General features: G+C 36.1%; 4 protein-coding genes and 1 long non-coding RNA gene across 16 annotated transcripts; 3 read left to right on the forward strand and 2 right to left on the reverse strand.

Annotated features, from left to right (window-relative positions):
• Positions 1 to 57,503: 57,503 nt before the first annotated feature.
• Positions 57,504 to 58,476, reverse strand: LOC139993576 (uncharacterized). Its single transcript, XR_011801411.1, has 2 exons — positions 58,113 to 58,476; positions 57,504 to 58,025 (listed from the first exon to the last, which is right to left on the reverse strand). It is a non-coding gene; the product is annotated as an uncharacterized lncRNA (long non-coding RNA).
• Positions 58,477 to 82,322: 23,846 nt separating this feature from the next.
• On the forward strand, positions 82,323 to 201,257 carry Sli (slit guidance ligand). Its single transcript, XM_072015919.1, has 32 exons — positions 82,323 to 82,524; positions 83,047 to 83,378; positions 83,547 to 83,569; positions 162,084 to 162,155; positions 163,644 to 163,787; positions 173,253 to 173,324; positions 173,599 to 173,670; positions 173,754 to 173,967; positions 174,874 to 175,037; positions 175,640 to 175,711; positions 175,831 to 175,902; positions 175,987 to 176,058; positions 176,780 to 176,923; positions 177,890 to 178,047; positions 183,379 to 183,529; positions 184,067 to 184,213; positions 185,700 to 185,771; positions 185,852 to 185,923; positions 187,125 to 187,288; positions 187,897 to 188,098; positions 188,190 to 188,261; positions 188,970 to 189,041; positions 190,634 to 190,705; positions 190,789 to 190,952; positions 192,120 to 192,339; positions 194,126 to 194,435; positions 194,799 to 195,012; positions 195,851 to 196,312; positions 196,561 to 196,761; positions 197,198 to 197,347; positions 197,750 to 197,889; positions 198,939 to 201,257. The coding sequence occupies exons 1-32, from the start codon at positions 82,323 to 82,325 to the stop codon at positions 199,023 to 199,025; spliced, it is 4,785 nt and encodes a 1,594-aa protein (XP_071872020.1). The 3' UTR covers positions 199,026 to 201,257.
• Positions 201,258 to 209,782: 8,525 nt separating this feature from the next.
• Positions 209,783 to 236,679, forward strand: Axo (axotactin). 11 transcript variants are annotated; one of them, XR_011801433.1, is made up of 29 exons: positions 213,547 to 213,864; positions 217,583 to 217,914; positions 218,429 to 218,586; positions 218,788 to 218,891; positions 219,168 to 219,520; positions 219,993 to 220,161; positions 220,239 to 220,354; positions 220,774 to 220,880; positions 220,953 to 221,298; positions 221,800 to 222,077; positions 222,663 to 222,903; positions 222,977 to 223,207; positions 223,731 to 224,138; positions 224,614 to 224,817; positions 224,992 to 225,391; positions 225,981 to 226,228; positions 226,323 to 226,601; positions 226,982 to 227,181; positions 227,242 to 227,539; positions 228,846 to 228,996; positions 229,139 to 229,301; positions 229,720 to 229,882; positions 230,067 to 230,245; positions 231,346 to 231,772; positions 232,342 to 232,421; positions 232,991 to 233,161; positions 234,251 to 234,348; positions 235,669 to 235,723; positions 236,169 to 236,248. XR_011801433.1 is itself a non-coding variant. In XM_072015636.1 (28 exons), exons 2-28 carry the CDS (start codon positions 217,596 to 217,598, stop codon positions 236,315 to 236,317), a joined length of 5,997 nt encoding a protein of 1,998 aa, XP_071871737.1. In that variant the 5' UTR covers positions 209,783 to 210,029; positions 217,583 to 217,595; the 3' UTR covers positions 236,318 to 236,679. The 11 variants fall into 11 exon arrangements, 10 of the variants coding, with proteins under 10 accessions (XP_071871737.1, XP_071871743.1, XP_071871744.1 ...); XM_072015636.1 differs by lacking the exons at positions 213,547 to 213,864; positions 234,251 to 234,348 and adding an exon at positions 209,783 to 210,029 and having other exon boundaries at positions 236,169 to 236,679; XM_072015640.1 differs by lacking the exon at positions 234,251 to 234,348 and having other exon boundaries at positions 213,543 to 213,864; positions 232,345 to 232,376; positions 236,169 to 236,679.
• A 324-nt stretch (positions 236,680 to 237,003) lies between these two features.
• LOC139993695 (nudC domain-containing protein 1) lies at positions 237,004 to 239,184 on the forward strand. 2 transcript variants are annotated; one of them, XM_072015657.1, is made up of 4 exons: positions 237,004 to 237,360; positions 237,464 to 238,442; positions 238,517 to 238,881; positions 238,952 to 239,184. In XM_072015657.1, the coding sequence occupies exons 1-4, from the start codon at positions 237,246 to 237,248 to the stop codon at positions 239,161 to 239,163; spliced, it is 1,671 nt and encodes a 556-aa protein (XP_071871758.1). In that variant the 5' UTR covers positions 237,004 to 237,245; the 3' UTR covers positions 239,164 to 239,184. The 2 variants fall into 2 exon arrangements, with proteins under 2 accessions (XP_071871758.1, XP_071871759.1); XM_072015658.1 differs by having other exon boundaries at positions 237,578 to 238,442.
• On the reverse strand, positions 238,863 to 242,920 carry Cmtr1 (Cap methyltransferase 1). The gene is made up of 4 exons (XM_072015645.1): positions 242,659 to 242,920; positions 242,530 to 242,618; positions 240,096 to 242,310; positions 238,863 to 239,967 (listed from the first exon to the last, which is right to left on the reverse strand). The coding sequence occupies exons 2-4, from the start codon at positions 242,537 to 242,539 to the stop codon at positions 239,475 to 239,477; spliced, it is 2,718 nt and encodes a 905-aa protein (XP_071871746.1). The 5' UTR covers positions 242,540 to 242,618; positions 242,659 to 242,920; the 3' UTR covers positions 238,863 to 239,474.
• Between the last annotated feature and the right edge of the window lie 4,324 nt (positions 242,921 to 247,244).

Here is a 247,244-nt window from a genome sequence, read left to right on the forward strand (position 1 = left end):
AAAATTCGATGGTTCGAGGCAAACGAATGGAATTGAGGGTAAAACAAGTTGATTTCCTTATTTGGTGAAATTTTTACATAAATAAAGAAACATAAAAACTTAGAATGCAGTTGTCGTGTTTCTAATTCCGTCATATAGGTAATTTTACTTTTCAAACCTTCCTCTATTAACACTGGACTTTCTTTAATACGAAGACCAGGAGAAAAAATAGAATAACTTAATTTTTGTCCATTTTCTAACCATTACGTTACTTAATAGCTAAAAATGAGAATAATTGAACAATACACGCCTCTAGAATATTCAACTCTGCGCTACTAAAAAGTTCAATTGAAAAAATATAGAAACGACTTACGATTCGTCACTGTCAATCCATTTGCATTGCTACTTGCATAGTAAATTATCGTACAGAAGCTCGTAAAAAATTCGAACCTAAACTAATCCAAAAAAATCTAGCAATAACGATATTCGTTATTCCATAATCAACGACCGCCCCAAGAAATTTTTTCTCATCGAATCGATCCATCATACATGGAAGTAGTCATTCGTGGTTACAGGCTGATATAGAGCATTCAGAGCTATCTCTTCATAAGAAAAATCGGAAACAGTCTCGTAGGCAGAAGCAGCGCGGAATGTAGAACGGTTCCCATTGGTTGCACCCTCTTTCTCCCTTGTATCACGTCGCGACGCTGGTACCCCGCTCACAGAATGCTGCCACGCTGAATTACTTATGGCGTTCCACATTCTGAAACCCGTAAGTACATAGCCGTATTTCGAATGGAAATGTAACTACACGCATGCCCGACGTGCCATCCCCCTTTTCTTCTTCCTGTTTCTTTTTCTCCCTTACGCCTCGACTTCTCTACCCTTCGGCTACTTCGGAGGTTTCTGCTGAATTCTTTTTTCTCGCATCTTCGAGAACGCTTCCCTTTCATCTCGAGACCGGCTACGTCCTAGAACTCTCTCGCGAAGAACTCAAATTATATTTTGTCGTAAAACGCGTCGACGGAAGTAGGCTCGTCGAGCTGGATACAGGGCGACAGTGAAGCTGCAAGGTAGTCTCGAGGGTGAATCTTGACTCGGCAAAGAAATTCTAGATGCGTTGTTGGCCCGCCAAAATTGGTAAATTGTATGGTGTAGCAGGTTAAGTTGAAGAGGGGTGATTTTAATGAGAAACGAGTGGATATGAATTTGCATCAAAGGTGTGTGAATATTAGGCGTATGAATATCATCGCGTGAGGTAAGAGAGAATTTGAGTGACAATTTTCTAAGATATTGAGTTACGAAATTAGGAGGTTGAATTTTGGTAGTACTTACCTATCAAATGTGATAGGAAAATGTGATATAATTGGATTTTGGTGGTAGGATAGGATAGCGTTATTTGAGTCGGCTAAACTTCGATGTCTTGAAATTCAATCTTCAATTTTACACATAATAATTGAACTTGTTGTATATCATGAGATGTTATATATCAGTTTTAAATATAATAACAAGAGAATGAGAAAATATCGTGTACTCTAGGTTCACCAAGAAAAATGAGAAAATGATCTTACGGTGGGGTTGTTTGAATCAACCAGGAAGTACATATTTAGTATGCTGGAAATCGTAGGTGTAAGAAAGTTTTAAAAATATTAATTATTCGTGTTTTACACGCAACCTGTAAAAGAGTTATTCTCCTAACTCGATAGCTAATCAAATTATTCTTGTTTTTACTGGTACTAAACATCGAGATTATCGAACCTTGGCATCATCGATTTTCTGAAATACTGTGATACTAAATTTTTATGTTACAGAACTTTTAATGATATCCAATTGTGACGCTATTAAATTTCGGCGCTATTGATTTTGGACGGTATCGAATTTTGAAGTACCAAATTTCGATGCTATTGAATTTTGATAGTATAGAATACTGACACTATTCAGTTTCGATAATATCGAATTTCGACGATATCGATCTCTGACGCTACCATATTTACGTCTTTGATTTTGAGTACTATCAAATTTTGGCGCCATCGAATTTTGATAGTACCGAATATTGACACTTTCAGTTTTGATATTATCGAATTTTGGATATTATCGATTTCGGACGTCATCGAATTTCAATACTATTAACTTCTTACATTACGATTTTTGATCTGCATAGCATCCTAATTATCAACTTAGTTTACCTACTCTTATATTCGTTCTTCTGTCACTTTTCCTTTCCAACTCATCACTCAACCTAAATATAGAATTCAATTTCCCTTCCAAAATTACCACTAAATATTCCTTCAACCCAAACACACTCTCAAAAACAAACAAAAATGAGCTGAACTCTTCGAACCTCATTAAACCCGTAAAACAGTTGCTTAAAGTGACACGACAGAAAGAGTTTCGCCCTCGTGAACACTTTGTTTCCTGTTTACCGTCTGCATTTTTACACGTTTTCAATTACTGCCGGGTTGAAATTTTTTCGTCGTAGCCAGTGGGCGATACATCAAGGTGCCACATGCACGAAATTCGAGCACGTTGCTCTCCGCTATACTTGACATAAAAATTCACTGCGTTCCATGTGCGTATTTTTTCCATTGTGCTACCATCACCATCGTGACGGTGTCCCCTCCATAACACGGTTGGGCTATCTGGCTATCAATCCGGCCGCGTAACGTGTCACCCCGTGCACAAGAGGGTTGGATAACCGTGAAGCACGATGAGCCGTGCAGCCGTAATCTAATTAAACTACCGATGCCCATGGACGGAGACTCCAACTCCAGCCTCTATGCAGCTGTATATATATCGGGGCGCAATTGTCTGATTTGCATGTAAAACAACGCGAGGCCACGTCGAATAGTCGGAGACTCTATGATTATTAACGGGGCTACGACACGCGTCTACAACGGGAGGAATTCATATGCGTCAGGCGCCACGGTATTTTGGCGCCTCCGGGTTCGGTCGTCGGTGAAATTTTGATGGGTAAATTTAGGTGACGAGGAAATACTTGGCTGCCGTAAAGTGGCGCGGGGAGCTCTTCCCGCGATGAACATCGGCAAACCTGTGGTATTCAAAGAGAAACAGTTTGAGGAGAAAGAGAGAAAGAGGGAGAGAGAGGGAGAGAGAGAGAGAGAGAGAGAGAGAGAGTGAAACTAAGGTAGTGTATTTCAGGGATGTTGAATCTTTCGTAAGCTGATATCTATATTATGGAGCTCATACACGATCGATATCGTCGATACTTCGAGTATTAATATTCAATTGATATCGTATGGCTGTAGGTGAGATTAGAAGTGTTTATTAATGGCATTAGGGGAGATATATAAATTGAAATTAAATTTAAATGAAATTGTCTTTTTGATTTTGATTTTGATTTTGAAATAAGGAATACATTATTGTTTGTGTGTCGTGTTCACCATCGTTCATGTCTTACAGTCTGTGTGCGTTTTGTAGGAGGAAAATTATTGCAAGTGAGCACACTATTTTTCTAATTTCTATACCGTTCGAAGTACTACGTATAAGATAGACAATATTTGAAATGTATTTTATATAGATGTTTTTCAGATTCTAATTGATCGTTTTCTTTTGTTTCAGGTAAGTTGAAATCTGTACCTACTTATTGGATATTGAGTTCTTGATGCTATGACGTTTCTACATGCGGTAAGATTGAGATTAGGATAAATTGAGTCTTGGCAATTTAGAAAAAACCTACAAGTAGACTGCGAATATTTATGCAAATCCATATCTTTATGAACACAATTATAAAATGAAATCTATATGTTATAACGAGTATCGTAATTTGAATATTTTATATATTTTTGTCTATTGTATACTTTTTGCGCAATTTTTACGCCTTTAAATTTTTCATAATACATGCTATTCGGATAATCAAATAACTAATATTATTTGTTTTGAGCTATTTTATAAATTTGTGTATTCTTAAACACTTTTTCATTATATATTCTGTAATAATGTGATAAATAATGAATTATTCTAATTTTTATGGAATTAATAGAATCATATAAAAATTTGGTCATTTCAACATATCGATATTATACACTGTTTTAATTCATCACTTTTCATTAATTTGTCTTCTTCATATTGTCCTTTTATATAAAATATCAACGCAGTAAAAGTATAGACTGTCAATCGATAAATTGTAACTCAATATTGTTAAATATCGACAAACATTAACAAAGTGACCTTTAAAGTTTCCTATTTCATTTATGCATTTATTTCAAAGTTACATTTAACTCAATTATGTTACATTTATTTCAAAGTTATGTAGTTAGTAATTTTCAACCTATTGCTCTATGCTTCTGACTTTATTTGTTTTTTAAATAATTGTACCTTTATATAGGCAATAATTTTTTGTGGCTTGTAGAATCAACAATTTTCCATTTTTAAATGTCGATGTTTTGTCAGAACTCTTTAATGTCGCTATAATATAACCAAAATTTAATGATATCGGATCTTAATTAAGCGAAATATCCATTCTGTATATGTCAACGCTTCTGTACCTCTATATCTTGATATTTCGATGCTATCAAATGTCAACGCTACCATATTGTCACGTTGATAAATTTGGACACTAATGAATTTCCATCTTTGCCAGATTTCAATGTTATCAAATTTCACTACAGCGAATCATGGCGTTTCTAAATTCGGACTTTAGCAAATTTTTCCCAAATATAATCCAGATTCATTAAACTCGAATCAAACCCAATTTAAAACAAAGTGAATTTTAACGTTTCGAGTTTTCAAATGTACTTTGCAATCTCAAAACTAATCAAGGTTTAACTTAAATGTAATTAAATTAAGCTTCTACGTTTATAAATCTCAACTACAGCTTTCAATGTACGTAAACTTGAACCTAACTTAAATCTGATCTAAATCGAATCTTTAATGTTTCCGAACTTCAAGATTTACAGTGTTCAATACCGTCAAATTCAAAGCTAACCTAAACTCGGTCCAAACTGAGTTTAAACGCTTTCAATTTTCAATAGTCGTGAAAAACGCGAAGCTCGAAAATTTTGATATTCGATTTTAGGCTCAAGTTTACGTTAGTTTTGTGTTCAAGACTATCGTGTTTCAATATCCGCGAATTCCAGCACTCGCTTTTCATATCTCGATACTACCAAAAATCTAGACAATATAGCAATCTTATTTCCATTAACCTCAAATCAAATTAAAACGTCCATATGTTCGATATTACGAAAAAGTTGCAACACTTGCAAATCTATGCAACTTCAATTTGTCTCTTTTCATCGTCGCATAGATCATTCGCCTATTCGAAGACCTTTCGACCCCCCCCCCCCCGCCTCGCTATCCTGCCACGCAGTATACGTACAAAAAGCAGACAAAAAAATAACGAAAAGAGGACAAAAAAGGCACCGATGACGCGTTGACCATCGGGAATCAAATTCAGCTAGAGTTGGGGGCAGGAGGAGCGAAATAGTATGCAGAGCTGGCGCGTGGTTCGTTGAACCCAGTATTGAAAAAACGAGTCCAATCGCGGCCAGGAATAACCTAGGCCAGCTCGACGTTGGCATTTCTGCCTACGCTTTCTACTCAATCCATCTTGCTTTCTCGATTTTAGCCTAGAATTTCAAGGCGAAATGATTCTGGTATTCGCGAGACCAAACTACCCTTTCATCCTTTATCTACATCGTGTATCTATATTAGTAGCACAACTGAAATCAAGGAATATTCTATGACTCGGAATAAGACAGAAGTCAAGAATAGAAAAATTACGTTAGAAGCTAGGATTTGGAGGAAATTGAACTTCAAATTTGCGATAAGATAGAAATTTAGATACATTTTAGAAATTATTCAAACGTTTAAGAGTTTCGCTTGAAACTTTGGATAATGGTGAACTGAGATTTTGGAATCTTAGATGTAGAAGAAAATTATGTATGTAATTTTGTAGCAAAGATCTCACGTTCTAGTATTTGCGAACAGAGGTATATGCCTGGCTAATTCTTGATTGGACAAAAGCGAACAATTGACAGAAGACTATTCTATATGTGGAAATCTAAATAATAAATATATGTGCGTACAATATAATATAATAGTAAATGTAATATATTAATATATTAAAATAGATATTTTAAGAGATATCTCTAGATGAGCATTCTTTATGTAACCTAGGTATTATAAATTATAGTTTAGTAATTCCACAAAGAAATGGTAAATTTCTACTGTTTTTTAATTATCAACTCATTATTAACTTGTACATATTGATAAAATTTACATAATGTTACTACAAATCGATTAAGACATCTTCATATACTTCCATACAATAGTATGTATCGGTTTCTTTTTCCTGTTCGTCAACAACGTTACATTCGGTGCTTTTGACAAACTAATTTGTCGCGAAACAATGATGACGCGGTATGCTTGACATCGACTAGGAACAACGGCGACGACGCGACGACGACGATAGCAACGACGACGTGGAGGCGAATGGAATGTGTCCAATCATCAGCCAGACAGAGAACGTTACATCGCGTCAACGTCTCGCCCTCGTGAATAGCCTGCAGCGTTCTCCCTTGTTCGCTTTCTCCTCCTTCAATGTCTCGCTCTCTGTCTCTCTTTTTGTATATGTATATATATTTCTATCTTTGTCTAACTCTGTTCGTCACCTTTGCTTATCTAACCATTCGCTTATCCGATCGCTTGTCTACTCGGTCGATCTTCCCGATGATATCAGTGTAGTCGGGGGTGAGCACCGGGGTTCGCTGCCTCTGCGAAATCAAGATCGACGTGGTCGTTGAATAGCGATACTGATCGTTCGATAAGTAGCGTGCACTGCACTGTGGCTGGGACGCGCTCTTGCATGCGTTCGAGGGTCAGTTAATTAGCTGATTAGGACGAGACTGTTGATGTGTGGCCATTAGGAGATGTAAGAATGTTGGCACAGTAGAATTTTGGTGCTTAAGTTAAGTTAAAAAAAGTAGAATGTGAACTTGAAAGAGAAACTTTTTACAAATAACGGAGATTATTGTTAGGAATGGACTGTATAAATTGAGAAGCAGATGAAAGTGATGATGTTTTACAGACTCAATTCTTTAGATTCGTCTTGGAATTTGTTTATGTCATGCTCTGTAATAAACGACCTCGTGGAAGCGCATAATTTGTTCTTTGAAGATCGAACATTAATCGTGTACTGGTGTAACAAAAATGAGAAATTGACCAAAAATTGAAGTTGGTCAGTTCAGCTTCTGGCTCAAATAACAGTGTCAAAATGAAAAGCTACAAGTTTGGCAACGAATTTCCAAACAATAATCAACCCAGTCACCTATAATTATCAGAGAAACTGCTGTCTCTTATTAACTGCGGCAGTCGATCGCTTTAATCTGACCCCACGAGCGGGATGGCGAGGACTATGGAGTTTTGATCGCAAGAGAAATATTCACTTGCGTGGAGAAAGAGCGTAGCGGCAAAGGTGGAGGAATGATAACAGGGCAGAGCGGCGTGGCAAAGAAACTGAAAGAGAACGAGATTGTTGGGGAGCGTCAAAGGACTTTGAAATTTTATTTCCGCCCGAGATAGCACCCCCGCGGCTATGGTATTTGCGTGGCGGCGTAGCAGAGTGCCGTAATTACCTACAATCAGTCACAGGATTACGTGGTCCCTACGACTCCACCTGGTTTCGTTTTTCGTTTTCCTCTTTTCTTTCTTCTGTATCACGCACGCACTCTTCTTCGTCCGTGTGAATTTCCGTCCAAGACAGGTGAGAGAGAAACGTCTACGCAAGAGATTTTTTCTAATCTTCCCTCAGCAGTGTCCCTGCGATTTGTTTCAGTCGAGATCCGTAGAAAATAAGATTAGGCGCAATGGTTGCGCATTTTTTCGCGTCCAGCTGAACATCGTGTGAAAAGGGTCTGTGATTTAATCTCGTTAGCGAAGAGAGTTTTTTTTTTGGGTCGCTGCGGTTGCTTTGGGATTCGTTCGAGTGGTTCAAGGTGGAATTGCGAGCGGTGGTTCAGTTAAATTTGATTCAGAGGAATTTTGTCGGTATGTATTAATTTTGCTGAAGTGAGTTAGTGTCTGGAGCAGCTGAACTTAGGTTTTCTAATAATAGATATCAAATAATGGAAGATATCTAAATTGACAGGAAAGAAATTTTCCTTTAAACCTTCGAGAATATTTAACGATACCGAAATTGTTGTATTAACATGCCCCATAATTAGAATGAAATTTCCTCAATTGCATTTTCAACGTCTTTCATTTACCGCAGTCCTTTACGATTATTCAGAATTATAGATCGTAATCTAATATTCTCCTCAACAATTCATAATCCACAATCATCGACCAAAACCTCGCTCTTCCCTCCTGTAGCCATTCAATTACAAACCCTTAGGAATTCTCTAAAACGTAAACCCCCAGCCGCAGGGACAAAACCTCTCTCGTTTGGATTCGAACAACATCGGGAGCGTAGCGCACGTAGGAAATTCGTAACGTTTAATGAAGCCCAGCCCTCTCGATTGTCTTTTTCAATCGACCACTCGAACCCCGGCGAGTGTGTCGTGGATACTCCGCAATAGGGTGAAACAGCCACGGCGATGATGAACGATCGCTGGCGAAGCCACCCCCGTTGCCGTGGCACGGGGGTGCGTATGCAGTTATGCAGAGTTCACCGATGCGTCACTCCGGCTGCATTATACAACGTGCCCCAGGATCCCGTATTCCCCGGAGAGATCCTTCGCTAGGGTTTCTCTTGAAATATATTCCCGTTGTCACGTGGAGCGACGCCTGACTCCGGTACTCGTGCACGCCGCGAATCCAACAACGAAGAATTCTTTTCTCAAACCAGAGAGAAAGAAAGACAGAGAGAGAGAAAGAAAGAGATCGATACTTTGTCGTTTGTTGATTACGTTTCAACCGGGAATATCCAATTCGGGGTTGATTGGGTTCTTTTTACGTTACGGTCAAGTATCGAATTTCTTTTATTTCGCTCGTTTGTTTTCGTTGCTGCTTTTCTATGGGCTAGGTTACCTTTTTTTTTCTTTTTAGCGAAGTAAAATCGTTTTTCAGAGAATTGAAAGTTATTTGATAGCGTGGGCTGGTTCTGCAGGGCGGTTTGTTGATTATCCTGCAGATCGAAGGTTTTTGAAAATTCTATTATGGAGGAAAGAAATCTAGAAATTAAATTCTATTCGAATCTCTCTTATTATTGATTTAAAGCAAAGTTTCGATTAGAAGACACGATTAACTGTAATATTTGGAATTGTTTAATCGTTTGAATTCGTTTAGCATTTATAACATCATGGATTTGAAGATTCAATATGGCATCGTATTATAAGGGACCATACAAAATTTTTTTGCTTCAGATATTTTATTCTATGTTTTAATATTTTCATTCTTTTGAAACTCAAGAGGTAGAATGAGATTTTAGTTTCCTAAATAGTTTTACATATTGTGAATTTCAAGGAGTACGAACACGTAAGGGAATAGAATGGTACGAATATATAGAGGCTTCTGTGAAATATAAAGAACGATTTGTACATCCATCAGTCGACCTTTAAAGGTTAAAGTGTTTTATTTGCACCCTTCTCTTTTATGCACGGTGGAAACTTTCCCCTTTTCCATCGCTTTCCTTTTCTTCGGAGAACAATCATATTGTCGCATGGGAAATTGATTTTTCTTCACGTGTCTCTTTTTAATGGCTACGAGTTTCGAGTCTTCTTATTTCCTGTACTTTCTACTACTTGAAAACAATTCTTAAAGAGAATAGAAAAGTCGATTTCTAAAACTCACTAAGATTCACACTTATCAAATCCATATAAATTTAACTCATTGAGAACTTATTAAAATAACCAAATGGTTAAAAAAACATCCAATTAATATATTATTTGAAATATTTGTTGCGAATAATATGAAAATATATGTATTTTAATTTCTTCTTACCTAAATATTTTAGTAATTGTTTTTTGCAAGTCTATTTCATTATTTCAGCAATCACATCTTCTTTCTTCTGTAAAGTTTCCATTTCGGTACATCTGCGGTACAGTGAAAGATACACTGCCTTCATACATCTCTTTTTACTTTACTTGACCATAAATTTCCTATAGTACGTGACTCTCTTAAAAAGTAGAAGAGCAGAGTGCAACACATTAATAATAAAATGCGTCGTTTATTCGTCATGTTACAATATATCATTTTAATATTTGAACCTCCTATAACGTAAACCATTTGTTTCAAGTATCACAGGCAGCTCGTACGACACGACGTACGTATAATGTCATGTAAAATTACGTTCTTATGTGTTTAGTCTTTTCTTGTTCTATGTTATTCTTCTACCAACGTATTATTACATTTTATTAATTCATCATCCTATCATCATTTTATCAAATCATTTGCTTTTAATCTTTTACTTTCACCACATGACAATTTATTACTTCCCAGATTATAATGCTCTTCGATGTTGAAACAACGTTGAAACCAATTTAAAAAAGTGAATTTTTTACTATACAGAATTAAATACTCGTATGATTAATGACACCACTATGCAAAAAATAAAGCTACAATTCGCTTCTATACAATGCGTCCACTACGGCTCGCTCTACGAACCGCGAAACTTATTCCATCGACACCCTCTGAATATCAATAACCTAACCCGAATCTAGTTTTCAAAAATCCATCACGTAAAAAATCTCATCCCGAAAAGGACAAACAACAATAAAAAAAAAAAGAAAGAAAAAAGAAATGGTAAACAACGAAAAAAGATCGATCGGAAAGCGTTGGTTACGCAACAGCGGCATGGCTAACGATGGAAATGCCGCGACAACATTAACATTATCAAACATTGAAATTACATTGGACGCTAAACGTGGCGTGCGGGGGCGTCCGGGGTGCACTGATTAATCCGATCAAACGTAATCTCATTTGGCTGTACCCGAGATCGTATCGCGTGTCCTCGTCCCGATACATTGTTAGAAGATTTGCTAATGAGAGAACGTCACGCAGAAGTGCGCGATCATCGGATTTAATTACCAATATCGAGCGTACTACGCCCGATAGGCGGGTTGGCTGGTATTTGCGAACGAGAGCAGTATTTAATCCGTCGCTCGATCGGTTTTCACGACCGGAGTCGAATATTGCAGGCCCGGTTAATAAGGCCGTTTTCATGATAGATTACCCCGCGAAAGCCCATTATTTCTGCTCTAACCCGTTCTAACCCTCTCTGCCCCGTCATTGCTTCCTTTGGCAAGGCGACAGATTCCATCAGTTTTTCCATCGGCGGAGGGAAACGAATTTTGCGCGACCTGTTTACACGCTGTCCCGACACGAATGAATTCTTCGTAAAAGAAGCAGGATTTTAATGAGCGGTCGAGATTCACCCTTGGACGAAGTTCAATCGAGAAGATGCTGAACGAGGGTTTAATGACCGAGATGGATTAATAATTCAGAGGAGGTGGGGTTCGAGATTTTTCCGGTGAATGGAACTATGACCCGATAGATGGGTTTACTCGAGTCTGCCATTGGCGACGGTTGAATAATGCGGATTTTGAAGATTAAATTTCAGGAATTATTATTTTGAAAACGTACATTTTGAAACAATTATTGGTACGAACGTTTTGATAGTTATTGGGCAGAGATGTCTTAAGCGGATAACGTGGGTTTTGCACTGATCCAATTTTAGTAAATGGAGAAAATTAATTTTTTAATGGTTATTGACATTAGAAATGATTTGATATTTATACAGTGAAAATCTTGGATGGTTTATTAAATGGATTAGACTTCGGGATAATTTTTAAAGGTGTTTTGCTCTTAAAAATGAATTTTAGACGTTTGTTATTATTTAGTTGTGTTGGTATTCGTTAGGAAGTATTGAATTCGAGATTTTCGTAAAAATATTTCATTCAAATACCTAATTAAGAAATATTGATTATTTTAAATAATTAATATTTTACAGTTTTTTGCTTGTCTCGATGGTGTATGTTCGGGGATGCTGTCGAATAATTTTTTAACAATGTCGTCTCATCGTTTCTTTTTCAGTATCTTAAGAAGCTTCCTTTTCGTCTCTTTTTCTTGTAAGGTTTTTATGTGATTTATGTTGCCTTTATAAAATTTAGGTCAAACTGAAGGATGATATTTATGGTAGCATTTTTAATAATGTATGAAACAGAGAAAGCCATAAATTGTGTTGTCCTTTCTTATTAATGAAATGCTTCTTTTATGATAGTATAAAAAATTAATATTCATTTTTCAATGAATTTTTGTTAAAAATTGATTCTAGAGATTGATTGAAGATTATCTTACTTGCCTACCTCTAAACGTGATAATACTACGAAAATACACATCAGTCAAGAAAACAATTCCAAACTTATTGCTCGACCGCGAATATTTATTCAAATCGATATTTTTATGGCCATAATTAGTGAAATAAAATCTAAGTGGGAGCAAATGCTACAACTACTCTATTTTAAATATCATATATATATATATAGCTTTGCATACTATATGCATTCTAAACATCTTCGTATTGTCAACTTTTCCACAAACAAAATACATAAATGGAGATATATTTCTCTCACGAAATATCATAACGAATACTTCAAACTTCTCAAATATTTCTGCACATTCTTATTCTTTCAAATTTCTCATCCTCAGTTTGACTACCACACTCGCGTAACTTCACACCACACATCATACTTCTACAGTTAATTCTAATTACACCAATCAATCACCCGGAACATAAACTTTCCCTCTTCAACCCCTTTCATGCAACATCTAAGACGCTACACACCCCAGCAAAACTGCACGATAATTTCGATACACAAACTTCTTAAACACTGTACCTCAGGCATACACACCTATACAGAGGATGTGTGTTATCTTCGTAAATACAGGCGTGGTGTGTACACAATTTTGCGGGCCACGTTCGGGAAAATCGGTCCTATCGATCATAGACTGTAATTAAGAGGTGCCGTAGGAGGGCTGGGTTAACGAACCGCTGTTTCGATGGTATAATAATCGAGCAATGCGGACGCGTCGCGAAGGGGTTGAATGCCAGCTTCCACAGCGTGATAATGCCGCGAAAGGGATGCACTCGCGAAGATTGATTGCGACCGATCGAGTCACGACAGCTCGAAGAACACTCGATGCTCGTCGAGCTTATGCTTTTCGGAAACTGATAGTTCCTCATTTGCTGGATCGAATCGGAAGTAACGGGTTAACGGGGCAAAACGTTCAAGAAATTGAAGACATCGGCTTGTTGAGAAAATTTGTCAAATATTAAACTTCCAACGTGGAGCAGCTTTAGTATTGGCTTTCTTCGCATTGAAAGTAGAGGATTAGCGGAGGATAAAATGCTTAAGAATTTGAAGACATGTACATCTTTGGGAAAGTAAAATATTCAAGTTTCAAACAGTTCCAGCATGTTTTTTAGGTTGTAAAGTAAAAAGTGGTATATTGAAGAACTTGAGGACATTGAATGCTTGGAAATATTTGCAAAATATTGAAGCTTTAACGTGGGGTAGTTTTAGTATTTTTTGGAAAATTTGCGAGAAGTATAGAAAGCAGAAAGAAATTTATAAAATATTGAAGTTCTAGTATTTTTTAGGAAATTGTGAATCGAAGTTTGAATTCGTTAAGGCTATGAAAAATGAAATTTGTGGATTTTAGAATCTTTACATATTTATTTTTAAGAGGAAATTATTAAAGACTTCAGACTTTCTGGATTGAATATTGCAAGATTATTATAAAATGGAAACATTAAAGAAGTTAAAAATTTCGTACTACTTTAATGATAAATTGTAACAAATTAATAATTAAATTATTTAAAATATATATTATTTTGATAATAGAATTCAACGCTCTGAGAGACTTAAATATTCAACATTTTTTAAGAAACGGAGTTCTTCGAGTATCATTTATGCTGAGGATGATCTTTAGCGAAGATCGTGGGTTAGGTTTATCGAAGATTAATATATTCTAGCTGTGCATACAGTTATTATAGCACACGGGGGAATTGTGCAGGAGCGTGTAACGCGTGTAATTATATAGATTTTAACGACACGCCGACTTCGGACAAGGCAACAATGGGACATTGTAGTTGCGGCGCGCATGGTTCGAACGGTGAATTGAAACGACGCGACGTGATTCTACCTAGAACATGAATGCAGTTATAGTTATAATAATTACCGTCGTAATGTTGTAACAAGCTCCGTGCTACGCAAACACCGATCAATTTCTTAAACGTTATCGTGCTAGATGCTCCTTTAGAACTTTGTATGTCGCAACTGCGATCAACCGCGAATAAAGTCACGAACAATCGTATAATTTGCATGATTCGTGTAATATTAGGAGAAACTTTCCGAAGAATCAAAGAAAGAAGGTACTTGGCTAATTTTTTTTTTGGTAGGTAGAAGCATCGAATCATAGTTTCATAAAAATTTGAAAATTAAGTCAATCCTGGTGTACATAATTTTAATTTGTAAGAGTTCCACGTTTTATGTAACGAATAATTTCGATGACATTTATTATTTGAAATACAGAATACATGAATACTAAATGAATAGTCTTCCTTTTGGTATACCACGTCTAACTTATATTATCGATTTCATATAATCGATATCAACAGTGAAATTTATCGTATGAAGTATAGAATATAAATTGTAATTAAAGATCCCTAAATTTGCAATACCTCTCTTCTGGAAGACTGTCTATAAACTAAGTCTTATTTTTATAAATAGCCTCATAGTTAAAAATAATTTATGAGTAGAAAGAACTGAAATAAAAATTTGAAGGAATACAGCATAGAGAGTCATAATTCATAAAAGATTAAAAAACAAACATTAATTTCTCCACTATTTGTAGGAAGACCTCCGCTCAATCAAACATCTATCCGGTCAAACCGATATATTATCCAGTCCACACGTCCCGAGAACAATTCTTCCTTTCCCACACCCGTTCGCCCACCATCTCATCCAAAAATCCTTCGTAGAATATTCCACCCCGAGCGCATAACCATATTTTTGCCAGCGTGTCTCCTTTTCAAAGTATCCCCCTCCTCAGCGTCCACCCACAGCAACAGAATCGCTACATTTGGTCCGGATCAATTGAATCGATCAACCCCCTCGTAATTAAGGGCTGTCCCGACTGGACGCCACATTTTGATGGTATAATAATCGAGGCAGAGAGAGAGTCAAAGCTGGGGCGGTGGCGCGCAGATAATCCAGCCGGATCAGGAGGAGACGAACGACGCCGCCTCGTAAATTCCACGGCGTGTCGCGTGACTCACGACCAAGGGGGTTGCACTACCAACGTCCTTCCTCCTGTAGCTGATTCTCCTCGTCACGGACTTCGCAAAAACTCGTTTCGACGGGGCGAAATGAGACGCCAGCCCGTCCAAGCGAAAACTTCCTCAGGGAACCGCGGCCCAAACGGGGAAAGTCGCGACTACTCGCGCAGATGGACGATGCTGTGCGCTTCGATACGCGCGGAATCCACCCGTGACCAGCGGCACGAAATTTCGAAAAGTTGGGATTCTGCGTGGATGGACAACGAATCCGCCTAGGAAAAACGGGAACTGGGTTTAGAGTATGATTTTCGGGCAACACCATTATAGTCAATTTTTGCACAATATTACATCGTATTTGAATCTTTTCTCTGACAATGTTATCCAAGTCATTGACATTGCTGACTTTTTAGTCCATGAAATACATCTTGTTTCAATCACTAGACTGCACATTTTTATGCATTTAAGAAATTTGAAAGTGCAATAGGGCTTTCTACAATAGTTGCTACATGAAACGATTTTCTGTCTAATCTCTAGTTTTTTAATTATATTCTCAAAAATGTGCTTGAAAATCTGTGGTCTGTTAATCATTTTAGAAAATTGAAAGAAACGTAGATCACCTATGATTACCGTGTTAATCAACATACCTAATAATCCTAATAGATGCTTAAATCCCACAAATGGAAATTCTTCAGAACTTGGGTATGGAACCATGCAACACACAAACCCCATAACACAATTTCATCCAAATACATGCCAAATCCATCAAAATTCCGTCTCGCAACCGGCTGCGCAACCTCCATCCTCGTCGGCAGGAAGGAACCTCGGAGAAATAAGAGAATCCCCTCTCTTTCTCTCTGTCTCTCTCTGTCTCTCTCTCCGCAAAGTGGAGACGGGAGGTGTGCAGACTATCCCGAAATCACTAAGAGCCATTCACGTCTTGGCTACCCCTTGGCAGCCCGGAGGCAAACATTTAAATCCGCCAGCCCACTCGAGGTTCCCACAAAAGGAGAACGCATCGTGCGAGCACGTTCTCTCCGCCATTGTCGCCCTTCTTTTCTACCTATGCCCGCAGGTTGTACGTGAACGGTGGAACGGGTAGAAAAAGAGGGTAGCACCATCGAGGAAATAACGCGGCACAATGGCCTGGTAGAGTGGCTTCTTAGCATTCGCGATTGCATTAGTCAAATTCTGTCGCTGCCGCTCGGATTAAGGAGCTTGGCGTCTTCTTAAAGAGGTGGAAGGTAGACGCGACAAGAAAAGAAAAGTGAAAAGAAGAATAGGAATAGAGAAACAAATTTCTCCGGGGAGAACGAAAGGGAAAGGTGGTCATTTAAAATCTTGGGAAAGCTTACAATCTGCTTTCACATTTTACTTTCAAACACTTGATCCTTCTACGTATTTCGGACGCTCACAATTCAATCGCCTGCAATAAAAATTCGCCAAATCGTTATTTTTATACCATAGATTCAAAATCATATGAAACTCGATTTATTCATAAATTCTCGATCTTTTCACAAGCGAAAAACATAGGGGAGAATACGAGGAATCGGTTCTTTTGTCCTTTACGAGTAAGCAATTAAAACATTTTAAACACATTGTCAATCAATTGTTTTGTCACTCGATCAATTTTCAAACAAAGTCTTCTTACTATTTGATCTAGGGATTAAACATAAGTTTCTCCCACTGTCTTGGATATTTCAAAAGCATCAATTACCATAATATTAAGTTTTTGACCTTGTATGAAACTTATGGATTTATATCCTACCTTTAAAAGACCTATAATTATAAATCTAGAAGACTATTTTCTCCTCCGACAATAAAATAATACACAATATCAAATTATACAAATACATAAACAAATATATAATGTATGGAAATTAGAAAATCAATAATCATCCTATAAATTATCATAAATAATAATAGTCACAAATTATTTCACCAGAATCATAAATTATTATTTTGTTCTCATGCGATTCGCGAACGTGTATCACTAAATTCGAAATTACAAAATTCCCATAGCACCGCAAAAAACTCACGATTGCGTTGATCAAATTCGGCTGTTTGATTAAGAATCTCTACATGTTCTAAAGGAACGAAAGGTAGGAAAGACACGAAGAGAAGATGAAGAAGGGAGCAGAACGAAGTTGGTCGAAGGAACGAATTTCCCGGCAAAGAGGAAAGGGTAAGGGTGGTATGGGAAGAACAGTCGCACCCCGTGGGGACATAGAGGCCACCGTACGTCGTATTGTAATGCGAAACTAAAACAGAATTATCCGATGGCCCGTGTCCTGAGGGCGAGTCGGAGGCGAGGGTGGCTGTCGCCTGGCGCGACACTTCCCTGCTAGAGGGTGCATTTTAACGCGGCTAAAAAACGACCTGCTTAAAGGTCCGCCCCGCCCCATAGGATGCTTCTGCCTGTCGCGTGTGTACGGTATATCTACGCGCGTACATACGTATACCGTGTTCCAGCGATCTCCTGCTTTAGATTTGCTAATGCAGCCGAGGGATGACGGTCCATTGATTTATATCGTTTGGGACGAAGTGCGAGCGTAGATAAGGGGGAAACTCTGCTTCGTTCATCGTTTTTCCGTATTCTTTTTGTTGCTATGCTTTTAGATGAGGTAGTTGAATTTTTGATGAATCGTTTGTTTTTTGGAAAATATGAAAATTTTGGATTAGTTTAATGGAGGTTTGTTACAAGTAAAGATTGCAGTCTGGTGCTTTTATAGTTACCATTGACTGATTTGATTTATTTGCTTATATGTATTTATTTGGTACCTATGTATTATAGCTACTGATTCATGGGTATAATGATCGTAGTTACCAGATATAATACAGTCTTTTAAACAGTTTGTTGTGTTTGAATGACTATTTAAATTATATTACTTGGAGAAATATTAGTTTCAATTAATTAATTTAAATTACTCTGATTTTATAGCACAATGTAGAGTATAATTTTGCAAGTTTAAATAGTATTATTTAAAAACATATTAATGATCTAAATGTTATGTATTCTAGTCAAATGTATTATTTAATTCCTTCTTTAAAATGGTTCAACCGCTTGAACGTTTTTATTCAATCGTCTAGACAACATAATATACAGTAAGAAAATAGAAGTAAAAAGTCCCAGATTACACGATTGATAGATTGATTGGGACCACGCGATAAATTAAACAGAGAATGCAAGAAGAAAAGGGACAGACAAAGTTTAATCTATCATAGCATGGAATGCACGATTCCAGGTAGAAATATAAAAATTCTAAAAGGATAGATCTCCACACATTTTCTACCCGATATCGTATATCTCCTCGATACATTTTTATTTTTCTCCTCATCATCATCATATTTCCTTCGTCGACTTCACCGTCGTTTCTCTTAACTGCCCCCTCCCTTCTTCCACTTTTAAACCAACTCTTTCTCCGTAGTCGGTCTCCTCTAATCCTCTCCAATTCTCCACTGGCATCGACTCGAATTCCCTTCAATCCCCGTAGACAAGGAACCTCGCCATACCGAAAGAAATCGATTCTGCGGTAAGTGATCCGTGCTCGTCCAGCGTTTCGAATGCAAGTTCACGAACAACCAGTTTGTCAGACGACGAGGCGAACGGAAGTGGATTGGCCCCGTGATGGAACGCCGTTTTCCACCCACGAATGCAGCTGGTAAAAACGAGGAAAAGCGATCTTATTGGCCCATTCTCGCGCTACTCCACGGCCAACCGTGTCGCAAAATAAGCTCGCGAATTACATTCCTATTCATAAGTCACTGCACACTTATCTACTTTGATCAAAATGATGGTCAGGATATAGAACACATTGTATTTCTTAGAAAATACAAAATATAGATGTAGTATAACATAATGTAATATAATATAATATAATTTTATATCTCTTATAAAAAAATATATAATGTTTTTAAAACATCATATTTTTTATAGGATATCATTTTGCCCAAAATAAGCAAGTGTCCAGTCATGAACGGGAGTATACAGTCGGAGATAAAAATAAGTGAAAAATATGTATCAATGAAGCTTAATCGAACCAATGCCAGTGTTATACACTAGAATTTTATTTACTATATATTTTTATAGTACATGGGTTACGTACCAAATTAATTTCTTCTTTTTTTATATATAAGCCATATTTAATGAAACTTCATTGATATTTATTTCTATTACCTGTCTGCTTATTTTTGTCCTCGACTGTATGTTTGACGTTTCCATTGCCAAATTTCCTCATTGCTGCTCCCTTTGACTACCCCCAGTCAGATTTTACGAACAAAAGAAAGTGACGTGTCGCGACGCCTTTGCGAGACGACCTGAAAACTTGCCAATTTCTTTGTCCAAGAGTACAGTCCATGATCGACACGGCAGAACGATTCCATTTGGCAGCAATCGTTTTCTCAACCGGAATACCGGTTGATGATTTTCTCTGCTTTAGTGATTTCACGGTTCTTGTTGTTTAAATGGGAAAGGAAACATGGGTGTTGGATGCTTTAGACTTGTTTAGAGGATTCGGGTCTCCATTGAAGAAGATAGGATGTAACGGTAGGATAAGAGAATTGTATTTTAGAAAGAGAAACGAGTGAATGGTTGTTTTTATTTGGAAAATACTGAGACGTTAAGCGATGAAATAGGATTTACTGTTAGCGGTTGTTCTAGGAAATTGTTGTTTGAAGGGGAATGTTTATAACAAGTTTCTTAGAATAGATTTTGAGATTGTGGATTGTTATATCGTGTTCGATGTAAATTAAGTACTTGACAAAGTATTAATGATCGATAAATATTGTCATCTGTACAAGTTTCAGTCAGTAATTTTCATAAAATATTTGCCAATATCGTTTTCTGTTCTGAAAAAGATTGAATTTTAACATTGACAGACAATACTAACATATTTAAACACAATTTTAATTCAGTCACGAATTTGCATAAAATATTTAACAATTTTCATTCCCATGGAATCTAATTTCGTAAAATATTGAACGTTCAATATTGTGACATTTTCACGTGTTCAAATTTCAATTACCAATATCCATAAAATATTTACTAGTATGTCTATTCGCATAAAAGTCTAATTTTACAAAATATCGAATATCAGCAAATATTATCATTTGTTCGAATTTCCATCACTATGGAATACTTCACAAAAATAGCCAAATAAAGAGTTTACTGTCATTCCCATTCTCGTAATATTCTGATTACACGAAATATTAAACGTCGTCATTCTCGAACACGAATCATTACATTTCCCATTAAAAATATACCACGAAATAAACTATCTGGTCTCGTAGAAAAACTTGTTTAATAACAAAATAACAAAATCTCTGTGACAGTCCGCATCGAATTACAAGTAGACCATCCGACACCGTGCTCAGCTTATCCCTTTTCCTCCCTTTTTTCCCCTCTCTTTTGATATCAACGAGCGTTGATAAAGCGAAATACATCCCTGCAGCAAGGGTATCGGTGTTGGTCGGCTTTCTAAAGATCGTCACGTCTCTAAACACGTCCACGTACAAGAGTATTCGGTTTCAATGATATCGATGCCATCGTACCGATACTCTTCGACCAACCCCTGTTGAGAAAGGGTGACCGTGGGCTGGATAGGACGTTACCTGCTTCGCTATGATGCCGTGACATGGATCGTTCGTTGTTTTTCTCCTTTTTTCGGTATCGTGGAAACGGGCCGTTGTCTCCGGTTACGTGACGAAACGACGGTGTACGAAGAGATTTATAGCTCGATGTTAGAACTGGCTTCTCTCAGTGCATTCTCTTCATCAACTGCTGGAATTTTACTGAGTAACGAAGGAATTCTATCGTAACGCCAATGAGGTAACGGAATGACACAGTTCTGGAAGGAATCGCTTTGATTGGAAACTCTTGCGAGATTCTTTCTAAAGAATGTTGGTTAAGAGTTCAAAGTATGCAAATTGGTTTTAGATTGTTGTAAATTGTTTATTTATTGATAGCATCATGCTACAGGGAAAGGTGAAGATGGCTATTACGAGATGGAGCAGTGTGGAGATTGGTGAATGGATGATTTCATTTCTTTGGAATGGAAGGACTTTGCTAAAAGAATTGTAACGTAGAGAATAAATATTAAAACACTCGCTGGTATTTAATACAAAGTGAATGCTTTCCACTATTTTCAGTTTCTAGTTATTTTATTGTAAATCTGTTACAGGAGTGCAAGGGAATACTTAATTAGGTTACCATGATACACTTTTACTTCATTTTTTCCGAAACAATTTAATTCTCTACTGAATATTATGATTTAATTTAATGTGATATTTATGTCTGCCTGTCGACACCAATTTTCTACATATCTGGTTCTATGTTATTCAATTTTAAACGTACATTTAATTCCAATTCAAAATTTGCACGCGTATCACCGATGGAGCTACAGCTCGAATCTCAAACTTCAAACTCTGAATTCTACATTAAAGGGTGAAAACTCTCCAATTCTAAATGTCAGATTCCAAGTTACAAAAGTCAAATTTCAAATGCCAAATTTCGAAATCTTTCCTCTGGCAAACCGTCAAATTCCAAATCACGTTCTTCGTTTCTTAAAAACTCTCTAACGCCCATTTCCAGACACTCCCTACTCCCAAGAAACTCTGCTCAGTCATCAGTCATCGCGACACGAATCCCGCAAACAATTCATCGTCAAGCTCGATCCTACGTGATCGAAATATCACGACGCTCATCTTGCTCGCTAAAATCTTACATGAATCAACGGAGAAGAACGACAAGCTGAAACATCAGGCACTGACTACTCCAAAGCCAGACGAGAGCAGCGCGTGCCGTTTCTCTCAGATGGCAGCCATCGTGGATACGTGGAGCTGTTCGGTAATCGAATCGCACGCGGCACGCGCGTTTCGACGTATCGTCGCGTGTTTCCAGGCTCCAATCAAGCCGGCATTCATCGCGTTTGTTGCCAGCCTGGCGGTGTTCCCCATGCAGCCGCAGATAAGTGCATTATCGAGCCGCGTGTCCGCGTGACGAGACGCGCGATGACGCGCGAATCAACGCCTCGAAAATCGGGAAACCCGTGGTCTTGCTTGTCTGCTCTGATGAGCGTCGATTCCAGGCCACGCAAAATTCTATCAGCCGTCGCGCGTGTCACGGCTGACAGGGAATAAAATTTCGCTCTGTGATCGAGAATTATAATGTTATTTTCGATGTGCAGGCCTTTGACCTCAGCACCGAAGCTTGTTGATAGCCGGATTAACGATCGGAATGAATCGTTTCTTCGGCTACGGCGACGCTTGAAGAGGACTCTGATGAACAAGGAGAAGTATTATTATGAGACCTCCACTCGACCAGTCGTAAAATAAACTAGTCGAACGCACGATTGCTCGATGAATTTAGCCGAATGGAGATCTGCCCAGGCTTTGTGTGGTTGGTGGTAGCGTGTGAAAATTTTGGAGTACGTGGGCAGAAACGTGTTGATATACGTGGCTAGAAATTATATCATCGGTGTACAGAGAATACTATAGTATAAGCGATACAGTGGCGGATAAAAGGAAGCTTAAAATTGACGCACTATGAATTTTAATAACTTGTGTAGTAAAAATGTTTTACCACGTTGGTAACTGTTATTTATTATAGTTATTCGTTGCTCTTGTTAAATATAAATCCATCTTGTAAAATTATACCATCTTTTTGTACTTTTTATTTTATAAACTTTCTGTTCTCCGCTACTGTATATGTGAATGTTATTAATGAAAGTAAAGTAAAGGTACTAATATCATATGTAAATATGATATAAGTATACTATTACGACTTTGATTTAACGTTCGTATTTAGAGTGTCGAATTTAAAACTTAAGAGATGCAAAACTTGCACCTAGATATTTACAATTCCTCGTTCCAAAATTATATATTACTTGTCACCAATTTCTAATCAAAGTCCCCCACAGCAATCACAAAATATCACGATGTCTTCAAAATCACACAAAAGTAAACGTCCAATAAACCAACCCCTAAACCATCGAAGCATGCACTGTCGTGACACTTTCTTAATATACGTCTCCAGTCCCCCAACATTGAACTCGACATTGACAAGACCGAGATCGACCAACTGTCAAACATCCTACACCCTTATTACCTTCTTAATCCCCCAAATAATTCCGTTTATTCCTCTTTCCTACCATTGAAACCACCCTTACTTCGGTTTCCATTTCATCTTCGTGTACCATAATAGTCTCTATGCATCATATACCTAAATTCATGGCAAAATCAAGGAGACTTTATTACTCAAAATAATGACAATTACAAATATCATATTTGAAAATTTCCCGTGAATTATTTATGCCATCTCCATGTGATAAATAAATTTACGAAAATAAGATTTCTTTTTTCAAACGTTGAATACACATTACGTACCTAGATAATGTGAAATTGGTTACTTTACAAAGATTGAAGTTAATCGATTTGGCTTCTGAGAGGCTCAATTAAACATATCAAACTGAATCGTGTCAAAAGTGGCACTTCAAGCGAACAAATTTTACGCTATGCTTTCGCATGTAGAGTAATCTTCTGCCAATTGTCCACTATTTAACATTAGACAAATAAAAGTATACTTGATAAGTTTCCGAGCTCGATTATCTGGAAATAAAGCTACTAAAGCAATTTCATTATCCTTGATCCTCGTCTTGTTTCGAGCCACAGAAGCTCTCTGGCTTCACTCGTACCACGAAATGAAGCCCGCAGGTGCGTGCTATAGCTAGCAACGCACTATACCGAACAAACGCGAGGTACAAACCTATCTATGAAACATCACACAGTTTCAGGATCGGAATCAGAAATTCTGACAGATAAGCAATAACGCATCGTAAGATGCAATTCCATAGTGCACCGCGAGGCAACGTTCTCCCAGTGGATTCCAGTGGTACGGTGGGATCTCTGCTTGGATTACGGAATGCCTTTGACGTACGTAACAGAACAGTGGCTGTAATAGATTCATGCGAAATCCCAGGTAAACATAATTACAATAATTCTGTGGCCGCTCGATCAAAGGGCAATCGTGGCCCGGTCATCAATTACGTGTAACATTATTACGTAGTTGCAACACGTCGAGACATTCTGAATGTTCGTCGTTTTTTGTTTGGTAATTCGCATAATTCATGGATGATCTTCGAGTATGCGAGGGGACAGAGCGAAACCTGTAATAAGCACGCGTAAATTCCTTCACGGCACAAGCGATATTCTCTGTTCATTGGCGAAAGATGGATGGTTCTCTTTTGGCTGGTTTCTCAAGTCGTTCTTCAGAGGTTGCTTGGCTGGTTACTTAGAGAACGATGATGTTTGATAAGATTGAGGGAAATTTTGATAATTATTGAAAAATGATTATGGCATGGTTCTAGCGGTTTTAGGGAAGAAGATAGTAGTTATCGATCGTTTATACGAAGAGCGAATAAATACGACAGCAATGTTCTGCGTATAATTTCTATGGATACTGATTGGTTGTAAAATTTAAGATAGCATAAACTATACCCGCCATTGAGAACAGGAGTTCCTTGTTTTACGAACCAGATATCGAAGCATGTTCTTACGTGTACCGTTATTCTGAAAGATGTAATTTGCATATTTAAATTTTCTACAATTAGCAAGGATACCCTGAGATACCTCGAGTTTAATAAAAAATATCATAGCGCTGACAATTTCCCTAAATCATACGTTAGCATTTTATAAACAATGTACATAACGCAGTCATGAAATTTTTAAATATTTTCTACTCAGAAGATAGTCAAAAGTGTGTCGTTGATAATGCATTTTGATTTAAATCGATATCTCAATCGGTTCTCGAGATATAGCGTTATAAAGTACATACAATAGACGTATCTAAATCTATAAAACTATGAATGGCAGCCCGCAGTGTCTGACCTACATTTTTTCCAAGAAATGCGTACGCTTAGTAGTAGCAATAGTAAAAAAACGCAGACGCTGTCTGTCACTGACCAGTGCACTATTAAGCAGGCTGTGATTGGTCAGTGACGCGGTGCGAGCGAGAGGTCCGTGCGTGCGAGAGAGACGGCGATAGAGAATTACCGAAAAATTCGGTTCTCTTCAAACGATGATATCTCAGCAACAGATACTCGAATCGAAATGAAATAAAAAGCATCTTGCAGGGGAAGGTTCACTCTTTCTGACGATTCCAACAGGATTTAGAAATCTTCATTAGGTTTACAACAGTGATTGTTTAAACTTTTTATGGTTTTAATAGATGTTACTTGTGTGTTTAGGATTTATTGGAATAAACGTGTATACTTTTTGAACAAAATCGTTTATAGTGGTATTGTTAATGGCTTCTATTCCAATGATAATGCAAAAAGAATGTTATAAACACAAAAATATGATCGTGTCATAATCGAAAATATATGGTATACGCGGTATGCTATGCGAATATGAATACTTATAGAACACACACATAGACACATAGGAAAACCAAAATATGATAAAAAGTAACCTTCTACACACATTTCATAAATTACAAGAAACCACATTCTACACCGTGATTCATAAATCTACCTTTCCTCTTCAAATCTTTTTTTTCAACAGGCATAACTTCATACAAAATTGTGATCCAAAATGTATGTACATATATACGACGCCTTAAATTATCCACTCTCTCTCTCTCTCTCCCTCTCTCTCTCTCTCTCTTCCTATCTATCTATATATATATTCAACTCTACATTACAACCTCATCAGTCTGTCTCTCCAATCCTACAACACCAAAATAAAAAACACACGATCTCTACCCAGCCAATCTAACCTGCAGCACCTCAAACCTTTCTCACCTATCATCACCATTTCTCACAAACTCCACTTTCTCATTTAACCAACAACCACCACTATCCCCTAAATACAAATACACAGAGGAAAAGACCTCTGAGAAATATTCAACTTTCTGAATCATCACTCTATCCGTCGCAACGATTCCTATTCTTTTCGAAAGAGCGTGGCATATTGTCAGAGACTGGTGTAACTCGCAGAGATTGGAATGAAGACTCGAGCAGGAATGATCCAATCTCCGCGGGGCTTTCTTCGTTGAAAGGTAGCTGAATAACCTTATGCAAATGAGGGAATCTAGTAGAAGAATCGGCTGAGACCGACGCGAGCTCGTCGCCCCGTTCATCGCCGGTTTTCACGGAAACGGCAAAAATCGGCGGATTATGCAGATCAAGGCGGGGATCGGTCGGTCGGTCTTCCTGCGGCGCGCCAGTACCGGCGTCAATGGAGGAATCGCAATCGTTAATCTGGCTGGAAGGCCTTGCTTATCGCGCTGGATGAATTAAGATCGGTCGCCGTGGGGGCTGCGGGAGCGCTTTTAAATAAGGAACGCGATCGCGTAATAACAGGCCGATCGGCTTCTGTACGGTCGAGTGGTGCACGTCACACACGTCCCCTCGGGCCGATCGTTGCATCGTGCCTCTTCTGGCTCCTGTTGCACGCTTCGAGACCGGCCAGTCACGCCTCGAGAACGTCTCGAGTGCTACTTGAGTCGTCTGAACACGATGGACTTACGATCGAGTTGCGATCGGAATTTTTGGATTGACTTTGTGGATTCAGGTGTTTGCAACAATTATCGTACTTAACGCTGGCGTTGTACTGATAACTGGATAGTTTCAATGGTAGTTTCCGCATCAGGGGTTAACAAAATTATGGAAATTCAATAATTCGGGGTACGTACTTGAAAGACGAAAAGGAAGCGGTAATAAGTGGATTACGAACGTTTAAGTAAATTTGTGTTTTTGTGGTAATAACTAAAGAACTTAAACAGAGAGTTGTTTTATCTCCGATATTCTCCAGAAAATCGACATTTTATTCGTAACTTTTAAGTGCAACTAACATTAGTTTGAATTTTATAATGCTTTATGTACTTCAATTATTTTTGAAAATCTATAAAACTTATTTCGCGTTATCACGTCTGCCTTTAAATTCACATTCATATTCCAAGAACAGAATGGCGTTTGAACATTTCTAAGCGTAGAGTAACTAGTTAATTTACTTCATGGAATCTCTGTTTCTCTATTTCTAATTGTACATATTAACTATATTTGCTATTTCTAACTATGAATATTCTAGCGAATTATACTGAATGATATACTAATGCTTTTATCTAATTAACAATAGGTATTTTGAATGGAATTTAACCTCGACTTAATCGCTCTGAAAAGAGGAGGTAATCGAGTAATTTATTTACACGACAGACTTTAATTAAAAATATAACTTCTAATTAAAGCTTGTTGGCCGTGTCTCTTAATTAAAAATTTCTTCGAAAAGTCGAGACTCAGTTTGAAAGGCATGTGCTCCGAATATCTCGAAGCTAATAAGTTAGGATTTCGACAAGGAATAACCAGATGAAAATTAATTATCACAAGCAGATAAAGAGTAATGGAAAGTTAAAAGCAACTAAACACATTTCTTTTCCCGTATTAACGTTACGATGCATCTGATGCACTTTCGATAATTTGTGCATTATACTTTCTTGGTTCGGTAATTTATAATAGTAATTAGTAATTAAATATTCAATATTCACCTATCGCTTTTACATAAATATTCGAGTTAGTAGGTTGATGCATTTCATTGCTTTAAAACACCATACGATGCTCCATAACATTGTGTTATATTATATTTTACCAAGTTAATATTTGACAATTTTAGATGAGATAGAAGAATTGAGACTCTAACTATAAAATACATGGGAAATTACATCAACTATGGTGATATATCTATAGAAGTCAGTGCAGACAATAGTATGCCATTTTGAATATCTATTTGCAACAATAGCCTATAATTCTGTATTATATTACGTACGTACGAATATTTCTCAAAATTAATCTCTGAAAATTTCATAAAATAAACTACGCTTCTACAATGAAATATAAAATATGGCTTATTTTGCAATAAAATGCATCTACAGAAAATTACAATATGACGATATATAATGTCTATCTAGATAGTAGTCAGGCATTTTGAGTATCTCGAAAATGGATCGCTCAATCTTGATAACAGCTCAGTAATAATTTAAAAGAAACCTTGCTGTGCATATGTGAAAAGACTATTCCAATCAGCGGTAGAACATTGTTCAGCTAGGTTATGTATCGCGTGACCATTGCATTCATAGTGATAGAACGTGTAGATCAACGAATTTGCATCAAATTCTGCCTTTAAAATTTTGATAAAACTTAATTCTCCTAAGTCCATTGTATATTGCAATTTCTAATCCTGTCGAGAGGTAAAATCGCTATTAGAAGAAATGGAAATTTCAAAACATGAATGAAATTATGGAATGGAAATGAAAGAACAGAACTTTGCAACATGTTTTAATAAATCAAGGAATCGCTAAAATAAGCGCGCAAAATTCCAAAAGGAGCGTATTTTGAAAAGGATCAGAATCATTGTTCCATATTTCTATTTCTCTATTTCTTCCTTTCTATATTCAATTGCTGGACACATTCGAGAAATTGCTTTAAAACATTGAAGGAATGAATGGAATAGATATAAAAAAATTCCAAAAATAATATCATTGATGAAATGAAAAAGCTCGTTGCCCTCTAATCATTTTTCCATTCCCCTTTTCCTCCTTTAATATTAAATTGCAGAATACATAGCAAACAGACTTCAAAGTCTTATTCGGTCGACGTACGTGCGATATATACGAAAAAACACGCCTGGATGTTCGATCGCGGGTGTATTCCAGTTTAGAAAGTCGGAAGAGAGGCACGGTGTGTGGCAATGACCCAGTTGGGAACGAAAAATCGGCGAACAGGAGCCGTTAACTCAGGAAGTTGCGGTTCGCTGGTAATCCGAAAAATTGTGTAAAGCTCGCAACATGAATTTCGAATGCCGTCATACGTGAGGCAGTTGGCAAAACGTTCTTGTAACAAGCATCGTCCAAACTGTTGTAAAGAAATACACGGTCGACCGATCGAAATAGGTTTTATAAAACCCAAGCAACGTTGCTCCTATTTCTTGTTGGAATTTCTGATAAAATAAATGGCCACGTATAACGATATCGAGATCGAAGTAATAATTAATAATAATATCGCTGACAGAGAGAGAGGGAGGGAGAGAGAAAGATTTCCTAGTTTAGATAATTCATAACGAATGGACTTAAATTATATTTAATCTAGATTTATCTAGAGGTAAACTTTGATTTAGATTCGATTCGTTATTAACCTTTCAACTGGTCTTAGCATTAATCATAGCTCAGGCGTGCACACTTCGTGTCATGAGTGAATTTAGATTTAGCTTCGATCTGATTAAAACTTGTGGTCACGTATCGATAAAATTTAATAGGAGTCAGAAGAAATGTGATCCGGCCATTAGTTAGGGAAATATGTAAAATTGGACCTAGTTAAGACCTAACTCAGGCCTCCTTTCAGAATCGTGTCTAATGTAACCACAATTTAGAGTGGACACGAGACTAATAAAGATAACCAGTTCTTGGATTTATACCAGTTTTATTCAAATCTAGTCTAATTACGATAGAAACATAATCGAAAGCTGATCTACGCAAAAGTTAGCTGCGATCTAGACATAAGCTAAACTCGAACTAGTCGCAATCGCGATGCCAATTTAATTCGAAGTGGTTATCGTTTGCTAGATAACGATCATCGTCGTAACCGATGCCTCGATCGCGATCTAAATTTAATCTGAAATCCAATCAAAGATGCAAAGAGGCAATTGCCTCGAGTTTGAGAAACTCGCATGTATATTCTAATTCTAAGGAGTTCCCTTGATAATTTTCTGTACAGAACTTCGAACAAATTGAGTATCTTGTCACTGAAGGTTGATTATCATTGAAAGTCGAGAAAAAATTAGAAGTCATTAAAAGTTATTAAGATCAACAAAAGCATTTCCTTTTATTGGTAATTTTTTAAGTGCACAGTAAATGTAACATCGTTTTAACACGGAGGATAATTGATTCTTTATTTAATTTGTCTCAAACAAAAACAGAGATTGTTTGTATTTTATGTAGTTTGGAAATTATTGTTAGAAACCTTTTGCAATCTTTCCTTTTTTAAACTTTACAATTTTTAGAGAATTTTCTTGTAGAAACTTGGACTATTTGGAAAATTTTCTTTAGGAAATTAAGTAATTTTAGCAAATTTCTATTTGAAGTTTAGAAAATTCTCACACACATTGAAGCAATTGCTTATCATGTAATTCCATTTCTAAAAAATTTCCTAATGGACCATCTTCTCGATTTATTGATTTGCCATTACTGAAACACTCTGCCACTTTCCACTATTCCCAGAGTGCTTCAAATTTAATCGAAACACCATCAAAGATATCACTAGAAAATAGGTCACGAAGCTTCAAACTTTCTGCTCAAATTAGACTTCACTTATGGCTTCTCTTTCACGACTTTTAAATCGATGGTCAGCAGAGATCGTTTCTGAATAAAAATTCCAATTCCAGTGCTTTCCTGTGTTTCATTAATTTCACCGATACGTCAATTTCAATCGTTGTTTCTATAGTAGCATGAGAAGAGAATATTTTATTTACCGAATATACCTGTCAATCAATTGGCTTAATTCATTTGAGAAAACGAATCGATAAAGAGCGACGCCCTGAAATTCAATACATACATACATACTACACGCAGATACGATATAGATGTGTTATGATACAGTATGAACAAACTAAATGTTGCATGTGTGTATATCGATTTTCCAGAATAGCTATAGACATCGATGTGGCATGGCGATTAATACTAGAACAATTGTTGGTCAACGCGCCGCTGTTTCCATTTAGTGTTCGGTTAGCGGCGATAATGGAACTGTAAATCGTTCGACGTTTGTAATTAATCAGGGTCGACTAGTCGATTCGACGGCGCGCCACGTGCAAACGATTTCTCCAATGCCGCCACTCGAACGAAGATTGTCGTTGAAGAAACGAACCTGATCGGCATCGTTTTCCGCTCGATTTCTCTTACTGACGACCGAGAGACAAATTATTCTAGTTTTCTACCGTTCGACGCAGCTTCCGATTAAACTCATTTATTCATTCTGGATTAAATTAGCGAATAAACGTGCTCTGCTCGAAGTGAATTATCCGCAGTAGCTTGGATTAGCTCTTTTCGATATAATGGTAATTTTTGTTCTGTTATACAATTGTTGTTTGGTGAATAATTATATCGTTAGCATACTCGTAAATGTAAATATTATAAATATAAGACCTTTTCAAAGAAAACAAATCTATTTCTTTTAGTCCTTAAGAGGACAAAATACAGGACATAACAATTATTTTCTTAACGATAGCGTTAAAATGTTAGTTAAATTAAAAAATGAATTTTGTGAGAATTTTATGTTGCATATACAATATACATACGATATTTTATACACATATATGAAAGTAAACTTTCCATATTGCTTTGTTTCGAAAATATAACTTTGTAACGGTATATGCCATACACTAAAATTTGAAACACGAGTTGTTCAATATTTTGTACTTGATCAGCATATTGTAAAAAAATTGTCCGATAGGAAATGATCATAAATTTAAGTATGTTATGTGTCTGTTAAATATTCATATATACTATACACGTGGTAATGTCCATATATAGTATATTGTGTATTTTTTAAATGTTGAAAATTGAAAGAACTAGTTTTGTTTGATTTCTTGTAACACCGGGCCACCTCTTTTAAAGATCTAAAGTTTTCTCATCAAAGGTGTCTCGACAAATTTCAACAGCTTGGTTTTCCTTGGTTTTAGAGCATTCGATAGATTTCATCGTATCGATATAGATTTGAAGTGTCGATTCCTTGTGAAGCTTCGCCGGTAGAATATTAGGTCAGGAAGTTATTGTTCCGGGTAAAAATTACGTTCGAATGGAGGATAGGAGTTTCAGGAGATATCGAATTTTGAAGCTCTTGGAGAAATTGTAACGTTTCGCGTGACAACTACGTTCACGGCAAAGGCGATTTCTTTCCGGGGGCGATTTATTGGCTTCTGTTTCGTATCGACTATCGAAATCGGATCTCGAAAATTAGGAATTTCCGTCGCATCTTTGGAATCTCCGAACGGTGAAAAAGTTAAACTGTTTTTGTAAAAATTAGAAATATTGTAAAAAATAGAAATTCAGCGAAAAAGAAATGAACTATTTTTACATACAGTGTATAATAATATTAATTTTTCGATAAAAATGATTCTGTAAGTTTTAATCTAAGTAACATAATAATTAATAAGTTAATGTTAATTTTCTATAAACAAATTTGTTCATTTATATTTAAGACTAGGTTTATTGGCTAAAACTAAAACAAATAATATCAATGACGTAATAACGTGAATTGTTAAATAAAATAATGAAGATTATATTTAATAATGAACCAACAATCTTTCAATAAAGGATAAAAGTTCTTTTCTGAAAAGTAAAATAATATTTCACACGATTCAAGATAAAAGATTTATCCATGAAAGTTTACGATCTCGCAAATTTAATAATAAATCCAGTATCATTTTTTACCAAATCAAATATTTGGAAGCTGTAAATTAAACAAATTTTTAAGAAGGTAGGAGAGTGAAATTCCCTGAAACTTATTTAAAACTTTTTAGCAATAAATCAAACTTCACTTAATCTTTCACCGAATTAAGAAACGAAATTGAAAGCTCGTGCTTTCGAAGAACAAAAAATCTACGAAAAAATACGAAAAAGTAGAAAGCACACGATAAAGCTTTCGAAGGCACTTGACGTGTACCGTGTACCTGTACCGTGGTCCCAAAATATCGAGCTTTCATCTCAGTAGTCACGCTGGCTCATAAATAACTCTCGATACCGAACAGGTACGCGGTGCTTAAAAAAGCTCATGGGTTTTCAGACTCACATCGACCGATCGAAATGATATATGAACAGTCGACTCGTAGAAGCTTGTCCCGCATAATGAAGTTACACGCAACGCTGGCTTTGTACGATTTTATTTATCTTTTCCGCGGCTTATGATTCATGGTCCCGGCACCGATCGAAGCTCCGTTAACGTTTCCGCTCCGGTCGAGCATTAACGATACTATACGACACTGTGATTAGCATACTAGACGGGTGCAAAAAGCGTAAAATGTCGAGATCCAGCTCGATTTTCAGGCTGGCGAGCCTGAAAGCAAACCGGTACGGTTTAAAGCTCTCGTCCATCGGATGTCTGTAATAATTTGAACAGGAACGAAGACAATTGATCGTAAATATGACGAGCAACTGGAAGCTTGTTATGTGAGAGCTGATTACTTTCTGAGCTATGGTATATTACTGTGTTCTTGTAATTGTAGACGATTGGAGAAATCGATATTTGAAAAATTTTTCCGCTTTGGAAAAATTTACAGGATAAATATTTCAGGCCATTACACGTTATTACATGCTGCGTTATGGTGTTTGGAATGATTGGAAAAATTTTAGTGTTCAACCTACCAAAGAACGAATAACTTACTATTTCCATAATTCTATATGTTGGGAGTAGATGAAATAAATAAACCTAAATTGTCAGATAAATTTTAAAAAGTAATATTTACGATGTAATTCCTTTCTCTAGCTTTCAATGTATGAAACCGATCAGAGTGAATATCGTTTTAACGCTTCAAAGGTATGAAGTTGCATTTTGAAATAAATATCACAGTTTACGTTGTATTAATGCTTTGTACATGTTTTGTTACTATTATATCTTGCACATATTGATATTAATATTGTTCGTATTATATTGTATGTTGCGTATTATTATTATTATAAATATTAGTATTAATATATATTATCATATATTTCATTGGTATTATAATGTTTTAAAAAAGAGAAATTTTTTAGACAAATAGTTTAAATTCGTATTATTCATTTCGAAACGAACGGTCATCGAAACAATGCGATACGAAACGATGCGTAGATAGGGTCTGGCACGCGAAAAATTTGTCACTGGCAATTGTAATACGATCAGATAAATCAGTCGCATTCCATGGTCGGATGATTCTGCCAGAGCGCTTTGATGTGCCTATTAATTAGATAAGCATTGATTTCGGATTAAACGGATAATTAGCCTCTTTGTTGGAACCGTCGCGTCTGGTTCAGTGATCGTGACGAATATGAAAATATCTCCAACGTTTATAATGTCAATCTTCAATCGTGTTGTTGTATCGTTAGATATTTTCATTTGCTAATAACCAGTTACAAAATTCTATCTAATATTTTCATAGATACACGTAGGTATTATTATTTACATTTTAATGAAACTTTCTGTCGAGTTTTTCGTAAACAAATTTCTGCTTCTTTTTCTGTAACTTTCGTGGAAACTGTGGGCTGAGTAATATTGACGAAAAACGAATGTGAAAAATTGCAACATTTCAATATTTATAACGTTGAATTCCCATTTACCTGCCGTATTATTGAAGTATGTTCGCCTTTTAATTACTGAACAGAAAATAATCATAAATTTCCAAGAATTATATATTTTGATAAAGATGCAATTATCCCACATGTTTCAAGAAATTCACCTTTCAACTTTTAGTATTGGAAACCTTATAATATCTTAATATAATTGACAAATTTTAAGTATATGAATATTTTCTGGAGGTGTTTCTTGCAATTTAACAAGATATATTCCGAAGCTCAATAAGCATGCACGATCGCGTGAGAAATAAGCTCGATATATTTTATTTCCTATTAGCATTGTACATATACATACTGCATACTAAGAGTACATGTACCAACAATTATTCTACTTAATTCGTTGCTTATTCTACGTATTATCACTGGCCTAGTTTCAAATCACATTCATGTATATCCATCTAGAATATTCTTAATCTAATTTATGTACGTAACACTGTTTGAATTACCCTTTTCATTCTGTTTTAACGTAGCTACTGTTAATGTATAGTATTTTATTATATTAAATTAGTGAGATATTAGTGAGATTAGTTTTAACGTGATAAAGTAAATTACAGAGAAAGCAGCAATTTTTAAAATTAGCATTTAAAAATTAGTAGCAAGTTATTATGCAAAATTTATATAATTCATGAACAATTAACGTTTTACTAAGGTGAGAAATATATTATTTTCGCACATAAATGTGTTAATATCGAGCATTCTTAGTGTCGTAATTTAATTAAATTTAATTGAGTGACAGGATTTACTTAAGCATAAGTTAACGAAACCATAAGTTCAAAAGAAAATAAAGAGATCGAAAGGAATATGCCGTGTGCAAAAACAAACCTAAATACAATATCTATTATTCGAAGTATCAATTTCTCGCTGTAAATATCAATTGCTTAGGCCAATACCAGATAAACAAAAATAATGATTCTATGTTTCCTGTTCAAATACTATTTATACCACCTAGAGCAATTTTTTGTAATATCTTAACATATTATTTTCACGTTCGAATTAACCAAATTATATCAAAGTTTAATCCTGTGACATCCAGATTATCAAAGTTTAATCGTATAATACCACGTTTTAACTCTAATATATTCGTCACAATTCCGTCGTATAAAAACTACGTGCAAAGAAAATCGAAAGGAACCGCGTGAGTTAAAATAATGCTTTGAATAATTTCATCAGCGAGCGCCAGCGGAGGTACAGACGCGGTAGGAAATGTGGAAAGTCGTATAATCGGCGGAAAAGTCGGCCGTACCGCGACATTTTTCTCGAAGAGCATGGTACCTCGACGCGTTATTGCGTTAGCGCGTTTCCGCATACAAATTTCCGCGGGAACGACGTGATAATATAATCTTTTTTCTTCTCTTCTTTCTACCTCTTTCTTCTTCTCTCTCTTATGGCAACGCTGACCGGCGAACGCGCCCCTTGAACATGTGTTGCAGCGCTGGCTAATTTTGCATATAAATTGCCTGCCGGCCGGGGAGAAATGGGAAACCGGTATTCAAGCTACTCTTTTCACTGTGTAGCATGCGACAGAGACAGAGAGAATAGCGTGAATACGATTAAAACGCTCTCTCGTGCACGGCCTTGGTCACTGAACAAATTTCCTGCTTCCGACCGGCAGAAGGAAGTATATCACGTCGCGTCGGCCTACTTAATTCCCTATGAATCGCGATGGAACGCCTGCTAGTCTAGAACGGAATGTGTAATGGGGGGTGCCGTGGAGAACGCGCGCCCGACCAGCGAAACGCCGTAATCGAGGAAAATCCTTCGGAAGGTAACCGGAGCCCTCGAGTGTTGGGCAAATATGTAGGTTAGAGGAGACGAGGATGGATCGAGAACAAAATTCTTGTCAGATGACGTAACGTGTCCATGAACGCGGGGTTGAAACGAAGAGTAGAGGAAGTGGGACGGTTTAGCGTAGTTAATGTGTTTTATGCTTTGGGATGAAATTTGTTTTAGGTTAAATGGTGAAGATATTTTTACCATCTTTACTGTCTCGTTGTTGTAAGATGTTTGATGAACTTTGACAATAAAAATTGTACGTGTCCTGTTTTACGGTTTATTTTAGCACAATTTGTGTTGAGGCAAACGTGTAGGTAACGTAAGTAGCACGGAATTGTATCTAATGAGATTATCAGTCTATTGTGTCTTTCTCCATCCAGTCATCCTACTTCCCCTTGCTTTCCTTCTATTTCCGTTCGTTCGAACTCTCATATTTAGAGGATGATTTCGTTTAAGTTTTCTACTAGATACGTATGAAGTGGTTTGAATAATCAGCATTTGGGTGATTAAGAGGCGTATGACGTAACTAATTGGAAGGTCAGAAATAGCGTTTTGTACTGTTAGGATATTCGTGAGAATGAGTACCTGTTTGAATTTCGTACTGTATTTCGTACGTCCCGATTTAAATTTGTCTTTAGAGGCTCTCAGGAAAAGTTTGAGGCTCTGAATTGAGGCTATTTTTGCGCTAGTTTACGAAGCAGAGCAAATGCTAAAGCTACATATACAGTGGCTACAAAATGTACTTGCATACGTCTTTAGTTCTCAATGGTGCGATTTTTTATTAGATTTTGCATTTCATTTGCATATTATCAAATGCTTATAACTATTACAGTCAGATCGAATTAATTAATATATAAATGGAATTACAAATGTAGTGGTATATAGATACTTCTTGTAGCCATTGTACGATCCAATAAAATCTAATGGCACGATATTCCGAAAACAACCTCTCAAAACCTCCATATTTCTCATTTTACGTCCTCTCTAACGAACTGAACACAACGAATCAGCCTTCGAGTTTTGCTCGAACCGGTGTTCGAGCAGCAGGACGCGTAAAATCGCGACAGAGTACGAGTTCGACATGCGTCCACGTGATCCCGTTATTTATCGTCACGGCAATCAACCGGCCGACGGGGAATTAATGAGGCAAAATTGAACGTCGTATCGAGACTTGAATCAAAGTCGTTGGCCGTTGGGGCGAGAGTTGAGCGCTACTCAATCGAGTAGGAAAACTATGAATGGAGCAACGATCCAGAACACGCCAGCTGCTACCGGCGTTTCCATCCTCGTCAGTTTCGCACGTACAGCGACGAGATTTCCCTTGTGTTCTGCACAATTACTTCTGAGGGAAGTGCGCCTCTCGGTCACGGTCTCTCTGTCCCTTTCTTTTTTTTTCATCCCACTCTTATTCCCTGACTCGTTCCTTCGAGAAGAGAACGAATAAATTCCGCGCCGCGGGCAAATCTCGAACGCCGCAGGAGCAATCGTTCCACGAGACCAGAGTTGCTTGTTTTGTCTCCTTTTGCGACCATGTATAGAGCCATTATACGAGCCTCTCGGAAGTCAAACCGATCAACTCAGCTTTCTATCAATTTCTCAATTTCATTACATAGATACATCTCTTCCAAAACACATTTTTCAAATCGTAAAAAATCTTCTGATCCAGAGATAGGATATATACGGAAAAGTAGAATACATAGAACGTAGTTTCTAAACAGAGAGGAGAAAATAACAAGATTTTACCTACAAAAGAGGCTGCAAAAGAGATTATTAACCGATAATAATTATTGACTAAATAAATGTTTGTCTCTTTTGGCAACCCTGAAATGGAGAACAAGTCAGCTAACGGGTTAAGTCAAACAGTTGCGCGTAGTCATCCGCAGAATGTCAGCTTCGTCGAAAAGCGTTTCCGGTGCGTTATGCGGCATCTTCACGTCCGACGCACAATCCGCAATATTAACGAGCCTGACGACGATAAGCACACTCTGGCATCGGTTTTTGGATAATTATCCCGGTAGCCGGTTCGCAGCTTCCCTCCTGGATCAAGCGCAGCCATTTGTCGAGGAGGTCCACGAGTGCCGCGTGTCTGGAGGCTTAGAATTCGAAGAGGCCACTCCAGAGAAGGTGAGTCTCGAGATAAAATCGAAGATTCGCTTCGTTCGCGGCGCATGTCGCCGTTTCAGGTATGTCAGCGTGACTTGCAAACACTTGAACATCGAAAAAACCATAGATAGAACATGATCTTTGAACACGAGTCGTTTGTAATCTTGCAACGTTTAGCATTTGAATTCTGCCTTTTGAGCGAGTTTGGATTTTTTGAGAAACCAGCAATTTGTTTTATTTTCCAGTATTTTTAAATTTGGTACAAGACAAATTTCTTCAAATATTTCGACTTTTTACTCTGTTTTTAAATAGAGCGTTCTAATTCATTTCCATGAATGGATTTCAGTACACAGTTCCTATAATAAAAGTTGCTATTGCGAAAGACAGAGCAGTAAGAAAAAATCCTCTAAAAAATCTTTTCTAATATTGAACGCTCTTAACAAGATTTCTAACAACCAACTATCGTTGTTCAATAAAATAAAACTCATCCATAGCAATAAAAAAGAAAGCTTTTCGATCCCAATTCTGGTCAGCCCGATTCATTTACATTTATTTACAATATTATTTAGAGAGAAACAAACGATAAGAAGCACTGTAAACTCTCCACCAATTTTCTCACACAGTTTCTGATGACTAGATTGTGAATTTTTCTGCAAACGTATGCTGTTATGAACATTTTTCCAACTTATCTAGAGGTTCGATTTACCTATTACAAATTATAACAAGTACTCTATTTTACATATTTTAAAAATCCACAGTTTACTAAAAATTATTCATCCTTTCCTTAAAAAAGAAAAAATGAAAATCAACCAAAAAAAAAAAAAAAAAAGAAAGACAAACGAAAGAAAGAAGCTCTTGATCTTCAAAAACCACAAAATATTCATCACTCGTATAACCAAAGCCTCTTACCAGTCACACAAATCTCTAAAGTAGCTCTCGATGAGCGTACAACAAGAAACCGCGCGACCATTTACCCAAAGCGTCGAAGACAAACCAAGAAGCAAAAAGAAAAAAAAAGGGTAACAAGGAGTCTGTGCATAGAAAGTAGAGGGATCATAGGTGTCTGTAGAAAGGGGTACCGTAGGGATCAGACACGAAAGCTGCCCCGTGGCCAGGTTGTTCGTGTCGGGCTTGCCGCAGGTCCGGCATGTATATGCATAAAAGATGCTAATCTGAAACGGTAGCTCGCATTGCCGCGAGTGGAGCAGGCTCTCTGTCGAGCGGTTCGCCAACTGTTCACTTGGCCGCTGTGGACTGACGGCACCAGGAGATCCTGGAGCAAGATTGCGAGCCCATTCATGAGAGAGCTGCCGTGTATATTACTGTGTATACGTGTGCGCCGCGTCCGACGCTCTCCGCACTCGTTAGCGCCGCTAAATGGACACCCTGATATATCGGGGCCGGAGCTCATTAGACGCCCTCGTAATCGGCCGTTCGATTTGCCCGGGAAAAACGTCTAATTGCCGGTGTTGACTTTATAATTGGCTCGAGTGGGTCGTAGATATCGCTAGTCTTTTCCGCGATCAGCGAAACCACGATCGACTTGTAACAGTTAATTCACCATCAGTCGCTTTTAAGATTGCGAAGGCTTGCTCGTTTGGTTGATCCGAGTAGGTGGGTCTGATATGTGCTTTTCTTGGAACCTTGGATAGATTTGGTTTGAGATAGGTTTGTTGTTAGATCTTGAGGATGCTGACTTGGCTAGTGCGGGTAAGCTTGGTTTGATGGATTCTTATGATTACTTACAGGTATGAACTAGAAGAATTTTATATCTGATGAATTTTTCGAGTCTCTTTGTAGGATATCTATTTTCTACGTGATACCAATGTTGATAAGGTGTAGTAATCTAAAGAAATTACTAGGGATATGTACCTCAAAAATTGTGCAAGTTCTATTCGATAACACGCTACTGTATTTAGTAATATAACGAAGATGTAAAAATCATAAATGGCTTAAGTCAATTTACTATTAATTTTGAAAATACAACGTTCTGCATTTATTATTACAAAAAGATTCATTAAATTTCTCAAATCATAAAAACGTATCGAGAATAAAATGATTAAAAATTGAAAGACATGACTATTCTTCGTATTCTCAATATCTTGACATACGATTTTCACAGTTCACCGTATATTAATGTTTAATAGCTGCACATGAGAACGACTGAAAGAAGTAAGACCACTTATCCACTCTAACGCTTATTAAACTCAACGTTCGATGTCTATCTACCAATTATACAGAGCATTCGACAACTCCAACTAGCCACTCTGATTAAGACATCACTAGGGAACGCATTTACAACATTCTAATCTTTCTCTCAATCTTCAGTGACGAACCCTCGGAAAAAAAGGCCTGAGAACAAAAAATAAAAATGCCGCACCCAGCAAGAACCAGTGGAACACCCGCAGAGCGGAATCTAAATCACCCAGCGGGGCTGAACGAACTTAGCCTCGTCCAATTTACATCCAATGCATGAACATTGCACTCGGAGTAATTACCGTGGCTGGTCTAACGCGGGACAAAGTAATTGGTTCTCGCTGGTCGACCGATATCGGCCTCTACGGTGGCGTTCGCGCGTGCAACGTTTCTCCTTTCACTCGCGTGCTCGCGCATCAATATTTAACACCTGCTAGATTATGCGATTCTTAGCTCGATTCCGAGTCAGCCTCGTTCGTTCTGACGAAAATTCTCGCGAAACTGTAACGTAACTTGTATATGAATAACATCATGAAATTACAAATTTCTCATTTTTTAGCTTTCAATCGTGTTATTAGTACGTTGCGCGTTGTTTCCAATCGGAGTGCGAACGATTGAAGCTTAATCTTCGAAGGTTAAAGTGTAAAATATATGAAACGTTCGTTCGATCTCCTCGGAGTCCTTAGTTGCATTGTATTAAGAAATGTTGGTGGAAGTTCTTTAACAAAGATGGAGTAACCCAAACGGTCGACAAATTGAATATTTATTGGCTAAAATAGATTGGACCATAAAATATTCAGCATAATAATTTCGTTATGTTACCTGGATCTGCTTTGAAAAAGAAAAAAAAATGAATTTGCCTCTTATACGATTAATACGAGTTAGCTCACACTCAGAAAAATATAACAGCCCAATTTCTAATCAACGCTCCGATTCAACTGCTATTACAATAATTGTTTAAGCTTTGTTATTCGCATAACATTTATAATATTTCGTATAATAGATCAGTTATTCTCTATCAATGAAACATACAGAACAAGCTTAATTGGAAAATCTAGAACGCCCTGTGTAATCCGGTTTGTACTAGGTATAATACGTTTGATCAATAACAAAACATCATGTACCATTCTATTCGTGCAACAATATTTTTTATCAATTAAACATACTGAAAATGTTTAATCGGAAAATCTAGAATACTCTGTGTAATCCGATTTATAGTAGATATAACACTTTTGATCGATAACAAAACATTATGTGCTCTATATATTTCTGATTCTATGAAAACGAATAAGTTTGATGCGCTATAATCAATAAAACCTGCATTCCTTCCGTGTGCCAATTTCCTTGCTGTGCACAATCCGTGGGACGTGGGATCGCGTCGATGAAAAAGCCAGCCGTGCAGATTCAAACGGCGAGAATTATAATCCATTCACGGAATAACGCGTGCATGCGTGCGTGTGGAGTGCACAACGTTAGCAGAATGGAATTGCACTCGTTACCATTGTAAATGGATGCGCTTCTCTCGTTGGAAGGGATCGTGTATACGCCTCCCCACAGCTAAACGCTTCGGTAATCGCTCGGCTGATTTATTAGGGAAAAATTAAGTAAACGTTGGATGTTAGCTTTGCAATTTCGCGGGGCACTTGAAAATCGTGCCGCTTCCCCCGCGCACGAGCTTCAATGGATCCAGTTCGTACTCCTTTTTAATCCGCCAGAACGCTCGTTCGTCTCGCGGGTATCACGAAGGGAAGGGCGATAATCGTGGTCGAATTGTACGTGATCGAGGGAAAATTGCCACTGTTTACCGAAGTGGGGAGCTTTATGGAGTCTACAGAGGAGGGGATAGTTCGTTCACCTCGTACGATATCGAATGGATTGAGATTTTGGTGTTTCAGTTTACGTGGCTGAGATTTGGTATTTAAGTATGTAGTAGTTGGATAAATTTTGTTTCTGATGTTATTTGATTTAGAAGACAGATTAAAGAAAATATCAGCTTTCTTTAGGCTTTTTATTTCTAAGGTATATTTTACATATAATACGAAGATCGATCTAATTATTTAATTTTTATGTGTGTGCTATAGATCACAGGTTTGCGGTCATCATATTTCGCAGAACGTAAACATTTTTAAAGCGAAATCATAATTCTTCGTTTTAGGATACTTTTTTAGCCAAGAATTTATCAAAATACTAAATGACAACTACTGGCAGATTCTTTGCTGAAACATATTTTATCGATGCCAGAATCGAAATCCACCAGTCGTGACATCAGCTTTAAGCCTTCACCCCAAGTAACTACCCTTAAAGTCACCCTCATTCGTTACCTCGAAAAATTATCATTAATCGAATTAGTCGTAATCACTTCCACGAAAGATAACGCGATCTCAGCCTGAAACCAGCAAGATATCCACTAGCTACAATCACGAGGCTTTGATAAGCATTGGGTCAAACGTATTTATTAAAATAATGACAGGATGGCGGGGAGGCGCGCGTAGAATCAATATAGAGCAGCAGCGTCCCGACGAAGAAAAGAGAGAAAACCGTCGGGAACAAACGAGCCTCTCTCGGCTCTGTCACGCGACAGAGGAGGGTGGCGTTCTTTTTCAGTGCCGTCGAGCTTTTCAAGCGAGTTCCACGGGCGTTGAACGAGACGATCTCTTGCATCACATCCGCTTACGTTCGTCATGCTGCCCCGAAAAGGTTCGCGAGCTATGCCGACTGCGCACTCGCTGCCTACACTAACAGATCTAGGGCCGAGATTGCGACCCATTCACGAGATAATACTCGTGCATCATCTTCGTGTTTCGCTTGTTAGTCGCGGTTGTGTCCCGTGGATTACACTGACAGCCGTTTGCAGGCCTACGGGCTATGAATCCCGAAACCACTTTCGGGATGCGACGACCTGTGAATCATTTAGGAATCGCTCGCTGTGAAATACAGTGGCAATCATAGCTTTGTATCACTTTTTCAATTGCATCGTGCACTTTTACTTATCGTATTATTTTCCTAATCCGATCATTCGCTATTTTTATAATTCGTTCGAAAGTAATCCCTCTAACGTCAATAACAATATTCTCGATTTCAATGAGGTTTGTTATCAAAGAGTTCTTTCAACATAGCTAAAGAGTTTCACATGGATTCTTTTCTTTAATGTTATTGAAACGCGTGGCAGTTCTAAAGTTTGGGAAGGAAGTGTAATTTCGATGTTTTGCTTTGGAGAATTATAATCATCGGCTCTTTTTCAACTTTCATAGCCAGTCACGATCATTTAAACTAAAAACTTGAACTTAAACTTCCAGCAAGATTTAATAACCTTTTGTACAGTGCAAAATCACAATCCGGATAATAGTTCTAAAAATATAAAATCGCATCATTGTAAAGGTATTACAAATAGAAAAATTTAAAGTATTTCAAGGAAAATACAGAATTTAATCGTGATAACTCTTATTGTTGTTCCAACTGCATCCACTCTTCAAAAAATCTTCCAAAAAGGATGCTTACCGACTTACTGACGCAGATGTCGAGTACTCTTCATGAAGAATGTAAGAATTCTTGAATAAGCTAAGGGTTAGTAAATTCTGCAGACTCCTTTAAAACACTCGAGCTTCAGTTGAAGAAAATACACCTCGATATAATGGTGAGCAATTCTATAATGTAAAAATTACTTTTTCAAAAGATTTCCAGAAGAAATTTCACAATGCATTCTATATCTATCAATTTCTTCCATGGGCGACACTTCTAACAATTATTCTTAGTCTGACTAGTCGCTCGTACTTCGGTATATAATGCTTTCTGTCGCTATCGATTCGTTTACGACTGATTCCCTTGTGGTCTATTCATCGTTTCCGTCACGGTCGATTCGCTTACGATCCGACTGGACAACCATCTTTATTTACGACTGCTTCTCTAGCGACGTGCAATCTACAATACACGTTCTCTTTTTGCGATAGTTTCATGTATGTGTGCGAAGCGATAAGCGTTTACATACGAATGGACAAGATGACAGAGCCTAAAGGACAGTATCGCGCGAGATCGCGTAACTGGTGTTCGTGTAGTTTCGCTGATCTAAGCTTGAATCACTGTATTCGGAAGTTACACGGATCTTCTTGGAAAACGTGATGTCTGATGCATAAACTAAAACGTGGACTTGAACTATTAAACGCAATAACCCTGTGTGTTTTACATATTCTGTGATGCATTTTAGTTGATTTATTTTTATTTGATAAATAAAATTTAATGAACGTTTGATCATCGATAACTAAAATCATCACATATTCATTTTACTGAGAGTTATAAGCTTTCGTATAATTCTTGTATTTATTATAACGTGGTTGATAATATCATTTTATAAAACATTTTTTACATTCAGTTTTGGAGCGAAAGTGTAACTTATTCGTACAACTTGTATCCTCCTATTGCATTGAAAATCAAAATTCATTCAACCAACTCACCTACACATCCCAATCTAAAAATTCACTCTCTTCCAATCTCTCTCCGACCCGGAGAGCTCACATCAACTTCTACATCGCGCTATGAAACACCAAATTATTAAAAATTCACCGTATCATCGTCCAATCTTCATCCTACACGATCCATTTCCTGCAACACACACCATAGTCGAGTTCCTTCCTGATTCCAGGAGAACCTTCGCAAACTTCCGCCGTCCTTATCAGGCTCATTCTCAATCAACCTCGAGATATCAAGTCGACTGAAAGAAGTATAACAATTCCTGGAGTCACTTGCTTGCAAGGAAAGCGGGTAACATAATCAATTCTCTCTCGGTGGTTTTGTATGTCGACTCCGAGAGATAAATTTTTTACTCCGCGTTTCACTCGACTCGGTCGAGCCCTGGGAGCTCATGAAACGCAAATGGTCGGTGCTCCCGAAGCAGCTCCGCGATAAGTTTGCCCCGGTATAGGCCTTGAAAAGGATCGCTGTTGCCCGCCAACTGTTCACTCGTTGCTGCTGCTACTGTAGCTCGAGATCTAGGGGTGAGATTGCCGCTTCATTCAGCGTATAATGCGTACAGGTTGCTCGGTGTATCGTCGTCGTCGAGCCGCACTCGTTAACTACCGGCCAAACAGACCGACAGAGTCGTGCGAATCGACTCTCCGTTGGTCCCTCTCTCGAACTGGAGATAGTCATCTTCCAATTCAATGATTAATGTTTCAGCCGATGTAATAGTGACGATTCAGATGGATTTTGGATCGTTATTTTCGACCTTTTTATGGTTTAATTAGGTTTGTTTGATTCTAAACTCGAGTTTGACGACAGTGTTTCGGTAGAATTTGTGCGTATACGAAACTAAATTAATTATTATGAATTTGTTATTACTGATCTTATAAGTTGTACGGGGTCTCTGAGAACTGAATTCGAAATAATACTAAACTTGCTATCGTGAAAGTTTCATAAAATTGTTCTAATGTATGTACGTATGTATAAAAATTTGTAAAAGAAGTTAAAAAATCGTCATAGAAATTCAAATACACTAGCGGATAAAAGAAAGTTTAAAGTTGATGTACTGTGAACTTTTATACTAAAAGCTGTTCACCATATTGGTAACAGCCTGTGATATTTATTCATTGCTCTTATTAAATATTAATCTACTTTCTAAAATTATGATATCTTTCCAAGTTTCTTATTTCACGAACTTTCAAGTTTTCCAAGAAGCAGAATGTCGAGTGGAATCTCATTAGATAGAACAACACTGGGCTAAGTAATAAGCTCAATTACATAAACAGATCGATCTGATAGATCCCGATCGTCCGTTAGTCCCGATTACACTTTAACAACACCAGCGGGGAATTCCCTGCGGCCTGTGGAACATGAACAAACCGATGTTTGCACGCGATACACGAAAACCTGTTGAATTGCGTTTCGAATAAGTTTGTTTCGAAACTCATACAGGCTAGACGGGGCCAATCAATATGTAACGGACAAGTTTGTTTCGACCTGTTCCGACGATGGCCACACCACCGCCAACGGTTGAGTTACTTTCCACTTGGCGAATGTAATTAGTTCGGTCAGATGTAATAAACACTTCTCTGCTTCACCACCGCGTTTGTTCGCCGAACAATAGACAGCTGATAATCCAGCTCCGAATTTTCTCTCTGCCTGGTGTCAAGAGAGCAAAAATTGGTTCGTAGTTTGTGGCTTGCGGGTTATTGTCACAGAGAATTAATCGTTTTATCGTGTCGAGTTTATTTGTTACGTGTTCAGAGGATATTTATTTGTTATTCGACTATAGGGATATTGTGAAATATTTGCAGAGAATATTTGAATAATCCTAGAAAATGAGGATTCGATGATTGAGGTGACTTTGAGGTATATAGACATTAATATTTAGATTTTAATATTTTCATATTTCTATATATTTTACATTATACAGTAATCAAGTGTCGTCTTTGTTGATAATAGTTCTTTAATATCAATTTTATTCATATTCATGGGAAATGTTAGAGGAAATGTTATAGGAAACAAGCTTCTGTTATATTAAAAAGATTTTAAGATATCTACGTATTATTTCACCTACAATAAAATTATTCTTTCTGTTTCAGGTAAGTCTCCGTCAGTACAAATGAACGATTGCTCCGAAAAGAACCCAATATTCCATCGTTTGGTGAAGTAAAAGCATAAAAATTTATAATATACAGCTTACTTAATTTTGATGTCAAATAGAAACGTAGATATTTCTCACGTGCATAAAATGGAAACAATTTTCGAACCAATTGTTCGAATATTCTCTGGTAAAATATTCAGAAGCAGTGAGAAAAGGGGAGAACAGGCATAGATAAAAGTTTTAGCAGTGCTGTAAAACTTTATCGCCATCATAACCGTGGTTCGGTTAGTTTATTTCAATTACCGTCTATTCCATTTCACCCATATTCGCTGTTAATCCGCCATATTAGCCACGTCAATTATTTCGCTCGTCAGATTCCACTCACCCTGTATCTCCCGCTCACCCCTTTTCAAATTCTTCGTATAAATATGCGTACGGGACGATAAGCACCGATAACGCGTGTTACCCGTGATCCAAGCAAGTATGGAGCGTGTGTGCGGGCTAAATCGGAGAATTAGATCGAACCAACGTTTAATTCGATTCGTAGAGCAACGTGAACGTTTAATTGGCGATGCCCGTGTTGGTCGACGATCAAATTTTGCTTTCAGGTTGCGTCTTTCTTTTCTTTAGACAAATTTCGAATAAAACTGGAAATTCTTTAATTCCCATACACATAGCTCAGATTGCGGTGCAATGTGGAAAATTTTGTTCATTTCTATCTCTATTGATATAAGACAAACCAGCTTTTAAGAGCTTGTTTCGAACTGTATGCAAGATATATCTTTCCCTTATTTTCGTTAGAAATTGTCAATTTTGTTTATTAAATTTCGTTATTCTAACGAAAAGCTTCAAAGTGCAATTTTGTAATAAACAATTGAAGAGTGAACAAAGTGATGTGTTGAAATATATAGTAAATTGGAATGCATCTGTATAACGTCGATTATGTGTAAATTATCAATTTGTTTATGCTGTAGAATAGATGAAAAACAGAATTTGCAATTTCTATAAGAAACGGAAAATTGGATTTTTTTAGAAAAAAATGATACTTAGGGTGAAGGATATAAGATGGAGGATATAAAAGAGGATATGATACTTGTTTATGATCATTGAAATTTTTATTCAGAATTTTATCGCGGATCATCGAGCTATAACGGCCAGCACGATTTTACTCTGCGATATAGAGCGGGTAAAGCCTCTATGCTTTTCAGTCGAGCATCGATCGAAAAGCGTTCTTCCGGTTGCCTGATCTCGAATTTTCGTCGGGCGTTTAACGACTAATCGCGTGCTTGTCGTTTGAGCACTTTGAAATAGGAATCGCAGTGTTAGGCGCTTTCTCAAAATCGCATCGGTCGCCCGAAGGGAAACGAGCTAGCGAACACAGCTAATGGATTCGCAGAGCGATCGTGCTAGCATACAGGCCGATTCAAGTGATTTGTTCTTTTCTTAAATATTTACACAATTGAATCTTTTACGTATTCGGAAAACTTTAAATACATATACAGATAGAATTTTCTTCCTTTATTATTTATTTACTTTTTATTTGTTTCGTTCTATCATTGTTATCTCTGGTTTCTTTCGTAAAGACACTCAATACCATTGTTCTTGATATTTCAATTGCATCGTGGTAATTGCAAATTCATAGATGATCCAATTAAATATATAATTCAATCTTAAAGCAATACTAACATTCCTGGAATTCTCTTCTTTCAATTGTATATAATTTCTATTTAATTTAAATATAGTATAATTTGTATTTGACTTTATTATAAAATGGAAGCATTGAAAATTAAAATAATTTGTAATTAGAAAATAGGTTTAGATCTACATTACACGTCGTTATTCTTTCAAATTGTCCAATATTTCGGTTCCAAATAAATTGATCGATCTTATCCACGCGATGTATAATAAGAAGCAAAAATATTCAACGAGTAACGTGAATCAGCCTGTAGACACGCATACAGATGAACAGGAAGGTAATGTTTGTTGCGTGGGCGCGGCGTGACACGTAGTAATGGCAAAGGGAAAGGGAGCCGGCCCATGGCCCGGAGGGCAGCCGAAAATCCGCAGGAATTAACACAACTGAATTTCAAGTGGCCATGTCGAATTTCGCCTCGGAGCACTTCCATTCGGCCTGTTTCGTTCGGAATCTTGATTATGACGCGGCGCAGTAGTTTTAACGACCGTACATTGCCGTTTATGATTATTCGAACAGCTTCAGAAGTTTATCGAGGTTGCTTCAATAATTCCACAATGACCAGTGGAAGTTGTTAGTCAAAATTTAGTTTTATTACGTCGCGTCGTTGAGACAAACTAATGGAAATGAGTAAAGAAGATAGAGAAACAATAATATTTTACAGTTTTATTTATATTTCACTTTAATTTTTCAAGTTTTCGGTCTATTACATTATCGATATATTACATTTTGTATCTACGTAATAAACTACAAAATATCATTTTACTTTTAATCTTCTTGCTAGAAGAATGTATAATTTACGTTAAAATTTACGTCTAAAGAGATACATTAAGATTAAAATTTGACCAGACATTTTTCGTAACTATTGTACATACATCGAAAACAGTGCATTATTATTAATATTAATTATATTACTAAAAGTGACTTATATACGATAACAATAGCATATATTGGGTTTGGTAACTAAGTGCTTGTGGATTTTGTCATTAGGTGGTACTGACAAAATCCGCAATCACTTAGTTGCCAACCTAATATAACATTCATCCGCCACTCATAATTAAATCAAAGTAAAATATAAAATTTTTTCCGTTTGAATAATTATAAGTGCCACTTGCCTCGTTCCTATCCAGGCAAAAGAACATGATCCTTTGAATCAAAACGCAAATATGCAGCCGTGATGCAACGTTGAATTATCTTATGACGTCATTGGATAACCACGTCGAGTCCTCTTTCTCTCTTTGAGTTTTGAGTAACCAAAGTTGCGAACAGGGATTTCAGACGAGATGCTGCTCGTGAAACCACTAATTTCGGCCAACAACCATGGAGATCGTGATGGTACCCGGAGGATCACCGTGGCCGATTTTATTGTGGTCGTGTTGGTATAGTGATGCGGGTTCGATATTTTTGTGATTGCAAAAGTTTTCCTCTTTTAAAACGTTTATCTTAGCTGGAAAAAAAGAAGCCTTTCACTTGACTTTTAAGTAGTAGAATTTTGAGTTCTGCAAGCATTTTTTAAGTAGACCCTTATGATTTTGTTGGATTTACATGTATGTAACTCCTAAGTATTATTCGTAAATAGGAATTTTCAAAATTTTATTTATTCTTTTTTAATTTTGTTCTTTTTATTACCTTAATAATTTGATGCGGAAACAGATGTCTATAATTTTCTAAGATAATAAGATATATTTCCTATAAATGTAAATCCTCAGTATATGATATTTTCTTGGAAATCTTCCTAGTAAGAGATATCTCTGATTTCTTAATTACAAAATAACTTCATTATATTTGTACAGATATCGATAATTTTCTTGCAATAGTAAGCGTGTCTGGCTGTCGTGATTATATCATTAAGGCAGGTTTCCTTATCCGCGGATTTCTAGTGACAGAAAGTTTGATAAATCTTCATACAGTTGCATACAAGTTGTAGTAAACGTTCTTTTCCTGAAAACATTTTCTTAAGTTCAAATTAATTAATTAGTTCACCCAGATTCGATTTCTAAAGACTTTTCTGTGAATACAGGTTTTAAACTAGTCAGTCTCAACAATTTTCCACGATGGCCTGTCTAGAAACATTTTTCAGTCTTTTTACATTTGGAGAGTATACTAATTGATTTTTCCATAGGAATGAGACTCATTAGTTTACCGCTGCAACAAATCATGCTACTCGACCGTTCCGTGATAATGGCTACTAATATTTCTCCGTCAGTAAATCGTGCTAATAGATTCCTTTCTGAGAAACCTACCACACGTGACATTAATTCATGTTTCCATAGAAGTCGTTCTCATTCATTTCTCTGAGACATTGGAACGTGTCGCTTTCCTTATATCGATTGATTATTTTCTCACAGTGTTTCACTGTGTTCCTTGCAAGGAATACATAAATCTTCTTCGCTCTGTCATTGCTTCTATTGGTATTTGAACACTTCATTTCAATGTTTAAGTCTCTATCGAGTTAAATTAATCTTCAACGTTCTATTCTTTTATCACCTATTCATAGATTTGATCAACGATGAGTTTTATTAATCGTTTTGTTTATGAAAATTAAAATAGGTGGTGAGTATATGAGTATAAATATATATTTATGGATAGATACGTACAAGAAATAAGTTCTTTGAAAATGGATAATAATTATTTTAATTAATTTAATACTGTTTCAAGTATGTATTAGGTCGTCAGAAAAGTTCCTTTCGTTTTATAAGGAAATAATGGATGTACAACATTTTTCGTTCTATATCATTTAATCGAATTACGTATGATCCATTTTGTTCTATCAAAATAAAGATCACAACGTTCGACAGATTAGGTTTCATGTTTGTATAAAGATGCATCGTTGTAAAGGACGCGTCTGTAAAAGAAAGACACTTTTCGGACAACCTAATAATATGTGATATATTTTCTTCCATAATATAAATGGATATAAGTACCATACAATACAATCCCATAAGCCCACAATCCCAAATACAAAAATTACATATAGATAAGTAAAATTAAAAAATCTACACAACAAAGAGAACAATGTAAACAAGACAGCTGAAGTAAACCACGCAGCTGTTAAATAAATAAAGAAAAAATATCAATTTGCTAGATATTTTGCCAGTACTTCCAGAACAAGACACTCTGCATAATTTGATTTGGTATCCAATTTCCTTCCATTGATTACTCCAATTTCCCTGGAACATCCGGTCAATCCTTCCCCCGCGTCTTCGCCTCACCCTTCGATCTGGATCTTCCCACAGAAAGACCTTACGTGATTTCCTCTAATCCGCGTAATGGACATTGAGGCGAACCAGAAACGCTAATGGGAATTAACCAATTTCTTCTACGAACAACCACCATCTAACGCGCCACAACACGGTTACACAATACCCAGGCGATTCGTCTCTTTGCAGTTCCTTTTTCCCCGTTACGTAAATCCCTTGCCGTCTCCCTCCTTATGGTGCATTTACACCAAGCGAACGAATGCTCGTTCGCTCCCCACTCTAGTGAAATTAAAAAATGAAAGTAGAAACGTGTATCTGTTCATGGCTTCACGACGCGACGTACGCGTGCGAACGTCTGTAGAGATTACACGCGTACGTTGTGAAACCATGAACAGATACACGTTTCCATGTTCATTTTTTAAGTTTATTGAAGTAAACTTGCCTTTATACAATCTTGACTCGTTCTAACTTCTCATTCGATTCTCGTGTAAAAGCTGCACACGCTGATCTAGTTGCATTGGTTCTGGCGATTATGCGAGGTATTGTCCGCGAACCGGTACACTCGCGATCACAGTGCGAGCGCTATTTGCTCGTGTATTGTCGGCGAATTGCCGTGGCGACCTTTTCGAAGTGTCTCGAAAGGAAACGGGCCGCAATATGTCAGGCACAGGCGAACGAACAGCGCTGGTGAATGAAGTCGTTGATTGGGCGCTCGCCGTAAGTGAATTTTTTCCCGTGTTCAACGTGAATTACGACGCGGCCAGTCGGTGTCTTGCATTAATTAAGCTTGTGTAAAGGATCTTGTGTAAATAAATGTTACTTCGTACGTTTTATTTATGCTCGATATCTAAGATCTACCAGAGACTTGGGATTTATCGTTTCTCTTGATGAAGAATTTTTCTTCGAATTTTTGTTTCTGTGTTTTAGAGTCGTTGATTATTTCCTGGACTATTATTGGATTTTTTGTGAACTTGCTGGGTAATCGATAGATGATATGAAAGAGTGATTCTGGATGTTTATGGAACTGGTATGCAGTGTTTTATTCTTCTTATTATTATTCTCTTATTACTTATTCTCTTATTCTGACTTATTCTCAAGTCGTATTCTTGTTTCTTTCGTTTAAGTCGGTATTTGGGTCATTTTTAATTGGAAACTCCTGTAATCACAGAAATTTTATTTTAACCTAATATCTGCAAAATATATTGAGTTTGATAATATTTTAGTGTTTATCGAGAAATAATTAAAAAATAGCGAAGATTGTTCGGAAGTTATTCTGTAGATATTATGCTTGACAAGTTCGCACTTACCAGTAATTTACTTGTCTAGTTTCTTTACCTGTAATGAAACGTGAATTTAAATGAATGTATGCGATTCAGTAGTAACAATATAGTATAAACGATGTACTTTAAATGTGACTACTTAATCATTGCATATTCTGAATGAAACAGATATTCCCTAAGAAACCAGTGCTAAAATGTATACTTCACATACCATAAATTCCGCATCTACCGTTGCAAACATTGGGGAAACTGCATAGAAATATGAAATTATAATATTTCCATAGAGAATATACTCGTTTATTATAAACGCTATAAATCTGTTAACTCGAGAATACAAAATTTGTACAAATTTTTAAAGAGAATCAAAATCTGCAGCAAGTTCTTATCTCAAATAAGTTTGATTTATTTTAAATACAATTTTTTATTTTTCTTAGACACTAGAGAAAATTATTTCAATAAAATTCCCAACTATGTTCCTTCAGAATTTGTAAATATAATTTTTGCAAAGCTTTAGACGCAGTTTTCATATAGTCCTAGACAGAATTGCTCTTACGAAGTTCTAGAAAGAAATCTGTTAATATTTCAAATTAAACGTTAAATAGAATTTTTACGAAATTCCAAACAAAATTCTTTCGATGTTCTCGATAAAATTTTTGTATTACCTTGAACTAAATCGTAAATAAAATTTCCACAAGTTACTATACAAAATTCTCCGAGGATTCCAAATAAAGTTCTTATAAATCCCTAAATTAAACATTTTAGATAAACTTCTTACAACTGTTCCAAAGAGAATTTTTTCAAAATTCTAGAACAATCGTCGCATAATGTTCGAAACATAATTCTTTCAAAAATCTCATCATAGTTTCTTTCCATATTAAATGATCTCTATAGGAGTTTGCCAGCACGAATCAAATTTCAGCATGCTTATTTCGATATCCGATTTTCTACATGGGAAGTTCCATATGGTTTCAGCGGATCCTTCGGCCGCGCTTCCATTAACGGTCTCCCAGAAACTCTGGCCCGTTCGAGGACACGACGATACCATAACTATGCCAAATGTTAAAGCGTACGCTCCGCTCGCTCAATTATGCAACGTGCCGCGAGCGCGTCAAAGGATAGTGTCGGTTCGCTATTTTGCATGGGATTCGCCAGGGCTGCGTCTGCCCCAGGCGATGCGAAACTTCGCCGCGGAACCAGCCAATTCTATGAAACATTCTACCGCAAGGATCTCCACGGGAACTATGCTAGTTTCTATGTAGCAAAGTTGGACGCCTTTTTCGTCAACGTAACAGACTTAAAGCAGATCGTCGGAGATTTTAATCGTTTATATATGTGTATTTCATAATTTATAACTAGATTACGGATTTTTATCCTATTTCATATTTTTATTAGCATACTATAAGTGATGCCTATCAAATGATATGAAAAGTAATTCATTTTGAATAAGTTTTATATTTTGTAATTTACTGCAGATACAGTACAGAACAATTCGTTCAATGAATTATATCAGAAAATTCCATTCATTTCTCCTTCATACTACTGAATTTATAAAACTTTAAATGCAAAACCTTTCGCCTAAATCACATCGAGAAACGATAAAATAATGAAGAAGAGGAAAACATTTTTCCAGAGAAGAATTGATCTTATGAATTAAATGAGAAAACTTCCTTCACCTTTTCTTTATCCTACTCGTAAGTATCGAACTTATAAAACTTCAAATGCAAGATCCCCGTTCGCCTAAATTACTTCGAAGAATCTATAAGACAATAAAAAAAATGCAAACACGGAGAAGAAACCTTCTGAAGCTCTTTATTCACCAATACTCGGTGAAAATTGCGTCACATCCGAGTTGTTATCGTCCCCAAGTCTGAGTGCATTCGAGTTAGGACCAGAGAGTTATCGTTTCGAAGGGCAGCCACTCGAAACGTAGCCTGAGAATTATCGTTACAGGTCCTCCGTGTTATATCCAATTCCCTTACTGGTTTCAGAAAATGTAAGAAACCCTCTGTGAGATATTTTTCCTCTTTTTTTCTCTCTCCAAAGGTCCAACCTGACATACAGCTTCGTGGTTGGAAAATCGAAAGGACAGACTATCGCGTAAGTAGTCTCGACTTGAGAAGGGGACGGAAGTCCGATGTGGAAGACGGAAATTTGATCGAAACGCTTGATAACCTATGCCCTTTTCCATCGCGACACTCAGGTTTGACAGGCATTCGTGTTCACACACAAGTGTTCATCGACCATTTTTCATACTGCACACTCTTTCCTGTCAAGAACTCTCGAATGGATAGTGATACGCACTCTTTCAGCTTATTATAGGGAACAGTAACTCGTTCGAGAATCGATTGATACGCGAGAATGATAAGTTTGTGAACTGAAGGAGAATTTCTAGAAGAAGAATTTAAGGAGTGAGAAGGAGGATATGATAAGTATTAGGAAGTACTGATTGATGAGATAGCTTTGGTTTTGTAGATTTTAATTTTACCAGATAAGAAATGAAACAGAAGATCTTTGCCAAAGAAGGACAGGTATCGATCATACCAGACTTTGTCATATATCTTTGTAATAGCGTTGCACGTCAAAATATTGAAGGGTTCAAACTTAGATATACTGTGAAAAAGGATTGTATCTAACTACAAAACCTTGGATTCATTATGAAAAAGTAAAATATGTAACACAGGAGCGGCTAACGTGTTAACTTTTTGACCGATCGAAGCACGGTATCCGTCGCGATCGTTATTCCTTGGCCGGAAGCCACGGCCAGGCATGCGTTTACCCTAAGCACGTACACGCACGTGCGTGTGTCATTCCAGTGTGACGCGTGAGATCCAATAACGCTCGACGAAACACTCGTCTATATGATAATGAAGCGGCGTCGCCGAAATTAATGCCGCTGTGTTACGAGGCCTCCCGTTGAATCGATCGAGACACATTCGACTGGATGCCTCGCACGCATAGGATATGACTTCCGCGATCCGCCACAGCCGAATGAAAATTCAAATCCGCCCTCGACAGGCTGACTGGTTACAACGGTGTCTATTACCCCCCTTAATCGACGAGGGTTCGTGGCAATTTTCCCGATGCTAGATTACGGTTCGATCGACGGTTAGAGAATCTGGGTCAGTTTCGATCGGTTAAGAGTCGTTTCGCGATCGTTGTCTGGCAACGCTGATTTATCGCGATCGAATGCCTATGCGTAACAAGGGAATTGGCAAACTCACACCTCGTACGACGATGTTTATGGACTACTGATATATGTATACAGAGTTTGTTTTCAATAGTAATTTTTAAATGAAGTTGGTAATTGCATTTGTGGTTTAATCTGGTAACTAGGTCGCCTCTTAATCAGAAAATTTTCGAATTGTTGAATTAAAATCAGACATTTCCACGGTTATGAATTTGAGAGCAAAAAGTTTTACAATTACGAAGTTAGAAGTTGGTAGGAGTAAATTATTTTCAGCAAATATTGTGTAATTTATTGTAACATAATCAAACTGACACGTATGTACATATACATATATATGAAAATAGAGAATATCCAAAAGATTGCTAATCTAATTATAAATGAAATTATTTCTTAATTAAAACATCAAGCTTGTGACATTGTGTAATTATATATAACGCTGCTAATACTAGAAAACTCCTTCGTCTCTGCATGCCAGAAAATTATCATGTAATATAAATAATAAAGAATATCCAAACGGACACGGACTTCATATATCTACGAAAAAGAACGAATAATACTCCACGAACTTTTTGTTATACATATTGTAGGATTTTACTTATTTATTTTTATTTAAAATGGATTAAATAGGAAACGATGGTTATTTAACGTGAACTAAATATAATAATGTGCTATAACTAAGACAACTAAATGTAATAGTTAATTTACAACTCCCGTCACCACGGAGCACACTTCTCGACAACGCTGACAACAATTTGACTTCTCAATTCACACTGACTGTTAATTTGTCTTTCTCCTTTAAACATCCCTTTGTCTTTTCTTATACTACCCACTACGTACGCGTTCCGCAACCGTTCGTGGCCATGATCACATAGGCGTTTTTTCCGCGTAACTATTCGACTGTCGGCACCTAGGCTTTCTCGCAACATTGTTTATGGTCCACCCAATATTTCTTAGGCCATTTGTCCACGATACTACAATATACTCGCAGAAATTTTTGTACACCATAAAAGTTACACCTGCATATTCAGGCAATTTCAACAAATCAAATTAAATCAATTTATCTTTACAATTTACCAGTTTTTCATCATTTTTAGTTGAAAAGAGAGAACACTGATACAATACTTATAATTCAGTCTTTCTCTCCAATCTTTAGACAAAATTATACACACCTATACTCAGGTTAATAAGAACAACCCTAGTTGCGGCAATATGATACGTTTGACGCATCTTTCGCAGCACACAATTTCCTCGATAAACGAGCTGGATAATTCAGGCCCGTGCTGATTCACGGTTCGCCAGCGGCCACGGTTCGTTCAGACGCGGAGGGCTGTCGCTATCCCACGGGATTGAATTAGGAGGGCCGATCGCGCGTCCTCAACCCCGTAAACTGCTTCGATCGTCCTTGGCGCTCTTGCGGAGGGCGCGTCGTGAGAAGGGGCAGCTGCCGCTTTTGTCTTTTGCTCTCTGGAAACGATATTAAGCGTTGTTCGATGTTATCGGGCCCGAGACGTGTTCGTCCCAACGAATCGGTCGACGAATTCGATCACTTGCCTCTTTTTCCCGCTACATTTCGTGTTGATGACTGATTTTTCCATGAGAAAGACGACGAACATGGTACTTGATACGGTACTTCTTTTTTTAATACATTTCTAGGCATACGCCTAACCCTATTGCATTCTTTGGAACATGTTACAACTACCATAACCCAATCGTGTGTTTTTTATCGTTAACAAATTTCTCAAGTTCGAGGAAGTGTGAAAAGTAGTTCTTAGCACGTGTTATTTCTTATGTTAAACGTATAACAAAGCTTTTCTTAAAACATTTGTGGAGGATGGTTGGTCGTGTGGTAGTTTAAATGACGAGATTACTCGATGTTGAAACCGACAAATATATTTTAGATCTTTACAAATACAAAGTCAGCCGTAGATTGCTCAATACTGGTCGTTAAAAGAATGTTCGATTAGACGCTCGGTACTAACTATTTTGCTAAAGACTGCGTATTGATCGTTAATCAAATCGTTCAAAACTGAGATTAAAAAACTGATCATGTTACGATCGTGTTCGTTTATTTATACTGGTCGGGGGAGTACCGGAAAGTTTAAATTCGACTTTGTTTGACGGTTGCATGTAGCGGCGACATTGTTTTGCCCGGAGTTTGTTTATTATTACATTATGTATATCCTAACGATGTTGATACTCCGAGGCAAAACAACAACATGGTTTGAATTGTACTGTAGCTCATGAGCCGCTACACATTGCTTATTAAAGCAAGAAACTCATCTGCCGTTATTTAAAATAAAACTCTTATTTTCTCCTTCAAAGTAAAAATATTTGCTAATAATTATATCTGTTAGCAAAATGGTTATTTTCACTTGCCGTAGTGTGTGAAAATATCCTTTATTTTTAGAAGAAAATTTCACTAAAGATCGCTTCGATACTACCGACCATAAAAATCTACTTCTTAGATTCACCTAAACTCACGACAGCCTCTCATCATCAGCTCAAAATCCGGTCTCACCCGTTGTACCTTGTTGAGTCGAACCATCCTTCTGCTTTCTCCATCGACCTATATCCTCATCAAACCATTGTGAATCACCAGCTGGTATCAGTCCTCCATTGTCATCGCAGTCGTCTCGAAAGAAACGAATAAAACGCGATTCGTTTCGCATGCAAACAGCCAGTCTCGTAACTCGATGGAAGCAGAGGAGTAGATCTGTCCAAACGAGCTTTCAACCGAGCCATGAAATTATTTAACCTCTAGTTACGCGAATCGCACGCGTCGTCCTCGAGAGCGGCGCATTATGCATCTGGCCGGGCGCAGCCGGCCGTTTGGCCCGTTAAATATTCGTATTCATGTATTCATTGAATAATTGCGGGATATGCGTGTCTCGTGGTGTCCCGCCGGAGGGAACCTACGCACTGTGCTTCCCGCAGGAACAAGCAGGACACGCCCCGACGATCAGACACGCGGCCAGACTCGCGACGAACCTCGACTTTCACGGCTCGTCGGTCTGACGAAGGGTCGCCTCCTCTTTCGTTTAGAAGGCTCGCTGGTAGCACCTGTTACCCTCTCGGTGGACAAGTGTTTTTAGGAACATCGAGCGCCCTTTTGTCTCCTCTCTAAGGGGAAACAGCTTTTAGATGGCATGAGAGAGCACGAAAAGGGTGGACGCGTACTGTGAATGCAGCCGTTTAATTGATCGCGCGATGCTACCTTTGCGTTCTCTGAGTCAACGTCGATGATGGGATATTCAGCTATGAATTGCTAATTCTGTCATCGGTTTGATGGGTTGGCTGGTTGTAATGGGTTCAGAGGGATCATCGTTTATTTGGTGTTTGATATTTGCGGTTTTTAAAATCTTGCGCCTAGGGCAAGTAGGAGTGAAAATATGTGGAAATAGATACTTTGATGATTTTGGTTAGTTTCGTTTATTTTATTCGTCTGATTTTTATATTTAGCTGCGTAATGGTTGTAAGAATTTTTGCGATACTACTCACATTATTCTATCGGTTGGTCACGAATGTCTTTATGTGCACCAATTTATGCAATTATTACAATATAAAGTTGCGTAAGTTGTTAAGTATAGCATTACTTGTTGAATCGATAAATATTGTATTTTGTTGTTATTATCGTACAATAATTGACCTAGGTCATTATCAAAGCAATGATTAATCAGCAATTGTAAAATAACGATACAGAATATATAGTAATAATTTTCAAAAGCCATTTCCAAAGAGATAATGAATTAAGTACTGTATATATGTATATATAACCTCATTGACAATGTGTTGAATGAATTATTTTCGTTTTCATATAATATTACATTTTTCGTAAAGCAAGCTTCCCAAGAAAATTGGCAAGCTCGTTAGCTGTCACTCTTTGATTTAAGACACTCCAATATCAGCTATTATGAATATAAATGAAGAGGCTCAAACGTAACCCTGGGGAAAAGGACGAAGGAGTCCCTGCGTTCGAGGGCGAACGTGATGTATTAAATCAGGAGCCAAGAGATTCGTGCTTAACTAGTTATCGAGTAACAAGGATTAGACCTGTGTTATATTATTTAACCACTTGTCACTTGTTGTCGTAAAGTAGTACTCGAGCAATCTTATGATAAAGTTGACGCGTCGTTATTGAAATATTGAAGCTAAAATCACTGAAGACAGTACGAAACGCAATACTACGAAATATTCAATAGGTAGAGGATTAATTCATAAGGGAAGCTTGAACGTTTTCATGTAATGAAATTTCGATAATTTACACATAGTTCAACGACCATCTATTATCCTCGTTATGTTGCGCTTAGGTTCTCAATACGTTTAGTAATGCTCCATTAATGTTAAATATTGCATTAGCTGTCACAAGTTTATCGACAAGTACACACGTGGATCGCTCTTTTGGACAGAACTTAGTAATTAATTGCTTTCGAGATTTACGTTTTATCTTTCTTGGTATCTCTAAATAGTTTCTTAAAAAAAAAAAATCCTTCGCTGTCTGATTTTGTAAAGTCCACTAATGTTTAAAACGTCTACTAGAGTTTAGAATGTTCTTTTATTTTTCGATTTTTTGTTAATACAAAGAATGTATTAAGCCTTCGGTTTTATCCTATTTACTCTTATCATAAATTACAAATACAAAAAGGGTAATAAAGAAGTAAATACAAAAAATATAATAAATTTCCATCTAATAACTCCACGGCTTCATAGCTTAAAAATGAAAACTTCAACCACTTAAAAAACAATTTCACCTCTATCTCCACCCAATTTGAAAGACACCGTAAAAAAATATTTATCCAAACAGCGTTCATGACGATTTACGATACTCGCAAATATAGAAGGTATAATAAACTTCCATCTAACAATTAAAACTTCTCCTAACTTAAAAATACAAATTCTTTTAAAAAACAATTTCACCCTTTATCTACACCTAATTTGCAAAATACCATAAAAAAACAACTTATCCAGCGGAAAGCTAAACAAACACCGCTCACAACATTATCCATCGTAACAAAAGCGAAAAGCACACATATACACGCGTCACAGTGCACCCGTCAAATCTACGAAGCGTAGAATTAGAAATTGGATCCGGTGCCGTGTATATTCCCCCTTCGTCCATTAACCACGTCTCGGTTAATCCCATCGGCTGAGCAGAGAAAAAGACGAAAGGGGGCCCCCTGGATGCGGCAAGTGGAGCCCCATATTACTCGACCTGCATAGTCATGGATCCTATAGGGCACGCGTGCTCGACGAGGTGGCGGAAAATAGTTACAAAACAGGCGCGATTGGGGGTAGCTGTGCGAGAAAAGGGGGTTCGCAATGACAGGACAGGGAGTGTGAAAATATTCGAAGGGCGCCCCCTGTTCTCGTAATGTCTCATGCGGACCAGAATCCGTGGGGAGGCAGGAAAAAGATTAAGTATCCCTTGCTTTGTGTGCACGTGGATCGTTTCTCGTTAAATGCGTCACGCCGTTTCTCTGTTTCTCTCTTTCCATCTTCTCATCTGTTGTTAAGCTTGTCGATATTAATGTATGGATATAGGTGCGTGAGGAAGGATAATATAATATATCGAACAAAGGATCTCGTTAGCGACCATGACCGATTTATGTACCTTTGCTGGGAAGGGAGGGAGGTGTCTTTGTCTCGGATTTAATTGCGTTCAGTTGGGAAAGGTGTTATTACGAGGACGAAATGGTTCTGGTTATGGAGGATCGTATGATTTATCGCGATGCACGCCGCGGTTAATATTCTTTCGTTTGGGAAAGGAGAGCTGCGGTTATGCAAGTCGTGCTGCTTTGGTTTAGGGAACTTCTTTCGGTAACGACTTCTTTGTTCCTGGTCTGCTTCGTGTGTTTCTGTAATTTATATCTTTTATGAAGCGAAAATGTTGGACACGTGTAGCTTCGTATACCTATAGAAGCTTTTAGAGATGTTGATATTGCAAAGAAATGCTTCTTGTAATAATTCAAAATATTTTTCAGATAGTCGTAATGAAAGGAAAATCATGGACGTCCGTAGTTTTGTGTATGTATAGAAGTTGTTAATGATATTAATAATGGAAAGAAATGGTTCTTGTAATATATTCATGAAATTTTTTAGACAATCAGAACGAGAGAAAATTAATCGTGAGTATGATTTATAACCTTGAAAGACGAGCATGTTATTTATATTATACTGATATAAAATAAAAGCATTTAATAATACAGCAAAGAAAATAATAAAACATAATTACTGTAATTAAAAATATTAGAAGACGTTCTAAGACAATTATAAATATAAAAATTCTTAAAAAATTTTCACACTGACTTCATAAAGCACGAAAACCATCCATTATCGTTTTTGAAGATCAAACGCCAATCTTCGTGATGAATCTTGAAATTCTATCTAAGGGGATCAAACTGCAGAAGGCAGCCGTCTGAAATAATCGAAACGAATATCATTGAATATTCTGTAAAAAAAGAAAATCTTAAAAGGAAAAAACGTAAAAAAGATCGTAAATCAGACTCGGACGAATGAAATTAGAGAAGAGAGATCGATCGCAACAGGGCATTCCTCGAAAGGGAGATTTGCACCCCCGGCGAGTTGCACAATGCAAAAATCCCCAAGCAAGCTGGATGCGACCCCAAGGGAGAAGTTTTCATGCTGCTGGACTCGCACGCGGAGAATTAGATTAAAAACATTAAAGCCACCCCCTTCGACCGCTCTGTTCACCCCCTCAACTTTGAAACTAGGAGAAAGAGAAACAGAGAACCGTGTATCTTCGCGCCACTAGTCATTTCGTGATTACCCTCGCGTCGAATGCTCGCTGGACCGCGAAACGAAATTAGAGTTCTAATAATACGCGGGATTTAAAAGTTCTCGTGGATGAACAACAGATGCGCCGTCTCGATGCTCCACCAACTCGCTATGGGAATCTCGATTAACCGTTTTGTCGAATGGCTACGCCGTTATGGCTGCGGATAAACGTGGCTTCTGTGTTATATTGGGTATTGGTTACTTTTCTTTTTGTTAGAGATAAGAGGTATTCTTTAGGGGTCACAGATTCGAAGGGTGCTGTTTTTTTTCTTGTGGTTAGAATATCAGAATTATTTGTGTTATTAACTTTGTTGGAAAATCATTGTAGATAATACATTTACCGGTCGGTAGCTTCTTAAGTTGTTAATAAGGTTGTAAGTTTTATATTAATTATTTTTATTGTGAATTTAATATACAATTTGATAAAACGTGAAAAAATTGCTGGTGGAAGTTAATTCATATTTTTTTTGCTTGTTCCAACCTCGTAAGACAACCTCTATATCCGCCACCAATTCTGCGTATATAATATTGAGAGATATTATTCACGATGAACGACAAAACGATCCATCAAAATCCACGTCGATTTCCCAGCGACAGAATTTCTAATCTCGGACATAATCGGCGCACCTTTGGCTACCCCCACGTTCCGTTCCTCTGCTCGTAACCCTCGAATGCCGTGCTGAACGCATTACCATACTAATTGCAAGCAAAGTTCCAAGCGGCGATTTATCGGGCCGCCCGGTGTATCGGCGATAAAACGTCCACCAGGCCCAACCGATTATATCCATGCGAACCTTCCTCTCTCCCTCCCTCCCTCTCTCTCTCTCTCTCTCTCTCTCTCTCTCTCTCTCTCTCTCACACACTCACTCACTCAACACCCTCACTCGAGCGAACAGCCCCTCGTTTCGGGGCCGATATCGCCGCGGAGAATTCAATGTTCGACGCCCTCCGACATCGAGGAAACCGTTCGGCCTAATGGGCGGAAGTCCAGGGCCGAGTTATGCGTCGCGTGTTCATTAGGCAAGGTATCGTCTATCGGTGAGAATTGAACGGTCAGCTGGTGGATTGATTGGTAATTGATTTTGTGGGAGTCGAGGTTTCTTAACTGAATGAAGATCGATTAGTTTCTGCTGCGAGGTTTGACACGAGCTTGTGATTTATTCGCGTATTCTACGTTATTTATTCGTTAATTTTATCGAATATTGGTTGCGTTGAGGAATTTTTTCAGGACCGATCTCCTTTTAGTCTGTGAGAAAAGTCGTTTCTTCGTTAATTATTGATCTTTGGAGTGTTCGTGAAAATAATTGAACCTGGTCGAAAAGGAGGTAATCAGAAATTGTTTACAACTTAAATTTAATTTAACTTGTCTCACCTGTATTTTGATATCTTTTATAATTTTTTGTTAGTTTAAAATGTTTTTTTACAATTTTTGGTAATCGATTCTTATTAGAACTTCTCGTTTCAAAGTAAGGATTATGTCTTGAGTTTCTTAGGACCTTATGGAAGGTTTCAGGTTTCAACTGGACGACTACTTGCCTCAAAAAAATTAGCATACGTTTCAATGAATTATAGGACTGCAGAGTTCTCATATTCAAACAGGTTCTTTGTTTTTTAAGCTACTCGTCTCGTTTACGGAAGTTGGAACGCGACCCTTAGATTAATCGCATCACACCGCTAATTAGCAATAATTCAATAGGCACAGCTGTGCGTCCCGTTGCATAATTGATTGTTTAGAACGGTGCATATGTAATCGTGCATTTCGCTGCTGATCGTATTAACCGTGGTGCACGATAATCTAACGTATTAGGCGGAAATGGACGGATGGACGTACAGCTAATGGAACGATGGGAGCGAACAGTGACACGTGTTAAATGACCAATAGAACAAAATGCAAAGATACCGAAGCAAAGTTGTGTATTTACGAAAAAAAGAAATAATTATAAATTTTTCAAAAAATCTACTCAAAAATCTACAAAAGGATATTAAACATTAAAAAAAGAAGAGTTGAAAATTTAAAATCCTAAAATATAGATAACAGTGTTACAAAAATAGTTACAAAGAAAAAATCAAATAAGTATATGAAATGTTTTAACACTAATATTGTAGTATGTAGGTAGAAAGAAAATGAAGAATTTACAATGAGAATCATACAACTAATTAAAAACGTCGCGGATAATCAGGATATAAAACACGACAAATTTTAGTCAGATTAATTTTATTTTAAATCGTTTCTTCGTTTCAAGAGAAGACTTTGTAACAGCTAAAATTTTGTTTCATAGAAGCTAATATTTGCATGCCTAATCCGAGAGAATATAGATGCAAGATTTTTTCACTATTACAAAAGAGTCGCATAATTTTGATGTTTTTATTTCACTCTCTGTCAATGAACATCCATCGAGTTCTCTGCTCTCTGCAAATCGTACATACAGAAAGATTCACGAAGACTCCTCGTTCGTGCACCGTAGCTCCATGTTTTTCATGACCACCATTAAGTCCCATCGCACGCGGTGGCACGTGCTGTTTTACGACGGGTGCGTGGCGTAACGAGCGCGACCATTCGGGCATCGAAAACGCGAAACTGGCCGACCATCGTAAATCACCGGCCACCCGGCTCGAATAACGCAGGCCTAATCAGTTTAAGTGATTTCGAAAGGCGCTCGGCTTTCCACCAAGCCACGCCACGGCTACCACCTCCGGCGATCCTTTTGCGCCTTCTCTGCACCGTGGTGGTCCAGGTTCGTGCGTGGGTGGACAAACGCGTGCACCGAGTTACGCGGTGGACCAGCGTCAACCCACTCTTCGCCGTGGACACGTCCAACGGAATGGAAAACACCGAGACCCGACTCTCCTTCGGGCTCGTGATCGATCGGCTTCGAATTATATCTTTATGGGGGATCTCGATCGTTCTATTGTTCTTTCCTCGTGTTCTTATACGAGGCAACGATTCTCAAGGCGTTCGCCGTTTAGCCTTGCTTCGGTCTATGGTGATTTGTGACTCTTTGTTTCGGCTTCTTCCCCCTGTATATTCTTTGTTTCTTGCTTTCCTTTTCGGCTGGCTTGGGTATGCGCACGTTTTTTGTTGGATTTTACGGTTAGGCTTGATTTGTATGTAAGTGGTGGGTCTGCCAGACTTTTTAAAGCTGGTGGAAAGAATTATTTGTACCTTTTAGGGGTATTGTTTGGCGTAGTTTTTTCTTGATGTTTCGAGCGCCATCGTCAGTCTCATGAAAAAGCCCTAAGAAGAGGAATATAATCTCAAGAGGATCAGAAAGATCCTCCGACGCACTTTAACGCCTCGACACTTCGAGGTACGTCATACTAGCACGTTAATCCGATAGTAAAATTTGCTCTTTGCGTCCAACTGGAAAAAAACAAAATGGACAGCGAACCGACGCGATTGCGAAACTGGTTTCCAGTCAGCGATACGCTGATTTATTAGTCGAAAGACCGGGGGAGAAGAGAGGTTGGCTGATGAACGAGCAACGAAGAGCGTGCTGTCAGGCCTGGAACTCTTCAATCTATCTCCTGATGCTCGCGAGGTGTCGCCATTAACTTTAATACCGGCCTCATTACACCGTCTGGCCGATATTAAAACGCGAAAGATAGGGGCCTCAAGCCGAATGATTAATCCGCGTAATTGCGTTTACTCGATTCCGCGATCAATCCGATCGTTGTGGAAACGTGGCCTTAATATTCATTCGAGCCCGCGTAATTGTCGGGGATAGGATCGAACCGGCGAAACGGTTCACTCGACGACGAAAGGAAAGGAACGTGGCAAGTCAGCAGTCGATTGGAAACACCTCGTCATCCATATGAATCGAAACGATCGCGAGTATTCCACGCGGCAGACTGCTACGTGCGATAGTACATCGGAATTGCTTTATTTTTAAATTCAATCTGATATCAAGGAGATTTGTATGAAATGTTGATGAGGATGTCAGTGAAACGTGAATCGAGCACCGAAGGGACTCCAACAGTGATTGTTGAAGAAATTAAGGAAGTGGGTGGCGATGAATATGTAAGAGACAGAACAGGAGAGAGAGAAGGAGAAAAAAAGTGGTTTAGTGGCGTAACGAATGATTTGTATTTCGTCGTGCATTTATGATGATCGTTCTGGGAACGACTCCAGGTTTTACGTTGCATGCAAACTTTTAGCATTTAAAGACGTCTTTCCCTCAGACGTTATAAGCTATTGTTATATTTCTTTCAAGAATACGAAGTCCTAGGTAATAGTTAAAAGATACAAATGAAATTCTATATATATATATATGTTTAACATAAATGTCCAAAATGCTTATCATAAAATGGTACATCTACTGATACGTTCAATCCCTACAAAACTCAAATTCTCTTTACGATATATATTCAAAATTTTTGACGTAAATTGGCACGCTTGTTCAAATGTTTGATTTCAATAAAATACTTCCAAAATAGGCCAATACGAAATTTGAAAGATTACAAAGAAAGTAGTGCAAGTTTGGGAGGACATCCAAGATTTACAGAGGCCTGGTACTTCCCAACGTTCTAAAAACACGTGAGCGTATATATCACGTAAATTATCATCTCCAGGCGCGTTTAAACACGCATCTACCTTCCTTCTTGTCTTTTTTCGTCCACGGGGTCCAGGAGGGCCGTACATTCACCCCTGTTAGCCGAGATATTGTAACCACGACGAGAAATTTCATCCTGCTTTAATTACCAGCGAAGTAAAGCGGTTCTAGTGCGGTGGACTCACGGTATAATAAAACGAACGCGCTTCTCCTTTTATTTTTTCTCCCATTTCTCTCTTTTCAAGAGGTCGCATTATTCGTCCCTAACTTGTCCAATTAACTGAAGGAAGGGGTCGAGGCCCGTGCAGGTGCATACCTAAACCTCCTTCTGGCCTAAAACGTGAATTTAACCGTGGAATTAAGTCGTGCAATTAAACGTGTCTCGCATAAAATAATATAGAACTAATTGGGCTAGGGAAGCAGGCCGGATTTCCGTGGTTTACTGCGTCCAAATTATCGAGCTTGGGAACGACTCGGTTCACTCGCGCGTACAACACATCCCATTTATATCTACGCGCGGATGTATTGCTGTAAGCTGCGTCACTCTCTGCCAATTGAAATCCTTGGCCTTTTATTACATAATTGATGGAATTAAATTTCTTATAGAAATTGTATGTCTTTAATTTTGTGTATTTATTGTAGATTTTGAACATATTTATGCGCCGTGATAATTACAGTATTATTTCTTAAATATGTTTTATATCTGACAAGTGTATCCATTCAAAATAGAATATATCATATAATTATGTAATTAACAAAGCATTAATGAAGAAACCTATAGACACAAAATAGAAAACTCTTACCCAAAAGTGTACTAGTAAAGGATTAATAAAAGAAAGAATATTACCCATAGTCAAAATAACGGCAATTGAGCACCACTAAAACACAAAAACCCACACACACTAAAATAGTACGTACTACCAAAACAATTCATCTAACTCTTCATTCGCCCTCTACTTCAGTCTAACCTTCAATTCTGACAATCCAACATTCGGTCACTATAAAAAAAAAAAAAAAACGAAAGAAAGGAAAAGGCATTGCCTGATCGATGGCCCTTAAATCGACATCATTCAACATCGTTAAATTCCCCGGAGTTTTGTAGGGTGAATCAGGACGTGACGTAACGTCGATTCGGATGGCCGATCCAAGGAACGATCTTCTGGAACGATACGTCTCATCGAGCCAGCTGATCGGCGGATCAGGTTCACGGGACATTTGGCCCCGATCGTCTTCATTTTCCAGTCTACACGCGGGATTAATGCCTTGGCTTAAATGTTTGGCGCCCGCGCGCGAAAACGGGCGCAGCAGCGTGTCAAGTGATGGAATTAATCGTAGATGGTTCCCTGGAGGGTGGTGCATGATTCACCGGGAACCGCATCGCGCCACACCCCGCCGCAAAATGGTGTGCACGTTGCACACGATTATGCGACAGCGGGGTGCGTGCCGGATAGGTGAACCGGCAAGTGAGTCCGCGCGCGCGCACGCGTGACCGACAGTGTGTTGGCACCCATGCAGGATATGTGGGATGCATAGGGGTTACAACAAGGGGACAAGCTGTAGCGACAGGTGGGGGCGAGCTTTGTTATTTGAGTTGTAGATAAATATGCTTCGATACCGATGTAGCTTCTCGGAAATTTCTTCTTTAAGATGAACATCTTACATTGAACTTTTTTAGTTCGACATTTTTTCGTGAGTATAAAAAAATTTATGTAAACTGAAACCAGCAAATGTCAACCTTCAAATATATAATATTGGGATTATATATATGAGAATATGTACAATGAAGGAATGATTTCATAACTTTTAATGGCTTTATCATGCAGAAAATGGTTTTGTAACTTTGTAGTCACAATGGGGTACAATGTCTGTCTAAAAATGAAATCGCACTGAAAGAACGTCGATATATCAGTACGTGACTTCGATGTTGCGCAGCGTTATGCATGATTGAAGTTCAGACTTCAATTTTTTATATATAATTGTATTTTTTACATCAGGCAAATAAGATATTGTATAATAGGTGTGTTAACAGTAAAAATATATTTCGATATCGATACAGTTTGTCAACGAACGGAAGATTGCTCATCGATAAAAATAACGAAAGAAAATATAGAAATTTTACAAACTTGTGGATTCATAACGGAAGAAAATATAGAAATTTTACAAAATTGTGGATTAATTTCTTTTTTTAAGATTAAACTTCATTTTTTCATTAAATTCTTTTTCTTTTTATATATATTTGATGAACAAGTTATTATAATAAGATCGGATATTTGTAATATATCGATGGAATTTCTCGGAGAACGGAAGTTTGTTCATCATTGAATCGGCAGAGGAGGATGTTGATCTTCTTTAAGATTATGAACTTCGTAATTCGAGTATATTCTCATGTCGGATAAGCATTCTTTATCTTTATAATATACACAAGTATACTAACTACCATAAATTACTACTAAAGTTCCAATCACTTTCCCGAACAAATACACACATGCGAGCATATCCAAACAAACAGCCAACATACATTCTACAAACAACTCAGCCTCCTTACATTTCACAAAAACAAGCCCACCCGATCGTCCCAAACAGCAGGCCCCTTTCGCGGCGTCTGTTCACCCATCAATTCATCCAACAATTCACCGAAAATGAAGAGAATCGACGCAACATCACCGAAGAGTACAATCGACGTCTCCTGTATCGTCGGTAAACGCGCCATATTGCGTGGGCTCTTCGAAGCTGACTATTATTTATGAAGCGGGGGCCCCTGGACGCAATAATCGCGGGCGCACCCCCTCTGATCCGTGCCACGATCCCGTTGCGTGGCTCCCTTGTACGTAACCGTGCCGAATCCCTTCCGATTATCATGCCAATATTGTCCCCGGTGTGTGATCGATGCTCTTACTGTTCGCGCAGATACGACGATCCCTCGGAGACATGCGTCGGCAGCCATACGTGCACCAGCACCGGCTGTGTGTAGAGATTCGACCGCAGAATATCACAACATATGCTGCCTGCACGCTACCGCGAACGATTCCTCCGCATTTGCATATTTACACGACCGTCCAAAAGTATTCAATCATTCGCCTGCTTTTGATGCACGGTGTATTTCTCAACTATAGAATTATAAATAAATTGGAGCTGCAATCAGTTTGTTCCTTCTAATCATCATAGCTGTGTACACGTAATTGAATTTGACGCAATTAAATCGATTACGGGAAATCAATATGCATTAATACAACTGGTGATTACAATTGTTAGATCTTGTAGAACTATTTCTTACTTCCATAACTTTATCGTAAGGTTCTTTCATTTCTGAATTGATGATCATAGGAGAAAGATATAATGAGTATATTTATATATTTAATTTTCTGATTCTAATGTTTAATCATAAAAGTCTAATCATTAATCGGTATATCCGTACACTTTTATTATATTTAAATATGGCTATCGTAAGTTGAATAAAGTGTCCGAATACTTATGATTGTAATGTGGCTATAATGTAATATAAATACTAATAATGTAGCTACTCAGACAAGAAAAGCTTCTGTGGCGGGAGATGTGAGGAGATTGGATTTAATTTATAACGATGAATAAGATTGCTATTGCAACCGTCAAGTGTATTTAGAATAGATATTAATATAAAGGCTAATAAGTACCGTCGATAGACGTTCGTACAAACGTAGTCGCGAAGATAGATAATAAAATGCTCGCGGATAACTCGAAGACTCGTATACTCCATTAATTCGTAAATAATGACTCGGTAATATCTCGGATATTAATAATTTAATAAATTTAATAATTCGAAGATAATAACTGCCCGCTCGCGATCGTATCTGTTTATTTATACTGGTCGGGGGAGGGTCGGAAGATTCAAATTTGTCTTAGAACGACGGTTGCCCTCCACGGTGACATTGTTTTTGCCTAGAGATAATTTAACGCTATTTTCGTGTGTCAAGGCCGTGTCCGTGTTCCGAGGCACAACAACAACATGAGACGCTCTCACTTCGCCTCGTCCTATGACTCATATGACGCTACACTTCTTTTGGTAGAATATTTCTTTCTGCGATGTTAACTGGCGCTTCTTGTTTTTGTTTGGATTTAACGGTTTCAGATTGATAGAGTTTTAACGGTTTGATAGAGTTTTATGAAGAAGCGAGGTTGACTGTGGTTAGTTCTTGAGGAAAGTATCGTGTGTTAGAGAGGAAGAAATAGTCGAAGAAATTGGGGAAGATTGTGTCTTAGGTCATGGTCGAAGGGAGTTTGGTTTCAGCAGTTTCTTGAACTTTCAGTGTTGCGCAAGGTTTCGTTAGACTTGAAAACTTTCATACAGTGTATTCTCAGTAGAATTATGATTTTGTGGAAATTATATTTTTAAAAATTCAAATTTTGTTTACCTTCGTTCATTCTTTGCGACAAAATTTGATGCGTTGAATATAAATGAATGTAAATAAACAATATGGACAATTTTATACTTAAATGTATGGAAATTTTATTTCCTTGCTTCCGATAAACTACCTAAAATGTCGTAAGAATGAAACGGACAATGGGGTATCAATTAGCCTACCAAATTCTATTATTTCAACAAATAAGCCATACGTACAATTGAATCGCACGTGTCAATTAACTGCCACTCCTCAAATGTAAGTCTCGAGCTATGTCATCCCCTTTGCCCCTTTGACGTTGCGATAATTAATAATTATATCCGAGAAAGTAGGGGCCGGTCGAAGTTATAATTACACCAGGAATAATCAACAACTAGTAACGTGGAACTCGTCGACGGGGTGGGCAAGGGGGTCGGAGTTCGACGGCGGAATCACAAAGGGTTGGGGGCAAGGAAACTCCAAGCCGAGTCTCTCGAGACACCGTACACCCAAGCTTGACAGGGAACTTTATTCCTTACAGTCTCGTCTCCCTTTTTTTCTGCCTTCTTCCTCCTCCAACTCCCTTCATCCTTTTTTCCTATTTCCTTCTCTTTTTTTTCATCCCTGCAGCTCCTTTATCCAAAGGTCTCGGCCCTCGAGTGTACGAGAGTCTCTGACCCGTCTTCTCTCCTCTCATTCAGTTTATCTCGGCCCTTTCTCTTGGACGGCCGTCTTCCTGCTTCCGGGCACTTCATTCAACCGTGAAAGGAAAAGTTTGCAATGAAATAAGTAGCGAGCCGAGCCCCGGGGATCATTATGCTCCGAAGTCTGAAGAGGATGGTCCAAGGTTCCGTAACCTGGCTACTTGTAATCGTTACTTTCGAACCGAGAGTATTCGACTGGAAGAACGCGCGCGGAAACGGAAGAGGAAGAATGCCACAAGGTGTGCGTGCATGTATGATAGGGGTGGGATAATTAACCCCTGGAGCCTCCTTTCTTTGAACAATTTTGTGACGTGACTCGAGCAGACTTCGTCTGCTGCTGGTCGTCTTAATTATTACTGGCTTTCCAAGACTTAATTCAGAATCTAGGGAGCCTGGGGTGGCGGTGAGAATTTTCATGGATGGAATGGAAATTTTTCTTTAGGACAATATAGAAATACGTTTGTGATAGACATCGTTGAGGATGAATTGACAATTCAAAGTCAGATTATTAACAAGCGTAGTAGATGCACGTATGTCGTAATTAACGTTGCAAATATGAATAACAATTTCTTATATTTCAATAGATTTGTGATGCAACAATTTTCATGTACAACACAGTTTCTAACCATATTCGCCGCTATACACTTTTAACTATTTCGCCATAGTTAAAATCTCACCCATCTTACTTCGATATTATCGTCTCATAATAATAATACCACCATGGTGGTGTTTCTATATTTAAAAATATAAATATGTATAAGAATATTGAAAATAGATTATGAATATTGTCTATGTCAGACGAACACGAGCACGATCGATAGCTTCGGTGAATAATTTCAAAGTAGGTCCCCGGACGTGCATCAACGTGGCCCTGTACAAACTAGTACCAGGTCTACGTATCTCTCGTTATTCAAGAATACATAGGTAATGGACGAACGAACGTTGGATAGGGAATAAAGAGAAAGGATAGAGGGAAGGGAAGGCTCTTGGACGACCGGTGCACATGCACACACCTAGGATTATTTGTGGGCTGCGTTACATTATCCTCATTTAGAATTCACGCTCCCCGGGCGTCTATCTGCTCCATGCATCTGCCGCATATTTCGCTCTTACGGAACGAGCCACGCGGGTGGGTGTACTTGCAGCGTGAGACATCCAGGCCGAAAGTGCTCTACTCGTGTACTGGCAAAACGCTGAACCCCCGAAGACGGTGTAATAGAGGCCGTGTAATAGAGACCCTGGTTTCTCTCCTGATGGGACAATAATAATGTTGTCTGGCTAGTTTGTTGTTCGTGTACTGTTTCAATGCATACCAGTCAACTCGTACAGGTTATTCGAACGTGTATGTACTTTCTGATGAGTTTTAGAAGCTGGGGGGGGGGGGTTGATTTTGGATTTCCGAGATAATGAATTTTGTTTGTGAACACTGTGGCATGTTAATTGTGCTTTGTAATATAGTATCGCATAATGATATGAATTGTAATTTCCATTCAACAAAGATCCTATTTTTCTAAAAAAGAAACAAATAACTTTGGTTTGATTCCGACTGAACATCTTCAAATAAAAAGTACGTACATACGCATGTTACTTTGATGTTTCACATCAGATATGGTATTACGGCAGTAAATAATCGCTTATGTAAATATTACAAAAAATGTAATATAAGAGGCTAAGCTGGATGGATTTAGTTAAATCTTATAAGGTTTCGTCTTTAACTCGCATTTTGTCTAAAAGAATATATTATTTTTAATATAATATACAGAAGCTTCGGTTCGGTTCAGCATAGAGTGGCACGAAGAGTGAAATGTTATCAGCAAGTATTATTAAGAACCGGTTAACATTTGACAACTGCTGACCCGGGAGATTAATCGTCGAAATAAAACGCTTTATACTTCGCATAATATTTCATTATTCCCTCCAGCGAATTGCTCACAGCGATGTCAATATGATCGGTTGAGTTCAAGTGATATAGATTGTTCTACGATTGTCAAGTAAATAACGTTGTAATAATATCACTTTGATCACTGATTGAACGGACAACAGTTTCGTTACGCGTCTGAGTAGTTAAACCGGTTAAAACTTTCTTCAGGCTAGTAGTTGCCTTCTAATAATCTTAATGTCATATCTATTATAAATTCTCGATCTTCTGTCACACGAATGAAATTTTAACATATCTTCATCACCGTCAAGGAATAAATTCATGAAGTGTTTCATAAATCTCATAAGATTTTTAAAGGTAATTCAACTGAATCATTTAATTCGTAAACAGAGATTTGAAGATTTCAAGATATGATATCATACAATTATCAAACCTTTTGGAAGAAATATCTCGACATTGTTAACGAAGTACTATGTACATAATCTTTCCAACTCTCCCAAGACGTTTACAATTCAACAAAACCTCAATTTTGACAACGGTCTATACGTTCTCTTCAAATCCTATCAAAATGTATCCCTCTTTCTAAAATTCGTCCCTTTCAAATCTTCTCTAAGAGTTTCTACTACAAATCTTCGAATTCCCATACCAGGAAAATACAAAAAAGGATCAGCAAAGGTATCAGGAGGCCAACGTATCTTTACGTATGTCGATGAACCACAACGGTTCAATCTCCGCATTCCAACTGAAACGAAACTGTCCTACCGTTTCTGCCAGATATCGATATACACGTACGCGGTACGAAAATAGACGCGTAGTCGCATATCGTTCGCGCTGACCACAGCGGTGGCAGAAAACGGAGAGAAGCCACGATTCTGCTTAACATTCAGCCCGACACGCTCGCTGATTGGCTATTAATTATCCGACCGACAAGAATAACGATTAACTTGGCATATCGCGTGTTGGCTCGACGCGCCCCCTCGATCCTCCTCCAGCTGGCGCGGATCGATCGTGGATCAACGAAAAGGGCTCTGTGTACGCATCGTAAATCAAACGTGTCTCGCTCGTAAATTCGAACCGGCGCGGGCCAACTCATCGTTTGATCATCGATCGGTTCCCTGGACATGAACGTCGAGCGATTTCCAGGCTAAAGAGCCTTTCCTGCCCCCGCCATCTACGAGAGAAAAAAAAAGGCGAACTCTCCATGTAATTGAGAAGTTGCTAATTGATTCGGTGATGGATAGCGATTTTAGCGAGCGGGCAACAAGAAAAACCAGACACCGAAAGAATGCGCGTTGGTCGAACCAGCCACCGAGATCGGGGATAAAGAGGCTTAATCGATTCGAGAGGCTTGTGGCTTGGCGAGTTGCTGAGTTGGTTTTAGTTGCCTTGTTCTAATTTGGATTTTCCTTGAACGTGGAACGATTCTTGGGTGGTCCACGGTGGAATGAAGACTACATATGGTCTTTGGTTTAATTTTGTAGCAATCGTTGCGAACTATTTGTTATGTTTCTTTTCTAAGCTACTTGGTATTTTATTTAGTGTATTCAAATAGATTCAACTCCGACCATCAATTACAGCACTCAGCTTATTCTCTAAACTATTAATTCACCTCCTCTAAACTAGGACCAGAATCCCATAAATTATGTGCTTATTTTAGGTCCATCATATGCAACTACACCATTAAACACCTCCCTCAATAATATCTCAGTAACTGTGTATCTTAATACAGGTCAAATATTTTCAGAAATGTAATTATGCAAAAATATACAAACATGTACGTGATATAGTAACGTAGAATTATTTAAGTCAGGGAAGAGGTATTATATAGGAATTAACGAAATAAACAACAAAATAATTTTTGGAAACAAAGTAATATATACACGTTATTGGAATATGATAATTGCGGCTAAGAATATCAACAGCAATTGACTAAACTTTTTTCTTCATGAAAAACCGCGATTACCGAGCTGTCAATTGTTATTAAATAATAATATATCTCACTGTTTATCACGTCACTAATGACGAGGCTGTTCTGAAGTACAGATTGTTCAAAAATTGTTGATGATCGAATTTGGCAAATTGTAGAGCAAATTGCTTAGCTTTGTTGAAATACGATATCAAATATTTGACCTAATTTATTATATACATATTATATATTATTTATCTTATACAAAGACATAGAAAGAATATTTCAAATAGAATCTCGCTATATTTAAACGATGCATTTATAAAGATATAAATTTGCATAAATATCGCCAGCTTGATAATAATCAACGATAAAATCTCGTTAAAAGTGCTACCGGAAACGAGTATCAATGCGAAAACGATTCGATTAAAGAACAGTGACATTGCTTTAATTAGCGCGGTCATCGAACGCGGTCGTTTATTCGGTGAAATTGCAAATTCATCGTGAAGGCGCGGCTGCCTTAAACGTTCGACCGGCTTTAAATTTCATGGCGCAGCGTCGTAAACGGCTGCGGGAATCGCGATAATATTCGGCGGAACGGCTGCTTGGCAACGATAATTAGCAACCGTGGAATTACGAGGAGACGACCATTCCGCTTTATGAAGCTATCGTCCGTACGCGTAGCTGGCGATACGTTTATGTCCGGACCACAGGACTTATACTACGTGGCCGAATGGCTCTCTCGGTGAAGGATTATATGACGACTATATACCCTCGCCTATATCATCGATTCGTGTTTCTTCCATTACTGTTCGCGTCAAAGCTTTGATTTTGCGTATATCTTGAGTAACGAATGGTCTGGGAAGACTTTGATCGGTGTCCTTATAGATTTTTTAACGTTTGAGAGAAGTTGAATTCATCCTGTTTAATATCTATGTACATATAAATATACCATAGTTAAATACAATTAAAAAATAGAATATCAGTGAAAGAACTCATAAGAAATTAATGATATTAATAATTTGTTCTTGAAGAAGTTTGAACTGCTCAAAAATTTGTTTTCAGATTTTTTGGACTAAAACGATAACAGTACCAAGCAATCTTAAAATTGACACAAAAGCAGCGCGCTAAAAATCAACAGAAAAAATTAATTTTCCTTTGAATAAATTCCTTCTTTAAAAAAGTCTAAATTGTTGAAATGAAAACGATAGTAAACCCCAAGTAATCCCAAAACTGGCAAGAAAAGCACAGGAAAAATCCGCAGGAAATCCTTCGGGAAGCACATCGCTAGACCCAAAAAAGGAATTCGTGATGAGAGAAAGTAGGTCCAGGATTTCGAGTCATTAGCCATTTAAAATGGCGATTTCTCTTTTTCTCTCTCCATCTAAAAGCTATCTCGCGCCGCCATCGCAGCTAGCTTTAATTAATTTCCCGGTTACTTTTTGTCCAAGGTTTGGTTCGATGAAAATTCACGCGATGTATTTACCGAACGTCACGTTTTCCAATTACGCGGTATCGCTGATGCCCCCGCGTTTTAATCGCGGTGAATATTAAGCCACGCTAAAAACGTTGAATAACACATACATACACTCGCCCACACACACAGACGAACCGTGTACCAACCGTGGTTTCGTTGGTATTTTAATTGCAACGTCTTTCACGGAATCATTTTATTCGGGTAGAAACCGTGCCAATGCTTCTTCTGCCGCTATCTTTTTCTCCTTTAACAGCAAAGACAGAAAGAGAGAGAAAGAATGCGTCGTAACTGGGACCAGTTGGTTTTCAACGTCTGCAAGATGGTAAACGCTTTCTCGCGGAGATCGTCGATTATCAATTTCTTCGGCTGTCACCATTAAACGTTACGTAAGCCAGCGACGAATTTATGGATTCCTCGAATATCGCGTTGCACCGTTTTCTGTACAGTTATACTAGTATCACTGGTCGTTTGTCTTTTACCTACTGGTAGCGATGGGATCAAGTCCAATGTGTATACTTATACAATAGATCAAAGCCAGAAATAAAATTAAGTACCCAAGGTTCGCTTCATCCTACTTGTGAAATATGTATTTGATCTCCACAAGCTGTTTTCAAACGTCAGAACGAATCTGTTTACACAAAAATGCTTCAATATTTTAACGAATTGTGAGAATCATTAATACGTATTACCATTTTATTAAATTCTTCTAACAAATTTAGAAAAATTGTGGAGATTATATACGTACATGCCCTAGCTATCTATTTTTTAATAGGTTTCGAAAACGTTGATGGTGATGATATTAGTTATTCTGTTGGTTTTATACAAAATCTCTTGAATTTTTCACTTATTTTTAAAAGGTAACATATTTTCCACATAGATCATTTTTCTTGTTTCTATTTATAATAACCATGTTACTCTGTTTTAGCCAACAAATAATATCAAAATCGGAAAAATAATTTTCACTTGCGAGATGCTTAAGTCCATCACTATCTAAAGGGTGTCTCATAAATATCGGTTTATTGTGAGACGCTGAAGTTGTTGAACGCTGTTTTCGATTGTAAATATTCAGGCAGTGGCGATGGGCCTTGTTTGAGAATGGAATACTCGATATGGTGCACGATTTAAGACTTTGCTTCTTTTATTCGCTGAGAATTTATGAAGTTTCCGTGACTCTGTTTTGGGATAGTGTAAATTCTGATAGCTGTTTTCCAGCACATGGTACATGAAAGTTTTATAAGATCTACTTTAAATAAAACTACTACGTGACATTTTCGCAGAGATAAATCTTAAACATATATTGGCAGATTATATAGGACAGAATAGTTAGGTTTAATTAAACAGATTAGGTACATCTGATGCATAGTAGTCAAAATTCGCGTTAAAAATTTCATTTTTATTTACCGCACTCAGCTGCCGTGTATCTATTTTGCTTGGGAGTTAGGTTATCGAATGCAAAACATCTCACGTGCAGCAATCGTAGTAAAAGCGAACCGAACACGCTACACGTTTCAACTTCGATGACGATTTTTATCTTTACAGCTTAATCCCATCAATTTGCGACGTTTCCCTCTCTAGCGTTCTTACTGTTTTATTATTTTGAAGTAAAAGAAAGAAGAAATGAAAAATACAAATTCTTACCATGAATCGAACATACTGTCTCTTATTTCTACTAGATAACCATCCACATCTATGACTAATTTACGACCTGAAAACTGCAAAAGCTATAGAAAAGCTGAATTTCACTACTTCCAAAGTAGCCGATCCAGCCTACTCCCCTGTCGCGTCTCAGTACCGCGACATGTCCTCGACCCATACGTTTCCAACTCGAAAACGTTCCTTTACCCACGAGTAGCCATTCTGGTCGTTCAAAGTAGCGAACTTCGCATGCAAAGTGGCTGACATGCAGTAATTGCGGCGAAAAAAGCCACGTGAACCCGGTTCACGTTCTGTGAACGACGCTTCGGCATTCGAATTGCACCTGGTCAGATTTAAAGAAGCACTGGAACCACGTTTCAACGTGATCCTTCGCGACGTGGAGACGAGAGGACGGAGAAAGAGGTGACACGCACGTCCAGACCCGTGTTACTTACGGCTCGAAAGTAATTCCGTATTTACTTTGACGCTAGCGGGCTAAATTAACACCCGGGGCACGTTTTACGAGCAATTTGCTGCACTTACGTGCGCCCTTACATAAGTCGCCGTAAGTACGGTCGACGTGAGCGCGAGCCCCGTATCCGCGTGACGTTTCAACAAGCACCATACCCCTTCACCAACGTGTTCCCCGAGGCCACGGGAAATTACGATCTTCCTTCTTGATGAAAGTGCACCGATCAAAAGTTCGACTGTAGCTGCGATGCAACTGTTAGGTAGACACGAACCAATTGGTTGCTTGCTTTCATCCTTATTCTGACGTAATTTGTACAATAGCTTGAACATACAGTGGCTATGAAGATTATTGTATTTATTATAACATTTATATATTAATTGATTATGTGTATTAAGTTTCGTCTTATTATTAAATAATATCTTCGTACGATTATAAAAATCGAATCACTATGAAATTACCATCTATCCTTCCTAATTTGTAATTCATAATTGGAAAGTAAACGAAATTGTAATGAACAACTCTACAATATTTCTGATTCTGAAACAAAAGAATATTTTGTAAAATTTGAAACACACCAAAATGTATCTTGCAGAACATCTTGCAGAGTATTAACCTGTCCCATCTCATTAAAAAATTCCCGCAACACGATACTCGTTCAATATCATCGTGTACTTTCCCCGAACACACGTTCTTTCAAGAAACTTCCTGGCAGCACGCCGCATAGCTTTGCTGCAAATTCGTCAGGTTACTCGTTTCAGTTCGTTAAAACTTTTTACCCAGCCGTACAAGGGCATGGCCGTGTCGCGAACTTCGCTTCATCGTCTTGGAACGTCTTAGATCATGCAGGCCACTTTTACAACGTCATTTTCCCCGGGCATATACACTTCGAGCTCGTTAGCTCGAACTTCCTCCGTGCAAAAGGGCTCGTTTTGCCGCTAATTTCCTACGGCGGTGTAGCTGATGGAAATTTCTAGGTCTTCGCAGTACGCTTTAATAAGAAATTCCACGCGAGCTGCTCGTGTTAGCCACGTGACATTACATGCTCTTAATACCCAATTTTCAACCGGTCAATTTCCAACCGGCGAACATTAGAACCGGTAATGCCTTCTTTTTCCTTCGCAAGGAAAATATTTGGAAGAAGCAATCATGCAACGATTACGAAAAAGCAGATCTGATTCGCCGGGTTATTCTATTGAACTGTTCGTTAAAAATAATCGACCGTCGCGTAGCATGTGTTTAATGGAAGTGTATATATTTAAAATTGCAACAGCTTATGAGGCAGTTGTAGAATCATCTTAGCCCGCTAAAATTTACCGTGTGGTTCCATCGGTAGAAATTGAAATTATTCGTGAAAGAAGATCGACACGGATATTACCGAATGTTCGGATTATATTTTTCAGGATAATTATAATTCTTTGTTTGATATATAGCGGCACATGAGTAGAGGACAATTCAAGATCAAGATCGTTAAGATACACGTAATGTAATAATAAATAAACTCCGGATGAAACAATGTCACCGCTAGCAACAAAGACGAATTTGAATTTTCCGGCTCTCCCCCGACCAGTATAAATAAACAGACGCGATCGCGAGCGAATCTGTATATACCTAATATCTACCAACTATCGATCAATATCTACGAGTTATCAGCGAGCGAATACGTTTGTACGAGCGTGTCTCGACAGTATTTATATTTATTAATTTATTTAATTCTTTAAAATATATTTGACGGGTTGCAACAGCAATTTCTCGTTATTCTACATTACAATCCTCTACAAGTGCTCTACATTGGTGACCCCGACGTGATCTACGCGAAAGATAATTAATCTTATAAATAAATATATAATCGTGAAATAAAATAATCGTGAGAGTGCTATCAAAATTTTAAATACCGCGAATATAAGAGAGTTCAAGATGACGAGTACCGACAGTACTTCGTACAGAATTCGCAGACTCAAACGGTTCAAGACTACACTGAAACGAAGAAATGGGTGATACAACGCCGTCTCAATTCTATTCGGATTTGAGGAAGCTCGCCCCTTCGTCAGTCTCCGACGACTTAGTGCTGGCGACCTGGAAGAAACACTTCACAGCGGATATTCAATATATATTAACTACGCTGAACATAACAGAAACGAACACCCTGATCCAGGACATCTACGGTAGGCACCCGGAAGCCGGAAGCACCAGTAAGCGAACCATCAGAACGAACACGAAACGTTAGAGCAAGCGATCCATTGACCACCACCATCAACGAACAACCGACCGAACTGCTGGCGCAAATAAATTCCCTGAACTTCGACAATGTCCGCCCTTCACGTCAGCGAAGCAGGAGTTGTCGGAGATCGAGTTCGAGACAAAGATCGCCCCGGTCTCTGTTATTATCACTCAACGTTCCAGGACTGCGCGAAGAAGTGCCGCTCCCCATGCACCTGGAATCAGAAACGGGATCAGCCGTCCATAAACGCGGCAAACGACGACGGCTTGGGAACCGGCCGTATCTTCGTCACGGAAAAAAAAGACGAAAATTTCATTCTTAATGGACACCGGTGCCGACACATGTGTGTATCCGCGCAACAAGATACACGAACCCGCGAACAAAAGCGACTACGAACTGTTCACGGCCAATGGAACGCGGATTGCGACGTATGGCACCATCACCATGTCCCTCAACCTATCACTACGTCGAGCCTTCAAGTGGCGTTTTGTAGTTGCCGATGTGCAAACGCCCATCATCGGTGTCGATTTCCTGAGCCATTATGTGTTGCTCGTAGACCCACGAAATAAACGGCTCCTCGACACGATTACACAACTGTCGACAAAGGGATTCGCCGCCACAGCCGACGTAGCGTCAATCAAAACCATCGATGGAGAATCACCGTACCACAGACTGCTGGCGGAATTCCCAGATTTAACGAGACCGCTCATTTTCCGGAGAAGTTCTCTACGGCATGGTGTGCAGCACCATATCAAGACGACGCCCGGACCCCCCGTCCACGCCAAACCATGCCGCCTCGCCTCCGATCAACTCAAACTGGCGAAGGTGGAATTCGAGTCATAATAGAGCAAGGCGTGATGCAGCCATCGACAAGCCCATGGGCATCACCTTTGCACATCGTTCCAAAGAAGGACGGAGGGATTCGACCTTGTGGTGACTATCGGGCATTGAATTCCCGCACCATTCCGGATAGATACACACCGCCGCACATAGAAGAATCGCGCAGAATCTGTATGGTAAGTGTATCTGTTCTAAAATCGATCGTGTTGACGTTTACTATCAAATTCGGAGGACGTAGAAAAGACTGCGATCACGACACCTTTTGGTCTTTTCGAAGCGACCAACATGATGTTTGGGCTTCGAAACGCTGCCCAAACGTGTCATAGATTCGTGGACGAAATCATGAGAGTTCTAGATTTCGTTTACGTATACATAGACAACTTTTTGATCGCAACCGAAAACGAAGAACGATACCGCGAACACTTGCGGATTTTGTTTAAACGCCTTGACCAACACGGAGTCGTAATAAATCTCGCGAAATGTGAATTCGGCATGAGCGAAATAAAATTCTTCGGTTACACCGTAACCGCCGAGGGGCTAAAACCATTAGCCGGACGCGTTGACGCTATAGTTAAAGTACCGTTACCCGCGACCGTTAAAGACCTACGAAGGTACCTCGGTATGATCAACTTTTACCGACGTTTCATACCGGGGGCCGCGAAAATTCTTCAACCACTCAATGACCTGCTGAAAGGCACAAAGAAGTGCATCACGTCCATTGAGTGGTCCGAACAAACTGAAAAGAGCTTCCACGAGTCGAAGCGCGCCTTAGCTGACGCGACAATGTTAGCACATCCGATTCCCGGCGCGCTCGTTAGCCTCGCGGTCGACGCATCCGATTACGCCATACGTGCGGTACTTCAACAGCGCGTCAACGATACTTGGCAGCCCTTAGGTTTTATGACGAAATCGTTATCCCCCGCGCAACGAAAGTACAGCGCATACGACCGATGTACACCGCGGTAAAACGATTCAGACACGCCGTCGAAGTTAGAGATTTCGCGATCTATACGGATCATAAATCCCTAATATACACGTTAGAACGTTCAAAGCGTTAGCTGGACGGTTCGAACATATACACTTAGACATTATTGTCATGCAATAGCAACAAGGTTATTGTCAAACGTGTATCGATCGTTTTTCGTGTTGGCCCGAAGCCGTTCCCATCGCCGACATGGAAACTCCAACCGTTGCTTTGGCCCTCCTTTCTACATGGATATCTCCTTTCGACGTACCACTAAAAATCACGACCGATCGAGGATGTCAATTCGAATCGCGTCTATTTGAGGAATTATGCCGGTTGCATAATCAAAATCTTGACAAGTTTTCGGCAAGACAATTCCGTCATCTCGACTACGTCGGACAATTTACGACTGATATTCGGCACATTAAGGAGATAGAGAACAACGTAGCCGGCACTCTATCCTGGATCGAAGCGATCGGGAAATCTGTAGATCATCAAACGTTAGCTGCAGCGCAAGAAAACAATAACGAGCTACTCGAAATTATTAACTCTGGCTCTAGCGCGCTGCAACTCAAAAAAGTGCGATTTCCCGATCAAGATGTCTATATATATTGCGATATTTCGACCGAAACCTTGCGACCGTTTGTACCGGAACCGCTACGACGCAACGTATTCCAATCGCTACATGAACTTTCCCATCCGGGGATACGTGCTACGCAAAAACTGGTGACGACGTGTTTCGTCTAGCCGTCCATTAATAAAGATTGTCGAGCGTGGACGCGACAATGCATACCGTGTCAACATTGAAAAGTCACCAGGTATGTATCCTCACACGTTAGAACGTTCAAAGCGTTAGCTGGACGGTTCGAACATATACACTTAAACATTATTGTCATGTAATAGCAACAAGGTTATTGTCAAACGTGTATCGATCGTTTTTCGTGTTGGCCCGAAGCCGTTCCCATCGCCGACATGGAAACTCCAACCGTTGCTTTGGCCCTCCTTTCTACATGGATATCTCCTTTCGACGTACCACTAAAAATCACGACCGATCGAGGATGTCAATTCGAATCGCGTCTATTTGAGGAATTATGCCGGTTGCATAATCAAAATCTTGACAAGTTTTCGGCAAGACAATTCCGTCATCTCGACTACGTCGGACAATTTACGACTGATATTCGGCACATTAAGGAGATAGAGAACAACGTAGCCGGCACTCTATCCTGGATCGAAGCGATCGGGAAATCTGTAGATCATCAAACGTTAGCTGCAGCGCAAGAAAACAATAACGAGCTACTCGAAATTATTAACTCTGGCTCTAGCGCGCTGCAACTCAAAAAAGTGCGATTTCCCGATCAAGATGTCTATATATATTGCGATATTTCGACCGAAACCTTGCGACCGTTTGTACCGGAACCGCTACGACGCAACGTATTCCAATCGCTACATGAACTTTCCCATCCGGGGATACGTGCTACGCAAAAACTGGTGACGACGTGTTTCGTCTAGCCGTCCATTAATAAAGATTGTCGAGCGTGGACGCGACAATGCATACCGTGTCAACATTGAAAAGTCACCAGGTATGTATCCTCACACGTTAGAACGTTCAAAGCGTTAGCTGGACGGTTCGAACATATACACTTAAACATTATTGTCATGTAATAGTAACAAGCTTATTGTCAAACGTGTATCGATCGTTTTTCGTGTTGGCCCGAAGCCGTTCCCATCGCCGACATGGAAACTCCAACCGTTGCTTTGGCCCTCCTTTCTACATGGATATCTCGTTTCGACGTACCATTAAAAATCACGACCGATCGAGGATGTCAATTCGAATCGCGTCTATTTGAGGAATTATGCCGGTTGCTCGGCGTCAAACACTTGCGCACGACGGCCTATCATCCCGCGTCTAATGGCATGGTAGAGCGCCTACATAGACAACTTAAAACGGCGATCAAGTGTCACGACACGAGCAATTGGGTCGAAATTCTGCCGATAGTTCTGTTACACATTAGAACCGCGATAAAGGAGGACCTTGACGCAACGGCAGCCGAAATGGTTTACGGCTCCGGCATACGCTTACCGGCGGAATTCTTTTCACCAACAAGTCAACGGGCCAATTTAAAAAACGCGAATCGGCTAAAATAATGGATGGAGGAATGGCGAAAAGAAAATCTTCGTCTCCAAAGAATTAGAATAATCGCCGTACGTATTCTTGCGCCATGACGTGATTGGAGGCCCTTTACAGCCGCCTTACGACGGGCCGTTTAAAGTGACAAAAAGAGGCGAGAAACAACCGTAATACGGTTCCCGTAGATCGGTTGAAGCTTGCTTTTGTAGTACCTAAGGATTTAGAAGAAAAAAAAGCCGAAACTCGTAATGTACTGATTCCGGTAGGACAAACGAATGCCCGCAACAAAAGCGGTATAAATAACAACAATCGAACGACGGAAGAAAACACAAGGAATAGATAGGTTACACAGTCTAGGCGAAGAGTCCGATTTCCCGATTGATTTCCGCAAGGTTTCGGTTAAAAGTCGTAAATTGTCAGACACAGGATACATCGATAAATTTTAAAATAGCGACGATCAAGGAAAAAATAGTGTACATAATATTATAAACATAACTTAATAAAAACGTTATCATTGGTAGGGGGGAGATGCAGCGGCACATGAGTAGAGGACAATTCATGTAATGATAAATAAACTCCGGATAAAACAATGTCGCCGTTACGTGCAACCGTCGAACAAAGACTAATTTGAATTTTTCCGTCTCTTCCCCGACCAGGATAAATAAATGGACGCAATCACGAGCGAATCAGTATATACCGAGTATCTACGAATTATCGATCAATATGTATGATTTATTAGCGAGCAATTATACAGTCTTGTACGAACGTCTCTTAACAGTATTTATATTTATTAATTTATTTAATTCTTTTAAATATATTTGATGGGTTGCAACTGCAAGTTCTCGTTATTCTATATTACAATCCTCTACAAGTCCCCTACAGATATTTAATTTTAAAATAATTAAAAATTAATTAAATATTTCTTAAATTTTTCTATTATACCACACTGTTTATTATTTCGTTAGTGCTCCAATTCTACTAATAGAACAATGATGTAAATAATTCTTTCCATGGAACTTTTTGCCACTTTTTCGTGGAATAATAAGTATATCTGTGTTAAATCTGTGTCCCCTTATTACAATTCTGTTAATGATTTACACAAGTAATAAAAGTAGCTGTTTGGTACTTCACCTTTTTATTAGAAAATATGTATTTGTATATTTGGTATAAAATCGAAATATAAAAGTTCGTATAAAAGTTTTATAGTATTTTTTCTAAAATTAGAAAAATTTTGTCATCGGAAGTTAAATTATATTGGATTGGGGATAACTCAAAGAACATGGAAGGGTTAAACGTGGAAGCAGAGTTTCCAGGTTGTAAAGGGAATTCACGCTCCGCTTAAATCCTGCTACAGTGCCAGCTTTTTTTCCAGTTGTACACGTAAAAGTGGGAAAAGTTGTTGCAACGATTCAAATCGATTCCCTCTGACAAATTTTTTTCTCCTTTTGTGCTTTTTGATACTGGACGTGTAAAATTTAGAGAAACGCTGATTCCATAGAAATCCGCGATAACATAAAATATTATATAGGATATCCCGCAATGTGTAGTATGTAGTATTGAATCAGATCAGATTTTCTCTTTAAAAGATGGATAATATAATATACTTTATTACTGCCTATTTATACTGTATATTTTATGAGTAATAAGTCTTTAAGCTATCGTTTTTACTAGATTCTTACACTCTTTGAAGTACCGAGAAAGGAAATTGGTATATTTTTGATCGCGTTACTCTCAGACAATAAATTATGTAAATAAAGTACATAGTACAATTATTATTGTTAATATGAAATAATAATGTATTATTTCATATTAAATGTATAATTAAATTTACATTTCCATTATATACCGTATATAATATATTATATTATGTATATCTCAGTTTACAACATGCGCTATTATATGAATATACACTTTGAAGGACACACTGTATAAAATGTGTTGCAGGCTTTAAGTAAATGAAACGTAACAATAATGTGACGCGGTGACAAGAAATAATAAAAGCAACGGGGACAAAATAAAATGCAACGTCGTTGGAAATTGTATACGGGTAGCGCGAAAGGTTTTTGCAAAAGAACGAAATACATTGAAGAATTCTATAATTATATGAAGCAAGCGACACGCGAGAAACAAAATGCGCGACGAAACAGAGCGTACGGAGATGCAAAAATGTTTGATATAAAGTGAAATATGAACATGGAGGAAGCTATAACAATAATGAGGCGCACGTTGTAAAATGTTTATGAAGCAATGAAATCCGCTGCATGGAACATAACAATGCAAACCACGTGGTACGGAAAACATGCTCCAAGGTGGTTGAATAATACAAAGGCATAAAAAATTTGGTAACGAAGGAAACTGTTATACCAGCTCCCAAAGGAAACCGACACATGTTCCGATAAAAATACGTACATAGCCTGTAAGGCTATTCTATTTCATCTACAAAATCTCGACATAATTCGGAAAATTCTTAAAAAACAGTGCAAGAAGGTTATTATGAAAGCTGTGAAATTTTGACTGAGTTACTATTTCAAAGAAATTCAATACATTTTAATTTAGTTAGGTTTTCCTTCGAATCATTTAACATTCGTAATAAATATGAGAAATGATACTTTAGATTACATGTAGAAAAAGTTACACGAAAAATTCTATGAAGATAGATTTGTACCAAATGTAAGAATAATATAAAAATACCTTATAAAGTTTTAAGAAAAATAAAGTATTTATTTCGAATATTCCATCAAGGAGAATTTTTTTAATTTCTTATAAAATATATTATACATCAAGGACAAAATTAGAATTTTGTTAGCTTTAATAAGAAAATGTCACAAAACTTTGGAAACTAAGGATCTAATAATATCGTCTGCGTATTTGGAAACGGAAGTATTATTATTTTATTCGACGAATTTCCAAAGAGATTATATTGTATACACATGCTCGAAAAGAAACAATAGCCATAATTTCACTCCGCTAAAAAGAACCTATTAAACCTGGCTGAAATTTAATAGAAATATTCGCCAAAATAAAAAATACAATTTTAATCAACCTCGCCGAGCGATACAATACAACCCCTGAATCGTGTTTCCGGTAACAAAACGAAACCGTTTCAACAACAGACTGCAATTATTCTGCCTTATTCCACGAAGAAACCCATAACCGAATAATGTTCTGACAAAAGCTGCAAAAAGGTAGAAAAAACGAAACTTGAACCAACCTAGCGCAAGATACAACAAGAAAACGAGTATACGAAAGGCACTTCGCGCAACAAAACGGAACTGTTTGCTCAACGAAATTGCCAGCAAACGGAAGCTCGTGTTAGCAGCTGGTAATAAATGAAGCAGAACGATCATTATTCGGGTACGAAATTAACCACGAGCTCACATCGATGGCTTGTAACCATTTTTGCGCTGGCCGAGCACGCTAAGAGAGGAGAAAAATCCGCCCGACGATGCTCCTTTGTGCATACTTTTCTTCAGGTGAGCCACTTGAACGCGCTACAAACGAGCAAGTACGCGTTTCCGCTTTTCGTCCGCGAAACTTCGAAGATCCGCCCCTATTACCCGTCTTTCCGGCCATGAAACTTGAATCACGCCTACTTCCGGCACACTTCGGAGACAGTTTCGAGTACTTCCAACAAACTTTGTCACATTGTGCTTGTTGGAGATGTTGGTTGAGGAGGAAAAATTGCTTTAAGTCTATGGTTTGGGTGATTCTAATGTTCTTTTTTTGCTGTTGTTGCCTGGTTTGTGGAACTTTTGAAATACTTTGAAGACTTATCGACCGATCTTATCTACGGTCCATAGTCTGGTATGACCAGAGTTATACCTCGGATGTTCTATGTAATTTTGTATGTTACGTATATATTTACATCCTTGAATTTCCTATAAACAAATACAAATCTGTAGTCTGGTTGTAACTGTCAATTTCAGAAATTGTCAGAATAATGTACAAACTATTTATAACGCTTAATGTCCACGGTGTACAAGTATTTGCATATAAATATTTATATATATCTCGTTAATCCTTGCATTTTTTAACGTAACCGCAGAAGCATCTTCTAATAAGAATTTCTTAGGAAATGCTCCCTTTCCGTTTAACCTTCTGTACGTACAGTATCTCGCTTAATGTTCGAATATTTATAGACATTTGTTAATATCTTAATATCTTTTAATAATTACAGTATACAATATTATGATCATATTTCGCCTCAAACACTACATAAGGAGATAATTTTGGTAACATAAAACTGATAGTAAATGTAAATATACGTTTACTGGTTGTAAAAAATAGGAAATGCGATTTGCTGTGTTCTTCCGCCGTAATCTTCAATTATTTTGCAACCATTCTTCCTCTTGCCATATCTATTAAAAGAATTTTCCTAACAGAATGGTCGACGATCCTACGCAATCGTGAAAATCACTCTGACAAACATTAACAGACCATAGAAGGATCCCGAGTATCGGCAAGAAATCTTGGGGCCATCCCCGCAGCACAGAGATTTCGGTCGAATAAAAGCGGCCTCGCCAGCTCCTTTGCGGACGTAGTTATTTGCCGGGAATGACTTCCGAAATTGCTCTTCCCTTCCTCTTCCCTCTCTTGAAGCCTCTCCAGGCACGATGCTCGTTACACAACGAACCAAGCTCATCGTTGAAGCCAGCTCCTGTATCGGTGTACACAAACGCCATGCCATGGGGTACAGGGTTATACCGTCATGTCGTGCAGTACATATTATTGTGTGTATTAGCCCTATGTATGTTTATTAGATAGCAGGCGTATACGATGCAGTATGTTGGTTCAAGGGTTCCGTCGTTTACGAGGTAGCTCGTTAGCACCGAAATTTATATTGTAACCAGGCCAGTGTGCGCCGCTGGCCAAATCTTGCTGCCATGTTAACGATAGCGATCCTACGATGACACGACGACGTTTCGTAACTGCTGATGGCCGCCCGTATTTCTGCCTTCAAGAGCGCCATTAAGTAATTGCCAATCGCTGTAACACTGTCCTTCGGGAATCCTCGATATCACGTGTCTGTCGGTTGCCTAAATTTCGTACAGATTTACGCCTGCTAATTTTCGCAGATTGAACGTTAGAAAATCTGGGTTATGATCGCGTGACCATTTACAGCGATTCACGAAAGTATCCTAACTGTTGCCATAGAAAACTTTTAGGTGTATATGGTATATGTTATGTAAGACATTTTTAGAATTTCATTAGCACTGTAGTGAAATATGATTGGGCAATATAATTATATTGGAAAAATTTGAAACAAATCTGAGAATTTCCATTAAGGTCTTAGTTTTAAATCTTTGTGATAAAAATATGAAGTTATTACCGTATCTGGATTTTCCATAAATACGTAAGAATCCACAGTTTATTAATAAGTATCTTAATACTTATGAACGAGGATATGGATATTTGTCGTTACGAATGACAACGACGTGGAATAGAGTCCCAAACGTGGGATAAAAACAAAATGTAGTTACACGTTGCATGTGATAATTAACGACGGTACCCAGCCGAATATTTTAACAAATCTGGTAAATGTAACAACCTCATCAGTTTCAGTGACGCACTGCCACGGTGTTATCGTGACGTTTCCGCCGGGCAATTGCCTCAGTCTCATGCATAGAGAAGCACGATTTGCACCAAGTTCCGGATTCCCTTTTGATTCATTTTTTGGATATGATTTTGTAGCTTGTTTTCGACAGCAGGTTTTTGGAGATTTTTTTTCTATTTTAGTGGAGTTTCGAATAGCTTGTTTTAGAATTTTGGGAGAGAGGTATAGGTCGAATGAAAAGTGATATTTTGATACTGAAGAGAAGATGGAATGTTTGTTGAAAATTAAACACTGTGAAAAGATATACGAACAAATTTCATCAAAAATAAAAAAAAATATACAATTATGGGAATAGGAAAACTTTTTGGTGATTTGTATCTCGATTTACGTTATCGAATTTTTATATTCACGTGTAATTAAAATATCAAACGGATCGATAAGTCCTCAATAATACAATTGTAGCAATTATTTCAACAGTGCAGCATTATTAATATGCAAAAATTGAAATTACCCGTCGAAAAGATAATTAGAGTGCTTCAACTATGTGATAATTATAATGAATTATTATGTACAGTGCAATATACTTAATAGTCTTTTTAAAACATAAATCTCTAAAATTTCAATGGATAGTATGTTTGATTTAAATAGCTGTATTATTCTTGTAGTTGTTAGAAATATGAAAAGGTTATTCATATAGAAGTTGTTTGATTTAATAGAGAGAGAATAAATTACAAAGTATTCACACAGAATATGTATATATATACATACATAAGCTTTTTAAAAGTAACGTGAATGTAACAGATAATTGAATTTTTAATAGAATATTTGAATTTTTATAGAGATCCCAATACCAATTTTAGTAGAACTTCATATATCAAAAAGTTTTTTTAATACCACGAAACTATCAGTTTCATCGCACTTCTATATTGAAATTTTTTCAAATCAAACGCTCGTTATTTCTAAAAGAAGAAGACGTTTAATGCCATATTAAATACCAATTTAAAGAGTAGCTTTCCTTCTGCTAAAATAAAATTCAAACATCGTGTTCCATTGATATAATAACATATCTTGATACATTATATATAAATGTATAAGTTATAAATCAATTCTTCTAACAATTAAGATACTAAAAAAGTTAAAATTAAAAATATAAAATCACATAATCGCCTCATGATAATCATATGCCATAAACTACTGCAACCATGAATAACATTAAAACCATGAACGATATGAAGCAACACTCACATGGGCACTCCCCAATTACTCAACCGTAAGGAACAACCTCCGCCATTCTGTGGCGCAACACGGCGTCCGGTACCGGAATAACAATCGCCAGGTTTAATGCAATCAGATGCACACAGTGCGGACGTTGTCCAAAACGTCCAAAGCGAGCGTGTACACGAAGAGATACGTCCGAGAATTTTTCCACCGTGAACAAGCTTACGTTACAACTCCGAGACCCGGTTCCCGTGGCAAGGTTAGACGAGACGAGATAAATATCCCCGCAAGCTGCAACGTGTTACACGGTAGCAGACGTCCTCCGTTTTTCCACGACTGACGTCACACAAACGAATGCACACGCATGTACACTACCGTTCATAAGTATCCGGACGCTTTGCTCGATTTGTAATAGCTAGACTGCAGATTTTTATGCACATTCATATCTTTGAAGACATCACTAAAAACATAGAAGCTCGGTAGAAAATTGATTTATCCATTAAATATTATATAGAAAGCGGTGAGTTATGTACTAGAGAAAGTATACTTTGGATATTTTATAATACTTTCTTGAAAACCTGGAATGATGAAATTAACCACTCATTGAGAAAATGTACGAAACGATATGAAAGTTACGATACTTTGATTAATGGTGCAATATTTTGTTAGCAGTTAACGTTTCATTTCAAAAGAACGATGTGCGCGCTAACACGATAGAAGCAACACTTATCGTTACGTTCTTATAAAAATCAGCAGACTATAATGTTAAATTACAATGCTGTTAAAAAGAAAACAATTTTATGAAATTAATGATTTATCCGTAATCCTATAATTAAAATACATCTTGTCAACGATAAACAAGTGTCCGGATACTTTTGAGCGGTAATGTATAGCATACAAAGATACATTTAATCCGCGATGCACGGTACACGTTATCCGCGACGTTGCATTCGAGCCAAGCTACGCATCGAGATAACGACGTTCCGTGGCTTATTGAGAGATCGCAGTAAAGCGTGCATTGCGTTTTACAGGCCACCACCGACCGCCATTATGACCAGGGTACATTGTGGCTGTGATTCGTACCGTGCTGGGTAAAATACGTTGAACGATATCGATGGAACTACTACGTGCTTCGTGTTTTATGCGAACGAAGACGTGCAGGTCAGCCTGCCAGAAAGGTTAAGGCCCTCGTGTTCCAAGGATATGGCTTTGTCATGGCTTCTTAATTTTACGTTACATAAAGTTATATGAGGGCGACTGTAAAGAGACCGATATTGGATTTGCTGTCTGGAAGTACGGAGACTCTGAATTCTTTAGCACCTCGGTTTAAGGCTGCAGGCAGTATAACGCGTCGTTAGGGAGTTAACACTTAACTCTGTCCGTGGTCGTTTGATTATTTACCAGCCAATTGTATTTTTCTAACGTCAAAGGATATTTCAAGTTCGAATAAAATGCGGAGAAATTGATACGCACGAAGAGATTTATCTTTTTAACTTTATGTTAGTGTTCTCTTGGAATATTATAAATTCTTCTTGTTAAAATCAGAGCAGAGTTGAAATACAAATAAAGATTCGAGGATCGCAACAGGATTGGAGATTGAAATAACTGGAGGAACTTCGAACTGGAATAGAGATATAGATTATAGTCACATGGCGATGGAGATTGTTGAATTTCGACACTCGAAATGAAATTCTGGAATAAATTGTTACATTGATTCCTTCTTCCCAATTTGAATTAAATCGTTACCTTAAACTAGTCAATTGCCTAATGTTATTAGCTGCTAAATTATTGTGCGAAAGAACCATGGTAATGAATTAAAAATTCATAATACCTCAAACGGACGGTCTATAATTACGCGTCAAAAAAGAACTTTGCAATACAAAATAAAACTTTGGAAGGAAAAAACGGTCCAATTAGAAAATCCATGTTTAATATCGAAGCGTCTTAAACCAGCCGAAAAGCTTTCATCCTTAATGGCTTGTTGGCAGCTGCGACTTCCGGGACACCGTGTAGACGGTCCGCGCGACAAGCGGGCGCGCCGGTTTCATTTAAGCCCAGAAATTGGAATAAAAGCACAGCGCGACTCAATTAACCGCCGGCAAATATTTAATTACAAACGCAAATCTTGCTTGGTTCGGTTCTCCTTTGAGGCGGAATGGTCGGGAAGGAGCCATTCAAACCAGCCACCGTCTGCCTTTCTGCTCGCAGTTTCCGTGAACTTGCCATTGAATGCAACCATCGAAAGGGGAAGGGGAAGAGAAAAGAAAGAGGAACGAACGGAAAGATGTGGGAAGGGCAGTGGAATAAGGCAGCAACCACTTCAACCAGACACAATTTCTCTTTCTCCGATTTGCCAACCGTCGCATTAATCCAATCGAGAGTCAGCGGGTCGCCACAACAAAAGATAAACGGGTGCCGGTTTAATGTTGCCTCATCCGCTGAAGTTAACTACTTCGACGTTATTAAGGTTTAATTATTTCCTGTCTAAAAAAGGTATCTGACGAAGGGCCCGATTAACGAGTTTAGAAGAGAGCCTGTTTCTTAGGTTACATGTCTCGAGGGAAAACGAAGAGTGTGTCGTGTGTTTATTGCCTTATTAAGTGAAATTGACTGGAACAGATTTTTTTATCAGCTTGATATATATGAAATGTCGTTTTAGAGTATCATGGTTAAATATCAAAGGCGGATAGGTAGTTAGTATTTTAGGACTTGTCAAAAAAACTTGAGGAGTTCAAATCTTTTGTCTTTATAATCGATAAAAATATGGAATATGGAATAATACTTGATCATTAATGATATTGACATAAAAATTGGAAAAAATATATATTGTTAAATAGAAACATGTGTGAGAGCTTAAAACGTGAATTTTTTCACAAGATTCATCTGCGATTTCATCTGTTGGTTTTTAAACTAATTTTCTGCTCTTTTTCTATTTTATTTGCAAGAAACGTGTAATATAAAATGGACAGGAAAATTGCAGGTTTACACAAACATAATCAAAAATGATAGCACGCCTCTGCTAGTAGGCTATTTTCCCCAGACCACCGGTTCTTCGCATACCACCAGTTATCTCGCCGCACGTGACACGCATCCCCAAACTCGCGTTCCGCTGAAAAAATATTCATCCCCTTTTCCACTCGCTTGACACCCTTTTAAACTCCCCTGTTCACATTTTCTATCAAAATAGTCCAAACCATTACCAATTCCTCCAACCAATAATTCCGTATTTTATTTCATGAATTTAATTCTTGATTTTTCTTCAAATATTGTATCCGAATAACATCGTTATCTATTAATCCACACATCTAAATATTTAGTTCGAGAAACGCAAGTAACTTAAACTTACTAAAGAAGATACTCATCCTTTTTTACTTTCTTGATCTAGCCCTGTAATTTAATTATTTCACACTTCCATTAATTCCTCCAACCAGTAGTTCATCCAAAAGAAATTTATTCTCTTTAACCAATAATTCATGGAAAAATTTAACCGAACTTCTTTATCCCACATTTTCTAATATAATAATTTAAAGTGCAATGATTCTTGTGGGCTCATTTCCACCATCAATCAGTCAACTATTTATCTACAAAACTGGTTCTTTTCAATACGTGTTCTTAATCACTCTAATATACCTAAAAATTCAATACCTGAACTTAGCTTTTTCCTACCAAAAATGTCCTCATCTTCATTTTCATTTCCCGTTAAAGTGAATCAAGTAGTTTGCTAAAAACATACTTATTTTCTTTCTCGCTTCTTTAACATTCGCTTAAGCTTTTGCACCGCTCATTTTCTCCCTTAAAATAATCAAAACGATTACGATGTTTTGCAAACAACGATTCATTCAAAGAACCAGTTCTTAATTAACTTCATGGGTTTTATCTATTATTTCACGTCCTTGCTTCATATTTTCTGTCAAAATAATACAAATCGTCTGCTAAAAGAGTATTTATGGTCTTTCCCACTTTTCACTTTCTACTCATTGAAATTCCTGACTCCATACATTTTCAATGAAAAGGATCGAGAACATCGTCAATTTTTCTCGTTCGCTCTCAATGACTTACCCTCTTCTTTCTTGCACAATTGCAAGTACTTACATAGTCTGATCAAAAAATTCCTAGTTCATCCCAATTCATTCCATACACTTAGTTTACGTTCTTAACACCCGATATGTAGTGGTCGGCCGTGCTAAGTGCATAGTTGGGAATTTTACAAAGCAGTACCGGTTAGACGGGCTAGCCTTCGGCCTGGCAACGATTGCGATTCCCTTTAGCCCGGCAGGTGCACGGCTTCGCGTCGCGTAACTTATGTATATCGGGTCGTTTTGGCCCCGTTCGCATCGCGCCGCCACTTTTACACGAGCTTCCAGTGTTCCGCCTACGGGCCGCTCTCACTCGCGAACACAAAGTGTTTCCGCGCGAGGCGGAACACAGTGGCTAGTGAATTCCCTCGCGGCGATATCTTCATCGTGTTCTCTTCTTTTACTGCGAATCGAATCGAATCGATTCAAGCATTCCATACATGGCTGGCAGTTATGGGGAAGTTTTGCATAGTCAGCTTTCATTCATGAGTTAGGCGTAGGTATTTGTGCAGGATGATTGAAAGCGAGAAATTTCAATGATTTTGATTAATTTCCTATGCAACTGGATATTATGGCGAGGTTTAGGAAATATTTAGGATTTTATTTTTATCGTAAAATGGTATTTTGGAACATCACTTTTGCGTAGAACTTGGGTAAAATTGTGTAAATCTTTGGATCGATGTTTCGTGAAATAATTACTTTGTAATAAATAAATTTGAGTGCTAGTTGCGTATAATCAAAGTTGTGAAAAAATTCTGATTAATTAAATTAATTTCTGTTTCAGTCTGAATATTAGAAATGATGAATTCTAATAATTACAGATAATAATTACAGATGAAGAGGGTAGGATACAAATGATTCATTAAAGTGTAACCTGATTTTGGAGAGTATAAGGTTGGTGGAAATTAAGTGTATTCCGGATGGAACATGGTTCCATTTTCGAAGCGAACGATATTTATGACGCCGACCACGACAGACCAGTCGCCGCGACCGTTCGCGGAAAATTAAAATTATCTGTCAGCGGACACATGGCGTTGAGGGTTTTAAAGGGTGAGACGAATTGCTGTAACGAGCTGGGTCACGTTTTACGCTACATTCCGCGAGTCTCTCCCGTTTCGTCCCTCCGAATGCTTCAGTTCACAAGTATACGAAAGCACGTGTAGCATAAATTTCCATTTCAAAAGTGACGTAGAACAAATTCGATATTACGATTGAAATTCAATCGTCGAATGACATTTAATCTGTCTTGCAGCGACGTTATTTAAATTCTACTTCACGATTCTTCCTATCCTATTCGAAATATTATATGCAATATTATATGCATGTGTTAAGAAAACATGTTCATTGCTAATCGGAAGTAAACGCATTCTTTCATCGCCTTCAAAATTTTAAATCTGTAGTTCATCATAATATTGCAATATTGAAGATATTAATAATCATTTTGATAGTTTAATAATTTTATATTACAATGGCTTTCAGAAAACCGTCAATTTATCAGTTATTCCTAAAAGACTTACATTTTTAAACCAAACATGTCATCTTCAATTATGTCATAGTAAAATCCATCAATTTGATCACGAAGTGACATTAATATGTATATATAATGCGCATAAATATGTATCCGATCGAAATCATCTGCGACAACATATACACGAAAGAAAATTCTAAAAACTCTGATACCTATCTATTCTTCAAAGAGACGAACTTAGTTTATTCTTTATTTCGTGTTCAAAGGTGTTACGTATGTATTGGGTAAAAATATCGTGAAACGAAGAATTCTGTCCTATTCTATCGGAAAAAAGCTCGAACGTGGAACGAGAAACAGCAGTGTTGGAGCAAGAAAAAGGGCGGCAAAGGGGAGACTTCTGTCTCGTTCTGTGAAAATCAAAAAGCCTCTATCATGGAGGGTTCCTTGGCCCTTGATCCGTTAGACCTGCCGCGTTAAAAGGCCCTTCAGAAATCTACATGGAAATTGCCGACCGGTACTTGGCTTTCACAAACGCTTCAAAAACGTCGGAACGTAACGATTTCCTCCGCTGGCTCTTTTGGAGCGGAAAAGAAACGAAAAGAAGCGAGAGGCAGTGGGTGGTGGCCTTGGTGCATCGCGACGAGCGCGTCGAAAATTGAGGCGACTCATTGCCTATCGTCACACACGACGCGAAGAACGAAACTCGCAGAGAGAAAGGATCCGTTAATAAATCTTCCGTCTGCCTCTTCCGAGAGAACTCAACCGTTTAATCTCTTTTATCCACACTCGCTACTTACGCAGTGGTTCTCAGAGCCCTATAAGTTTAGGGTTTATAAGGGATGAAGTGTGAGTTTCTTTTTTGGGAAAGTTTTTGGATGTAAATCAAGTTACTGAAGGGAATTTTGTTATTTGCATATATGAATATAACGAGGGATGAAGTATGTACTTTTATGGTAAAAACGTGAATAAGAAGAACTGTACCTTGTGCTGTGTCATATCTTTTTTTCTAAGTACTTTCAATCTTTTTTTAAAGTACTTTATTGCACACATATTATAGTTTTGTATGATAAAGAATAAGAGAAAAAGATTCTACGTTATAAAAGGATGTTTTTTATTTGCCTTTATACGAGTAGAGTCAAACGATCATAGAAACTTCCGAGTTGAAAGTAATTTTGTAAAAGTGAGCGCTTTCCTAAAGAACGTTTCAGGTTCGAACTTGAAATCTTTCTCTAGCTTGAAAAGCTGTTAATAAAAATAATTTATCGTCATCGTCATCATTATTATTAGATCATTATAATACAAATAATATGTTTAACAACTGCATTGTATAGAATGGTTTCCAGTAATACCAAACTGACATACACACGAATAAACCCATATTTTTGTCATACCAATTACATTCTATGCAAATGCAAATTTCCTATTCTCCAAATCTTCTCTTTTATCTCGACGGCTACACTAATCCAATTTTCCCAAAAATCCAATCACCAAAAAACCAACCGAACATCGACCAATTACCAAACCACCCGGAACAAGTCACGGAACAAAGGCCACCGTGAAAATGATTTGCCCGTTAATTAGCTCGAAAGTATTCGGCCCACAGTTAAACCGATTAACGAGAATTTAAATCGCGACATGGGAGTAAGGGAAGGGAGTGGAGATTATACAAATCAGCGAGCCGTGCGATGATTTCATGGTTCGCAGGGCAAAGTGGATTCGTCGCTCGCGGGTTATGGCCGCGCGTCTGCAGGTGAACACGATGCTGGTTTACTATCTGGCTGAGCCTGGTATACAGCTTGAAAGACAACAGAACATTTTTAATAAAACGTATGTCACTTTGTACGGTAGGGTGAAAGTGGCTGACTAGGAGCGAGTTGCCTTCGGCGACTCCACCATTTAATTCCGAACCTCTTTGATGCGAACCAACTGTGTCCCAACGCTCGTTTCATGCTTCATGTGTATTCAAGCCGCTTGTTGTCGCGCAGAGGAGCGTCTTTATTGAGTCAATCCGTCGGATAGATCGCTATTTAAACGAACTATTCGAAAAGCTGGTAGATTGATACGATTTTCTGGATTGCGTCCGATTCTACGAACCTTCTCCGGTTTTCTCTCTGTTTGTCTCTTGGATTCATTTTCGATGTCTGTAAGTTATGCAGAGTGTTCAGTACAACTTTTCACTTTCGAGTAAATCGAATGTTTAAATTTGATATGTGCGCATTCACAGGACTAGTTACTTCGAATTCTACTATGTCGGAAATAAGGCCTCGAAGAAACAAATTTTATTTTACATTGTAACGCGATTGTTATTGTATATATTTTTATGTATAGAGCAACATATAATCGATTATCCTGTCTACTCGTGGGATAAGAATATTCGCACGTACTTGACGTTTCTTTAAATTCATTTTTCTCGAAAAGGAAGCTTCGTATGAAAAAATTCTATTCCAAATTTTCGACTCGTTTTTATATGTAAAATAACCTACTACCAATTGTCCTATACAAACGCGAAGCAACCAAATTCACGTTTACATCTGACTAGTTTTCAAACTCAATTTTCTCCGAAACGAAGCACCATAGGAAAAAATCGTGCTCTATGTTTTGAATTAACTTTTTTTTATTTATTCCGTATTTAATTCTGCAGCGGGGCATCCTATGTAGCCTTTGAAAGAGAATGTGTAATCGAGAAGCGTTTAACGAGTTGAATGTGGGGTATTTTGAAGATTGAAAGCGTTCGATTTACCCAAGTTACATGGAAATTAGAGTGGATGAACGAGAGAAGCGAGGCTCGAGCGTTAAAGAGATCTTTGTTACCTGGGAATTTCGGTATTAAACGGGATTTCAAGGTAAATTTACCGGGTTCGTACTTATTACAAGGAGCGCCAGGTATTCGGTGATTAATCGAGAAAATAAATATAACTCGTGAGGACGGGGTTACGTTGGATGTTGGACGGAAAACGAGAGAAGTTCGTGATGCAGGTGTTGCATAAGACGAAGGAAATACTTATAAATTTACGTTGAACTTCTGAAAGGCAATAAATTCTCTCAGCTTTGACTGTTTAATTCTGTTTTTAGAATAAATTCATTTGAAAATCACTTTAACTTTTAGAGTTATCGTTCATTTTACTCTTTATGAAATTTATCGACTTTAAAATTATTTTATATTTTGATTTTTTTGCAGGAAAGCAATTCCAAAGTTCTAAATGCTTTCAATAACTTTAATGATATCAGGGTGGTGTTTTCATTTGATTTTTAAATCACCTGTACCATTAGGCACTTTTCTACCTGTAATCGAGCAAAATGTGACAAAATTCTTATTCATATACATGATTTTTCAATTTTATGTTAAATATCTTGAAACATTACAAATCCATATTGTCTGTTGAAATGGAAGCAGGGTTTAAATCTAAGGAGGGTTAAAATTCTTAAGATCTATGTCAGACACACTAATTTTAAACTTTTAGCCAATAATATACTTATACCTAGAACTTAAATCTACTAAATGAGAGGTCGATGGATCAAAATTATTCAACGAATTCCTCGCCAGTGAGATAATCATACGAGAATCCATCTTAATCTCGCACAGACGTCGACCATCTTCGAGCCAAACTTAATACCAACAGCAAAAAGAAATAAAGAGAAGATAGCAAGAGAGAGAGAGAGAGAGAGAGAGAGAGATAGCAAGAGACTGTATTTTTAGACAGGTCTCTAAACTCGATACAGCGTTACCCCACAGTATAGTCCACTTTGATCTCGTTCAATTCGACCTGGTAATCCATCTGCGCCGATAGATACGGAAGACGGGGGTGAAACGAACGAAGGAAGCCAGAAGTCGATAGCTTCCGCACGAAACGCTCTCCTGCACTCGTCTTCTCTGTATTTAACTGTCGAGTTATCAAGGGTGAACAACGTTCGATGAGATTCCGACCTCAAAGTACCGGGGCTAGGCTTGCCAACGGCGAATGCACTCTCCCTAATAATTGCATCCTCCTCCTTCAGTCGTACCACCCACCGGGCCGGAACCTTCCTTCATTCGTAAGCACGCTGGCGCGCAGATCTTTGAGTTAATTCAATTTCGTTCTCAAGGCAAGAGCGCTTTCCCTCACTTTTGACGAGGCCGGTCTACTTAATCACGCGTTTCAAGTGCATTTGTTTGATTGACGCTGCCTCTGTTATTTCACTGTTAGCGAGTATTTTTTTGGTCGTTTGTAGGTAAGCATTATTTCTACGTTTTATGTTTAGACCGATAATAATTAATATAATTAGATGAAAATATCAGAATTGTCTATTTAAACTATATACTTGAATGTATTTTGATGATCTTCTGCAGAATTTGTTAAATACTTAAAATGCATCTAAATTGCTTTTGTGGAAAGATAAGCGTAGAAAATGCAAATCAGTTAAGAATATATTAGAGGAATGTAATTTATGAGATTGCAAATTAATACCAAATTGATAAAGTTTTTATAAGATTTTATAAGATTTATATAAAAATTCTCGAGTAAAAGAAAATCATCTGTTAACTATTTCAAAGAAAGAAAATGTAATTTCGAACAAATTAGTGTAAACGTGATATTTATGATTTTAATTTGCGGTATTCGAATCAGATACAATGAAAACTGTAAAAATTATCGGGATGACTAATAATGATTATAATTTATGTGTAATATATGTGGATAAATATACTATTGCACAATAGATCAATAGCTCTAATGTTGAGCAGCATGTTATACGAAAGAAATAATCGAGGAACTATTTTCTTTTTTTTTTTATTTTTGTACTAACATTCCTCACCTCTGAAAAAAGGCAGACGGATTCAAAGGAACATTCTCTCGAATCGTCGATTTTCGGTGATCCTCTCGCTCACTTGCCTTCTCTTCTTTGCTCACAGGACTAGGTGGTCCGTTCCCAATGGGATTTTCAGGGTATGAAGGCGCTTTAAAAGGGAACAGTCAAAATTTCTCCAAGCCAAAGATTTAGAAATCTACTTTCTGCTTTCCCTCACAGGCAGATGCCTCCTTTCAGAACTGTGTCCTCCGCTTTGACCTTTGACGAGAGCGGATTACTGGCTCAAGCAACTGCCTGAAACCATTATTGGTAACATCGTTTCGAAAATGCCGCGTTAGTGTACAACGAAAGCAAAAAAAAAAAAAAAAAAAAAAAAAAATACCGCGTATTTATACACATATATTTTTACTTTTTCACCAATAATTTCGAATAATATTTACTCTATAGAGTATGAACCGTGATATGTGTAGATGTAATTAACTATGTTGCAACAGTGTTGAGTTAAAGTGAATCGAGACTTAGTATTTGAAGATTCTTTTTTACAAAAATTGTATCTGTTACAGAATATTGTTAGATTTATTTTAGAATTGAAATTGATGTAGAAATATATACTTTTCCAATATTTCAAAACGAATGTTCAAAGAAAGCTTCAAGTATAATATAACTTTACTGAATCATAAACCTTCGGTTTTACAACATTTTTTAAATATACCTGCGACGTAAAAGAAGAATGGAAAAAATTTTCGAACACCTACGCAGTTCATACCTTTCAATCTTCTCTTTTGAACTCTTTTACGTTTCAAAGAAAGGCATTGTAAAAGATTCTACATAGTTCTGTCACGACGATCTACAATGATTTACGCCATAAAATTTTTACTCACAAAGTTTCCATGTGCCATGAAAACTGAGGGACTTCAAAATTCTGCAAACCTCAAACTTTCCGAATAAATCTACTACCAAGGTTCTCTTGGACAACTGAACTCGTGTTATCAGTGAAATTTTACAAGTCACGAGTTATAAGTTAGTACACCTAATAAATTCTCTTGCATGGTAATAACAAGTTTGATAATAAAGCAAGTAAAGTTCTTCAAGTAGATATTACAAATTACAAAATATTTGATTGTCTTGTCCGACGTAAAATTAAATCATGACATATGAAATGTCTAATTTTGTAATATTAATTTTCTGAATCTGTAATTTATTATTATATACTTACATATGTGTATAATGAAATAAATAAAGGTAGCAAATACACTAACATTCGGTGCAGTAGAACAATCATAAAATTAAACAAGAAGATTCCATGTAGAAAACAATATTTATTTCAATATACAATATTGTATACCTGATGTAATATATAGACTTCTGAGCGAATGTTTTAGTAATGCAAAAGAAAGAATGCTATCAAACATGCAACACAAACTAAAACCTTGGAATAAATAATAGAAAAAATTGTTTTAAAAAAAGCAATAACAAGGATGTTATATAAACAATATTTGTCAGTGGAAATGTGCTTTAAAAAATAAAGATGCAATACAATATCAAATCTTAGAACATCTAATAAACCAAAAAGGATCTCAAGAACGAATAAAACAGTATATCTAAATTATAATGAACTACAAACCAGCCAATTTATAATATTTTATTTTTTTTTTTTATTTGGATGAATTTTACAATCAATTCTCATTGAGGATTATAAGTAAATAACTTACAATATAATAACTAAATATTCATAATGAACAAACTTAAACTTAGTAACGTAATAATAAATAATACTAAATAGTAATAAGCGGTGTTTCAATTTAATTAGCATTTAAACAGTACTATCAAGAGCAAATGTGCAAAGGATCCATATTAATGGAAAAGAAATATCAGCCGCGTTACATTTAAAATGTCGTCCAGTTCAGTTTGGCGGAATTTTCTCAACGGAAGGGACGGGTTATCGAGTGAGACGATCTCGCGGAAAATAAATCTCAGTCTGATCTCAGTTGGCCGCAGATCCTTTTTCCGGCGGCGGGTACACCGCTTCCAGGGACCATCGTCCGAGAGCTTCCTTCGTTGATTAAAAACCGCGATACAAATCGTCTGTACACGACGAACGTGGGTGTCAGCTTATTCTCACCGACATCACCGTCTTTCAGGGATCTCTCAACGTTATATGAATGCTACAAGCAATCGAGTGCTCAGGAGGAATTATTTCTTTCGAAGAATTATTCTATACGCGATTGTGACGCATTCAGAAATAAAAGGACGAAGAACTAGCTAGAGGAGAGCTAAAAGAAGAATCGAATGAATTAGAAATTCAGTGCGAGTTTTGGTGAATTTTTAATTAAGCTTTCTTCTTGCATTAATATCTTACAATTCTTAAAATTTTGATTTTTCCTCTTTGCGAAATCAAAGTAATTTATCGGAGGGAAGAATTAGGTCTTTAAAAAAAAAAAAAAATATCATTTATTCTTCAGAATATTATATGAACCATGAGAACTCTATTTTTCACTGCAGGGATCAGGGAAGTCGTGGAAATGAAACTTTAAAAAACATGTTTGCAGCCAATTACTCTGTTTAGCCAGACTTTCAGCTCCTTTGGCTCACGTAATTAACTAAAAAATCACAAGGAAGCTTGAACGAATTAAGGGGATCCAATTTTCCGATATTTTGAGGCGGCAGGAAATTAGTCTCGAAGGAGGAAGGAAAGTTAATTTCTTCTCTTGCTTGTAGGAGAAAAAACCCACGGCGTAGAATTAACTAAAAGTACTAAATTAATATTGACTTTCTTCCTCGAACGGAAAAAAGAAAAGGAATTATGCCAGAACAGGATATAACATTTTTTTAATTCGAATCTCCATAAAACCATTTACGGTTCATTAATTACATTTAAGCTACTTATACTTTTTTTCTATGATAAATATTAGCAAAACGCACTATGAACATTTTCATATGTATAGTAGCTAAAGATGTCTGAAATTGTAAGAAGCCATTATCCTATAAGAGTTATATCACATTCGAATAAATGTAATTCGCGTTTCATTCTCTTTTTTAACGTAAAACCGGGATATGGGTTTAAAAGAGATACTTTATCGAAGAAGAACCGACAGAAGAAGAGAAACGAATTATAAAGACGTAACTGAAACGATTCAATTATTTCTATCGGTATAGTTAACAGCTTAAAGGTCTTCGTAAGTCGGATTAAATTTTCACGGCTTTCGGATCGCCACGAGTCAGTTCCATCGAACAGAGAATAAAACGATTAAAGTTTCGCTCGTTTAATTGTATCTCGAGGATTCCAAGAACTTTCCACGTGCTTCCATCATAATCAATCTTCGATATCCTTTTCTTTTCTTAAAAAAAAAGAACAAAAATATATGCTGGTAATAACAGTAATAATAGTAGTATCAGTTACTATTCTTCATAAAATAATATTCACATCAATATTATACCTATATCTACACACACACACACACATAAAATTCAAGCTTCCAATATTTTCACTGCTCCTGGTTTTCGAAAAAACGGAAAAATTCTGAGAGATTTATTGACGTCTCTCATATTAGGTTGTCCGAAAAGTGTCTTTCTTTTACAGACACGTCTTTTACAACGACGCAACTTTATACAAACATGAAACCTAATCTGTCGAACATTGTAATCTTTATCTTGATAGAACAAAATGGATCATACGTAATTCGATAAAATAATATAAAACGGAAAATATTGTGCTTCCATTATTTCCTTATAAAACGAAAGAAACTTTTCGGACGATAAAGATAAGGATTTTTTTCGAAGAATTCAAAGTTGAAACTCCGCTTGATTTATTATTGACACTGATTGAATGAACTATTGAACATGTTTATTCGAAACCTTCGATAATCATGCATAATTTTCTTTAACACGATAGTTTTAAGTAAAGTAACATTTTATTTTTGCAAGTTGAATTCTATCGCATTTTTCACACGTTCAGTATTTTAAATCAAATATTCATTATTCAGTTATTCGTCCATCATCCTGTTTCCAATACTTTTCGATAAAAACCAATAATACCTAACAAATTACAGAAAGAGAAAGAAACAGAAGAGAGAAACGATACGTAATAATTGACTAATCTAATTTCAGTTTTTCTGCGGTCTCGTTTAAACTTGTGGCGGAAAGTGATCGCGGCTCGATTTGCATATTTCATCCGGTAACCTGCGAGGCTAATAGAATAATTCTGCCGACGAATCTTTCATCCAACGTTTAAAGAGTTTTTTCTCGCGAAGAAGCGTTATTCTTCCGCGGAAGCATTTTAGCTTTCATGGGTAATTCCTTCCTTTTTTCCTTCCTGCTTTTGTCTATTTCTCTTTTTAGTTTTTATAAGAGAATTCCACTCGGAGAAAACGGGATGGAGAGGACAGAAAGGAGGATTAATAAGGCGGTTTCAAGCGCTCGTGAATAATTTACTTAAAGTTAAGTCCTCTTGTCTACTGGCGTTTCGCGATTCTTTGTGCTTTACATTCCGTTCGAGAATCTTCAAGTTGTTTCACATTTCCATGCCAGGCGTAATGTAGAACAGTAATGACAACGGCAAAGAAATACTAATAAAGATAACGTTGGAAACAAGAACTACAAGTAATGTCACTTTGCAAATTACATGTAACGTTATAACAATATGTCATTATTTGTACAACGTACACTGACCAACGAAAGTATTTGAATTGTAGAAAATTTGTATATACATATCCTTTGTGTTTTATAATAAAACATCCTGATCAGCACTGTAACGAAACACGACTGTCGTTGCTATATTGGTAAACAATCTGAAAATATGTATAGAAATTACAAGATATTTACCGCGAATATATATTTAGTAAAATATTAATATTCAGCATGAATTATCATTTTTAGTTTATAATAGGAGATAAAAATGATGCCACTGAATATGTGTTGACGTTTCTTAGTATAACGAATAGCTGATTATTTAAATACTTGTGCGATCTCTGCTTATTCATCTTCTCTTTTGTTGTACAATGCAAAAACTAACACGTTCTAAAAATCTATTTATCATCCCTGTTGGTAAAAAATGCCAATATCTAAAATTCGATCAATTCTTTTAGCACTATCTATTTCATTCATCGCAACACTTTATCTTCTCTTTTTACTACGATGCAATTAATAACGCGCTAGCTCCAAAAAATTCTGTTATAGTGACACCAAAAGTATCGATATTCAAAATTCCATCTACCTCCACACCCTTTCGATCCATTGCTGTTTCCTTTCTGCACAACGCGGACACTAACACGCAAATCCTAAAGAATCGTCCCCCGAAGCTACCAGTAGTCAAAATTCCATCAATTCCTTCAAAACCACCTGTCCTCTCACTCGCCACTCGCACATAAAAACATCAATTAACAACGAATTCGACCCGATCCTGCGAATCCCGTGCAAACAAAAAGAGTCTTTCCAAAGAGGTTTACCCCTCGAGCGATCGATTCCTCATTCGTGGACAAGGACTCGAAATGACTCTCCGACACGTAGCTACCGATATCGGTTCGATCGGGCACCATCGATTACGGAGCTTTAATTAAAGTCCCCGGCACGACAATGACGAAGAAATTGGACGTGACGCAGGGGGATATCCGTGGAACGATGAGCGATCACACGAGCCTGCGGAGAAACGAACCGAGAACGAAACGAACGGAACGGGTTTACCATTCGGTGTTGTGGAACATGGTGGTTGACCGGGACGCACTGTCTACTCCTTCGAGCCCTTCGGCCACTATGACAGCTGACTTTGAAAAGTTGCACCCGTCCGACAGGCCTGTCATCTGGACGACTTGTTACGAGCCGCGTGGCTAACTGACGGAGACAAAAATACGCTTCTACACGCCGGCTACCATGTTCGTTTACGCGCCACCGTGACCGAGTTCCTCCTCTTACCCCCTCCCGCGTACATGCCACAGAATAAATTATCGCCTCCGAATGATTTGCATAAGTCGATAAAATCGCTGCTTGTCGAATTCGAACGACCCCGTCTCTGCTCGTTATCGCGCTCGCGACGCGTATCGCCGCGCTACAAAATGTTCGACAGATGTTCTACGCGTGGAAGCTTGATTTCTCGCGTGTCTTGCCATCTAGTGGAACTGCAAGAGAAAAGACTGCTCCCCTGTCCTTTCTTTGTTTCTTTATTCGCTGTTGAAACGTCGAAAACAAATAATTTTAAGATTTTGAAGGTTCGTAGCGTGAACATGATTTAATTGTCATTTAGTGAGTTTTAGATTCCCTAGAGGAAGCACAAACAAGTCGAAGAAAAACCACATAGAAGCATATAGTACTCGTGAAAACGAGCAAAAACTTGTTAATAAACATGGGTTTGAAAACCAGTAGTTTGTAAGTTACGAGGTGTTTTTGCCAGGGAGGCATTACCTTTACAGCATACACCTATGTTCAATATGTCCACCATTTATGTCAAGACACACTTCGACACGTTTCCTCATAGAAGCACGCACACGTTGAAAGATCCCCGGTATTTCTCTTATCTCTTGGCAGCAGTTTTCCTTTCGCTGCATCAGCTGAATCTACGAAGCAACTGTTTACTATACTAGTTTACTAGTGCACTATACGTTAAACGCTATATGTACTTTTATCCACTAAACGTGTCGTAACTCCAAAACTGATGGTTTTTCGGATCATGTTTATTATAAGATTTTTTGCAGGTTTACACGTTTCTAAAGCTTGCTGCCAACCTTTTTGTATACCCTGTATATTAGATTGGTATACCCTGTATATTAGATTGGTATACCCTGTATATTAGATATGAAAGAAGATCAATCTTATCTGCCAAATATTATAATAATTTCAAATTTCTTGTATCTACTTAAATGCATAAAAATTCGCAATCCAGGCCATTCTTTTTTATTTTTCATATTTATCGCAAATATCAAGCTACTCGTGCAAGGATCCATGATGCAACATTCGTCTTTTTTTTGATCTTGTGCCAGTGTAATCTTTTTATGGTGGTTGTTTAAAGTGTCCAAAGAAGACTCGTTACGTCGATGAAGTTTATTAACGGTGCGTACGGCAAGAGTAATTTGTTGCGTTGCGTGATTGAACTGGATGTTGCGTCCAACGGCGGGTTTTATTTTCTGAACATCGACGATATGTTTATATGGCGGAATCGATGTGACGTTATTCCGAGAGAGGATTAGCGGTTTTGGTGGACGTTTTGCTGGGCAATTGATTTCTCATGACGAAGTTTATCGGGCACGAGATCGCCGATATCGTTTGTGATAGATAGTCATGTTGTATTTACCTGATTGAGATTGAAATCTTTTGATAATAACAGTATTTCATATTTTTGAGACGGTAGTGTTTATGACAGTATTTAATATTCCTGATAATAGAATTGATAATAACGTTCATATACAATGTGATTATAGCAATTGAACAAACTTATAGCTGTGTTAGGTTGCTCTGTTTTATTAGGTTGTTCCCAATGAAGTTGAAAGATTATAGAGACATATTTTAGTTTATCATTTTGATATTGTGAAGCGAGTATATCGATATTCTCACAGAGTGTATTTCCCGTTTTAATGATCATACGGTATTTTCGTATAAATCGATTGTGTGAGATTTTGTACGAATAAAAGATATAAAGAAAAGTTTAGGAAAGTTCAATATTTTGTGACATATTCAATTTTTTTTCATTTTTTAAACTTCTTCCATGATTCTTAACACTTTTTATTATATCGTTTAGTTGCTATTGTAACGTCGCTAATTGATGATAATACTATAATGATTGATAAAATACTATAATGGTATAAATTAAATAGACAATTGAGCAGAAATAGTTTATGAATAAAAAGATATTTATAACGTCGTCGCTTCCTCAACTTTTCCATTTACAGACATAATCGATGTGACTTCTGAACGATTCAATTAACAAAGTTCACACGAGATTCACGTGGAAAGTATCGATTGCATCCGTCAGCTCATTCGATTTAGTTAATTATTTCACGAGTTTCGTCTCTTCTCGGTGAACCACGCATTAATGGCTGTCGATTGAAGCATTATCGAGACGATCCAAACGCTTGAATAATATAAGCAAGTCCGGGTCACGTAGCAACCGAACGTTGTCCTAATAACATGGTCGCCTGTAGAATCTGTCATTACTCGGAATTAACCGGATTATCCGGATAACGTCGATATCCAACCTATCCAGGTAACACCGATATGCATGCCTTAATGAAACGAGATGTTGCATTTACTTCAATATCTTAAGATGTCGATGATATGCATAAGAAATGCATACGATAAAATGTACCGTTAATTATCCTGCAATTAGTAGAATCGACCATACAGTTAAGAAAATAAATTTTCAATTCGGTATTTTTAGTTTCGATTTGAAACTAAAGGAAATATTATAATTTGGACCTTATTAATCTCTTAATCTGTTAATTAAATCGTCAGGTTCCTTGTTTAACAAACAATTATTATCTTCAATTAATTAATTCTAATTTTAATTTTAATTAATTATTTCTAATTTTTAATTAATTCTACTTTTCGTAAATTTTTCAGTCCTCTTTATCTAGATAGGTGATCATTATACAACTTTTCAAAAGACAACCGACTAATTTACCATTTTATTTATTAAAGCAAGTGACATCAAGGGAGATAAGTCGTAAAACTTATTCACAACATTTTATGGTATCCATTTTTCTGTATTTTTAAATTACAAAGTTGGTCGACGTGTCACTTGAGTCTCGTTCGAAATAAATGATATCGTATTCATTACGAGATTATTTTGTAAAAATTTGACAGGATTCTAACAACTTCGAAGCTGTTTTTTTTTTTAGCCTAAAAAAAAGACCCGCAAAATCGAGTTATTATACGTAAATACCAATTGGACAAATATCTTTAGGATAAACGTAAATTGTAGAGATTTTACAGTAGATATGAACGTTTGTCTCGCCACTATTATTTACACGATGCTGGCCACTAGCTGACACCTGGATATCTCGATGATCGTGCCTCTGATTCCTGGATGACACGTCCACCTAGGACCTGATAAGCGGTCACAGTGTAACAGCGCACTATATATCACTCGTAATAAAGCGAGAAGTCTGGCCGAATGAATTAACGACTATATCATAGGACAGTTTCAATCAAAAACAAAAGCTTACGAGCGAATTACTTGGCGATGATTTATTTTTTCTTGAGAAAAGCAAACTTCAACGACGCGAATGATTTAGAAAATACGATAAATTTTCCAGACTAAGAATTATCCAACATTGTGAATATTTTAGATAACAGTGTCAGGAAAATATGCGAAAATACAATATTATATTTCACAGAAAAATTAAATATTATCGTGTAATGTATCTGGATTTATCGCGGTTTTCAAAGCAGAATATAGAAAATTCTCGTAGCAGTCAACGTGTTGACCAAATCCTCGCCACCCTTTGAGAAGGAAACTTCTATCGTATCCCACAGTTATACCTCTTAATACTCATAAACCATAAAGTAAACTCTTGCCCGTTTAAAACGTGAAACTTTCCAATGTATATGCGAATCGAAAATCCCTGGACGTCACGAAGGGATGAATTAGATGAATTCATTCCGACTGTTTCCACTCATAGCAGCACGAGTGGCCGCTGGCCTCGAAATCTCAGCGCGATATTACGGTGCCGCTGGTTGGCTCGCGCCTCGAGCTGTGGCCCGTTCTCAACGGATTTAAGCGTTATCCAGCTGTAGTTCCGAAGTAAACGCGCGTGACTTTAATCGAGCATAAAGTTGAAACGGAGCATAAACTCGCCCCAACAGCGGCGGGTCGATACCAACCCGTATATGACGGTGTTCGCCGACGTTTCGCGCTTTTAAGTTATTTCAGTCACGATCCCTTCACCACCTCCACCCACACCTTATGAATTATCGTTATTATCCTTCGAGCGTTTCTGTTCAAGAATTCTACAATGAAAGCGGTGTTCTGTGATCGACGGTCCTCCAGAGCTTTCTGTTATACCAACCCTCGTTTGTCAGCATTCAACGTTCCACTGCCATTTTTTAAGGATTTTGTGAGTTTCTCTGATCGAACAATGAATTTTATATCGAATCGGTGGCGTTACAGCGAACCCAACGTATTTTACTCTTTTAGAAGTTTGTTGGAATATTTCGTAGGTCCTTGCAGTTGAATTGATTGAAGAGAAATGTTGAATTGGTTGGTTAAAAGTCTGGAGGAAATAAAAGTCGTGTCTTTTTACTATTCATATATTAGGTTGTCCGAAAAGTGTCTTTCTTTCGCAAACGTGTTTTTTTATAACCAAGTCTGTGAAATGTCGCGGTGTTTATCTCAACAGAACAAAATGGATCGTACGTAATTCGACAAAATAATATAAAACAAAAAATGTTGTGCGTCTATTATTTCCTCATAAAACGAAAGAAACTTTCCGGACAACCTAATGTTAGTTGTAGTTATTTTAATTTAACTTCAATAATGGGAATAATCTTAGGAAAGTTAAATAATAATTCTTACTTCCCATAGAAAACGTCGAGTTTGTAATTACTGCGATTCTACCTAATCTATTTAGATTCTTTATCCACTATCTTCTAATGAACTTACTGTTCCACATTATTAGTTAATACATTTATCATTTCATTTACAGGTCATTATCCAAACAATCGTACTAATTGGACAGTTAGTCAAAGTTACATCTTCTGAATACCATTGTCATTAAGAGGTTTAATTTGTTAACTGTGAAAGCATACCTGTTAGCTTAATTCATCAACTGACGCGGCGTCTTCTTCCTTTATTTACTGACGCTCTCGGCTACTAGTCATTAGTCAGGGAGCTGCATGTTTAACTTGCATTCTATTCATCCTAGATTGTTACGTGCATTGTTCTTACTAGGCACGTCTATTAGCTTCATATTATTTTAGCTTCATATTTCTTCTTTCTATAGGAAAAAATGTATAATTCTTAGCCCTTCAGTTGTTTCACTTTATTTATTTTATATGCGTATCTTATACAGTTGGCTGTCAAAATTTCAATTTAAAAATCATTATAAGAAATAGTCAAAAACTAATACACATAAAAATTGTTTATAGTTTATTATTATACAGTAAATACTTAACTTTGTAAATATGTATAAGTGTACTTTGTATATTTCATATATTTTTCTGTACTATGTACAATCTATGCATTTTTCATCTACCAAATCTCCCGTAAATGCATAAAAATCTGCTGTCTATTTATTACGCTATTTTATTATACTGTACGGGATGTAACGGTAAAATATAATTATTATTGATAGTTATCCTTCTCGAAATTAACTTCCAACAGTGTTATTAGCAGAGAGGTATTTCATTTTAATGAAATTGGTACAATTATCGCAAAGGGGTGTACTGTGCACACATCAAGATTCCGCGCACCAATGGCTGCTGAATGAAAAAAGTAAAAGAGATAGGTGGGAAACGCGTGTTTGCAGAACGTACTGGGTAGGGAATTACATGATCCCTTTGCTTTCGTTAAACCACGTTCTTACGATCGAATCGCTGTAATCGCGTGCTCGAATATAACGAAACGTGGTTTTCGACTGATCTCAAGGTAGTCCACGGGATCACGTACTAGACGATGGGTTTATTATAAGGAAGGAAAATCAAACACAACGGCGGCTGCGTAGGATCACGTCGATTTAATCTACGTTCTTGTTAATCCAAATCGATGTCCAAATAATCATGAACTCCAGGTGGAAATAATATAATCCTATTTATCTACTATTATTTATCTTCGAATATTCTTAACTCTTTGAACATTTGGTCTATATGTTGTACTAAAAATGAGGAACGTATCGGAATTTTTAGTTCGGTGTCATATGAACTTCGTATACTATATATACTTCATTTACTTCATATACTTTTGAAGTAAATTTTATAGTTTATGGTAATAAAAGGATTTCGATATTACAGACAACCAGACGTAAAATCTATATTCTTCTGACGCGTTTTTATTTCTCAAAATTTAAGGGTAGGAAGATTTTAAAGATCTCATCGCGTCGTGTTAAATACTTTGAAACGAATTTAGCTACTTATCTACAAACGTCATGTTAGAATATTGTAAAAAAGACACGTTGCAACGTGACGAAGAGACACATTAAATACTTTAAAACGAATGTACCTACTTATTTATAATATATTCGTTGCTATAGATATATATGTCTAATATAAAAATATATATCTAATATAAACGTTGTTATGAACATATATATCTACGTTTGATGGGAAGACACTTATACATACGTATATGGAATATAGAAAAGCCACCAATTATAAGCGAACTAATTGTATGCAAAAAGAAATTCATAATGATAATAAAGTTATGTATTCTTCGATTTAAACTGTATCATATGGCGAGTAGTTATTTTAAATTAGGAAAGAAGAGATTAAAGTATGCGCACGTATAATACATGATTGTTATTGATTATTTTAATAAACGTTCGAGGAAGATTAAAATTAACTCTTAATTAACACGTTAACTTATGTTAGCTTATAATTGAAGCTTATGTAGTTCGTATCTCATATATGTAATACAATAAAATTCATTAATTTCTTCCCTAGGTAAAGCACGGGATATAAATTGAAATGAAGTATTCTAAAATTATCATCATCTGAAATGCAGCAATATCAATAGTAATTTAAAATTCCCATCATATCAATCATTTGTAAGGTTATAAAATAAGATTGTGGCAAATAAAACAGACTCGATATTCCGTACATAATTTGAATTTTCAGACGGCGAGAGAAAGTTAGGTAAAAATAACTCGTCGAGGAAATTTGCTAGACACCTTGCTTTCGAATGTTCTGAAGTCCTCCATCCCTGGTGGAGATGGGGCCGGAAGTCAGTCACGCCGTTATCGTAGTCGCGTAACTCTTCAAACTCTTCCCCGGTCGGTCTCGATCGCGGAAACTTCCCGTTCGGCAAGAGTGGCGAAACCGCGAGGAACAGTTTCTTCTTTCGCGAAACTTCTGATAAAACTCGCGTGTACCGTGGGGCACAGCAGAAATCCTGACGGAGAGCGATTTCTTATGCAAAAATGGAATGAAGAAGGTGCACCCGTTTTCCTCTGCGCCATTTTTTATTTTTCTTTTAAATTTAGAATTTTTCGCTCAACGATGTAGACTTCGTATGTCCTATTTGAATATCAGAACCAGACGGCAAGTTTTCCCAAACTTCTGACACTTTTCGTTTCTTAAAAATGAAATTTCTCGTGGAAAAATATTATACCGCTCTTTCCATTGGCTTCCCTCTTCCAGAATTATATTGTCGTGTTTTTATTTTATAAAAATGTTATCTTTGTATATTTCGTTAAGCATTTGACAAGGAAGAAGAAGTCTTTAATCTGCAGTTTCTTTAAAACAAAGTCTAACGCACAAAAGTTCCATTGTACTTGTCTTTTATATTCAATATTATCTTCTCGCAAAATAGTTTGTATTCCTAAAGTAATTACACCAATTCTCGCCAATTCCCATCACACCCTGTACATTTAGCTTAAACTCATAAGAAACGACGATCGGTCGAGCTGAACGTTTTCACTCCAACCCCGGTTGGCTCCAGTTCATGGTGTTCCATTAGTTTCTACGTCGGTCGGGAAGTTCTGGAGCTCGCCGTTTATAAATAAGAAGCCCGTCGACCGTCTTTCGCGAATCGCACGTGGCTCGTTCCTCTCGTCGAACAACCGGCTCGTTGAACTCCTGAGAGGGCGGCACTCGAACCTCCGAGAGGTCGATCACCGTCGATTATCGTGCCATGAATCTGGCTACACGCGAAATCCACTCGGTGTCCCGGGAATAGCGGATCATCATCGTTCGCAAAGGAAACGATTCATCGTGATTTCTCTGACCCTCGATTCGCTACTTCCGTTCTCGAGCTACGACACCGAAACACTGATCGTGATTCATGCATCGCGAGGCAACTCTTTCTAACGCTGACACCTGTTGTATATGCTTTGATATTGTTGAGAATTGTATTTTTTTCTTATTAAAAATATATTTGTACCTGCATAGAATAATATTTTTAAATATTTTAAAATATAGATACCATGTCTGTACCATTTATTTATATCACAGATACATTAAAAATTCTATCATGTCATCATTAACCTTTTCAAACTCTATAAATGTCTGTATAAGTCTTAAGCGAAATCCATCCTACTACCTTATGAATAAATCATATAAAATCTAAATTACTTTTTGATAATACTATAATACTTCAAATTCTGTTTTTCTTTCATTTTCTTCTTTCAAGTTTCAAATTTAATAATCTAAATAATCAAACTTCACGTTAACGCAAGATTGGCTATAAATGATCAACCGTCCAGGCAGCCTTTCTGCTAAACGTTCACGGAAATACGAGACATTCGTCGTAAAGGAGTCGCACGAAATCTCGCATTGCGGACTTACCCGGCTAACCAAATGGACAGATACTGCGAAAACGACGTCCAGAAGTCGAGGCGATTACACGACGGATTCAATCGCCAGACGATCCCGGGGATCGCAATAACGATTACGCCGACGTTGACAATTATTTATCACGGCACGGTGAAACGTCTCGCGTCGGTCTCTGCAAATGACTAGAACAGACGCAATTTCAGCGTTCCTCTTGGCCGTTTGCCTCGTCGTGTGTGTGTCTCGTGGCCGTCATTAATTAAAGCTTCAAAGTCGTCGTCTGCGCCAGCCACCCTCGCCACCCCGGATGCCGTGGATACCCGAAAGATCAAGAAACAGAGGCCGAAGGCTGGACGTTATTAACGTGACATAATGCTATAACCGTGGAACCTTCTTCTTCGTTCCTGCCCCCACAATCACTAGCACCAGTAGCGATGGAATCAAGTTGTAATATATATTTGTAACTTTGAATCAAATCTAACATCTAAAGTTCAGGTCACAGCATTAGAATATTACTCGTAACTAGACTGCAGATTTTTATGCAAATTCAGATTTTTGAGAATGTAATTTAAAGTAGTATCTCGATAGAAAATTGTACCTTATACCTCTATTAATATATATCCACCTCTACCTCTATTAAGTATCATATTATATTAGACTATCCGAAAAATTCCTTTTGTTTCATAAAGTGATAATAGATGAACGACAATTTCTGTTTTATATTATTTTATTGAATTAGGTATGATCCATTTCGTTCTATTTCTATTATTACATTCATAATTCAATAAACTAATATAAAACAAAAAACATTGTGCGTCTATTATTTCCTTATAAAACGAAAGAAACATTTCGGACAACCTAATAAACAATTTAATAGAAAGTACTATACTTCGGATATCTACACAGTTTTACACTTTCAAATTTCTCATAAATACATCAAAATCCGCAGTCTACTATGGCATACAATGGTCCATTCATTGTGTTTGCGAAGAATTCGATCTTCAGCTTCAGATTCCGAGCCCCAAAATGAGTGAGTAATGTAACTTTCGAAAATCTGCCCGCAAACTAACTCAATTATGCTCTTACAAGTATTTAGTGATTCAGTCTTAAGAGCCAGGAAAGTGCTATGTACCTTCAAAATTTTATTTTGTCGCTTTTACTACACCTATGTAAAAATAATATTTGATCTACGATATTTCGTACAAAATTACAATAGTGGATTTCGATGATAAAAAAGAGAGGCGAAGTTTCAAACCTATTCGACCAATATTCCATTTTACATTGCGGTTTTTCCTTTATTTCTCAATGTACTCTTAGAGGATTGGAATCTGCCTGAAAGTACTGCATTTTTCTTCCGAAATACTTATAGAGAACCAACCATCTGTTCGGAACTACTTGTGTCGTACTTGAGCCCATCACTAACCACCACCACGTCTCACCATAAAGAGAACGAAACATGAAAACGGAAAAGCCACGGCCACGGGTAGAAGTTATATTTAGGGACGACACCCTCGCCTCGACACGCGAAAAAGATACGCTCGGTTTTGCACGTGCTCCTCCGACTTCTCGGAAGATTGAATCGGTGGGTAGCTAACGAGGCCAAGGAGCGAACACATGGAGGTTTCTACCGGCTTTTGGTCTTTTTTGCGAGTTAATTGACTGACTATCGTATCGAGGATTGGATGCAGGTTTTTGGGTGCTGCGAGGGTCAAGTGGTTTTAATTGGGCGAGGTTATGTCGGTCTGGTTAGAGATTTTCGTTCTTTCAGAGTGTAAAGATTCGGGAAAGTTGTCGAAAGTTTGTACCGGCGGACAGGAGAAAGTTTATAATTGATACTTGTGTATCAATCAGTATAAATAAAATTTGATTTAAATATTTCTTTTGTATTAAACACGTATTTATTATAAGGCATATAATTATATTACACATTCATTCGTTTCTCTTGTCAGTTGTAATTCACAGCGTAAAATTACAGCGTCTTACTCCTTAAACTTTCTTTTGTCCTTTGTTCGTTTATTCGTTTGCTCCTTTGTCCCTTTTGTTCAGCCTGTTGATTACTGTAGTACAGTAGAAATTTAATTATTATTAACTAAATTAATAGATGTACAAAAAGCATCACTCATTTGTTGAACAGAAAACAAGTATTTGCAGTTTAAATTGCAAGTATATTACCTCTGTCCATAAAAGATAGTAAACTAAAGACTTGTTAAATATAATACAGCAGATCTTCGGCTCTATTTTTCTAGATAAGTTTTAATTAACTGTGTTCTTTCGCTTGTTTCAGGTAAGTTGGAATATATACTCGTTGGAAGATGGAGTTTTCGATGCTATAGCGTTTCTGGATGTGGTAAGATTGGGATTGCAGGGCAGACAAATTTTATAAATAAACTAGGATATTCATATAAATTTATACAAACCGAAATATGTTTCAACTTGCACTTGGATTTTTAGATAAAAATCAGAAGATCGTATTGGGATATTGCTAGACAGAGATAGAAATATATAAAACTCTTGAAAATTTAGGTTCACTGATACTACTATAAATCTTACAGAAATTTATTAAAATAGTCGCGTCAACATTTACCAGATAACTATTTCAACTGTACACTAAATTACAATTCTTATAATAAAAGCTTAGAATTTATTAAAAGATCTTCTTTTCTGAAATATATAATCAGACTTCTATTCTCTACTATCTGTCTGGCTATCTATGAAATGTAACATTCCTTAATTGTGTAAATTATCGAACCAATAATTTCCCATTTATCAGCATAAACGTAGGAATTATTGAGTCACAGTAAATAATGTTTAACTAAAATAACGTCGTCATCGATCACGCGTTTCGCCTACGACCACGAGATTTCTGGACGAATTCGCTCGGGCAGCCGAGATCTTCTCCCCTAAACCTGATAATATCGACCAGAGTAGTTGATATTGTTTCAACGAGAGCCCAAGGGACGCGCTATTACCGGCTTGCTGCACCGTGATAATTTAATGTTTGGAACTGGGTCAATGCCGTTGAGACAGCCCGCTTTTGTGCCCCTCAGCATGGCTGATTTGCATTTTGAGGAAGACATCGTGCGAAGCCCCCCTTCCGTCAGGCTCGCTGCGTTGATTTGTTGCTTCGTTCCCAACCCACTTTATGGTCGACTGGTTACGCATCCGAGATTCAACTCTTTGGACACAATGAAAATATCACGAAGAATGAGAAATAATCCATTCGTAAAACGATTTACACTTTCTTATTATGTTTTATTGTTTGGTGTCTGGCCACAGAATAAGAAATTTAAGAATGGTTGGTATCTTTTATTTTGTGGTAAGAGGAATAGGATGTAATATAATGCAACTAGGAGAGGTAGGTTACGAAGTGTTGAGAATTTTGGATCTTAATAGCCGAAATAATGGTATAAGAATACTAAATTTACAATTAGAATTTATATTAGAATAGTTATATATTTACTTGATAAACGATTTCAAAAATATTCATCGACACTTGTACGCGTCTCAGCACACAGACGCCGCGCACACACATACTTCCACACACTGATATTCACATGCAAGTATTACTACTACACAGCTAACCTAGTCTAGCACATAAAATTATACATATCTCAATACGAAGTAATATTATAATGCAAATATTGGTTACATATATGTTGTATAACCACATAGTATAATTTATGTAACATAGCAACATAGGATAACATTACAATAATATAAGAGTGAAATGGAATATATCAAGCATACGCGATAATATCTAAAAAATATACGAAGGATCAGGTCAAGCATGCAGCATTTTTATTCAAAATGCAATAAAATTTCATTTATCACGCTTATACACGTTTACCACATATAAACCATAAAAATCAAGTCACGAAGATCTAACATATGAAATACGTAAATCTACCTACACTATTTGATGAAAAATAGCAGCGAATAGCTTACTATCTAATTGAGGGATCTACTTTGAACTATACAATTTCACACACTTGAATTTCGCATAAATTCACAGATATGCACGATCTAGTGATCACATCTATCAAAAACCCACACAAACACCATGAAAGTCGAGCGTCAAAGAGTTAACACACACGAAACAACGTACCCCATCTCCAAACCATTCCAGCCCCATCCCTTTGCTTTTCTTGCTAGCAGATTGAGGGCAAAATCATCGGGCATTAAGCCGGATCTGCATTGTCCAGCCGATGTCAAACACGCGAGAAGACTACCGGTCACGGATGGCCGGTAATACCCGGACGAGCGTTGTAAAAGCGAATTTTTCGACGCTTTGGGGCAATAGAATAGGGGTGGGCACGGGGGTTGGAAGGGACGATAAAGCTGAAAACGAGCGCGTTTTACCGGTCCAGAACGGCGGGCCGGATTTTATGGAATTATTACGGCTAATGGACTGCCCTCTGGCTCTGTTACAATTACCAAGCCTCGATGATAAAAAGGCCGGCCATGGATTCGCGAAAGGGACATCCGGACAGATCCGCGTGAAACATGCATGACGCGGCTCGATGCAAATGTAATTATCGCTGAGAGGATTGATATTTCGTCGGTAGCATTGAAAATCGCCCGTGGTGCTGTACCGGGGATTCGAGAGTTGGCCGACGGTTTTTCCGCGATCAAACCGAACCGGTGCTTGCGATATTCCATGTCCCGGATATTTTTCGGGATAAAGCGGAATGCCACGGTTGTTTGCCCAACCAAGTTTTGATCGTGTTGAAAGACAATCGATGGTTGATTGGGTTTTTTTTTCAAGTTAGAACGTTGAATTCGGGAAATTTTCGAGGTATTAATATTGCCAAGCCTTTTGGAATCGAATTTTTCTTCGGGTGTGAACAATTTCGGCTTAGTTATTATTGTTATATATATAGATTGTGTTGGAAGACACTCGGTGGTTGATCAACTTTTTTTTTAAGTTAGAGCATCGAATTCTAGGAATTTGCGTGAATTAATTACTAAGCCCTTCGAAATCGAATTCTTCTTGGGCCAGGAAAAGTTCTTGTTTTTGTTCGAGGAATTATTAGTAAGAGACAGACATTCCTTCCGGTGTTTCCCAAAAGTGAACTCATTAACTTCTCCTTTTATCAATTTCTCAGTTCTCGACTCAGTACGACCAAAAGTTCAAATCAAAAGGCTTTCGAAAAATAAATTAAGTAGAACATGAGTTTTCAACAAATACGTTTCATACATAATAGGATAAGTAAATTTTATTAGTAATTTACAGAGTAGATTACCAGACAAGTTTATGGAAGAGTTTAATAATATAAAACGCTAAAAAAATCTACTCCTTAGTATATAAAAAACAAGTTAGAAAATTTCAATATTATACACATAGTTGCATTATATATTACCAATTATCCCCAGACTTCACATTTACCACAAAATACACGCTCCAATTTCACCAAGAATTACCATCCCTCTTTATATACCACCCTATCAACGACTTAATTAGCCAGGATCTGCAACGCTAACTATCCCAGAATTTTTCCCTTCAATCGCCGTGCAATATAAACAGCTTCCAGTATCTTAATTACCGCGTCGCAACAGATTATCTTCTAATTGCTTTATCTTATCTGGAATTGCTCCGCGCAACACGGTACTCCATAAACCAGCTATGATAACAAACATGCCACGAACCACCTCATCTTTATTTTAAAAAAAGGAGAAAGGAAAAAATAAATATTTTTACCATCTTTCCCCCTGAAACCAGTCTCCATGGAGCAACGAGTTCCATAATTAACGAGAGATCCAAAAAGAATTCGTCTAAAAAAAGAATCCGAATGAAAGATAAAAGGGGCATAAAAATTGGCTGTAAACCGCCCCTCCTCTCTTGAATCATATCGTTTCGCAGCGGTGTTGCGGGAACAACAAGGTTTCGCGCCGTGTTCCGACACCGTTCTATGGGGTTCTCGGTCGATGGGGCATTAAACCGGCAATAATTACCCGCAGGCTCGCGGTACGCCGTCGTAATGTCTTTATGGTGCTTCCTCGCGGCCAATTAATATCAATCCGATATTGCGGGTTTATCGCGTGCAGCCTGCCACAGGGGTCATTAATCGACCTCGTTCTTAAACCATCGTTCCCTGCTGGATTCAAAAGTACGCTTGTCAAGCGAGCGAACTGTTTCTGATAGCTCACGCTCATTCGTGCAGCTACGGAATCTCGTTTCGTTCATCAGTGACACCGTTTTTGAATTAAACCGGTGAAGCGGGATTCGTGAAGATGTTTCGAAGAGTGGCGATTATTCTCCGAATGTTCTTGGAGTGGTAACAATATTATCGTGACGAAAATGTTTTATTTTTTTAAAATGTTGCGTTAAAGAGATTATGATTGAGAGAATATAAAATTTTATGTATTGGACAGTGGTAAACGCTCTTATGTAATGCAAGTGATACTTTGTAGAAAATTGTACACTATCTTTTTATTCTTAATTTTAAGATTGATAGCTTTTAATCTAATTCTGTTAATTATTTATATCATATTAAACATTTTTTTCTTGTTACATATCTACAATCTGTAAATTAAATTCTCAATTCATAATCCGTGTTCACTTGGCTCAAATACAGGAGATTTTAGTGAAATGAATTACTAGGATCTTCCTGCTATTCGTCTTATACGTAGGTGTGCTACAGTCTCACTATTTGCATCCTGCTGCGAAGAGGAAGGATTTAGAATTTGAAGTAAACAGAACAGGAGGTCTTTAACAAAACTAAACTTTGTGTTCTGAAAGATAGTAAACCTACTTACCATAGTTTATAGCACATTGCTACTTTATATAGCATATTCTATCTATATAATATTTAGTCTGTAGACGACAGGATTTTATTATATTCGAGCAACGCACATCTCACTTCACTATTCCATTGCAGAATTTAATTTTGTCATTCAGATTTATACTACTTGTATATTTTCTGTATTTTTATATATTCCAATATTTTTAGAATATAATTCTACGACAAACAGTCAACAGAAAAGATTGAAATCTCTCAAGAATAGTTAAAAGAATTAAATATACGCTTCACAGAGTTTAAAAGCATCACATCGCCTAATTTCATTTTCTCTTTGTACGGTAACTACAAACATCCAACAATCGATCAATTTCCGTCCATTTTTATTTTCTCTTCTGAACAGTTACAAACAAAGATTCTCTCGATAATGAGAAATATATCCCTTATATTGTCACTCTTTGGACATTCCACAAGTCACTTCCCGATAATACAAAAGAAAGGTCCAACGAGGATTGAAAAACTGTCTGACAACTTGGAGAAATAATCCAGGGGACGTGAAGAAATTCCGAAAGTCTTCGCAAACTTCCCAAAACTTCCCTGCCGCCAAGTTGCGAGTCGACTTCGCCGGCAAATTGCAACAAAGGAAATTAATTGAATTTTGATTAGACGTTACCTGTGAATCGGTTATAGAAGGAGCTGCAAAAAGCTCGAAGCGAACGAGAGCAGCGATTATTAGGCGTGGTAGCGGCCTCGGCTACTTAGAATAATTTTCATTAGAAGTTCGAGAAGAATTTCAAGGGAGGAAAAGGTTGTTGGAGGGTGGAATGGGGTGAAAAAGGGAAGAAAAGGGCCAGAGGGGTTGGGGAATCGAGGAGAAAAGGGGTTTGGCATGATTATGCCAAGGCAATATTGAATCGAGCACGAACACGCGAGGTCGGACGTATTAAGATTATGAATCCATTAGGCAGAAACTAGTAGATGAGGTCGAAACAGTTCTTGGTGGTATTGCTCTCTAATGGAACTCTATTTTTTATTGCCCCTATCCCTTGCTTCCGGTATAAAATTCTCTCTCTCTCTCTCTCTCTCTCTCTCTCTCTTCCTCTCTCTCTCTGAGCCACTTAACGGCGGCTGAAATAATTTTCAACTGGTAATCGTAAAGATCCTGGAACCATTAGAATCCTTGCGCGCAAGAAACACGGAAGAATAGAGCGAGACCTTTTAAATATCTGCTTGATATTTGCTTGATGATTAAATATATGTTTGGCTAGTCGACTTTAACTCCAATTTTAACTCCTTTTACTTAAAACTCTTGGATCTATATCTCTTTTGTAGAGAATTACATTATGTGTACCAGATAATGATATAGTGCACTTTATGGAACAACATAGTCAAATAAGATTTATCTTTTGCCCAGTGAAGATTGAATCTCTGTAAGAAAACTTTTTACTCAATAACTAAACTTGATAACTGAATTAACTTAAAAAGTAAAGCTGTTCGTAGTGTGGACAGATTAATAATACTTATAATATATAATACATTATATAATATTCTAAATATTATTGTGTTTCATTGAACAATAAGAAATTAATAATCATGATTATTTTATTGCCATCGTGTTGATAAAATGTCAGTTTAATACAAGTTTTATATTAATAATACTTGATATAAACGAAATTTGTTCGAACGAAGTTTGTATATATACAGAGATAAGTTGGAACCATCGAACAATACTCGCTCGTAAAGAAGGTTTTACCAGATGTAGGTTAGCTATGAATTAGATCTGAGTTAGGTAAGTCTTATTGATGGTTGCCAGCAACAGGAACAGGAGGAAACACGGAACTTTTATCCCCTGGTTTTCTTTATTCTCGCTTAGTGGCACGCCTTTTGATTGTCACGATAGCCTGCTTTATAGGGAATGGGAACTTATCACGTACGATTGACAGGCATGCGAATATATATGTAAAACAACAATGTCATAATTTAAAAGGGCATTGATATACACCAGAGATAAATCCTCAAACTTTCCTGCAAATATTTTCAATTTCTCTTATTGTACTTCTTAAAGGAATATTTTCTATTTCATGTTTTCAACTTGGTTATTTTTATATTTGAAAATATGTCGCAGCGATAGTATAAAACTTATATAGAATTATCGCTATGAATCCAACAATAAGAATCAAAAAATTTGAGTAGGTTTGGAGTTTGAGAAATAAAAATTAAATTAAATTGAAGTGTGTGTGTGTGAGTAAGCAAACGAAAGAAATTTTCATTCAAAGCAATAACATCTAACATTTGCATTCAGAAACAAGTGAAAATTAGAGTACATGTGCCAAAACAATAAACCGTAACACAAAATTTCCTCATTTGGGAAATACCATCATATAAATCCTCGAATAGTATCTCTATTACAGCCAGGAGTATACTAGCATAATCTCAACAATATTTTACAAAACGTTCGATCGCTTTCCACGCTGACACATCCACCCCATTAAAACCCCGTTTCAACTCATCAATTCCAGACTCCATTCATACTTTAATTACTACCTCGATACTATAACACTCACATACAAATACCCCGATTACTAACATACGGCAACGAAAATCGTCCAATTAAATCGCTACTGTAAAGATTCGTATTCCGTCTTGTTCCTTTTTTCCGCCCGACTTCTTCCACCAATTAAACCGAATTCTATCTCATTGAAGCACATATTCGAACCGACAAGTCTACGTAGTGTATCCCTTAAAACGACTTCATTGGTTCTTCGAACCGCATTCCCGATGGTTCGTGTAATTAAACGAACGAGTCGGATTTCAACCGCGATTTCGAAGAAAAAGCGAGGCTCTTTCAACGATCGACGACCGGCCTCAACGATATCAGCCGATGCTCGCGTTCGTTACACGGCGACGCTTTTATAATTACCAGCAGGGTGGTTGTGGAAGGGCGAAGGGGGCAATTAAAAGCGCGCGAGCTACTCACGATAAATGCCGGCCAATTAAGCTGCCGCATTATGTTAATTAAAACGTTGATATTTATTGAAGACGTTTCCACGCTCGTTGCCGCGGCCATCTCTCAAAGTAACAACGAAGTCTGCTACTCGCGCCTCTCCGTTTCGTATACGCCTTAATTGCCCGGTAAACAGGCAACGAAGAGAATATAATATATATTTTGCGTGGGTGTATTCCGATGAAACGGAAACTTTGGATGAATTGTTGAATAGTCGGAGAAGATTAAAAGCGTTGTTAGTCTTTTGGAAACACAGGAGAGGCTTGATTAGTAATTTGATTTAATTGGATGATTAGTTGTTCGTGCAATAGAACTATTCATAGTGATGATCCCCTAGTTATTTTAAATAGTACATATACGGCCAGTGACAAATATCTACATACATTCTTTAAATATAAAATATTATAGTAAAAACGTTGGCTCTAGAAATTTGGCTCTTAGATGCGGTTGAATTTTGTGCGGGCCTGTTTCTCTGTACGGCAAAGTTTGATGCGAATTACGCGTAAACGATACAGCACTGCAATATGTGATAATGCTGTTCTCTACGCAAGCACACTATAATGAAATTTTTGATAATTAAATTATCATTTTTCTTAAAGATATGGATGTATATACTTTACCTTTAATAATTTACTTTAATAATTAATAATACAATTGAGTGTGATATATTTTAAGGCACGGTACGACACATAGACCCAGGTCACAATTTTCACACTCATAGCGCGATAGTGTTTTTCAAATTGCACTTCGTTTTCCATTTTGACGCGACATTTTGAGGTTGAAGATTCTAAAAAATTATAAGGATACGGATCGACATGTTAAAAAGAATATCTAATAATGGTATATTTATTTGAACGAAAAGCAACAATTGATACCTGACACTGGCGTATCAAAAACGAAAACTACATATTTTGGCTGTATATTGTTAACAATGTTATAAAACGTTGCGAGGACAAGAAAAGTGTGAAGCAAGATAAATGAAAAGGATCGTTTGAAACGTTTCAACTCATCGTTGAAACGGTGAGCGAATAAGTCAGTAGAGTGAGCCACTATAGTGGCGCGTTGTAATATAAAATGACATCCGCGAAAGCCACTATAGTGGCACATCGTACCTAAGAGGTTAAAACATATATCGTTAGAATGTAACATAATACGTGACAAGGTACGTTTTTAATTTCTTTGATAAGTCAGATATGCAAAACTCAATAGGTGTACGTAGACTTTCGTGACTGACTTTAGATAATAATACTACATATATAGATAGCTAAATTCCTTTTTCCATTTCCGCCAAATCCCAATATTTTTAATTAAAACATAGTGCATTTCATAAATAAGCTATTCCATCATCATAATTATCTTTAGAAACCCATTTTTTTTCACTTTTCAAAATCACTGAATTTTTTAATTTATTCCAGCCTCTCATATTTTAAATTATACACCTATTCACGTACAACATTAATATGACCATGAATACAGCTCCAAACTCTCAAACGCAAAATAAAATGCGAAATTTAGTTTCGCGGAGATTCGTAGTCTCGATAATGATCGTTAACCATAAATAAACGTATTTATTCCGCCATTACATTATACGGTATGTTTTACGTAAAACACCCGGTACAATTATGCTTAATATAATATTCCATGCAGAATATCAATCCCAGCATCGCGGGTGCCCAGCGAACGATAAATAAAAGTCTCGCCGACATTTTCCATCGCTCTAAAAACGTCGAAAATCGTACGTTTGCACCGTACCCGTTGTGTTGCCAGCCACTCATAATGTATTACAAAACGCACGCGTTCGGTGACATTTCACGCGAGTACATGTACACTGTCGTCCATAAGTATCTAGACACCTCTTCTAAATTATTACGAATATATAAAAAATATTTTTTTTTATTTAAACTTACTCAAACCTCTTGGATACAATTGTCTAAATCTGAAGACTACGTTCTTCAAAAGATTGTTCTTTTTTTTTAAAAAAAAGACGTTCTAAAGATCTTATATCACGTTCAGTGAGGAGAAGTTTTATATTGAACGGATATATTTTACATGTTCTTGATTAAGTTTCAATCAGTGTAAGTCCCTGATCATTCTATAATAAGATCCTACAATTCAAAGTTACAGTCAAATTTCGGGCTTTTAGGTAAACATGAAATTTGGGTGATGCAGGCATATTCCTTACCTCAGTTGAAAAGCAGAGTATTTGATTCTGGCTATAACAAGAGGCGAAGAAATTGCAGTAGAGGAATGTTCTTCTATCGTAACTTGGAAAATACAGCTGCGAATAAAAAATGAGTTTATAAAATGAGAAGTATAAAAAGACACTAGGACAGAAAGAGGGAAGATGAATTTATATTTCATAGGAACAATGAATAAATGTAATACTCGTGTATATCACAGAATGGATGACTGTTACCAATATGAGGACTAATTTTTAGTCCAAAAGTTACGAAAATTCATAACGTAACAATTTTTAAACTTTCTCGTACCGCCATTGTATAACAAAAACATTAATCTTTTGATAGAATTACACCAGGTATCCAAATACTTATGGATGGTAGTGTATTACTCGTCTGGACGCGATTTCCGTTATCTGGGCCGCGTGATCTGCCCCGTGGTCCCAGGCAAAAACGGCCGAATAATAAAGCGAATTCACCGGGAGCGACGTTATCGCCGCGTTTTTCCTCTCCTTTTGTCGTCTCTCTTTCTGTTCCACTTGATGCCGCGGTTCCACAGTCCGAGTTACAATGAAATGCAAATTCGAGGTAGGAGGATTCTGCCTAGCGGTGGGTAAGGACGCCGTTTAATGGACCAACCGGATATTTTCCCGGCTCGTCGCCGATAATCCCGCCGTTTTATGCGCGAACGTGTCGTTTTGATACTTGATGGGATTAAACGCGGAAGTTTCTCGAGATTTCCTCTCTCTCCCACCCTCTCTCTCTCATTCTCTCTCTCTCTCTTTTCTCTATCTATCTCCTTTCATTTGCTGCTTCATTTGGACGGATGACACAGTTACCAAAGTTTGTCAGGAGCTTCTCGTTTGCGCTTAACACCAAGTGGAAGACACTTCCTCGAGACTTGGTCGAGGAGGATCCTATTGTTACTAGTTGCCGCGTCCGGATCGATTAGAATGATAAATCTAGCTTTCGTGGGGTTGAGAGCGTGTTTCAGATGTTTCCTGCTTTGGTTTCTTTGATTTAGTTGGTTTTGCTTTTTATTGTGTAATTTATGGCCTGTGTGACTTTTTAAATTTCTTAAAATTTACTAAATATTACAGCTGCGATATTACTGTTCATAACTATTGGTTTCCAGCATATTAGACGAATTACTGCGATCATTGAGCTTTTTAAATATCCGTTTGTTAAGGAACATCGTTTCACTTAAAAAAATTGAAGAAAACCATAAAAATATCGAAGCCGTATTTTTATTTAACACTTTACTTTAGAGCATATCGTTATTGCTATATAAATATTTATCAAAAATTACTATACGAATAATATGAATATATAATATGTGATACACCCTAAGAAAAGTTACAACAGAAGCCAATAAAATATTAAACAGTAACTATAACTTACGCAAAACTAAAAATTCAAACATCAAAACGAGTAGACCCATAGCTAGGAGCCTGCAGCTCGTATCGATTCACACCCACAACAGGGTTGGCCCGACGAACGGTCGCATAATTTATCAATGACGGCGTTATCAGGACGAAAGTGAGCCGCGGGCTTTCCCAGTTTGCGTATCGCGTTCACCTGAAGCGTCGCGTTGCCAAAACGGGCCGGTGTTCGCCGCAACAACACCTGACAGAACTATAGAACGGACGCGAAAACCGCTCCGCTTTTGCAGCAGATAGCGCCGATTCAATGGCTCCGATACACCGTGAATATCTTTGGGCGAAGGCCGCCACCCCTGAAACTTCGCCGAAAAACCGACGCTCTATCGGTTACTGTCGCTGATAATCGATGGAGTCTTTGGTGAATTGTTGGTTGGAGATGAGCTTGCCTTGGCCAACGACGGCGATATGGGATGAAAAGTGGCGTGAAATGTTTAATGAGCAATGTGAAGCTTTGCAAACGTGAAACAGATGCAAAGTAGGATGTGAAGTTTCTCTTCGCAGTATTGGAATTTCTTTTTTATTATTATTATTTAATTTGTACTTTACAATCTGTCCAGCTGGACATTTGGTAAATTTTTCTAACTTAATTGCTAAATAACATGTGGATGGCTACCCCCAGCGGGATACCATCTTCGAGTTTGACTATTTTATTTCTTTAATGAGATTAGTGGGGTGTTTTCCTTTTAGTCTTCTTTCTATGAAAGTTCTGCTCGCTTCAGTAGCCAGCTGGTTTGGATGTGTTGCCGTTCTTTTCTTGTATTTTTTTGCGTGCCTGCCGATTTCTTCTTTGACCGTTAACTGTTGTTCTTGCATCTTCGATTGTAGCGACTCTATTTATGTGGCTCATTGCTGCTGTCCCCCATAACGGTACTCCGTACGTCCAGATTGGTTTTATTATCGTTTTGTAGATTTTTAGTTTATTTTCTATGCTGAGTTTAGATTTTCGACTAGTTAGTCAGTACATCTGTCTTCTTTTTATCCGTATTTTGTCTATAATTGATTTAGTATGTTGTTTCTATATAAGTTGTGTGTCTAAGTGGAATCCTAGGTATTTAACTTGCCTTGTGTTATGTGCATGCCATTCAATTGGACACTTGGTAGTTTCCATTTTCTTAGTGTAAATGTAATATGGTTGCATTTACTGGGGTTTGCTTTTATTTGTTTATCTTGTAGCCACTTTTTTATTTTTGTGGTATGCTCTTGTAGTAATGTGACTGCTGTTTCTGGGTCAGTGTGCCTGACTAGTACAGCCGTGTCGTCTACGAATGTCAATATTTTGCTGTTGGTAGTTGTTAGTATGTCGGCCATGTATAGTGTGTATAATATTGGACGCTTCTCTGCGGTACCCCTGCCTTGATGTCTTTTACTTCAGAATATACATCCTTTATTTTTACTACAAAGATTCTGTTGCTTAGGTATGATTTGAGTAAGTGATGGATTTGTTATGGGAAGTGTTTTTCGATTGTTTGTAAGAAGCTTTCATGGTTTATTTCGTGTTGGAATTTGATGAAATTTCTTAACGGTAATCAGAAGTTTGATATTTTAGCCTATATCTTTATAGAATTTCCCATTTATAAAACAGTGGTGTAACCTACTGATCGTTGCATGATTCTATCGTTCGAATATTTGAAATGTGAAGAACACTTGTACGTAGATTTGATAAATTTGTTAAAGGCAATTGGAAGTTTGGTATTTTAGCTGGGATTTCTATATAATCTAGATTCTGTACATCGAATAATGGTAATTATTATTTGATATTAACGATTTGAATATTAACGTTTGAATATCTTTTGATTTTCAGTTTCCATTTCGAAATATTAAATTGAATATTCGTGAAACCTATATACGTGAGTTCGTCATTCTGATCTGTGTATTCTGTAAAATTACCTAAACCATGACTTATTCTACGTTTCTGACAGGACGTTCTTAACTACTCTTATAACTGCCGACGTTTCCCACAGTAAGAGATTTATATTTCCAAAGTTAGTTCGTGTTAAGAACCTACTGTATCTAGTGTTATGAATAAAATTACAAGCACCCTGCCCAACATTATGCATTACAATGACAAAATAGAGTCCTAGAATCTTCGCAAGAATTATATTAGATTGTCCGAAAAGTTTCTTTCGTTTCATAAGGTGATAATAAATGAACAACAATTTCTGTTTTATATTACTTTAATGAATTAGGTATGATTCATTTCGTTCTATTTCTATTATTATATTCGTGCATAATTCAGTAAATTAATATAAAACAAAAAACATTGTGCGTCTATTATTTCCTTATAAAACGGAAGAAACATTTCAGACAACCTAATATTTCCTATACTTACCATTTTAACGCAGAAGTTCCATTATTAACGGAATAAAATCTTCTTGTATCTATTTGTTTTGCGCAAATAAATCAAGCAATCATATAAATACCAAATTTCTAGGATCAGAAATACAACAGATGCAATATTTCTCCAGAAATCTATAAAAATTGTCAACAATTGAAAATCTCGCTGGAGATAAACGCGAACGGAATTCACTGTAAAGCAATTGCATTACAGCAAGCACCGTCACGTTATCGCGACAAAATGGCGCAAAGACGAAGACACCTGAGTACTTAAGTCGTTCGCCGTAAAATAGAGTCCACCTCGACGGCGTGAAACGTATATTTCCACACAGGCTGCGTTCTAAGGTAGCGGCAGCAGTTCCTCGTTATCGTCCCTTCGAAATAAAGCCTCATAAATTAACGATACGCTCGAATAAAAGTCTCTGAAGCTGCGTGAGGCATAATTTTTCCCGGAAAAGAAAAACGAAGGAAAAAGCGAGCAGAGGAAACGAAACGGAAGAAAAATAGGAGAAATGGAGGAAAACAGATTGCAAGTTGCTTTAACCACGGGGCACGCGGGCATCGTTAGCTGGCAATAAACTTGCATAATGTGAAAAATATTTGTCTAAAGTATCTGACGGCGAAATGGAGGGCTGTAATTACGTAAAAAACTGGCGTTTAACTAAAACGCATTACACCGCGATTTAACGCCCGTTCGCGCCGTTGCCGATGAATAACAAGCTGCGATTAACGCGTTACTTTGCAAATAGTTTATTCACTAAGAAGAAAAAACCAGAACGATGATGATGTGAAATAAATACTTAACGAAAAGAGAAGAAGGTGCGTTGTATCGTTGGAAAACGAGAGAGCGGAAGCAGAGGTATTATATCAGCGGAAAAATAAATCCAAACGTTCTCTCTCGGTCTTAATCTGCTCGTTTTACGACGGTTTAGACATTTTTAAGCTTGTATTTCTCCCCTCGTTACTTATTGCTGTAACATAATTTATTACCGTCGCCGCGTCATTTATAGCCGACGTATATCTCGCGATACGCGACACCCTCTGCCACCGCGCACTCTCCAGAAAGAAAAGTGTAAATCTTCATTTAGATCATCTTCGAGAACGGGACGATGCTAATAAAATATGTCCATAAGTTCAGAAGGTAAGCAAGAGGGATATTGAAGCTTCTACGTAGCTCGTGAAGTTAATTAGTCAACGAATAATTTAATTATACATTAATTGCTAATAAATATAGACGTGCTACCAGTCTACTGTGTAAATTAATTATAACACATGTTGGACGTTTCAAAGTAAAATGAATTGATAAAAGGGACAGTTCGTAATCCTTAACGTTATAACGACTTTACTTATAATTTAACACTAGAATTACCACACCAGTCAAATTTACTGGGTTTACAATTTTATTTTAATATTCCTACTTTATGTTATATTTTTTCCCGCAATGATGTAGTGACTTTCTCAACGATAACTAAAAGAATAATATAATATTTTGTATCAAGGCTACTTATACCAATACCAATCAAAATAACTGGTACTTGTCAGACTGTAAAAGTGTCCTGCAATCTGTTTATCGAACCCCAATTAACCAGTTTCTTCGTTTTGTACGACTTCCCACACGTTTTTTAAATTTTTACTGCGAATCATTCAATACGATGATATCAGTTATCCGGAAAATTCCGGATTAATCGCTAGATCGCTAAATGGTAACACTAGAAATACCACACTAGTTAAACTGACTGGTTCTACAATTTTATAAATATGTCAACCCTCGTTTAAGGATCATAGTCTCAGATGGATTAATAATACCAAAAATGTACTACATAACGTGGAATTCCCTGTAAGAAAGTAATAAATCAATAAATATAAAAGTATTCTATGATTACGTATTTTTTAAAGACCAGTCATTTTGTCTAGTTTTGGTAGAAATAGCTTCGTGTTAACTATCGGTAGTTCTAGCGTTAATGTTACAACGATATAACAAGATTACTCCAAGTTCCGAATGGAAATGAAACAACTATTAACTTATATTTCTATAATACAATAAGATATAAAAGATATAAAATACTCTCATCTCCGCCATAAACATTACTACTAATTTCAATTATCCGGAAAAAGGGAGTAGTGAAACTCGGTTGAAAGAAATAAGAGGGAGGAAAGCAGTGTAAGAATGCTTAAAACATGTAAAAAGCTTGAAAGGGCGGCGAGGCGAAATCGTGCGAGCGTTTTCCGTTCAATTTAACATGAAGGTTGCGACGAAATATTAACAACGACGTTAATTGAGATAAGCAAGAGATCGAGTTGCGGTCACGCCATCGTCAGGTGACAAAAATTTGATTTCTAGTCGTTACACGGGGCACCAAGCGCGAAATGAATCGGCAATTTCACCGGTGCCACCGCGAATGTGTTTTTTCACCCCCGTCGCGCGCCTTCGTTCATGCTAGATTAGCATCGTTCCACCCGGAGAAAAGATTTAATTCCTGTTCGTGTGCCGGGCTTCTTTTCATAACCGTGGCGTTATCGAGTTTTTATGTGAGCGTATGGCCGCGAGGGTCGAGGGAAAACGAACGAATGAAAATAAGGGAAGAAGGTATAAATCAGGGAAATTGTGGTTAGCGGAAGATAGTTGGCCATTTTTTAACAAATGAATTACAGGGACGATTAGTCACAACGACGTAGATGTTGAAACTGATATGAATATTAACGGAAGTGTACTGTGACGGTGGTTCTTTAAGAAAGTCGAACGCTTGCCGAGGTGTAAAGACGCGCTGAAATACTCGAAATCTTCCGAAGCTTCCTTTTTTACGAGATGTAGGAAGATCTTTAAGGCGGTGCAGTTTCTCACGTGACCTTTCCAGAATTTCAGGATTTTCGTAAGATGCGGCGTGAAAAGTTTCAGAGTTCGTAAAATTTCTATTTTTATCGCGATTAGGGTGGCTTGTATTAGGTCATCCGGAAAGTTTCTTTCGTTTTATAAGAGAATAATGGATACACAACATTTTTCGTTTTGTATTGTTTTATCGAGTTACGTATACATTTTGTTCTATCAAGATAAAGATCACAACGTTCGATAGATTAGATTTCGTGTTTGTATAAAGATGTGTTGTTGTAAAAGACGTATTTGTAAAAGAAAGACACTTTTCGAACAACTTAATAATTTTAAAAAATTTGAAGTATTCGAGGGTTCTAGGATGGTAAAGTTGTTTAGGGACATTAAGATACTTCTGTGCAATGTTCGAGAATTGTAGAAAGTTTAATAGTCTGGTAGCTTCTTGAATAATATATGATGTGTAATAATTCATACTTTCAAGAGTTTCGAGATAGTCGGTCCTTTCAAGCAGGACTTCTAAGATTGTCAGCGCTTTCAAAAGACATGATTTATACGGCTATGGTTATCGGGTATAAGTTCCAATACCACTATAGTTGTTTAAGCTTTTGTGGCATTTCTAACTTTTAATATTAAAATTCCAACTGAAATCTTCTCTTAGATTACTGAAAAGTTTTAAAATACACAAAATTTTCGGGATCTTTTAATCATCGATTATTTATTTATTTAATCTTGTTTCGCTGCAACTTCTTTTTACAACAACGATTCATTGTCATTAGAGGTGAAAAATTTCTTTATGAAGTTTTTGTTAAATTCTGTTTTCAATTTCTTTTATTGGATTCTTCGATGAATTTACGCAAACAAATGGATAGTTTACCCTTCAATTAAGTTGCTTCGTTATGGTAACAAAATATTAATTACAAGTATACGTTCTTTTTCTAATTTCTATTCTTCCTTTCGTTTGTGTCTCATGGACTTCATAAATCAACCATATTAAAAACAACATATTTTTCACACTTTTTTAAATAAATGTAATACAAACTAAAATATTTCAGTCTTCTTTAAAAACAATTGAATTAAATCTGAGTAATCATCACAGATATGCTTGCTCTTCAAACGAAACATAAAGCAAAATTGAAAAACGAAGCACAAAAAACACGCCTAGTTATTCTTTTCAATTCACAAAGCGCACAACACTATAATTAGCAATTTATCTCAAACGCATTAACCTCGTCAGACCTAATAGCACCGGAGCTTCCAGTCAATTAAGTCACACGAGAGTTCGTGGAACAGTGGGAATCGAACTGGTTAGCGGAAGAACCACACGTCTCTCAACCACCCAGGCCACGTGTATTCCAGCGAAGTTTTCGCGGTTGTCACGGTTGTTATGATTTGCGACAGGCAGTCCGCATCGCGGTTGATAAATCACGGACGACGTTCGTGGCGTGTGACGCGTGATGAACACGCGTGATGAACACACGTGATGAACATGCACGAAACTTGAACACGTGCTCGCGCGAACATTCGCGCGCGCTAGTGGAACCAGCAGCGCCGACAAGTTGAAAGGGTGCGTGCTGTACAATGTGCTTTCATGCTCGGAAATCAGGCGTCTAAATCTAAACGGCGCCGCGACACGACGCCTCTCGCCGCGCGTCGACTAATTACCGTTAACTCGAGCCGCTTAATTAACGGCAACTTTAATATCTCGCAACTGAACCCTCATCTGCGCTCTTAGCTCGCTTTTCTACGTATCGCTTTCTCATTTACGCTGCTGGATGCTGCTTGAAAGTCAGGTGTTCAAGTCGCTGCATAGAGTCGGAGGTGTGCTCTTTTAACACAAGTATACACGGTGTCCCGATAACCAGTAGCACGATCAAGCATGAGGTGATTCCTCGTAAAAAGATAAATTGAAAATGCAGAAAAAATTTTACGAACTCGAGGCTCCGTTTCCGAGACAAACTATTTCGAAAATTTACTCGGTACGTGTATGCTAATGATAAATCTTAGTCCTGATTTGACGAAATTCTATCGAACACATGATGTTTTATTTTAAGACAAAAGTGTATTTTAGAGATAGCAGAGTATTTTAGGACTAGTATATTTCCACTTTCTTGAACATTTCAATAATATTGCCATTGGTTTGTTTATTATCTCCTATATATGTGGATATTACTACAATACTTGTATCTTTATGTATGAAGTAATATCGAAATTAGAAAATCAACAAAAAAAGAGTTTCTTTCCGGTAGTCTTCATATAATTAACAAAATGAACCCGTTATAAGAACATATAAAAAAAAGAAACACAGAATACATTCGCTGAAATGAAACTCGTAAATAAAATTTCACAAAATTTAATTTTCTTTTGTGGCCATTAATTAACTAAAATAGACGCGTTGCAAGAGGACGTCTAAAACCACAAAACCAAAAAAATCTGATAGCTTAGATGAAACTTGTATATAAAGTATCTTGTCAAATCTTATGATAAAAATCTCACAAAACTCGATATTCTTTCTCTATTAAACTCGGTAAGAAAATTTCAGTGAAAGCATAAATAAGGCTCGTTGTGAGTGCTGTTTTATCGTCAGGCTATCGGTGTTTCATTGAGGTATGTATTTATACGCGAAAGTTGCTACGTCGGGCATCAAGAAGAATTATAGAACGTTCCGTGCACGCCATACGCTTGTACTCGATACAACGTTGTCGATAGATATACTTCGTGGGCCGTAGAAACTTTGCCCGCTTCGTAAGTTCACGACTTAATAGCTCCATTACGGTTTCTCACCTAGTATCCTATCTCACTTTCTCTCCTCTACTTCTTCGTCCATTCCGTATCACTTTCTCGTACGTCGAAACACTTCAATTTCCTTTGAACGTATTTAACATGGCAATCATGCAACTTCGCTTTCGTCTCTTCGATTTCGCCTTCTTTAGCTTGAGCTGTCAGCTTATAAAAAGGTTCAACCTAAGGTCGAACCTTGCTTTTATTGTACCGTTTCAACCGATCTACATACTTTCGCTTATTGAAATTTTGTATTATTAAGCGGTTTGGCAGGTTTCTCGCGGAATTAAACTATCAAAGTCTTGCGGTAATTGGTGTAAAAATTGTTACAGATCTTTCGGTTTAGTAATGTTGCACGAACCACTTGGAAGTCAAATTAATCAACTCTGTCTTTTAAAAGTCTTTAATTTGTCTAAATCGTTGATCTTGATGGATAATCAATTCGACGTTTATATCGCATTTGTAATTCTCAGAATAATACATTCAGAAGATTATGTTAGAGATCTATTAAATTCTATGAAATCGATATAACAAGGTAATATCTTCTCTTTGAAATTCTCCAAATCAATACGTTGTCACTTTCCCTTAGAATTGCCCCAATACACCGATTTCAATTCGTGTGTTCAAGTGACACGAGTGATAAATCGGCAAAAAGCTGGCCACGCAGAAGCGTCAGGTCCGGATTATTTCAAACAGAGATATTCGAGTCAGACGCGTGTTGGACGCATTTTCTGCCGGAACATCGAAAAAACACTGGCGGCTGGCGTGGATTTTCCTTTTTTCATTTCTCTCCGTTTTCATGAATGTGTACAGGGTGAAACAGTTAAATAAGATCAGCTAAATATTTGTATTATTTACCACTGTTTATTTTTTATTCTAAATCTTTTGAACACCTCCACCGGATCATACGTTATTCAAAGTGACTAAATTTTATCTAATGAAATTTGCATCTTCTATCACTTTGAACGTTTAGATAGTATCGGTCGACGTATAAAATTTCGTAAAAAGGTTAATCCTGAGAAATAATTCTTTTTGTTCTTAAATTCTTAGCTTCTTCTTAAAATAAGGAAAAGAAATCGAGATAAATTTCTCCTCTATTACTTGCATACGAAATAGTGGAGAGATAGAATGGCGGAATGCCTCTTGAAATAGCATAATTTTGTCCTAAGAAGTTTCTCCATCCGATACTAAGTAAGACGAATATTTAGGCAACCTCATTCATCCGATTCACCCTGTATATTATGCGTTTGTCGCAGTACGAGGCACGTTCATTAAAAGCCAGTGCATTATTTACACGAATTCGTTCAGCGAGGCAGAAAAACGTGGCGGTCTCGCGTGTCACTCGCGCGATGCACGCATGAATCCGCGCGAAACTCCCTCGGGCCATGACTGCTACGGCTACAATTATCGTCGAGAGGGAGGAAGGATCGTTGTTTGTCGACTCTATTATAAAAGAACGGTGAGAAGGAGGACAGGAATGGAAGAACCGGTTCAGGCTCCACTTAATATTTAACAATGTCTGCGGCGAAACTACGATCGTTCTTGTTTAATTATCCTGATTACAATGTTGCGACAGCTGAGAACCCGTTGATCGCGTGGAAATAAAAGTAGACACATACGATTCGACAAGGGTGATCTCTTTTAATCTTCTTTCTGAAGTTCTCAGTCGCTTCTCACTATCACGATTGACATTTTCCCTTCGTTATGGGCACAATTGATGTGGGATCGGTTTTCTTTTCGGCGGTTCTCTCGGAATAAATTTCTATTCCAAATGAACGATTTTTTTTTTTTTTGTTAATCCAGACAGAGGAGATAAAAAAGAGTAAGTGTTACGTTTTTTTACGGTTTGCTCGTTTTTGTTTTATCGTATGTATTATAAGTATTACTGTGTGGCAAATTTGCCTGACGTAAAAAAAGCTATCCGTAGAAACGTGTCTTTAAAATTTTAAACATACCGAGAATTGTTGCATAACCAAAGATCCACGTCGACCGCTAATTTATACGTGCTTTATTACGTGCATACAATTTCACTGAAGAGCCTGGTTTGTTCGATTGGTCGCGTGGGCGGTATTGGCGGCGGAGCTCCTATGCAAATCGCGTAACGTCTATCGAATCGTGACCCCGGTATACGAGGCGCGCCCGGTACAGTCGCGAAAAGTGACAAAGGAGGGGTAAAGAAGAAAGAAACCGCGGTCCCGACCTCGATAACATCGTAACGATCGAGAATCAGCGCTCCGAGAACGCTGGTCAACCGTTCGATTGTCGGCGATTGCACGGTTTCAACTGGCGAGCGTTAAGCATCGATCTGGTCGCGATTTTTTCTCGTGTACCGGCTGGCTGAAGATTTACGAGCTGAACAACGCGACGGGATTTTTCTACGAGCCCGGTCGATGAGTGTGCCGCGAGAACCAGTGAACCGGAAGACGCTGGGTTCCGCCTTGGACAGGATCAATCGGATCGTGAAATGGAAACTTCGTTATTATTTGCCTTGGGGTTATAACTTGCTTTTATTTCGTAAAATTCTCGGATGTTTATTAAAGCAAGATTTATAGTAAACGCGACCAAAATGGAGCAGTTAAGTGGATTTAGAATTTCACTCAGTATTTATTATTTGCATTCTCGTGCTTTTCTTCTCTTTTATGCGTTAAATTTAACAAGATCTTAATTAAAGTATCTTGATTTAAACCTTTTCGAACACGAATATCTTATGGTACTCTTTGGTAGAGTATAGGTAAAAGGACATACAAAAAGTGTGAGAAGTATGCGATTTCATTTACACAAAGCGGAAATGCCGTTAAAATTCTTAAATCTCTTTTATTAACGCGGTACAACGTTTAAAACCATTTCCCTTTATTCCATAATATTCTTGTCTGCCTCCTGCCTTTTATATTTCAAACGCATGACTTACGATCTTCAATTGCATAGCTATATACATACATATCACAACCATGAACGTCCACGGCTTTGCTTCAAAGTAAATTCTACATCAAAGTCTGCATATTTTTCCGTCGCTTGCAATTGCTTCCTCAAAACAAACATATTATGTGACTCTCTGCACATGTACAAATACATCAAACAGAAACCACACGTTTTATAAATGACCTAATTAAAATACAGTGCATCGTTGCATAAGCGTTTCTCGACGAAAAAGGAAAAGAACATCAAAACAAGAAGAAATAGTGCGAGGATTGAAAAGTAGGAAAAGAAACGAAAGTTAAAGAAATAAAGTAAAATGAATCCTCGACTAAGAAATGGAATAAAAACCAAGGAGAAAGTGAAATGTATAATATAAAATAAAACCTCAACCAACAACGGAAACCATAGAAATAGAACGAAACGAACTGAAATCGTATCGTCGTGCCTACCAACGTGGAGACAATTAAGGAAACGGTTGTTAGGAGATGAAAGGCACGAAGAAACGAAGCTACGCGATTCAGACGAGTCATGAAACGTCCACGGATTACAATAAACGGAATTACCGGGCGGAAAGTCGGTTGTAAATTTGTGCTCGTTCTGGTTTCGCGGGTGCCACGCGGCATAACATTTTCCTCGTGGCCACGATTCCACTAGTCCACGTATTTAGCGGCTCGTGTTTCGTTGTGAAACCAAAGCAAACCAAAAGAGAAAGAGAGAGAAAGAGAGACTGACGTTTTTTTACGACACCACAGCAAGTTGCGGATGTAAAACAAACGCGATAAACTTTACGTCAGCCATAGCCAGCGTGCGGCTGGTTCCTCTGATAAGAGATCGGTCTGCCTGGCTCGAAGAACGCGGAAAAATAGAGAGGCCCTGTAACAACGACTATCTGAAATCTAGCTGGCTATGCTACGTTTCTAATCTTGCCTACTGCAGTTGTTACTCGTTCATGGTGAAATGTCGAGCATGAAATTCGAGATTATGGGATACAATTATTCGTCGGAACGTTTTGCTATCGTCAGCTGCACCGAGTTGTGGATGTTTATCAGTTGTTTCGTTTAATAGGTTAATGGATGCTTATGTTCTACTTGGTCCTTTCGCTGAAATTCAAGATTGTTTATATACAGTATCGTTCGTGTGTATTGAGACATCTACTGATCTCATACAAAACCTGATAATTAACCTAAATTGTCAGATAAAGGAAGAATTGGTTAGAATCATGTATTTATGCGAGATAAATGAACGAAATAGTTAGAAAAAAATTGTTGAAATTCTGTGCGAAAATGATGAAAAAACAGCAAATTGATAATTGTACAACTATAATTCTTTGATTTAGATTTTGATTGTTTAAACGTTTAAAAGATTAACAAAGATTCAAAGGATTGGAAAAATCTGAATTTAATTTATGGAACTGTCATTTTTTGATCATCAAAAATTATGAGTGATAAGTTATATTAATACACCATCGGACCAGAACTTTAGTAATAATTATTCTTTGCTAAAGTTTGGAGGAAAATTTACGGAGGAAGCGCTACAGAGTCCCAAGATTTCCTTCTATGGGAAAGTTTCCTTGTCGTAATATTGTTGTTGAATTATTGAGAGAATTTCAATAGTGAATGTTAAGCAGCAAGTTTATTATGTGTATTTTTTAAGATAAAACTTCACATTAATTCTAAATACAAAGCGCGGTTGTTACCAACTTCCTTCCTATCCCTCCAATCTTTACTAAGTTTCCAATGGACATGTTTGCTTTTAGTTTTAAATAGAACTTGATTAAGTACCATCTTCCTAGATTACACGTAGTCTTAACGACTTTCTTCCATTTGAGAATCTTCTATTTGAATACTTAACATCTAAGAAAAATCTTATCTCGTGATTGATAGTATTAAGTTGAAAGTGTATTCAAAAATATTTAAGATCGGCACAATTTCGCATAATTTCATTCCATTGCAGACAGTTACTAATTATTATCGTATCGACCTGAAGAAACTGCATGTGGAATTGCATTCGAAGTTGGTGCTCCAGGGCTCTATTCAAGCCTCATAAATCGAAGAAAAGTTTTTCTTTGCAACATGGTACAAAACATACATGACAAATCTAGTTTACAACTTCTACAATAAGCTAACTTACCTCCGTAGCGAATTAATAGTAGATTCTCATCTATCGGGACTCTCGCTCGCACTCTATTCAACAAATCACCGAACCATCTATAACAATTTTCTTCCAGCCCCGCAACGATATCTCCTATCCACCCACAAGACCCGAAGGCAGTACGAATAAATCCTGCGGTTCGTGCGGGCAACGGAACAATGAAACCTCCAATCAAGCGGAGACAATGAAACGTGCGATTAGCCACGATTGTCTGGACGGCGTAAACACGCCAATTACCCTAGAAACCAGCGTGGAAAAGCGACCACGGTAATAATCAGGGATGAGATCAATTTCAATATGCACTCACGAATCTAAGACTGTTTCGGTGCAAAATTTTCGCTATGTAGCATTCGATCGCTGTTCATAGGATCTGATGTACAATATTTTTCTATTTATAAAGTACACGGATCATCCAAGCTGATTTGATGGTTTGGAACGACTTAGAAGTACTTTGACATTTCAAAGATTCTTGTAAAGATAGAAGTTGCATGTTGGAAAACAGAAAATTGCGATATTAGTGAAAGTAACATAGACTGTGATGCTCATACGTTTGCATAAAATACAAAGATTAAAATAAAAATTCATAGAACACCTGTATCTATACCGAGCATGTATTAGGTTGTCCGCAAAGTGTCTTTCTTTCGCAAACGTGTTTTTTCCAACAGTACACCTTTATACAAACGTGAAACTAAGTTTGTGAAATGTCGCGATGTTTATATCAAAAGAATAAAATAGATCATACGTAATTCGACAAAATAATATAAAACAAAATACGTTGTGTGTCTATTATTTCCTCATAAAACGGAAGAAACTTTTCGGACAACTTAATACTTGGTCAAGAATTGACTGTACTTAAAACTATCCTTTGCATTTCTCAAAGTGTGTATCATCGTTCTTCGAGACTCTTTCCAAGGTACTCGTGAAACGTTCGAAAATTTCCTCGTCAATTTCAAAGATAATAAATTCAAAAACTACATTCTGCACCCAACAACGATCATACTGTTCGCAAAAAAATGTTCTATCTGGCCGTGTGTAAATTAGTAATCGAGGAAACCAGGCCAGTCTATTTAACGTATAATAAAATCTTCCAAGAGGTTTCGTTCAGCGTCTCGTTCGTTCTTCTCCATGATATTTGGCCAGGGTTTCGTTGACGTCGCTCGTTAGACCGTCGTGCTTGCATTTGTCTTTGCTAAAGCAGTCGCGTCAGCTAACGAATCACCTGTCGCCGGAACAATGCTGTTCCCTGGCACACGGTTCCGTGTGTACTCACGGAACAATTCTCCGTGTCAATTCCGCCAGCAGACGTTAACGGGCCAACGCATTGTGGATTTGAAACCGTAAAACGCGAGCAACGATGGGATCGATGATCGGTAGACCGACGTCGATGGCCTGTTGAACCTGTGATTCGCCGGTTCGGTCCAGCTGCGGCTGCACCGTTGTAAATTTGAGTCGATATTTGGGATTATGCTGTATTTGCAGTATATGACAAAATAGTGCTGTGTAATAAAGTTTTTTCTATCTTTGTTAAGTGTAATTCGAAAAATTCGACTTGGACTGTTTTACGTTTTTTTATAGCCGAAAGTATTCTCTTTGCAACGAAAAAACCACTAATCTCTTAGGATAATTATGGGCTTGACAATTCGCAATTAAAATTACGTATTAATAACGAAGAAGTAGACAATTATTTGCTACGTTGATAAAAATTGCAAATTATTTTCAAGCGATTTTAATTATCATCTTTTATTTCATCGTTTGTCAGCAAATTTTCGAGTTCTCACGAAGCTTTTCGCACGCAGCCAGTGAAGCGATGACAGTAATAGCCCACTACGGAGCGATGAAAAATATTCTTTCGGTTAATAAATGACCGTAATATGTGAAACACTTCTCCAGTCTGAAATTCTACAAAATAGCAAAAAACTAAAATATTCAAAAATACAAAACGTACGTAATTCTCAAATTAGTCTGAACATTTCTCTAAGCCAGCAACCAACTACTCGCCACTGCATCAACTCGACATTATACAATCTCAGCTGAGTTAATACCCGATCTAAACGTGTCCTACGTACAACGAACAAGCTCGTAACGCGACAACTCGTGGTTCTTCGCTCGAAAAAGACGAACGACGCGGACAAACGATGGTACCAGTTTCACCATTCGCAGAAACGGCGCGATCGCGGTGGACATTTCATTTAATTAAGCAAAACGAAAACGCCTGTTCAAACTGACACGCGCACACGATGCCGGCAGACCATTTTTCTCTGGCGCGTTTTCCGGCAGGTTCCTGCTGCTGCGAATGGAATCGAGAGTGTACACCGAGTGACATAGATATCATGTGAACAATTTTTGAGATTTTTGTCAGTAAGCTTGAAAAGCAGCGAAATGTTGAGAGAAATTATTTCATTTATTTATTATTTAGGGGGATGTAAAAAATGTTTGAAAAAATGCGTTTTACTTAATATAAAATGCAATCAATTATTAAATTCAGTTGATAGTAAACCGCGGATTTATATTTTTATCTGCGAATTCTACGAACTAATATTTTCATGCATATGATTAAAGAAACGACAATTAAAAAATCAGCTTAAGTAGAGATAATTTGTTTTGTCTATGAAAAAGATTAAAGAAGAGTAGTTTATTTGCGATATTATACATATGTATATTCATTATACGCGTATATATTTTTTCATATTGTACGTATACATTTCACATAAATACGTAAAAATCCCTAGTCATTAGTATCAGATTGCAATGTTTTCAAATTTTTATTATCGTAGTCAATTATGTTAACGAAGGAAGGCGAAGGAAAACACTCACAACCGTAAACATCTTACAAGTCCTCCTGTTTTCTACGTTTTATTTTAGCTCTTTCCAGAGAACTTCCATCTCCTCTCTAACCAGATAACAACGTAGAACTTGGTCTCGACTGTGCTAGGGAGTAGAGCATGTCACACAGCCGTCTCTCAATCGTCGTACGCTATTTTCGCGGCCTGACGCAAGGATAATACATCACGCGTGGTCTCCGTGTCATCGTGTTACATCGTAAAACAGCAGTCGCGCGATTCCATCCGCCGGCAGATCGTTAATATTTAATTTTACTAGGTTGACGGGGATGAAGAACAAACGTGAGGACTGGTTACGAGAAAAGGGAGTCGGCATTGGCTCGCCTGGAGGCGAGCCAGCTCGATAAATTCAGACGAAGTGTTTCGTAACGGTTCTACGTCTCGCGGTTGGTATCCTTGTCCTGGCTGCATCTTCGTTCCAATGGCTGACAGGTGAAAGGCATTGCAAACACTTTGCGTATAACACGGTCGTGGCAATAAAATCTGAATATTATGATACGCTGAAGAGGGCGGATCAATTTTAAGCCGTGCCTACCGAGCGAAACTCGGATTCGGCTCGCTGCGATTCTTAGTGCTTTCTGTCTTACCAAGTCGCTTCCTGTATATACGATGTATTATTTTCTGGTAGGTGGAAGTGCATCGAGAATCGAACGATTGTGGGTGTCAGAAGTTGCTTGAGAAAGGTGGATTTGAGAGATAAGAAGGATTGCGTTGCTTGATAGCTGTGAATTGTTGATTGGAAAGTCTTGACGTTGGATTTTATTTGCACGCGTGCAAATATGTGTAGATTTATGAAATAGAATTGATTTCTTCGAATATTAAAAAAGATCATTTTAGTATATATTAAAAATATTAAGAAATATTTATTATATGAATAAACGATGCATAAACAATTAATCTGCGAGGGGATTTTGCATCTTAAGGAAACTAGTAAAAGATGTAACGCTTTACCAAAAAGGAAAAAAATGAAAAACATATGAAACAAAATATAATGTCTGTCGATGATTTGATCTGCACAACGCAAATTAGGCGAAATTTCATTCTTAGATTTCCACCTTTCAAATTTTTATATTTACATATTATGAAAAGTTTCAAACATTTAACGACCGCGGAGCGTAGTACATCTGTTAATAAATGTCACAGAAGTGTTCCAAATTTCTCAAAAGCCAGGAACAATTAAAAATTCTAGGCGTTGCCATAAATGACCCAGGTCACATATGGAGTATGAAAAATTATGTTTAGCTACAGAAGATTAATAAACGACCGATTTTAAAAGACACGTTAATACGCCATTGAAACGCTATGCACTATCCAACAAGAAGAATTTAATTCGGAAAGATTAATTTCTCTTCTAGCTGTTATCATACTGCTGCATTCTAAACAGCTATTCTATCACTCTATATCGCAAGCTATCGAATGATTAATTGCTACTTGGACGATTGCGAAACGGTTTAGTTGGCGATCCAAATATTTGCTTTGATAGATCGATTGGAGATCTAAACAGCTGCACAATCAGCTTCGTCGGGATCTAAGCAATTCAACCAGGCGGTTACTCCAAGATTGAAACGGTTAAGTAATAGTTAGCTCGTCATAGTTGCAAGCAGTTATGTAATCTTTCGCTTCTGGAGATGTGAATGTGGCTGACCTCCATTAGAGATTTGAATAATTACGCTATCGATTTCTTCCTGATCGAAATAATTGTGTTATCGTTTACTTAGAGATCTAGGCGGTCTTGCGATAGGAGATTTAAATAGTCGTACGACCAGTTGCAGGGAGATTAAGTGCGCGTGTGATTGTACGATTAGAAAACTAAACACTCATCGTACGATCTGAACATCTGGCTAGTTCGTTAAAGGTTGTTATAATTATCCAATCGATCGGCATTGACTTCCGTGCAGCGACGATGGATTTGAGCGATCGTGACTTGGATTAAACTAACGATTTCGTTTTGTTTCAGCTCATTTAAACAATGTGAAAGTAACTCGTGACTTTCAACGAGGAACCGAGGGTTCTTTGAATTGGAACATTAGAAGAATTAAACGAACGAGAATATTTGAGAACTAAATTGAATGAATAAATACAACAAATACACGTGCCTCTCACGTACACTCTTACTCATACAGAACTTGACAAGTTGAAACGAAAAGCCAGCTTATCAAATTCTATAATCTTACATTTCCAATCATCTCAATAAAGTTTTCAATTCACTATCAACTTAATTTCCATCACAAAAGCGCAACAGTATCCTTGATTAGACACGAGCACGAATATTTTATTTGCCAAAAAACGAAGAACAAAAGACGCTTGTCCAGCATAGAAAATGTGGGTGGGGAATGGAAGCGGAAGTAGGCGAGAAACGAAATAATTCACGCGTGAAAACTGTCGTCGGGACCAAGTTAAAGAAAGCAAGAAACAATCGATCGATTCAATTTACCAAAAGTGCTCGTTTTTTCCGCCGCCTCACGCGTATAAATTTGTCTCCATTTGCGACGGAACGCGAGACGCGTCTATGTACAGGGTGAAAATGGACGACGCGCCTCGCATTCTTTCCGTTCTTCCTGTCACGATTATTCGTGAGTAGCAAGCGGAGCGGAAAGCCGTCGATACGTCAAATCGACTCCGAAGCCAGCCCTTTTTCTTCTCCTCGAGCGCCCTTCGTGCCACTCAACCCTCATGAACCAACCCCCATGAAACGCTGCGATGGTTCGACGCCGCTCCGCTAAACTCAATCAAGAGATTCCATTTGCATTTCGACGCGCGTACGTAGACGGTGTTTCGTGAGCAGCTATGTACGTACATGGCAAATGGAAGGCAGCTTCCTGGATCTATTTGGACTCGAAAGGATCCTTCATCGTTCTTCGTGTCGTTTCCTTTCGATGCTCTTCTGGCTTATCGGGTACTTTCGCTCGAAAGGGTTAAATATATATAGAAAAGTTTAAAAGTTTGTATGGAGTGTTTAGAACGCTGAAGTGTCGCCATTTATCTCGGCATAATACGTTGTTACGTTATGTACATATAAATTGTCATTATGCATGAAAAATATTACTTAATATAATTTCGTCTTTTCGTAAGAAATATTATAATTTTGATGCATTATATGTCATTTTATGTAGTGTAAACGTATGTAGATAAAGAAATTTGATGAAGAAATTTTTCCGATCTTTGTTCCTTTAATTTATCGAAATTTATTGTGCAATTCATAAATATTCTATTATTAATTTAATTTATTAATTGCAAACGTCTATACATTTATGAGAAATTTAAAGGCGCAAAATTTACGAAATACACGTGCCGCGTAAATGTGTACAAAATATCCAAAGTAATGGAAGCTATGCTTGTATATATCACAAATGCACTAAACAGTAATTAATTTACCAAATCTACGCATAATTACATTTTGAACTTTACACAAAACCAACTCTCTCAAACACGTCGAAATTCGCATTACTCATACCCTACGAAATCATCCCGGAAACCTCGTTGCCAAACCTCGAACAAAACCAACACCACATAATCCCAATCCACAAATACCTAAGTCACACAATGCCAATCGACAAAATTCAATATTCCTAGGCCAACCATTTCATATCGCTACATATCGCGTGGAGGATGCATTCGAATATCGCCACGATGCATCGCGAAAAACAGGCACATCCGGTAGGACATGTCTCTCTCGTTGCCACCAGAGAAGTCTCAAGAGTGGTTGTCTACAAACTTTGATTACATCTGCCAGCGGTCCATTTCTAAGCCACGACGATGCAAATATAGACGCGTACCGACACCTTATTCCTGGACGTCGTCGCAGTCGTTCAACCTCTATCTTCGTCTTGGCCGTATTTCTCGTCGTCCGCTTCTACTCCTCCTTCTCTTCCAACTTCCTCCTTCGAAGACTGTCCTGGCAGATTTACCAAGCCCGGTTCCGGCCGTGGAAACCCATGGAAACGTATTTAAGCGGATGTCCCGACGACGCGAAAAGTAATTTCGTTAGGCGGCAGCACGTGAGCCGCCTGTCAAAAGTACGCGTCGACGATGAAAATGTGCCTCCGGGACACGATTGGATTTCCGGCGGACGTCATTGTAGCCGGCGAATTGAATCAACCGGGAAGGTATACCGGGGGCTCCGAATCGTAGACTCGCGGCCGATAAGCGACCCGTAGCGAAGCCAATTTGCTCCCGTTATTTCGTCCGACCTACTCCTCCTTCTTCTTCTCCTTCTTCTTCTTTTCCCGTAGTGTTCTGCTATTTCCTCTTTCATCCCTATCGTCGACGCTTTCATACGTGACAATGGACGAGATATCGTTACGTGCCTTGCATGTAATCCACTTGATTTCGGCCTTTTTTAATCCTCGACCTTTGTGTTCAAACTTCTAGCCTTTTGCATGATATAGCCGTACAATGAGACGGAGAGGTTTTGTACGTTTTATTATAAGACCGTTTTCACTGGAACGAATCCTTCTTAGGTTTCATTGCGGAATTTTGGCTTCGAGTTTTGAAAGATACACAGCCTCTCATAGAAGATTTGGTGCATTTTATAATAGCACTTTCTATCAAAGTGAAATTCTCAGGTAGTTCTCCGAGTTATACGCGGACAGAAATAAAGTTAATACACATATAAATCGCGCGTGTTTGGAATTATCCATGTTTCTGCGTTATTTCCCGCATTACCTATATTCTCGACTTACTTATTCATAACGAATCACTGCCTGCCAGATTGTACCACGATCGCAAGGACACCCAATATAATACACCTGTGATAAACCAAGATGAAACAAGCGTTGTTCGCAACTGGCAGTTCCTGGAGCCGCTTCAATTAGCGTCTCACCTTAACTTCTTCGTTAACTTCAGCCGGCGAGCAATCGAGCCGCTCCACCCGGAAATTAATTACACCGCGATAAAGCGGCGGGAGGTCCCTCTATATCGAGACAGAATCGCTGGAAGCCATTGGAGCCCGGTCCACGGTCCGATTTAATAACCGAAGGAATCTCGACCACCGATAACGCGGCCGATTACCATTATCGCCAAGATGGCAGCGCCGCTTTTAATTGAACGCAACGAACGCAGACCACCGTGGACAACCGCGTTTGCGTTCCGAGAAGCACAAATCTGTCGAGTAAAACGGAACGGACGTCGTTTCTACGAGTTCCCGCCTGCCAAGTCGTATAGTATGCAATATCGGTTTGTCTATAGAGGCTCTTACAGAATTATGGGTCAATTAGAGAACAACCGGCAGAGGAAAATTTTGGATTTTTATCTTTCGATCTTGATCTCATTTTAGTAAACAAAAAGTATTTGTAACGTTTTTAACCTTTCACCGTATGTTGATGACGGTATGTTGCAATAACTTGTGTTGCAAAGTGTAAAAAAAGATGTTTCATGTGAATAATCGTAGCGAGAAATTATGCACAGAAGATTTTTTTCATATTCTTTTCAAGCTGTACGTTTGCTACAAAGATATCTTTTACCGTTGGGAAAATATAATTGAGTGAAAAACAACCGAAAGATCGTAACAAGGTTAATTGTTAAATTAAGAATATAATTTAATACGTCGTTATTGTCGTATCATTCTTTATCTCGCTTTTTATTTCATCGATTTTAATCTTATTTTCGTACTTGTTAATCTCAATTCTGAAACGTCCTATACTTATACCTCGTCGACAATGAATAGCAAATCTATGCATATTCTTCGACCAGCGACTTACTTTAGGCGGAACCATGGGCATGAAAGATTCTTCGAAATTTGAGTTTGAAGTACGTATCGAGATATTTCTGAGTTTGCAAGAAAACAGAGGCTTGGTTGTTACAGCGTCGTAAACGACGCATTATTGTATCATTTTGTTCATGGAAGTCGAGTAGCTGTTGAAGTAGCGCTATGAGTTCCGAGAAGGTGTTTCCGGCTATCCTTAACTGGTAGCTGGAATGAGAAGCACGTTTTCGATAATCGATACGCTGAGAATGTCGAGATGGTTGGATTGCCGTAAAACGAGGGACGAAAAATTGTGAAACTATCGGAGCTTGTTTTTTTAATTTATGCCGAGATATTGAATACAATCGAGAGGAATAGTAAACTACAAATAAAATAAAAATTTAAGGCCATGTTAAATCTACAAATATAAAAATATTTAGTAAGAACCGAAAAACTTTAGAAAATTGATAAAATATAGGTTACAGCTGAATAAATTTTCTCAGTATTCTTCTTTAATGTGGTTGATAATTAACGATAGACGACAATATTTAATAATTGCTATTGGAATCTCAAAGAAACGACCTTTCATATGCAGCAACCTGATTAGTATTGTTCTTATTCTTAATAGTTCTCCCTCCACGAGATACTTTGCTGAATTTCTTCATTTCAATGTAATATAATTTCGTTCGAAACTATAGAGAAGTCAATGAAGTTACGTGGGAAGATAGATAAAAGGATATTAAACGTCAAGTGAAAAATACATGGACAGATAGTAACTTCTCGGTCTTAGAGCGTCTCATAAAACTTGCTTTACCGTTGTGCAAAACATTGACGTAGCGATATTAAAAACGCAGTAAGAAAACTAAAGGGAGCTTTCAATGACATTAAAGAGCGTAGAAAAAGCGAGACAGAGATGGTGAAAAGTAGTGGAGATACGTACGACAGAGAAAGACGAATATAGGCTTGCTAAAGTATGCTGAGCTTCAACTCGTCTATATTACAACTTCTGTAACAAAATTAAAAAAGTTTTCACAGTATATTAAAGCGAAATATGCGGAACACGGTGTTATTAGAGACTCAATAGACGGATGAATAGACTTAGAGTAACATCGGATAACGTTGCACTATTACGAAGAATGTAGTTACATTAAATTAGCATTGTCCCGGGAGATTTGTTGGAAAATGAATTTGGCGAATATTTCACAGATTATGAGTTTAATCTGATTCGTTTCAAAACGTTCCCGGAAGTAAAATATGTTACAAGCATTTTAATACAATTAATCTACTTTAACTTTCTATATCTGATAACATTTTATATTATAGCATCATTTAACTACTTTTCAAATATCTGGAATAAAGATTGTGATATCAAATTTAAGACGAGAGAGATATATTATAGTTCATAAATATCAATTCGTACTTAAAAGATTAATCCTTTAAGAGCAAATTTTTCCTTGGTTTATTAATCAAAGGAATTGATAAAAAGCAACTCACGATGTAACTAAATATACAATATATTTTTTACAGACATATAAATATTTTAGTATATACAATATCACAGCTGTAAAAATTCATAAATCAATTGCGAAAATCATGGACTAAATTACAAACAATTTATGCTCGTATGCGTCATGGACAAATGTGTTAATTAGTTACAGATAGATTAATCCTATAATAAAACTGATATAATCTTTAAATCAAAGAGCTCAGTAACAAATACTATATCATGATAGCGGAGCAACAATTAATACAGATAGATGTAGAATGTTTTTTTCTGACAATGTTAACTCATTCACATTCGTGAAAATTTGTTAATACATAAAATTTATTTTATTTTCACCAATGTAATAAATTTACCAACATGGCTCACCGATTATCATCGTGACAGCCAACGTGTTAAATGACTCATGTAAGTGAGTAACAGTTTATTTTTGCTGCTCGAAACACCGCATTTTCCGTCTTGAGATGGAACGATCGCATTTCTCAGGACAGATAATTCGAGGAACGTCGTTTGCAGATCGTGGGACGATCGATCGCGTTATCAAATCAGATGCAGCTGAGTCTTGCTGCATAATCCACTTTATCGTCGATCCGATTAACCCTGAACGAGGTAAAACGAGCGTGGTTGGCAGCAATGGCTAACGAAGCCAATGCGAAGAACACTACAACGCCATGTTATCATCCCTCCACTTTGTCCTCCTCTACGTGACGTCGATTGAAAAGCTTCGAAGAAGAAGGCAACGGTGAATTGTTAGCTGCTAAAGCGGTAATATGTCTACCTAGCGAATGAAATATCGACAGAGAATCGATAAAGAATGTTTGATAGAGAATATTCTTCGGCGATATAAATCATGCTGGTACGATGGAATGCAGAAGTTATGGATCTGCAGGGGATGATTCTGGAAACTACATTTTTTTCTGATATTGTCTTTTCTGAAGAAAATAATACGGATAAACGGTGCAAGAAATTTGTGAAATTATAGAAAATTTTTGTAAAATTGTATAAGATATCTTTCACGAAGAACTCCTGTTTTATGATGAGAGGTAAAATATTTTTTAAAGTATAAATAATAAAGAATAAATAATAGTAGAAACTGGAAGAAACTAAAGGATATATACTTAAATTAATACTATTTACGTAATTTAAAGAATTAGTCAAAAACAAAAAGTGATCTGGTAGGAAATATGTTTATGAATAGACGTAGAATAATTCTTGTCGATTTATTTATCTTATTTTTGACCAGAGGAAAAAGAATTTTTCGCTCCCTTTTTAAATAGATCGTTTAATTTAAGAGAGTTGATGTTGGAAAAATTATACAGTCTATTTAATAAGCGTTTTATTTAAAGAAGTTTTAAGGAAGTCGCTTTTAAAGCTCGTTGGCTACTCTCGTTTATTTCAACCGAAAGTTAAAGTCATAAGTTACCTTTGGTATTCAATTAACTGCTGCGTAAGAAACAGGAAAGTTAAGATAATAAGTGGGTTAAACTTCGAAATCATTACGTATTCTCTCGGAGTTAACTTTGATGAAGAATTGTTATACGAGTATCGTACGAAATCTGGCTCATTTTTTAATAACTCTATTGTAAAAGAGAAACAGAGAGATTTCCACATTCTTTCTTTTTTCAGTTTCTATTATTGTAAAGATTCCAGATTTAAAAATCTAATTAAATCGTTAAGAATCATATGGTGAAGTAATAGGTGAATAAAATAATTTATATTAGTTTTGTCAAAATACGAGTACAAAAAATAAATTAAGACAATGGATACTTTTAGCACAGTTTTACCATATGAGTTAGAGACACAACAAAATTATCATAATCATAAGGAAAATACTTGATCATAGCGTTGTAAAATAAATATTTCAATTTCTTCGAACTTTATGAAGCTATTATTGCATCTAAATAAACGAACTAACAGTGCTGATTAGTGAAAAAGATATTAAGCTTATTTCTGAACTTCCTTTTTATAACCACGATGTTAAAAGGAATTCAATAGTTTAAATTGTCTAAGACAGAATATTGACTCTTAGTATGCCAAAAATGACAAGCAAATCTTTGGAATTTCTTTAAGATAAATAAATATAAAATATCAATATTAAGTAATATAGCGTAGTATCCTTGTTTTATATATAAAACAACGTGTTACAAATTTATACTCTAATTCGTTTATTCGCCAGACATGAAGCAAAGATTTTTAAAAACCAGCATCCTAATATTTCCGCCAATAAAAGAATTCTAATATCCATAAAAATATCTCTCTCTATATGCTGATACTATGGTGTATCAATGATTTCTCTAGCTATTGTTTCATTAGTTTCCATCGTGTGGACAATTTAAACCTTTCATTGGCAAATATATACGTATTTTCCAATTTTTTAGAACAAAATCTTCGTCAGAAAATTTCCCCATGTCTACCATTCTGTATAATATTCATTACGATAATTCTCTTTGCCATTCGTCCTTTAACTAGAAATTTCTGTCATATCTTTTTATAATTAATTCTTTATACTTCACTGCAGCAGCTCCGAAGATCTCGATAATGTGACGATTCTTTTATCTTATATGATTTTCACCGATACAAAATGCAAAGAGAAAGGAAATTACTGCATAAATAAAATTAAAAATTATGCATAAACTTTCGCCCTTCGAAAGTTTAACTTCAATAAATTTTGCCGCAAAAGATGTATTTATTTCAAGACTTGTTTTTTCTTCTGGACTTCGACATTCCAGCTGAAACCGTAACAAACTTTCAAACTGAAATTCAAAATTCTGTCAAAAATGTTTACCGCTGGGAAAAGCTATACTCGACCAGGAATTTTTTTCGCAGCAAACGTTTCCGTAGTTCGAAATTGGAAAACGGTGAACAGGGAAAAGTTTGCGTTGCCCTTTTTCGGCGGCCGATTTTCACTAGTATGAGCTCTCTTCACAAGCGAAAAGTCACATGCGTAGGTGGACGCGAAAAACAAGTGTTTATCGATGTCACGTACCGATGCCGCTTCGACAGATTTTTTCGCGCTGCTGTTTACCCACCGTCAACACGTTTTTTTCATTTAACGATTATCAAGAGGATTGCTGCCTATCTCTGCTGTCGTACTCTTCTCCATCGATGAAATGCTCCGGGTTTGCATTTTAAATACTTTCTCTCTCTCTCTCTCTCTCTCTCTCTCTCTCTCTTTCTGCTCTCTGCATGCTATTCAATACTCTCTTTTTCTATTTCTCTTCTTCTCCCGTCTTTTTCTTTCTATTTTGCAACTCTTTCGCTAAACTGTTTCTGACCATCGTCAACGAGATGCCATGATCACGAACGCTATACCAAACTATTCGTGATTTGATCTCCCGATTAAAAGATATCTTCGCTTAAAATCCACTTTGTTTCCACTCGCTTCTTTTTACGTCAGTCACTCTTTATTGTTATCGCTGTGTTTTCCTTCTTAATCTCGCTGTCGGAATTTTATTTATCCTTATGCCATAATTACTCGACTTTGTGTTCTCTATTTTTCTACACACTTGATTTTCCAAACGTAACACTTATTTCTTATTAATTTACTGTTATTTTATGTAAAATAATTCCGGAAGAGATGCAGCGAGTTATTTTCCGTAGTGAATTATCATCATTTTTGAAACGTGCAATTGTATATCGTAAGTATCTTCAGAAATAACTGTGAAAATAAGTAAATATATAATTAAAGGAAGTAAAATTTGGAAAGTTTAAATTTTTCAGGCTACAAAGCTTGAAAATGTGGAATTTTATAAAATTAAAAACTTGAAATTGGAAATTTAAAGATTTAGGATTTGGAAGAATTGAATCTATAATTGCGTGAGTTCTACTTATCATTTTACAACCGATAGTTTGAGAAATAATTGCCATCTCTTCCTACAATCAATCTTTCTACGTGTTTTATTAATTATTTGTATTTCTATCTTCTATTGTCGTTTGTTTATCGTTTCGGTTCATTATTTGCTTCGTAATTCCATGTTAAGAATCTTAAATTTCCATCCGTTTAAATCATCGATTTGAAAAAGCTTGTTTTCCCTTGTAACCCAAATACCCGGACAGCTTACAAGTTTATCGATTTCGCTCGAATTACGATTGGACAAACACGTTGAACGATCTCTGTAATAAATCGGATACTAACACGAGTGATGGAAATCCAAAAATACAACCCGATTTGTCCAGATTTATCATCCATTGCAAACAATCCTCAACCTTTCTGCTTTCAAAACAACCTGTAAATTGTCGCGTTCCAGTGTAGAGAAATTTCATTTTCACGTGAAATATCGCGATTACGATCGAAATTTGTAATTAGACGAAATAACATTGTCTTGTAACAATATATATTATATATTGCCTCATATTTCCTGCATATATTATTTCATTTCAGTGTAATACGATGATAAATCTATTTTATATGCGAAGAAAACGCTATAACTTACGTATTATAAAAGTTATGTTCCAGGTAAATTTAAGAATTAATAGAATTATAAATTGATAAATTATATTATTAATTTAACAGAAGATTACTTGAGGATTACTTATTATTTAAAAGTAAAGAATGCTTTAATCATTATTATGATTTTATCATAATATGATATCATGATTTATCATAATTACGATATTATCATTAATATTATATTACATACACTAGATTTATAATTCTAGAATTTAATATTATTTAAAAATATTAGTTTCTGAATTCTATCAATTTTTAGTGTCATTAAGAATTTTATATTTCATAATATATCATTCAATTTAGAAATAATTCTCTAAACAGATACATCAAACACAATTTGTCAGTTTAATCGCTGTGATAAAATTATAAACTCATTTTTAAGTATTATACACATCGTGCAGCACTCTGACTTTGATCCGTAAGATCAAACTCTATAGTATTGTAGTATCGTGGGCAGATTGTCTCAGAAATATCGGGTGAACCATAAACAATATTGCGAGGAAGCCTAAGCGCCGACAGACCAAAAGGATCTAGACACTTCAATGGACCGAACGGCAATGTGTCGTCGGTGTTTCAGTCGAATAGTTACGCGGAAAAAAGTGACCATGACCGCGGACAGTTGCGGAACATGTACGTGGTGGGCTATGAGAAGAAACAAAGGGATGCTTAAGGGACAAAGACGAATTAACAGGCAGTAGTTAGTTGAGAAATCAGAGTGTTGTCAGAGTTGTCGAGGAAATGGTCCGCGTGAAAGAGAGCGTTGGAACCGTGGTAACGAGAGTTGTAACTATTTAGTTGTCGTAGTTATAGCACATTACTGTGCTTAGTTCACCTTAAATAACCATCGTTTCCTGTTTAATCTATTCTAAATAAATAAAAAAATCCTACAGTATCTCTGCGCGACATTAGGCAGTTGATTAAATTCCAATCGTGTGTTTCAAGCGAATTAAAGACGACAAAAAGGATACCGCAGCGAGTCAATGGTTTACAATTATCTTCTCTCTGGAGCCTTTCGATAGTTGAAATCGAACCGGAAATATATCAAACGACTGGTTCTCGCAGCGCGTTCCGCTGCTTTGGCTCGACATTCACCTGTGCACGGGTCTCTCACGGCAATTATTCCGGGGCGGCGCGACGACAATATCCAGGCAGGCGAGAATGGAAAAACAACGAGGAGGAAAGCAACCGGTCGGATCCGAAAAAAGGCCATGGCCGCCACGGTTGAAATTAAAATCTCACGCAAGACTTAAAAGAGCCGCTAAAAACAGTCCTTCGCTTCTCGTTTCGTCGTTGAAGCGGCGTGTCTGGCTACGAAAACGAGGGAATAATTTGCGTTCCACCGCGTCGTTGTCGTCAACGTTTCAACAAGAAGACCACGGAATCAGGAAGAGAGAAAAAGAAAGAATAAGAAAAAGAAAGAATAAGAAAAAGAAAGAAGACGAAGAAATAGAGGAAGTCGTTGAGTAGGCCTGACTCGTTACTCGTTCCTACGTCTGGCGTTTTTTGTCAGGTAAAAAATTTCCACGGGAAAAGGAACCAATTTAATAAGGCCTTAATAACTTGCCAGCAAGGGAGAGCAGACGGCTGTGTTTGACGGCTAACCCTCTTGGTCTCTGCTCTCCTTCCGCGAGAAAAGCAAATTCACGCTTTCTGTTTACCACACCGTTCGAACGAATGATATTTGGCTCGACTGATTTACGCAAGTGTTTCAACGTTTTCGCCTATTTAGAAATATTGGGAAATTTATTAGCAATAAGTAAATTAAAATAAAATAAGGAGACATTTGAACCAATTGAATCTTTGGAACGTCGAGAAACATTTCAATTTTGGAAAAATGTAGAGAAATGTTCTTATCATTCACCATTATTTCTCGTTTTAATCTTAACACTTTGACTACCACGCCGGAATCACATGTTTCGCTCAGGACATCACAGCGTTTTAATACAGTGCACCGTTAGATGCAAGATTTGTTCTCATTTTCTTTTTTTTTTTTCTTTTTTTTATTGATGTCCTAATAAAAATGTTTAATTAGGGGCACTTTTTATTTCAAAGTATCTGCTATTTATCGGTTATATTTAAAATGCCCTAACTGTCAATTTTCATTCAATTTTTACAATTGTAAGAAGTTCAAGCGCTCCGGTCACCAATGACCATCATGGTGTCACGGGAGAAACCGTGGCCAGCCATATATGACCAACGTGCCAGTCAAAGTGTTAACATCTTCAAAAGTTACGGATCCGTTTTGTTTGCTGATGTTGAAAATTATGGATCGTAATCGCCGAAATAAATATGTAGGAACACTTTCATTACATGTAGAAATGATAATAAAATAGTTTTGTATTTATTTAATATGTGATTTACAAGATGTTCATAGATACTCATTACACGTGTTTCGGCACTCATCTAGTCTCACTTTTACCATGCGTACGGAACAGTGACACTCTTTTGTTCTATGAGACGCTGCGCACGCACATATATTTACGCACGTACTCACACACAGATATGTTATCACTACTGCGCGGCTGATCCGGTGTAGCGCACAAAATATCATATATTCCAATAGCTGAACCGAGAGTAAGATCGACATATAAAAATTTGAGGATCGTAGTAGAATTAAATTTGTCATAAATACGTAAAAATCCGTAGTCTAATTGTTACATTCACGCCATATTGCGCAATCTAAATCAAGGCGAAAACAGCGCGACAAAGTATCGAACAAAATCAGGGTTTACAGTCCGGTAGGCCGGCTTTCACGATCAGCAGGGTGGTCTCGGCGTAGCGGGAGGTTGCTTTGAGCGGCGCGTAAACGACAACGTTTTAAAACGAGGGAAAAAGGGCTGGCGATAAAATTTCTCCGAAGTTTGCTCTTTGTACTGGCGCTCCCTTTCGCGACGAGACAAATATTTGCACCAACCAGGGAAACAGAAATACTTATTCGCGACAAATAAATACGATGAACACAGGAGGGAGGTTTCAGAGGGCTGAGGGGTTGGTTACGAACGACACAAAGTAGAGGGTGAAAGTTGAAATGGAATTAGTTAAGCACCACTGTCGAGTGGTTCTCTCATCTCTTGTTCTCGTGTAAAAGGAGGAACAACGCGCGTATCTCGAGATAGCGAGATTTTTATGAGATTTTTTGAAAGGAAGGAAAATGAAATTTTTACCCGGCGACCAAACGACGGACGTATTATTGACTCGCTCTACTGTGTCACTGCGAGATTAATTCAACGCTGCGTTACTCTTTGTTCCAGGGACCTCCAAGGGAACAATATCTCGGTGATATTCAAGACGGACTTTGAGGACATGGCCACGCTTCACGTTCTGTGAGTATCTGTTCGTTAAATAACGAAGCGCGTCGTATAGTAGTTGAATTGCGACGCTAGATAGCGATGGGATCAAGTTCGAGTATCGTTGCTTTGGTAGGAAAGTGATACAACGAAGAGAAATACATTATTCGGGAAATTGGTTGGAAATTGTTTGAACTAGTTTGATATGGAAGATTATTAACTCTAAGAACGTTTAGAAAAGTATGAATTCTCGAAAAATATAGAAAATTATCAATTACTAGAAAGTGTAGAAAATTGTTATACTTGTCTTCTTACAATTTAACAATTAGTCTTTCGGCTTTGTTACGTTTCTCAACGTGTTTATAAAAAATTAATTCCACTTACAGTGCAAGACAACAATCTTCAATACAGTTGGAATGTAGAAGAAAAAGAGCGATGTTTTTTTATATTATTATTATGAAAGGAACGAAGCCCAAACAAAACATTGTTTTGCCAAATGCACAGAATGTATGTAATACGAAAAAATATCTAAATTATCCAAAATGTAATTCGTCATAATATTTAGCAAGGAAATTTTTCAAAGAGGCATAAAAATCTACCACTTAATTACTCAATATACGAGGGAACATTTATCTCTGCAAATGTCTATGTATAATACACATACAGTAGTACAATACAAAAAATATCACTTTTACTATCTGTACATCCCAACTGTACGAATATTTTTGTTTCTCGTCGTGTCTAGTCTAAATTCGAATCTTTCTACAATGTTCTCTTTTTCTCGTAGTTTTGAAGAAAATTTTCAAAGTTATACCTTCGAACCTGGTTACAATGCGCTTGATCCCGTCACTAACAAAAGGCAAGGGACGGATAGCTTTGGTCGCGTGCTGCAAATAGAATTGAATAGAGCCACGAGCTGAAGCCCGTTGAAGCGACTCTTAGGGGAGCGAAAAGTTGGCGAAATTCCGGTAAATTTGTCGCAAACGTCGTCCGCGTGGACGCCATTGTTGCAACAAGAAGGCAAAGTTGCTCGAATTCTGTGTGAAACTCGCTCTATGCATAGAGATTGTATTCTTTCCTCGACTGTTTTCAGCTCCGTGACTTTCCTCCGAAGGGCGTAAAGTTTCTTGCACGTTTCGAAACGCGAAGAACGAAATTTCAAGATGAGATCGGCGTGAAACAAAGTAATTAACGTTAACTGGGTCGACAGATTTGTTCGTGTTCATAATGCAGAAATAGTTAAGACGTTTGCACGCGTATCACATGCACGATATTATCTTATAATATATGAAATGTTCGCTTTTCAACAATCCATTCTTCGCTGAATTCTAAGGATGCGTTTGTACATATACATACACGTAGAAAAATGAAAATCATATACGAGAGAGAAGAGAAGACGCGATTTTGTAACGATATACTATAATGATAAACTCTTTAGTTAAAAACAAAATCTTTAGTTTAGTTATAAACAAAATCTTTAGTTAACTGATATAACAAAATCGATGTTCAATGCGTCTTTTGCAGTTGCCTATCGAATAATCAAATTCACACCATAGAAAGAGGTGCCTTCCAGGATTTAGTCGGTGTCGAGAAGCTACGTCTGAACAATAATCAAATACGTCACATCCCCGATCTCCTCTTTAGCAACATGATGAATTTAAAGCGCCTGTGAGTACCGTAGAATTAAATGAAATTATCCTTCCACTTATTTATTATTACTCCTGCATGAATTAATAGTATATTTAGTTGATAAACAGAGTGAAATAATTGATTCGTTTTTCTGTGACAAAATTTGTTGTAAAAATGGCGTTCATTTAAGGGAATATTTGTAACACGAAATAATATCTTTCGAGAGTATTACATCCATCGATTTAACGCAATATTTGTATTAAAAATACTAAGTAGAAAAGCTGGTAATGGTTTTTGTCAGAAAAGAGGATAAAAAACCTGATTTTGTAAATATCCTAAAATTATTTTTCATTAGATAGATCCCAATGGGTGATTTCTCTCAGTGAATAAACTTTCAACAAAAAGGTAAAAATCTCGCGACTCGTTTACGTAAATTAAAAATAAACTCTTACACGAAGAAACAAGTAAGTGGCCTTTTTCACTTAAGCTACTAAATAATCTTCGTGAATAAAAATTCATTCATCTTCAAAAGTTAAAAAAATTTTTTTAACGCGCATCTGTCTGGCTGAATAAAAACCTCCAACCCCCAAAACTCCAAATCCCACGACTACCGTATGACAAAAAAAAAAAAAAGAAAGAAGAAAATGGCTTTTAAATGCATAAGCTGCAAATATACATAGCGCTTTGGTCAAAACTCAAAATCCCAAGTAATCTTCGATGAAAAAATATCATGTCGAAAAAAGAACATACACTTCCATATTACTCGCCATTCAATAGGACGTTCTTTAAACAAGGAAAAGCGAACAGCTACGTACATAACGAAGTCATATCAGTGGCGTGCGACGGCCGCGTTTTACAATTCGTTCGACCGTTGACAGGCGTGTTTTGATATCACGAATTTGTTTAAAACGCGTGGCAGCCGTACACGCGGAAAGTCCACGCGCACGATTCCTCGTCAGTGTCGGGTGCAGCACGGAGGTTATCGCATAAACTTTTCAGACGATGGCCTACATACCACCCACGCGTACGTGTATACACGCGGAAGTACGCGAGTTCGGTTTGTGAAAGCCGCTTTCCTCCTCTTTCCCCGCGACTCTGCCCATATTGAACACGCATGACTTTGCCGCTCTGGGTTTAAACCTATTTTGTCTCCTCTGTTCTGCTCCTTTTTTAAAGCCGATCGTTCGCTTCTCGCTTTCGAGTTCCTGCTTCCTATACTTTAAAAAATAGAATAACAAAGATGAGAAAAGAATGGGAGGGAAAAGCGAACGGAAGTTTCATCTATCGACTACTGGGCTACCGCCGCATTTTTAGAAAGCGACTTTTCCAATTCTTTTTTATGTTACCCACGCCTGAACGATGTTACGAACGAAGGCTATTGTCCGCGAAAAATGGGGCAGGTTTTTCGACGATCTGTTCTTCCCAGCTCTGTCGCGGTATGCGAGTTCTTATTTTTCGAATGAATTGTGTTTTAGAAGGACGAATCTGTATTCGATACTTCTTTTTGCTATTTTCGTAGGATACGTATTTTTAGTTAGAATACTTCGTTGCTGTTTTATCATTTCGTCGTCGGTACTTGTATTATCGTATTATTAAAAATTGTTGTTAGGAAAATATCCTTCGAATATATCGATGTATAATACGTAACTTAGGAGTATCGTTAATTAGAAATTACCAGATTCGCGGTCGCACCGTAAAATAAGCATCGTTAAGACAGTTTTACACGAATAAAGTATAGATAATACTAGAAGAATCCTTAAAAAAATTATAATTTATTGGTAATTATATGAGCGACTTACAATACTTGGATGATCAGTATATAAAAATTGAAATGAAAGAAAACACTCGCTGCTCCTTTCTACAATCCCATTCTACCTTTATCTACAATCAACCAGTCAGTCGAAAAATTCATGCTTCATAACCGACCCCGGATCAAGGAGCAGTCAGCCGCTGGCCAGCAGGAAGATCGAGCACCCAGCGTCAGGAATGCGATCTAGCGAGATTAACACGAAGATCCACTTTTCCCTTGGAGTGCTTCTCGATCCTGAATCTTAATCAACGAATCCCAAGTCCGTCACTTGGTCTAGGATAAAAAGGAGAATGGGAACACATCCAACCTCTATCATGATTAAACAGACATAGCTTCTGTGTGAATGGTACGTCATGTTAATCTGCTCGATGGTCAAAAAATTTGTTCACTATGAAAAAAAGAAGGGGACACTTTTTCTATTTATGTGATCTTCGATGATATAGAATGGAAAGGAGAAGAAAGATAAGAAGAGAAGACCAGAAGAGAAAAACAAAAGAAGATGTAAGGTTAAGAAAGGAATATGGCGCAGGATGGGCCCATCTATCACGTTGTGAAGTGGTCAGATGAGAACTCGAAAGTTCTACGAGTCTCGAGGCCTTCCACTCTGCCCTCGGACACGAAAACCTATAGTCTCTGATGATAAGGCCGGGATCAGCCAGCTTACAAAAGGACGTATTATGTTGCGAGATTCTCACGGGCATCCGGACGCTTGATAATCCTTCATCCGGCGTGGATAAGTCGATGCCCCTGTAGGAAACCAGAGAAGGTTAATACACTGATGGGGGTGTTCCTTGGCGGAACAGAATAGGACGTTTCTATAATATTAGGTTGGCCCAAAAATCCCTTTCGTTTTATAAGGAAATAATAAATGCACAACATTTTTTGTTTTATATTATTTTATTGAATTATGTGGGTAATATTTATAATATGGTTTTTATAATTTCGGGACAATATAGTGCGATTGTAAATGGAAGTTTTAACAATCAAAGTTTATACGATAATTTTTAAACTTCAATTCTTCCGATCGAAAATTACTACACAACTAGCTATATAATTTTAAAAAACTGAGCTACACAGAACACACGTTTATATGAATTTAAAGAAAAGTACTAGTAATTAAGGAATATATTCGAATAAAACGTGTTCTCAATCTTCTCTCATGAATTTTACAGCAATTAAGATAAATCCACGTATTATGAAGCTTCCAGATATGGGACGTAAAAAAGAATTAGAAAGAACAATATTTAAGTAATTATTCCAATATGAGAATCAACGTAAGTAAAGCGTGGAATGCTTTTATAATAACAGCAAAAATATTTTCTTCAAAGAAAGATATTTAACCAGAGTAAGTATATTCCAGCGACGCGGTAATGATACGCAGATTAATCGGCCTACGTTTAAGCTTATTAAGCTTAAGCTTTTTGAATTTAAAAACACGGATTGGCTTTTCTCTTGAAAGTAATACAAAACTAAGGTATTGTATGAAATATTCTCTTCATTGAAACCTAATTAGTTACGATCTCATCTCATTTAAACCATTTACTTTAAAATCTCTATTAACATTCACGTTGAGAGCTACATTATTTAACACACACAATTTTATCCAACATGTAATCACGCTAAGTAATTAATTTTATCTTGCTGCGAATCTAACAAAATTATAAAATTATAAATATAATAGTAAGCTTACTCAGAATATATTTATAATATATGTTAAAACAACAACGAGCATCGTTACCCATAATACGTACAAAGTATATTATTAAATTTACATTATACACATTTCCTTTGCATCTTATTTGTAAATATGTAAATTCTGTTTTCGTTTGTAAACGATGTACCATGTACTCATAACGAGTTACGTTATCGACTTTCGAATCTTTAAATCGATTTCAAATTTTATCAATACATACGTATATAATCGTGACAACGATGCCTCATTAAAGTGCTAATGAACGTTGGAGAAGCTTTATGCAAATATACGTAACATGAGAAAGCGAACTGGCCAACTTTACTTTTTTGTCAAATCCTGAATTGCATTACTCAGATACATAATTAATATTAAACATCTTTCGAAACAAATTACTTATTTTCATCAATTTATTTATCAACAGGATACACCGTAAATAATCGCAAATTCCGAGATAAATATTAAAAAATAATGTTCGTAACTTGTATGGAAAAAAACTCCACACTTATGGAAAATAAAAAAAAACGTAAAAACTACCTAACAATACAATCTCGCGACCAGTAAAAAATGGCAAATTTATTCACAGCAATTATTCTAGACTCACCCTATCCTACGTGCATTTTTCTAACATACCAAGAAAATTGATTAATCACGCTGCACCGTCCCACGAGAGGTTTCCGTACAAGCTAGCAATCAGAAGGCGCAAAATATTAATTAACTGTACACGAAGATTCCTTCGATTCTGTGATGTGACCGTGTACCATCGTTCTGCGAAGAGCTCCGTAGTGTTTTCTGAGGTACCGTGGAGCACAGACGGAACAGCGTAGAACGGAAACATGTGATTAACCCATCGCGCAAATGTAGAAAGCTATTCGAGGTGGTAAGAGGATGAAGCTCCGCTGGTAATAAATGGTTTGACACAATGGAAAGGGGCGCGGACACACGGCTGATTAGTATCACTACGTCGTGTGCAAGCATATTGCTCTCAGCTTGAAACGCGATACCCCTCGAACCTGTGGTGAACGTACAAGCTTGTATTTACGAGGCAATAACATTTGTTCGCTGTACACTTAAGCCGATAATAACCGGGACAAACGTTAGCCACGTCCGCTTTGACAACCTGGTGTTGCGGTGATTTAAGCAACGAAACAGTCCACTGAACGTCTTGCGATTCCTAGCCATCAAAATTTATGGATGAAACGGTATTTCGTCGCGTAAGAGACTAGGCTTCTTTGATTCTAGATATAGTTGCACGAAACGTTGTTCTGTTTACATTTACAATAGCGACGGATCGACACGCGTCTTATTTTCCAATGAATACTTTTTTTAATCAAATTCAACATTTCATTTTCATAAGTATTAAATTTGTGTAGCCATGTGGATCAAGCGCGTATTACCATTTAAATTTCATATTAATATGAAACTGATTATTTGATTTTGGAATTAGATATGTATCCTTATCAGTCTCTTGAAAATTTCGAGAAATATTAGTCTTTATAGTAGTAACAGATAATATTAGTCTAAAATACTGGAGGTAGGGTTATTAATTTTGAAAAATTATTAAATATCAGAGTGGAAAGCGTAAATGAGAAATGTGGAGGAAATCTTAATAAACGAATATTAATAAAAGATCAAATAGAAAGAGAGAGAGAGATAGAGAGATGCATTTGGTTTAATAATAGAAATAATATATCGAACAAGAAACGAGACCAGGACGAAGAAGGAAAATTGAATGTAATTTTCAGCAATTTTGCGCGTAACATCGTTTATCATAGTTAGCCCGCAGTTATTACATGCAAATACGGCGTAATTTATCATTAACCATGAATATACCTAAGTTCCTTGAATATTTGCGTAATTATTTTGTGCGAAATTGTGTCATGAATACAATGTTAAATAACTCGGACCTTATAATTATTGCACCAATAATTTCTACGAATATTAACATTCCCTGATTTTCCGTCTAAACTATGATATACAGAGTACAAATGAAAATACCGTAGACAAAAGATAATTGCTTGTGCAAAAATAAATTAAAAGCCTGAAACACAATTTCTTCATTCAAGATTTAGTAAAAATTGATTTTCAAGATCCGCTACATGCAACATTTATATAGCTTTTTTTACGAGTTATTGGTCTGAAGCAAGTACAAAGAAATATATTTTATCAACGACGATTTATTTTACCTACTGCAAAGACAGACAATTTTTCGGTCAAGATAATTCCACTTTGTTTTCAATTTTCCAAAAATATTACACTTTTTAACATGTAATTAACACTATACCTACATTATAGTTACAAGCTACGAATACTGTTTTACGGAAGACAAACTATTCCCTTATGGTCTCAAAAGCGGTCACCAATCAGGTTCCGTTTCATCCAACTCTTATCGCGGTAACACAAAGCACAGTACCAGCAACATTTGGAATCGAGCACTGACTAGAGAGACAGAGAGACAGAGACAGAGAAAGAGGTGGAGGGAGGAAGAAAGATAGAGAGACAGAGAGAGAGAGAGAGAGAGAGATGAGAGGTCCAGGAGGTCCTTTTGTTAGTTCCACCGAAGGAGCGGCTACGTCGAAATTCAGTAATTGCTTTCTGGATTGGCTGGGAGCGCGGTGGGAGTTTAATCTACCGGCACTGATCTCAGGCAACGCGTTCGAAATTATTGAAATTCTAGGGAATTTACGGGGGACAAAAGTGCTACATCGACACATGGACACTGCTTTTCATCAAGGAAAAGGAAAAGAGTAGGAAGTAAATTTAATTATCCCTTGTAACCCTTCTTCGAATCGCACCGTCAACGGAATAGAAGCATTCCACTCATGGTCGTACCAAATTGCTTGTTCAAATTAGGAACTTATCATGATCAAGCTACAACACCAGTCCCAAATGAAACCGGCACCACTAAAAGCCTGGCCTTCTCCTTTTGCTCCCGGCACGTCTGCGTGGCCGAAATTCGGTAATTGCTTCCAGGATTGGCTCTGGTAAGCAACAGTCTAAATTTGCTGGTTCTTGCTTTATCAAAGCGTTTCGAGTACGTGAAAAATAAATATTGCAATTCAATTTGTTCAACATTTTTTCTCTTGCTTAGTCTGAGAATTAATTATACATTAGTTTAGTTCTAAATAGTAAAAATTACACAGCATGTATATGTATGATTATGTATACATTTTCATATGTGTGTACACTTGCTGACGAAAGTATTTGAATATTTACCACAGAAAACTTGTATATCCATATTCTACGTGTTACACATTACAAAGCATTTCCAGAATTCAGTCGATCATTCAATCGATCGATTAAATACTCTTCTGATCTCTGTGAAATATATACTTGTTTCAAACATCTTGCAATTTCTATACATCTCTCTAGACTCGTTTCAAACTCTACCCACGTAATCGTGATAGTCTCGTTACAGTGTCAATGAACTTTCGAAACGTTTTATATAACACACACAATGTATTCATAAAAGACATGTATAAGTGTTCCAGTAGTTTGGTGAACCAATGTATATTTCTACATAGATACAATACATACAATACCATGTTAATTCAGCGTATTTAAATTTTACGTGAAATCGTAATAAAATTGTAAAATTATAAAATTACAAAAAAGGAGTGTATAACTTGCAACACCATTATGTCAATTCATTATTATGTACTACTAGTTTATAAATTATTAGGCAAAAGGAAATTTTCAAATTAATTATAAAAATAGATATGATATATTATTCAATACAGATTTCCCTTACTTATTCCGGATTTCCTTGACTCCACCGAGCTTTCCTTTCGAGCCTTTATCTCTTATTTTTGTTACCTCGTATTCGTCTTGTCGAGATGCTTTGTCCGTAGCCTCGGATAGCGGACATAATTACAGACTGCGAGTCTCGTAGCCAATGGATGGTCAACGGTGAACCAGGCGCCGAGACCTCTAACCTATCATCGCGAACGTCTGGTTAAACTCGTGCATCGAGAAAAGGTTCGAACGGATGGATCTTTGCGGAGGAACGCGAGACGTAACGCAATCTATTTAAATGAACCCTACGGTTTAGCGAGGGATCCATTATCGTGATTGACTCTACCGTTAAGCGCGCGTTGCACTCGAAAAACGTTGCGTTGCCATGCATTATTCATGGTGTTCGCGTACCGAGGAAATTATGACGATAAATATGATGAAGCGCATTCTGTTAAGAAAACATTTTCCGGTTATTTTCGCAACCTTATCCCGTGGTGAATATCAAAAATATGTCGTACTATATCGATTATCAATAGCAAATATGTGGATATGGTATAAGTTAACGATAACGTTGGTAATTGAAATTAAATTTAACATGCATGTTGAGTACGTTAAGGTATAGGTTGAGAGATGTTAATGGTTATTTTATGTATACCGTCGAGAGTTATTTCATTAACAAGTTTCTTGATTTAAATTTATCGTATCGGTATATTAACGGTTTTGCAAACAATGTTATTTGTAAATTTTTGATGGTAAGTAACTTAATATGCTTTATAAAAATTAATTAGCATAAAGGAAATTAATTGCTCTTTCGTATTTCTATGATCAACGGTTTGACTCAATGTCGAGTTAATTATTTTTATAGAAGAGTCTACGCTCTTTTATTACCATAATATCACGTCCCTTTGTTAAAATAATTTTCACGATCTATTACGGTAAAAGTAATCTATTTCGTATTTTAAAAGATTATAAAATTGTGAAGAACTGTAGAGTTGCGAATCAGGCGTTCTACATTAAATTAAATCATATATTATTAAATCGCATTTAAAGTGTTTTAATGTCGATCTCTGTCGATGCTGGTGTAGATAATTCTTTTTACTGTTATTCTTAATTATTAATTTGAAACTGTATCTAACGTTTTCGTGACTAACGTAAATATTTTCTACAAGTGACAAAGTAACGCCTTCTTTGAAGAGACGTTGCATAGAGAGAGAGACGTGTCACGTGAGGCCGTGGAAATGGTGACTCGTTACTCGTGTAACGACCCTGTGAAACCTTAAAGAAGGCTATAGCCACCCACGTGACTGGCGCACGTGCACGCGGTCACACGTGAGTTGTGGATTGTCTCCGAAGAATTTCCATGGGGAGGGTCATCCATGGAACCATAGTACATAGTTGACACTCGACAACTTCTTAAATTATTAATCACATGTAGAGCGAACTTGATACCAACTGTAGCGAAGTAGAACACCGGTGTTGTTCCACCACTGGAAATCAGACTTTAATTCTAAGACAGAAAACTTAGGAAAAGGTCAATGCACCAAGTATTACAGTTCAACTTTCTTGCTTTTCACGATCGATGATGAGCTCCTTCTTTACAAACATTGCATTTAAATAAATAATTAATCGTAGTAACTTAATCGTTTCCGTAAACGACGTTTGTTGAATTTTTTGCTGTATTTTTATCGAAAATTTGCTGAGTTTCTCAGAAAAAAAAGAACTAACTATCGAGTCGATAATTAGTTTTCTTAAAGGGGAAAACGAGTAATTTTGATTTACCCATAATCATTAGGCGATATGATGTCGTGCTTTTACACGAGTATGCTAAATCATATATGATACAGATCAATTAGGATTATGATGGTATTATCTTATCTCCCTTATCCACCTCTGGATTCGAAACATCTTTTTAATCTAATCAATTGTTAATGTTCTTCACAGTGTTCCTGTTCAAGGATTAACAGACTGTCAAATAAGGCTGAAAAGAAGTTGTATTTAGTCATGGGAAACATGTTTTAGATTAAGTTATTTTGTAACTTTTTAAGAAAAATAATAAGGTTGATATAAAATAACAGCACTTCTTTATGAGTCAATATTGAAGTCAATATTGAATTGTGTGATAAAAATATTCCCTTTTAATGTACGCCATGGTACAAATATTTCCGTTTTACAACAGATTGTTCTACCGAACTAAATTTTAATCTTTGGTATTTTTGCAACATCTAATAACGATCATTTTGCTGTAATAATTAATGGTGTCCTGTTACAGAGACCTTAGTCACAATCAGATTGCCACGATTGGACCAAAGACACTCAGAGGGATTTCATCCCTAAAGTATTTGTAAGTGCGATCTTAACAATTCCTGTAGACAATATCATCGAAGTACCGTAATTTAAACTTTGAGTAAAGTCAAACGCAAACTAGTAGAAGCGATCAAAGATGCGTGCTCTGTACAGTAGTATCAGTCGCATTAGTCAGACACTAGTTACATAAAGGAAAAGAATCGGATTTTTATGAATGAAATAAAGCTTTTTTCTTATATCGTATAAAAATAAGCGTAAGAGCATTAAATGTGTCATTAATTTATATCAAGATAAACAAATTTTGTTATCAGGTATCTCGACAACAATGTGTTAACCTGCATTGACGAGGCATCGATACGAGAGCTAAAGGATTTGGAAGTATTGTAAGCAGATAAATACAATGCAATTATAATTTGTCGATCGACGATTAAATAAATAACTTTTATATATTGTTGTTCTGTTGCAGAATGTTGAATAACAATAAATTAACAACATTAGGCAAAGAAATGCTCAGTGGCTTTTCGCATTTACGAACATTAAAGCTGGTGGATAACCCATTATCTTGCGATTGTCACTTAGCTTGGCTCTCTCGACATTTAAAAACTTATCCGAGACTTGGACAACACACGCGATGCAGCTCTCCAATTCATTTGAAGGATCGAAATATCGCCGATTTACAGGTTTGATCGATGTGAAATATTCTTGCGCGTTTTCAATTCCGTGGAAAACGTAACCAATGAATTGGAATAAAGCAACATTTAGAACTAAAGTAATCAATACTTCGTTTTAAACGTTGTACAATTCTTTCACATACGTCTGTCCATCATGGTATTTCTACTTAGTCTAGTTTTCCATTAATCAATACTTCCGGTCAGTAAGGATTGGTACTCTTCTTCTTCTATTCGTACGAGATCAATTTCTAAGAGAAATTTATTTTATCTTCATAACACTGTCAGTATTCAAAATATCGACGTTTACTACTGATTTCTCTAAATAAAAATTTATCTTTAGAGATTTAATACTAAAACTACCAATATGTAATGTGTTTGTGCTTCTAGATTTACGGTACACAGAATATTACAATTAAAATATGACAAGCGGTCATTGTGCATTTACTTAGTCTACCTACGTTCATTCATGTAGAAGAGATTATCAACCCTTTGGAATATTTTAATCAATTTTTAAATATCCACAACTGATAGACAGTCTCCAAACTAAATCTTTTATTCTTCATTTTCATCATAATGTAGCTTGTAGAAGCAGTTTTTAAATTTTCTACCATTTGTTGTTAAACGATTTATATTCATATTATATTCATATTACAGTCAGTATTGTAATAATTAAGAATAAAAGCTAATATTATAATAATTTGCTAAATGAACTTACAAATTTTTAACAATTACTAACACAAAATGTCTCCCCTGAAAATTTTTCTCTATATAGTCGCTAAAGTTTGGTAATTTTAGTATTAAATTATATCTACCACGTTTCATCTTAACCAAAATATTTTGTGGTATAATCTGGCGAATTTTTAAAGCAGTGTGTTTATCGTACTGAAATCTTTCATGTGTCTGTCCGCGAAACAGGAGCACGAATTCAAGTGTTCCGGGCTGGTTGAGCGTACAGGATCAGAGTGCAGCGCGGAACCGCAGTGCCCGCATCCTTGTAGATGCGCTGATGGTATCGTCGACTGCAGAGAGAATTCTTTAACGAAAGTACCCACCCATCTGCCGGAGGATACCACAGAACTGTTCGTACACACTATTTTGTCACAACCTCCGTGTAGAATTGCCAAATGTCTCCTATATTCATAAAATTGTTTGCTATAACGACAAAGAAGTAAACATCGAATTTGACGAACAATAACAATGGAATTTCAAATTTAACGATAGTAACTAAATGAATTCGTACTTAACCAATGTAACGTAAATATTTCAGGATAAATAAAGTAACAAGTAAATGTAGTAAAATTTGGTTAAAAGTTTTCACAATTTTATCTAAAAATTAAGAACGAATAATTCCACGAATAAACTGCCTGTTGCTGGTGCAACAATAAAATGAATGAAATCAAATCTGAACTTACAAGAATAAACAAAGCTAAAAATAAAAACAATAAGAATAAATAAATAGCAAGTGTAAAAACAAATCAGTTGCATTACAATTGGAAAACTCATGCACATTCGTTCTCAACACGTTAGAAATTGTCACGGTCGTTAATAAAAACCAATTAATTTAATATCCACGAAAATTTCTCCGTATTCCATTCCCGAGGCAATTTCTACGCGGAAAAATCAAGCGGTCGTTAGCCTGAGAGTTTGTTAACTTATTCTCTATGTTGTCAATCATTCGCAGACGTTTGGAGCAGAACCGTATCACGGAAATCCCGCCGAAGGCTTTCTCCCCGTACAGAAAACTGCGCAGAATGTGAGTGACGTTCGCGATTAATCCAATTTATGTTTTTCTTCATGTTGTGTTCCAAACGCGATTTCATTTCGCCTGACGATGTTTTAATCTTTGCCATTTTTTTCATTGCTCGTCAACAGCGACCTCAGCAACAATCAAATTAAAAAGGTGGCGGCCGACGCGTTCCACGGCTTGAAATCGTTGGAGTCACTGTACGTATAATGTATAATAGCAAAATTTACAGTCAACTCGAAATTAGAATATTTTTCTGACTGAAGCTTTTCGCTTGATTACAGCGTGCTGTATGGAAACAAGATCACCGAATTACCTGGTGGGTTGTTCCAAGGCTTGACCAATTTGCAGTTACTGTAAGTCGACATAGAAATCGTTTACATTTTATTTCATATACACGTTTAATATATCATCGATAAATTTGATTAATTTGAAGAAGTAAAATTGAATCGGGAAATTATTTTGAAATTTCATTAGTACTGTGATTATGATTATATTAGTAAAACTTCAAACAGATCTGAAAATTTATATAGAACGTACAAACTATTTATTGGAAATATGTATATACTTCATACAAAAGTAGTATACGGTATCAGTAATCGTCTGAAGCGATATAATTAATGCTATATATAATTTCATTAAATGTTCAGGATTATTGAGCAATAGAATTAATTTTCTTTTCAACGTATTGAGAAAAGTCGTTCAAACCTTAAATGCTATCATAGACAAAATTTCACTGCATGCGAATTTTGTTTTAATATCATCTTCCTATGATAATACCATCTTTATTATTAATAAATTATTTATAAATTTATTCAAATATATTAAAAATAAATTTAAAAGTTATTTATAAATAATAACTTCATTATTTAATTAATGAATTACTTATTTATTTAGTCAGTTTTTTCATTTAAAAATAGATATGCTACAGTGAACTTTCATCCACTTGATAGCTTTTAACAGTTAATTTGAATTGATTGTAAAATAAATTCCTACACACATATTGCTTAATTATTGCACGAGAAAATGGATGCATCGCAACGATAGTAAATTGACGAAACAATACAAACTTTTCAGGCTGCTGAACGCGAACGAGATATCCTGCATACGAACCGATCTGTTCCGAGATCTGACCAGCCTGACTCTGTTGTCGCTCTACGATAACAACATCAGATCCCTGGCCAATGGAACTTTCGCCAATCTACGAAGCATTGAAACGCTGTTTGTATCCCGCCATTGAACCGTTAATTTATACAAATTACCGCGGCTTTAACGCTTCGAGCCCTTTCCAACGCGTTGTGCAGGATCGAATTGCAAACTCGTGTCACCGTACACGTTCGTTTCGCTGTGTACCACGGGCTCAACAGAATATTCTGGCCTCGGTTGTTCGCTGATTGACACTCTTTCAGCGTTTTCGCTGTTTCATGAAAATATGGGCAAATTGTTAGATTCTGTTTGAATTAATTGTATTATCACGGTATTATTCATTTGAAACTATTAGAGAATAGCAACGATGGATATCAGCAAGTAATCGTAATATTCGAAAAATGTCAGATATCATGATAGAAATTTGAATAGTTTTGAAAATTATTGGCATGTAGGGAAGAAGCTTTAATTTTGCAGATTTTTTATTAATTTATAATCTTAATTTCGCCAACTGTCGAATGATACTTGAGTTATAGAAAAAAGTAAGTTGAGATGCGATAATATGATGATTGGATGCAAGAATAATCTGTGAATATTTATAATAAGATCTTCTTTTGCATAAAATACATAAATAGATTTGTTATTTCTTCGTACGTATTCCAGATTCTATTGTCGTGTCTTTAAAAGTAACGAAATTGGTAAATTTTGTGAATCGATAATACTGGACTCTGTGCTAGATCTTTTACCATTTAAATTCTTTCTCTAAAATAAGGAAAGATATTTCTTTCCATATAGTTATGTCTTTGATCTCAGAAAAATGTGAAAAAGTTTTAAAATTGTTTAAGTAAAATATCTCTTTAAATGATCCCAAATGGCTTAAATTAATCTCATCAGGCTTATAGAATAATAATAAAATCATAAAACGATAAAGTGAAGTAATGATCCTAAATGAAATCCCAAACCTGTTGGAAAGGGTCGAATAAAAAGAGATTGGTCAAAGCAGAAAATGATTTCCAAGAAATTCCTCTCGCTTTTCCACAGGCATTTGGCAAGAAACCCGTTCATCTGCGACTGCAATCTACGATGGCTGAACGCGTATCTTCACGCGCACCCCATCGAGACGTCGGGAGCCAAGTGCGAGTCGCCGAAGAGGGCGCAGAAGCGGAAGATCGATTCGATGCGGGACGACAAGTTCAAATGTAAGGGTAAGCACGACCCGATTTCTCTGATATTTCTCTTCTAAACGCATCACCGGAACTCACGGATACCAGTTGGTAATACACGAGGATATTTTCCATCTTTTGGCTGACAGAAATCGTTGCTCATAGTATTTAGTGTAACTTAAGAAATGATTCAGTGATTTAAAGTTTCATGAAGTTTTTCTTATTCTTCCTTAAATGATTCAGCTGAATATTCTGATACATTAGTTGTCGCTAATTGACACTTTATCGAAGAGACGCTTCTACTATGAACTATTGGTTGTCATCGGGATAATTTTCAGTAAAATTATTTAAATCAATCGTGATATTAGTACAAAGACTAAAGGATTACATTTTCCATCTTTCATAAAAAAACAATTATAGAATTCACTATATTCTCAATCAATTCTACATCAGCACTAACAGTAATCAAATAATCAATCAATTCTATGTCAACACTATCAGTGACCAATAATCAATCAATTCCATATTAACACAATTTTGATTAACACACATTTGATATTGGAATTAAATATGTATTCTATTACCGCCTTCAACATTTCAGAAGTATTAATAAAATTAGTTACAGTTAATTTAGTTAAACTCACATAAATAAACGAAAATTATGCGTTTGCTATAAATTATCGTGGTTTTATCATTTATGTTGAAAACGCTTGTGTCTTTGAATGTACCAAATTATTCCTTTCTTTAATCATTTCATATTCATATAATTTTCTTTATTACGTCCCTCGTAGATAACGCAAGTTAATTAACGTAACCTATTAAATGTTAAAATTAGAAGGCCATTGTATAACGACCTTGTTAACGATCAAAATTCTACAAGCGTAGAAATAATTAATTATATCGATTAGCTTCTGTGAGTATTACTCTTGAGATTGCAACTACAATAGAGTGACAAAGCAGAATAAATTGCACTGTCACCTTTTAATCAATTTGTTAACTCATGCAACCATCGTAAATTCTTGCAAACCTTCGTCGAGCATATTTCTGATAGCACGTTTCATCTTGAACCACTCAAAACATAATCCATACGCAGTAATAAATTAACGAAACTTTTTATCAATGTTTCGATCTTCTTTTATAGCAATCAAATATCCTGCGACTTCCTTCACTAAATTTGTATAAAAGAGAACTTTTTAGTAACCTCAGAAAACACATTTCCACCCGTTAAGTTAGAAACTTAAAATGTTTCCAAAAACAATATGAAAATAAAGTTTCTAAGCTTCTAAAAAAAAAAGTATTACACAGAAAAAAATAAATAAATAAATAAGTAAAATAAAAGCAATCAGTCGAGGAATTAATTCGATTAAAATATATAATATGCAATTTCAACTCTTCTGATCGTAAATTTTATTTTTACGCTTATTCTGGCCAATCTAAGCTAAAGGCATCATAATCCAAAAATAGGTCCAAAACTGATTCATTACGTGAATTAAATGCGTGAAACAAATTCTCTACTCTTTTCGGTGGCTAATCTTAAATCTAACAAGCGTTTCCAAGCTTTCGCGAATTTCAATCGATAGAGAATCGAATAATATTCGCGAATTACAAGACGACAGACAGAAAATGAGTGGCAACGAAGAGATACTCGAGAAGGCGTACGTACCATTGTACTATACGCGTAGAACATCTTGAGGCGTGCGTGTTCAAGAATAACAACAGCGACATCGTGCTTTTCCTTTTCATGCTTGTATATTTCACCTAATTGCACTTAGCCGAGCGGAATATAATCGCATTTCTCCCCACCCGTGTCTCTTTCGTGAGTGGAGTAAATGACACCGGAAAATAAACACTTCGCTGGCACGTATGTGGGTGGCTATACTCGCACATTATCGTTACACCGTGTTCCCAGTAAACGAGAACTTACAGGACAGTGGCGTGAAACTTAGAAACTTTTGTAACTTTTGAAAAATTTACGTAAAACACTTGAGCCGGTTTGCAGGCTATTTCCAGAAAATTTAGAAGACATGCCATTCTCTTGCTCTTTTAGTATTTTAGGAATTTAAAAGAAGTTGGAGCTTTTAAGGGGATTTATTTAAGAACCTTGAATAAATGGAATATTAATAATCGACGAATGTATTCGACAAAAGAAAGATCCTTATTGAGGTTGACTAATAGAGGAACGAGTGGATGAATTTGTAATAGAAAAATATATTGAAGTAAATATAGGTATAAGTACAGATATAGTGCACACTGATCCAGATCCTCACTCTTTCAGTATTGCAATACAATAGAAGAAAGGTGATAGGGAGCACGTTCATATATTTATAGCAAAGGACATTACCAAAAAGTTAACCTTGGTGTGCAGCTCTAGTTGAAGGCTACAAGAAACATCAATAGAAATATACTTATAGCTCTTTTGTTTCTAGACCTTCTAACCGAAAACAAAATTTATATTCAAGGGCACAATAATATGGACCTCTCTCCTCATTTCCAATTTTTTTCACTAAATTCTATTCTCTTCGTAACAGCGGTCTCCAAGTCACGGATATACAAAAGAAGAAGGTGCAGAGTTTTTCCTGAAGTAATTACTTCAACAATTCTCAATCTGAGTCGTTGGAAATTAAGAGATATTTAATATCGATGTAACAGTAGCTTCTAATAATTAAGAGGTAAATCGTGTATCACTAGAATTACACTCTTCTTCGATTATGCAATCAATTCCATTATTATTCTATTATTTAACACTTTGACTGCCACGCCGAAATCACATATTTCGCTTAGGACGCTAAGGAAGTATTTTTATTATTCAATGCATATAATGGCAAAATAATAATAAATTGATGATGTAAGACAACATCCTTCCCCAATGGACCGTTTATCTTATCGGTGGTCACGGGTGACCACCGTGGCGCCTTGGTAACAGTTGATAGCGACATATTATAACAAGACTTCGTTTATTTCAACAAAACATTCGCATTCGTTATTTCGTTGCAAGCAAAACATCCAGAATATATTGTTGAAACGTGTAGAAGATATTAGTAAACAGTATTTGCTCTTTCTATACATAATAGTAAGGTATGTTCACACTGCTAACTTCAATTATATGATTATAAAGCAGCATTTGCGATTATTTTCTAAGGTGTGTTTATAATAATATTCGTAAATTAACCCTCAAAGATATGGATACAAACACAGTGTACCGTTAGATGCAAGATTTGTTCTCATTTATTTTTTTATTGATGTTCTAATAAAAATATTTAATTGTTCAATGGGGCATTTTTTATTTCAAAGTATATTCTATTTATCGGTTATATTCAAAATGCCCTAACTGTCAATCTTCATTCAATTTTTACAATTGTAAGAAGTTCAAGCGCTCCGATCACCAATGACTACCGTGGCATCACAGGAGAGACCGTGGCCGGTCATATATGACCAACGTGGCAGTCAAAGTATTAAAAATTCTATTATCTCGACATTTACTCCAGTGTATGAAAATCTTCAAAGCTTCGACGTATGTTATAAAATTTCTTAGACTCATAATCAGACCCAGCCATTTAAAAATGAAATTCCAACGATCACAAATACATCGATTAATTCAAGTCAAAGATCGACGACCGGCTGATCTGTTCGCACCAGGTTACCATGTTAACTTGGTCGACGATAAATTTTGATAATGAACAGTAGTAGCAGCGATATCATTAAATTAAGCATCGACGCGACGCCGCGCTTGCTCTCTCGCACGTTAATTGAGTGTTGAATGTCATGGTGCTCCGAGGTGAATATGTTTATGTATGAGTACGTGCACGCGCGCGCTGGTGATTTATCATCGCATTATACGCCGCATTACAAATTGTCCGCTGCGATACACGCGCGTAATTATATCGGTAATTTGCGTCCCGCGTTTAATAACGTGCAGCTACATGCGGTGTCGCGTGGTCACTTTCTCCGCGGGTTTCCTTTCTTCCTCCATCTCACTGCTGTCATAATCGAATACGATGGAATCGGATCTTAACGCTTTCACGATCGATGATCTGATACAAAATTTGCACAATGTATGTATATAATTATGTACTCATATTAAATATTCGAATGCAGGACTGACAACCCCCATAAGAAGGAATTGTTTAAATATCCTGTTGCTTGTTCTACTTATACTTGAAAATATGTAAACAATTTTTTCCTAATAATAACATTTAATTGTGCAATATATTTAGAAGAAAGAAGAAGTTTCTCTCTTTTTTATCTTCCAATAATATCTGCTACGATTTATAATAATAATGGTACAATTTCACGATAACTTTTGTCCCATTTCTCTATGATATATTACAAGTTGTCTTTTATTGAAACTACTTTTCTCTCCTTTTCGTGACACATCTTTGGAGCAGTATAAAAATATCGGAGTTAATTTCTTGTGGCATTAATTATAGAAAATAAATTTATCTCGCGGTTCAAATTGTTTTTAAGAATTGCTAAATCGCAGAACAAGTATCCGAATATTACTGTGACAAGAAAATAAAACAAATTTTTTTGAGAATATATTTTCATACGTGAGTGTAACTTATAAATATCTTCTTTACGTGTCTTCTTTTATTTCTCAGCTATCGACAGACGTAATTCATCGACGTGATATTCATGAATTAGACGATCTCCTAATACAATATTACATTTTTATATAAATTGAAGTTGAGAGCCCCCATAATGGTACCGCAATTTCTACTTTATAAAAGCCGAGGGGCCATTAACGTGCCACTACTGTGTCATTTCGTGAGTAAAAGCTGACAGCATGTGACATCATATTATATCTCTTTCGTTCATCGATGTTAGCAGTGATAATCCCCGCAGCTCTCCATAAACTAAAGTTACAGGTTTGAACAGTAATTACCAATTTTATAACTTATTATATTGTATTATTCAATCGACTTAAATTGATAATCACCGATGTAAAACTTCGTTTCATGGACGATTAATTCATACTAGGATTCTCTGCAATGATAATTGTCGAATTTTTTAATATATCATTACGTTGGCCAATCAATTTGGATTGAGAACTATTGCATTGTTTAATCTACTAAAATTAAAAAGTACTGGAGTGAAAGTTTGTCCTGCCATAAAACCACAATATACGACCATAATATAATATAATATAAATATTGATTTCATAAATTCAATTCTCTCGCAAAGGAAAACTCATCGTATTACTCAATGACTACTAAAACTATCAATTATTAATACAACGTTACGTTTTCAAGCTTTCAAACGCTTTAATCACTGACTCGTTTAAGAGCGACGCTCTGTGGTCCTGAGAAGGAAAATCAGATTAGACGAGATTGCTTGAAGTAGATTTTGTATCCGACTGTTTGTATTTAGGCGACGAAGAGCTCTTGACGAAGAGAGCTGGCGAGTGTATCCTGCCTGGAGAATGTCCAGAACCGTGCATTTGCAACGGAGCGACCATCGATTGCTCGAACAAGAAACTAACGTCGATACCAAAAGAACTACCGATCTACACGTCCACCTTGTGAGTACAGTCTAATGATTTCGGATTATTCGATTAGAACGACTTTATCGATTTAAATTGTAATCACAGTTGGCTGAGATTTTTCTTTTTTTTTTTTTTCGCTTTCAATAGAATAAAATGAAAATTAAATACTTTGATATTAACTAACTCGCTTTGATCTAAACTATCATCGTCTATGACCGAAAGAAATCAATTCATTCATAACAATGATTCGTAATATCGGTACAAAGAGAAAAGATCGATCCAGTCAGTCGATCGTGACGAATGTTGATCCAGGCCCCTCGTTCTCCTTCGCGCGAGAAAATTAATTCAAACGGCCGACAAGATAATTATCTAATTAAAAGCTGGTCCGTTGTACAGACGGCACGGCGGGGTAGAGAGCAGAACAATGAATCGTCAAGCTATTATTCGAAATAAATTATTCGAACTCGTTTAATGGATCGACGCCCTGTAGCGCGATTAATTGCTCGCCGTATCAGACGCTGACGATAAACTCTAACTTTCTCGTTCCTCGGCTTTCTTTGTCCTTGCGCCCAGACTGTTGGCCAACAATGAGCTGGATAAGATCAAAGCGGATGGCGTGTTCGAGAAGCTGCCGGAGCTGCAGCATTTGGATCTCAGGAAGAATAAAATCTCACGCATCGAGGCCTCTGCGTTTTCAGGCGCTCACAAACTCACCGACTTGTAAGTTTTTGCATTCCTTTTTCCTTCTTTTTTGGGGAGAGGGTGGAGGAGAGAATATTTGATGATTTTTAATGGTTCAACGTTATTAATATAATTGAAGAGTAAAGTTTCTCAGCGATGAAATTTTTCTCATTTTTAAGGAAAAGATGTTCGGTGATTTTTAATAGTTTGAAGAGAAATTGTTCGATGAGTTTTAATATAATTAAGGGATGAAGCTCCAGAGGGTGAAAATTTATTTTCATCTTCAAAAAAAAATATTCCGTTGTCTTAAGTAGTTCGAAGGAAGATCATTTGTTAATTTTTAATGTAATTAAGATACTTCGTCGAATTGGAAATTGTTCATTAAATAAATTATCTTGGCCTTAGAGCATCGTAGAATGAAACAGTTCTCTAATTTATATTTCAGTTTTCGTCATTTTGATTGTTAGTCTCATTTTATTAAGATACTTATTCGTCTCGTGTGAAACGTAATAATTAATAATTAGCTGGAACGAATTGAAGATAAAGATAGGTTGTTTACATTCTTTGTTCGGCAGCATAATTCGATTTGTCAGAAAATTGTTGTTTGTTCTTTTTTCTCTGCTGAAACGTTTCTTGGATGAGAAAGTTTCGAATAACGGGGCTGTATTCAGACCGTCGAGATTACTTGCGTTATTTGTGCCTAACTCGATCGGGACTTTGAAACGAGCTTTAACGAAGCAGAATAGGATTTAATTTTCAAAGGCAATTAACGGGACAATGGGTCGATTAATTAGATAGCCGGAGGGAGCAGAGGGTGGCTGTAACTCGTGTGTATTTTAGTCCGGACGAATGCAAAGCACGAATCGAAGTGACGCATGTTCCCTAAAGAAAAATCATTCGAACGATAAATATTTTAGTTTGAATATGAATTCGACATACTTTATGAATATATGAATATATTTGTACAAATATTTCTAGATCTTAAAAGGATAGATACTATGAATTATTCATAAGTTCTACGCCCCATTCTTCTTCTTATTTTATGCCATTAAGGACCAAGTGGCGTAAACCTAATATTATTGCAAAATGTGAGTAAAGTAACTTCTGGATATAGAAGAATATACAAAAAGTAATTTTCAAGGGGAAAATTCCAAGGGCAAATTTTTGATCAGATTGCAAACCATAGGTATACTTGATATATAAGTTAGGTATATATATAAAGATAGTTTCTAAATAGAAAATGGTGATAAGAACGCAGAAGCGTACCATATTGATAATTGAACTTCTAATATTTTTCTTTTTTCCAACTCAATTTACGGAAAATACAGTAGCAGAGATTTTACGCGATACGATAATAATTTCTATTCGAATTTTACGTGGTCTCAATGGTGCAACGATGCGTGCGAGCATCGATTCCCATCGACGCGTAAAGGGAATTCCTATAGAGCGGAGCGACCCTATTCCTCTTTAATATTTAGCAACCATACGCCTTATTCACGTGTAATAACGAGCCGTCGTTTCGCAGACTCTTATCGGAGAACAGGCTGAGGGAAGTTCACAACAAGATGTTCACCGGCCTGACGAATCTTAAGACGCTGTGAGTAGAAACTTTTATGTCTCTTCATAAAACGGTATCACCAGGCAACTGTATAAACCCGTCGAACATCATTTTCACAGGAACCTACACGGAAACGCTATAACCTGCGTTATGCACGGCTCGTTCGACGGATTGACGCACATACGCACCATGTAAGTATACTTCGAACCCGGCTTTTTACTAGTTCTCCCACCCTACACCTTTTTAAACGTAAAATCGATTCCCAACGGATGCGAAAAGAGTTATTGAATTTTATTTTTCCTTTAAGAAATACTGCAGTTTCGTTGAATAGATTATTTTTCTGACGAAATTTGTTCGGCGGCTCGCTAAAGTATTCGAACACTCGTAAAAATTTTTTATCCGTATGTCGCGTGAAACGTTTTGAAATTTCACTAGCGCTACTACGAGACGCGATTGGCATGCTTATACTGGTAAAATTTGAAACCAATCTAAAAATGTATGTAGAAGTTAAACGATGTTTACTGGAAACTTAAAAAAAATACTAGTATGAAGTATCATCAGAAAGATATGAATAGTTGCTTTAAGCATATAGTATGTAGGTATGTGTTGAAGCTAATAGGTATGTGCATAAAGCTCCGTAGTCTATTTATTAATGTTGCGAGTGATCGGCTGTATCGATACTTTTACAATCTCTGCGAAATATCTATTAATTATACTAAATATCTTGTAACTTCTGTATACGTTTTAGAATGGTGAAAGATTTTACCAATATAATCGTGTCGATTAAAATGCTACTGATATTTCGAAATACTTCGTAAAATACGCGTAATATGTTGATAACTCTCGCAAACGTAATGCATTAACAATATTCCGTTCTTTCTTCTACTTGCTTTTAATTATTCTAAAGAATATTGGATGAGTTTTCCGTGTTAATTGGCGATAATTATCAATCATGATGTACAGCAGTTAATGAAAATGGAGCAATAGAATGTTATCGAGAACTTCATAACGACAGCTATTATGTATCATCGAGTGGTAACGAAATTAATTCGTTATTAATTATGTAATTATAACAACGCGCGTAGATCGTTTCGAAGTAAAACACGAGAATCAATAATAACGATCCAGTAATGTTTCAACTTTTCCCGAAACGAGACGCACTTGCTATATTATAACGTAAATATTTAATCAGATTAGTATCATGATTATACGAATTACGCTTCATCAATATTAATGAGACAACGATATGGATTTATTAATTATTACGTGTATCTGTACGCGTTTTCAATATGTTTTACTGTTGACTTCGCCGGTTCTCCGGCCGGCGAAATATATTTCGTGCTTCCGTGCGCATAATTAATAGCAGTCTAATAAATTGCCTCGTATTTTCAGCAACATGCAAAGCAATCCTTTGTCGTGTAATTGTCATCTCGCGTGGTTCGCCGGATGGCTGAGAAAACGCGACATGTCTGGCGTTGTCGGACACTGTCACGACCCTCCACGATTGAAGAGCGCAATCATCAAAGATATACCCCATCACGAGTTCAAATGCAACAGTAAGATCCCTCTTTTGCATTTTCTTAACTTTTTATATTAATATCGAGAAGTATTTTAACATCCTTCTCGGCCAACACTAACTTCTAATAATAATCTTCCTGATGATATGTACAGTCATTACTATTGCAATAAGATAACGATACTCTGAAAAAATATTTGATTAAAATTAATACAAACAGTGGCTGGAAAAGTACCTATATCGAAGTACTCAAAAGGCTCATAAATAGCATGAAAGATGTTTTAAAAAAGCAACTATTATTAATTACCTCATTCCGCTATTAATACGATCTTCCTCAAAATTACCAAGTGAGTCACAAGTTCGTTCACATTTTGTTAAATAAATGTGATAAAATGTGTCTAACCAAAGAGTAACTTATTTCGTGTCTTTTTCATATAACTGTGTATCTTCCATGAAAAAATTCAGACGTATTTTTACATTTTTCAAATAACATTTATAACATCTTTCGAAATCCATACGCTGGTGAAAGACGAAGGAATTGTTTACTTAACCCAATATGTATCTCTTCGATACGATATTTACATCTTTGATTGCTGCAATTGATCTCGAAATTAACGATACATCGTCTGTCTATTTTACGAACCGCAGACGACAGCGTGGGTTGCCTAGGTGACGATTACTGTCCACCCCAATGTAATTGCGCCGGGTCAGTGGTGAGATGTTCGAGGTCTCAGCTTACAGAGATTCCACGTGGGATTCCGCCGGAAACCACCGAGCTGTATTTGGACGTGAACGACATCAAGACGATCCAGCCCGAGAGACTGAACCACCTGAGGATTCTCACTAGACTGTAAATAAAATACACGTGTGATGTTGTAACGTTGCCGAGATTGAAAAGAGAAGAAAAAACTGAAACCTCGTTTTCTTTCTTTGCTTTTCAGAGACCTAAGCAACAATCAGATTGGGATGCTGTCCAACGATACCTTCAGGAACCTCACCAAACTGTCCCACCTGTAAGTAGACACCTTGATTTTCTCTGAGAAATGCCACTTTTGTAGATAAAATATTCTTTCAGCTTTTTATTCACAATTTTATATTTTGGTGTAGGGAATATTTTAATTGTATAATATATATTTATATATTAATATATTTTGTTACTTCTTTTATGAAAGAAAATATAGAAGCAAAAGTTCTGAGATCTTTATTTATACTTTTCTTATCCGTAACACGTTACTGAAACTTGATATTGGATAGTTAAGTTGAACTTCAATATTTTGTTTCATCAATATTTCTTCTTTAATATTTTAAAATGTAAATTATGATCTTGGAGGATGAGAAAATTCTTTGATATCATTTCTTCAGCCCTTCTATTTCTAACCATTTTATTATTAAAAATATTATATCAATCTCTAACACATTTGAAGAAGGATTTCATCTTTAATTAGTTTTTTTATTTTGGTTTGCTTACATTATAAGTATACGAGGCTATCTCTTCACTGCAGCAGACCCTTTTTATTCTAATTATAAAAACAAGAGAAAAATAGATAAAAATTATACAGGAGAAAAATATGACAGATCCTTCTTATATATCTACATAATTATCAAACGATGCTATAAAAAATAATCAATGATCTATTATCAAATTATATTACAAAAAATATTCAATGATTCACCACTAAGTAATATCAGAAAAGAATAACACGTGGCCAATACATTTTCAGAATTATCAGCTACAATAAGCTGCAGTGTGTCCAACGGAATGCCCTGGCCGGCTTGAAATCGTTGCGGATAATGTGAGTTTCGAATTGCATAATTTTTATTCACGAACAATGCATAGATTTATACCTTCCTTTCACACGCATTGAATATTTCGAATCGCGTTTCATAAATCACGAGGAAAGAATTACACGAAATGACGCGGTAAAAGAGAGCGAAAATCGTGAATACAGTGGCGAGGGACCATTTTTCTCGCGGAAGTACCATTTTCTGGACGAAACGCCGGAGCTTTCAGTATGCTTTCGGTTCTTTGTGAATGCGTGAATTCGCTTGTAGTCGGGGAAAAACAATTGATAATGGTACATACATTAAGTTTCGGTAATGGAATAAATAAAAGCAACGATATGGGGGGAGCGATCTGTATTAAATTAATGGGCAAAAGCGTGCCATTTTGTCGATCACAATCGTTCAATGATTTATTGTTTATTCCGCTGATTGCGGTATTAATTTCTTGATGCGGGCAATTTGGGGAACAATTGTTCTTTATCACCGTAATTATTATAATTAATTCGTTAAATCATTTGCATGTACATAAAGTCATAAACAAAACACTTTATCGAGATCGATATTACGAAATTGATTCGCTGGTCGTAAGGGAGTGTATCATATTATATTAGTCAATAATTACTCGAGTACCGATAGAAACTCTATTGCGATGCTGTGTAGTAATATCGATTTTGCTCATTAATAATAGTTATTAATATTACATATTTGAAGAATTTTGAAGTATCAATAATATTAATTTATTTCGTGAAAAAACGTAATCTTATCGATATAAACATTAAATGAAGATGCATATGATGTATTTTTCTCCATCTTCTAACAATTGTTATCTTTCTAACTTTTCTGTTTCTCCTCTTTCTTAAAACTTTCATTACTTTAAATCCAGTTTTCAGAAAAATTATATTATTTGTGGGATGAATTTATTTATTGGATATTTTGAAATCTTCTTCCAAAATTTATATTAGGGCTTTCGCATGAATATCATAGACATATCATATTAGTAACGAGTATGAAGCAAATTCTAATCCTGTATCATCTATAAAAATCTTAATCCTATATCAAGATTACATTAGTATCCTTTGTACTGCGTCATTGTCACAGTGTCCTATTGTTACAGTGTAATATTACGTTCTACCATGATGATACACGAATACAAAATTAATTTTCCTATAATACCACGTTCTGATTAATCAAAGATTTTGCATCATCTGTAGCAAATTCCCTTACGGTCTTCAAATACAATATCCCTTTATTGCACCGAAACTATAATGTAATCCATAGCATGATAAGCAGACTACGGATTTTTATGCGTTTACACAAAATATCCAAAGTATGGCACTTGTTATAATACTTAAGGAAGTAATCAAATTCTCTAGCTAAATTCCATTTTTTCATTTATTTTCCTAACAATATGAATTTGCATGAATATCAGCAGTCGAACGATAAGATAACGCGTAGAAACCGTTCCGATAGGAAGTTAACGCCACTTTATTAATTGTTCTCGAATCTACTCGTAAAATCAGCGTAATATACATGGAACATAGACTAGAACACCATAACGTAGACTACTTCAATAATGATCGTTTAAAACCCCGATTTACACTAGGTCTCTACACGGTAACGACATATCGGTGATCCCTGAGGGCGCGTTCGAGGATCTTCAATCTATAACACACCTGTGAGTACCCTCTCTCTTGCGTTGCCCAAGCTAACGCACTGGTTTCTCTAGTGTCGATAATTCACCAACCGGTGTGTTTATAGCGCTCTGGGGTCCAACCCGCTCTACTGCGACTGCAGCATGCGATGGTTGGCCGAATGGGTGAAGAAGGATTACGTGGAGGCCGGTATCGCGAGATGCATGGAGCCACCAGCGATGAGGGACAAGCTGTTGCTTACGACACCTGCGACCGCATTCCAATGCAAAAGTATGTATTTCCTCGACAGTTATCGCGATCGTGGCGAAAGCGGCCAGCTGTTGGTGATCAGGTTTATCCAGTAATTGAATTTGATGGATTTTACGCTGACTTCGCAGGAATGTCTTTTGAATATGGATTCTAAACGCTGTTACTTTGTACACGATATGTCCGATAAACGAATTTGAAAGTTCAACAGTTGGATAAAATCGATACAAATGGAAATAAGATAAAAATGAAGATTACAGAAATTGTGATTGAGGCTCCGTTCGTGGATTATGGATATTTAAAAAATTATTGAAATATCGAGCCGCGACAAACTTTCCTACACGAAAGAATGCAAAGCAGTGTAAGAGGATGTATTGGTTTGGCAACTAAGTGAATCATCATTTAATTTCCAACCCAATATTATAGAGTATTGATCCTCGAATCCAACAAATATTAATGGTATACTGATACTACTAAGTATCTAAAACGGTATATAAGAAAAGATTTTATTTATTGTTGGTATAAACAAAAAGCATTAACTAGTTATGTATTTTTACGAAAAAATTCTAAATTTCAAAACGATTTCATTCAACATTCTTAAAACCTTACTGCTAAAAATTGAGAAATTGAAACGGTAAACGGCGTAAATAGCAACAGTATGAGAAACATTTTTTTAATGGAAAGAATAATGTAAATTCTATACAGAATTTAATATTTTGGAAAAAGTTAGAAACGTTAGAACTATTTATTCTATTTGGAACTATCTGTGTTAACTTTCCGGACAAAGCTTTTTAGCTTCTTTGGAAAAATGAAAGGAGTAATCATAAACACGAATTAGATCGTTGTTAAAAAAGAGGAAAGTATAATCTACAAATAAAAAAATTTAACCATTTAACATAGTATTGCAATTATAAATCATGTAAAACAAGAATTCGTTCTTTTTCTTTCTATTAAAAATCTTCGTTTCTGACACTTGTGCTCCTCGTTTATCAATTTCAACTCCTCAGTTTCCAAACTATTCTGATCAGCTGGCCACTATCGCTCAACGATCGACAAAATGTTCCGCACGTGCAGATGTTTTTGATTTCTCACTGACCCGTGACGCAGTCTGTTTAGTTCATGGTTTTTTGGCCCGTTGTCACAATGGGGTACTAAAATTGCTCATTAATCGTAGACCTTTCTTCCGCGCAGCCAACCAACAGCCAGCCGAAGTCCTGGCCAAGTGCGACCTGTGCTACACCTCGCCATGTCAGAACGGAGGATTTTGCGAGGCGCTCCCGGACCGGAAGTTCCGTTGCAAATGCGCGCCAGGATATCATGGGGACCGGTGTGAACATAAAATTGACGCGTGCTATGGAAATCCTTGCCGGAACGCCGGAACTTGTAAAGTATTGGAAGAAGGAAGATTCAGGTATCAAACGTCTTGACTAACCTAATGTAGAGAATTTCTTGGCAAGCTCGTTCGGGTCTGATTTCTATTTGCTCGTTCAGTGGTGCCCGTAGAAACAATGTCTGCAAGGAATTGTAATCCAACAATGATGATTTCCCATTTTTTAAAATGATCTTTTGTCGATTCACTAATATATAATAGGATGGAATGTATTGAAATGAATATATTTTCGACGAAAGTTGCATTTATTTCACGTAGGAAAATAATTCAGTGCTCTATGTGCTCATCAGCACGTATCAAAACGTATATTTGTTTTAAAAAATTGAAATATCCTTTTTATTTTACTATCTGAAATAATGTTTACTAATATTGGAATACAATTAATCTCTAAAAAAAATTGTTGATATTTTTCATACGTAATACCTGTCATGGTTCTGTCATTGAGATTGCAGTATTAAACAGATACTTTATTATATTTATAACTATTTTTTATTCATATCAGAATTCTAAATAGTATCGTATTATTTAAAAAATTAGTTTATATAATATCTCAAATATGTATTTAACAAATTTTAATAATTATAGACATTAAAAACATATTTAAAGACATAATATCTCAATTTGAAATAATAAAATAAATTGGAAAAATGAAAGCACAGAATTGTTCATACGTCTAATATTTCACATAATTTTTTATATTGAGATTTCCAGTTGGACTAAAATTCTACTGCAAACACAAAATCACGAGATCGAACGTGTGCATTTGCTGTAGCTCTGCCGATTTCTTTTGAATCTTCTACTGATACGGAAGGCAGTAGTGTTGGTCAAAAATTGAGTAGACGTGCACGAAACGTACCGATGTATTTGGCAAAACAGTAGCTTTGAGCATCTACTGTGTAGAGTATTGTATTGATCATGTCAAAAGTTAAAATTGGTATCATTAAATAGAAACCTATAATTTGGCAAAAGTATATTTCACTGTCTAGTAGTTTAAGTCAATGATTTATGAATCCATCTGCCGGATTCAATATTTCCTCTTTTCCTTTTTACATTTTTTTTTTTTTTTTTTTTTTTTTTAATTTATGAACATGCGATGGAAGACTTAATATTGCTCCGGTGATGTATTTTCTGAAAAAAATACACAGGCAAGTGTATTTGCATTGTAAAAGCGTTGTTTAAGGTATAAGTAGAGTATGAAATGTAGTTTCAGTAGCAGTAAATTGCACGTACAAAACGCGTACACTGTTGTATGAATAAATAAAACGGGACCTCTGCACGTGAGCCCCGAAGAGTAGAAGGTACACGTAACAATCTATCGACGAAGTGATTATGATTCAGTGGTTCTTTCTTCGAAAGCAATCATCGAGCTCGAATCTTCTTTTTGCTGAAAAATATCATGGTGAAATATCTTAAGGAAAAATTACTATCACAAATTATTAATCACCGAGAATTACCATCAAAGCAATTGTGCCAATCGCAATTTTTATTGAGTCAATATATTAGGACAAAATTGCTGATACAAGTTTGAATATTAAGTATACTAGATGAATTAGACTCGTAAAATTTTACTAAATTTATTTAATTTTATTGATACACTATATTTTTACTATGCTATATATTTAGTTCGGTAATAAAGAAAGAATCCTCCAGAATTAAAAAATTGTAAATTACTCCGAAAGATCGATCAAATGTTAAAAAAATATATTCGTCGATAAATTAGTTACATGTATCAAGGTCGATTGGCGGATATACCGCGATCGAAGGTCATGGTCAATGTCTCGATTGACGATCAGTCGGTGTGTGACAGTTGCGACTGCGCCCCCGGGTACAAGGGACTTCGATGCGAGAACAACGTCGACGACTGCGAGAACAACAAGTGCGCGAATAACGCAACCTGCGTCGACCTCGTACAAGCCTACAGATGCGACTGCACCCCAGGATTCATGGGCGAGTATTGCGAGGAGAAGATACCCTTTTGCACAAAAGGGCACGACCCCTGCGAGAACGGGGGTCGCTGCGTCGACCACGGGACCCACTATAGCTGCGAATGCCCAATCGGGTTCACCGGCCTCAATTGTTCCACCAACCTGGATGACTGCGTTGATCATATGTGCCAGGTACTTATTTTGTATCCTTTTTTCTTTCTCATCCGACTCTTGCACCATTTTCTACTCATACGTGACTTTTTCTATGACTGGAACACTTCTTCTTAATTCTAATCTTTGAAATCTAGATGACGGCTTCTATTTTTTCTAATTCTAAAGATAACATTATTAATATTAGAATTATTAACACGAGAATAAATGAAAAATTTAATTTCATGTAGTATTAAATAAACTCGAAAAAATGAAATTGCATTATGATTTTTAAATTATAAATTGTACTTGGGACTAAAGATGTGGAAATTTCTTATTTTGAGCTACACGAACCGTAATAAAATACATTGTGTTTTATACGACAAATATTCTTGTATTTTTCAGAACGGTGCTACTTGCATCGACGGCATAAACAATTACGAATGTAAGTGCGCGGCGGAATATACAGGCAGATATTGCGAGGCAGCACCCTCGACAGCCATGCTTTATCCACAAACTAGTCCATGTGCGCACCATGACTGTCAGCACGGTGCATGCTTCCAACCTGCTCCCGCTTCCGCCGCGGACTATCTTTGCCAGTGCCACCCCGGCTACACCGGTAAGTGACTTCTTTCATAATTTTAGACTAAATAAAGACCACTATATTTCCATTTTACGTTCTACCATCAAATGCAAAGATAAATTTCTCCACCCCTAAAATTCTGCAAGAATGCAATTATATTATATTAGTCATGAAATAAACTAAATATAAAATTCAAAATAGAAATATATTAAACTAAATGATCGATGTACTCAAATAGAAAATTATATGGATAAATAAAAATTTTCAAACAATAGAGCGCAATATTAAATATAGCATTTACGGGAGAAATCCAATAACGCGTCGTTATAAAAACACCATCGATGCTCACCGAAAACCGTATGATTAGATAAATATTTTTCAAAACGCGGAGTGAAATATTAAAATAACATGCGAAGAAAGAGTTGCACGCGAAATACCATCGATTTTTGTGAAAAACCGTATGACTAAATAATATAATAAAATTTCTCCAAATAGTAGAATATAATATAACAATAATAGCATCGAAATATAAATAATGGAATGCAATGTTAAAATATTGTTCATAAAAAAGATTCGGTAATAGTATACAAAAATATCATCGGCTTTTTACACAAAAGTACCATTTAAACTAATAAAAAAATCTCATATGTTTAAATAAAAGTTTTTCAAACAGCAGACTGCAATATTGAAACGATACTGATACAATTTTACCATACAAATGTCCATTATTGTTTGAAAAAGTGGATTGCGATATTAAAATCCATCTATTATATACCACACATTACATAAAATTGACGCATTATGCAATATGAAAAATAATCGATTCGTCAAACAATTTGATTAAAAGTTATTTTATGGAAAATCCTAATTGCAGGAAAACGATGCGAGTACCTGACGAGTTTGAGCTTCGTGGACAACAGCTCGCTGGTCGAGCTGGAGCCGTTACGCATGAGACCCGAAGCGAACGTGACCATCGTCTTCACGACCACGCAGGAAAACGGGGTTCTCCTCTACGACGGCCAAAACGGTGATCACATCGCCGTCGAATTGTTTAATGGCCGTGTCAGAGTCTCATACGACGTGGGTAACTACCCAACTTCGACAATGTACAGCTACGAAATGATCGCCGATGGTAAACCTCACGTGGCTGAGCTTCTTGCGATCAAGAAGAACTTCACGATGAGGGTCGACCGTGGCCCTGCTAGAAGCATTATTAACGAGGGTCCGAAGGAGTACCTGAAACTCATCACGCCTATGTACGTCGGCGGCGTCGCTCCAGAAGTCGCCAACATTGCGTTTACAGAGTTTCATCTGAGGAACATCACTAGCTTCCAAGGTAACCCCAAGTTGAAAACTGATTAGGTGATCAAGTGAAATATATGAATGTGTTTTTAGAGTGATTTTGCTTGACACGTTGTACAGAATTTTTTATTTACGATATTTATATATATATATTTTTATTAGGATATTTGTCTTATATTTGAAATTTAAATTAAATATATTAACTTAAATTTAAAATATCAAGCTATTAGAATCGAGCAAGAAAATTTTCATCCCAACAATTCTCTTTCTTCTGATTATCAGGCTGCATCACCGAGATGTGGATCAATCACAAATTGGTAGATTTTAGCAACGCGGCGAAGATGCACCGCGTAACTCCCGGATGCATGTCGAACGAGGAAGAAGCTGACGAGGCGCGAGACGTCATGGAAGCGGAAGGAATTATGGGCGGCAGCAGCAACGAGGAATCGATGCCACAAGAGAATATGGCTCACGAACACTCCGGTATAGTTCAACGACTTTAAGCCTTATTGATCAATTTAATATTCTATAGTATATACGAATATTTTATATTCTGTTACATTAAATATTTAATATTAATATCATAATACACGTAAAATTAATCCTACGCAAACAAACGTGTATTTTCATAGCCTACAGGTAAATTGGATCGGCTACATTTATGTCTAATTGTTTTACTGTTCCGAGGTTTGACAAATTTTTTCTTGCAATTCAAGTCAAAATTTTTTTTAAAGAAATTGAAAGATAAAATTTTACTGAAGTTGTCGAAGGACCAATTTGCCTACGGGAAGTTCATATTAATATTACTGATATTAAGTTATTAATTAACATTAGATGTGATATAAATCTAATAGTAAGCGTTATACGTAACATTAATATTGGAAAAATAGCGGACTAATTAACACATTTTTTATTGCAGACATCGTTATGACAGGACCCGGCGCGATCATTTCCGATCCCTGTGCGACACACGAGTGCAGAAAAGGTTCGCAGTGCGTGCCATCGCCAATGGGAAACGGATATACGTGCCGGTGTCAAACTGGGTGGCAAGGACGGTATTGCGAGAAAGGTATAAAAATTTATAGTATGCTCGATGGATTTCATCCATTATTAATATTTTTTATATTAATATTCACTTAAATATACATACATTAGAATACAAATATTTACAATAAAATAAATGATGGAATATTAATATGTTTTATTGAAGTTTTATATTCATAAATTACTTAGTATAAAGTAAGCCATATACGTTACACTGATTTTGAAAAAATGTTCAAAATATTTCTTTTAAAAAATTTAAAAATTATTAAAATAGTTCTGCAAGTGATTTTGCAAAAAATACATGACGAAATTTTTTTAAATGAAGTAATAACTACAAAATTTCTATCGTGTACTTTGTTAAAATAAGCGTCATGGAAATGAAAGGAAAAGATTAAAAAATTTGGTAAATGAGGTGCATCTGTTGCAGCACCGACGTGTCGCAAAGAGCACACCAGAGAGTATTACAGCGAGAACGGATGTCGGAGTCGACGACCAGTGAAACTTGCCAAGTGTTGGGGTAGTTGTGGCAACTCATGCTGCCTCCCACGGAAGACGAAACGGCGTAAGGTACGATTTAATTACGCGAAGTACTTGCTGCTTCAATATTTACCCCCTTATCAGTAGTATAAACTTGCCATAGTCAGGCATACACAGAGTGTTAGACGAAAACAGACAGAGACAAGTAACGCAAATTTTTATATACACGAACAATAGCTTGGTTTCGACCACATTTTCAGGAAAAATTAAATGTTATTTTCATATTTATTTAAACCAATTCTTTTAAATATTATAATATTTATCCAGGTATGCTTGTAAATATTTTCCTAGACATTGTTGTTGAAAGATAATTGTAGGAAAAATTTATTTTGTTATGTTTATGACTATATTTAATCTTATTCTTCTACCTATACCGTTACAAATGTACAGTAATAAAAAAAAGTTAGTATATTCAATTTAGAAACCGAATAGAGAAAATTGCGTTATTTTAAAAAGCATTGTATGAGAAAATTATAACATTGATATATTAATTGAAAAAACTCCTAAATAAATGATACGTAATACGATTAAAATACCATTATTTGACTCTGTAGAGTGTAAACCGTATGCAATCATATCATGTTTCATCAACGTTGCAATTAGCTTCCTCAAGAGAGACACAGATATGATACATGTCATTTATAAATGAAACACTGATTGTGATAATAAAATAGAATATAATGATAATAATAAAATAACTATGTAAACGATATAAACGAGTCACGGATGACACAATTATTTGTGTATCGTTGCGATATAATTCCTGCTGGATATGATTTTCATTTCAAAGACTCGAATAATAATAATTGTATAAATTCACAGTATGAAAACATAGAATATCAGACGATTATTAAAATCGGGACATATATCGCACATTTTTAGAGGTCATATTTCTTCCAAATATTGTAGAATAATTGAAATATTTGAGATATTTAGAATATCTGAAAAAAATATGTCTGCAAAACTTTGATTTTACTAATTATTCCATAATTATTTTCAAACTTTATCTCTGTTATTCTGAAATCTATTGCAACCTAAATTTCATTGAAAATTAACAACGAAACGTTGACTAACCGTAGGTTCGACTGATCTGCGTCGACGGTATGCGGTACACGAAGGACGTCGATTTAGTGCGCAAATGTACGTGCACCCGGAAATGTTACTAGCCAGGACCGAGGGACGTCGAGCGCCACAGGTGTTCCATAAATACGCGTCGAGACGTATCGAGACCGAGAGGAAACCCCCGAGAACCGAGACAGTGTCCCAATTCGAACTTTCTACGTTCACGAGCGATATGGCGAGAGTCGATCGCCGATTCGCGGATAAAAACCTTGCTCGACGCATCCTCGTCGAACGCGTGACGAAAGCATTGGGGCCGACAGCACTGCCAGGCCGAACAATATTTAAAACAAGTATCGAAGATAAAAAGAAAAGAAAAAGATGGACACACACTCGCAAAAAAAACAGCACACAGCCGGCTCAGTGTGATATATATTCGAACGTGGAGGAAAGAATTATATTGTGCGTGCGTGCGGATCATGGACATATTCGAAGGATATTCGGGGAGAGAACAGTAACGACGCATACAGCGCTAGGTATTATATTAACCGACGTATGTTCAACAATTTTTGGAGTGGAAAGTGGAAATTTTGGTGCGAGAACACGGACCGCAGACGACACACGCGTGTTCGCGCATATTCGCAGAAACCACACGCATGAATCGTTCGCTCAGTGTGAAATAGATCTAATGGATATGAACGGTTAGTGGTGAGTTGGTGGTGGTGGATTATGTTACAATCGAATGTAAAAAAATTCACGCTTAACGTTGACCGATCTCTCAGAGATTTCTCCTCGTTCGACGCGTTTCGATTACGAGCGACGTCAAACGGGAGGCAACCCTTTTAGCTCGAAAGAAAAATACGAGAACACGGTGGACGTAACAATTTTTCAAATAATCGTTCTAGAGAATGTTGTTAACCAAATTCACGAAAACCTTCGTTGTATGTTCAGTGTGGCAAGCTTCGGTTTTTCGATGTGAACAAGAATTTAGTCTGAGAGGTCGAGATTTATCGCTGAAGAAACGTTTCCGCCAGAAACGGTGGAGATTGTGAACGCTTACGCTAGCGTTGCTGAGCTTTCTGCAACTATTTTCCGAAACCTGACCATTTGTAACTGTAACTTAAGCGCAACTCAATCGAAAAAAGAGAAACGAACGCAAGCAAGATGTTAACAAATGTGTAAAAGACAGCCGCGTAAGTATTAAAGATGTATAGGAAGTTTACGTGTTTCTCTGAAAAAAAAATATTCAATTTTCCCAGTTAATCGTGGAACTTGATGGATTGTTAGGTCTATTGTCCTCTGAGTAAACGTTTATATAAAACAAGTTCTCGAACAGGTAGTTATGTTTACACTGGTTAAAAACGATCGATATCTGGCAGATGATACTCGAATAATACACACACATGCACATACACAAACACACACTGAAAGATTAATTGTAATTGGATCGACAAACATTTCCATTTCGACTCGTTTCGTTTTGTTATTGCGTATTTTAATTACCCTGTATCGTTTAAGCTATATTTACTTTTTATGAAGATTTAACCTCTCGATATTTAGTAGTGGGATAATTTAACGCAGCGGAGTAAAGTATGTATTTAAAAAGACGTGCCGCGTGTTTCTTGCCTTTTTCGAACGTTTCGTTGCAATATTGGCGATTCTCTATGGTAAAATTACTATTTGACACGATTATAACGTTGGTTTATTCGAAGAGTGAGCCAATGAAAAAAAAATTCATTTACAATAAAAAATTCTTAGTTACTCAACTATCGAACAACGATCAAATTTTGCTAAATAAATTAGTCTTACGGGTTTTGAAACTCTCTAGTAAAAAAAAAAGATTGAAATAGCGTTATTTTGAATGGCGATATTGCTTCTATTAGATAATTTAATGCAATAATTTTATTTTCTAATTATTTCCTAATAAACAATCGATATCTCTTCTAGTTAATCGTTACAGATATCTTAAAATTCTTAAATTTTCAATTCTTTTATCAAATCAACGAATATATTTTTCTATTTAAAAAAAAAAGCAACCTTAAGTAATTAAATGGAGCTAAGGCGATTTCTTTTCGCGATATAATGTTCAATAAAAGGCAAGAAATCACCAGAGGTAAACCAAGGTCTCTGAAAAAGGACCAAAAGCGACACCTAGAGCCTCGAATATTTCATTCCACGGCCTAAGGTATTGTCTTCGAGGTTCGATCGCGCGAATTGCATCTTTGGGTAGTCGCGTTGAAGAGGAACAGGTCGACGAAATTCGACGACCTCGTGTAGAAAGACGAATTGTAATGGTGAAGAATAAAATGAGCGTAGCTAACGCGAGTTTGGGGTCAGAAGATCGCGTAATTATTTTTATATGAGCGCATTATTTAAATGATCGAGCGTCAACGATGAGTTTTCTGATTGTTTTCATCGGGGGAGGCATGATTCGTTCGGAAACTACTTAAGTCCCTTTTAATGTTTCGCGTACCTATTTAAAAAATCGTGTACCTACTCTGCGGATAACTGCCTTGCATCTTCCACTGCCAGTATTTAAGTCGTATATTTATATCCGTCGTGACGAACGACCCAAATCGCTTGCTGAATCTGTTGTCATCGATCGATTGTTCCTCTCGCACTTTCAAACACCACTCTTGTAGAACCCGATTTGTTCGAAGCAAACGAACTTTCTACAGTGCACAATCGAGCCCTTTGCACTTTGAGCTTCGCAGGAGGATGACCTTGTTTGATTTGAATATTTGATTCATCCTATCTTTTAACAATTTAATTCTTCTCCCTCTTACTATTTCTATTAAAATGACGGATTTAAAACCTACTACAAAAGCACGATTGTTCCTTTTGTATTTTAATCTTCATAAGGAGATAATTTTATTTGATTAGAATATTTAATCAACTGAATTTGTAAAATATTTGATTCTTTTTCTTTTTATCGTTTTTATATAAAAAAAAGAATGAGGAGGCTAGGTTCATTTTTTTCGAAGGTAATTTAAAGCACAAGGAATTTTCTACAGAGTACGGTCGAGCCTTTTGTATTTTTACTTCTACGAGAAGATCAGCTTATTTGATTCAAATTCTTGACCCATTGAATCTTTCAAGAATTTGATTTCTCTTACATTTCTTATTTTTGTTAAGAAAGGCGAGAGAGAGAGAGAGAGAGAGAGAGAGAGAGAGAGAAAGATTTAGGTTCATCTTCCTGGAAGACAATTTAAAACACAAAGGGTTAATTCAGTCGACAAAATACTCAGCAGTACGTGCACGGTGTTCAGCGTTTTCCAACCCTTTCGGTACGAGCGATACTTTTACTTTGGAGAACGAAATCGATGCCTGAACGAAAACGAGTCGAATGCCCGCTGCGATTCTCCGATCTAGACGTTGGATAATTCAGCAATTTTCTTTAGATTTTTTTATATTGAACGATTTTTGTAATCTTTGTACGTTAAGGATTAATTAAGTTAATATATTATTTGTATTCGAAGTTACACGAGTTATTCGTGTAATTTTCTACGTTTATATAATATGAATTTTTGTAGAAAGTGTAAAATGAGCGAATATTTATGAAATAAATATTTATCGAGAAGGTTCGAATTATCGATTACAATTGAAAGTCGTACCGAAAGGGGACCAACGAGAAAAAAGAAATCAATCTTTCTTATTATATTTAGATTAGATCGTATTATAGTCATTCGTATAATTTTTAAGCACGACGAATTAATATCTTAATTTCATGTTATCGTCACTTCTATTAATATCTTCGATTACTTCGTATCGTTCGGTTCGTATAAAATTCTTTACGATCGAATTATTTTACTATTTGTCCATTCGTTTCTTTCGAATGAGGGTATCGAAAAAAAAAAAGTGGAGGAAGAAGCAAAAACGAAACGAAGCTTATATCGTAGCGATCACGTCGAATGTGTTACTTATCGTTATTGATTTTCTTTTCCTCTTTGTATGCAGTAGAAGGAAAAAGGTAATAGGTGTACCATAGCGAAATATTTTACGAGTTCATAGTATTAGTAGTAACATAAGTTGCCTATCGCGTTGCGTTTGGAAAATTATTTCTTTGAAATTACTGAAAATTTAGTTTCACAGCCACAGGTCACTGGAAATTGTTGTTGTTGTTAACACGTTGTTCGTTAATCCAGAATGTTATACATTGTTTTACGACGCAACTTTCTTTTTTAGTAAAACTTTTTAACTTACAACACGCGTAAATTTCCATAATACATGGTTTTTAATCTCTTCCTAATTTCGATTATTAAATGGATTGTATTAATTCTTTTTATATTCATACAAAATAATAAAACGATGGCGAGCAACGTGTCGAATTGAGTATTTGTAAATGAAATTGAGAACAGGATAAATAGATACGATCGAAAGCTTTCAGAATTTTGATGACTTTGATGATTTGAATCTTCCATACCGACGTAGAAGACTGGTCGTTAACTCCATCTTCAGTGCAGAAGATGTATGATGAATGAATAAGAGATAAAGTAGAACAAAATTGTTTTGATCAAAAAAATTGTATGACCAAATTGAGTGAAAAATTGCACAAACAATGTTTTCCAGATATTTTAAATAATTATTAAATTATAAAAGTTCTCAAGTGAGAAACATGGTCGTCGTAGACTAAATTAAATTAAATGTTTTAATTTCATTAAAATTCTAACTCACCTTTCACTAATTAATTTTTAATTCAAAAATAATTTTTTATAAAGAGTTTCTCATTCAGAAAAGAGATATTTTAAGAGATATCTTTTACCATATACATGCCAGCAATTTTGTATTTGAAATATGAAAATGAGAAAAATAAAATCAAGTTAAAGTTTATATCCAAAAATTATCAAATCGGTAAAAAAAAGCTTACATTCTTCAAAATTGTTCAAATTGCAAACTAAGACGCCTTCTTAGAAAATTTTTTATCACGGTAGAAAATATAAAGAGACTGTTTTATTATTTGCAAATTCTAATAAGTTACTGGAAAAAAACATAAATATATAAATTATTCCAAATATAAAACTCTATTTTATTTTTCAGTTGTAAGAACATAGAGATCGAGTTACAGAAACTCAGTAACTTTACTTCTAGTCGCGTATTTCCGTATTGTTTGTAATTATCAATTAGCATCGATATGCTGAAAGCTGGTCGATTCCTTAGAGAAAAAAAGAAAGAAAGAAAAATAGGATAGCAGAGGCCAGGCTGAGACAGAACGAGTTTAGAATCAACATTGCCGGTTACACGAAGGAAGTTGCGAGGGCCGTAATCATTAATCCCGCATTCGACCAAACATAACGTGCGAGTAATTCTCCTTGTAACGAGATTAACGTTCGCGCGGGACGTTTAACGAGAGGAAGAAAGAACGAAAAGAGAAGGGGAATCGATAGAAAGGTGTAAAGGGGAAGAATGGGAGAGAAAGATATAGGATTTTCTACGAAGCTTAACGTCTATAACTGGACAATAATTGAGATGAGGCGATCGAGGATTCGATTTAAAGAAAAAAAGTAAAAATAAAAATAAAAAAACGTACGGGTGGGGAAAGAGAGAGAGAGAGAGAGAGAGAGAGAGAAAGATGAAGAAGTGTTCGAGACTTGTGATTGCTCGAAATTCCTAACGAGTTATATTTGTACATTTACTTTACGAGAAACCTTAATATATTTCACTCGATCGGTGGATTATAGCGCATGCGACTGAAGTATACCAGTTTTAAGAGTCTTACGCTTAAAAGTATAGCAAATGCTTTTTCGTTCTCGGACCAGCCTACGAATGTATTATTCCTCGAATGGGAAAAGACGACGAAGGCGCGCTCGACCGCGCGTCCATGTCCGAGGCAGCTCGTTTCGTTTATTCGGGAAAAAAGAATGGAAAACGTAAATAAAAAAAAAAAGAAGCATTTGTTTCGTCGACTCAACTCACTACCTAAATAACTGTAAACTGCGTAATAAATATAATTATTATTGTTCCTTCTCGATATTTTGTCTACTCGTTTTATTTTCCTTCATTCTCCTAAGTATGGAAAACCCCTGACAAAACTGTACTCTTATGGTTCTAGATCTGTAACTTCGTATAGTTGTAAAGATAATAGAAACGTTCTGTTTCTCTGTATGTAAGTTTCTTCTTTGTTTCTTAAAAACTACTTAACTTAAAAATTAGCAATTACTCGGAAAGAAACGCCGAAGAGAAGAAAAAAATGACATGCCTAAACATAATTTATAGCTGCGCGGCATATACGTGGTTTAAAACGAAGATATCTATGTTACGTAATACAATAAATTCTCGAACTGCAGACGCTACAAAATAGATACGTATATGCAAGATTTAATAAACTTTAAATATACGTACTTTTGATTTATTAAAAGAGATATCGTTGACTTTCTGTAATATCCGTAATTTAATTTTAAAATAAAATTCTTTATATTTAAAGACTTTCGATAATTCGATCTAATCGTACTTTAATTATTAAAGTGATCGTTCTTTCCTTCGATTCTGAGATATATTTGTTCCTTTGGTAGCATGGTTAATTGATAATAGTTTATAGTACCTTATATTTGAAGTAAAACATATTAAACAAGCTATCGTATTATCGTAATTAGTTTGATTGAAGCAATTTGTTGAAACGAGCTAGGATCCAATTCCTTCTTATCATTATATCTTATTCCGCAGTTACGTAAATAGTAGTATGTGAGGTAATATGTCAGCCAGCTCGTGACCATGAATACATCGTTGTAATCGATTCATAAATTATACTATGCAAATCATTATACATTACGCATTAATCTTACATAAATATTTTAGCATCAAGTGTCTCGCTGTTTAACCAATGAGATTAATTCGTATTTTTGTTATGCAGTTACTATGTAAAACATACGTAAGAAATAAAGGTTGTTACGATAGCGTGAAAACTTGCGAAAGGAAGATTGTGTAATTAACCACGATATGAAAAGTAAATTAACGTAATAAATAATACTCTCAAGTGAACTTACAAGATGTGAAAAAATCACTAACAATGTATCACATGAAAAATACAATTTTAAAAAATCGTGTTAGGACAGTTATATATTAGTTATCGTTACATAATTTCAAATAAACATCATTATATTAAAAAAAAAAAAAACACTGTCAGCAAAAGATATAGTAAAAGTGTATCGTATATATTGTTAGATGAAAACTTCTTTCTTTTTTTAATTTCAAGTTTAAGGTTTCAAACTGTCCGTTTAAATAACGAAAACTAATTCGAACATCACTGATTCCTTTTTATAGTCACGAACTTTAAATCGATTCTAGAAATTATGTACTTCATCAATTTTCGACTTAAATTCTAGTCATGAAAGGTATGTCAAATGTAGAGAATTAAAATTCAGAATTCGATATTAACGAACTAGATCGTTGCTTTGAATTGTATTATTTATCGTCGTCAATAGAGATAGAAATAGAACAAAAGATCGCAAATGGACTTTTTCGCTAAGTGGAATCAACGTCAACGACTCCATTACGCAACACACCGTTGCTAGAAACGATGTTATCCATGCAATTAAACTCAATCTCGTTGCATCCCGTTATCCAATTCCCGATACGCGATACCGTGAGTTTTCTCGCCGAACTTGCGCAAAATTTAAACAAAATCGATCGCTATTTATTATTGAAAACCAGTTTTAATGATGCACATGACGCATCCATAGAAAATGGAAACTATACTGAATGACTGTAGCCAGCATAGAATAAAAGTCGTGAAACGAACCTATTGACAACGTGAAGACCAAGCAGGTAAAACATGATAAATCCACTCGTATTGATTTTTTATTTTGGTGATACTTGGCTAAATGGAAGTATTTTAGTATCATATTTGAAAATACGAACAATTTAATAGAAGCCCAAAGGTATAACTAGTCATCAGATTCACTATATGACTACTGTATGATTGTAGTAAAACTGAATATATATCGGTATATTAATAGTAATAATACTACTATTTAAATTACATGGTAATGAAAAATGAAACGTTTATTTCTGCTCTATAGTCTTTGTATGAAACTACGTTTTAAAATATGTAACATGTAAAACACATTCCTGAAACAAAAGTAACATTGAGCTTAGAAATTTTGCGAGATCGTAGAAGACCTGTAATGCTTCAAATTCTCACTTGTTCTGGAATTTCGAAGGACTAGAAACAATTAACGAAGCCCATTGCTTAAACTCAATTGCGATCTCATAGAAACTACGTTAAGTATTTCTTATAGCAAAATTCTTTAACACTTGAATACGACTGCTGAACTTATTCCTAAATGAATCGCATTCAGTTTCATTTAACTCTATCTTTTGTGTTGCTCATTTTTCTTCACTACATGTGGTTTTAAATGTATGCGGTTTTAATATTTTAATGTGGAATATATTTTTCAGAAAATAAGATGTGTGTATTAAAAAGATATGAAATATATTTCATACCTTTATAAGAATATGTATATTTCTATACGTTTCTAAATCAAAATAGCAAACAATTTTTAATTTGCTCTTGTTCTCTATTTCCAATAAAATTTAACTTTAAATTCAATCAAATTCAAGTCAATTCGAAAAACAAACTGTACCACCAGTGTCTCTGTCACGTTATTTTTGTTTACTCTACTTTCCATTTGTTTAATATTTCATTTTATTTTTAGTCGCAACGTCTCAAAAATTTCCTTACTAAATGCAATTTGACGACGTCGTGCAAATTTTTGCATATATTCCCCTCTCTCAATCCAACTTCTACTTAGATATCTTTTCTTAGATATCTTTTAACGATCCTTGCTGTAGTTTCTACATGTAACACGCGAATCTTGCATAGCTTCGTGGTTTCATTGTAATTTTTTCCAGCTTTTACTTAAATCGCCAAGCGATACATACATAATGCATACATTCGTTGTATGTGTCCTGCATAAAAAAGTCAAACAAGGACGATTGCACCATCACATATATTTTATTATTTATAAAGCATTCTTTAGAAAAGTAAATCTTTCGATCATCTAACAGTAACATAACACGATTTCATCGTTGCTAGACTGCGGATCTTTATGCAAATTTACATATTTATAAATACATCTACGATTTCGTGAGCCACAGTAGATAGAAATTTGCTTTATCCTGCTAAATATATTATACCATGAATATTCAAAGGATAAATTTTCCATAAATGCATAAAAATTCACAGCCTAATCGTCACACGCTACAAGATAATTCTTTCAACATTTACCTATTTATCCTACATTTTCCTATCACGGTATGTATCACATAATTTATCGAAGGAGAAAGATAGAAATTCCTTCGATACGAAGCTACTGCATAATTATTTATTACCGAGGCACGAGTAAACATGGTTATAAAGGTACGCGTAACGTGTGACAGCCATCAAACACTGTTAATTTTGTTACGAATAGTTGTTAAGTAATTTCAACATCGTGAGCTAAATAACAGTTTCACGGTGTGCAGCTAAGTGATACACATTGCAACATGTAGGCCAAACATTTTAGCAATAATTACCGCGTAATGATCGCGCGTCGTTTATTAAACGATCATTAAACGCGTTAAATTGACAAATTTAGGGATCAATAGTCGTCACTGAGTCATTAACGGCTGCCTATTATGTTTTAATTAAATGTGTCAACAAAATGAACTTGCAATGAACGTAAATGAAAGAAAAAGATACGATTGTAACTTTGTTTGTTTCCAATTGTTGTTAAATGTTTTTTTTATGAATATTGGAAGAGCAAGAAGTAAATACATAATAAATTATACATAAAACAATAATTAAAAACTACGATAAAACAAAATTAAATTGATATATAATTATATTATGAATAAAATTAAATGGAGGTTTCCATGGTCGAGATGATTCATGATTCAGCAAACGAGAACAAGTCTTACACGACTATTCAATCGAGTATCGTCAGAAGTGTAATAAATAAATCGGATAACAAGATAATAGACAAATTGACCCTATATGCATCTGACCCGTTATTAGCCGAGTATTAGAAGGTCGCGTTTCGTCCACGTCGGAAGGGTTATTGATCTCCATCGTGCATACTAAGAATCATTTCTTAATATTCAATTCGAGCTGATATACACAGATTCCAGTACCATTGTTCCATGAGAATCTGTTTCACCAACAAATATACTAATCTCTTTTTTCCTGACTTTCTTCTTAATCCTTTTTCGTCCATCGTTAATTCTTCCCTCTTCCTGTTGAGTCTTTTTCTTGCATCGTTTGGGATGCACATAGTAAAAGATTAGTTTAGAATATTCTCTTAAGACTATTCTTCTTTCATTCTTAATAAAAATTGTAAAAAATTAAGTCTGGAATATTCCCTTTATCGTAACTTCAAATTCTACTAACCATTGAGAAAAATTTCTAGTGTACAATAAAATGAAATAAAACCGTATCATATGTAACCACATATTAAGCAACTCTATATATTCATTTACTCTAACAATTCTTACGCTACAATAAATCTACGAAGTAACAAAGCGAAATAACTTTTCTCTGAATTATTTTATTAATAAATGATTTATTTCATTTTATTTTTTATTTGAATAAGTATTTTTTGAAATAATTCCTCGAATAATCTCTGATTGTATTATGCCAATTTTGTTAGAGATATTAATATCGGTAATATTAAAACCGTTTATATTTCGTAATCTCGATGATCAACGATCAACAAACATTTCTGGTAGCCAATTGAAGAGAGTTTCACGAAGGAACTGACGAGTTAACTGGACACTTCCGAGACACCTTCTACAGAACTAGACCTCGTGATAGTACCCTCAATTGATACGCGGTTGGCTGCGTGGGTGGAGGAAAAGCCTGTAGTAGCACGGCGGCTTGGAGAATGAGTTAATGTGTCAGTCGTAAGCGCGATTCCGTCGCGTCGCGCACTTCGACACACCAAAAGGCAGAATATCGTTTCAAACAAATTCTTTTTACAAATTTTACAAACGAGCCTGATAACAGAAAATTCTTCTATCACGAATAATTTTAGTAACATAATATTTTTTCTGTCGCGAGTGAACAATGATCAGTGTGTTTGTTTAGAAGGTGTTCTCTTTGACTTCTTGTGAAGATTTTATGACTATGTTTGGACCGTGTAAGTAATTTAGTTTCGAATGAAGATAATATTGATAAGAATTAGTTGTTAGTTTCGGAATAATTTTTGGGGAGGGGGAACTGAAATTCAAAGGAAATGATTAATTTGGGAAAATGGAAGTGTCATCTACCCTCGTCATCAAAAAAATGAAAGAAACGAATAACAGTAATTTGGTAAAAACAAAAGTGCAGAGATTTGCTAATATCGAATTAATTTATGTCACCGAACTATTTAAAAAATTTGGTAACGTGAACTTGATTATCTTCAAATCTACCGATTTTTAATTATCTGTAATAATCGATGGAAAAATTAATATGAACGAACTTAAAACAATTTTGAAATCTTGAAATCGAAAAAATTCGACCTACCGAATCGTCATGAGACGCAACAAAACGTCTCACAATATCATAGTTCGCGAAAAAGTGTAAATTTTTATTCAAGAGTCGACAAAACAAATATTTTTCTCTTCCAAATACTTGCTCTTGACACTTTTTTCAAAAGACAAAGCACACTTCTGTACCATTTGCTAAAAATAAAAATCTTCAAATTTGTTATTCGACTAACTGAAAAAATGAAGTTCTACAAGGATTTGGCCTTAATTTCTTATAAACAGTACATTCGACGAGAGGAGAAAAAGTGGGTAAAGCAAAGAAGGGGAACATTTTTAAAGCATGACACAAACGCACTCGAGCGACACAGCGATTATTAATCGCATCAATTAGAAGATCGTCCTTAAAGATTCAATTCGGTTAATGAAGCAGACTAACTCTGAATAAGAATCAGCGCCAAGATGCAAACAGATGCATTTTCCTTTAAAAAAACACTTCCGATCTTTAGTTCAACGATTGAGAAAACTGTATATACACAAAGAATTATCGCTATCACGCTAACTTCTTATGCACTTGGCTCGAGCTACTATTTCCATTATATCAACCTGTTGGATCATCCATAGACGCGGCCAGGTTTGAGCAAATTTTATTCGAAATAAAAATAAAGAATGACAAATCGTTCGAAATGACGAATCGTTTTAACCAATTTATTACTTTTAAAATTAACTTTGTCTTATATTAGAATCGATTTAAATTTTCGAATAATTTTTTATTTCGATTATTGCTTTCGAATAATACGATTTAACTGATAGTGTCTAACAAATTACAATTACTCCAAAGAATTTTAAAAAGTTCTGTACAACAAACAAAATAAATAATTTATAGTATTTTCATATTATATGTAATAAAATACTTTATTATATTTCGACAAATCACGCATTCAAGAATTAAATGCCTAGACAAACCTAGAGGCGACAATGAAAACCGCCGCATAAAAATTTTCTTATGCGTAAAAGAAGCAACGTACAATGATCCTAGACAATAGTTACATCAAACTGATTCATACTGGTTAATTCATCCTTTCTCATTGATATGCGCGTTAGCGTTCAACTCTTAGAAGATAAACTTCCTTTATGTAAATCCTAAATCGTCTCCCTTCAAAGGATAAGATCGGTGTAGCACTCTACGTGATTTCCGGTCATGCAACAGTCCTCTGGTCTTAAATAAAATTGATCCCGTGCGTGGAGATGGATTATGAGTAATGGATTGCTTTTCATTCGAGGAATCGAGAGACGACGATAGTATTCGAATTCAGTGGATGCTGATTCGTGACCCGGATACATTAGGTGTTCTTCGGTTAAAGTGTAATTCCTTTTCTTAGGGAAGCGTCTCCTTAACGTGTGAGCTGAAAAAGACGACTTTTGAGCATCTGATAAGGTGACTCTTAACATTTTTACGATACCTTCAATCTTCTTGATCCTGACAAGACAAAATAAAATTTGGACAATTAATTTTTACATTCGTTTTTGCAATATTCTCTGATATTTTTAACTTTAAACCAAGCTAAGTTTACATTGTGTGGATCATAGATGACCAGCAACCGTTTGGATTAAATTACTTCTTAAGAATAAAATGCTTCCTGTATTTTATGTGACAAAAGCTATCATCGCTGATATTTATCCATTATAAGATGGATATCGTAGGATATATAAATTATCATAGGATATATAAATTAGAATTAAATATTCTGAAATTAAGTAACCTGAGTCGAGTTTAAAAATACATTGGCATATTGTCGATCGTAAGATTCGAGAAATATTGATTCAGCCTTTGTAATTTTCAATTCTACACGGAAAAATATAACATTACAAGATTCAGATTTTCAGCCATTTATTCGTTTCATTTAATCTCATTCATTGCAATTTAACGAAGTTTATATCCATAAGAGAAAAGAAATGAGAAAATCATTTCTCAGAAAAATTAAGCGTAGTTGCTCTAAAAATATAACGAAACCAGTGAAAAGAATAATAGAAATAGAACCTTCTGGTTTTATAAGAAATGAAACAAAATTTCCTTGAAAAACGATATTCTCTTCTTCTTTTAAAATTACTTTTCAAAGAAGTTACATCAATTACACAAATGTAGTTATTGTGTGGTGTTATGACTTTATTAGGGAATATTACATTTTGTCATAGAGTCTTTTTATTTCTATTTCGATATGAAGGAAGAGTTTAAATTTACTCCAATTTCACTTTAACTAGGTTAGTTTGAAAAAATTTTATTGATTTGTGAGCCGTTTAATTAATCAGGAATTCTAAGGAAGAAGAAGAAGTAAGAAATTTGATTGCTCATTACGTAAATGGAGAGCAGGAATTCTCTTCCTTTTCTTGGAGCCTTCGCTTTAAACCCTGTTCGCTACAATGACCTACTCGCTAGGTTTGCTCGATATATCGATTTTCTGAGGACAACAGGAGTGTTCATGAAGAGCTTGCTACCTTGCTGTTTCAAAATAAGAAACTCGCCTACTGTGATTTGCAAGTAAAATAATATGGAACGTAAACTAAATTGTTCGATTGCTGCGAACTTACCTTACTTGTGCATTCTTGAATTATTTAAGTGGAACGCGTCAATGTTTCTTCGGACAATTAGTAACGAAATTAAATCAATAGGCTAATAATGAAATGTCAAAACTGTTCTGCTCAATTCCGAGGCCCGAGTTCGTAAGAATTTTGTACTAGAGTTCCATTTAAATCGATAAATTTCGATTTTGGTGCTTCAAATTCGATAATCTTGGTATTTAAATCTACTGAAACCATATTTATTCGTAGGTGCATTAAATGGTTTCATGAGAGGAACTTTGGTATTTCTAAAATGAGTCTTATTCGGGTCACGGTATTCTAGAAGCTGTATATATAAGTTCATTTTTCTCATAAAGAAAATTAGAAATTTAAAAGAACTTTAAATTCAAAAAACTGTATTAAAAATTTCAGAAAATATGAATGGCAAATTGGTCTGACGCTGTAATTATTCACATAAATATATTCAATACGAAAGGAGTAAAATGTCATTTATGAATCTTCCATGATAATTTTTGAAATTTTATTAGATTTTATTATTTTATTAGAAAAGTAAAAATTTACGTTAAACCGTTCGAAAATTTCTCTCTTTAATTAATGATGGAATATAAACGAACGAAAACTAGAGGTTAAAGAGATAAAGGGATTATGCGAAAACGTATTGTTGGTTACGGGGTCGCAATGGAAGTCAATAAACCATGACGAGTAAGAGAGTGTAACAGTCGGAGTGGTATTAATAAATTAGTGTCTAGTTGCTACAAGCAGCGGTAGCGGCAGCAACAGGAGCATTAACAGAAGATGGTGGAATAACAGATAGGAGAAAGGAAGAAGAATAGGAAGAGGTGGCGGCAATGATGAAGACGAAGATGAATAGTGACGCACTTTCGATTCACTTTCTCGCATGTTCTCCAGCTGTTTAGTCCCTTCAAGGTGCGATTTATATTGAACCTAAAAACATTCCATTATGTATACTATATATGTATAATCAATAATTTTTTATATTGACCATTTGTAATATATTTTGAGAAACATTGAATATTTTGGAAAAGTGGCATTTCTTAACAATTTTTTAATCTACTAAATTCAAATAAAATATTTTTGACACATTTTTGCAAGTATTGAAACTCTTAGAAGGACAAAACTTTTCTTATAAATTTTAATTCATAAATTAAACTTTTTGTCAGAGACATGTATCTGCTAAGAATAATCAGTGGACATGTTGAAATATCGAATACCGATATTAATAGGTACAGAATAGTTACAGAATACGTTGTCGACCTACTCTTGCTTTGTATCATAGTAATCTTGAGTCCGTTACAGTACTCTTATAGAACATTTTTCTCTTATTTATGCCTGTAAACAAAGTTTGGTCAGAAAAACTGAGACACCCTATATGATTATCAACGACAGTTTTATTATGATGGAATTGTATTTATCTGAAACATGTAGGTACTTCATGTAATTGGAATTCATTGATTATACATACCATTCTCCACGATTGCTCGTTCGAATAATAGGGATTTAGTTAATCAAACATTAAATCAAATTTTCCTGCAATTAATGGATTTCAGATAAACGTAGTTCCATTATATTAAATGATTCAATTGCGATAACGAGATTACGAAAATCACTGACCATGTTAAACACAACAATTTCACTCAACAAGACTAAAACAAACAATTGAAGAGCAATAGAAAATTCTTGCTTCTTTAACATCTGCTCTATTTCTTTTTTAAAATTCAACAACTCGTAGATCAAAACACAATTTCATCCTGAACAATTTCGTCCTAAAACAATTTCATCAAACAAAAACTCGAACGAAAAGATCAAATTTCTGCTTGCATCCTTTCCAACTCAAAATTCAAAAACTTACAAAAATAACACGTTCAAAAGCACACTCGTATCATAGCAAATCGACCGAAACCAACATCACACAAACATCCACCCAACACCAACAAACACCTACATTCGAGTGCTCGCGATTAAGGCCATAGTTACAGCGAATGCGTATTCAGACGAACGAAACATCTGAACACTGCGACGCGTACACTTATACAAATCTATATACATACTTTTAATTATTGAAAATAATGAGAATAATATAAATTGTCGATTACGTCGACACATTGAGTACGTCAGAACGTCGACTCGTCGAAATATACATCCGCTTTAATCGTAGCCTAAAACTCCACCCAATACAGTCTGTCTCACAAGAGTGGCGTACTGGCGATATCCACGAAAGTTTATATCTAATGAGAGAGAATATATATTTAACGAGGTCCTATCGAACAAGCCTTGACTTATAATGTTTCAATTTCGTTTAAAGTCTACATTATTGAAAAGATCTGAACATTCCGAAATGAGTGCTGCATACGTTTGAAGCGATCGTCCACAATGTCACTGCGTTGGATTAATCGTCCGAGTCATCCGATGCAAATCTCAAAAAAATATTTGGTATTACGAAGCCCAAATTGAAAGATGTTTAAAGTCAAGAACTCTAATAATACGCGTTCGTAAAATATATAGGGTACTACCTGTATCCGTATCTGTGGCAGGCTGAAAAATGAATAGAAAGCGTGCCGAAACTTTGCCAAGCTCTCCAATTTTCCAATCGATAACAGAAGAAATTGGACGCGTTATTAAGTAAAAGCGTATTAATAGTTTAAATGTACTATCGATCCATAATAAATTATTTACAAATATATTAACTTTTGCTGAGATCTATATTAAAATCCATATTAAATTTTGTACAAATATATTCATTTTCGCTGAGATATCGCCAATACGCTCTCGTAGGACAAACTGTACTCCTCTCGCGTTTATCCCTCGACCAAAGTTGGTGAATCGATTGAGAAGCTTTGTGGTGGGTTCCTCGAAGCAACTGGAATCATCTCGAGGCGATCGGTCGTTCGCGATGCCGACGAAGAAGGTGGCATTGTAAGAGCGTCTCTGGTCGTTGATCGAGAAGGTGGCAGAGTATCGCGTTCGAACGAAGAAGAGGAGGAGACGCTTATCGTGGCCGGGCCGTGACGGTGCGTGGCGGCGTGTGCACACGCGTGTCGTTCGTGTGGGATCAGATTATCGGTGTGTCAGTGCGAAAGAAGACAATTGACTCGCAGCCGCCGTCGTGCTTGCCGGGGGCCTTCTGACGTCACATCCTGTCCTCTAGCTAGTCGCGATCTCGTTTGGACCACGGCACATCAAGGTACGCAGATTCGTGCGTCCTCAATGTTTGGACGCAGAAAACTGTCACAGACCGGCCTAGCACGTGAGATCCGACCGCATCTCGCCGATCTGCTCGATCCTTAAGCTTCGTCTTTTCCTCTTTTCCCATCTTCGTACTTGCGCTTTGTTCTTCTTCCACGAAGCGACCACACAATTCAAAACGTGAAACGTGCAGAATGAAATTGGAGGATGTGGGTACGGGAGAAACCTACTTCGAAAGTGATTTTTTTCGGTTGGATTTTTTATATGAATTATGGGCGGAGGAGTGCCGTTGAGAGCAGCGGCTAGGAAAGTGTGTGGTACGGTGAAAACTGAAGAAAGGACTAATTAGAGTGTGCAATTAAGTTGAGTTTCCGGGACAGTGTGTCAGGTGTGAGTAGCAGACCAGATTGATATTAATGATCCTTGTCGATGGAAGTGCGGATTTGAGATTCGTTTTTAATTGAATTTTTCGACCGTTTATTTTAGAGTATAACTGATGTACCATAATTCAATTACTCAGTGACCGCGCTAATTAACTATATTTTTTTAATTTTGGTATCACGGTAGATTAATTTCTGAATTTTCTTCATTTCTTCAGATTCTTAGATTCTTAGATTCTTCAGAAATAGGACGATTAATATTGATGGAATTGGTGAGCGTAATTTTATATGGGTCAATTGGATTTCGTTGAAATACGTATGTATTTAAATCGTTGTTTAAAATTAAGTATCGGTTCTTCTGCATTTTCTAAAAATGATTGGTAAACAAAATAGATCGATAAGAATAATGCAAATATTTTAATTCATGAACGTTTCTTTCAAAATTTTTTTCACTTCGGAAATCGTCGTTGATAATGGTGCTACATTATTCATTAAGATTAACCCTCTGCTCTCTTGCCTGATACTATTCTTATTTTCTAAAAATAGCTACTAAGCGTTTTTCTTTTTTAATTAATGAAAGTAATATCACGATGTTTTTAAGACGAAATTTTCAGCAATGATTTTTGCTATACCATGCACTCTTTGCATTTTTACACCTTTAAAACTAAGATGCATAAACATCTGAAATCTACCAATAACGATCATAGAAACTATTCTATTCTAAACTATTCTCATTGAAACTATTTGTTTAACTGTTCACATTTCCCAAAAATTATTCCTATAAACGGTTATGCGATAAATGTATAAAAATAACACCAACATAATTTTAACTACTTGATATTTTTGCAAAACAGTTCTAACACTCTGTTCTCTCTTTCATATTTTCCAGAAATTATTTCTAAAAATTATCAAACTATAGAAACTAATAAAAGTAACTCTGGAATTATCCTAACTTATCCGACATTCTCTATACGAAATCTTTTTTGCTTTTAACAATCCATAACCACAGCGTCCTCTAAATAAAACACGAGATACTAGATGAACGTTGCTCGATTTTTCAGCAAGAAAACAACGATGATCGACCACAAAAGATGGATCTTCAGAATCCTCGTTTGGGCATACGTTTACGCGATCGTTTCAGCGAATTTAACAGATTCGTCAGAGATCGATCTGTCCAACGAAATGGACACGTCCACTACCACGAAGAGAACATTTCCTGACAGGTGTCTCGTGAAAACTGAACCAGGACCATGCAAGCAGTACGTTCAGAAATGGACGTTCATCAAGACTGAAGGGAAATGCAAGACTTTTCTTTACGGTGGCTGCTTAGGAAACGAGAATCGTTTCAATTCGGAAGTTGAGTGTCTTCACCATTGCGTGGGTGGTCCTGAACGTAAGGAAATACTTTGATTACTTTTGTCATTTATTCAATTATTTGAATATCATGATTGGATAATGTACTAGAAAGAGATGAGGTAATTGTAATGCACAAATCGATTAGTATAAAAATACAAAAATAAAAAATGTAGATAGTAGACTTCTATTAACATTAGTACTTCCAGAATAATCAATACACCCAATTGCTAATTTTTTACAGAAATTTTATAAATTTACAACGATGCATTTTTAGGCGTTTGAATGTTTTTTTTTTTTTTTTTTGTATAACATGTGAATGAAATCTGTTTTTTCTCCTTGTATTGTACATTCTTTTTTATATAATCAGAAGAACTTTTGTACGATTTGTTTCCTGAAAGAGACAGATATCACGCAAAATCGTAGGAGACAGTAAACTAAAGTCTTGGAAAAATTTTCCGTGGCATCTTTATTTAATTTTGATAAAAACTTGGTACCTTTCCAGAGAAAATGTAAATTTTCGTAGTATTTTTACTGAATTTCTGTTTTCTTAGATACACTGCCACCTTATTTGATCACAAAGGGAAACGTATTTACATCGAGCACTGCAACCACGAACACACTGCCTTCTACCACCGCCATCACTCCACGACCAACGTTTGCACCGCCGGAACCAACGAAACCACCTGTACCAAAGTACAAAAGAGGAAAGGTGAACTAACTTCCCTAAATCTGCCTCAAAATCTATGGCATACGATACAAATATATTTAATTTGATTGAGACAAATAATTCAGATATTTCATGATATTACGATATTAACTGTAATTAATTTAACAATTCATCGCTTAACAAGGTAAATAATTAGGATAGCAAATTTGTTAACGAGAGTACACTCAAAGAATTACTCGACAGGAACTAACTTTCATGGAGTCTGGCTACGAGAAGACTTTTATGTTCGCGCAAAGTAACACGTTTATTCAGCTGGACGGTAGCGGTATAAAACCTTTTCAACTTCGGTGAGTAATCTTAACTATGCTTCAAAGAATTTCAAATTATACGCATGAATCACACGAAGGACAAACTGATCAACGACATTAGTATATAAATCCTTCCGTATCTTTAACATTGAAATTGAAAAATCTGTAAAGAATGAGATCGATCAGTTCCACTTTTCAACGATTTATATAATCAAGCCAATGTCGAGTTATCAATCTCTTGGCACAAAAATACGAGAAATCAACGTTAATAGGAAAATCTTGATCCACTATTGTAAATATGGCTCTAATTTGCAGACTGTGTCGCGAGATATCCTTCAAATTTCGCACGAAATTACCCCATGGTCTGCTGGTCTACCACAGCGTGAAGGATCGACCAGAGAGCTTAGACCCTTATGCTCTGTACGTGATCGTAGAGAAGGGCCAGCTGAAAGTGGTGCACGTGTTCGGAAAGCGGTCAACCAGCTTGACCGTCGGCGAGGGGTTGAACAGGGACGAATGGCATAGCGTTCTGGTGAGAATCGACGTCCACGGAGCGAAATTGATCGCCAGGGTGGACGATAAACAGGAGGAGACGACTCTCGAAGTTCTGGAGCACGCAGTCAATTATGGAGTGTCCGAAGAACTCGCGTCTGTCGTCCTTATTGGAGGTAATGAAACTTATTTTTTACTTCTGATTTGCTGATTTCTAATTATATATCTTTAACAAAAGTTTACGTATGAAGAGTTTAACGAAATAAACGTACATAATATGTATAGAACGTTAAAAAATTGAGATGTGAAACTTCAAGGATACCTACATGATACTCACTGAAAGAAGTTAGTTAACTGTATAATTTTTAATGAGTTTCCGTATTTCTATTTGTAATTTGCATTCGATTAATTTATATGCTTTAATATTACGAGCGCTTCTTCCTCTATAAAAAAAATATTTAAATTAGATATTGCTAAAGTTAAGAAAAAGAAAAGACGATCTTGTCGAAAAATTCAGTCAATAATTTCAACTGATTCTAAGTCGCTAATAGTTCATTGATACAGCTATAAACAATGAGAATTAGGGGAGAAAGGAAACCGTAGAATATATTAAATCAGTTTTCTCATGAATTACACAATTTTCGTTAGGGTTGAGTTCCGAGGAGAGACTGCACGGCGTGAAGTATATAATAGAATCGTTTGTTGGCTGCATAAGAGATATGGTTCTCAGCTCGGGCAAATCGGCCAGCGATTTGTTGCCCATTCAGCCTCTGATTGCCACGAAGCACGAAAATGTGAAAGAGGGCTGCATAGACAAGTAAGGGACTCGTTGAAATATATTACGATAATTATTATCTCTATGTTCGAATGATTTGCTTGATAAATAAATTTCAGATGTAGAACACGAGAGAATCTCTGTTTCATCTCGAGCCAATGTGTGAACCACTATAATAGTTTAACTTGCGATTGCTTTGGGACGAAGTACGAAGGAGAACGATGCGATGTATACAGTACGTAAAAAGGAAATAGTCCTTGGTCATTTACTTACATCAGGAAAATAAATAACTCGTTTATAAAATGATAATTTTATATTCAATCATAATTATAATTATAGGATTTTTTATTTATTTAGAAATATTAGAAATTAAGGTTTCCAATGTTTTCTGTCCTATATGATAAGTTTATTGATTGATAGAATTTATTGTTTATGGTTCATCCGATATTTCTTAGGCCATTTGTCCACGATATACCATAATAAAATTTTATTTATGAAAGAATTTCATATACTTAATTTAATTATTGACCGTGTCACTAGAATATGAACGTAAACAATATATTTTACCTGCGAAGGATTAACATATAGAATTTAGATGCAAACTTTTATCCAAACTTTCTGATACATCTTGTATAAAAGAATGATATATTTCAGCGGCCACGATCTTAACATTAAGAGGTTCTTCATACGTCTCGTTCCGCGTTTACGACTGGAAAGACAGAGTTCACTCGTCTGTGAACAGGATAAGCCTTGCATTCAAGGTACTTAATAAAGAAATTTTTATCTCCCTCCGTAAAGAAATTTCTCTAATATTTCTATTAACTTTTATAAAGACAAAATGGGACGACTCGGCTTTATTTTACGCGTCTGGTGAAATCGATGGGACGCCACACTACATAGCAGCATACATCATGAACGGATCAGTTCACGTTGCATTAGATTTCGGCCACAAGTCGAAGATCACGACTAAACTAGGCGATTATATCACCTCGAACCATTGGAATAATTTAACGATATTTCATAATGGATCTTTGGTCTTCGTTAGTTTGGACGATGAAATCAAAGTGCTTGAAATTCCTGGCGAAAATTATAATATGATCATCGATCCTGAGATCTACATTGGCGGTGGTCCTGAATTGCATAAGAAGAAAGGCCTTCGGTCGTATAATAATTTTGCAGGTACGAATCTTTGTCAGTTATTATAATATTTAAACTACAGCCAGTTACTTTGAAATTTTATATATCAAATCAAGGTGATTTCCTTTTTCACTAGAAAAATTAGAAATTATTCATCCGCTACGCGATTGAAAAATATCAATTTCTCTCTTCTATATATCACTTTATTAATTTACATTTCATAACTTTTTAAGCTAAATTGGTCGGACAATTACTCGAAAGAAATTTATCCTTTGAATGACACCGTAAATTCTTTAAAATTGACGAGTCCTTTTTCAAGTTAACTTTTGCTTGTCTAAGACCTATATAATTTTCATATTTGATATTTGATTTCTTTTTAAGTGTCAACAAATTTACATGACTCGATCACCTAAGAACATCTTGTCGCTGTTGTTTAATGATTCAGTGATCTGGATATGTTTAGAAGACGCATATTTATAGCAGTAGCACACGCTCGTATGCCGACTTCAAAAGATCGATGGAAATCGATTGAATTGGTTTCAGGTTCGCTGAAGTACGTTTTCTTCAACGACAAGTCCATTATTTATGAGTTGAAACGTTCCAACCCCATGGTGCATTATATCGGTGTATTGGCGCCAGAGTATTACGAGGCAGATGTTGATGTGATTCCAATAACGTATCCGTTCGCGGACAGCCACATTTGGTGGCCAATAGCACGCACCGATTCCCTTAAACTCAGTTTCGACTTCAAAAGTTCGAAACCGGTGGCTGTGGTCGCGTCAGGGAATGTGACAAGTAATCGTAGTCTTGGATACTGGGAGGTATGTTGCGAACATTTTATTCAAAAACGATAAACAAGACGAATAGATTCGTTCAGAAAGATAAATTTTTCTGGTAAAGTTATAGAAAAATTTTCTAGCAAAACTTGTATAAAGTAAAGTTATTGGGGAAGTGTTTAGGAAACTGCGACTTTCTTAAAGAAACTTATATACATAAATTTAGCATATCATCTATAACTTTACTCTACTATATGAATTTATACTTTGTTCGTTGGAATCCCATAAGAATTCTATTTCTCATTTGCTACCTTTAATATCAGATTATAAAATTAAATCATTCTATAAATAATAGTGTCTCGTTTTTTAGCGAACCTTCGAAATAAAATAGAATTTAACTGTTTTAATTTTAATCCAAGCGGTGGCTTCCATTATTATTTAAAGTTTGCTCAGATTCTTCGCATTATTCTTCCAATGCAACAAAATTTCAAGCTGACTTCCTTCTACCTCGATGTAGAATTTCGGTTAAAAAAGACATTCTAAAGTATCATCAAATTTAAACTGTCAAGTATCACAAAGTAACAGCATCTTTAATTGTCTATTACGATTTACGAATTTACAAATGATCAGCTGCGCGTGATAAACGACGAAATTCGCTTTCAACTGATCCCGGTGTTAACGGAGAACATCACGGTCTCGACCGCCGTCAAATTTCCCCCTTACAATACCTCTTGGCACGCGGTCGAATTGAATTACACGAGAGGAGAGCTCAGTGTCCTGGTGGATTATCGGAACAAACACAGCAAACTCTTCTCCATGGCGTTCGAATTGGGCGACAAAGTTATCATCGGAAGTGGAAAAAGCAACGCGGGTAAATTCAACATTTTTTTTTAGAAACTACGTGACCAGAACGTTAAATTATAACGCGTTGTACTCTGCCTCAGGTCTGGTTGGATGTATGCGTGAAATACAGGTGAACGACGAGAGAATAGAACCTAGACACGTGATCAATACCGATAGAGTGATCGGCGAGGTAGCCTTGGATAATTGCCAATTCGTCGATCCTTGTACCAGGCCGAACACTTGTGAACATCAGGGAAAATGTTCGGTGACAGAGGACAGAATTACTTGTGACTGTACAGGCACTGGCTACATCGGGAAAAATTGTCACTTTAGTAAGTAAATTTGTAGATTTCTTCGAAATATTAGAAATAACGTGAAAAATTGTATTTTTAATTAATCTGGACTATCTCCTCCTATGCTGCAATACATTTTTTACCACTAGAGTATTAATTTCTGTTCTATAAAGAAAGAAAAAAATAATAATCAAACATTACAACTTCTAACATTTTTTAAACAAATTAATCTTTCCCAAGAATGCTGAAGCTCAACTGAGTAGCCAACAACGTAATAATATATTAGGTTGTCCGAAAAGTGTCTTTCTTTTACAGACACGTCTTTTACAACGACGCATCTTTATACAAACATAAAACCTAATCTGTCGAACGTTGTGATCTTTATTTTGATAGAACAAAATGGATCATACGTAATTCGATAAAATAATATAAAACGAAAAATGTTGTGCATCCATTATTTCCTTATGAAACGAAAGAAACTTTTCAGACGACCTAATATTACAACGTAATAATCATGATAAGAGAATTAATAACGCGAGTAAAAAAATATGTAAAATTTCAGCTATATACAGAAAAACCTGTGAAGAGCTAGCGTTATTGGGATATACCCAGGACAGAGCTTACACGATCGACATCGATGGAAACGGTAGATTCCCTCCTGCGAATGTAAAGTGTGAGTTCCAGTCTATCGAGGACTCGACAAAGACTATAGTAGAACACAATCTACCCTCACAAGTCGATGTTAGATCCACTGCAGAATCCGATTTCTCTTTCGACATCAAATACAGAGAGTTCACTGCAGAGATGCTACAAGAATTGATCTCACATTCGTTGTATTGTAGTCAGTACATCAAGTACGATTGCTACAAAGCTCCATTGGAATTGCACAGTGCTACATGGTTCATTAGCTCGAAAGGAACCACCGTAGACTACATAGGAAATGTGACTAGGGGATCCTGTCCTTGTGGAAGTGAGTATTAGAACTTTTACATATTATATGTTCTATTCGTTATTCGTTAATATAGTAATTAATTATAGCGTCCTGTCCATTATATAAAAACCATATTTTAACGAGAATCCATATAATATAAAACGTCTCAGGATGAATTAGTAACTTTAATTATCTCAATCGCGTGATTTTCCTATTTATACGTGACACAAGAAACCTTTATTTAGAGAAACTATGCAGCACAGATGGGTCAAAAGTGCTTTTTATACTTCGTGAAATAAAGAAGTAAAACAACTATTATCATAAAAAATACTTAAGATTTGATGATTTAGCAAACGTCACAATGATTTTATATTTCGTACGTATACTTCTACGTAGAAATGAAACTTTCGTAAATAGAGTTCTACTACATTTCTGATTCGAAATTACCGTAATAATCAATAAAACTGACAATGTATTAATATTAATGAAATATTGATTTCATATTTATGCTTAGTGAATAGGACATGCGTCGATGCAAATCTAAGCTGTAACTGTGATGTTCTCGCCGGAACCGCAGGAAAATGGCTGTCTGACGAAGGATTCTACGAAAGACCAGACTCCTTGGGCATCACCAGTATGGTGTTTTTGCAACAAAAAGATCTCGAAGACGATGCACAGGGACGAATTACCTTGGGACCGTTAGAATGTGTCGAAACTAGTAAGCGATGTTTCTTTATCAAATTAAATTAAACTGTTTAGAGTAATTGGCTCTTTGGATTCAATAGCTCTCATGACACATCTCCTACATTCTACATCAATTCGTAATTTACAAATTTAATGGCACACGAAAATTGTTAACTAATTGTTAATTATTACGTTCGTTAATTTTTAGATACGCAGAAATACGTCGTCACTTTCACGACCTCGCAATCATACATCGAAGTGCCTGGTTGGAGAAAAGGAGATATAGCATTCAGTTTTCGAACAACTGGAGAAAAGGCCATTCTTCTGTATCAACCACCAATTAGAAGCAATTATCCATCCTTCATGGTTGCTTTGACTTCAGAATTTCGATTGACGTTTAACTTCACTCTAAATACTGGTACTATCAGGGAGTTAGAGGTGCAAAGCATAAGAAAATTGAACAATGGCGACTGGCAGAAAATCTGGATCGACTATAATGATTATCACGTCAGATTCATGATCAACACCGACTATCAAATGGTTGAGTTGTTACCTGAAGAAGAGTTTGGACCATTCGAAGGTTCTATGTTTATTGGCGGAGCCACTGCGTGAGTATTCTTTTTTAAAGTATCTTCTTTAAAGAAAGAAAGAAATATAGGAATATTTAAAGAACGAAAGGTTTATGGATATTAAAAACATTACGAGAATGAAACTGAATATTAAAACAGTAAAATATTATAAACTATTGGGAATGTTTGAAGATTGAGAAAAAAGAGGAAGAACAAAGTACTATAGAAAAATTAGAAACTTTTTTCAAAAATATCTTAGAAGATAACAAAACCCACGAATTATTAATGCTTATCGTGGAAACCGAATTACGTATTGTGTTAGTCTTTCGTGTATAATTTATTCTCTCATTTTCACTAATAATCTCCCAGGTGATGTAACGCTGATTAAATACTAATTGAGAAATAAATATCCGAAAAATGAAAAGAACAAAATATTAAAAGGATTAGAGAAACAAAAAATGATTAGAGATTTGAAAAATATTAGAAAAATGAGGCTACGAATATAGAAAATATTAGAAACTATTAGGATTGATCGTCATTTGAAATTCCATTCAAAAATGAAAAATATCTTCATAGCCTCAACAACTTGGCCAAAATAAAAGAATAAAAACCGACTCTCGTCTCTTAGAGAACACTTGAGGACTTCTTCAGTTCGCCAAGGACTCATCGGCTGTTTCCGCGGTTTGGTTGTGAATGGGGAGATTTTAGACATTCACAGCTACATGTCGGTCCACCTATCCGAGATTATAAAGGACTGCAAACCCTCCTGTCAACCGAACAAGTGTCAGAACGGTGCCAGATGTGTAGAACTGTGGAGCAACTTCGAGTGCGTCTGCGAGAACAAATGGGCTCACCTTGGCACCTATTGCGAGACGAGTAAGCTTCTGCACTTAATTTCAAATCTCCACTGTCTCCTATGTATTTCCACATTTAATCTCTCGATTCTCATTTTATCGATTCGATCATTTAGATATAAACAACAAGGCCTTGACATTCACTTCCCAAGGTGCATTTCTCAAAAAGAATTATTTTGGTAAGGACGAAGAAAGCGAAGAAACAGTATTGTTGAAGAGTATACTGTTACAAAATATTCTGATCAACTTGAGGACATATGATACTCATTCGTTGATCTTGTATGCGAATGATCATTTGAATAATTTTGCTCATCTTTACATCTCGAATGGCACCAGTATAGTATATCTGTTCAACGCTGGTAATGAGATTAAGAACATCACAGTGGAATATCCAGGTAATCAAAAGGGGTATTTTATTAGGAATATTATTTCAGAAATATTTTCGGCTTTTTATTGAACCTGCTGCAGTCCGCGAATTGTCCCAATCTTACTGTTATTTTAACAAACGAAACATAGAAAATTATCTTATTTTAAAATTTCATTTTCATAGTATCAATTTTTTATAGTCGTATGAAGTTACTACTAATAATACGAACATTAATATATTTGAATTATCGACATTTATATTTTTTGCATTAACTAATTAGCATATAAATGCTATGATAGATACAGTGGTGTTCCAATACTTTTTGTAATAATGTATAATACTGTAGCCAGTAATTTATAATATTATATATCTTGATATAGCAATATGTAACGTACAAGCATCTTCCAGGTGTGAACACAGGAATTTCGATCCAAATCGCGATAATTCGGAACGAAAAATCAACGACACTTCACGTGAACGAGTACAACTCTACCCTAAACGCCACTCCAGTCTTGCTAGACACGTACTCGAATAAACCTTGGATAAATCCAGAAAAGGAAGTACTGGCACCTCAGAGGCCACCAGCGCCGCCCAGCAATTACTTCCAGGTGATATTTCAGGCTTCCAAATTGAATCGAATGTATGCAATGATCAGAAATCTTACATAGGTGAATCTAGGAGGCTTCGATTCGAATGATCTGCTGAGGTTCGGCAAAGAAGATATGCAAATTAAGGGCTATGTCGGCTGTCTTCGTGGATTGATGATCGGAGAATATCTAGTTGATTTGCCTAGCCTTGCGAACGAGGCTAATCACGAGGGTAGCAAAGGAGTGCTACCTAATTGTCAGATGAAATGTGACGCTACCCCGTGCAAGAACAACGGAACTTGTACGGAAGATTTTGGAAGACAGGAATTTTCTTGTAACTGTGAATTGACGTCGTACTTTGGGGAACATTGCGCTGATGGTGAGATATTTTTGCTTTAAGTATATTCTTTCGAAGCTTTTTTTTTTTTTGTTTCTTTTTTGAGAAAATGATTTGTACAATAAATTTATTCTTCTTTAATTTATGAATTATGGAGATATCTTGCAACGTGATATCATTTATACTATTTACTAGATGAAATACTTTCTGTGTTTTATTATTAGGAAAATTAAAAATATTTTGTCCGACTCATCCGATCATTAAATAATAATAGATTTACCTAGTACAATGGCTAATTTATTCGATCGCAATGATGGATTTGCTTCTTTTTAAAATATTGTATATATTAATTTAGAATGAATCCATCGATAGAATAAATTGTTTATAACATTTCTCATATTTCATTCAGTAAAAAATAATTCGTTCGGTTTCTTTCGTTGATAGAGGGAGGAATTAAACATAGAAAAATTAGAAAACGTAGAAAACGATGTTGAATATAGGAAGACAAGTGTTTTAAATTTCATGTGAAATTCTCTTTCATGTGAAACGACATTTAATTAATTAGTTGTAAATATTGAGATATAAAAAATAGGCACGCGAGATATCTTCAAAGAGATCGCGTGAACGACATCATGTCACGTGATATTTCATCTACAAATATTGCACGCAGTATTCATTAAAGTAAACAAGAAAAAAAACCTTAATAAACTTGGATCTAAAACTCATTTGCGTCGAGGTTAGAAGAGATCGCGTGTTAATGGAAAACGTTTTCACATGAAACGTTTAAAATGTCAATTAGTCATTTGGATACAATGCACGTCTTGGTAGAAAATATTATATGCTTTTAATAGATAAATCATATACATAAAGATACGACAGATAGGATCTGAAATATATGTTTCTTAGATATTTATTCTTTCTTTCTTATTTATATTTCTTTTATTTATTTTAATAGATATACTACGTGTTCTTATGTTTCGATGCAACCTTCCTTCGACACTTCCCATAACGATACAGAGACCAATTGAAAAATAAATTAGACCAATAAAAAGATGATGTCACTTAGAGTTTTATGCGATTGTACTTAATAAAATCAATCCTGAAAAACAAAGTCATCGCTCATTTACAGATGATAAGACCTTGGACAACTCATAGATTATCCAAATACTAAAAATATACATTGTGTTAGATAATATTAAATTATAATAATAAAAATAATTTGAAAAAATAATTTCTGCTACACTGAGAATCAACTATTACATTTGAGAATTATTACATTTCTCTAGAGATTTACAAGGATTTTGAAACTTATCAAATTCAATAGTACTAAATTCGCATTGTTTGTTAGAAAAGGGAGCAGACTTCAGTGGCGAGAGTGTTCTGCAGCGCGAGTTCGACCCAGTTGACAAAGTGAACCAAGTGAAGGTTCAATTAGCATTCTCAACTAACGATGTTCAACAGCATACCATGGTTCTTCTACTTTTACAAACAGAAAATAAGTAGGTTTTTCGTCATTTTTCTATGTTTCTAATCCATACACTATCAATCAATATATTTTATGTTTCGAATTCGTTCCAATGATAATCACGATCTGAAATCGCTCTTGAATCCTAGATGTCTTTTAAAAGATTTCTTTTTCAGAAACTACTACTTGCTGGTTGCCTTGTCGTCACAAGGTACGCTGATTTTTGAAGAAAACAGAGAAGGCTCCACATATGAAATACGTTTACGTCCGGGAAGCTTCTCAAATGGAAACCGACACAGCATTTACTATGTTCGAGATAATAATACGACCACGCTTCTGGTGTGTTATTCTTGCTATTGTTTTAATGCTTTTCTAGTTTTACAAGTAGACTGCGAATTTTTATACAAATTAATATTCTTGAGAATTACAGAAGTATATATTCGGTAGAATATTAATTCATCTATCAAGTATTATAGAAAGCACTATACTTTGGATATTTTATATATTTTCTTATATTACTTGCTTTCTGTTTAATTTCCACTTTCGAATTTTCTACCTAGATACATAAAAACAATCTATTAATAACTACTTATACTAAATACAGACACGCCGATGAATACTTAAACCAAATCGCATTTGATGTAAATTGAAACGCCTTGCAACATCCACCGTCGAATATCTGTCGAACAGATTAGATTTGACTTTAAAATGGCATACCATCTCCTAAAATGATTGACAATCCCTTTACTGGTTGTAGATCGATCGCCAACCGATGCAAATGGTACCAATACCAGTGTTGAAGCCGAGAGAAGACGAGGACAATAGTCCAGGCGTGACAGAGATTCAACTAGGCGGTCTGAACACGACAGATTCTCGATTCAGCGGCAATGAATACAAGGGATACACCGGCTGTCTGAGCAGTGAGTGCTACGTTAAATCAAGCCGCTATGAAAAACAAAAGTCTGTCGAAAACCGATAACAGTTTATTCGTCGACAGTAAGAGTCGAACCGTGGTTTCTAATAGAATACTGTCTTTCTTATGTTAGACAAAACGATCGTCAGCCACATTGCGATTACGAAATGACGGATACCCTCTTCTTGTAGACGTCGTGGTATCGATCAACGGGGGACCTAGCATGAAACCGCTCGAGGAATATATGCTATTTACGAAACAGGGCAGCGAAACGGTCAGGGCGACGATACTTGCTGGGGTGAGGAGCGCCCAGTGCGCGGTCTTTCATACGGAACCACGTGGCCCTGAACCACCCAGAAACGATAGCGTTGTAAGAAACTTTTTATTATCAAGCACTGTCAATAGTAAAAAATTTATTTAAATATTTTTTATATAGAAATTCACTCACACTTAGTTAAATTCTGGTACATACCATTTTGATAGGTTCTGCGATATTAACACTTTGACTGCCACGTTAGTCATATATGACCGACCACGGTTTCTCCTGTGACGCCCGATGGTCATTGGTGACCGAAGCGCTTGAACTTCTTACAATTGTAAAAATTGAATGAAAATTGATAGTTAGGGCATTTTGAATATAACCGATAAATAGAAGATACTTTGAAATAAAAAGTGCCCCGTTGAACGATTAAACATTTTTATTAGAACATCAATAAAAAAAAATGAGAACAAATCTTGCATCTAACGGTACACTGTGTTTATATCCATATCTTTGAGAGGTAATTTACGAATATTATTATAAACACACCTTAGAAAATAATCGTAAATGCTGCTTTATAATCATATAATTGAAATTAGAAGTGTGAACATATCTTACTATTATATATAGAGTGAGCAAATACTGTTTGCTAATATCTTTTACACGTTTCAACAATATATTCTGAACGTTTTGCTTACGACGAAATAACGAATGCGAATAGTTTGTTGAAATAAATGAAGCCTTGTTATAATATATCGCTATCAACTGTTACCAACGCGCCACGGAGGTCACCCATGACCACCGATAAGATAAATGGTCCATTGGGCAAGAATGTTGTCTTACATCATCAATTTATTATTATTTTGCCATTATATGCTTTGAATAATAAAAATACTCTTTTGGCGTCCTGAGCGAAACATGTGATTTTGGCGTGGCAGTCAAAGTGTTAAACGTTGATGGAATATAGATATTGGTAGAAGAAATCCAGTTAATGTAAATTGCGAACAAAGTTATTATATTATTTAACCTTTACGTGCACACGTTATCTTACCAAAGAATTTTGATACAATAGCTTTCAATTAAGCTTGACACGTTACCACCTTCGAAATACATACTATGACAATACAAGACATTCTAATATAGTAACTACAGTATAGCAAATAGCAATATAATAAGATGAAATAAGCATTAATATAATAAATATGTCAAAGGATCGCAACAGATCCTGGATGGAGGATCCTCCGAAGAGGAATTTATATAAATCGCAGTATTCCGACGCGACACAGGAGGAACAAGGTGCTGGTACTTACATCTTCATCGCATTGTGTTGCGTATTCGTTACCGCGGTGATCGGCTGCATCTATGAAGTTTGGCGAAGCGCAAGAAAAGATCGACGTCGAAGACGCGAAGCCGGGATCGCTGGCTCGCCCGTACTTTCATCCTCCGGATCTCAAAGATGGCAATCTCAACAGTATACGGACCAACTAGCTGGTGCCGTGAAAACGGTAGGCTTCAAGAACGTGACGGAAGATGAGAAAAGACCAAATGGCACGCATAAGTCCGTGGCGAAAGAGTATAAACCGCTGGCCAATGCGGAGTCAAAAGACTTAATTAACGATAAAAGGGTTCATATTAAAGGTAAGTTTAAGATCGTGATAAATAAGCTGCAAATTTGTAGGAGATTTGAAGATGCAAAAGTGAATAAAATGCATATATGAAATATGTAAAATGTTCAAAATATAGTGATTATTTATTTTATATATTTATTTACAATGATAGTCTAGAAAATCAAATGTAGAATTTTATGATTTTCGAGGATTTCAATGTTAATCAACTTTGATAATAAGAGAAAGGATTTTGATTTTTTGAGAGGTGTAAAGAGCATAATTGTAAAACATCCTAAATAGAAAAATAGAGTACAGTAATAATTTTGAAATAACTATTTACTAACTACTTACACTTTTTCACTCTTCATCGATACAGAACATCGGTAAAACGGAACTCAGATAACCGAAACTCTACTGTAATAGCTCAATGAAAAGATTAGAAGATGAGCTATACATAAACGGACCACTAAGAGAATTAACAATTGTCTTCAATAACGATAAATAGAGTTAGGATAGGAAATAGAATAGGAAAATCGAAATTATTAGAATATAGATTATGGTAGAAATAGATTCGAAATTATTTAAAATTATATGTTACAGCAGATGAAGAACCAGAGAGGAAGGAGCTCCTAGGGGTAAATACAGGCATCATCACTAAACCTCCGAAACCAAATCCATTCGTAAAGATTTTTTCTTTTTTTTATAAAAATTACGTATGTTAAGTTCTAAGCAGTTTGCCAAGTGGATTTTTCAATAGTATCTCAATCAAGGAAAATTTTTTTTTTATTCAAATTGACACGATTGCATGATCGATGCGCAATAAATGTTTTATTCGTATTTGTATCTACTTTGCAGGCTCGCTTTGAAATACTTTAAAACATATCGAAATAAATAAACGAATACCTGATCACGATATTTTTTTAATGTTATATAATTCTAGTAACGTGAAAAATATTTTACAAAAGAATTACTCTGGAAATTAACGTTTTCTTCTTGGTAAATCAATTCTAGTTCATATATTGTGGAATGTTGTTAGCTTTTAATTTTTACTACGAAGACGATAACACCAAATTTTCACATTCTAATCGAGCATTTGTTATTAAATATTTCAACGACATATATTACTTTTTACGGCACGTTCCAAGCAGTGGAACGATAGAACAAAATTTATAAAAGAATTAGAATACGATAAAACGTACAAGGATTAAGTATAAATTCGGTTTCTACGCATCGAATCGTTGATTTCCAGTCGATGGAAGATCTGCAGGAGGAGCCGGAACTGGAAGAATGCGAAGAAGAGGAGGCGGCTGAGGAAGAAGAAGAAGAAAAAGGAGACGATTCCAAAGAACAGAATCCAGATGAGGAGGAGAGACATCAGTTGAAAGGAGAACATACTGACGATAAAGATTTTGTCAAGTCGGTAAGAAAAACATCAAGAAGTTATTCCTTGAATAGATAGGTCTTTGTTCTTGAAATACGAATCCAGTCCGATATCGCAAGAATCTATTTTTCAAAGATCTCAAACTAAACGTGGAACTAAGCTAAATTAAGAAACGAAGAAAAGTGTTGAAAAATGATTTTCATGATTTTATTACTTTAATATTCGTATAAGTTGGTTAACCCATTAAGGACCAAGTAGCGGATATGGATACAACATTATCGAGAAACATATACGAAGTAACTTGTCCATATAAAAAATATCATTTTGTAAACAGAATGTACAGAAACTGTATGCATTGAAATAATAGACACTTTTCGAAGGCATATTTGCTTATTGTATCAAAAGAAGACCTATTTTAAGAAAAGTTCATCATATTGTAATACTACAATATTTGAATTTCTTCGATATTGGTACCATTGTATATAAGAAGAAATGGTATTGAAATAGATTCTAAGCAAAAAGGACTAAAAAGACAGAGTTCAATAATATAAATTGACCGAAGAAAATGCAAATGAAATGTTGCATCAACCTGAAATAGTCCTTAGTGGGTTAAACTGTTACACGATTATATCGAAGTGAAGAAAAATTTGTAGTTTAAGGACAGATTCGATTTCACCACAAAGTAAATGTGTTCAAATTTTGTTGGATATATTCATTATTATTTGGCTGCGATGTGACACACCAGTGTTATTCATATCCATCTATCATACATTTGTTATTTATCTCTGTCGGCTTTGTATGTACGTCCCTTACCCTTTCTTTTTTATACATATAAATACAAATATAAATATGCAATATTGATTATGTTATACGAACAACGAATAAAACATCCTTAAAGAAATCAATTCTAAAACGTTGTGCCATCTCACTCCTCGTAAACCCACAAAACACATGAAAGAAAATTATACCATAATACCCATAAAAGTCCTAAGACGCATGAACACCATTTTCTCGGCAATCAATTAGATCACCATGTCATATGGAACACGAATAAAAAAAAATCGAGAATAATTCGAAAGTTTCGAATGCGGACGAACATAATCGAAAATATATGTATAATAATTTCAGCCGGAAAATTCGTCTAGGATAAGTGTTGAGGAGAGTGTTGACTCATTAAACAACAATCCCGAACACGATGACACGAAAACGCAGTACGAAGTCTAGAGGTATCAGTGTTATCGTAAAGCTTGTTGCATCGTTTGTTCTTATTCGTTCGTTTGCTTTCTTCATTCTATCCATAATGTAATTTCCGTTCACCTACTACGATAGTATAATAGTTGATATAAAGTGAATCTTTCTATGCATCGTGTGTATGTTTTATTTAAAATATTGATGCGAATTACATGACCTAGGAATACCTAATATTGCATGATTTAATGCGACTTATCTGCAAGAAAAATTGTCCTTCCTGCTCTTCGTGTACAGTGGTGTGTACAAATTTCCAAATATATCTCTCATTTTATATTCCACAAGCAGTATTGTGGAGGATTTTAACTAATATTATATAACTATGTCATAATCTTTTACTTATTATATCATCATACCCAGTATTAGTTAAAATTCTTTCAGGTATAGCTTTTGAAATATAAAGTGAAAAATCTATCTGGAAATTTTTGCACAACAGCGTATATTGCGTTTTTATTATATTAGGTCATAGCATATGAAAATTTATTTCTCCTTTTTTTATTGAAACAAAAATGTATGTGTTCGCCTATCATCAAGAACAATGTTTGAATCGATATATCTTTGCTATTGAGATATATGTACATATAACAGTGACTAATATTCATTAGACTGCAGAATAACTAATAGGAAAAAAGCAAAGAAAATAGTAGAAAAAGTATCCAGCAGTACTTTAGTCAAAAAATCCCTATACAACATTTGTATACTTATCCAATTTTCTATAATTATATATTAAGTACAGAATATCATTACATTATAAGAATGTATTTCGTGATACAATCTGCATACATAAAGAAAGAAATATTATAAGAATTAATGAAATAAATATTACAGTGCTCAACAAGTAAATTACTTTTTCTCGATAATTTTCTCTTTTTTTTTATAAAAATTGGAAAAGACAATATTACAACTACAGTAAGTAAGAATGAACTTTAATAAAGCGAAAATATTTGAAAAAGATATTCAATTGCATGAATGAAATTACGTATTTACCAATTTTCAGAAATTTTTCAAATAATATGAAAATTTAAAAATTAACTAGAAGGAAAGTAATCTAAAAGTTTAAAATTATAAAGATGCATCAATCAATATTGCATGAATCATAAGTATAATGGGAGAAGGATCGATACAGTACATTTGAGTGCATGTTGCATTAAAAGAAATATTTTTATCATAATTTCTACAGCGACTTTCATCCTGTTTTAAATTCTTCCATTGTTACTTGGAATGAAATCAAAATAATATTTTTTCTATCTAAGATATTGAAGTTGAAAATTACTTAAAACAAGTTTAATCTTATTTAGGCTATCACGCTAAATGGTATTGGACAACGAACAACAGTCAAAAATTTTTCTGCAGGTCAGTATTAGCTTAATTACTTGCGAGAAAATTATAATGTGTTAATAAACAATATAATAAAAAAAAAACATTGTCCCTGTTTCCATATTCCATAACTAAAAGAACTGTATTTTTTACAGTTTGTTGCCTTAGAAAATTAAAACTTAAAAGTATAAAAAAATAAATATAATATAAACTTGTCATTTTTAATAAATTTATAAACTAATTGATATATCATTACAAAACCAAAAGATGTTATATACGCTATATAAACAAAAAGATAAATATATTTTAATCTAGCAACATTCGTGTAATACTACAATTAAAGAAAATAAGAAAGTATAATTTTTCCCCAAGAAATAAGCTCCTTTCGGAAGCTCTGGTAGATTGTTATACAATTATACAGCTTTAATACTTATTCCCAATATATTACTTACTTTGAGAATCTTTACATATACCTTTCTAGATTCTGCAAGGCGTTTCATTTTCAATCTACAACCAATCTATTTACCGGACGATCGGAGAATATTTGGATGTCCACTGAACTATGTTGGTATCGGAGAATATCACTCAAGAAATAGAAATTCCGTTGAGTCAGTATTATCTTTGGATTGATGCTTCCCGAATATATACGAGAATTTTTAATTTCATGCCATATGCATTGTATACGCGAGCATAACTAATTTCAAAACAAATTCGAAATAAAAGAATCCATATGTGTGACGATATACATACATACAATAACGAATGTTCATTAAACATTTCATATTGGTTTTTACGTTCTTGAATGCAAGAATCTATAATTTATTTTAAAAATATGTAATACTTACTGTTTGGATGTTAATATATGTTGACACCAGCAACGTAACATTTTCGCTGTTTTTTCATACTATATGTTGACAGATGTCGATTAAAGAAGTCCGTAAAAAGTTGATGCGTTTATTGAAAAAAGGAAACAATAAAAATTATTTCTGATACGTTTTTACTTTTACGTAATATTTCCTACAAACATCCCCTTTGTAGTACTTACTTATGTATGTGTACACTCTAATATTAGGAAAAAATGTAACTTATTTTCATTTCATTGTACTAGAAACGTTGTTCACTATTGTCAAAACAACGTAAAACATATAAAATTAGTATGTATCTAATACTTCTACAATTTTATTTAAGACTCGCCTGTCTCACTTCATCGCTTTCTTAAACTTTATAATGAACTGTTATTTTCAATATTATCGCGTTCTATAAGTACAAATATCGATTATAGAGTTATATCGATTGCTGGTATAGCAATTAGTGATTGAATCTGTCAGTGTCTGTGTTGTTATACTGAAACTTAATTAAAATAAAGAAAATCAATACTGTATGTATATTATTAATATTGTAAAATAAAGTAGAAGAAGAAATAAGTACGATTATGTTTACTGAAAAATATTATCCAAACTATTGGGGACAAATTACATACTAAGGTTATAAATTTTGGTTTTAAAGATAATCACGTTTCTTTATTTTTAAGTAACGTTTGAAGAAAAAACAGCGAAAAATGACGAAAGTTGTTGAATTATGTCCTGATAGAAATTTAACAAATCTAAATTTTGAGAAATATCAGTTTTGTTCTGATGAAGTTCCAATAGACAGTGAAATAAATTTGAAAACAGGTAAGGATTAATAAACAAAATACATTATTAATTTTTACTATTTTATTGCTTTTGGTAGAATACATTGTCATCTTAACATATACATTGTTACTTATAATTACAGATATACTTAGGTTAGAGTTAACAACCAATCGTGATTCCCTTTTAGAAACTCGATTGTTTGCGTTTCATAATCATTTATTCAAAAATCCATACGATACATCAGTTTGGTTTATAGATAAAGATTGGGTTGTGTGGCATTTTAAAAAGGATGGCAATTTACAGCAAGTATATACAATCCATAGCTTAAGCGAAAAGATACAGAATTTTCTATATAATCCATCAATTGGATTTACTAGTAGCAATATTATTGTAATCTCTGATGGTGGAGACTGTTTAACATTATTAGTAACAGATGCACAAGAACATATTAAATCTTTTATACTAAATGATGCAGAGCCTGGAATTATATTAGATGTACAATATGTGAATACTATAAGCACTGTTATGATTGTAATGTGTGATATTAGAAGTACAGGTGAAAAAAAATTTACAAGACTATTACTGCTAACGTATATTTGGAAAAATGTGGGGAGTGAAGCTGAATACTTTGAGCTAACTGATAAAAAAGCTTTAAAAGTAAATGGGGCTGTTGAATATGTATATATAGAAGAATGCGGAAAATACTTGCATTCTATTTGCCAAGATTATGTAACATTTGAATGTCCAAAAACAAAACAATTTACTGATAGTAGGAAGGATATAGAGAAAACTGGAGAACTAAAGATCCCAAAATATTGTTGGTCTCAGGATGAGGATTCGATAACAGTTTGGCTTACAATAGATAAGCATCATCATGATAAAGTTAAAGTAAATGTAACACCATTGGAATTATCGGTAACAGTGAATAATAACATATTAATTGAAGGGCAATGCCAATACAGATTAGATGAAAGTTTAACAACATGGAAATATGAACAGGATACATTTAAACTTGAACTGTATAAACATGAAAGTGGTTTGATGTGGAATGAACTAATTAAAGGTGATATTGGTGGAGAGTGTTTACCTAATGAAACTTTGGCTACTGAAATCCATTTTAGGTACATTACTTGAAATAATAATAAAAATTCTGTTATATTATTTGTACTTTAATATCTTTTTATTTCATGTTTAGGTTAGCACATCTGTGTGCAGATCAAATAGATAACAAACAAGAAGGTCAACCTTGTTTGGGATTCAATGCTGAACAACTTGAAGAATGCGACCTTGAAAGAAAAGATAATCTTCTACAAAGAGTTAACCTTATTACACAGCAAAATACTCATTTAGCTATGCTTGGACTAAACAATCATGTTTTGTATACGTACAAAACAAAATCCGGACAAGCAATATGTTTAAGGCACGATAACGACGGTTGCTTATGGATAACTAACCAAGTAAATGGTATGGAATGGAATATAAAGCATCACTATACCTTTCCTGGTTTTGGTTACGTTGAAGCAAGTAAAAGTAACAAAAAGTTTTGTCTTTCACCTGCTGGTAAAGTATTTAATTAAACTATAAATACAAATTATTTACACACAATACTTCAACCTATTATATGTTTTAGATGGTTCATATGTAGCTATAATTGAGCACATAAGATATATATTTCTTTATAAAAGACCTGAATCAAATATTGAAGTTGGGAAGCAATGGATTGTAGACTTAGGTATTGAAACTTATCCTATTATGGGAGCAGCTGCTACAAATAGGTATCTAATCATTCTAACTAAAAACAAATTGTATCGACTAAATATTTATAATATAATTATAAAATAAATTATACAATCATATAGTACAGTTTAATGTCATCCATTCATTCCCATTCCATTCATTCATTATATACAATACTGCATATCATTTGTAAAAGTATATTTCATACTAAATAGTATTGCAATTAAACCACCCAGAAGACAAACTGATCAATTATATTTTCTGAAATTACCTCTATTTATATAGAAATATAATACTAAATACTAAAATATATCATAAGTATTTCATGCTCGAAATAACAGTCAACTTAACGGAATTAATCTGTTTGACTTCTATGTGGTTCAAGTCATGTTTCAATATATGTACATTATGTAGTTTTAATATTTTAAGCTTGTATTATATACAGGACACTTATCTTTAATAAATTTTGCAAATCTGTTCATAGTAAGTGATGAATCATTAGGCCAATGCCAAATAAGCCGATTTTTAAAAGATTCAATGAAACTTGCTTCTGCTGAACTTGGTCTATGAAAATCGAATATCTTCTCATTTGTTTTGCAATTAAATACGTATGTCATAGAACGTGTTTTACTAACATATCGATTCCAAGGATTTACGGTACTTCTTAAAAACATTACACTATGTGGTATGAAATATAATTTATCATTATTACAACCATTAACATCTGAAGTCTCTTCTGGAAGTTCGTATACTAAGGCATCACAATTATTTTTCATTTTACGTTGTGTTACTTGTAACTTTTCACATATATATGAACCAACTGGAAATAGTTCTTTGGCACGTATTCGAGCATAATTATTTCCTGCTGGTTTCCACAAAGCCTCACAGAACAACTTTGTATCTTCGTTCCTGTAACAAAAAAAAAAAAAAAAAACAAACATTAGTATTACATAAAAGTACTACTCCTTCAAAAAAAATATTTCATTACTGAAAATCTATAAATTTATTATTGAATTTAATAAGATTCAGTTGCTTACCTATTCCTCAAATATTTTTTACTGATGTCCTCTCCTCCTAAGTAGAAAGCATCTATAATATGCAATGCAAGTACTTTTTGCTGATGTCTAAATTCTTTAGTCATTTCATATACAACTTCTGCATATACAAGTGTATTTGGTGGTAATTCTATGGCAATGTCATCGACTAGAACCCAAGAATTTTTTATATATCGATATACGTTACTCCTTCCCATGCCCATATAAAATGTAGCGTTCTTCTTATCCTCATCGGGCCTTGGCTTTGTACCACATGGCATACAAAACCAGTCATATGGTGATAATAAAGCATGTTCAATGTTAAATTCCATCAATTGTCCTGGATGAACCGTAAGGAATGAATTATCTCTCAAAAGAGTATTCAATTTATCTTTTGGTTTCATTTGTCTAGGCATTGTCCTAGTTTCATCAGGAATTTTCCAATACTCTAGACATTGTTTGCGCATATCAGCTTGTTTTGTCTCAACAAGAGTATTATCCTCACAAAATGCAGCAATTTTACACAGGCCAATTATTTGTTTTCTGCCCAAATCTTCATTAGAAGCACGTAGATATTGAACAAACTGTTTTTCTCTTTTTAATTCATTATATGATACTAACTGTAAAACATCGTCATTTTCACCACCTTTTAAAAGCAGACGATTAACATACTTCAAATATTCCACAACATCTTGTGTCCCAGCCCGTTTCTTTTTACATATTAAGTAACGTTCTGAATTTGCTGGTCTAGAAGAGTTTGGTTTAAAAATACAAACTTCTTCAAAGCAGCGATACATTAAATAAACTAAACCAGCACTAAAGGGTGTAAAAAGGTCAAATAATTTTGTCACAAAATGACCACTCTCTCTTACAATCATCAATGCTATTAAACATTGACAAAGATACAATTGTTTTGAAAGAATTTCTTGTATATTTTCTTGTCCTTCTACTGAAAATCCTCCATCAGACATCATAAAATGTACTCCTTTGCCATGGGTATGCTGCATTATAAGATTTGTAAATGCATCTTGATTATCTGGGTCAAAAACATCACCATTTTCTTTTGGTCCATAGTATGGATGAAATGTTTCACAAGGACCTGCATAAAAATCTGCTAATTTGAAATCATTTTCATTCTTTAAAGTAAGACCAAATCCTTTAGCACGCCACTTTTTTCGCCATAAAACATATTCACTAAATCCACCTGGTCCAGCACAAACATCTGCAAAGTATAGCAGCTCATTGTCCCTCAAACCTTCTGGTTTAGTAAACATAAAGTTACATGCTCTATCTATATTTGCCATTTTAACAGCAGCACGATTTAAGAAAAATGCACCACGAATTGTTTCATAAGGATTACAGCGTGTTCTTGCTCGACGCATTTCAACGCCATCCAAATGATCAAATACTGTTTTTGCATTGATAACATTTTTCACTATATCTTCACAACAGAAATCAATTTCATCATCTATGGTCAACTTTTTAGGTCCCTGATGTAACCAGTGCTGTATTTCTTCTAATGTAGGTGTATTAGGATTTGGATTTCTTATCCATTCCATATCTTCTACACACTTTATTATTTCCTCTGCAGGATTCCATTTAAGACTTGAAGCTTCAAGTCCAGGAACATGATGTCCAAGACCTCTACGACCATGCTGTTTAGGTGCTTGAACTGGCTCTAAACGACCTTGTTTATTTTTTCCAAGACCGCAACCTTCTTTGTATCCCATCATTCGCATCATCCTTTTGCCCTTATCAAGGGCATTATTTGACTCTTGTGTTATTACTTCTTTTCTCGTATTGTGAACTCTCTTTTCATCAATATCCTCCTCGTCAGATTTACTTGAACTTCTATGAATCTTTTGTCGTTTACTATGGTGATAAGGATCTTCTTCATATGTCTTCCTTTTCGTTCTACTTTCCAATTCTCCATTACAATTTGATATATCTTGTACGTAAACATGATTCTGCATATTTCGACTGCAACCTTCGTCAGCTGAATCTTGTTCATAAGAGAAATCTTGGTAAACGTTATGAGATTGGAATGTAGCTATACTATCCTTTTCACTAGTACTTTCATTATAATAATCTTCATTACCATCACTATCGTTTGAACAAGAAAAATATGATGAATAAGGTTCTTTTGTTTCAACACTTCCATCGTTGTCTTGTGAGAAATTTTTGAAACTTCCGTTTTCATAATCACTCTCATCTGAATCTGAAATATTAACATATGCCATGACAATACTATATTTGATAGATTGAAAGTAGAATTTAACACAAATTAAATTAGATTTATAAAAATAAATAATAAGAAGTTATAACTAGTATAAAACTTTTATGACATGAAATAATTATGATAAAGTATTGCTCTACAGTTATAAAATGACAAACTATACAGATAAAATGATAAATATTGCTAAAGAGTATTACTTACTGTTCTTCATTTTTATTCTTATTTCTTCAACTGTTTACTAACAGTTAATAATTAAATATTTAAAGTATTACTATTAAAATACTTTAATAGACACAAATGAAGAAACAGACGATTACAATCCTTCTTGTCGTGTAAATATTTAAAAAAATATTTTACTGTTCTTGGAGGTTATGTTTACGCATCAAACGCATAACAATACACTCACATACAAGAATATTGTAACATTCAATAACAACGATAGCACTAACCAGTTCACAAGTATAAAAAGATCAGTTTGTACACTGAGATGAAATAATACCCAAGAAATGTGTTAAAACATGTATAGAAAATGCATGAATCAGATTCAGAAACCACTCCGAACTTTCTTTGTTAAATCACACACAACCATCACTATCGACTGGCAGAGTGTGACTGAACGAGGCTCACCAGAGAAGGCTGCAGCGTACCCCAAGCAGCTACTGCCGCGCCATCTATATTAACCTCAAAGCACAGGATAGTGCTTGGATTCGTTGTTTGCTAAATGTAGAACTTATTTACATTAGTAGAATATATCATGTACAATAATTCATCATAATTTAAAATACAGTTTATAATAATACGTAAATTATATTAATTGTCCGACGAACGCGATTTGAGAATAGTAAAGATGGCGACCGGAATGGCCAATGACGTACAAACAAAGGGCGCCAAAACATACCATCACTTCACATGTATTGTCGAAATTTTAATGTTTTACTGGAAAACTTGTCGTTATTATAATATCTAACTGACAGGCATATACCATTTACAATAGAATAAAACATAAAATACATATTTAAACATATATATAAATTTCGCAGCTAAGAATTATTGAAAATTTCTAACTTAATTCACAAATGCAATAATTTTTTCCAACGAAATAAGCCATTTATTTATCGTTCGGGTTTGTGTTATGACATTTACATTATATTAGCAATATGAAGAGAAAAGAATCTGCGTACAAAAATACTATTTTATATCATTTACGCCCATATTCCTCAAATTGTTTATATGAAATTCGTGTATGCCCTTTGTTCTTCTTGTTCCTACTCCGTCGAATCCATAACCTGCATTTAAACAGAAGCGATCCATAAAAGAATTAGTTCTAATTAGCATTTAAAAGCAAAGCAACAAGTTTGATAAATGAACGACGCAATGCGAGAATAGCCCATGGCAACCGAATACGCCATGGTGTACAAACAAAGGATAAGCAAAGGACACCAACACCTACCTTCGCTTCACACGTTTTGGCAAAATTGAAATGTGTTATTGAATAATTTGTCGTTACTATATTATCTAAGTAACAGGCATGTGCCTTCGATAATAGAATAAAACATATAAATTTCGCAGCTAAGAATTATTGAAAATTTCTAACTTAATTCACAATTGCAATAATTTTTTCCAACGAAATAAGCCATTTATTTATCGTTCGGGTTTGTGTTATGACATTTACATTATATTAGCAATATGAAAAGTGAAGAATCTGCGTACAAAAATACTATTTTATATCATTTACGCCCATATTCCTCAAATTGTTTATATGAAATTCGTGTATGCCCTTTGTTCTTCTTGTTCCTACTCCGTCGAATCCATAACCTGCATTTAAACAGAAGCGATCCATAAAAGAATTAGTTCTAATTAGCATTTAAAAGCAAAGCAACAAGTTTGATAAATGAACGACGCAATGCGAGAATCGCCCATGGCAACCGAATACGCCATGGTGTACAAACAAAGGATAAGCAAAGGACACCAACACCTATCTTCGCATCACATGATTTGGCAAAATTGAAATGTGTTATTGAATAACTTGTCGTTATTATATTATCTAAGTAACAGGCATGTGCCTTCGATAATAGAATAAAACATATAAATTTCGCAGCTAAGAATTATTGAAAATTTCTAACTTAATTCACAATTGCAATAATTTTTTCCAACGAAATAAGCCATTTATTTATCGTTCGGGTTTGTGTTATGACATTTACATTATATTAGCAATATGAAAAGTGAAGAATCTGCGTACAAAAATACTATTTTATATCATTTACGCCCATATTCCTCAAATTGTTTATATGAAATTCGTGTATGCCCTTTGTTCTTCTTGTTCCTACTCCGTCGAATCCATAACCTGCATTTAAACAGAAGCGATCCATAAAAGAATTAGTTCTAATTAGCATTTAAAAGCAAAGCAACAAGTTTGATAAATGAACGACGCAATGCGAGAATCGCCCATGGCAACCGAATACGCCATGGTGTACAAACAAAGGATAAGCAAAGGACACCAACACCTATCTTCGCATCACATGATTTGGCAAAATTGAAATGTGTTATTGAATAACTTGTCGTTATTATATTATCTAACTAACAGGCATGTGCCTTCGATAATAGAATAAAACATATAAATTTCGCAGCTAAGAATTATTGAAAATTTCTAACTTAATTCACAATTGCAATAATTTTTTCCAACGAAATAAGCCATTTATTTATCGTTCGGGTTTGTGTTATGACATTTACATTATATTAGCAATATGAAAAGTGAAGAATCTGCGTACAAAAATACTATATTATATCATTTACGCCCATATTCCTCAAATTGTTTATATGAAATTCGTGTATGCTCTTTGTTCTTCTTGTTCCTACTCCGTCGAATCCATAACCTGCATTTAAACAGAAGCGATCCATAAAAGAATTAGTTCTAATTAGCATTTAAAACCAAAGCAACAAGTTTGATAAATGAACGACGCAATGCGAGAATAGCCCATGGCAACCGAATACGCCATGGTGTACAAACAAAGGATAAGCAAAGGACACCAACACCTATCTTCGCATCACATGATTTGGCAAAATTGAAATGTGTTATTGAATAACTTGTCGTTATTATATTATCTAACTAACAGGCATGTGCCTTCGATAATAGAATAAAACATATAAATTTCGCAGCTAAGAATTATTGAAAATTTCTAACTTAATTCACAATTGCAATAATTTTTTCCAACGAAATAAGCCATTTATTTATCGTTCGGGTTTGTGTTATGACATTTACATTATATTAGCAATATGAAAAGTGAAGAATCTGCGTACAAAAATACTATTTTATATCATTTACGCCCATATTCCTCAAATTGTTTATATGAAATTCGTGTATGCCCTTTGTTCTTCTTGTTCCTACTCCGTCGAATCCATAACCTGCATTTAAACAGAAGCGATCCATAAAAGAATTAGTTCTAATTAGCATTTAAAAGCAAAGCAACAAGTTTGATAAATGAACGACGCAATGCGAGAATCGCCCATGGCAACCGAATACGCCATGGTGTACAAACAAAGGATAAGCAAAGGACACCAACACCTATCTTCGCATCACATGATTTGGCAAAATTGAAATGTGTTATTGAATAACTTGTCGTTATTATATTATCTAACTAACAGGCATGTGCCTTCGATAATAGAATAAAACATATAAATTTCGCAGCTAAGAATTATTGAAAATTTCTAACTTAATTCACAATTGCAATAATTTTTTCCAACGAAATAAGCCATTTATTTATCGTTCGGGTTTGTGTTATGACATTTACATTATATTAGCAATATGAAAAGTGAAGAATCTGCGTACAAAAATACTATATTATATCATTTACGCCCATATTCCTCAAATTGTTTATATGAAATTCGTGTATGCTCTTTGTTCTTCTTGTTCCTACTCCGTCGAATCCATAACCTGCATTTAAACAGAAGCGATCCATAAAAGAATTAGTTCTAATTAGCATTTAAAACCAAAGCAACAAGTTTGATAAATGAACGACGCAATGCGAGAATAGCCCATGGCAACCGAATACGCCATGGTGTACAAACAAAGGATAAGCAAAGGACACCAACACCTATCTTCGCATCACATGATTTGGCAAAATTGAAATGTGTTATTGAATAACTTGTCGTTATTATATTATCTAACTAACAGGCATGTGCCTTCGATAATAGAATAAAACATATAAATTTCGCAGCTAAGAATTATTGAAAATTTCTAACTTAATTCACAATTGCAATAATTTTTTCCAACGAAATAAGCCATTTATTTATCGTTCGGGTTTGTGTTATGACATTTACATTATATTAGCAATATGAAAAGTGAAGAATCTGCGTACAAAAATATTATTTTATATCATTTACGCCCATATTCCTCAAATTGTTTATATGAAATTCGTGTATGCCCTTTGTTCTTCTTGTTCCTACTCCGTCGAATCCATAACCTGCATTTAAACAGAAGCGATCCATAAAAGAATTAGTTCTAATTAGCATTTAAAAGCAAAGCAACAAGTTTGATAAATGAACGACGCAATGCGAGAATCGCCCATGGCAACCGAATACGCCATGGTGTACAAACAAAGGATAAGCAAAGGACACCAACACCTATCTTCGCATCACATGATTTGGCAAAATTGAAATGTGTTATTGAATAACTTGTCGTTATTATATTATCTAACTAACAGGCATGTGCCTTCGATAATAGAATAAAACATATAAATTTCGCAGCTAAGAATTATTGAAAATTTCTAACTTAATTCACAATTGCAATAATTTTTTCCAACGAAATAAGCCATTTATTTATCGTTCGGGTTTGTGTTATGACATTTACATTATATTAGCAATATGAAAAGTGAAGAATCTGCGTACAAAAATACTATATTATATCATTTACGCCCATA

The sequence above is a fragment of the Bombus fervidus genome, chromosome 13 (assembly GCF_041682495.2).
Source record: "Bombus fervidus isolate BK054 chromosome 13, iyBomFerv1, whole genome shotgun sequence".
NCBI lineage: Eukaryota > Metazoa > Arthropoda > Insecta > Hymenoptera > Apidae > Bombus > Bombus fervidus.

What these genes read in the sequence shown, in the direction of transcription:
- LOC139993695 (XM_072015657.1), top strand. Translation starts at nt 237,246, where the DNA reads ATGACGAAAGTTGTTGAATTATGTCCTGATAGAAATTTAACAAATCTA. An exon ending in TGAAATAAATTTGAAAACAG is followed by an intron (nt 237,361 to 237,463) that starts GTAAGGATTAAT and finishes TTATAATTACAG; the next exon opens with ATATACTTAGGTTAGAGTTA. An exon ending in GTTTTGTCTTTCACCTGCTG is followed by an intron (nt 238,882 to 238,951) that starts GTAAAGTATTTA and finishes TATATGTTTTAG; the next exon opens with ATGGTTCATATGTAGCTATA.
- Axo (XM_072015634.1), top strand. Translation starts at nt 213,836, where the DNA reads ATGTTCTCCAGCTGTTTAGTCCCTTCAAG. An exon ending in GTCGTATAATAATTTTGCAG is followed by an intron (nt 221,299 to 221,799) that starts GTACGAATCTTT and finishes AATTGGTTTCAG; the next exon opens with GTTCGCTGAAGTACGTTTTC. An exon ending in AAGTGGAAAAAGCAACGCGG is followed by an intron (nt 222,904 to 222,976) that starts GTAAATTCAACA and finishes ACTCTGCCTCAG; the next exon opens with GTCTGGTTGGATGTATGCGT.
- Cmtr1 (XM_072015645.1), bottom strand. An exon ending in AAAAAATATTTGAGGAATAG is followed by an intron (nt 239,968 to 240,095) that starts GTAAGCAACTGA and finishes TTTTTGTTACAG; the next exon opens with GAACGAAGATACAAAGTTGT.
- Sli (XM_072015919.1), top strand. Translation starts at nt 82,323, where the DNA reads ATGGGTGATACAACGCCGTCTCAATTCTATTCGGATTTGAGGAAGCTC. An exon ending in CTAAAGGATTTGGAAGTATT is followed by an intron (nt 173,671 to 173,753) that starts GTAAGCAGATAA and finishes GTTCTGTTGCAG; the next exon opens with AATGTTGAATAACAATAAAT. An exon ending in TATGGCTCACGAACACTCCG is followed by an intron (nt 196,762 to 197,197) that starts GTATAGTTCAAC and finishes TTTTTATTGCAG; the next exon opens with ACATCGTTATGACAGGACCC.